The sequence below is a fragment of the Primulina huaijiensis genome, unplaced genomic scaffold (assembly GCF_012295235.1).
Source record: "Primulina huaijiensis isolate GDHJ02 unplaced genomic scaffold, ASM1229523v2 scaffold25443, whole genome shotgun sequence".
Taxonomy (NCBI): domain Eukaryota; kingdom Viridiplantae; phylum Streptophyta; class Magnoliopsida; order Lamiales; family Gesneriaceae; genus Primulina; species Primulina huaijiensis.
The window spans coordinates 774823-1021789 of NW_027356198.1; the positions used below are offsets into that span (position 1 = coordinate 774823).

General features: G+C 34.2%; 29 protein-coding genes, 2 long non-coding RNA genes and 3 pseudogenes across 103 annotated transcripts in view; 13 read left to right on the forward strand and 21 right to left on the reverse strand.

Annotated features, from left to right (window-relative positions):
• Nucleotides 1–1226, reverse strand: part of LOC140967626 (tryptophan aminotransferase-related protein 2) — a 4381-nt gene extending 3155 nt beyond the window's left edge. The window contains exons 1-2 of one of the 3 annotated variants that reach the window (XM_073428245.1): nucleotides 813–1226; nucleotides 228–514 (exon numbers count right to left, since the gene is read on the reverse strand). In XM_073428245.1, the coding sequence (XP_073284346.1) occupies nucleotides 228–475 (248 nt within the window). In that variant the 5' untranslated portion in view covers nucleotides 476–514; nucleotides 813–1226. Of the gene's footprint in view, nucleotides 1–227 lie in introns of all 3 variants that reach the window. The other 2 variants (XM_073428246.1, XM_073428244.1) reach the window with 2 other exon arrangements.
• A 6666-nt stretch (nucleotides 1227–7892) lies between these two features.
• On the reverse strand, nucleotides 7893–13329 carry LOC140967625 (cell division cycle protein 48 homolog). Its single transcript, XM_073428243.1, has 9 exons — nucleotides 13139–13329; nucleotides 11680–11845; nucleotides 11372–11600; nucleotides 9912–10678; nucleotides 9540–9761; nucleotides 9340–9411; nucleotides 8915–9196; nucleotides 8474–8833; nucleotides 7893–8309 (listed from the first exon to the last, which is right to left on the reverse strand). The coding sequence occupies exons 1-9, from the start codon at nucleotides 13174–13176 to the stop codon at nucleotides 8007–8009; spliced, it is 2439 nt and encodes an 812-aa protein (XP_073284344.1). The 5' UTR covers nucleotides 13177–13329; the 3' UTR covers nucleotides 7893–8006.
• A 755-nt stretch (nucleotides 13330–14084) lies between these two features.
• Nucleotides 14085–27836, reverse strand: LOC140967493 (protein MICRORCHIDIA 6-like). Of its 6 annotated transcripts, XM_073428035.1 has the most exons (20): nucleotides 27630–27831; nucleotides 22586–22888; nucleotides 22308–22382; nucleotides 22166–22200; nucleotides 21528–21606; nucleotides 21305–21394; nucleotides 21164–21236; nucleotides 20339–20417; nucleotides 19159–19287; nucleotides 18956–19054; nucleotides 18725–18826; nucleotides 18441–18578; nucleotides 18146–18238; nucleotides 17577–17628; nucleotides 17376–17487; nucleotides 16854–17062; nucleotides 16605–16717; nucleotides 14988–15031; nucleotides 14781–14823; nucleotides 14085–14346 (listed from the first exon to the last, which is right to left on the reverse strand). In XM_073428035.1, the coding sequence occupies exons 2-20, from the start codon at nucleotides 22878–22880 to the stop codon at nucleotides 14239–14241; spliced, it is 1968 nt and encodes a 655-aa protein (XP_073284136.1). In that variant the 5' UTR covers nucleotides 22881–22888; nucleotides 27630–27831; the 3' UTR covers nucleotides 14085–14238. The 6 variants fall into 6 exon arrangements, 3 of the variants coding, with proteins under 3 accessions (XP_073284136.1, XP_073284138.1, XP_073284137.1); XM_073428037.1 differs by lacking the exon at nucleotides 18441–18578 and having other exon boundaries at nucleotides 27630–27832; XM_073428036.1 differs by lacking the exon at nucleotides 27630–27831 and having other exon boundaries at nucleotides 22586–23263.
• On the forward strand, nucleotides 24596–31080 carry LOC140967596 (DNA (cytosine-5)-methyltransferase 1A-like; annotated as a pseudogene).
• A 6381-nt stretch (nucleotides 31081–37461) lies between these two features.
• On the reverse strand, nucleotides 37462–42469 carry LOC140967470 (pre-rRNA-processing protein esf1-like). 4 transcript variants are annotated; one of them, XM_073428003.1, is made up of 8 exons: nucleotides 42352–42469; nucleotides 41615–42190; nucleotides 41418–41492; nucleotides 40703–40920; nucleotides 40099–40261; nucleotides 39339–39467; nucleotides 38223–38932; nucleotides 37462–38052 (listed from the first exon to the last, which is right to left on the reverse strand). In XM_073428003.1, the coding sequence occupies exons 2-8, from the start codon at nucleotides 42137–42139 to the stop codon at nucleotides 37761–37763; spliced, it is 2112 nt and encodes a 703-aa protein (XP_073284104.1). In that variant the 5' UTR covers nucleotides 42140–42190; nucleotides 42352–42469; the 3' UTR covers nucleotides 37462–37760. The 4 variants fall into 4 exon arrangements, with proteins under 4 accessions (XP_073284104.1, XP_073284106.1, XP_073284107.1 ...); XM_073428005.1 differs by having other exon boundaries at nucleotides 42337–42355; XM_073428006.1 differs by lacking the exon at nucleotides 41418–41492.
• Nucleotides 42470–46679: 4210 nt separating this feature from the next.
• On the forward strand, nucleotides 46680–97143 carry LOC140967632 (serine/threonine-protein kinase ATM). Of its 50 annotated transcripts, XM_073428268.1 has the most exons (82): nucleotides 46882–46900; nucleotides 47050–47126; nucleotides 47723–47831; nucleotides 47916–48082; nucleotides 49725–49886; nucleotides 49971–50166; nucleotides 50275–50431; nucleotides 50513–50649; nucleotides 50788–50860; nucleotides 51722–51825; nucleotides 52108–52206; nucleotides 52689–52790; nucleotides 53211–53295; nucleotides 53726–53770; nucleotides 53873–53947; nucleotides 54409–54450; nucleotides 54569–54639; nucleotides 56897–56973; nucleotides 57230–57315; nucleotides 57799–57870; nucleotides 58204–58350; nucleotides 58432–58509; nucleotides 58592–58779; nucleotides 59271–59874; nucleotides 59975–60046; nucleotides 60150–60314; nucleotides 60744–60869; nucleotides 60996–61123; nucleotides 61518–61674; nucleotides 61876–61922; nucleotides 62006–62069; nucleotides 62153–62227; nucleotides 62304–62423; nucleotides 62766–62951; nucleotides 65241–65362; nucleotides 65452–65521; nucleotides 65646–65773; nucleotides 66231–66372; nucleotides 66469–66609; nucleotides 66757–66855; nucleotides 66969–67015; nucleotides 67356–67539; nucleotides 67640–67852; nucleotides 73193–73264; nucleotides 74282–74351; nucleotides 74972–75089; nucleotides 75200–75323; nucleotides 76347–76487; nucleotides 77886–77996; nucleotides 78753–78800; nucleotides 78903–79007; nucleotides 79153–79239; nucleotides 80302–80616; nucleotides 80712–80824; nucleotides 81908–81974; nucleotides 82050–82124; nucleotides 82290–82409; nucleotides 82683–82847; nucleotides 82920–83018; nucleotides 83743–83894; nucleotides 84821–85022; nucleotides 85161–85205; nucleotides 85313–85396; nucleotides 85720–85803; nucleotides 86989–87069; nucleotides 87189–87278; nucleotides 87376–87438; nucleotides 87650–87790; nucleotides 87876–87932; nucleotides 88082–88141; nucleotides 88292–88386; nucleotides 88691–88799; nucleotides 89466–89555; nucleotides 92297–92376; nucleotides 92463–92541; nucleotides 94125–94171; nucleotides 94244–94343; nucleotides 94523–94654; nucleotides 94734–94868; nucleotides 94953–95018; nucleotides 95761–95907; nucleotides 96741–97143. In XM_073428268.1, the coding sequence occupies exons 4-82, from the start codon at nucleotides 47971–47973 to the stop codon at nucleotides 96816–96818; spliced, it is 9045 nt and encodes a 3014-aa protein (XP_073284369.1). In that variant the 5' UTR covers nucleotides 46882–46900; nucleotides 47050–47126; nucleotides 47723–47831; nucleotides 47916–47970; the 3' UTR covers nucleotides 96819–97143. The 50 variants fall into 50 exon arrangements, with proteins under 50 accessions (XP_073284366.1, XP_073284354.1, XP_073284359.1 ...); XM_073428265.1 differs by lacking the exon at nucleotides 47050–47126 and having other exon boundaries at nucleotides 46680–46900; nucleotides 48003–48082; nucleotides 49725–49812; XM_073428253.1 differs by lacking the exon at nucleotides 56897–56973 and having other exon boundaries at nucleotides 46681–46914; nucleotides 47090–47126; nucleotides 47939–48082; nucleotides 54537–54639.
• Nucleotides 97144–98035: 892 nt separating this feature from the next.
• On the forward strand, nucleotides 98036–99206 carry LOC140967583 (uncharacterized). Its single transcript, XM_073428193.1, has one exon. The coding sequence runs from the start codon at nucleotides 98205–98207 to the stop codon at nucleotides 99072–99074; it is 870 nt and encodes a 289-aa protein (XP_073284294.1). The 5' UTR covers nucleotides 98036–98204; the 3' UTR covers nucleotides 99075–99206.
• A 5237-nt stretch (nucleotides 99207–104443) lies between these two features.
• Nucleotides 104444–108227, reverse strand: LOC140967549 (serine/threonine/tyrosine-protein kinase HT1-like). Its single transcript, XM_073428144.1, has 3 exons — nucleotides 107343–108227; nucleotides 105403–105858; nucleotides 104444–104832 (listed from the first exon to the last, which is right to left on the reverse strand). Exons 1-3 carry the CDS (start codon nucleotides 107703–107705, stop codon nucleotides 104602–104604), a joined length of 1050 nt encoding a protein of 349 aa, XP_073284245.1. The 5' UTR covers nucleotides 107706–108227; the 3' UTR covers nucleotides 104444–104601.
• Nucleotides 108228–112077: 3850 nt separating this feature from the next.
• On the reverse strand, nucleotides 112078–114470 carry LOC140967584 (uncharacterized). 2 transcript variants are annotated; one of them, XM_073428196.1, is made up of 3 exons: nucleotides 113485–114470; nucleotides 112532–112667; nucleotides 112078–112389 (listed from the first exon to the last, which is right to left on the reverse strand). In XM_073428196.1, exons 1-3 carry the CDS (start codon nucleotides 114252–114254, stop codon nucleotides 112357–112359), a joined length of 939 nt encoding a protein of 312 aa, XP_073284297.1. In that variant the 5' UTR covers nucleotides 114255–114470; the 3' UTR covers nucleotides 112078–112356. The 2 variants fall into 2 exon arrangements, with proteins under 2 accessions (XP_073284297.1, XP_073284296.1); XM_073428195.1 differs by having other exon boundaries at nucleotides 112078–112436.
• Nucleotides 114471–116034: 1564 nt separating this feature from the next.
• Nucleotides 116035–129143, reverse strand: LOC140967570 (E3 ubiquitin-protein ligase SIS3-like; annotated as a pseudogene).
• LOC140967641 (uncharacterized) lies at nucleotides 123808–125455 on the forward strand. The gene is made up of 3 exons (XR_012173611.1): nucleotides 123808–124180; nucleotides 124338–125228; nucleotides 125315–125455. It is a non-coding gene; the product is annotated as an uncharacterized lncRNA (long non-coding RNA).
• Nucleotides 129144–135421: 6278 nt separating the features above from the next.
• LOC140967534 (serine/threonine-protein kinase 52) lies at nucleotides 135422–139653 on the forward strand. Its single transcript, XM_073428116.1, has 6 exons — nucleotides 135422–135939; nucleotides 137873–137994; nucleotides 138138–138334; nucleotides 138463–138637; nucleotides 139036–139170; nucleotides 139267–139653. The coding sequence occupies exons 1-6, from the start codon at nucleotides 135639–135641 to the stop codon at nucleotides 139471–139473; spliced, it is 1137 nt and encodes a 378-aa protein (XP_073284217.1). The 5' UTR covers nucleotides 135422–135638; the 3' UTR covers nucleotides 139474–139653.
• A 1559-nt stretch (nucleotides 139654–141212) lies between these two features.
• On the reverse strand, nucleotides 141213–142821 carry LOC140967621 (bidirectional sugar transporter SWEET5-like). Its single transcript, XM_073428238.1, has 6 exons — nucleotides 142631–142821; nucleotides 142270–142306; nucleotides 141961–142177; nucleotides 141700–141861; nucleotides 141488–141607; nucleotides 141213–141402 (listed from the first exon to the last, which is right to left on the reverse strand). The coding sequence occupies exons 1-6, from the start codon at nucleotides 142671–142673 to the stop codon at nucleotides 141250–141252; spliced, it is 732 nt and encodes a 243-aa protein (XP_073284339.1). The 5' UTR covers nucleotides 142674–142821; the 3' UTR covers nucleotides 141213–141249.
• Nucleotides 142822–148877: 6056 nt separating this feature from the next.
• On the reverse strand, nucleotides 148878–150408 carry LOC140967575 (protein DELETION OF SUV3 SUPPRESSOR 1(I)-like). 2 transcript variants are annotated; one of them, XM_073428181.1, is made up of 3 exons: nucleotides 150255–150408; nucleotides 150005–150100; nucleotides 148878–149246 (listed from the first exon to the last, which is right to left on the reverse strand). In XM_073428181.1, the coding sequence occupies exons 2-3, from the start codon at nucleotides 150096–150098 to the stop codon at nucleotides 149101–149103; spliced, it is 240 nt and encodes a 79-aa protein (XP_073284282.1). In that variant the 5' UTR covers nucleotides 150099–150100; nucleotides 150255–150408; the 3' UTR covers nucleotides 148878–149100. The 2 variants fall into 2 exon arrangements, with proteins under 2 accessions (XP_073284282.1, XP_073284281.1); XM_073428180.1 differs by lacking the exon at nucleotides 150255–150408 and adding an exon at nucleotides 150191–150230.
• A 757-nt stretch (nucleotides 150409–151165) lies between these two features.
• Nucleotides 151166–153957, reverse strand: LOC140967488 (pyruvate decarboxylase 1-like). The gene is made up of 6 exons (XM_073428027.1): nucleotides 153393–153957; nucleotides 153028–153191; nucleotides 152291–152941; nucleotides 152088–152205; nucleotides 151700–151888; nucleotides 151166–151533 (listed from the first exon to the last, which is right to left on the reverse strand). The coding sequence occupies exons 1-6, from the start codon at nucleotides 153915–153917 to the stop codon at nucleotides 151363–151365; spliced, it is 1818 nt and encodes a 605-aa protein (XP_073284128.1). The 5' UTR covers nucleotides 153918–153957; the 3' UTR covers nucleotides 151166–151362.
• Nucleotides 153958–155518: 1561 nt separating this feature from the next.
• On the forward strand, nucleotides 155519–155995 carry LOC140967597 (uncharacterized). The gene has a single exon (XM_073428208.1). It carries the CDS (start codon nucleotides 155519–155521, stop codon nucleotides 155993–155995), a length of 477 nt encoding a protein of 158 aa, XP_073284309.1.
• A 1088-nt stretch (nucleotides 155996–157083) lies between these two features.
• Nucleotides 157084–158676, reverse strand: LOC140967598 (probable inactive receptor kinase At2g26730; annotated as a pseudogene).
• Nucleotides 158677–162817: 4141 nt separating this feature from the next.
• LOC140967526 (nucleobase-ascorbate transporter 6-like) lies at nucleotides 162818–171828 on the forward strand. Of its 5 annotated transcripts, none has more exons than XM_073428096.1 (15): nucleotides 162818–163281; nucleotides 163600–163840; nucleotides 164703–164800; nucleotides 164887–165060; nucleotides 165276–165376; nucleotides 166509–166584; nucleotides 166698–166757; nucleotides 166955–167139; nucleotides 167836–167932; nucleotides 169592–169678; nucleotides 169966–170024; nucleotides 170120–170211; nucleotides 170303–170380; nucleotides 170473–170633; nucleotides 171383–171828. In XM_073428096.1, exons 2-15 carry the CDS (start codon nucleotides 163738–163740, stop codon nucleotides 171599–171601), a joined length of 1590 nt encoding a protein of 529 aa, XP_073284197.1. In that variant the 5' UTR covers nucleotides 162818–163281; nucleotides 163600–163737; the 3' UTR covers nucleotides 171602–171828. The 5 variants fall into 5 exon arrangements, with proteins under 5 accessions (XP_073284197.1, XP_073284198.1, XP_073284201.1 ...); XM_073428097.1 differs by having other exon boundaries at nucleotides 162818–163191; XM_073428100.1 differs by having other exon boundaries at nucleotides 162818–163191; nucleotides 163646–163840.
• Nucleotides 171829–175247: 3419 nt separating this feature from the next.
• LOC140967463 (uncharacterized) lies at nucleotides 175248–176002 on the forward strand. Its single transcript, XR_012173583.1, has 2 exons — nucleotides 175248–175344; nucleotides 175854–176002. It is a non-coding gene; the product is annotated as an uncharacterized lncRNA (long non-coding RNA).
• Nucleotides 176003–179726: 3724 nt separating this feature from the next.
• On the reverse strand, nucleotides 179727–182093 carry LOC140967564 (pentatricopeptide repeat-containing protein At3g62890-like). The gene has a single exon (XM_073428169.1). It carries the CDS (start codon nucleotides 182035–182037, stop codon nucleotides 180187–180189), a length of 1851 nt encoding a protein of 616 aa, XP_073284270.1. The 5' UTR covers nucleotides 182038–182093; the 3' UTR covers nucleotides 179727–180186.
• A 771-nt stretch (nucleotides 182094–182864) lies between these two features.
• On the reverse strand, nucleotides 182865–185206 carry LOC140967566 (succinate dehydrogenase subunit 7B, mitochondrial-like). Its single transcript, XM_073428172.1, has 3 exons — nucleotides 185011–185206; nucleotides 183615–183717; nucleotides 182865–183118 (listed from the first exon to the last, which is right to left on the reverse strand). Exons 1-3 carry the CDS (start codon nucleotides 185137–185139, stop codon nucleotides 183045–183047), a joined length of 306 nt encoding a protein of 101 aa, XP_073284273.1. The 5' UTR covers nucleotides 185140–185206; the 3' UTR covers nucleotides 182865–183044.
• A 3234-nt stretch (nucleotides 185207–188440) lies between these two features.
• On the reverse strand, nucleotides 188441–192407 carry LOC140967565 (calmodulin-binding protein 60 A-like). Of its 2 annotated transcripts, none has more exons than XM_073428171.1 (7): nucleotides 191756–192407; nucleotides 190708–190786; nucleotides 190530–190582; nucleotides 189949–190433; nucleotides 189627–189787; nucleotides 189296–189502; nucleotides 188441–189178 (listed from the first exon to the last, which is right to left on the reverse strand). In XM_073428171.1, exons 1-7 carry the CDS (start codon nucleotides 191833–191835, stop codon nucleotides 188558–188560), a joined length of 1686 nt encoding a protein of 561 aa, XP_073284272.1. In that variant the 5' UTR covers nucleotides 191836–192407; the 3' UTR covers nucleotides 188441–188557. The 2 variants fall into 2 exon arrangements, with proteins under 2 accessions (XP_073284272.1, XP_073284271.1); XM_073428170.1 differs by having other exon boundaries at nucleotides 188917–189178; nucleotides 189251–189502; nucleotides 191756–192406.
• A 3880-nt stretch (nucleotides 192408–196287) lies between these two features.
• LOC140967599 (metalloendoproteinase 3-MMP-like) lies at nucleotides 196288–196704 on the reverse strand. The gene has a single exon (XM_073428209.1). It carries the CDS (start codon nucleotides 196702–196704, stop codon nucleotides 196288–196290), a length of 417 nt encoding a protein of 138 aa, XP_073284310.1.
• Nucleotides 196705–197261: 557 nt separating this feature from the next.
• LOC140967616 (uncharacterized) lies at nucleotides 197262–201653 on the forward strand. 3 transcript variants are annotated; one of them, XM_073428233.1, is made up of 15 exons: nucleotides 197262–197677; nucleotides 198076–198173; nucleotides 198331–198431; nucleotides 198563–198641; nucleotides 198772–198835; nucleotides 198935–198981; nucleotides 199096–199188; nucleotides 199274–199364; nucleotides 199547–199595; nucleotides 199947–200063; nucleotides 200149–200296; nucleotides 200434–200526; nucleotides 200617–200685; nucleotides 201176–201237; nucleotides 201315–201473. In XM_073428233.1, the coding sequence occupies exons 1-14, from the start codon at nucleotides 197620–197622 to the stop codon at nucleotides 201203–201205; spliced, it is 1137 nt and encodes a 378-aa protein (XP_073284334.1). In that variant the 5' UTR covers nucleotides 197262–197619; the 3' UTR covers nucleotides 201206–201237; nucleotides 201315–201473. The 3 variants fall into 3 exon arrangements, with proteins under 3 accessions (XP_073284334.1, XP_073284332.1, XP_073284333.1); XM_073428231.1 differs by having other exon boundaries at nucleotides 197264–197677; nucleotides 201195–201237; nucleotides 201315–201653; XM_073428232.1 differs by having other exon boundaries at nucleotides 197265–197677; nucleotides 198775–198835; nucleotides 201195–201237; nucleotides 201315–201653.
• A 794-nt stretch (nucleotides 201654–202447) lies between these two features.
• LOC140967642 (uncharacterized) lies at nucleotides 202448–204333 on the reverse strand. The gene is made up of 3 exons (XM_073428330.1): nucleotides 204104–204333; nucleotides 203749–203815; nucleotides 202448–203509 (listed from the first exon to the last, which is right to left on the reverse strand). Exons 1-3 carry the CDS (start codon nucleotides 204179–204181, stop codon nucleotides 202659–202661), a joined length of 996 nt encoding a protein of 331 aa, XP_073284431.1. The 5' UTR covers nucleotides 204182–204333; the 3' UTR covers nucleotides 202448–202658.
• Nucleotides 204334–205120: 787 nt separating this feature from the next.
• LOC140967612 (ornithine transcarbamylase, chloroplastic) lies at nucleotides 205121–207962 on the reverse strand. The gene is made up of 5 exons (XM_073428226.1): nucleotides 207697–207962; nucleotides 206781–207115; nucleotides 206361–206492; nucleotides 205978–206253; nucleotides 205121–205506 (listed from the first exon to the last, which is right to left on the reverse strand). Exons 1-5 carry the CDS (start codon nucleotides 207893–207895, stop codon nucleotides 205324–205326), a joined length of 1125 nt encoding a protein of 374 aa, XP_073284327.1. The 5' UTR covers nucleotides 207896–207962; the 3' UTR covers nucleotides 205121–205323.
• Nucleotides 207963–210363: 2401 nt separating this feature from the next.
• LOC140967605 (5-formyltetrahydrofolate cyclo-ligase, mitochondrial-like) lies at nucleotides 210364–213376 on the forward strand. The gene is made up of 7 exons (XM_073428216.1): nucleotides 210364–210703; nucleotides 210769–210909; nucleotides 211834–211998; nucleotides 212317–212358; nucleotides 212451–212496; nucleotides 212617–212687; nucleotides 212800–213376. Exons 1-7 carry the CDS (start codon nucleotides 210430–210432, stop codon nucleotides 212934–212936), a joined length of 876 nt encoding a protein of 291 aa, XP_073284317.1. The 5' UTR covers nucleotides 210364–210429; the 3' UTR covers nucleotides 212937–213376.
• Nucleotides 213177–215149, reverse strand: LOC140967604 (uncharacterized). 2 transcript variants are annotated; one of them, XM_073428215.1, is made up of 3 exons: nucleotides 214316–215149; nucleotides 214014–214179; nucleotides 213177–213319 (listed from the first exon to the last, which is right to left on the reverse strand). In XM_073428215.1, the coding sequence occupies exons 1-2, from the start codon at nucleotides 215114–215116 to the stop codon at nucleotides 214015–214017; spliced, it is 966 nt and encodes a 321-aa protein (XP_073284316.1). In that variant the 5' UTR covers nucleotides 215117–215149; the 3' UTR covers nucleotides 213177–213319; nucleotide 214014. The 2 variants fall into 2 exon arrangements, with proteins under 2 accessions (XP_073284316.1, XP_073284315.1); XM_073428214.1 differs by lacking the exon at nucleotides 213177–213319 and having other exon boundaries at nucleotides 213395–214179.
• Nucleotides 215150–216895: 1746 nt separating this feature from the next.
• LOC140967603 (hydroxyproline O-galactosyltransferase GALT6-like) lies at nucleotides 216896–221032 on the forward strand. Its single transcript, XM_073428212.1, has 7 exons — nucleotides 216896–218052; nucleotides 218951–219183; nucleotides 219297–219587; nucleotides 219686–219814; nucleotides 219890–220063; nucleotides 220282–220389; nucleotides 220496–221032. Exons 1-7 carry the CDS (start codon nucleotides 217200–217202, stop codon nucleotides 220703–220705), a joined length of 1998 nt encoding a protein of 665 aa, XP_073284313.1. The 5' UTR covers nucleotides 216896–217199; the 3' UTR covers nucleotides 220706–221032.
• Nucleotides 221033–226134: 5102 nt separating this feature from the next.
• Nucleotides 226135–227848, forward strand: LOC140967478 (AAA-ATPase At3g28580-like). The gene has a single exon (XM_073428019.1). It carries the CDS (start codon nucleotides 226223–226225, stop codon nucleotides 227702–227704), a length of 1482 nt encoding a protein of 493 aa, XP_073284120.1. The 5' UTR covers nucleotides 226135–226222; the 3' UTR covers nucleotides 227705–227848.
• Nucleotides 227849–228225: 377 nt separating this feature from the next.
• On the reverse strand, nucleotides 228226–231524 carry LOC140967624 (HIPL1 protein-like). Its single transcript, XM_073428242.1, has 7 exons — nucleotides 231160–231524; nucleotides 230909–231066; nucleotides 229947–230744; nucleotides 229647–229863; nucleotides 229249–229427; nucleotides 228900–229141; nucleotides 228226–228742 (listed from the first exon to the last, which is right to left on the reverse strand). The coding sequence occupies exons 1-7, from the start codon at nucleotides 231251–231253 to the stop codon at nucleotides 228349–228351; spliced, it is 2082 nt and encodes a 693-aa protein (XP_073284343.1). The 5' UTR covers nucleotides 231254–231524; the 3' UTR covers nucleotides 228226–228348.
• Nucleotides 231525–233817: 2293 nt separating this feature from the next.
• Nucleotides 233818–237026, forward strand: LOC140967571 (protein NUCLEAR FUSION DEFECTIVE 4-like). Of its 2 annotated transcripts, none has more exons than XM_073428175.1 (2): nucleotides 233818–234370; nucleotides 235846–237026. In XM_073428175.1, the coding sequence occupies exons 1-2, from the start codon at nucleotides 233912–233914 to the stop codon at nucleotides 237007–237009; spliced, it is 1623 nt and encodes a 540-aa protein (XP_073284276.1). In that variant the 5' UTR covers nucleotides 233818–233911; the 3' UTR covers nucleotides 237010–237026. The 2 variants fall into 2 exon arrangements, with proteins under 2 accessions (XP_073284276.1, XP_073284277.1); XM_073428176.1 differs by lacking the exon at nucleotides 233818–234370 and adding an exon at nucleotides 234427–235330.
• A 1796-nt stretch (nucleotides 237027–238822) lies between these two features.
• LOC140967557 (DNA-directed RNA polymerases II, IV and V subunit 11-like) lies at nucleotides 238823–241943 on the reverse strand. 3 transcript variants are annotated; one of them, XM_073428159.1, is made up of 6 exons: nucleotides 241693–241943; nucleotides 241058–241172; nucleotides 240850–240939; nucleotides 240671–240749; nucleotides 239623–239718; nucleotides 238823–239039 (listed from the first exon to the last, which is right to left on the reverse strand). In XM_073428159.1, the coding sequence occupies exons 2-6, from the start codon at nucleotides 241108–241110 to the stop codon at nucleotides 238995–238997; spliced, it is 363 nt and encodes a 120-aa protein (XP_073284260.1). In that variant the 5' UTR covers nucleotides 241111–241172; nucleotides 241693–241943; the 3' UTR covers nucleotides 238823–238994. The 3 variants fall into 3 exon arrangements, with proteins under 3 accessions (XP_073284260.1, XP_073284259.1, XP_073284258.1); XM_073428158.1 differs by having other exon boundaries at nucleotides 241058–241195; XM_073428157.1 differs by lacking the exon at nucleotides 241693–241943 and having other exon boundaries at nucleotides 241058–241666.
• A 667-nt stretch (nucleotides 241944–242610) lies between these two features.
• On the reverse strand, nucleotides 242611–243571 carry LOC140967558 (uncharacterized). Its single transcript, XM_073428160.1, has 2 exons — nucleotides 243402–243571; nucleotides 242611–243200 (listed from the first exon to the last, which is right to left on the reverse strand). The coding sequence occupies exons 1-2, from the start codon at nucleotides 243522–243524 to the stop codon at nucleotides 242757–242759; spliced, it is 567 nt and encodes a 188-aa protein (XP_073284261.1). The 5' UTR covers nucleotides 243525–243571; the 3' UTR covers nucleotides 242611–242756.
• Between the last annotated feature and the right edge of the window lie 3396 nt (nucleotides 243572–246967).

Sequence of the window (246967 nt, forward strand, 5' to 3'; positions counted from 1 at the left end):
GACAACAGAAGGCCCTGTTTCTCCCACTCATGTCTATACACCAGCATGGGGGGATTCCCTCGAATTTTATGTATGTTTTCTCAAAACAATAGAAATACCATAGTTCAAATATTTTGAGTCGTCTCGTACAAACATGAACTGTTCCTAACGTACTCAGTTTCACCAAGCATAACAAAATAAAACTGTCATTGCAAGAATAAAGAGGAGGGTATTTGTAGATCACTTACTGGTCAAGATCAATGGTTTCATCAACAGCTTTTGAAGAAGATGTCTCCTTAGTTTCAGGAACAGTACTTTCAACAACATAATTAGCATCTGGATTTGTGACCAGAGATGCATTATTGAACTTATTTTCAGAGCTGAAAAACTCTTGAGACTTTTTTTTCCCATTGCAATAGTCTCTGTACAGCAAACCCACATTCAAGGCTAAAGAAATCATCAAGAAATGCCCCAAAATCATTATTTTAAACTCCATACTTGAATTTCAATATCCCTTCTATAAGTGTGCAAAATCCTGATGAAAATAAAAGGGATCTTACGGAACATAAACATAAAGCAAATAAAGTTCAGAACAAGTGAAAAGGAGCCAACGCTGCATGCTCTCCCTGGAGATTGATGCCTATATTTATACAAAGACATGATTTTCTTTCACCATTAAAGTGATATTGCATATATTTTCAAAAGGAAATCTTTACAGCTTAAATAGCAGTACAAAACAACATGAAATGTTAATCTTATGGTAGAAAACAAATTAGACGCCAATATTTAAATATTCATACATCACTCATTTATTTATTCACTTAAACAATTACCTGAAGAATCTGAAAAGAATTCCCACTTCCCAATGTTCTTAAAAAAAGGAATGCTAGAATCTAAATTTTTTTTCCCACATTGCCAAATATTGGGCAAGCTTTTAGAGAGAGCTGGTGGGATACTCAAGTGGGAAAAGATTATACACGCATTTATATTGGTAAGAATCAAACTTTACGCTGAAATCTTATTGATGTTTTTATGAAGATGTTTCGGGTAAAATTAGCATAAATTGCAATGGATTATTTTTAGAAAGCACTGCAGCTTCCCGTAACCAAGAGACACTTGGAGGGTTATGGAAATAGATGGAGAAATCCCATTATTTTCTCTGAGAACTTTTCACGTGCTACTGCGATGTGTTTGTGAGTGTGCTTTCCAGGTTATGGGTCGGAAGGCAAAGTTAAAAAGAAAAGCATCGTTGTTCTCTGACTGATTCGCTACTATATATATATATCTCTCTCATAATTTGTGAAAATTAATCTCAATGTTATAATCTTTTTCTTGTCTTTATTATTTAAACATAAACACTCACATGAGACTGTCTCTGTTGATAGAAAAATGATTGGTGGTAGACAAAGAATTAAGTGGTAGGCATGCTTTGTTGAAAATTGCAGATTGAAGGAAACTGTCGATACACGGTTTCACACGGACGAGGAGTTATATTCTCTTCTTTCAGAAATCATCCATTCATCAAGTTATTTATCTTATCTTATAATATTTGAGTGTTCAGTTCTATAATATTTGTGATGTGTTTGTTCTTCTGTATTCAGAGAATGTGTGTTCTCTTTGGAAACACAGTGAACGGTTGTACACCATAAAATATTATAGTAGAATTCTTTTCAATCTTGCCCGTGATTTTTATCTTAATAATTTTTAGGAGTTTTTCACGCAAATCTCGATGTCCAATTTATTCTTTATTTTCTTATTTATTATTTCAAAATTGTCACACGTGATACCAACAGTCTCATATATCAACTTTGTGAGACACATTTACGACTTGAACTATCCGACTCATGCAAGTATCATTTTCGTGTCCAAAGTGTTATTTTTAACTGCAAAAATCTCATTTTTGTTAGTTATATATTAAAGAAAAAATATTCAATATATGTAGTGAATTTTTTTTATTTTTTCTATTAAAAAAATTAATTTTAACTGAAAACATGAATGGAATCCATTGTTATAAATTATAATGAATCTTTGCACCTAATCTTATTTCAAACACAATAAACGGTGTAAAGGGTCTACAAAATCAGGCATCCACTGACAACATTGTAATATTAGGCACATTATATTTATGGGACCCCGTTGAAGTTAATGGGCTGGATCTTGAGTACATCTAACAATTAATATTAGTCGCCATCTGTGGGCAGGCCCAAAATGAGAAGTGGTCCATTCTTTGATGAAATGAGCCACAACCCATCAATTTTTGGACCTTAGCCCACTTGCAGCTTTTTCTTCACATTCAAGTCGGCTAGTGTCCAGTCGCTATGTTTACAAGGTCCCCTACTAGGACTAACATAGTCATATGAATTAATATCATAGAGAACCAGCAGTACGTGGAATTATATTAAATAATAAATGGATAATTAATTTTATTTGGTTTTTAAAATTATTTTTAAAATTCTTAAATTTTTATATTGTTTATTTTCATAAAATTCCTAAATTGGAAAATATATAAAGAAAAATTATATCTCTAACCGCGAAATTCTGGATTCGTCTCTGGTTAAGCTAATGTACGTGAGATAGAAAGTAAAACGTACTAATGCATTTTACATGTTAATCTTTTGAAATGAAAATGAAATTCGATGTTGAACTGAATTAGACGATTCAAATAAATTTAAATACGTTGGGTAGAGGGTGGGGAGTTATTTCATGGAATATATAAGCCATAAATGATGAAGTCCACGAGACTTTTTTTTTTCCTTCTTATTTATTATTATAAATAACACACACACGTTGTACGTCTATAATTTTTATATTTTTTCAATTTATTTTTTTTATTATAAGATAGATTGATATAAATGAATGATATGATATGGGAGATTAAATTTGTATGAGTTGAGTGGATTATATTGAAAGTAAAAGATAATGTTAGTATCAACCGTTTATTATTAGATCAAAAACTAAAGTTGTTAGTCATGACGTAATTTTATTTCTTTATACTTGTGGCAGCGCGTGGTGCATGCACCTATTTAGATGCTATTAGGGGTTTGTTAGGCTCGTGAGTTTGAGGGATGTGTGTGTCTATATGCTGGTACTATCTCATATCCCTAGAAATTAGTCTTATCATTTTCTTATTATTGGTTCTATCCACAATAAGACACTAGTATCTGTTAAAATCTTACATCACTTTTTAACAACCACTTAGTCAACCAGATCAAGTGGCACAACGTCAGCATTTTGAAACACGAGAACTTCTCCAAAAGTCATCCATATCGGTATTACCATAACTCTTGCACGCTTAACACAACATATAATTATATAATTCAGGAATATATTATGTGATTTCTTATGTACAAATTAACAAATGATTTACTTTTTTGATTTTTGCCATAATTTTTTCATTAAGGGAGTGACGTGTACTTATCTACGTACTTAAAAAAAACCAGGCTCTATTGGTTTACTAAAATAAATTTTCATGATAATTTTATGAAATTAAAAGATTAATTTTATCCATTTACTTCTGGAAATCAAAACCATTAATTCTCATATTAATGCTTATTAATTAATATAATAATATAGATTCATGTATAATGTAAGGACAACTATAAACAAATAATTAAGTTCGTGAAACGAAATATAATCATTTTTTGAATTGTATAGTAATACTGGGTCCTATAATATTGTACCTAAATTTTTTTTTTTTTTTTATCATTATAATCGAATAATATGCCTAAGTAATTGGAATATGATTCTCCATATAGATTTTTTTTTTACTTTTCCGATTTGCAAAGAGTTTTCCATGGGTGAAATAACTCATTCAGATTAATTTTTAAAATTGTTGTTTATAGTAATCATAAAGAAAATTATTCTAATTATATGATGGAATGAAACGAGGAATATATCCCACCCCAAACGATTTTTTTAATGGGAAATAATACATATATAATTTAGTCGAACATATAAGACTGATCGCTTTCCGTTTCACAAAATAGTATAATGTATGATAATGATACAACTCTAATATTTTAAATGATACAACAATCTAAACGTCACGGTTCAATCAATTTCTTAGCTAATATGAACAATTATTGCACAAAATAGAACATATATAACAAATTATCTATTTAGGTATATTTAGTCGTTTCTTTATACTTTCATTGTTGAGATAAGCAAGTCACACGAGCTCAAGTCTCATCAATACTAGTGCGAACAGTTACATTATATGTTTATAGTCTAAAATAATATCACAATTGTACTTTAAAAAAACAGTACTTAGTCCCACCATGAATAAATAGATGCAACTTCCACCACACAATGTTGTCATGCACCCACACCAATTAAAGATAACACCTTAGCTTTTTCCATCTTTAAATTAAATGAGATAATGATTTAGCCACTTTATAATATGCTGACATGTAATTTCAATTCTGACGTGGATCTCGAAAGAAATCATCATTCGAGATAATTTAATATATATATTTTGGGTTAAAAAAATAGAATTAATACTTTGCAAAACAAAAAAAAATCACTTGTGCATGACTGCATGCAAATTTAATATATATATATATATATATAGTTTTGATATGCTGCACACCTATCGTACACACTTATGTGAGCACCGATGAGGTGTCACTCATCTATTGGATGTGATGAAATATAGAAAAATTGCGCATCCAATAGGTGAGTGACACCTCATCGGTGCTCACATAAGTGTGCACGATAGGTGTGCAGCATATCAAAACTATATATATATATATATATTACAATTGATGAAATTACCACTTGGAAGCATCTTTTGATCGGTTTCGAGTCTTGCACAATCTCGTTGTACAAAGGCCACACTCTTTCACGCGAAAACAACATGGAATCCATATATATCTCCTTTATTGTAGCTTATATAACTAGTCCCTCCATGCCTACATTTCCCATTCAAATCGCCACATTAAGTCAGATTCTTGCAGACAAATTAACCTTTATTTACATTTTCAACTCCAAATCTCGACAATGTCTCACGTCCACAAGACCATTTGGTGCTCATGGCACATGGACCTCCTCGTCGACGACTATTCACCGACTGTCTCTGTGGAAGGCGACGGGGACGATGATGATGGAGATTATGATTACGCTCCTGCTGCGTGATTATTCGGGGAGACTACGTACAAGAAATATTACTGATCATTAGTACATTATGGTGCAATCTAGCTAGTATGTTAATTTGTACGATGGAATTTAGCTACGCTTGGTTGAGTTGTATGTGTTAAGTGTTGTACTTTCCTGGAAATAATCACTATATATTTTTCAGTTCCTAAATATTTCGGACTAAATTTTTTCTGATACAAAGGTGGTGGGGGATTCGCGCACAGATGATGTTATATATTGAGCAAAAAAATTCTTGTGAGACTGTCTTACATACGTGTCAATTTTATCGTGCATTAATGCAATATTTTATTTTTATGATGGACATACGCAAAATCGCAAATTATTGCAATTTGTACAAGATCTCTCTATCTGGCTACAAACATTAGTGGATGTGAGAATTATTTACATAACTTATTGAATCGTTGCGATTACCGGTTGCATGTCTAAACGTTCGGGGTAATAATATATAGTATTTTGTACCTCATGTACTAGTGGCTCGTAACGAGGAAGATGATTGAAACGTGCTAGCGAAAAATTCTACTGAGACAAATTAAATGAAATATTGGTTAGATCTAGTATGGATCATACATCGATCGATAATAGTTGGTGGACTGATCTTAATTATATATATTGTATTATTTTTTGAAACTTTGTCACGTGCATGCATCATGTAAAGGATTATATATCATTTATATGCATGAGATATATACGTACGTACGTCTTTCATTATATTATACAATGCAATTAACTATAAACAAAAGTCAAATTTAAACTGATGACAAAAGACCATCCTTTATTTTATTATTATTATTATTATTATTATTATTATTATTATTATTATTATTATTATTATTATTATCCAGACATAGATGTTACGTACGTACTCGCTTTAACAATTAACATGCATGCATGGGTTTCCTCCCATATTACGTTTGAATGATGAATCCGATCACTATATCCTTAGTTGTTATTCGAGTTTTAATTGATTTATTATGTGAAATTTTCTATATATATTCAAAAAAATTTGATAAAACAACAATATAACTTATTTAGAGAAAGAAAAATTAAGTTGATTTTTAAATATAATTTGGATTAATCAGTATAAATTGATTACCAATATATTCTTTATGACAGCAGGAATCTCAAGTCCCAAAGTGTAGCACTTTCGAAGTATGCTCCACTAAATTGAACCAATATATTGTAATGGTAAATGTAGATTGCACTTGAATTTTAATGTTTAAAATCTCATTTATCACGGTTTCATTCTTTATTTTATAATTACATTTTGATTCATGAGTACTCTGCAAGTAAAGATTGATTCGCAATCGAAGATTGATTCACAATATCTACATCCAAAGATTTATATTCTCCACATCCTTAGCTCATAAATACGCGCGCGCATACACACACATCGTGTTTGGTTGGATGAATTGGTCTCGTGGAGTTCCAAATCAGGAGAATTGAGGGGCATAATTAATCGGCTATTCCACGTTCTTTACACACTCACCACGTGCAAACCCTCGGCCAAGTCATGGTGTCTTCCACCACCTCCCTCATAAATAAATGCTCTATTCGGATCTACTTTATATATGTAAAGAAACAGATGATNCATTATTATTTTTTATTTTAATTTAATGCCTTAATTTGAGTTAGAAACGAGAAATTTGAAATAATTAATGCTAATTAATGAACACAACACCGTTATTTGGAAATAGATTCAGGAGACAAGGTGACGATTGAAATTACTAATAATCTAATAAATGATAAAAATTATGAATTTTTGAAAACTATTTATTTATTTTTTAAAATTTTGATAAACAAAATAAAATATGATTTTTTTTAGTAGTAAGTCTTTTGTAAGACGATCTCACGAATTTTTATTTGTGAGATGGGTCAACCCTACTGATATTCACAATAAAAAAATACTCTTAGCATAAAAAGTAATATTTTTTCATGGATGACCCAAATAAGATATTCGACCCACGAAATTGATCCGTGAGACTGTCTCACAAGAGTTTTTGTGATTTTTTAGATATCTTTTTTTATTTTTTTAGCAATTGTTTCATTCAGCTAAGATAAAGAAGTTAATTTAACAGTAGAAGAATGTTATCCTCATTTAAGTGTTATTTCAAATGATATAAACGATTTTGATATAATAAATTTTTATAATAATAATCATTCGTGCAAATGAGATTTGGCGTAAAGTATAACACAATTTGGAGTACAGAGTAGAGCAGAGGATTATATACGTTACAAATATCTCACATCGAATATTAAAACTATATAGAACAATTTATAAACCCATGAATGTTATATCACTAACCACCATATAAGCAAGCCTTTAGGGAAGACACACATCTTAGGTTTAATTATAACCTGACATATCTCTAAAAAAGTATGATATTATAATGTCTGCTTTGATTGATAATATATGTATAAATTGTTCAACCAATAATGACTCATATATCAAGCACCAAATAATAAGTAATTACACTATAAAAAGTTCTTATATGTATCTATAGATTTTATCATTCATATCACACATCCATGTACTTTTATCTGTCACATTCCACGAGTCAAGCGGTGCATTAAGAGAAAAATTCAAATTTAGATTTGCAAATAAGCCAAACGATTCCCATTTATTATATAAAAAAACAAGATTCTTCGTAACAATTTTTTTAATTTTTACCAAAATCCGAATGAATTTCGCAATTCTATATGTATTTATTACTATGTCTTAGAATCGATTTGTCCGGCTGAAAACTGGGAAAAAGAGCAAATAAGGAGAACATCAACACAAAATCACTTCAAAATGTACAAAAATTCCAGGAATATAGTACAAGTTGCAAGCTTTGTCAGCAGGAAAAAAAAACCATACTCGAACATCACCAAGCTCAGCTGTACAAATCCTCGTCATTCCCTACGGTTGTCGTGGCTGCCGAGAAAGGGTCCGAACCCCTGGCACCACCAGCAGTCTCAGAACGGTCTGCGAACCGAAACTCAGACCCTAACCCACGTGACTGCTGCAATGTCTGAGCGAAGAGCTGATACTTTCTGATGTCTGCATCACTCACGCTCCTGCGTGCGTACTTCATTGACTCTTCAAAGTGTGCCGCTCTTATCTCAGAAACATCATCTGCGTCATCTTCTTCCATTGCTTCAGGGTTTTCGTGCTTCTTCCTTTCTCTCTCTATATCCTGGATTGGCAAATGCATGCGATGTATGAGCAACAAAAAATATAATAATACGAACAAAGAGTACACGTATTTCATCAAATATATATATCAATATTGGTGCAAGTATTTGAAGATAGCTCTAACAGTTGGCAGGCAATGAGATGCCAAGAAATAATATAGTTTACCTTTTCAATATTTTCTCGAATAGCATACTTGCAAGCACGTTGACATATTTCCGTAATATCTGCACCACTGAACCCGTGCGTGTGTCTCGCAAGAGCTGATAAATCAATGTCCCTGGACACTGGGGACTTCCGCAAGCATGCCTTGAAAATTTGAAGGCGAGAATTTTCATCGGGAAGGGGGATATAGATCAACTGGTCCAGACGTCCGGGCCTGAGCAATGCCGGGTCAATGATATCCGGCCTATTAGTCGCCCCTATGATAAAAACCGTCTTTTTTGCTGTCATTCCATCCATTTCCGTCAGCAGCTGGTTAAGAACTCTATCAGCTGCACCACCAGCATCTCCAACCGAATTTCCGCGCTGAAGTTTAAGGAGCAGCATGTTAGTTATTAATAAGTTCTATAATCCGATGCATGTAAAGAAAAACAGATCAAGTGGTACCTGCGTAGCAATTGAGTCAAGTTCGTCGAAGAAAAGCACACATGGCGCAGATTGTCTAGACTTGTCAAATATCTCTCGAACATTTGCCTCACTTTCTCCGAACCACATAGTCAGCAACTCGGGTCCTTTTACGCTTATAAAATTGGCCTGGCATTCGTTAGCAATGGCTTTTGCTAGCAGAGTTTTTCCACATCCGGGAGGTCCGTAGAAGAGAACCCCTTTAGAGGGTGACATGCCAAATTTCTCAAATTTTTCGGGATGTTCCACAGGATACTGGACAGTCTGTTCAAACGTAGAGATGATGATTTTTGGGAGCCCAAAATCCACTAACAGATGATGATGGTAGGCAGGAAAGGATGAATCTTGAAGCATACGGCTAGAAACCAACATATTTGGCAATAAAAGCTTAAAGATTGACATGATACCTCTTGGAGCTCTCGTTTGACGTTATCCAACCCACCGATATCTTCCCACGATACATTAGGAACCTCAACAACCTGCCAACCAAGAACATTATATCGACTCTCTCAATTTTTAAGTAAAGTACAACGATAGCATTCAGAGAAGCATCCGATGATGATAAACTTGCAGATTGGATAGCTAATATTTTAAGGAATTTGCGTACTGTTTCACGCAAAGCTGATGGATTCGAGGCACCCAATGCTGTTATAAAGTGTTCATTGCTCACAGCCATTGAATTCAAAACTTCAGCATCAACTGACTCATCCTCCAAATCAATTATGTCCATTTTCTCTCGGATACACTGAAGAGCAGCTTCGGTGCAAAGGGCAGCAAGATCAGCACCAACATAACCGTGGCTATCTTTCGCCACTCTTTCAAGATCGACCTGTATATTTCAACCAGGTGGACATCATATCTATATGTATGCTCTTTTATTTTAGTTGCAGGAGGGGTTTGTTACAGTTAAATTATTGATGGCACATCTCAAAATGAGTATAAAAGGAATAAAAATAAGTTAATAAGTAAATTAACTCACATCATCAGCAAGCTTCATATTTTTTGTATGAATTCGGAGGACTTCTAACCTCCCAACTTCATCTGGCACACCGATGTCGATTTCCCGATCGAATCTCCCAAATCTCCTTAGAGCAGGATCAATACTATTTTGTCTATTTGTAGCTCCCATGACAATGACATGAGACCGAGTCTTGAGGCCATCCATCAATGTAAGAAGCTGGGATACGATACGCCTTTCTACTTCACCATGTGTTTTTTCTCTCTTTGGAGCAATAGAATCTAGCTCGTCGATAAAGATGATGGAAGGTGCATTCTTCTCTGCTTCCTCAAATGCTTTCCTCAAGTTACTTTCACTTTCTCCGGCCAATTTCGACATTATTTCTGGCCCATTAATTAAGAAGAAAAATGCACCCGTCTCATTCGCTACTGCTCTTGCAATTAAAGTTTTTCCTGATCCAGGAGGTCCATAGAGTAAAATACCTTTAGGTGGCTTCACACCAATCGCCTTGAAGAGCTGTGGATGTCTCAAAGGAAGCTCGACTAGCTCACGTATTTGAGCCATTTGCTTTCTCACACCACCAACATCATCATAACCAACTTCATTCAATCTCTCCTCGTCTTCTCGCTTGATCGGTTCACCCTCGCAGAAGATTGCAGTATCAGGCGCAACAACACAGTACTCACCAGGATCTACCTCAACCACCTTGAATTCAACACTTCGCATGCCGCCTCTGACCTGAAAGAGGTCACCTTTCCTCACGGGACGATATGCATCCATGAAGTAGGCTGACCATTTGGGAAGATAAATGTTCAGTCATATAGCTCAGATTGTTTGGCATACTCAATTAAAAAAATTCTTAATATTTACTTCAAAAACTCTAATAGAACAATCAGCTCACAGTTCAAATTAAGATATAATTATCACGTAATTTAACATTTTCCTCGACACTTATTTAACAATGTATCACTGTATTACTTCTCACATACCTCAAAATATATACCCAAACAAACGTTTCAAAAACACTACTAACCTTTTTCCCCTTTTGAATTTGTTGGTTTTCGGGGTAGGTTGCGATAGTAAATACGGCTAGATTCAATATGCGTATATTTTCAACAATGAAGATTTTATATTGATTTTTCAAGATGACTGCATTGATAGAAATGAAGGCTCCATGTAGCCATTAAGCAGCCAAATAGTTGACAATTAACAACACTAATTCAAACTCTAATTCTACTAATGCAAGTCTGCTATTCATTTAGCAAAATTTGATCACTATTCACTTGTCATCTATTCAACAAATTCAAAACATATTTAGCACCATTTTGCAACAGATTTTAATTACTTCCACACTATTTATATCAACACTATCATTGACATATTACAAAATTGAGTTAAGTTTGAGTTAAATTCAAGCCCACCCAAATACGACCATAACATCCACACTTCAAGAAGGGATGAGAAGAAGATGATATCCTTACGTTTTAAGTACACATCAAACAAGTTTCCTGCGAGACCCTCAACTGAGTCATCCATGGGAAGGATATGAACACGGGTTCCATACTTGACATCTGCACATTGGTGTACGGATACCATATCAGTAAGGCGTACCCTCAAGTTTGCTCGGACGACTTTGTTCATTTGTATTTTTGTCTCATCACATAGCTCGTCCGCAAGAACAACGCAAATGGTGTCCTTTCGTTTCTTCCCCTGTACAACACATACATAATAAAGAAACTCCAGGTAGAAGGAAGGCTTAGCATAAAATGCAAAAAGAAACTACGTTCACCCTTATTAATATAGTGTCTCCTCGAAAGAGTTGAAGCATTTCCATTCTACCCGGATGCATTGAGACCACAGAGTTGTCATCGTTAATGGACTCCTCTACAAGAAGGCGATTAGGAGACTTTTTCCGTTCCAATATTGCAGTAGAATAGTCTTTTTTGTTACTTTTCCTGGATTTTTCAATTCAAAGGTAGCTTTCCATTTTAAAGAAAAAACTATACACAAAAAAAACTTTCAGAAGATTGACTGAAAACTTGCACAAGAAACTTATGAAGGAAAGCAAATTTATCTAATCAACAAGTAACCAAATAAATGCCACGAAACTCAACTGAAACAAGACAAATAACGTACTACTGTCATTAAATGGAAAAGTGCTCAACTATTCTGCAAATGTGGCCCGGAAAATCAGACCTTTTCTTAGAGTTAGTGGAAACCCGACATTTTAGATGAGGGGTTGGTTGATGTATGCTAGAGGCCACCAAAATTATTTTCAAAAACTTATGAATAAAATCTAAAAAAATTTCGCTAGGTTTGGGATGACTCTCTCCTCTTTCTCATATGATGTACCACATTCCTCAAACTCCTCAGCCGTATCTCTGATTGCAACTATTTCGCCCCCATTTAAATAAAATAAAAATTATCTAAGATTGCATTTGGAGGGAATGACTTGATTTGGAAGAACAGATTTGAGTTGGAAAAAGGCTCGGAAAATGGATCTGAAAGAAGCATCAAGATACAACTAAATCAACAAAGGATGACTGTCCATGCAAATCCATCAAACAATCAAATGTATTTGGTATCATGAAACCTCACTTGAAATGCACTCTCACAAATTTTGGAAAGCGGACTCTTTATTAAATATGTAGATATTCCCAAAACACATCGATTTAATCCAAAAAGTATGCCGAACTATAATATGCTTTTATTCATGTTATCCACAATGGTAGTGTCATTTTCGACTAAAAACATGACACGTGCATGATCACTCATTCAACCATAATATATGAACGAGTGATCATGATTTATCTGACATGAGTGACCATATGGTATCATCAACCAAGCCCTCTAATATCTCACGAGATATATTATTCATTCATCCAAAAACAACAGTATTTCTTTCCAGTAAAAGCAAAAAGTTAATTTAAATAATAATATTAGAGCCCCTCTTGCTGCTTCCCGAAGAAAAAAAAAATTGCAAATTCCCGAAGAATATGTGCCGTGGCGAAAAAGTCAAGTTCCATAATTCAACCGTGACATCCTCAAACAGCGACATAAAAGGCAGTGGGGAACAAGTAATCCAATATCACCACATCAAACCAACAGGAAAAAAGAAGGAAAAGACAACCTTTGAACATCAAAATTAACCAACAGAACCTCAACAAAAGGAAATATGAGCGAGCAACTAACAAAACATCAACATGGGCTTTTGCAAAATGAGGTTAAAATGAAAAAGAAAAACTCACGTGTCGGAGGTTTGAGCAGAAGAACTATGATCAGCCATGTTGCTGGAGACCCAAATATGCTGTACGAGGTTTCGATATTCATACAAGAGAACTATAATAAGACTGCGCTACTAATCTCATGTAGCGGTGGAAGGCAATCAGACAAGCAGAGGCGGGGTCGTGAATACGTGGCGAACGAGAGAGAGTCGGGAGAGAGACTAAAAAAGGTCAATTTTGACTATCTTAAGTTTTCAAGAGATATATATAAGTGACAATTGGCTTAGGCATGTATAATTCTATCTTTGTTCAACTTTTCTGACACTAACAATTTTTTGGATATATATTTTAAATTTTATTATTTTACTAATTTAGCACATGATGACAATTAAGTTTTGTGCAATTTATAATTACACTTGTTCGACTTTTTAAAATATTCTTCATTTAACCTTTTCTCTTAAAAGTGATGATCCACATAATTTTAATTTAAGTATACAAGTTTGTACTTGTATAAATTGACAACAAATATTTGAATTTTTGCAATAGCTAAATTCAATTTTTTTAAGTAAACATTGGAATTAATTATTATATTTAATTTTAAAAACTCAAAAAGTGGAGTTAATTGGCCGGATTTGTAACCCCAAAGAGAGAAAAAGAATAACACTGAAATAAATTAAAAGATCAAGAATGAATTTGACGCTAGTTTCAAATCTCGAGGATGAAAGTGATATTTACCCAATTTTTCCATTTCTTTTCAGGGCAACCACCAAATTTTCATAAAAACAGCCTGCACGCATACTTCATTTGACCTACCAAGGTGTTAAAGAGGACACTTGAGTTTTTAATGATGACTTACAGGCTTCCTTATGAACCAAGAATTTAGGTTTGCATATGCACGTAGTTTGGGATCGTGATATTTCTTCGCAAAACCAGAAGGGAAGTTTTTTTTGATGAAATAATCAGACAAGTGTGACGGGAAAACTTATTTATTTTTATGCTTATTTTGAAAATTGCAGCAGTAGATGACCAAGAAATAATGTAAACAAAATTTACAAAGGTAACACGGAGAGATTGAAAAAAAATAGGAAAGAAAAAATTTCTAATAAAAAAGAGGTTGATCTATGTTACTCGCGACTATTTCCCCTTTTAACCCTGTCCAAAAACTTTGATTCAAGCAGCAACCGTGCATACTCCCTTTTTGCTTCTTGTATCTCTTCCCTAAGACGTGTTATCTGCATTCGTATCGCGCACTCAAAAGATTTTAGTTTTCACCAGTAATGAAATAAACACAATATGATATAATTAAGAAAAAGAAAAATATGGACCAACACATTTTACAAGTTAAGAGCAAAGCAAACGACCTAACATTTGCTCAATCATTCGATAGTCATTAGGAGCAGTCATTTTGAATGTTGGAGTCTACGCTACAGATTGGTTTCGCTTTTGCATACACGGCACATTTCGTGTAAATTATGTCATTTGGGACTTCATGCCCCATATCACTACGTTACTTAAACTTCAATATAGGGGGCTCAAGAGCAATTGAAACCCATTGATTGAAAAATCCTACTGAATATTCTGCTAGATGTGTGCCAATCCCCACAAACAAGAGAGAAAAAAGCGGCAATGTAGGTTAAACCAAAGAACGCACAGTGGTTCGGCTTACCGTGAAATTGAGTTCTTCCTCAGTCTTCTTATATTCTTCACATCTGTTATTTTAAAGAAAAGATACAAGAATAAGGACTAAGAGTGTAAATCATAGATCCACGGTCCCAGTAGATTGTGGTTGATTCACTTTGCCTCTTGGTGTTAAGCTTAGTGAGGTCATTCCTAAGTATTTCATTAAAGCAATGAAAACAACGTTTATACTTACTGAGCATGGCGCTTTTGATTTTCTTGAATTATGCTTACGGCTTCCTGGGGTTCCAAAATGTTTGCAGGAGCAACAGAATGATACAAAAAAGAAGGTCAAAGTCGGCCACAGATTTCCACATGGAAAAATATGAAAAGTAACAGATGAATTATGTAAAAGAGGCTGAATAATTCAAGCTGTCATTAATCCAAGTATCCAACACACCAGGGCATATCTCATTAAGCTAATATTTTTGTTCAAGGAAAAAAGTTAAGAGAGATCAATTTGATGGCACAATGAAAAGACAGATACATAACAACAGAGAAGGTTCAAAGTTGAATAAAAAAAAAGGGGGACTTGGCTTGTATAAGCGGAATTTCATTTAAAAAAAAGGGGGTAGAGCACAGTTTCAAAGGGTTGTGATTTTCATTGACTGGATCCAACCCGAAATGGTCTCTGGCATAGGTCTCTAAATATACAACCAGATTAGACATGATATTAAAGTCTCAATTAAGTAAATAAAGTGACGGCCATAGGTTACAACTGATATATTTTCACATAAAATTTGAAAATTGTTTTCCACCACAATCAGCCTTTCTCCCAAATAACCATCAACTATGAGCCAAGCACGATAGTATACTACAGTTGTAATACCGTGTCCCACGTCGATAAAAATGAAAGTTTAAAATATTTTATAAGGGATTAAGGGCTTACAATAGACTCATATGCCAACTTGGATTAGTCATTTTCGTAAAACGATGACGGATAGGAATTAGTTTCTATTGAGACCTATTGTGCAGTCGCACCCCGAGACGTAACATAATGGTATCTGAAACGGTCACTAGAAGGAACAACGAGAAATAAGATGGGTAAAGTGTTACGCGGGTGGGGCCATCTGTTGAACCTACAGGGCAAAGTGCTGGAGGCCTCTCTTGAACTTGTAGAATCCACCTCTAGATTCCCGTCACTTGTGGATCGAGAGACAGGCCGCAACGAGGATATTGTGATATCCCTTGTCTCACAATGGTAGAAAATGAAAGTTTAAAATGCTTTATAAGGGTTTACAATACACTCATATAGCAACTTGAGTTGACCATCTTCGTAAAGCGAGGATGGATACCAAGTAGTTTCTATGGGGCCGACTGCTGCCCCAGGGCGTGACAACAATTATGTTTTCTACGGGTTTCAAATTATGTTAAATAAACATAGACTAAGAGAGCCATCAAACCTCATGCAAAGAATTGTGCGATAAACCATACCAAGTTTAATATGTGATTGAAGAGAATGTTGAGTCAAAATCTATAACCAAAAATTCTAGGCACATTTGTCATAAAATCTCAATGCAGATACAAGAGTGTGGATCAAATTCATCTTCACAGTATTAACCAAGAGAATTATGATAAGAAGACTTTCCACATAGTCAACATAAGGTATGCATTTTCATTGCATATTGGTTATGATTTTCAGAGCATGTGTGTAGGAACACTAGTCATGGATGGTGTATGTAGAACCATATTTCAGAATTCTTCTGAAAGGAGTATTTTATTGAATTTCTGAAATTATTAGGAACGCACAATAACATCCAGGTTTTTCTATAATGCCCATAAATTACTAAAATCATTCAACGCACGCGCATACCCGTACACCTTGACCATGCACAACAGAAGCTGTTCGGGGCCCTTTCACAGCCATCTTTTTTTCCCTTGCAGATTCAACCACGTGATCATTGTCTTTCCTTTTTAGAGCTACTCCTGTCGATCAAAATGTAAAACATCATCAAGTTAGGTACAAGAATAAAGATCTGCAGAGTATTTCTGCCTCTCCCCTCAAGATCGAGCATCAGCATTTATTGAGTTCTAAACTTTTTTGAGTTTTGATTAAAGATACCACGATTTGGTGCCATTCGATTCAAAGAGGCATTTACTTCATGTCCAGCAGCTACAGAAAATTTTGCACCAGCAGCCACCACGGAATCTTTACCCAACAAAATAGGTTGATATGTGCCACGATCTTGTGTCGAATCAGAAGAAAACTGTGCAATCGCTGGACGGGGTTGTTTCTTAGGTTGGTAACCGACAAGTCCACAATGATAATCCCTGTCAAACTTCAAGAATGTTCATAAGCCCAAATGAATCTCATCTTTCTCCTGTAAGCAACATTAACGACCAAATCTTGAATTCTTCAAGATGCAGATACAACCACTGTAAATCACAAGAAGTATGGATAACAGAGACAAACAGGAGAACATGTTTCTTTTCTTGAAGAATCACGTTATTTGTGAAAAAGTAGCAGATGTTCATATACTTCTCAACTAGTTTTGTTCTCAAGTGATGAAGATAATTTGAAAGCCAATAATACTATCTAATAAAACAATTCCTCCTCCAAGTTTTTCTCAAGCAAATCATTTACCAATATTCCTGAGTCATATCTTTCAAGCGAGATTCGAGCTTTTGGAAAACTGGAGTTCGCTCAAATTCTTGTTTATTGTGAGTTGGCTCGATAAAATTCGCTTCCAAAACACCTGCCATACCCTATAGCAAGTCAGGTTACAAGACACCATGCCCAATAAGGTCTAATATGGCAAGAAGTAACAGGATACAAAACACTTACCCACAACACCTCTGCCTCTGCTACAAGCATAGCTTACAACATGCCAAAATGGCTGCAAAAGCAAACAATATGCCATGCATAAGAAAGATGCGTGCAAAAGTAAACAACTAAAACAATACCATTATATCTTCATTGTTTTGCACGTGTCTGGTTGATTTTTCTAGCTACATAAATTTTTTCATTTTTTGAACATGTTCAAAAAATACGAACAAAAGCATCAGCACACACACACACACACACACACACACAAAATTGTCAAGTATGTTAGCTAACATGCGTTCATTTCATCAGAAAGAATCATATCTGGAATTTGATATTGCTCTGCGTTCACTATAGCCAACTTACTGGATCTTAGTCTGTTATGACGACTAGCTTTCAGAATTATAACACAAAATTAATGAGCAACATAAAAGTGTCATGTGACAAAATATTACCAATCAAGCATTCAAAAGTAAAAAAACACAGTTCATTCTCCAAAAAGGTTCTTTTCACAAGGCAGACCAGGAGTCCTCTACACTGTATTATATAACTGGCAAATAACAAAATGTAATTAATGGAAATATATTTACCAGTATCAATCTATTCTTGTGGTACACATTGAAGCCATGGATATTCACATTCGGAGCTTCCTTTAGAAACCCAACTGTCGTAACAACCTGACCCTGCAGTCATAAAACGAAGAATTGTTGTCTCATCAAGTTTAATGACATCAAAGTCCAACAGCAACCAGAAAGGTTGTGGGCAGTTGTTTCAATGAACTGCACTAACGCATATGGGTATTAACGTAGACATGATAATTTTCAGTCCGCAATATGCTGGTAACATGTCATGCAAATTCATGAGTACAATGAAAGTTTTCCCAACCTCCACATTCTGTGGCTTATACAATATGAACTCAGGAAATTTGAGATCATTAGCAATGCTGTGATAAATAACAACCCGTCGACGCAATAATATGAAGAAGTTCTGTGGAATTCTCAAGTATAAGATTGATAAATATGCCTGTAGGGGTGAGAAAACAAAGAATTAATTAGGTCATGCCATGCTATCGACACATTACAAAGATCAAAATAACAAAGCATTAATAGGTTATGCCATGTTATCAACATGTTACAAAGAGTAAAATATTTCACAATGCCCAAACATACCCGGAGTGAACAGCGAAGACGATTAGCAAGATGCTGTTCACTTAATGCCATCCGAGAATTCACTCTTGCGGTATCGGTTTCCTTCACAGATACGCAAATGTCCTGATAGCATCGAATACGGTAAAGATCAACATTAAACTCACAAAATATGACCACCCATAAAGAGGGGAAAAAACCCCAATTGGTTGAAGCACAACATATGATTGTCATTATTTCAGAGTAAACATAAACCTCCGGATCAGACTCAAAATTGAGCTCCATTTTTCCTTGATTGTCACGCCATAGATTGTAGATTATTATCCTGGTGCCATGAGGACCAACATCATCACACTGTTCAACAGAGAAAAAATGAAAGATTCCAAATCATGGTTATGAGAGGATAATATAACTTGAGAGTGACAAAAGGAGACTAGCCCCGTGAAAGCTACGCGTACTTGCTTCAGAAGTTCAGCTTCTGTGGAAAATGGAGACCACTGCAACAAAATGGAAAGATTATTCTCATGACGTTGTTCATTGTGTAATGAATTCCACGTGTCATTTTGGGTGTCAAATTGATAATCAACCTGCACAAATGTAAATGGATGCTGAGACCTTTTAGGCATATCCAGCATGTATTACTATAAGAAAAAAATTAAAAAAAACTTTCCTCGATGGGAATAATAATGTTAATTTTGATTACTCAGAAACAAGAAGAATAAAACCACAAGATTAGGCAATAATTCATGAACTTAATATCAAGGATACACCTACTATGACTTCACAGCAAAAAATTGACTTTAGCATCTGAAGAAATTTTAAAAAATAAGCATGAAGCTGAGCTGGCTACTCCGTGTCATAAAGGTACATCACAGTAAAATGTATGTTAAAGAGTTTTAACAGAAGTGTCTCTCAGCAGAACCAAGTGAGAAGGAATCGCTAACTTAGAGGATATAAATCCATTTATGATTCACAATATAGAAGTTCACCCATCCCTGTTCTACGAACTTTTGGAATACCAAAGACTCTATTTGGTTATGATCTTGTAACAATTTTTATTTCAGTAGTTATTGTGAAAATCTGTCAGCCTAAACATTTTCTCAAAAACTTTTTCCTCGATTTTCCAGATCACCGTATAACTGCACAGGTCAAAACAATAAATAAACAAATTTCTCATCAATTTTTTGTGTCCATTTTTCCAACAACTACAGGACAACACATTGCACATCATAATCATTACCGGTCATGTAACTTCCAAAGGCTACTACTATCCAAGCACCACGCCAAAGATATGGGAAATAAAACCTCTGCCAAATTTCTCAAGAATGCTAAAATGAAAAAAGAGTAAACGAGGTAAAGGCCTGGACTTTCTTTTTTTCATTATTTCAGATTAAAGGACTTGTCCCCTGTCAAACATTCCAACCAACAAACAGGTGGTCATGCACGTGAAATGATTTCACCAAAACGCAGGTGAAAATTTGCTCATAAAGAAAAATTCTAAAAATTAAAAACAGATATATAGAGAAAAATATATTCAATTTTCTATTCACCAGTTCAACTGCCGGTTGGGATTAAAAAGAACCGAAACTGTGAACTAATACAATTTGCCTACAAAATTAGACCAGGACAAAACCTCACCATGGGAACCACTATTCTGTCATGCCGTGTTTGCATTAAAAATGTATATGATAGAAGACCAACACTTTGTGTCGAATTCCTGGTCACAGATAAGGAAGGTTATACATATAAATAAGGTCAAATTAGGATTGAGAAAAGAAATATAAATTTAATAAGAAAATCGACCCACCTAATTGTTAAAAGTTAACGAATCAAGATCGCAATTCAAAATTTGGAAAACTTGCTAGATCATTTGCATATTGGAATTGGAAAAAAAGGGGAGTTGACGAGTTGTCCTCAGTATGTCTAGACACAAATGCCGATCTTTCTCATGTCTTGAGCCTAGAAGCACACCTTGTGCCTAATAACTACGATCAACCCCTGATTTATTTCTATTTTCAAAAACAGCCCCAATACATCACAGTAAATAACATTTGTCTAACTCCATTCCAATAACCTCCTCACAAAGATCCCCACAGTTGATGCCTCCAAAAAGGCAGTTTCATATTTCTGTGGCTCGTTCACCCGCACAAGCACAATTCATCAGTTTTTCAAAGAATTCATACCCTAAATCTATAGGTACTTAATCCATTATTTTAACATATAAGAGAGTAGAGACAATCAGAAGCATTTCAAGCAAATACAAATACCTGAAGTGCGTCTCAATAGAACATCACACAGAATGCAAACTAATTGAGAACTCACAAATAAATAGATATGTATCATAATATCATATATGAATACCTCAAGTACGTCACAGTAGATTATGACACAGAATGCAAACTAATGAGAGCTCACAAATAAATAGATATGTATTATAACCAAAAAACCAGAAAAAGAACGAACCTGTCCTTGTGGCGACTGAAGACAACAACATCAGCGCCAAGTCTCATTGAACTGGTCTTAAATCCATTTCCATCTGAAAGGCTAGAAGTCAACTTCTTTTCAGGAGCCAAATAGATAATAAACGATATTTTTCATGCTTACACTGTCCAATAGTGGTTTTTGACTTCTTATCTGAAAAACCGAAACTCATGCAACGGCGTATTGCTTCTGGGCCCATTCCACCACCATCATCTAAAAGAAAAATCATCACGGTTTACAATTATGTGACTTTAATTTATTTTATCAATCACGGATTGTTAATTAGAAGCATAACCAATGGACAAAGATTTATATCATATTATTTGATGAAAGGAAAAATAAGTACCTTGAATGAGCAATGCTGGTGTCCCATCCCTTGGGTTTGAAGTTTTATCTATGACGATAAAGGTGGCCCCATTGCGTGTCTACCAGTTGATGAGACAAAACATGAATACCAAACCAGCTTTAGCATAATCACTCATACAAACAAGAAGTAAAATTTGCCATAAACTTGCAACCTGCATCCCTCAAAGATATCCTAATTTATCCGGAAATCAAACTCATCCCCGATCCCCGTCAATGCGAAGTACATTTGATTTTTATCACTAAGAGACTAAATACTTTGATTTTTATCACTAAGAGACTAAATACAAGAACAGCAAATGTAATCATTGTCACCTTCAGATACTTGTCATCCTCACTTCGCTAAATAAAGGAGATTGCACACCAAGGCAATTTTTTATTCAAATAAAATCCATACGTCTCCATGGCAGGGAAGGAACAATATAACCTCGTCATAACTTAGACAGATTATTGAGATTAAACCATAGATTCAAACGTCAAAACCTTGAAGCTCATAAGAGTGCAATGAGACACACATTGACAACATAGCTTCAAGGTTTATCTTCACATCACCCCGAGCTACAAGGCAAACACGTAAAAAGAAGAATGAAGACAACTGATAAAAGTTTAATGAAATATCACCTCATCAACAGCATTATCGACCAATTCTGCTATAGCTGTAAAAATTGAAGAAGTAAAAATGGCATAAGAAAATATATACTTGAAGCCATATCCAATATGATATCTTCAAGTCAAACTGGGAAACAGCACAAGTAGCGCATACCACCAAACACCCATTTATGCGAAGTGGCATTTGAGTGAAGAAACTTGGGGTGAATACGAAGATAAGCTGTTCCAGCTAATAACCAAAGAGCACAATTTAAGATTACCAAGAGTTGAAAAACAATTAATGTTGGCAAGAATAAGAAAATTGATTGAACCACGTACAAAATTTAAAAGCTGATACAGCAAAGGTAATGTTTTGTGTCTAAATCAAAATTAGAATGTCAAAGATCATTTATCACAAAAAGGGGAAACATCAGTTTTGTGAGAGCACAACACCTCCACAGGTGGGCTTGGAATTATGTGTCTCGTCATAGTATCCAGCATTCCAAAACTGCCTACTGATGGGTGCTGGAGTTATTGATGATTTGGAGCAAAGCGTCGAATCATCAATTGAAGACAGCCCTTTATCCCAGATATGTGAGGCATCATGTTCAGTATTTAAAGCACCCAACCTACTATCCTCTTGTGAGTGCAAATATATTTTAACCAAATTTTGCTCCAACTTCACAGCTTTCTCATCTACCTCTCCAAGACCGTGGATGCTACTTAAATTGACACCGGTAGAGGTCATTTCAGAGACTGGAAAGGAAATGAAACATATGTGAGTTAGTTATCAAACCAAGAAAGGATTACAAGTTTACTTTAAAAATATAAAAATTGTGAGGGGTCAAACAGTTTTTCCAGTAAGAATAAAAAAAGGCGACATAATAAACTTTGAAAGACTATTGTACGATAAACTTTGGATAAACTTTTCCAGCGCTAAGAATGCACCATCAACTTTCCTGTCATCCAATTGCTCGGAGCGGACCGGTTGCAGCACGATTTATTCATCAACTTACCTCGTGTAATTTAAAAAAGTCAGAGGAGAGCATAGAAATTTAAACTTATATCAGAGAATTCGAACTTCAGAAGAAGAACATACTCTTTAATGGAAGCAAAATAGAAAAGTGGTTGGACCGCTCCTACTCATTCTTAATTTGGTCAACAGTCCGGTCAAATCCGATGCAACCCTTTAATTTTTTACTCAGTTTTGGATTGGATTAAATACCCAATTCGGTAAATACGGAACCAGTTTAATTATGTATGTTATCGAATTGGTTTGGTTCCATTACTTAATAATCCGGAACAACTTAAATCCAGTCCGGTAACATGCGGACGACGACCCACTTCATGAGATAAAGGCTTCTTCTTGTTGTTTTGTAGGCAAAATGTATGGAATGATTCATTCCTTCAGCAAATTAACCAACCAACTTCAATACTCCAACTAGCATGCCCAACTCACCGATTAGAACTGTTCAAACAAGATTCTAACACTGTTTTTTAATACAATCCACTACGTAACCCCAATAAAATATGAATATTTATACCCATTACCATTTACCACGGGTGCTTAAAAGAACAAAATTGAATTTAATAAGGTCACTCCACTGAGCAGACCATGCGAACTCCCTAGACCCTTAGCCTCCTTCCTCTGTCTCAGACCACCGCTGACCCTCGCCGGTCGTCGTTGGCAGTTGCCGCCGCCTTTGTTTCCCTTAGTCGTCTAGAAACCCTAGAGAGTGTTTTTTTATAATGCATCTCCCTCCTGTTCGGACTAAAGCCGCCTAGTCTTCAACTTTCTAAGCCTTCATCCTCTGTCTCTGACCCTCGCCGGTCGTCGTCGACAGTCACCGCCGCCTTCTTTTCCCTCAGTCGTCTTCTGGTTGCTGATGTTTAGTTAAAGGGTGATCGTTTTCTGTTTCTGCTTAGTTTCTTTTCCCTTCACGTGGTCCGTCGGTCCTCGCTGGCTGCCGGCAAGTGTCTGATCCCTAGTCGTTTCTGGTTTTTAACTTATCCAAGCCTTATTGTTTCTCGTTGTTTCAATCGTTTATCTTCCAATTTCTGCCCGTATTCTTTTTTTCGTCATTCGTCTTTTCTTTGTTTGTTGGCGTATCTTCATCTTGTCTTGGTTATCTTCCCTTTTTTTCCTCTCTACTCTTTTGCTTACTCGGGTTCACTTGGCCTAGACTCGGCCCAACCGAAATTGTTTCTAATCAGGCTGGGTAGTGGGGGGGACTTCAATTTGTCTTAGATAAAGAACTAGGAATGCAAGTTATTTGTTGGAAGCATCGGTAGTATCCGATGGTTGTGTTCGATGCTTCGGGATTACATCAATAATACTAAATCATTTCCGGTTTTTAACTGATTCAGGGGCATCAACGCAGTAACCGAGGTAGCTTTTTGGAAGTGACTAAATACATTCAGAAAGGTAAAAGGTAGGGTACCATACTGCCGAGAGGTATTGCTATGTGGGAGTGGAAGTGTTTGGCTAATCATTTGTCCAAAGCCCTGTATGGGAAGAAAGAGGTGTTGGTAAATACGCAAATACGTCGAGAGCGAGTTTCTCAGCCATACGATAAAGTTGATCGTGCACAGAGTGAGTAAGCAAGCATCTACCTTTCTTGAAGATAAGGTCAAATTTTTAAATGGTAAGGATAAGGACTGGAGTGAAGCACTTACAATCACTATGTAGGATGTCGATATCTCTTGGGAATTGATTCGGGTTGTTCTTGGTGAGGCAGTCAAAAGGTGCATTGAAATTTTTCCATTTCAAGCCAATAATGCAGTGTGGTGGCTGAACAATGAGGACTCCGCGTTTTATATGAGGTTGAGGAGATGTTTCTTTGAAAAGAGAATTACTTTGTCCTTAGAAAGATGGAGTCAGAAGATAAATAGAAGGTAGTGTATGACTGTTGTGATAGTTGGGTAAGGATTTTCGGAATTCCATGGAACCTGTGATCGATAGATTTGTTTAAGATTATCGAAGATTGTTGTGATAGTTGGCTAAGGATTTTCAGAACTCCATTGGCCGGAAACCCGATGAAAATGTCATTCTGGGAACCTGTTTTATCAAAGATGTCTAAGAAGCTAGCAAATTGGATGAAAGAGTTTTTGTCTAGGAGGAAGATTAACTTTGATTTTTGCAGTGTTCAATGCGATGTCATTGTACTTCATGTCTCTTTTTAGGGTCCCAAGGGGTATAGCAAAGAATATGGAGAGGACTGTGAGGGATTTTCTATGGGAAGGTTGATGGAGATTCACACTGTCATATGGTTGTGTCGGAACAAGTCTGTAAACCGAAAGAAAGAAAAGGTTTGGATATTGGTAACATTTGTCTGCGGAATAGGGCCTTCTAAGGGAAATGGTTGTGGAGGTGTAATATTGAGGAGGAACAGTTATGGAAGGTCATTGTGAGTAAATACGGGTTACATGATAATGGTTGAGAGATGATTTAGTAAACAATGGTACTATTAGAGTCCTTGGAAGTTTATTTCGAGAAATTATCTGGATTGTCACCATTTAATGAGGGCAGTGGCGAGATAGGGCAATAAAATCAAGCTTTGGGAAGATAGGTGATGGGGGATACTTCTTTTGAGGACTTCTATCCATAGTTGTCAATAACCCCCGTAGCCTTCACTATAGTGAATAGCGTGGCGAAGCGACACCACGTCGCTACGGACCGCTACGCGCCATGGACTTTGCAATAGCGATCGCTATCCTCGCTATTGGCACTATAGCGACAATCGCGATAGCTGAAACAGCGGTGCTATTGCAAAGCAAAGCTGCATGCTTATTTTATGTCCTTTTTTTTTCTAATTTTGGTTTTTTTGGCATGTACTTAGTTAGGTTTTTGCTGGAAATTATATTTTTCTGCATTTCTTGCTTTATTTTTGTGTCTTCTATGATATTTAAATGAAAAAACTTAAAATAATTTCAGTTTTTAGTCTTTTAAAATTAAATTTGAAGGAATATTATGCTGGAAATTAAGGTTTTGAATTGATGTTACTATATGCTATATATTATATTTATATACTTGTGGCGCTTTACTTTCAAATAACCCTCGCTACGCTATTCACTATGCATAGCAACCTTTGCGCTACGGGGCGCTATGCACGATTGACAACTATGCCTCTATCCCATTTTATTTCAGCTATCATCGGTTCATAGTAAGTTCATTTCTCATTTTATACTCTTAGTCTCCATTATCCTGGGTTTTGCATTTTCGGAAGGATAGGATGAGGAAGTGCTTGAGCTCAGTTCGTTGTTAGGATCCTTAGAAAAGGTCAGATTGGTTGAGGAGCTGATGATGGTCTGGGGCGGGGATCCTTCATGCTTATTTTCAGTCAAATCTCTATACGAGTCTTTCTTTCTGGTCATTGATGTGTCTTGGGTTCAGAGCTTTGGAGGATATGGGTTTGGACGTTTGGTTTTGGTAGTTCCAAGATCTGCAGACAAACTATTTGTTGTAGATCTTAGACGTGACCTTGTCAGAAGGGGTATAATTTTTTGGACAGTGATAGTTCATTGCATTTGTTGGACAGCGTGGGTGGAGCGGAATAAACGGATTTTTGATAATTTAGAAGAGTCGATTGAAGAGTGGTGGGTCAAGATTAAGATTCAAACATCTAATTGGATTGGGAAGCACCCTTTTAATCACCAAAATTAAATGGGTTTGTATCGGTTCTGATTCTGAATTGGTTAACTTACTAATTACAAATTAGTTCTGCACCAATGGTGGTGGGTTCGAATGGAGTCCAGTCAGGACATAAAGGGAACCTTGTGGTTTGGTTCCAATTCGATGGATCTCGTTAGACATTCGATGTAAAGAACACCAAATATAATATCATTTCTTTTAAACCTAACAACATCTTCAAACAAATTCTAATAAAAATTTAACAGTGATTTAAATTCAAAATGTCAAAGAGGTGTGAAAAGAAAGACAGTTATACCTAAGCATTAAGCTTCAAATGCAAACAGGTGAAAGTATTTGCCAATTAGAAATTAAATTGATGTTTTTTCATATAGAATTGATAAACAAATGACTCAAGGAAACAAGAACTATATATAAGCTTAGAAAACTAATTTTACAAGGAAACAAATCAAATATAGGGAATAAAATCAATTGAAATTATTATGAAAATCTCAACAAAATCTTACCGAATATATAATATACTTACCAAGAACAATGGTGGAAGTTTTTCAATAAAATAATTGAGAGTCTATCTACATATGGTGGTATTTAAAAGTTTGAAATGATGGTGAATCGTGGTGGTTAGAGTCCTATAGGTATAAGATTCCTATCGAGTCATGATATAAATCAAAAACAGACAGATATCTCCAGAACAATAAAATATTAATTATCAGCAAACCAACTCAATATTCGAAAAAATGGGTCACATTTTACGGTTTTCTTCGTATCGAAAAAGAGAGAGAGAGAGAGAGATTGGACACTGCACTCCGTACTCGGTACACAAACTTTAGGGCTCAAAAGTAAAAATACCTCGCCGGAAGTAAATGCCCCGCTGAATAGGATTACTCGCGACAATGACTCCGATTTCGAATCATTTAGCAGTTAAACCCTCGACAATCTCGCGCGCGTATATCCGATCAGTAACGGTTGGCGGAGGGACGGAAACCCTTGGCAGTAAATAGAAAGAAGGGAAATAAATAAATTTACAGATGAAGCAAATAAAGAGGGAAATCCCATTATATAGAGTCGCTTCCCTTTTTTGTAACCATTTTATTTATTAGTTATCTAAATTTAAACATTTGAGAGCATTAAAATTCAATTTTTTTTTATTGAATTAAGTTTTATTTTATATTTTCTAAATAAAACTTAAAGTTTTAATAAACTTTCTGACAATTCAATTATTTCCCAAAAAAATCTGAAATATTTAATTCCATTTGGTTGAATTGGTTTTTTGCAGGCTTTGTTTTTTTTATTAAAAAAAGGCAAAAACTTGTGTGAGACGGTCTCACATGAGACCCACTCTAAAAAAAATCACATGAATTGATCAATTTTATCAAAAACCAATCCAAACAAACAGAATAAAAATTTCAGTTAGTATCTAAATTGTCATTAAAAAAATTCTAAAAACTAGAAATTTTATTTAGAAAATCTGAAATTGAATACATGGGCAATTGAGCATGATGAAGCTAATGTAGATGCATCTAAACTCAATCGTCCTTAGGCTTTCATTAATAATTGCATAGCTTACAAACTCTCATAGTTTGTTTGATAAAAAAAATTACGAACAACTTATAAGTTGTTAAAATAAGTTGTTTGACAGCTTATAAGTTGTTTTTAAAAAATCGAGATATCCCACATTTATTCAAAAAGATCTTATTTTTATATTTCACTTCTCCGAAATATCCTTACATATCTTCTCAAATCTTCATTTTATTTTATTTTTTTTAATCAAATTTAAAATATGGTTTTATTCTATCTTTTTATTATTATATAAAAACAAAAGTATAAATATTTTATTAAATAAATTATCAACTACAATTTTTTAATCAATATTTTATTTACACACATTAAAACATTAAATATTCTTTCTCCAAAGAACATACATTTTTCTAAATATAAATATAAAATAAATATATTTTTTAAATATTAAAATTATAAAAGTATTTTCATGTATATATAACTACTTACATTAACTCACATTATTATATTATTTTTGGTAGTTTTAACAATAAAAAATCTTATAATACAAAACACATTAAAATTTTAAGTTGTTTAAAATAAGTTCATTCAAACATTTTAACAATTTATTTATAAAACAACATATCACAACTTATAAGCTCTTAAAACAACACGTAGAACTTATAAGTTGTTTTCAATAAGTTACACACATACACACATATGACAGATGTGTTGCACATTGCTATCTCGGACATGCCATTAACATAAAAGAATATTTATTGAAACCATTTATATGCGGGCTGTGATGCAGAAATGTGGTGATGCATATGACTGCATTTTGACCTCTGAGAACACTAAATTTGTTGCATCATTGAACCGAGAGGATGTTGATAATCTCCCACTGCCAGGGCAAGTTGATTTTATAAATGGAAGATGTCCTTGCTAGGTTGGTTAAAACTTAAACAATCTACTCTTATCATTGTTGTTTAAACAATCCGCTTTCAGATTTTCCAAACTAAATGAATTAACCACATTGCTAAAAGTGGACACAGTTGCTCCTGTAGAGTTTTTCTTGAATGAATAGATTCAATCGTAGTACTTGGAGTAAAGTTCAATGTGAAATGATTTTAATATTTTTATTTTTCGTTGGCTACTATCTACCAAAGTTTTTCGTTCGGGAGAATGTGCGGAATTTTGTGACTTCCAACCAAAGGCAGACATTCCGCTTAACTTTACTTTCCCTTCCTGAGATGAGATATCAGGTACATGATGTTGGATTTTTTTGGGAGAATAAGGTTTTTTATTTATTATATCTGCTGGAGTATTTATGTGTATTTGTTGCTTATGGATAGGCAAGATTCGGTATCCTTGAAGCTGGTGCATTCGGAGTACCTCAGACGAGGAAGAGATCCTTCACATGGACCGCCTTTCCTGAAGCGATGCTTCCTGAGTGGCCAGAACCAATACATGTCTTTGTGCCGTCAGAATTGAAAATCTCACTGTCTGTATTACTCTGTTGTTAAGAGTACTGCAACATTAGTTTCGCTGCGTTTTCTTACTGTCAGAGATACAATTGAAGATCACCCGCTGGTGGGCAATGGAGCATCTAATGCAAGCATAGAGGTACTAATGATGGGAAAAAGTTGTATGATGTAATAATATTGGTCAGGACGTCAGATATTCCATAGTTCACATATTATTAATTTTCTCACTGTTAGTTGTCAAACATTGATCAGATAAAATCGATTGGAGTTATATATAGATTTGGACAATTCTCCCTTTTGGACTAGTTTTTTGGGTTGATTTAGGTTCAATTATCAATTTTAACATAGCATCAGAACTCAAACTCACCGTTATGTGTTGGACTGCCTATAGTTGGGTCACTCGTTAATGTCTTCACGCTTCACTTGTTGATTTTTGGGCGTGATATAGTGTGTTAAGATGTCTCACGTTGGTTGGATAGAGTTTCTCGAAGTTCCATATATGGAGTTGGACAATCTTCCCCTTTTGAGCTAGCTTTTAGGGTTGAATTATATTCAAGTCTCAATCGTAACATGGTATTAGAGCTAAAGTTTCATCGTTGTGTGTTGGACTACCCATAGTTCTGTCATTTGTAAATTTCACGTTCCAAATATTCATTCATAGGCGTGAGAGGTGTGTTAGTTGTCCCATATCGATTGGATAAAATACCCGAGACTTGCATATATGGACTTGGATAATCTTTCCCCTTGAGCAAACTTTTGGGATTTAGTTATATCAAAGTTTCAATCTTAACATGGTATCAGAACTCATGTTCCACAATTTTGTGTTGGACTCTGTCTATAGTTAGGCCGCCCGTTCTGCCAATAGTTGGGTCACTTGTAAACTTCACGATCTAAATGTTCGTTCCTAGATGTGAGGAGGTGTGTTAGTTGTTCTACATCGGTTAGATAAAATCTCTAGGAGTTGCATCTATGGAATTAGACAATACTACCTTCTTGAGCTAGTTTTTGGGGGTGAGTTATGTATAAGTCATAATCTTAACATTTATACATTGAAATGCATGTTCAAAGTGGACCTATATAATGATTCAGAAGAAAATTCGTGGAAACATAGAGGTATTAAAAAATCTCATTTCAAAAGAGATGAATGAGATTAACCTAATTAGGTGTGAGGATTCTCAGGCGACCTAGTGCAGATTTGCATGATCTTCCATATGAAAAGGTATCAATATAACCAACTGGGGGTGGATTGGGATCTTCAATCTCCAACTGTCTGTTTAAATATTCCACTTTATTTGATGTAGACTCAATCGCATTTGTAAACCAATAAACTATATTTAATAATGAAAAGACCATCCATATCAGATAGATCAGTATTTATTTGATATTATATTATGGCTAATCCGTTGTTTGTATTATTTATACCTGTAGAGACCTAAGACTTAAGGGCTTACTGGCAAATGGATCAAATTGTATCATACATATTTTCATTTGCTAATTACTGTCATGCTCCTTTAAAAGTCAAACACTTCCTGGTAGTACATATGAGATTTTGCTTTCTATGGACATTGTTTCGTAAAATCAGACTGAACATGTTTGTGCATGGTTTTCTGGACAAGTTTAAATTTTTTGCCACTAGTCTTCTCAAGCACTGGCATATTGGAAATGTTGTCCCACCGTTTTTAGATAGTGATGAATATGCATTGGGAAGACGACTGAAGGTAGCAAGACATATCTGATGTTAATGAGACCGTTTTTCCTGACTGTCAAAGAATCAAAGAAAGTTCTACTGCTTTTTCGCCAAATAATTATTTGTTGACATGTAGCTTTGTCGGTCATACCTGTCGGCAGAAGCATTCAATATGGTAGTTGGGCTGTCTTTGTTGAACAAAATGAAAGGTCGAGGAAATGTTCAAAAAGGAAATAACGCGTTTTTAACGCGTATTCACACTGACAGAGGCTCTATAAATAGAGCCTCTCCTTTCATTATGAAATTATCCCTTCTTCGAGTTTTCTCTCATCTTATAAGCATTTAAGTGCTTAGTTCTATAATATTTGTGAGGTGTTTGTTCTCCTGTATTAAGAGAGTATGTGTTCTCTTTGTAAACACAGTGAGTAAGTTGTACACCACAAAATATTATAGTGGAAATTCTTTTCATCTTACCCGTGGTTTTTACCCTAATAATTTTTAGGGGTTTTCCACGTAAATCTTGATGTTCAGTTTATTCTTTATTTTCGGGTTTTATTATCTCAAATTACCGCAAGTGGGACCAACAAGTGGTATCAGAGCCTTGGTTTAAAATTTTTTAAAAATTCTGAGTATGCTCTGTGGTTGCAGCCTAGACCGATCTACCACATCAGAAAAGATTTTTTGAGATTTTTTATTTAAGGCGGGATTATTTTGTCCTGTCTACTAAAATTGTTGTAGACATAATGGCGGGAAGGTACGAGATAGCAAAGTTCAACGGAAGCAATTCTATGCTGTGGAAAATAAAGATACAAGCAGTTTTAAGAAAGGAGAATTGCTTGGCGGCTATTGGAGATAGACCGGTGAAAATTACGGATGATGGAAAGTGGAATGAGATGAATGACAACGCTGTTGCCAATTTACACTTGGCTATAGCAGACGAAGTTTTGTCAAGTATCTCTGAGATAAAAACAGCCAAAGTTATCTGGGATACTCTGACAAAGATGTACGAGGTCAAGTCGCTAGACAACATGACTTTCTTAAAGAGAAGGCTTTATACTCTTCGGATGACAGAATCCTCATCGATGACCGATCATATCAACATACTAAATACTCTATTTGCCAACTCACTTCTATGGGGCATAAAATAAGGGAAAATGAACATGCAGAGCTTCTATTTCAAAGTCTACCAGATTCATATGATCAACTTATCATCAACATAACCAACATTATTCTTATGGGCTTTCTAAGATTCGACGATGTCTTAACTGCGGTTCTCGGTAAAGAAAGTCGGCGCAAGAATAAGGAAGATAGGTTGGTAACATCGAAGTAGGCAGAGACTTTACTGATGATAAGAGGAAGATTTATGGACCGTGACTCCAGTGGGAGCCAAAGACGAGGTAGATCAAAGTCGAGAAGTAAGAAGAAAAATATTTACTGCTTTAAATGTGACGGTAAAGAGCACTTCAAGAAAGAGTGTACAAGTATCGAGAAGAGTTCTCAAGGAAATGTAGCCAGTACTTCAGGCAGTGGTGAAATATTATTCAGCGAAGCAGCAACAGTTGCAGAAAGCAGACACAAATTTTGTGACCCATGGATTATGGATTAAGGAGCGACGTGGCACATGACGTCTCGGAGAGAATGGTTTGATCACTATGAACCAGTCTCAGGAGGATCGGTATTCATGTGAAATGATCATGCCTTGGAAATCGCTGGGGTCGGTACTATCAAAATTAAAATATTTGATGGCACTATTCACACCATACAGGAGGTACGACATGTGAAAGGACTGACGAAAAATCTTTTGTCCTTGGGGCAATTGGATGAAATCGGGTGCAAAACTCGGATCGAGAACGGGATCATGAAAATTGTGAAGGGTGCGCTTGTGATTATGAAGACGGAAAAGATTGCTACAAATCTGTATGTACTTTTGGGAGAAACACACAAGGAGGCAGAACTAGATGTTGCATCAACTGGTTCAGTAGAAGAATTAACAGTGTTATGGCATAGAAAGCTCGGGCATATGTCAGAACGGGGGTTGAAAATTCTCTCAGAACGGAAGCTGCTGCCGGGACTTACAAAAGTGTCACTACCTTTTTGTGAGCACTGTGTTATCAGTAAACAACACAGATTAAAGTTTGGCACTTCTACTGCCAGGAGCAAAAGCATATTGGAGCTGATTCATTCGAATGTTTGGCAAGCACCGGTTGTATCCCTAGGAGGAGAGAGGTACTTTGTCTCGTTTATTGATGATTTTTCTAGGAGATGTTGGGTGTATCCAATTAAGAAGAAATCGGATGTTTTTCAGATCTTCAAAGATTTCAAGCGCGGGTTGAACTTGATTCTGAGAAGAAAATCAAGTGTCTGAGGACTGACAATGGAGGAGAATATACCAGTGACGGATTTGATGCATATTGTCAACATGAGGGCATCAAAAGACAGTTTATGACGGCTTACACACCTCAACAGAATGGAGTGGCAGAGCTGATGAACAGAACCTTGTTGGACAGAACAAGAGCTATGTTGCGGACTGCGGGTCTAGACAAGTCATTTTGGGCGGAAGCAGTGAAAATCGCTTGTTATATTATCAATCGTTCTCCTTCAGTGGCGATTGATCTGAAGACTCTGATGGAGATGTGGACCGGGAAGCCGACGGATTATTCTCATTTGCATACATTTGGAAGTCCGGTGTACGTTTTGTACAATGAACAAGAAAGATCGAAGTTGGATTCAAAATCTAGAAAATGTATCTTCTTGGGTTATTCTGATGGAGTAAAGGGGCTTGTTTGTGGGATACTACTGTCCACAAACTTGTCATCAGCAGGGATATTATCTTCGAGTAAGATAAAGTAAAGGGAGACAAAGGCACACTGAATTCAGAAACTATTATATTTCAGGTGGAAAATATGACAGACGAAGGTCAAGTTTCTTGTGAAGTAGTACCAGAGCACGAAGAACAAGAGCATGTTGAGTCTAAGGTTTCCAATGTGAGGCAGTCAACTCGAGACAGAAGACCACCAAGTTGGCTTTTAGATTATGTCACTGAAATCAATATTGCATGTTATCTATTATCAGAGGATGGTGAACCATCGAGTTTCCACGAGGCTACTCAAAGCGCGGATGTATCTTTGTGGATGATAGAAATGCAAGAAGAGTTGGAGGCAGTAGACAAGAATAAAACTTGGGATCTTGTTACACTACCACGAGGGAGGAAAGCCATTAGAAACAGATGGGTCTATAAGATCAAGCGTGATGGCAATAGCCAAGTGGAGCGGTATCGTGCTAGATTGGTGGTAAAATGGTATGCTCGGAAAGAAGGCATTGACTTCAATGAGATATTTTCTCCTGTGGTTCTGCTTACAACAGTCAGAGTGGTGCTGACATTGTGTGCGGTGTTTGACCTACATCTAGAACAGCTAGATGTGAAAATGACGTTTCTTCATAGAGATCTTGAAGAAGAAATTTATATGCTCCAGCCAGAAGGTTTTGCGGAAAAAGGCAAAGAGAACTTGGTTTGCAGGTTGAACAAATCTCTGTACGGTCTAAAACTAGCGCTGAGGTGTTGGTACAAGAGATTTGATTCCTATATCATGTGCCTTGGATACAACAGACTGAGTGCAGACCCTTGTACGTATTTCAAGAGGTCTGGTGATGATTATATTATTTTGCTGTTGTATGTGGACGACATGTTGGTAGCAGGCCCCAACAAAGATCATGTCCAAGGATTGAAGGCACAGTTGGCTAGGGAATTTGATATGAAGGACTTGAGACCAGCAAACAAGATTATAGGGATGCAAGTTCACCGAGATAAAAGTAACAGAAAGATTTGGCTTTCCCAGAAAAATTATTTGAAGAAAATCTTGCAACGCTTCAACATGCAAGATAGTAAGCCAATTTCGAACCCTCTTCCTGTTAACTTCAAGTTATCCTCCGAGATGTGTCCTAGCAGTGAAGCAGAGATGATGGAGATGTCTCGAGTACCATATGCATCAGCAGTGGGAAGTTTGATGTTCGCTATGATCTGTACAAGACCAGACATTGCTCAAGCAGTGGGAGCAGTTAGTCGGTATTTGGCGAATCCTGGACGAGAGCATTGGAGCAATGTCAAGAGGATCCTTAGATACATTAAGGGTACATCGAATGCTGCATTATGTTATGCAGGATCGGATGTTACACTCAGGGGCTATGTCGATTCAGATTATGCAGGTGATCCTGATAAGATGAAATCTACTACTTGTTATGTGTTTATACTTGCAGGAGGAGCAGTAAGCTGGGTTTCAAAACTGCAGACAGTTGTGGCGTTATCTACAACAGAGGCAGAATACATGGCAGCTACTCAAGGTTGTAAGGAGGCAATATGGATTAAAAGGTTATTGGAAGAGATCGGGCACAAACAAGAGAATATTCCTTTGTTTTGTGATAGTCAGAGTACCTTGCACATCGCAAGGAATCAGCCTTTCATTCCATGACGAAACACATTGGAGTACAATTTCACTTTGTGCGGGACGTAGTAGAAGAAGGAAGCGTGGATATGCAGAAAATCCATACAAAGGATAACATAGCTAATTTTCTGACCAAGCCAGTGAACACTGATAAGTTTGAGTGGTGCAGATCCTTAAGTGGCCTAGTAGAAACGTAAGAAGCAGGGAATGTCAAGATTGAAAGGATGTGTAGAGATGTGTTTGATTCTCAATCAAATCTCCAAGTGGGAGAAATGTCGGCAGGAGCATTCAATATGATAGTTGGGCTGTCTTTGTTGAACAAAACGAAAGGTCGAGGAAATGTTCAAAAAAGAAATAACGCGTTTTTAACGCGTATTCACATTGACAGAGGCTCTATAAATAGAGTTCCTCCCTTCATTCTGAAATTATCTCTTCTTCGAGTTTTCTCCGATCTTATAAGCATTTGAGTGCTTAGTTCTATAATATTTGTGAGGTATTTGTTCTCCTGTATTAAGAGAGTGTGTGTTCTCTTTGGAAACACAGTGAGTGAGTTGTACACCACAAAATATTATAGTGAAAATTTTTTTCATCTTGCCCGTGGTTTTTACCCTAATAATTTTTAGGGGTTTTCCACGTAAATCTCGTGTTCAGTTTATTCTTTATTTTCGGATTTTATTATCTCAAATTATCGCAAGTGGGACCAACAATACCCTGTTCGACTTTCATCAATTATGTATTCATATTGATGGTTAACGAATCATCAAGACTGGAGAAATTGCGTTGGTCAACTAAAAACTTGTATGAGTTTGACAACTATTTTGGGATTAGTCTCCTCCATTGACATTTACTTGAGACGATTGGTAACGGTCAAAGTTTTTAAAGATGTATTGCAAGTCCATTCATGGAAATTGAACTTTTAGATTCTAGTTGAGAATGAATTGGATGCAAGTGAACCGTGAGCAACTCAATCAAATTCAGTTCAAATTTTATCTTTATTGAGGTCAAGTATTAAATTGAATTGAATTTCATTATTTATTTACTTTTAACATTTTATATTACGTATGAAATACCACACAACTTCTCGTATATGAATAACATAATTTGATTTATTTTCCAATCTATATTTAGAGTATATCATAGTAAGTTTGGTTAGTTGATTTACATATTTTTTAAAGAAACTATTTTCTCAATTTTTCGACAATATATTATTATTTAATCCCTAAATATTTAATTTCCTACAACTCCATATGTTTTTGCATTTAATTTGAATATTAGCATCTTCAAAAATTACCTAGTCATACCTCTAAAATTAGAGAAATAACAAGCATTTTAGAATAATAATCCTAGCATAACCACTTCAAAATAACAATTATCACATTTATTTTTAATAAATTTAAATATTTATTTGATAACTTATCCAAAATAAAACCTGTCATAAAAATTGAAAATAAATTTTTTTATTTTAAATAATTATTTTGAATAACTTGAAAAAAAAAATTAGAAAAACCTAGTCTCGTAAAACAAGGAACAAGAAAAAAGATTATTTTCAAACATAAAAAAATTATATAAACAGTACCATGCGCACATTATCGTTACTAATAATAATAATGCAGTATAGGGTGCTCTTTTTACAACTTTAACTACCTGATGATGTAATTTTTTAATATAAATAAAGTAAATTATCATCTTCATTTCTAATACAGTTTCAAAAAACTCGATTTCTTGAAACTTATCTCTCAGATGGGGTATTACGGTACCCGACTTTTCTGTAGGAAATGCTCTTACAAACTAGCCATTGTTGAAAACTGACTTCAACATTCCAGGTTTCCAACAGTAGAAAAAATTGCAGCATAAGTTGCGCTTGTCAATTTTCTTATTTCTCTTTGTTTGCCTTGTGTCCCGGGGATTTGTGTTTCCCTGAAGGACCTTTACCTTGAGACAACAAAGGCAGTTGCAGTTGTTTCGACTTCAGTTTGAGCGAATTAACCAATGAAGATAACTCGTGCTCCCCTTTTCCTCGAGGCAATCCATCAGTTTTTTCATGTGCATGTTCTTGTTCGGGCACTTCTGACACTTGACCAAGAACTCCTGAGTGAACCATTGGGCCATGTTCTTGATTGCTAATCTCCCGTTTTTGGGCAATCTGCCTAGAATAAGTCGCACTCCTGTAGCGCCAAAACCATAATTCATTTGCACGTAGTAGACATTGAATGTCTTGAAATTTGATATAAAAAAAAAAGCGGAATCTCTTTTGACAGATCGAATAAAAAATATTATCAGTATCATAACGTAGGCTGTACTGTGGTAATGCATTATACGACAACAGGATATATACCTTTTGAACTGAGGATCTGTTGGATCCAAAGCAAAGTGCGGTGAGGTGAATAAAGACGAAAATCGTAGATCATCAACGTCCGCCGTTGGAATTTTTCCCTCGTCTAGAATTTCCGTTCCTTTTTTCCCCTTCTTTTTCTTAGGTTTCAAATTGTAGCCCTTTATATTTGTGGCTCCTCCATTGTCATCAGCAAGTAACAATTCAAGCTCTGCTATGCTTGCTTCAGCTTCTTGGACAGTTTCTTGAATGTAATTTCCCGTCTTAGTGCTTCGGACTTGATTCCTTTTACTGTCTGCGGCTGAAGGCTCATCAATGAAAAAGTCATCCTGATGTTCTGCAGGTTCTGAAATCTTATGATCAGTATAACCGCCTTCGTCATCTGATGAATAATTGGACCTGTTTTTATTTGCCTTCTTTTTCTCTCTCCTCTTTCTGAGAATCTCATCCCAAACAGTTTCTGATCTCTTGTCTTTCTTTTCTAGTATGCGTTTGCTAATATCTTCTAAGCTGTACTTAAAAGTGATCTCCATGTCCTGATCATCTTCCTCTTCATCATTATCATCTGAACCATCCCCAGACAGGATCAACTCCCGGTACATATCTTGTTTTTTGCGTTTTTTCATCAATCTGTCTTCTGTGTCATCAGCACTATCATCATCAGTTCCGCTCTCATCAGATGCCAAAAACTCTTTCAACTCCAGCTCCACAAGCTGAAAACAAAATAAAACTCGTAGCAACAAAGTAATTTTGTTTTTGGGGAATACATGTCGGGCAAGAGACCAAAATCCCAATTTCACCTCCTTAATAAAAAAGACTTTGCAAACCCAAATACTGAGCCAACCGATACCCGGCAATTACCTCATAAATCAATTCAACCATCTTCGAAGGGCATGGAAATTAATATCAAGCAAAAGATTAAAAAAGACCAATTGTTTAGTCCGAGCTATTTCTTATGATTCACTTGGTTTGATCTCTACATGCTAGCAATTTTTGTTAAATAACAATAATAATATGGCAGAATATATTCATGCTCTTACAAACTTCCACAAATAAAGCATGAATAAGCATGATAGTGTGTAAGCAAAAGGCAACCCACAAACATGAATTAATATGAACCTGATCAGTATTTAGTTTTCTTTTCAAGGTCTTCACGCGCTGTGGTTCATCTTCGTCCCATGTAAGATGAACATTGCTCTGTTGCAATGCTCTAGTTTGAAAATCAAGACCTTCGTAGTCAGCTGGTGCCTAACAGAGGACAGAATCAGAATTCAGAACAGTTGATCAAGATTAAATTAGCAACAGAACTCAGATATTTGCAAGTTTTCCTTCACAACCACAAGTTAAAATAGGTGTCGCCTGGAACTAACCTAAAATAAGAATCTGAAAAAAGAAACTCTACCAGTATCAAATGCTCGCAAAAGAATATAATTGGAGAGAGATATCAAGTTATTCTCTTTTTACAAAATGAGCTTGATTAGCTTTTTAAGATTATTATTTAAACTTTGGAACCCTGCAAACACCATGATCTCTTAGAACATTGGAAAAAAAGAAGAAAGCATATTAACCAGTGGCAATTAGGTTAAGTGATTCGTATACGAATGGAAACAAGTGGCACATGAGAGTGGCTATAAGGTTAAGCGATTGATATTACTAACGGGAATAAAAGTGACATTAAAAAAAGGACTATCATGAATGGGCCATTTCCTTGACATAGCTGTTTAGTAACATAGTTCAACATGATGCTAGAAAACTACAACTGTTCCTTTGATGACCAATAAGCTTATAAGCACATGCACTATTAAGGAAAAAAGTTACAAAGCAGATAGATTATACAGAGAAAATTTGTTAGTGCACTGATCGAGAGTCGAGATTTTACCTCCGTCGCAACATCACGTGGCTGTTGTTCAAAATTCATAGAGTCCGGAATAAATCTTAAATCCAGTTTATTTCCAGATCTTTCAAACTCTACCCCATCACAGGCTTTGTAAAGGTAATCTGCTGTAGCACTTGAATCAAATTTCACAACCGCAAAATAGTACCTAATGCAAGAAGGTAATTATCTCATACTTTAGAACTGGAAAATCATTGCTAACAAGTGGGTAAACATTTGTGTCACTTCGAGCAAGTTAAACAGTGGATCTGATTTCACCATATTTTCATTTATGTGAGACCAATCTTCAATTGATTTGCAATCAATACAATTTAGCATAAAGATGATAAAAAAAGAGGAAGGCCAAACAATTCAGACCAAAACCCAAAAGATGTATAGCTATTATTTTACATTCATAGAAAAGAGTAGAACCTACATATTCTCAAAGATCAAACATCACCAGTTTTTTACTCCACCGCAGCCAACTGAACAACAATTAAACAAAACTTATTGTCTAAACCCGAGCATTGGGTATACATCGGATAAACAAGCAATCAACAAAAAGTAAAACAAGTATATTAAAACACTCAAATTCAGCAATAGATGTCACCTTAGCCTACTTAATTCATAAGCCCGTAGCTTCTTTTTATCAATGCCAGCATCCTCATTATCATGTTCATCGTCATCATCATCAAACAATCCAACAGGACCACGTGTACCTTCCTCTTCCATGCGTTTGAGTCCAAACTCAGATGGATAAACAGTTACAGAAAAAATCTGACCCCCTTTAGGAAGAAATGATGTGAGCAAGATATACAAGTCAACTGCCTACATTATTGGAGATTAACTTAGTGAGAAACTAAAAGCACTGACATGATACCATGAATATTGAGAGATGTATAAGTCAACTGCCAGCTAAATAATTCAACAACACTTAGTAAATAGTGGATATTCTATGATAACAGTAAATAAGTTTCCACATCCAGGCAACATTTAAATTTAATTAATGGAAAACATGGCAGCATGTTTAGAACAGCACTTCAGATGGAGTTAGTATGACCCAAAGATTGCAACAACTGCATAAAATTTTGAACAAGACCATGCAAAAGTGGGAAAAACACAATTTTCATCACCTTACAGACTCGTCATTTTGGAAATACAAATGCATCTTGTAAGCCCAAGAACAAGGTAACTCATAAAAATTGGACTGAAGGTTCAAATATGGAGAGCACATGTTAGAAAGTAAAGTTCATAATACGGGGCAGTCAACAGCATGTAGAAAAATCAAGGACAGAATCTGAAAACACAGATTTGTTAAAACGTACCCTCACTTGACTCCAGTCGAGATTAACAACGGCTAGCCTGTGTGTTTCTTTTTCGATTTCTGGCACAGTTTCTTCCTGTTGCACCACAAAGATGAAAAAATAATTTAGAGAGTTGGCAAAGAATTACAGATTCGACCAAAGTCCATCTCCGCGGAATAAATCAATTCAAACAAAATATAAATCAAAATGGTTCTAACCTGTCCCAAAAAAGTATCCTCCTCTTCGTCATCCATGGAGTCATCATCTGAATATGTTGAACTAGTGGATGATGACTCATCAAAACTCATCTCCTCGTTGTTGTCATCAAATTTTTCACTATCACTTTCACTCTCAGAATGACTAACAATGCTGCCATTATCAATGCCGTCACCTTCATCTTCTCCTCCTCCTCGAATTGCAGACTTCTCATCCTCCTCTTCTTCTTGAAGAAGACGGTAGTAGTGTTTTAGAGAGGATGAGTTTTTATTTTTGCTAGGTTTACCCCGCTTATCAACGGGGGCGCTGGAGGAGGTAAAGCTTCTATCAGTGAAGACACGTTGGAAACGAGAGTCGATAGCCACTTTCGCCCTCCTCCTTGGAGCCTCCATAAAGCGAGGGTCTGTCTGTGCTGATACGAATCGATCATCCATTATAACATTAGCTTCTCCATCGTCCTTTCCCTTCCCAGAACTCTTCTTGTTGCTGCTTTTCTTCTTCTGCTTCTTTTTATCCTCGGAGCCCATGGATCAAGCCGATTTTCTTGAGAAAAGAAAAGGCTTTCTTTTTGAATTAGCCTGAGAATGACGCAATGTGAGACAAACGTGACAAAACACCCATAATTTGCTAAATTCAAATTATAAAAAGCAATAAAGACAGTGAAATCCAAATCATGTTCTAAGATAATTCAAATAACCCGAATGCCAAAGCTCTAATTTGTTACATGGTAAAACTTAACAGTCAATTTGGCGTCGGAGCTCCGGTAGCGCCGAGGACCCAGTTATGTTCAAAAATATGACAAACGCCGTCGTATGAGCGGAGGAGAGCAAGAATGAGTGTGGAAGGAGGACGTCGGTCCCTATGGGGAAATTTACACAAATAACCCTGAACAACATCATACACTCACTTTTTAAATGTCTATTCTACCCTTATTTTTAATATTATCAAATTCTTTTTTTTCTTTTAACACTAAGCTAATGTTTTCTTTTTTTTTATATGATCTCCCGATTTACCATCAACTTTCCTCTCTTCGATTCTCCCGGCTCCGTGTTGGATTTGCTAATTGTATGTATCCATACCTCGGCGACGCGTTGATCATTCATCCAAATTGTCCGATCATCGATTGACGAAAGTTTTGTGTTTCCGAATGTTTCTTTTTTACTAAAAGCTGAATTTACCATGCTATTATATCACCGGTGTTTTCTTCTTTTTTCCGGTAAAAAGTTTATATGTTTTTATATGTAACAGTTGCTTAATTATTGGTCCTGATTTATGAGGGGAAAAAAATCCGATTAACTAGTTTTTTTTCACTTTGTAATTTTTTGATCATTGATGCTTTTTAGTGCGATCGTAGTGTACAAAGTCATTTGCTTTTATTGTGAATACGTGAAGCTTTGTTTTTCAGAGTTTTGTTGTATTCTGTTTAATTGTTGGTTCCTGTTTTTTCACATGAGGGCGACCGAATGACGACTGAGTTATATGATAAAAAATAGTGAGCAAGTTCATGTTTTATATAATACTTAATATATTAAGATATATTTTTATGGATAAGATATTATAAAATGAAAAATAGTGTGAAATAAGCTAAAAAGCGATTGAGGACGACCGTATGACGATTGAGTGATATGGTAAAAACAAAGTGAGCAAATTCGTGTTTTATATCATATTTACTATATTATGGTACGTTATCATAGATAAGAAATTACGAAAGTAAACATAGTGTGAAATAAGGCAAAAAAGACTGAGGGCAACCGAATGACGACTGAGTTATGTAGTAAAAAAATAGTGAGCAAGTTCATGTTTTACATGCTACTTAATATATTATGATGTATTTTTATGGATAAGATATTAAAAAATAAAAAAATAGTGTGAAATAAGCTAAAAACAATATTTTCTAGTACATCAAGTGGTTCTATTAGATCACTCATATATAACTTAGTCGGTCTCAGTCGCTCTTTGTATTATGACATTATTTTTATATTTTACACTATCACTCCATTATACTATACTAAAATCGAGTAAATAGACCCCAAACTTGAAGTTGCTCGTATTTTCTATTATAAGAATCATATATCACTCAGTCGCTCTCAGTCGCTCTTTGAATAAACAATCGCCACTTTTATGTTTTACACTCACACGATTATAATATACTATAATATAGTAAATAGTTTACAAAACATTAATTTGATCACCTTTTATACATTGAATAGTACAAAATATATTCGATTCATTCATACTAAATCATTAATGTTCAATTTCATTTTTTTAAAATAAAAAAAAACATCCAACCTTCCACTTCCAAAAAACAATATTTTTTAATACATCAAGTGGTTCTATTAGATCACTCATATATCACTCAGTCGCTCTTTGTATTATGACATTATTTTTATATTTTACACTATCACTCTATTATACTATACTAAAATGGAGTAAATAGACCCAAACGTGAAGTTGCTCATATTTTCTATTATAAAAATTATATATCACTCAGTCGCTTTCAGTCGCTTTTTGAATTATTTTACGCCACTTTTATATTTTATATTCACACGATTATAATATACTATAATATAGTAAATAGTCCACAAAACATTAATTTGATCACCTTTTATAAATTGAATATTACAAAATATTTTCGATTCATTTATACAAAATCATTAATGTTCAATTATATTCTATGGTCAAATTACTACCATCAATGGAAATACGTGTCCATTCTTTAGATTCGGATAAACATGTATAAGTTCCTTGTTCATCACTCTTCCACTATCCATTAGAATTAATCAGAATCTAGATGATCGTCATTCCTATACAAAATAAGCAATAAAGATGTCATAAAAATTAAAAGATTTAACATATAATCGGATGATATAACATATCAAAGTGGGCGACTGAAAACAGAATCGAGCGACTGAAAACAGAATTAGGCGACTGAACCCATAATGTTTGGGCGACCGAACAATTAAGAATGAAATATATGAAAAATTATATTTACAATATATACATTGTAATAAAAACCATTAAATCGATAAAAAAAATTGAGATGACATTAGAACTTACACCTGGTTTAAAATCTCTGACAATGTTGAGAAAAATTGAAACTTTTTTAGGAAACAAATGACTACAATAATCTCTTGTTTAATGTAGAAGGAAAAAAATCGAAGAGAAGACCAATGAGTGGAGGATGAAGAAAAAAAGAATCGTTGTGAGAATGATGAGAAGAATGGAGGGAACAAGAATCCATTTCCTTTCTCCCCTTTTTGTTTCTACTTTTTTTTTGTTTTTTAATTAATTAATTATTTTTTTAAGTGGATGTTATTTATCAAATTTTGAATTCTAAAAAACTAATATTTAAAATTAAAATTTACTTAGGGTTAGATTTTAAATTGCCCCAAGCTATAGCCTATATGTTAGGGTTTAAACCAAAACGATCCGGTTAAGATTCATTGTTGAGAAGTTAGAAGTCACTTTGAGCCAATTGTATTGGGCCTACAAATTTGAATTTTCGAACAATTCAAACCCAATTAAAAATGTAACAGATTTCATTCCTCGTCCACATAAATGACAAACCATGATTGGGCCAATTTGATTTGGCCTACAAATTAGATTCTTCTAGCCGATTTAAACCCAATAAAAAATGTAACAGATTTCGTTCCTCGTAATAAAAATACTTAATATACATAAAATAATAACAATGGTAATGCCTGTTAGCTTTCATACCAAAAAATAATAATTGTATAATATAATGAAATAAATTTTACAATTTTGTTTAAATAATCACTTAAATATTACATGTAGGACCGTTTTGGCCGATATTGATAAAATTTTCATACTTTACATGTTCAAATATTTTTTGTCAATCGATAACATATCAAATCTGTTTAATCTTTCGTGTGACATAGTTGATTGGATACAATTTTGTATTATCGTCAATTTGAACAAACCTTTTTCTTTAGATAGAATTATAACGGGTATTCTAAATAAAATTCCACGAGTAACATATATAACATAATGTACATCAATTTATTTTAGATAATTAAGCACTTATTTGGATGACAACCATCAATTTTCTACGATTTTTTTAAAACCCCAAAAACCCTTACTTTGACTTCCCCATTCTCAAGCCAATTAAACAACGAGCTAAGCTATCCTCCATGCACGTGATTTACGAGTTAAGGAGAAAAATTAACAGTATCTATAATACGAAATTATATTACATATATTTTCTCGTGAGACGTATCAACCTGATTTATATTTAAAGTAGAATGTAATACTTATATTATAATAATTATAATATTTTAATGAAACGGATCGAAGTTGTAGATCAAGTTCATAAAATTGTCTTATGAGTTCTTCTTACGTAAATTTTTGTGAATTAATATATATTGACAAAATAAATAACAAAAAAGTATTTTAAAGGGAAAAAATAAAAAGCACATGAATATCCATCCTCATACCCTACAAAACTCAAATCAATCGACTGTCAGAACTGCAAGAATATATTATTAAAAAAATGCAAGAAAGAAGATCGAGTTTTTTAAATAAAATAAAATAGTAATAAAAACTTTAAAACCAGGAGGCAAGCCTACTCAAATTAAATGAGACATGTGTTTTCTTCTTGTTTCGTTAATTTAATAAATTTAAATAATTGTCACTTTTGAAAATATGTAAAATTTTAAAATAAAAATTTGCATTTTGAGATATTAAATTGTATGTGTTTATATAATTAATAAATTTATCAAGTCAAGTTATTTCAAATATAAAACATTATACAAAATTAATTTAGTAAAATAAATTAATAACGGCTAAATGTTGTTTACAGGCTAACGGAAAGTCACTTAAAATTCATAAGACCGATTTTTTTAAATTTATCCCGAGAGGAGCGTCTGAATGTTGTTTACAGGCTAACGTAAAGTTACCAAATGTGAGATTGGCATGCTAACGGCTGAAAAATATTTCATTTTTTAATATGGTTTTGGTAAGACTAAAAACGCGTTTTGTCGGTTTCCATATCTGAATTGGCTCCGCTCCGCTCCGCTCCACTCTACTCTACTCTCTCTCTCTCTCTCTCCCATCGTTGATTTATTAAATACCCCGTAATAGGGTTCTTACTTCTTCCTCACCGATCCATCTCCTGATTCTCCCGCCTTTTCTCTCTAAAGAAAAGAAACCCTAGCCTCTATGCCGAAGGAGTGATATCCGATACGCTGAAAATGGCCTTGAGAGTCACTTCCAGAGACATTCAAGAGATCGTCGCCAAGCTATCATCCGACAAGGCCAAAGCTCGAGAAGTAATCAAGAAGATATATACTTGGTTTTTAACATGTTTCGGCTTATCCGGGAAAGATGTTCAAGTTTATATATTGATTATTTTGCACCTCTGTTTCGCTTTTGTGTTCCGAGCAATCACCATAAACTCGTAGGAATGTGTTCTGAACAGAATATATGGTTCATGTTATGCTTCGGATATTTTCGAGATAAGACTTTTACTGGCGTGTCTGTTTAGTTTCTTGGAGGGTAACGAGTTTGAGTTTCTTGTATATGTGATCATCTTTACATAATTTTCAATGATTTTGTTTAATAGGATTGAGCAATAAGTAGAATTCATATTTGTATAGTTTCACACAGTTCGTTTGTTTTGCTGAAACATTTCCGATTCATATTTCTTATCTTAGGATGGCATTGGGTCCTATTGTTTAATAGGCATCGAACAATATGTAGAGCTCATTGCCATTCCTTTTGTATCTATTATTTTGTAAAGTTTAACGGTACATGATGATAGTTTTTGATGTTTGTCATTACCTTGTTTTATTAATTTATTTTCCCCCTGAAATGGGCCAGTCGATAAACATAAAGATAATTTACTTTCTTTTATTTGATTTTAAATTATTCAAGCAGGGAGTCTCATTTGCTAGATGTGTTATGAACTTCGAATCTTTGCGAGAATTATTGGAAATACTTATAATTTGCTTTTTCCGTAATTAAGTTTAGGGAATTTCATATCCGCCTCTTCAATTCTACAAGTGATTAATATTATGAGATAATTTTTGCGTGGATAATATTTTCCTCATGTAGTGTATTAATGTTTTTTATCTTTTGGTTTATGAATACAGGAAGGGGTTAAGTTGTTGAATACATGGTTAGAAACCGATAGATCCATTGGATTCTGTAGATATTTGTCTGATAAAACTTCAGTGCTTAAGCCTAACGAAGTTCCACATTGTAAGCATATATAACCATCTATGTTTAACCACCTGAAAGATTTCGTTTTATTTTTATTGTTTTGGATGAATTGATGGTGTGCAGTTGCTTACTACTTTTTTGTGCAGCTGAGACTTGGCCTTTTCTTGTCAAAATTTTAATGCAATGTGCATCTTCCGAGATCTCATCCAGCAAGAAGAGATTACCGAAGTCAATTTTTGCAAAGACTCTTCGGATTATTGTGCAACGAGCCCAGGATGATGGGTGTTCAGGTTAGTGTTTGAAGTTTTTGTTTCGTATGGAACATGAAAGCAATCTGATAATGTTGTGTTTGTTCGCAGAATTTCATGTGGTGAATAGCTTAGATACCTTTTTAATTTGAATGAATTTTGATGCATGCAACTATCTGCAACTTTATCTTAGAAAAGTCATCCAAGAGTGATAGTTGCTTGTCGGCCGGCTTTAACTTGTTGTAAAGGTCTGTTCTCATTTCATTGTGTCAATCATGTGTAAAAACATTATCCTCCTCACTTCGAAAGGTCTTGTGTTGAATTACCACCAACATTTTCATCACTTAAGTTTAGTGAAAAAGAAGACAATCTAGATGATGCTGAAGTGAAGGAGTCCTTTGCTTGTGTATCTAGTTATTAGTATCTTTTTGAAATGTTGCACTAAAGGGGTTGACGCAGCCTTCAAATTTCTCCTTATCTTTCAGAAGAGGCCGCACATGGTTAAACTTAATTAATTTCTTATGAGTATTATATTGTGTTAATAATTTTTTTGCTTGAATTTAATGTATAACTGACATGAAATATTTTTAATTTTTGATTAACAAATACTCAACATATCTTGTTCCAATGCTCCACCTTATCAAGGTTTTTAATTTGTCAGATGCATCTTCTGAATTTACCAATTACATGGAATATAATCTGTCCAAAATTGATATTGGGATTGGTTTATACCTGTAGATTGTAGTATGATTTTTAGAGATTTTGAGATAGAAATGATGCAGGTCTTTGTCTTCTTTGTAAATCATAAAATGTATTTTGTGAATTCAAAGCTATTGATTTATTTTCCAAATAATGAATGAAAACACTGAAATGCTCGGAATGTCTCTCGTGAACAAAACTGCCTGGAGGGGAGTATGTTATTTTATTTATTTATATATAAATAATTATATTAAAATAGGAAATCAGAGAACAGGGAGGCGGATAAGATATCCGCAAAAGCACAATACCGGAAGTAACAGGGAGGGGAGTATGTTATAAATTTGCTTCATAGTTGAGTTGTTTTTTTTTTTAAATGATCTGAAATGCTGTTTATAGATTGAATGTTGATAACAAGATAAGAAGATACACAAAACGATAAAACAATATACAGAAATGCTGTTGGGCTATATCATATAATGAAATAAAAAATATATAAATGCTCTAGAGAGGATTATATTGTAATTTGTCTCATGTGTGAGTGTTATCGTGAAATGACAAGATATGATATTATAGATTGAATATAGATAACAAAATAAAAATCTAATGCTTGAGATGGAATGAAAATCATCCAACGACCCGAAGATAAATCAGATTTCTTATGGATGACAACATAAGAATCTGATGGCTGAGATTGAATGAAATTCATTAATTGGCCTGTAGACCATATCAGGTTTTTTATGAATAACAAGAAAAGCATCTGTTAGGTGAGATTGAATAAATTCATCCGATGGTCAACATCGATCCGAAAATTTAAGGATAAAAAATGGTTATCCAGATTCTTGTTAAGAGAGAATTATTAAGACCTGCAGATTGGCGAGGGGATCCACATGTTTCTGTATCAAAGAAATGTAGTCGTAGGTCATCAATGTAAGATTTATCATTGATGTAGTTTTTTCTGTTTCATTTGATTTCTTCTGTTTTTCAGGCAAAAAAAATCTTCTTCTACATGTGGCTAAATCACTTTTCAATCATGTGTGGGATGTCCTCAAAGATGTTCCAAGTTTCCAATCTGAGTATGGTGTAATCCTTCGCTATCTTTTGGAAGTTACATATTATCGGTTTCACATGCGGAAACGAGTTTACTCCAGTGAGTGTACCTCCAGTAACTTGGCTAATACACTATCTATATGACTGTGAATTTCATCTGCATATCGGTTTTCAATATGGACAGATCTTGTACTTCTGTACATGGAAAAGGTGGAAACAAGCCTGAGCACAGAAAATTTTGGTCAAATAAACCCCAAAGAAGAGGTTTTCCGCTTCACCTTGACACTTCATTCACTTATTGAGAACCCTCCTGGAGATATTCCTGATGATCTTCGAGATAACATTATTTCGGGTTTTGTTGGAATTTTTTCTCATGTAAGGTAACACATCGATATTTTTGTATTCCGGTTCCATCTTACACAGATTTCTTATAGTTATTCTATTGCAATAATCGTCAACTTTATAATTTTGTTCTTTTTGCATGTTAGGGATGAGGGAAAAATTTCTCGCAAGCTTGTGGAGTGTATCAATACATATTTGTTAAAGGATGGACCAAATTTAGGTGGCAAATCCCTGGAAATTCATCAAGCAGTAAATCATTTCGTGTTTCGGTACTGGTTTGCTACTCATGATCGAAGTCTAAAGGTGTCTTGAGCAGTACTAAATTGATGGTTTTGATTTAAAGTTATATGTCTGTAGTACTTCTAATTTGTCCTTCATTAGTAGGATTCTCTTATTTGCTATGCAAAATTGCAAGTAAGTTTAACTAGAGGTGTGGATGACGGTTCTATTTTACTAGAACTTGTGGATGTGATGAGCAAGGAGCTTGATCAAATGATTACTTCCAGCACCAATTCACCCTGGTTAGAATTATAACGCGCTTAATTTTTTGGTGGGTTTATGAAATGCTACTTCTCTGTTCTTGTTTGTGTTTTATTTATTTATTTATTTATTATTATTATTATTATTATTATTATTATTATTTTGAGTGACTCAATTAGGGGTGAAAAATGTGGGATTATGACAAGCTCACAGTTCAAGGTGGCGGAGCTTGCTGCCCTTGTGTTTTGCCGGGTACTTATTGCAGCAACTTAATTGTTCTGCCTTTTAAAGTTGATACTCCATTACATATTTGTGGTTGTGTGCTTACCAGACACGATATGGCTCTTTTGTATTTCATTGGGTTATGGGCTCGGTTTTATCTTTTGGTTGTTCTTTTCAACCTTATTTTATGTTCCAGTGTTGCTAAAATTGTAGCAGATTACTCTGTTAAATTTTGAATAATAGGAAGATGGGAAAAACAACAGAAAAAAAGTGAAAAAGTCTGGTCATAAGTGTTGTCGCCATAAACGACGTGCCACAACTTAATTTTTTTCTTCTTGATTTTATATAATTGTCACCACTTCATGCTCGTAAGAGGATATATTGGGATATTAATGGTGGAGTAATTCACTTCAATCAAATTACAAATTGATTTCAATATTGACGGTACCATGTGAGATTCTATCAAATGAAAAATTCAGTTCTGACCCCTTTTTGATTCAACAATTAACATGAATTTAAGCTTTTAATATGAACTAAAAGGGCTTAAATAGAATTTTGGACATCAATACGTAGAATTCCACTTATATCATATTGAGCAGAAATAAATATGGTATAAAACTGTTGAAGGCTTTTCGGCTGTGATATCATGCAAAAATTTTAAAACATAATGAGAGGGAAGGACAACTGAGAGAACATCAGTGAATATTAAATGTGATTTTAATGAATCAAAATTTAATTTCTAACTCTTTTACTTTTTGAAATGGTTTGAGATCTTTTTAGTTGCTTCCATGTATTTGGTATGACTTGAAGTATTCCACTTTATTTCAATCTTGAGAAAAACAGTTTTCCATTTTTTTGGTCAAAGGTTACAAGGCAATGTTCACTTTCCAGGTGTGCGCTAATACATATAAAAGCCCAGTTACTGAAAAACGAGCCCGGAGGGAGCATGTGGTTGTCCTGATAAAAGAGAGAGTCATGGAGGGCAAATGGCCATGGTAGGTTTCAACAGAACTTGTTCTTTTGCGTAGATAAAAAAATATAAACATTAAATATCTCAATACTTAACAGTATCCTTGGGGCTGGTGGATGGTGTGATATCATGTTTTTTTCTTGTTCATGGATCACACATTCAATGGCAAATCCGACACAATATTTTTCAATAATTTCCAAATTTGTTTTTATGGTCAAAAGAATGAGAATCTATTGTTCACATTTGCATTCATGTTGCTACTTATTATCCACCATCTTGAGTTAAAACGAGCTAATATTCGTGGCAGGCATGCTGCACTTGTTTGTCTCATCCGCAATTATTCTACTCGCATCCGTAAAGATCACTTATTGTTTTGGTTTGACAGCATATCTGCAAACTTTGAAAGGTAAAATTCATTGATTTTATTGTGAAATCTTGACTGTTACCTGTAGCTTTATTGACTGGTTTATATTTCATCCTCCGGTGACAAAAAACTTGTGCTCCTGTAGTCTATTTGTCTCCTTCCTGTGTGCTGGAGATGCATTCACATTTTCTTGATATTTTAATTTGTTTAATATCTATACCTCTTCGTCGAGGGAGCGGAGAGCTTCTGTTGTCTGTTTTGCTTTTTGCCTTCATTTCAAACTTATTCTTTTGGTACCAGTAGGGAACTATTTTTTTTCTTGTTAGGGTCTTGCAGGGGCACAATTATCTTATCTTTGTTGGTTTGGTCATGTGCTTTGTAGGTTCTCTTTTTCCTTTTGCTTTTCAGTACAAATGTTAATTCATCAGTTTGCTTGCTCAAGGGATACCACCATTCAGACTTGTTTCTTATGTTTTTATTTTTTATACTTCTGATATCACATTTGCCCTTTCTGGAGTCCGCAGTCAAATTTTGATTTCCGGAATTCGCTTGTTCTCGATTGCAGAATTATTAACGCTGCAACTTTGGAGCATTCTTATGATGACCTGTTCTGGATGTTGCAGTAAGTTGTTCCTTTACATGCAAAAACTTCATTTCACTCTGTATAATTGAGCCTAAGAAATCAGTGTGATATGGTTTGCAACTGTAATAATTTGATGCTTAGACAAATACTATGATATCTTACTTTTTATGTGATATAACTTATTTCTTATGTGCAGAAATGCTTTATAGTTTCTTTTTTTCTGATAAGAAACAATATTATTATTATTATTTTTTTTTTGGATAAGAAACAATATTATTTTAATAAAAGAGTTTAATTACAAAAAGGAGACCAGGCATAACAAAGTAAGAACTGGAATCATATTAACAAGTTTAATCTTGTCTCAGCACTCTTTATTATTCATTTTAACTTCTGACCACTTTTGTATTTCATTTGAATGAGTCTGCTTAAGATTGTTCTTACCAGTTTTTTATTTTATTTGAAGGAGTCTGCTTAGACTTTCTTTATTGATGCTTTTTACTGCTCCAAATGAGAAATCATCGCAGAAGCTAGCTTTTCCCTTGAATGAGGTATATCACATTATATGTATGGAGGAAAAGATATAGTTTTATTCAGTGTGTCCTCCTGGTTTCTTGAAATAATTTTGTTCCTTGGACCATCATTTCCTAAGTACTTGTCATTTATAGTCATATGCTAATTAAGAAGGATAGTTTTTAATGCAAGCTTTGGTTGTATCATATGTGGGGAAGGATGCAGTCTAGGTTTCTTTGTTCTTTTTTCTTTATCATGGCCAATAGCAATCATATATTGTGGATGGACTGGATTGTTGCTCATCAATTATTGCGAACATCTTACCTTAGCTACTTCTCTCCGTTTCCTTTCCCTATCTCTTACTCTTATTAATAATTTTTTTCTGGCTCTTTCTATCAATGTCCTTTTTGAAGAAAAATGGCTCTGATTAAATTGTTTGTGTTTGGTTGGCGTCTGGGGCTTACTAAGGATAATGAAAATAAACTCCATGAACTTTCTGGACCATTATATGAGGTATCGTGTTTGTAGGATGTCTAATGCAGGGACCTGCTTGATATTCTTTTTTCTTTTAATCCTTGTGCATATTTTGGTTTTATTTTTGTAAAAATTCTGCAGGTTGGCAAAGGTTGGCATGTGATATGGAACTGCCTTATGCGGAGTTTACCAACATTTTGCAATCTCACCTCAATTGTAAGCATCCATTTGTGTAAAATTCCCATCAAGGCATCGTGTAGATAGATCTTTGAAATGCTTCCTTTCCTCTTATGGTGAATTGTTAAGTACAATTCATCTACTTTGCATTTCATATTGTAGGAAAAAGTAGGTACAGTTAGATTCCCTCTCACAAAATCTCAATCTCATTTTGATAAATGCATGTTTAAAATGAATGTATTTTTAATATGGCATTGATTATGCACTTAAGTTAGGAGAGGAAAAAAGCTACCCCTCTTTTGTTGTGGGTGACTCCTAAATTGAAGGTTAAGGATAGCTTAACGCTGTCTTAACACCAGTTTCTTCCTGTTTCCATTATTCTATAATGTTCTTCTATTTGTAATTATGATGGGATATTCAAGTATCTATACAATTCTGAAAGCAACTTTTCAAGCTCTAAATTCAATATTACAGGGTTAGTTGTGCTCTCGTCTTTGCAGGTGGATGCTGCTTTTATGCTGCTTTGTAGCATAATGTTGAGTGTAAGATTATAGATAACTGTTTTCTTCGCTTACTTTGATTTGATTGTTTCTTTGCTAGTAAAATTCTTGCTTCTCCATGATTTCAGTATAATAACTTCTTTGCTTGGCATTTACCCAGGATACAAAAGATTCATATCTTGTTCCTCTCGAGATATGGGATCTTCGGCTATTTAAACGCACACTTCCAACGTGAGTGATTCGCCTTTGCAAACTTTTTGTCGTTCATGTTGCTTTAGAGTATAAATCTTTCGTTGTATGACATTGTCGATCTCATCTTTACCCTAAAATCCACTGAATAGTTGTCTGATATTCTTTCTTTGTTCCGGAGATATACATGTTATATATATTTTTGTTCTTTTACTCTCTTGAATATGACCGTGGTACTGTGGGAATGTGGGATGGTTCGTTCAGCTTTTTTGGAAACCTCTATCTACTTGTAATTTCTAGTTCAATTAATTTCTCTTGAGATGGTAAAGTGTTCGCTATTTGGGTCCAACGAAGAATATATGACCTAGGTTGCCACTAAAATATGTCATGCAAAAAGATGCTTTAGGGTCACCAGCCATGTTTCGGCGAAAATCCTCCGATGCTCAAGAGAAAATATGAAACAGGAGAATATTTGAATGCACTTGGTGTAAAATTGGCATACATTAGCATACCTTTTAAAGTTTGTGTACACTACCCACTATTTGTAACACTACCCACTATTTGTAGCTATAGAGGTATAATTGGTTGAGAAATAATAATTCACAAGGATTTGAAGTCATCTCTATCCGGAAATATCGGAACAATCATTCGACGTGAAAAAGAGAACATGTTCAATCTAGAATTCTGATGTCAATATTTCTCGCCATTGGGATGAAACTACAAATTAAAAGGATGTAGGGGTGGAGTCCAATGGAGAAACAATCCTAAAGGTCTGTTTATTATATGCGTCAGCCTCTCCAGTTTATAAAAAATGAATTATTCTAACATTGCATATATCATGTCAAGCCAAACGCGTATTTCATAATTCTGGACATCATTTAAATCACTTTAATATATATCTTAAATGTGAACATTGGTTGTATTATATCAGCACTAAACAAATATTAATCATATGCTGTCTCTTAAGCGGAGTAAGAGAGGACAACTTGGCAGACTAGTGTATTAAGTGCATACACCTTTCAAAATAAATTGCAACTCCTAATATCTTGTGTGACATAGAATAATAGAAGCCTTACTATCGACCTTCCTATATGCTACTTTTTTAAATTTTCATTTTATTTTGCTTTTAATATTGCCAGGTAAATATTTTACGGAATAATCACCTTATATATCCATTTGATCTCCTCGTGATGGTCTAATAATTCTGAACACCTTAAATAGTTATTTGATTTCCATGATATCTTCGATGGAATTTGTATGATCATATTTTCTCATATTTTTTACTATTGCCTTTTTTATTTTTTTCTTCATTAATATCTTGGGTAGAATTAGTTGGTGACAATTGTTGCTTACCTTAATCTAATCGAATTATTAGAGTTGTTGGTTCTTAGCAGACGACAGTTGTTCTCAGTGGTGCTGTTTCAAAGAGTAGAGTCTTTAATGTTTAAAACATCAATTCTTTTTTTTTTTTTTTTATGTATCATCAAGCACTTAAATTCTATAATTAGTGAAGTGCAGTTTAGAGTAAACATTAGGACGGAATTGTTGGTCTTATATGGATGTTGCTTTTTTTTTTCTCTGGCAGCAATGTAGTATTTCTTTGTTGACATTTAAGTTACTATACATTCATAAGGTTTTAATTATGCAGTTACCATCAACTGCATCCTTATGTACAATAGCAATTTTTATTTTATAATTACGAAACTTGTAAGGTTTAGATTCCATTATCGCCGTTAGAATACCATGGTATGTGGAGTTACTTTATAGTATGTTTGAGTGATAAACTAATAACGATTTGGTTTTCGCTTATGTTTCAGAGGAAGTGTTTCTCACTGACTTTTTTAAAATAAGAATGCAAACTGTGGGGTTGTAAAGAAGTAGATTTTTCTAGTCTTATCATGAGATAGCTGATGCATGAATGCAATTTAGTTGAATACTTCCTTTCTTCCGGGGCAAGTTTTAGAATGCTTTTATGTGATCAGATATTCTTGTTATCATGCAAACTTTTGTTTTAAGGGGAAAATTCTAGTTAAGTGCAGTTTTGGTGAAAATAAAACCCTTGCACAACCAGTATTCAATTGACTGGCTTGAAATTGTTGTGTATGGATCCCCTACAGAAGATTTGTGCTTGAGATTAGTTTTCCACCATATTTTATTGGTGTGCCGTGTGTAATTATGTCAAAGTAACTTGCTGTATGTTCTCTCAGAATATGAACATTAATCTTTGATTCAGAGTTCAGAATGCAAGAGTATAATTTTCCTTTAGCTGTGATAATTCTTTTCCGATGATTCTATCCAGTGTCCTGATGTTGGGAAATATACTTCAGGTCTGCTTTGTGCTTCATCTCATGCTACTTCTCCAGGAGAACCTCGCTGGTAAGAACCCCATTATACTTCTCATTTTTGTATTCCTATAATAACTGCAAGAGTTCTTTTCAAACGTGCTTTTTTGATATTTCTCTCTTAGTTTCTTCTCTTATATCCAACCTGAAACATAACAACTCTGTTGTGTAGAAACATATATGAGTCTTGTCTTATCAACAACTCAAAACAGAATGACTCAACTGTGTGGAAACATGGCTAATAAAGTTCACGTTGTATTTTTCTTTTGATTTCTTTTGTTATTTCAAAGCTGTTATGGTGGTTGGAAAATATCTAAATGGTGCTCACTCTACTGTTGATATAGTCAAGAGTATGATGACCATGAGAAACATACAGGTAGGCATCTTGTTGTGGTTCCAAATTTGTAGTTTTGGAAGTTGAAATTTCTTACTCTAATATTTATGGTCATGTTTATGGACATGGTAATAATTGATTGGTGCTTTAATAATTTCACAAAGTAAGTGTAAAGGAAAGGTTGTCATCCATTATCATAAACTGCGAATAAAATGGTGTATTTGATTTTTGCGTCATTCCCTGACATGCAAAGCTTGTTATTTTGTGCTTGTTTTCCGTTGCTATATATCATACTGGATGACCGTGTTAGTTATTTTCCTCATGTATCTAAGCCTGCAAATTTGTGAGTTGGAATGAAATTCTTGGGATCCAAAAAAGATTTTCCTTCATCTTAACATCTTTTCTTTATTTTAGCTTTTGAATTCAATTTGAATGGATTACATTTTAAAAGGGTGTTTTCACGTGTTTTCAATTTATTGGGAGGATTCAGATTGTATCTTAAAAGTATTCGTTTTCTTGCTGCAGGGTGATCTGCAAGATTTTTTGTATCTTAGGCAGAATGTTTTACCAGCTGTTTTAGCTATACTTAACTTGAAGGTACATTCCAAACTAGGTACAGCGGCTTTTATATTTTGAAGTGATTTGATGAGATTGATCATAACTTTTAATAACCAAGGAATTTTTTTACAATCTTCAAATGATTCTCTGTGAAAATTCAAGTCTATCTGCATCAGAAATGAATCCCATCAACGTACAGATTTTGAGACAATATATGATGAACATATTCAATTCTGTCCATCAATTTTCTAATCCCTAGTATTACATCCTTTTTTGTATCTCTTTACTTCTTTGCTTTTCTTTTATACATGTATAGGTGGTGCAGGATGTTGACACTATTTAAAATATTTGATTGACCTCCTAATTACATAGGAATTCACAACACTGAATGAGCAGTTCGTTGTGCTGCTGCCGGCAGCTGCATATGCCCTTTCTACTGGTTCTACCCCTCTTCTATATGAGGCTTCAGGACTTTTGCCATTGCTCTATGCTACTGAGCCTGTGGAGGAATTGGCCAAGGTATTATTCTTGCAAATCCATCCTTAAAACCTTTTGATCTCACGTATAATGGCTTATCTTAAAAAGTTGTATCCGATGTAGATAGAGGAAAGTCCAAGTGATTTTTTGGAATGCTCAGTTGAAGTTCTTGCGAAGATTGATATTGATTCTGGTCCAAAGGTGTCACATAATTCTATTTTTTGCTACTTTTGAAATTTTAATAACTTATGGATTTTCACTGTCAGTTGTGATCAATTTGTAGGTCAATTTGTCCAATTACTGCCAAAATGTACGATTGCCACTGAATCTAAGAGATCAGCTGCTTCATGAAATGGAAAATCACGTTCTTGAATGCATAAAGGAAGTAGAAATTGACAAAATGCTGCTCTCAGAAGTTATCTACACATGCGCTCTCTTAGCTAATTTCATGTTCTGCTCGTATTCAACAAGGTCAATCTTCACTTTCATTGATCCTTCCCATTCTCCGTTGCGGCAGTAGTCCTTTTATATGTCCCATGACTTCACTTGAAAGCTTTTGAATTGTGTCGTATGCTCCTCTGTAAACTTTTAATAAGCTTCAAGTAATTGTGGCTTGAGACAAACCTGCACATGATTGTGCGACATTGTTCATTGCCTGCATGGTTACCCATCACACTCTTGTTCTGGTTTGATTAGAAGGTCCATATTTTCTCAATCACTGATTGGGGATGCCAATTTTATTCATTCCATTATTCTTTTTGCTTTCGCTAACAATTTATAGTAATTTGTTTCGTCAAATATAATGTTTTTGTGATAAATTTACTTGACATGTTTTTCTTTAGCACTGGTTTGCATATTTTATTATTTCCTTCATTTTTCTCAAACTATAAATTTTTATGGATATGGTTTTCAATATTCTGTTGTATTCTCACAGTGTTTCACATTTTTTCTTTCACTCTCAGGATCAGAGAAATTCCCTATTTCTTTTCTAAACTGGGTGAATCGTTGTTAGGATTTCTAAATCATGCCATTTCAATTGTGGAGAAATATTACAATGATGGTTTGTCTGGATGTTTGGAGTGGAACTCCATAATTAATAACATTGACTCGACTGTGACTTCTTTTAAAAGTTTCACTAGCTCGCCTTTTCTCAGCAATTGCCAAGAGAAAAATATTGCAAGTTCTGGATTTTATTTTGGAATTGTTCAATCTTCTGAGAGGCTTCTGAAAGCCCTTGCAAAACTGTATGAAGGATGTTCAGAGTGCAGAAGGAATTCTCAAGCAAAGCCAGACTTCCCCGACTTATCAGACGCCCACTCCGTTCATGATCCTTTGCCGTTAAATAGCAGAAAAAAATTGATTTTGGATATGGAGTTGGATATGAACAGTGGGTCTATTGATGTAGATAGGTTAGGTATTGACGGTAGTCAGACAACTGGGTCTTCCATTTCTTTAGTGAATCAGAAATTGAATTTCCTGTCAATCATTTCAAGTTTTTTCCCAATTTTATCATTGTCGACGTGGGAAATCATGTTCAATCTTAGGGAAAAAGAGAACGACCCACAGGTATCTTAGTCTCATACCTTAACGTTCCATGTTTTTCTTCGCATTTGCTTTATAGCTATCATGCACACAAGTAATTTATTTCTGTTTCGCATTTGAGTAGGTTTTAGAAAACTTTCTATGCATTCTCAGCCGGCATCCTCACTGGTCTTCCTGCAGACATATATTGGATTTGGTATTGTGCTCTTTTTGTCGTCTGTCATTTCAATGCAAGCAATTTGTGACACCATTTGATTATTCTAAAACTACACGGTCTCTATTTGATTTCCCCTATGCAGGTTACGTCTATGACTGATGTAGTAAATTCATATGAAAATCTTAAATTCCCGTGTTCCTTTATACTGGATGGCATCTGTGGTTTGGTGGCAAGCCTGTTGCAGTCAAATGGAGTTGGAACTCAGAATACTGTTGCATCTTCCTTTACGAAAAGAGAGTCCGAAGAGGTGTGATAGTTGTGATATGTCTCTAAGCATGCTTGGATTGTTTTAGTGGTAAATCATTGACGGCAAGTGGGATGTGAGTTTGAGTTGTTAGTGTCAATATTTTTGTTTCTTACTTGATTTGGCTGACTTTATACATGTCATTTTTAGCTTTTGTCATAACAATCTTGAGGAATGCAATTATAAGTTATGTTTAATTTGTACAAATTATCCAGTGTTAAAATGTAAGTTGAAGTAAAAAAGATACAATTGAAGCATAGTTAACTAGAAGTTAGGTCGTGAGAAATTAGGTTTCAGATCAACGAGGACAAACCATTTGAAGAAATTTAGTGTGCGGAATTACTTGAGAAATAGTCATATTTAAAGCTTTCTCATCGTAATACTTGTCAGAAAAATTGTTTTCTTTTTCTAAATTAGCCTATTGACTTTCAGTGCTTGACTTCTCTCGGAGATTTGGTGACTAAAGTCTTTGATAATAGTCTCTTCGATTGGTATGATCGTGCGAAGCTTGTTAACTGCATATGCAATTTTGTATTACTCAGACCACAACTTGCTCAGGTGATTAATCTTTATCCCCATCATGATTTTTAGTTGAGAAAATGTGAAGCTGGTTTATTTATCTTCTCAGCAATTAATCTTTAGTCCCTCACTTAGGTTGTCACTCTTTTATTCATTCTTATACAGTTAGTGATCGACAAGCTATTTATGCTGCTCCGAGATCCTGATTATCGAGTTAGGCTTTGCCTAGCTCGTCGGATTGGCGTCCTTTTCCAGACATGGGATGGTCACTCTGAACTCTTCCAAGATGTTTGGTAATTGGCTTGAGATAGACATGTTTCCAGTAGCTATGATAATTTATCAAATTTATTGCAGCTTAAGTGATATTCTAAATGGCCATTGACATGGGTTAGGTCCGTTTATAATCTTGTTTGTCTGAGTATGTCTAACCACACTTTCTAATACTTGCTCTACTGATAAGTTTCTTGATGCCGTTGCACATTTTAAGATTAGACATCCCATACTATATTTTATCCGTGGGCTAATGTTTTAGGCTTTTCTCCATTTTGTACAAGTCTAAAGTAGCCTTGTGTGGTTTAATTAGTGTATCAATTCATTTAGGATTTGCTCATATTCATTGTGGTTTCTGATATGATTACACTTCTTTTTGCTTCTAAAATAACATCGTTCTGAAAAATGTCACTGCAGTTCAAATTTTGGAAGGAAATTGGTTAGTTCCTCTGGGGAGAAAATAGTTCGAGCACATGAAGTTTTGTCTGCTGGTCCTCAACCTCGGCCGATTATGGAAACAATTGTCATAACTCTTATGCATCTTGTACTGCACAGTGAAAAAATAGAGTTTGAGGTACCAAAATTATTTAGTTCTCGCGAACACTATTCCCACGAATTGTCATAACTCTTATGCATCTTGTCTTGCCAACTTAAAATTTTCAAACTATTCCCACGAACTAGCTTAAAATGACGCTGCTTCAAAATTTTCCAAATTTATTCAATGAATTGTCGATAAATTACTTTTAGCCTTTTGATTTCTGAATTTTACATACAGGCAGTTTTTATGATATCTGTTGTTGCTGCTATTGATCCCTCCCAAAGGTAAGAGTGGAAAAGTAAAGTAGCCACATCTTTATGTTGCATTTGACCTCGGCTTAATTTTCCAAATATCCATCTTTATTCAGAGAACTAGTCAGTGCTGTGCTTGACAGTTTATCTGAGGAAGCATGCTATACAAACAGGACAAAGGTGATAAATATATTTCTGGTTGATTAAGTTAATTACATGATACCAACTTTACAAATTATTTTGTGCTTTCAACATTTTTGAAGTTCTTGGAGGAGCTTATGGGGCCAATTCTTTTTAATTGGGTTGCTTGTGGTGTAAGCTTAGTTGCACTTGTTGAGGTAATGTCATATTTTGCATTCGAGGTGTTTAGCATGTAAATAGAAAACTAGACGCTTAATCTGATTGGATTTGCAGGCAAGAGACATTTTTACGTCGAATTTGGAACCTATGAACTTCATAAAATATTGTTGTCCGTGGCTGCTTCCGGCTTTGATCTTGCAGGAAGATGCTAACGGCTTAAAATGGGTTGCTAAGGTAGCTAGCCTTGCATTCATTTCCTCTAAGAATGTTGTAGCTTCATTTAACTTTTTGAACATTAATATTATTTTTAGATTTGTATTAAATCTTTGTCCAAGTTATTTTGGTTTAGATGTCTTCTATGTTTTCTTAATGCGGTGTGTTTTATCTAATTAATGTTAAATATGATAGTACCTTGAGTCAACGATTTTAGCATAGGGTAGTTGTAAGTCGTGTTGACTTGATGTGGATTGATCTTTGCGAATTGATAATACCCATGTCAGGATCATGAGATGACATTTTTGCTATTGAATATCTTGAACTATGTATGCTGGTTTTTATTATTGTTCTTTTTCCCAGGTTGCTTGCCAGCCTTGTGCAGCTTTAGTTAAGAGTCACTTTGTGCATATCTTTTCTGTCTGTATGGCAATGCATTGCAGTAAGAAAGCTGGGTGGGAGAGGGGATCAAGAGTGCTGGAAACTTCTATTTTACTTATCGTTAATATCTCTGAACATGAAAGGGATGAACTCATTAAGAAGCAAATGGTACGTTCACTTACTGCCTACAACTTTAGTTTTAACTTTTAACATCTCATGTTGAAAATCAGCTGCGTTCTATTTGATACTTTTTGCATGAAGTTAATGTTGTAATTGTGTTTCTTTGAAATATTTTTCTTTTATGCTAAATTGTGATAAAAATGAACTAATCTGAATATAACCTTTGTCCGTTACACGTATGTATCAAGTTTCGGTCTCAAAAAGCAATTTTAATTCTAATTTATGAAAGCGTTTTGTAAATCAATGGTATAATTTACATTCAATTAAAAAGTTCATTTTTTATGCTTGACCCGCCAAAAATTGGAGTTTTTTTTTGAAACCTAGTTGAACTGTATGCGATGTTTCTCAGCATAAGTGGATAATTCACACCTTGAACTAGAAAATAACAAGATGATTTTTGAAGATTTAGAATTCTTTGGAAGAATGTTGGGACAAGATTAAGTTTAGGGTTTCAAGTTGGATCTCTAAGAATGTCGAGGTTAAATCGTTATCGGTCTTAGACTTGTATAAGAATTGAAGTCTGGTATTACGTTGACTCGTAGTACGAGTCTTACCTTACCATGCGTGGACCTTTGGTGTGCTTTTTGTATTAATATTTTTTGATATTATTATATCGTTTCTTAAAAAAAAAAACTGGTGCGAATAGAAAGAAATGTCTTCTTTGTTACTTGGAAAACATGATCAAATTCAGATTGTAACTTTCTCAGCCCATCCAAGTAATAGGTGCATTTTCTCTCCTTGTTAGTATGAATCTCAATCTTTGTAGGATTGTCTTCAAGCAGAGTGGAAATGCCTCTGAACATTTAAGGTGTTTAGCAATCTCTCTAATAAGACTACTAGAAAAACAAGGTGCAAGCAAGATGGATAAAATGGATGGTCTAAGGGTAAATATGATGTTCCACCTCTTGAGATGGACATAGGAGCCGAGCCCTGTGAACAGTTGGTGACAATAGAGTGTTAAGTATGGTGGGTTTGCTAGCTATAAGATTAGTCTCCCTGAATAAATAACCGGGAGACCGAAATTACCTTCTTGAGGAGATAACAAGAAACCTGAGACGTAAATCATTAAGAGAAATATGAGTTTATTTCTTGTTTCCTTTTCAGCTCGTTTCGGTTTGTATTGATATGGATAGCCATCTTTCTCCCAGAAAATATCAATTGAGTATTTAGGGCTATTGCAGTTGGTGCAATGACAAGTGTTGGCCCTGTATTATTTTTATGGATAGCCATTGCAGAGGCTTTAGAATGATCATTTAATCTAATATTAACACCTTTGTGCTTCTCGATTGGGCTGCGATTAAGATTCCTCTATATTTGGCAAGGAGAGGAAGCCAAAACCCACCCTGGTCACTAACTTGATGTAGATTGTGATTAAGACCAAAAAAGATATATAGATCCGATACTTAGCGGTACATTTCCTTAGTTTCTCAATATCCTATGGACATTTCATATCATTTAGCCTACAGTATTCAAGTTGCAATAATTTTGAGTCCAACTCACTACATTACTCCACAAGAGGGCGATCTCTTTGGTGTGGCTTTTAGACTTGAGAAGAATTTGACACATCCAGATAGTTCTTGATTCTATTCCAAACTTCTTTAGCCGCGACACTACATAAATAGGCCATCAGCCTTCTATCATGGAATTGATGAGCAAAGACTTGACCTTAGCATCTTTAGCCTCCCATTCCTCATAGCTTGGGCCGTTCTATGCGATGCAACCTTCGTCATTGTGATGCATCCCAATTTTTCCTGCCTGCAATATGCATCTCTATAAATTGAGACCAAATACGATAATTAGCATTATCCAACTTGATCAAATTTGTTGGAAACAAAATTTCATGAACAGTTGCTATGAATTGCTTTTTGCCATCAAGAGTGTTCACATTTGCTTTTCCAGACATGATGTAAGAACTAGATGAAAGATTAGAGCCGAAAAGAAGGAACAATTGCGGTTTCTACTCTCTATACCAATACAAATTGATAAATGGTTGAATGATCTTCATATATACTAGGGAAACCTATACACAATATACATAACCTATTCTATAATAGTAAACTATACAATCAATAGGAATCACTCATGCAATTAATATTTTGATTGTCAGACATCAAAGCCTATCTAAAAAGAAAATTAATCGATACAAAATATCGGACGGCTAATTTTCTGATTCTAATACATCAAATTCTATTTAAAATGAAAATATGATAATGCAAAACATTGTGCGAGCTATATACGCTTACTGATGATTTGTTGTGTTCTTCACTTTGTATGCAGGTTTCTATTGTGAACCATACATTATCTCTAGCTTCCAGCTCCTCTGACTGTCCACTTCCGTTCTTTTCTAAAGATACAATTGCATGTACAATTCAAACTATTGTGGATGGCTTCTTGGATAGGTTCAATACCTTCTGTTAGTTGCCTATATTTTTTTCCATGTTCTTCTAAAAGTTTGAGTGTTCTATTATTGATTGCTTTATTCTTGTAGTGAGGAGCACTCTAAAAGTTTCGAACTTGTTGACAAGATTAACATCTTCAGACCGGACAGAGTATTTATGGTGATTCTTCAAAACTTACATTTCAAGCTGCTTTTTCGTTATCATATTATCCTTTCCAGTAATTTTGTTTGTGTATTTATTGTTGAATGCATATTTTTAAAATAAATGACACCTTATTTTGTAGTTTATAGTTGATCTACATTACAAGATCGCTGCTGCGGCTCATCATTGGCATAAATGCAACCATTTGGCCGGCATTGAGGTGCTCGTCAATTTGCTTGGGCATAGAGCTGTAATTCCTAGTACTTTTAGGTGAGTATTGCTCACACATCTTACACCCATGACTTGGTGATATAAATATTAGGAATTACTCTACTCCATTATTTTGCTGTTTGGGAGGCATATAAATATGTTACATTTTTATCGAAATTTTTTGTTTGTGTTAAGTCGTATTATACCATGATATGTTTGTCGATACAAAGAACATTTTATCATCTTTTTCTAAATACAATTTTAAGATTAATGAAGTCTTAATGGTCGTTTATAACTTAGCTCTGTTGATTGCTCTTTTCGGTGTGTTATGTGGTCTTAAGTATGATATTCTTCGCTTGTAAAAGAGTTGTTTTATATACTTGGAGGAGTTTCTTTAGAATAGAGTCAGAGGGTACAATTGACTTTAATTTGGATACTAGTTGAACTCTCAAGGGGCTTCTTATATCATGTGATCTTGCTATGGTTGGTGTTAATTTTCTGTTACTTTTCTGAACAGTTACCTTCTCAATTTGATCGGTCAATTCATTGGTTGCGACTGTTTACTTGATCAATGTTGTTGTATAATTTCTACGCTGCTCAATATATCAAGAGATTACCCATCAGGGGAGACTATCAGAGTGCTTGGTGAACAACTTCAGGCAACAGCATATTTTAATCTTTTGTTCATTTAATGTTTTATATTTATGCTGATAATGTTTTATCATATATGCTGACTTAGTTGTTTCACTTGATAGTTTTTAGTGTCAGAGTTGGTCGCATGTTGCATCCCTTGTGGATCTAATAAGAAGCTATCCTTAACTACATCATCCCGAGCTGTATTACTTCTCCAACAACTTACCATTGGTGCTGATTCATCTATGGTTGAATACATGAAAGTATGATCTATGTATCCTTGATTGAAATGATAGATTTCAGAATATACACGTAAAATTTTAATGCTGTAAACTATTTCTTTTACCACAATCACTTTCACAGCTTTTAATTGTAATTGCTCATTATTGTTGGTCAATATCTTCAATCAGGAACTAGTGGCATTCCCTGAATTCGATATATTTAATGAAATACGAGACTTCCACCAGAAAATTCGTCAAACCTACTCACCGAGGGTTCACTTACTGAATGTAAGCAAGTGCTACCTGCCTCATGTTTATTGCCACTGGATCATAATGTTCAAGCCGTTTGTGTTCTTCATTCATATCTTACTTTGTTATAAGAGTGTTTTTAATCTTTACAGTTTGTAAAGAGACCTCACTATGTCCCTCCAAGATTACTTCTTTGCAGGCATGTTCTTTACTCTCCCAGTTCACATTTTTTTGTTTCATAATATTCTACTGCTGAAACAATTTGGTGAAATATGGTATAAACACATCATCTTATTTCTCTTTTTATTTTGTTCTGTAAATGCAATATTTCTTTGGCTTAAACAATTTAGTGAAGAGTATAATTGACACAACTTCTTAGTCACAGTGAGTGCGGTTGGTTTTTTTTCCTTAATTACATGTTTAAGATTTTCTAAAGTGGTAGCATCGTTCTTTTGCTTCATTAGAGGATTTTAGGAGAGAAATTAACTACTTCTATCTAGAGATAGTTACAAAATTTTGTTTATCAATTATTCTTGCAGTCTGAAAGCATTGCATAAAAATATTGGGTCAAGTGGGATATTTCTTGGAGATCAAAATGATTTCAAAGATGCATATTGGCATTCGGAAAATGAAATTTTTCATGCTGCTTGGAAGCTTGTTCCATTGTGCAGCTTAGATAACACAAATGATCTTAGTGCAATGGTTTCTGATATCATATCCAAGGTAACCGTAGCTTTGCATTTTGATCTTCTTAGGAAACATTTCTCAAATTCATGAAATAGGATTTCGAGTACCTTTTATTATGCTTCAGTTATGATTACAGATTGGAATTGGTGATCCTCATCGTGTTGTATTCCATCTTCCTGGTGATTATTCAGTACCTGTGTTTGGAATAGCTATTGGCATGGCGGAGACTAACATCCATGCAGATACGGGCATATCAGAAGAAGCTCTTCTGGTCCTTATGAGGCTTCTAAAAAAGTATCTGATGGATGATTCTGTTGAGATAATTGACATGGCATCCCAAGCATTAAGAGTGAGTCTATATGACTGCTGTTAGATTTTGACTGTGCTGTAATCATGCATTGTGCTTATCTTCATTCTTTGTTTTGAAGTTTGATGTATATGATGTCATTTTTCTTGTGATTTAAGTTTCATTATAGAAAAGATATCTGTTGAAGTTTCTAGGACGAGAGATGAACAAATATGTACAAAGAAAACAGTAACTAAAATAGGTTACAAATAATCATGCATATCTTAATTTATTCTACTCGCTCAGATTCTGGACTTCTGCTAATTTTTTTTATATAAAATTGTGATAATACCCCTCAAATTGGTGCATAGACATTGATCATGCACAAATGTTTATAGGTAGGCTTTGTAAGTTCTTTGGCCGAAACACCTGTTCTTTGTTGAGTTGTTGGCATGAATGACAAGCATATAGTTCCAACTTCATTTTTCTCCTTTATAAAGTGACGATCTTTGTGCTTTGTCTTATCATGTTGAATTTTTTTTTGATCGGAAACTAAAATTTTATTATAATAATATTTTTGATTACAAAGCTAGTGGATGAGCGATCCACAAGACACCAGATCAATCAGTAAACTACAATCTCTTTAGTAACAAATAAAGCTCCTATCCCTAACTAGGTCCGATATGAGCAGATGCTGAAACTGTGGTATGTTAATCGTCTAACTGACTACTCTGAATTTGATCTTCTCCCATAATTCCTCCACGAGTCCTCTTTGTCAGCGAAAATTCTCTTGTTGCGCTCCATCCATGTTGACCAAAAAATACAATGAACAACGATGTACCAATTCCTAAGGCCCTTCCCCTTGAGAAATCCCGGCTCCATGAGAAACATGTCTTTCGATCTGCATGGAAAAGTCTACTCGAAACCCAATTGTTGCATAACTTTGATCCAAATACAAATCGTAAAAGAGCAATGTGACAAAGATGATCTTGATTTTCCTCATTTTCCTTGCATAAGCTACACCATGAGGACTTAATACATGGCCCAGCCTTCGTTTCTACAGATCATCACTAGTCTGCAATTTCCCCAAAGCCACGATCCAAGAAAAAACATGAACCTTGTGTGGGATTGGTACTTGCCAAATGTTAGAGAAGTAGGGGAAAAAAGGAAAAGTATTAATCGGAAAGAAGGAAGAATAAAGAGAAGTAACAGAAAAAACACCAGAGGGCTCCCCTAACCAAACCCGAACGTCCACAGTACCCACACACAACCTAACTGTGTCTAAGACCCCTAAAAGAGTGCTGAACTCTCCCAACTCTATGTTGTTTAACCCTCTTCTGAACCGCACATCCCACTGAATGGTTGAATTAACCTTGAATATCAATGACAAAATAAAAATGGTTAATCGGTTTATCGATAGACGATGAGAGAAGAAAAAATGAGGAAAACACTCTTGGAAAGACAACCCTTCCACCCACCTATCCTCCCAAAATCGAATGAGATTCCCTCTCTTGAGCACCGTACTAATCAAGTGCTGACAAGTCGTGTGAGAATGAGAAATAAACTTCCAAGAACTTCTAAAGGTCGAGTTCCTTGCCAACCTTACATCCCACCCATTTTCTTGAGTTCCATAAATGCTTGACACAACTTTTTTTCCACAGAGAATCTCTCCACCACCATTTCCCTAACAGAGCCATATTCCTCAGACGTATACTACCCAATCCTAGACCTTTCCTATCTTTCGGTTTGCAAACTTGTTCCCGATTAACAACATGGCAATGCGACTCCCCATCAGCTCCGTCCCACAGAAAGTCTCTCATCAATTTTTCCATTTGCTTCGCCACTCGATTCAATACCTTAAAAAGAGATATAAAGTAAGTTGGCATCGCGCTTAACACCGATTTTATCATGCTAACGGACCGCCTCTTGATAGAAATGCCTTCTTCCAACTTGTCAATTTTTGTGACATTTTTGAAACCACGGGTTTCCAAAATTCCATTTTCCTTGGATTCCCTCCTAGCGGTGCCCCGAGTTATTTAACCGACCACTGCTCTTTCTTACACCCAATTGCTAACGCCAACCCGTCAACCTCCTCGTCCGAATAATTCAGTCCCAACGCAACGCTTTTTTCAAAGTTAATTTTCAGTCCCGATTTATACAGAACAATTTAATTAGTTCCATCACAGCCATTATATGTGTCTCAGATTGGACGAGGAACAGGGTATCATCCGCAAATTGAATGTGTGAAATTTCTATTTTATTTATCCCGACCACAAGTCCTCTCACAACATTTACCGTCTTAGCCTTATCTACCAACCACCCCAAGCCATCAATCACTAGATTAAACAGGAAAGGGGATAAGGGGTCTCCTTATCTGAGGTCTCTTTCCCCTTCAAACTTCGCCCTTGGTCTTCCATTGACAAAGGTGTTATATCTCGAGGTAGATCTTCTGTTAGTGATAGATCTAGTCCAATTTGCTAGCAAAACTGGGGAAGGACACTCGCCAATGTCCTCAAAAGCTTCGCTCCGTGACAACCATCCAGAACTCTTCAATAGATCTAATATGTATTCACACTGAGAAACAACAATTTCTTGTTTTGCAATTTCCATTCCCAGAAAGTATCTCAATGCCCCCAATTCCTTAATTTTAAATACATTTGCGAAGTTCTTTTTAGTTTTACATCTACATCTCATGTAAAAATAATGTCGACTTATATAATTAACACTGGAATTTTGCCATTATGTACAATAAGTCCGTCCTTGCTGATATCCGTGCTACTCTACAGACCTAGTGAATTTTTCAGACGAAGCTCTCGGATACTATATAAGCCTATATAGAGATTTTTCTAGTTTGATTGCTTTAGTTTACTTTTTCTTTTTGATCACCATTAAGAGATACATTCTTTACATGAAGTTGTTGAAGAGGCCAATCCAAGTTAGCTGCCACTAGCAAAAGGACCAACACCGTGGTAAGTTTTACAATTGGTGCAAAGGTCTCAAAGTGATCTACCTCATGAGTTTGTGTGAAACCTTTGACTTCAAGTCACTCCTCATATATCTCCAATGAACGGCCATAGTCGTGTTTTATCGTGAAAATCCATTTACAATTAAAGGTTGTTTTTTTTTTATAGGAAACATTAATTTATATAATATGTAAATCTTGTTACAAAGGAAGCGGATGAGTAGGGATGTAAACGAACCAAACCGTTTGTGAGCTATTCGAAGCTCGATTCGATAAAAGCTAGTTTGAGCTCGTTTAATGAGGCTCGTTAAGATAAACAAACCAAACTCAAGCTTTACAGTACTCGGCTCGTTAGCTCGTGAACATGTTCGTTGGTAAGTTCATGAGTAATCTTTTAGATGAAAAAATAATAGTTTTGATATTTGATTTATTGATTTTGAATATTATTTATGAAATATATAGAAAAACCTATTAAATTTATTTATTATAATAAATTTACAAATTTTAATAAGAATAATATATTTTTCTTTAAATATATAATTTACTTTTTAATTAATTTAATGAAAATTTAAATGTATAATTCATATTTATTAAGCTTGTTTAGGCTCGATAAAGGCTTGAATAAGCTCGTGAACCATGCATATATTCGTTAAATAAAGCTCGAGCTCGGCTCGATTATAAACGAACCAAGCTCAAACATTCAAGAGTTCGGCTCGACTCGACTCGACTCGATTACGTAGACCCTACGGATGAGTAGTCCGCAATTTTAAAATAAGCCACTACACTGTCGTGAAGACATTAAAAACTTCAAATCCCTAACAACGTCTGATATCGAGAGATGGTTGAAATGTTTGATCTTTGTTGTCGATGCTGCAACTCTGAATTTGATAATCTCCCAAACTTCATTGACAGTGGCGGAAGAGTCGTGGAAAATTCTGTTATTTCTCTCTGACCAGATTGTCCAAAAAGTGAAATGAACTATCACATACCAGAAACTCTTAACTTTTATCCCCGATGAGATACCAGGCTCAATAACGAACATATCCCGTGCCCTGTGCGGAAATACCCAATAACATCTTAGTTCTTGCATCACCATAGACCATAATCCTCGGGAGAAAGAGCAATGTAGTAGCAAATGATCATGTGTCTCTGCGTGGTCCTGACACAACGTACACCATTGCGGACTTGAAGCACAAGTTGGCCATATTCTTTGCAGCGAGTCAGATGTTGGTAGTTTTTCCAAAGCCACAATCCACGAGAAAATCTGAATCTTTTGTGGGATTGGTACTTTTCAGATATGATCATGACACGAGAAGAAAGGTTGTTTTCACTTGGTTGTGTCACTGCACTGCAATGCATCTTTCAACTTTGGAATTTTAAGAGCTTCACATACGTTTTTTAGATTTTCTGCATTGGACACTTTTGAAGTGAAAACAATAAAAAAAGAAATCTTTTCATAAGAAACAAATTTCAAAAAAGGATGTTTTGTACATGACTTAGTAGCTTGTCAATGAATCATTAGGCTCAGTCTGAATAATTGAAGGAGATGAGGGATTACTTGACAGGTTCTAACAGTTGATTTGATGGGTTCAGAGTAATGGCTGTGTGACAGAGGAGAGTCCTTGGGTTATTTGAAGATGATAAGTCGTACTTTTGGAGAAAGAAGAAGAAGCCTTGGGGGCACATAGCAGTGCATAAGCATTTTTTACAGCATTTACACAAGGAATCTGTAAATTAATTTGGCTGGAGATATTAATGAATAGTCTACAGATTCTCTCCTGAGAATTGATCGAGGTCATAATGTGTTTTTTAATAATGTTTTATCGAAACCGATCAAGGTCCTAACATGATCGAAGCATATGAGAATTGATCGATCCCACAATCAGATGAATACAATTAAACAAGAGTTGTTCTCCAGAATGTATCAAGAGTTTACACTCCAGAACTTATCTTTTTTCATAAACTCCTCGTCAAGTGGTTTGTGGGCTAGAGCTTTGGAAGAATTGAGATTGGTTTGGGTGGTGCCGAGATCAACACAAGATTTATTTGCTATGGATCTTGGACATCTTCTTGGCAAGAGGACAAAATTATTTGGAGAGTGGTGTGGTACATGAGATATGTTGGTCTGTGTGTTTTGAGAGGAATATAAGACTTTTTGACAACATTGAAGAGACCAGTGAAGAGATTTATTGAGAGATTGGATTTTTGTGTATTGTTGAGATGATCAGAGTCTTGTTTAGTTTTTTGTTGTGAGTAGATCACTAGTCCGCTTATGTTAATTAAAAGCCTTTAAGTATTTAATAAAATATCATGTCTTATTAAAAAAATAAATCTTTTTTCATAAACTCAATATGATTGTGTTCATTGAGGCTTTGTGTTTGTTTGATTTCTAGTTGTTAAGGGACTTGTCCAGAACTTGAATTTTAGTGTTATTTGCTCAGGGTATTCTTTCAACTGAAAATGGTCAACGGGCTTTGATGCAACTGGATTCCTATGAGAGGTCTCTTATTCAGGTTAGAATGCATTTCAGATTTTCCATTATATTTTATGCTTTATATTTATGATTTATGTGCCCTTTTTCCTATGACTTTGTCTTTTGCTGATCGATTAGGAATAATGTCTCATTGTCTTGGAAAGGTCGATTTATTTGAACTAAAAAAAAAGTTTGGCATCTTTCTGGTGGTCACGACTGAATGATTGTTTTTATTAATTATATCAATCGCAAACTTATGAAGTGCAAAAGCAATTGTCATTGGGTTTGGCTTTGAGATATTTCAACTTGTTGCTTTAAATATGTACCATTGTGTCATGCTAAATATTTTGTAGCCGCTAAAGTGGGCTTGACTTTTGATTTAATATAAAGAATACTTCATATGTTTTTGAGATGGTCATCGACAAATGTTCAAGCGGCCTAATATACTTGAGTGACTGAAATTGTGGTGATATCTGATTTTTAATAAATATTTTATCCAATAGTGTGTTTTTTAATGCTTCAAGTTTCTCTTTTTTTTTTTTAAAGAATAACATCCACTAAAATAAGTTAAAAAAATTGTTTTGTACATATACTATGCGCATCTCGAGGAGATAGCAAATATTGAACCAATAGAACCAAAGATACCATCACCAACTACACGGGGCATACTTTTTTTTTTTTGATGAGAAACATAATAATATTAATAATAAGTGATTGTTTCCATTACATGAAGTGGACTAGTGGTCCAACTACACGGGGCATACCGACAAGCAAAGATGATCATATTCACGCACATCATAGAAAAAAATAATTAATATAATCAAGAGCCTATATCCATATGAATTGCTGAACATCAAAGGGTAAGGATCTTGATTTTCCTAATGATATCCTTGGGACACGGCATTTCTTCTTAAAAAATAACTCGATTGCGTGCATTCCAAATGTTGTAGACACGTGCTGCCACCACAATACGTCTAAACTTAACAATTTCGCTGTTTGTGCATTTTTTGTGATAAATAGATTTAATTATGTTTTCCAATTTATATAATCATTCTAGGTCCACTCAAAAGGTGTTAATTTGGAGCTTGTGCAGAGACTTATTTTTAATCTACAAAGAAAGTTGACAGGTAATTTGTTACCGAGAAAGATCATTAGCTCATATTTTCGTCCGTGAGATTTCTCCTTCAAAAATATCACTAGTGGCAATGTGGCATGTGTTTTTCCTTCATCTATATGCTAGCACATTAAGCAAATCTTGCTGCTGAGTGATACTTTTAACCAGCTGTACTCGTGTTTTTTTTAAAAATAAATTCATTACAGAAACTTTGTAATAAACTTCTGGTTGAAATTTAGGAGTTTCCTGGGTCCATATAAATTTCATAGAACATAAACTGATAAAGAGAGGAAACCTTAGCGATAGCAATGAATATGGAAGTGACATGGATCCCCGATTGTCTAGGTCTGTATTTATGCCTGCTGGGAAGGCAATGCCTTTTCTGTGTACGGCTCATGATGACACTGGTGAGTAGTAACAACTAGCAATAGAGTAGATGTGACCACCAATTTAACTAATAAAAAGTAGTCTTAACAATTTTTTCTAGATGAAGCATGGGTTGAACCTTTTCATGTATGAACTGAAATTCGAATGACCTCGAAGAAATTTAGTGAAGGCATGCATACACTTAGACAGACAACACAGATATTCTCTTAGTTACTTACATCCTGACTTTATTTCCTAATTTTTCAGCTGAATCAATTTCTATCGAGGATTCAAATGTGTGGACAACTTTGGATAAAACATTTGAAGCATGGATCTGTCCACTTGTATATGCAGTGATAGGTTATTGCAACGATCTCATTCTAAGGTTTTCTACTAGTATTTGAGATAGTTGCTCAATTCCTGTATTACTATTTTTTCCATTGGAATTTTTCGTAAATCAATCACGCTGCTGATCTATATTACTGGTTGCTTCAGATTATGTCAAGACATTGTGCTGGTTAAATCAGAAGTAGCAGAATTTCTTTTCCCATATGTCATTGTCAATGTTGCTGGGAGAATGGATTTAGATGTGGATCTTTGCAAACTAATCTCTTTGAAGGTTACTTACTCTGTTTTATGCACACCGGTCTTTACATCATGGTATCATTTGTTCTCAACAACTTAATACAGACAGTGTTTGAGAAAAATACATTCACTAGATTTCTTTCCTGCTTGGTTTATTGTGGGAAGGTGTCCACAAAAGGCATGATTGTTCCTTGTAGCATAAAGGTTTCTTAAACGCCTCATTTTCCCACTTATGTTTTTTATTTTAGTTGCCATGTGTACCTTTCTTTCCCAAGTTCTCTAGTATTTTTTATGCTGTCTTTTTTACTTGTCATTTCAACTAAAATAATTGAAGTTGAAAGAGCGGATCACGTGAGAGGCTAATAAGTATCAAACCCCATAGAGGTAAGTTTGAGTCTCTAGGAGCTTGATACTGAATGTAAAAAATGATTAGCCTTGGCATTGCAAACATAAATGGGGAACATATTTTGTGTAATTTGATTTCCAGAAGAGTTGTCTTAATTTCCTTTATACTTTCAAGAACGTCTTGGTATGTTAAAACGAAGTTCAGAATTGTTGGTGCTTTTGGAATGGAAATGGATGTATTTGAAATCAACCCCTCCAGTGTGAAGTATCTTGGGTTGCGTTTTTTGGTTTCCAGATTTAGAGTAGTAGCAATTGCATGAGCATTTTAAATATATGACCTGTGTATCAAAGAATTGACTGATCGATCGTCTTATTATTTCATCATCTCTGGTTGGTGGATCAATATGACCTCTGAGGGTAAGACACTTCCTGCATTACTGACTGATATGCATTGACCTAGTTGCTTGCTTTGCTAGTTGTGCATTGTTGTTTGTTTTGAAATTTGAATTGAGATTGCTTGCTTATTCTTGTAATTGGAAATTATATCGGCATATCATGATAAATTTGTTCAGTAATTTGCATACGAAGATAAAATTTGTTCAGTTTAAAGGTTATTCATAGTTTTATTAAGATCTATGAGAGGAATAATTGCATCCAACCAAAAAACAAATCTTGATCTTTGTTGATTTGTATGTTCTCTCATTGTATACAGGTGCAGGAAAATATATTTATCGAGTCCAATGCCTCGATCAAATCAATTCAGATATTCTTGCATGCTCTAAATGAGCTTCGACTGTGTCATGTAACAGAAAGAAAGTCTTCTGTTGTTCCTCAAAAGCAGGAAAGCTCGAAGGTAGAGGTGCTAGACAACCTGCAATTTGTGCTTTGCATATTGATTTATGATTGGATTAATGTGATAAAAATAGAAGCATTACATTCTAAAGATATTGTGTTTCAGCTGACTGAAACATCAAGGAAAATAAAGATTTGCCTGCTTGCTAAATGGGGGCATTTGGGTTCATGACCCTTGTCAAATTTGAATTTAAAAATAAATTGCCACCTTCTGATCAAATACTCGTGACCCCACATTTGGGACAACGTCCTTGATGAAAAGATCATTTTTTAAAATCTTATTTGACCATGGTCATTGGCCCAATTCCCCTTTAATGTGATGGAAATGTAGCGGGGGGTAGGATAGGCATTCATAACAAGTACGGAACAACGTTATTTGTTAAAAGAACATGGTAGGGAAAATGTTACAATAAAACTATATTTGTTAAAAGAACGTGGTAGGAAAAATTTAGTTTGTGTTTAGACTTACAAATACGCCATTGACCTCCATTTAAACTCACCATTTTGGTCCTAGTTGTAGTATTCATTTCCTAAATATGGTTGACATAATTTCGGAGTCCATTTTGCAAATGTAATTAAATTGAGCTCGTCGGATGCCCCTCTTCATGTGTCATGCTGATGGTTTCAAAAGCTTTAAAATTATCACACGAGTGTTGAGATTTTCTCTGTCACACATATCTGACATAGAATTTTATAGGCTTGTGTCATTTGTCTTTGGGGAATGGTTAGTATCTCTCATTCTGTTTTGAATTGATGAAACATTTCTTGTTCTCTCATTCAAACTGCTTTTACTGTGTTCCATTTTAGCTATGTTGCATGGATACGGGTACGAGTATCGTATCGAATATGCAAAATTTTACTCTAATTTCTTCTACACTCGTGACTCTCTATGGTTTTGGAGGAAGAAGATGATGATGAATTTGAGATGATTAAAGTTTTTTCTGGTTATGATTTATGCTACATTATCTATTAATGAATTTTGTTTTATAATGTTTGCTATCTTTGTGAAAAATATTTAATTTATGTAATATTATAGATTTATGTTATAAATCCCTTTTTATTTATTGAATTTAAAAATATATGCCAAATACGCTTTACCGAAGTAAAGCGTGTGCTTCGCCTTGCGTTTCAGGCTCCAGGGTATCCTATCGCTTTAGTGCACCCTAAATAACTATGATTCTATCTAATTACATCAACCTACCTTTGGTTATTTTTCTAATTTCTTTTTCTCGAATTTAGGCAACCACTTCCAGAGTTTTTTACTGCTGTTAAAATAAAGCTGAATTTGATCTGTAAAAAGACCATTCAACCTTCAATCATCCAACATGTTCTTTGCGGCATGATTTGTGTGACATTAACTTTCTCAAAACTTATTTCACTTGATTTGTGATTTCAACAGCAAACTAAGAGCCCTAGTTATGGGTCAAAGTTACGTGTTGCATCAGCAAAGATGAAGGATCAGCAGACAACATCCTGTAGACTATCAGTATCAACATTATGTTGGGAAAAGGTTAACATTTCTAATTACAGTTTAAATTTGTTGAATGTATATGGCATTTCCTTCAAGTAAATTTGTTACGATCAGATAATGTTAATCTGCCAATGAACCACAATTTATGTCACTGCAAAATCTGTTTCAAAAAAATCTGTTCAATTTCCATGTCATTTCTTCTGCTAAATATTTTTTGTTATTATCATTCATTATCCACATGCATATGTGGGTGACATTGAAGTTAACAAATCCGTGATTGACTTCTTGCATTATTTGCGTAAAAATATTATTTTGAACTCTAGTGATCCCTAAAGATGCAGAAGCTTGATTTAGGAGCCTATAAACTGTAACTTCTTATTTAAACAAATTATTTTGATGTTTGTATAAAATAAGATAAAGGAGCGTAAATAATCAGTAGGAGATTGGTTCACCATTAAATATTTTCTTTGGTGCTGGATTTTACTATCAAATATTTCTTAATTCACCTTCATTGCCGAGAAAGATTGACACATAAACTCATCCTGGATTTTTTCCTAACTGTAGATCAAACGTTTCTCCCACTTCTCTAGGAAAGATTGCCACTGCCGGAGTTTTTTTGCTTAATTTGTTTAGTCCTGTCTAAATTTTTTTCTAAGATTCATGTTTAGTGACGTGTACTTAACTACTAAACAAGAATTTTTTACTCCATTTATTTCCACCTAATTCGCATGAGTCCCTCCCTCCAGCTAAAACTGGCCTCTAAGTTCGTTTTCTTACAATTTTATCTATGTCCAGGTCTATTGGCTTTCTGTCGATTATCTTATGGCAGCAAAATCAGCTATCGTGAGTACAATTCCAATTTCTTCTCTCGAGCCTATCTTTGTTTTTGAGTACCATTCCTGATAATCTCCGTATTCTCTTTTGTTTGACTGATTATGCTTGTAGAAATGTGGCTCTTACTTTAGTGCTGTTCTTTATGTTGAGTACTGGTGTGAGGAACACTTCAACAGCCTCACATTGGGCAGCCCTGATTTTTCTCCTCGTGAAATGGTTTGTTCACTTTTACCTCACAAAATTTATTGCTGAGTCCAAAATAGTTCCTCTCGACCTTGATACCATTAGTTATTTTGTTGTTTCACTCTGCATAATGTGTATACTTCACAGGAAAAAACTTACTCTTTTGTTTGACTGTCAGCTGCAATCCCACATTGAAATACTAGCATCTGCGGTAACTCAAATCAATGAGCCTGACAGCCTCTATGGGATTATTCAATCTCACAAGGTTTGTTGAAAATATATAAATGTTATTGCTCTGTGAATTAATGTCTGGCTGTCTTGGTTTACCAGAATGAAAATGTTACATAGACAAGATAAACTTTTCAAAAGGTTTGATAATTGAAATTGGATGCAAAGGAATGGTAAAATGATTAAGAATTGTTTGAACACGGAAAAACTTTTGCCTATATAAACTTATCATTCACCAATAGGTTTCAATATCCCCTTAAAGATTTATAATTAGAATCCCAAGTTATTGAGGTTTTTTGGGAATCAAGACTTCATCATACGTATCGGGGATCTCATTTTTGTTGTGATGGAAGGAACATTCACGGGAATGGTTTCATATATGATTTTCGGATTCTTGATGTAGAATTTAGCCTAGAATATTAGGTCTTTGAATAAGCGATATAAAATTTGGATGAGAAGGCTCATGAAGAGGACATTAGAACTATTTCTTCTGATAGTAGCCTCCTCATGAAGTTCCCTGGAGAATCTTTCCTTAGTACCTCATTATTGGTCTGGTTAAAATAATAGCTGCCACCTCAATATGATATTTTTGAGGAAATCTATTCACTGCACTTCCATTTTTAGTCTATAGTATCATAACCCTGTATATCTTCTCAGAATATGCCTTTGTAATGAGACAATACCTTGATGTTTTAGCGAATTTATCTTAGTGTCATGGAACTACTCTGCAACTTTTCTAGGATGTGATTGCAATGAGATAGACATGCAAATCAATCTTGAGAGGGAGAATAAATATCAACATGAGTGCCTCAGAAGCCTCTCTCTTGTGCATGCACCAAGAGAATTTACGGAAATAACCTCCCTTAAAAGTAACCCTTCAATTTGGAGTCATACTTGTATGATTAAATGATTAAAATCAACGAATTGTTTGAAGTTAATTTATTGTCGATTTATTTTCTTAAACAACTGCTGAACCCATGTCTCTAGAAATAAGAAATCTCCTCGCCCTCTTATCTGGCAGAAGAGAACTTTGATAGCTTCCATATTCCCTAGCTTGCTGTTCGGCCGTGTCAGTATTCTTCATCTTTTGTTTTTGCAGCTCAGCTCTCAGATAACAACTTTTCAACATGAGGGAAATTGGAGTAAGGCGCTTGAATACTTGGATTTGCAAGCACGCTTTGAGCTAATGCCACAAATGAATGGCTCCACGTACCTTTCTTCTGGGAATTCTCAGCAGCCAGCTCATGCATTTTTCTCTCAAACTGAACATGACACGACACACAAGAAACCTTATAAAGGTTTAGTTAGGTCTTTACAGCAAATTGGCTGTACTCATGTGTTGGATGTATATTGTCAAGGGCTGACTACTCAGAGGGGTCGGTTACAACACGATCTAGAATTTGCTGAGCTTCAGGTTTAAATAAATGAAAAGTGATAATCTACCCATCTTTTATTCTACATCCTGAGTGGTAGTTTGTTCAATGGCTTTGCTTTTTTCTTGTTATGCAGTATGAAGCTGCTTGGCGTGCAGGAAATTGGGATTTTTGTTCATTGTATTCTTGTGGTGCTGCACCTGTTTCTCATCAACCTGGTGGACACCATTTCAATGAAAATTTGCATGGGTACTTCCTTGGATTTGAAATTTAGTGAGAATTTAGGTGATTCAATTTTAATTTTAACATTTGAAAATATCTGAAACTTCAATTTACTCTTTATTATAAATCTGAAGCTTCAGTATACTTGATGTGATGCTAGTGAGGCCACAAACAAGGATACCAAGCAATATTGTGCTATTATTCACAAGAATCACAAACTACAAGTTTCGTACCTCCATAAAATATGGAGAGAGAACACTTAGTTTTGTGTGTGTGTGNTATAAATAGGCCTCTAAGCATTTATGCGAGTGTTAACAAAACAATATAAGTATAAGCCCACAAGGATGTAATTATAATATTACAATTGACCCAAAAAAATAAATAAAAATATACAGTAAAAATACAATTAAATTAAATTACTTAAAATGACTCAATAACTTGTTCTTGGTCTTGATATCGGCTTACTTACGCAGCCCAAAAAATTGCTTCTAATGCACAAGTTTGATTCTTCTAGGTTGCTTGAAAGCTAGGATCATGCTCACGTTAATACTGGACATTAATCCCTGGAAAATTTGCACGCAAAATGCTTTCGTGTAATCTTATGAGTCAAGAAATGGTCTAGATTACTAGTAGCTTGCTAGAAAGTGGTTACTGGATCTAAATGTCATTCATTATATACTATCCATTGGAGTACAATGCTTGTCAACCAACTGAGTATGATGCTCTATATTCCAACTAAGTATAATGCTTATGCACCACATACTATCAAGGTTTGATGCTGAATGGATGCAAGTTCCAAAGTTGGGTTTTAATGCGTACATTATGTACTTTCTTTCCATTTGCCATTATTCTATTGCTCTGTTGTGTCTAAGAAATTCCTCTAGTCAATTCCTTTAATTTGCAACTTATGCATAATTTGTTGTGTGCTCTAAAACTCCGATAGAACTTATCTTTTGATGATCTTGTTCTTATATTTGTTGGAATTGTTATATTCAATTTCATTATTACGTACATAAAACCTATCTTAGGCTATCAATACGATGAACATTTTGCTTGAATTTGGAATCATGTCGAGAATTAAATGATGCGGTTCTTTTTGCTCCAACGCAGTTGTTTGAGAGCACTACAAGAAGGAGAATATGATGAATTCTATACAACGTTAAGGAACACGAAGCAGGTTGGTTTGCTTGCAGTACTCCCTGATAATTTTTGGGGTGCTAAAACCTGTTAGAATAACTAAGAACTTTATCAGGATCTTCTGATGTCCATTTTCCATGCAAGCAAGGAGAGTACCGAATATATCTACTCGACGTTAGTGAAACTTCAGGTATGTAAAGTTCCAAGCAGCCATTTTTTTACTGGATGTGTTTACGAGTGTAGGTTATCTCATGGATGTCCTTTTTGGGAAATAGAGGTCTTTCTTAAGATGATAAAACAAGTATTTCTATGATCTATTAATTGCTTGATGATTTCTACACGAAATGCCTCCCAGATTTTTTATCATCTTGGAATGGCTTGGGATTTGCGTTGGAATTCATCCTGTGAAAAATTTGATTCATCTTCTGAGAGACAGAAACTGTTATCTGAACCTGTTGTCCCCTCCATGGATCAGGTATCTTGTTGAATTCTCGTCCTCAGTAAATGCATTGCTTGCATTACCATCATATATCAAGTATTTGTCACATTTTGTATCCAAAATAAGGAAATGTCTATTTGATTGATAACATCTTGGATTAAAACTTAGCATCTATANCCCTGAACCAATCCTAGTTATGTTCGTTTGGTCATGAGTCAGATTCAATGTCTAATAGCATTGTACACTCTTATATTTGATTATCAAGTATATTCATTCACTCACCCTTGGGTTTAAATCCGAAAATTGTAGTTGCAGACGCTGCATAAGATATGGATCCGTATTTTCAAGCAAGCGGAGTTGCACATGAATATGTTGGAACCTTTCATAGCATTCAGAAGAGTCTTGCTTCAGGTTTTAAATTCCAGTGACAGTACTGCACATCATCTCTTGGAATCGGCTTCAATTCTTCGAAAGGTATTCTTTTAAAAGTTTGTAATATGCCAGAGCTGACCTTGCTAAGATGATTTTTTGGTTGCTCATCTGTAGGGCTGTAGGACTTCTCAGGCTGCGGCAGCCTTGCATGAATTTAAGTATCTTTGCTCAGGTTTGGGAGAAGAGTATTCTAACTTGTACTGGCTTGGAAGGGTACGTGTTAAAATCCGTCTTTTGTGCTCCACTTGTGTAAAATTTTCCTGGCTCTCAGCCTTTTTTGGCCCTTGTATCACCAATTACGCATTTGTACAATCAATATTCATTTGGTCCAAACACCTCTTGTCCCAAAATACTTTGTTCCCTGTATTTAGATTCTCGTTTTTTCTATTTCGTCTATAGGGCTCGGAATACTTTTATTAATTTAAGTTTATTTTCTCTGAATTGGACAAGAGTACTCAATGTGTGCTGGCTTGGAAGGGTATGTGTTTCTCTTTGATAGTCCATATCTCATGGAATGTGAAATCCATCTGCCGATTGTGTTCACTCCACTCTTGTAAATGCACCTTCGTATTCCTTTGTTGGGCCTTGGTAGGCTAGGATGAGAAAATAAATTCATTATATTTTCTGAATTTCATCATTCACTGTTGCAAGATTCTGTTCTCACCCTTATTTTGTCTGAATATCTCTGAAATGTTTCTTTCTCCATATATGCATGATCTTGCATGTGGTCTGGAGTGTGGACATGCTTTCCCATTGAGTTATCACAGATCATAGATCCGTTGAATATAACTCTTTGGTACTTCTTGTTTTAGTCATCATTGGTTGTGGTATGTGAATTTGCAGTGAAGGGGTTTAGCTGCACCCTGCAACTCTCTCTCTCTCTCTCTCTCTCTCTCTCTCTCTCTCTCTCTCACATTCATGAACTTCTGATGAAAAGCTTGAAGAAGCTAAGCTCCTTCGTGCCCAAGGTCAGCACGAAATGGCAATCAATCTTGCTGATCATATTTCACAAAATCGTCAATTGAAGGAAGACGCAGCAGATGTCTTTCGCTTAGTTGGAAAGTGGCTGGCAGAAACTCGATCAAGCAAGTCAGTTATCCACCATTATATTCCTTACCCTACAGGTTCTTTAATTATTGTTCATATACACATTTTGTCCGTCTGAATATACTGTTATTTCTAACATTGATGCTATTTTCACTCTGGTTGATGCTATACGTATCCCACTTTATAAATGAAATCATTTTTATTTGTGTGCAAAATAGAGCAGGTGTAATACAAATTGGAGTGCAAGTCACACTAGCCTATTTTTATATATAATACTAGTTTCATAGATTTTTTTCTTAAAAATTTAGCAGCTGTAGAAATGAAAAAAAAATTATTTAATGAATCTCTTTTTAGCTGTTTTCATAGTAAGTTTGCTGTTTACATTTCCAAGTTTTTGTTATTCTGCCCATCGTTAGAGGATGATTAATTTACTTTGTATATTTCACGCTAGTGAATGTAATCATACTTGGTAATAATCTCTGTCTGATACAATTTGGATAAATTTCTTACTTGTGCTGTTTTCAATCATAAAAGTTGGTAATTTTCATATTTAATCAAAACTTCAACCAACCCAATTTTTTCAATTTGGTTAATTCTAAACTGATCTAAACCGTGACTAAAATCCAATCCAAACCATTAGTTTGATTTGGTTCGGATTGGTTCAAGTTCTACTTACCTCTAGTACTGACTGCTTTTATGTTATTGATTATTGAGTATTCTGGGTTAAAAAGTGTTGGATATCATCAAACTTTATCCTAAAACTGGCATGCGAGTTTGTGCGCGCCATAAGTTTACCAGAACTTTCAATTTGAGACATGGATTACTGAAATTCATGAACTAGCTAAAATTGATGTTTCAATTATTGGATACACAAGTTGATCTTCGGATATATTAACAGTTAGTATGCATCTAAATTTTTTTATTTTGTAAATTGATAACTTTCATCGTCGTCTGTGGTCATGCTGCAGCTCGAGGACTATATTGGAGAAGTACCTGAAACATGCTGTTGTTCTAGCTGGAAATAACATTACCACTGAAAAGTTGTCAGCAGAAAAAAGGAGCCAAATGCATTTTAATCTCGCACACTATGCAGATGCTCTTTTTCGTAGTCACGAAGAGAGACTTAACTCCAATGAATGGCACGTAGCAATCCGTTTACGGAAACACAAGGTATGCTCCATATATAACAAGATAGGCAAAGAAAATGCACAAAATTTTACTAGAGGGAGCTGAAGGTTGGAGGAAGGGGTTTATTTTGCTCATTGGTGATTTCAATTGTAAATGTGTTGTTGTCTTGTTGAGATGCAGACAAGAGAGCTAGAAGCACTTCTTAAGCGTTTGAAGACGTCAAAAGTGAGTCCCTATGCTTGTATTTTCCTAAGATAGGTCACTTGCAGCTGCCACTGTCAATTAATTGTGAGGGGTATTATTAATGAGATGTTTGACGATGTGGATTTTAGGGAGATAAGATTGATTACTCATTAAAAATACAAGAGCTACAAAAGCAACTTTCAATGGACAAAGGGGAGGCGGAGAAATTGCAGGTATGATCAAGGGTGGACAGTTTTGCTGGAATTGGCATTATTTGTATGAGTTGACCCATTTCACATTGTTATTATGCAATTGATGGCTGAAGATTCGGTAGCTTATCGAATACTTACTGTTCAACATCGATCTTTTCTTTTCATTATTTACGGTTATTTCTGCTTTGTCCCAGCATCATGTTTTGTTTTATTTGGTTGTCAAAAAAATGTATTTGGTTAACTGGCCTGAATCTCTTTTGTACTTTGGCTGCACCTTTCCTATAGCTGATTTTGTTTTGATGATACTACTGATCTTGTTTCTACATCTTACATTTGCTACCCAGGAAGATAGGGACAAATTTCTCTCAACAGCAGTAGAGGGATACAAGCAATGTTTGATCATTGGTGACAAATATGATGTCCAAGTGGTATGTATTTACAATTGTGTTCATTTCATTTCAATCAGAGTAGAATTACAGTACTTAGTACATGAATTTGAAAATTCTCACTCACCAAACATGCCATAGATCACTGCCCTGAAGTTAACTAGAATATAAGTGTTTGGGATCATTTTCCTGAGCCTTGGTACTGACTGATTCACAGGATTTCTCGAAACTTCATATGGTAACAAATTGAGTTTTTGCTTGTGTAGAAATACATATACTCGTGAAGCAGTCTATTTTTTTAATCACATTCCATTAGTTTTAAATAGTAGGATGATAAAGCTATTGGGAGAATCAACTACCTTCCAATAGATTGACAGTTCACCGATTTATGTGACCGTTCTGAGAAAATTAGGGGTCTGCATCATGTTGCAATGGGTATCTCTGTCGACATCCCTCATTTGAATTACGCATTGAATATTTATATCCATGCTTACCACAAACTAATTATTGACTACTGGTAACAAAAGTCACTAGTTTGAAAGAGGATAACACAAGGCCATTGCATTCTATACTCCTAGAAAAGATGCTGTGGGAAAATAAATATCCATTTTAAAGATGAAGACTTTATAAAGGAGTTAGAATAATTCAATTGCGAGCAACTGGAGTATAAAATCGGCGTGGATATGAGTTTTAAGGACTGCCAAGAATCAGTTTCAGTCACGCTTGTGTGCTTCCCACCAACATGGTTTAGGTTTAGACACAAAACATGGTTGGTTAAGTTTAGTTGCAAAACATGTTTGTTTTAAACAAAAGGAATTTGGTTTATTCTTATGGCCTAGGAACTGTGAATAGATTCCTACCTCTGACTTTGAAACCAAGATCTTAATACAAGCAATGGCAAATGCATCACATCTCAGAGTCAGCTGTTCGTAATTTGGACAACAATTAATTACGTGCAGTTAAAAATTAAAATGATGTTCATTAAAACACAGATCCTAGTTGCATGTTTGTTTTGCATGATATGAGTTCTTATTAGTACTTGAACTTGAACATATGGATGCGTTGTGGCTTCAAAGTTGTCCTCTGATCGATTAAACACATTTATTGATTTAATGCTTATTATGCAACTAGTTAATTTTCATCACTTTCTGTTCCTTATAGTTTTGTAATTCTAAATATATATTTTTTCTATTAGTTGACATGTGTTTTTATTTTTTGAACTTTTAGGTGTTTCGACTTGTTTCCATGTGGTTCAGTCTTACAAACAAAGAGATAGCAATAGATAGTATGCTCAGCACCATCAAGGAGGTATTATGTTGATATCATGCTTTGGTTAATTCGGGGCCATGGGAAATGATATGTTCCAGTAGCTCAGATCATCATCTTCTGGACAAAGTTATGCATTTGTTGTGTCCATATGCTTGCAGGTACAGTCTTACAAGTTTATACCATTGGTTTATCAAATTGCTTCACGGATGGGTGGCAACAAAGATTCTTTGGCACCTAAAAATTTTCAGGTTAATTTATGATGCTCACTTTGTTTTTTCCGATGTTTATCCTTACTATGTATATTTTGTCCTCTATTTATGTGTGATGACTCGTTGATGATTGCAGTTTGCGTTGGTTTCTCTCGTGAAGAAGATGGCACTTGACCATCCTTATCATACAATTTTTCAGGTATGAATTTTTTTGTTGCAGGAAGATATTATCTTTAGTTGCTAGAGATTGATGTTTGTTTTTCATTATAATCCTTTCTGTCACTTCAATAAACCCCTCCACTTCCACTGAGTAGTCATCGACTTTATATTACGTCCCTGTGGTTTAGATTTTTAATAAGAAAAATTATATACATGACCTTGGCATTTCTCTTCCTTCTGTTACTTATCAGCTGCTGGCTCTGGCAAATGGTGACCGGATCAAGGACAAACAGCGTAGTAGAAACTCATTTGTGGTGGATGTCGATAAAAAGGTTGCAGCAGAAGATCTCTTAAGGGAGCTATCTGCATACCATGGTGCTGTCATCAGCCAAGTAAACCCCTCATTTTTCTGATGTTTATCTACATGGTTTATATTGTTTCCTCTCACTTTCTGGTTTCGCATTTTGTGTGCCTTAGATGAAACAAATGGTGGAGATTTACATTAAACTTGCTGAGTTGGAAACAAAAAGTGAGGTAATTGACTGTCATTACTTTGCTCATTCTTATTTCTGGTAATTATTTCTGTGCATTACATCTTTGTTTTCTGGGTCTTTTTCTTCTTCCTGGGGTATCTTGAGTCGAATAATGGGTTTTTTTAGCTAATGGAAGGAATGTGTGAACAGGATACCAACAAAAAAGTTACTCTACCGAGAGAACTCCGTAGCATTAGAGAACTCGAGCTCGTAAGACTTATCTTTTGGTTTCTTTTGTAGGTCTTAGTATCTGTACTTGGCCAATTTTTTTGTTAAAGATACCTCTATACTACCTTAGCACTTACTTTATTTGTCATGGAGATGGTTAAGTGAGGCATCTGACTACATGTTTCATTTCAGGTTCCTGTGGTAACATCTAATTTCCCTGTTGACCAAACTTGTCAATATCCTAAAGGGTTTTTCCCCCACTTCAGAGGGCTGGCTGATTCTGTCACGTGAGTAATTATCCCTCTGTTTGGATCCTGAATTTGGATTAAGGAATATTATGGAATTTTTTTTTCTTTTGTGTGATTTCAAGGAAACTAGAAAAGGCTTTTAAGGTTATAATTAAGAGGATAATCTTTTCCTTTGAAATGAATTAATCTTTATTATATTTATAATAATTGATCATAGTGAAAAAGGTTATAATAATAATATAGAACCCAAGTATTGTGAGTAAATAAGTGCAGTCAGCATAAGGCTCTCATAAATACGCTCTACCTTTTTTTTGACTTTCCGTTTTTGCACTCAAATATGCAGCATAATGAATGGTATAAATGCTCCGAAAGTGGTTGAGTGCCTAGGTTCTGATGGGATGAGATACAGACAACTGGCAAAATCTGGAAATGATGATTTGAGACAAGATGCTGTAAGCGTTCAGTCCATTTGTTATTCTTGTGAATCATACGGTATCCTTGGTAAAAGATGAACTACAATAGTTGTGGTTGGACACACTTTATTTTGAGGAGTTACAGCCAGCGGTAAAATCTCAATTGAATTTAACATACTTCCCAGAGTTTCAAGATTATCACATTTTTAGAGCAAGCTGGTTTCATTTTAATGTCTTTCCTGTACAGTTATCCTTGTTCAAAATAGAGATTACACAAATTAAAAGAAATTAAACGCGAAAGGGGCTGTCAATTGGTGATTTAACAGCAGTGCTTTGTGGAAAGTATGTTTTTGAAATTAATTGAGCAGTAACAATCTAGTGCATTTGGTCCAAGAGTGGTGAATTTTCATTTTTTTGTTTAAAGTTATTGTGCCTGTAGCCTCACTTTGACTTCCACCAATAGTTTTGTTGAGTTGCTTTCGACTTCTAGATTTCTTACATTTCGTGAAAACCAGCTGTCTGTTGTACCAGCCCAGCTTGGTTTATCCCGTTTTCTCTGCACAATCATGCTTGAAATGAATCTCTGTTATTCCTTTTTTCGTTTCATCCATTTTCCTTTCTTTTTAGTGGTGATATATTCTATTTTTTTATATTTGCAAATACTCAATGGGTTTCATTATGTATTTTTTTAAAAATAATTCACAGGTGATGGAACAGTTTTTTGGTTTAGTCAACACTTTCTTGCAGAAAAATCGTGACACGTGGAAGAGGAGACTCAGAATACGCACATACAAGGTAGTGTGATCATAAAAGCAAATTAATCAATGCTGCTTTCTTGAACTTTCTTTTCTAGAGCAAATTGTATTGTGTTAAAATTTTCATTTTGGTAATAGTTTTTTACATAAAAGCAAATATGTTGTTTTATGTGACAAGGTGGTCCTTTGTCTCTTTTTTTGTTTAACTTGGTAGTAGATGTGTTTGGGGGGATTGATTGATAAAGTTGAGGACATGGATTTAATAAGAGGGATCGAGGTTGGTAGAAATAGGATAGAGATATCTTATATTCAGTTTGCGGATGATTCCCTTTTCTTTGTTGAGGAAGAGAATCATATAAGATTTTTGGTGGAAGTTGTGAGGTCATTTTGCAACATGTCTGAGTTAAAAATTAATTGGGAAAAGAGTGCTTTGTTGGGCATCCAATGTGAAGAAGAAGAAGTTGAACAATTAGCTTAGCAAGAAGTGTCACATTTAGATGCCCATGAAAGTTTATTTCTCGAATATACCCAACTTTTCTGCAACTAGTTTCGATTAAGGTTAGAGGAGGTAACAAGGCTAGATTTTGGGAAGATAGGTGGTGGGGGGATTACTCCTTCAAAGAACTTTTTCCGGCCTTATTTCAGCATTCAACGGTTCAAAACATGCCTATATCACACTTTGTTCATTTTGACAATTCGACATCTAATCAATCATGGGATTTGCATTTTAGAAGGGTCGTGAGAGATGAGGAACTGTTTCAGTTGTCTAAGTTATTAGGTTTCTTAGATAGGAGTATAGGACTAGGTTGGTTGAAGGGGTAGATGACTATCTAGTGTGGACTGGGGATCCGTCTGGTCTTTTCTCGGTAAAATCTTTCTTTGACTCGTTTTTTCCACATACTCTCTTCCCGCTTTTTATTTTTTTCAATGTTGTATGGAAGGTTCCAGTTCCAACAAAGATTCTGGTATTTTCGTGGACGGCAATTCTGGGTAACCTACCGACCTCGGAGATGATGCAAAAAAAGTGGCCCTCTATGGCTATGAGTCTCAATTGGTGTGTATTGTGTAGGAATGAAGTGGAAACGCAGGATCATATGCTAATTCATTGTGCATTCACGATCGGTTTGTGGACTAGAGCTTTGAAAGAACTGGAATTGCTTTGGGTGGTGCTTTGCTTGGATCTAGGACAACTAACAGGTACAAGGGGAAGAAATTTTTTGTGAGTGGTGGTGCAAGGAATATGCTGGACAGTATGGCTAAAAAGAAATTGAAGAATTTTTGAAGATAAGGAGGACAATAGAGAACAATGCTAGGATAAGATCAAGACAAAAGTTGCTTTGTGGATCAGCATTCATGATAAATTCAAGAACGTGACGATCTTAGATATTTTGAGAGATCGGGCTTATATGTATCATTGATACGGTTTTGATATTATGTAACTCATGTTGCTAGTGGACAACTAGTCCACTGTTGTAACTAACTCTTATCATATAATTAATAAAATATTGTTTCTTATAAAAAAAATCCCATCTTACCCGACTTTTCAACAATTAGTGAGAATAAAAGTTAGAGGAAGTACCAAAGCTAGGTTTTGGGAAGACAGATGGTGGAGGATTCTTCTTTTAGGGATCTTTACTTGACTTTATTTCAGCTTTCCGCAGTTTATAACATGCCTATATCTTTTTTTGCTCACTTTGACAATTCGTCGTCTTCCCATTCATGGAACTTGTATTTTCGAAGAGTTTTGAGGGATGATGAGTTATCAGAGTCGACTGAGTTAATTGGTGAGTTAGATAGGATAAGGTTGATTGAAGGGATAGATGATATCCGAGTGTGGAGTGGGGATCCTTTTGGTTTTTTCTCAGTTTAGTCCTTTGCGTCATTCTTTCCCGACGGTCGTTTTTCTGTATTTCTATGTTATTTGGAAGGTTCAGTTCCAACAAAGATCCAGATATTCTCGTATACAGTGATTTTGGGTAAGTTGCCAACCTTGAAGATGATGCAAAAGAAATGACCCTCATGTGCAATGTGCCCAAATTGGTTTGGTTTGTTCTATTGGAATGAAAGGGAAAGACCATATGTTCATTCATTGTGCATTCAGGAACGACTTGTGGGCTAGAGCTTTGAAAGAATTGGATTTGGTTTGGGTGGTGCCGAAGTCAACGAAGGATTTATTTACCATGGATCTTGGACGACTGCTTGGCAACAGGGGAAGAATTTTTTTGCAAGCGGTGGTTCACGACATATGTTGGTCGGTGTGGTTAGAGAGAAATCGAAGAATTTTTGATAATACGGAAGACAATAGTGTCGAGTGCGTTGATAAAATCAAGATTAAAATTGTTACGTGGATTGATATTCATGAAAAATTTCAGAATGTTTCAATCTAAGATTTATTTAGAGATTGGACTTTTGTGTATCATTTATAGGGTAACGATCTTATGTAGTTTTTGTTGACGTGGATCACTAGTCCACTTATTGTTATTAACATCTTTTAAGATTTTAATAAAATATTGTTTCTTATAAAAAAATTTTAAAATAAAGCAAAACACAATTTTCTATTAGTTGAATAACCATAGCTCTAGTTATGTCTATTTGTAAGATGCTCAAGTCCTAAAAGATTTCCTTTCCTTGGAATCCTTTGAAATAAGTTTGACGATGTTCCTTTATATTCTGTTCCTTTATATTTTCTAAATATTTAAATATCTACATTAATTTTCTATGTGGTCAGCTATTGAGCACATATGAACAGAAACTCTAAGTTCATTTGCTATGATGACACAGGTAGTTCCTTTTACACCCAGTGCTGGTGTTCTGGAATGGGTGAATGGAACTGTCCCACTGGGTGAATATCTTATAGGAAGGTTAATGAAACTATAATTGCCTTAAAACACAGTTTGATTTCTGCATGATTATCTGCATGATGAATACATTTATTTCTCCTATCCAGCTCCAGAAATGGTGGAGCCCATGGTCGCTATGGAGTAGGAGATTGGACATTTCTCAAATGCAGGCAGCATGTGACTGCAGTATGTGTCATGTTCTTTAAATTCTTGTTATTTTCCTTTTCCTATTGCATAATGGCATGCTTTTACCCTTATGTATCTTGTTTGTTTCTAAGTAAAGTCATGTCAGACGGGGATATGGTACACTTTAGCACTAAAGACTTGCTAAGTCAACTTGGGTACTCCCCTTCATCTTCATGCATAAGTCATAAGGTAAAATGCACGATGAACTGTTGCCACTTGGGGTGGTGGGTGGATAAAAAGTAGAACTGTGATAATCAGTCGAAACAGAGTAATTTGTCATCTCGCATTTTATGTTTTTGTCCATGATTCGACTAAGGGAAAGTACCTTCCTCTTTTCTATGTTGCATTGCAAACCATTAGTATTTTCAGATTCAAGAAGCAACCTGTTTTTTAAAAATTTGATGTAAATGGTTAACCTCTTTCCCATTGACGTATTACTGGGGTACACCAACTTCTACTTTCTTCTTTTAAAAATTAGTTAACCCTTTTGAATTCCTTAAAATTCAGAGCCTCTTCCTTAGGCCTAGTATCAGTTTTGTGGTTCTTTTTTTTAATGTGATTGCTTTGAGTTGGTGTTTCATGGCTTTGACTTCATATTAGCGTACATGCTTTCTTTTTATAAAAAAATTACTATTGGGGGAAGAGGGTGCTGCCAATGTGAAAAAAGGTTCAGTTATATTTGCATGACATATTACCCACATGAAACCCCCTTGGAGACCTTGCAAAAATATTGATGGGAATTTATAACTTGAAAATTCTAGAACTTTCATATCCGTGAAAGTTTCTCTGTATAACTTTTAAAACATATTAGAAATAAATTTACCTTAAAATCTTGAAATTGTTGATAAACGAAGACAAAATGATTCATTATTGTGTTTGTCAATGTACAAAAGCGGTGATTAAATGAGCTAGACTAGCATATCTAATCATGATCTAGTTCGATGTATCACGTAATTGTTTTTTCTCTTGCCTTAGATAACATGTCACGAGGAAACCATAAATTTCATTAAAGCATTGGTATGATGTTAGATAACCTTAACGTGGTTTCCACTCTTGAATCTGTTTTTGAATAATTGGAGGCTATTTTGGTTGTGCATTGAAGGAAAAGTTGGGGATCCATGCTTCTGATAAAAAAATAATTTTTGCTTATAATGAAATTCACTATCATTATGTGAATGTGATGTGGAAATCAATCCAAGCTTTATGTCGTAACCTAATAACGTAATGCATCACTTTCCCTCTTCAGCCTGTTCTATTTCAAGTGGCAAGTGTTTTGATTCTACTTAGAGAAAATAAAAAAGCTGATCCATATTTTTCATTAAGAAAAATTGCTTAAATAGGCTTTTGTGATGTTTTTTAATAAAGTTGATATTATTTTTTATTCCACAATTTTACTTCGGATTGCAAACTAAAGTTGTGGGAAATAAACTCTAGCTCATGTCATACTCTGATGATGCCATGCATTACCTTGATGGCTGTTATTTCAATTTTCTTCAAACATTAAAACTTGGTGTGCATTGAGGAATTGTTTGTTCATTGATAGAATATTTGGAACATATATGTTATGTATTCTTTATTTGCAGGAAAATAATAAGTCCAGGGCCTTCCTGGAAGTCTGCAAGAATTTTAGGTATGTGCTTTTTTGCCATGTCATCTTGTTATGAAACAGCTGAATTTTCCACAAATGATTTATCATCCGCAGGCCAGTCATGCATTACTTCTTCTTGGAGAGATTTAGGCATCCTGCTGATTGGTTTGATAAGAGACTTGCGTATACAAGAAGTGTCGCCGCTAGTTCAATGGTCTGTCTGTTCTTTTGACTTGGCCTGACATTTCAATTATCAACTCTGTACATGAAGTCACAACATGATTCTGTTTCGTCCCCCACTAAGAGAAAATACCGAACATAGTTTGTTTGGCCCTGAATTATTATGTTGTTATATTATTTTCAAATTGGCTATAATTACTCATTTTTATATAGGTGGGTTACATTGTTGGACTAGGGGATCGGCATTCCATGAATGTCCTAATCGATCAATCTAGTGCAGAAGTTGTTCATATAGATCTCGGTGTTGCATTTGAGCAAGGCCTGATGCTGAAAACACCTGAACGAGTTGGTTTTAATTTGAAAGTTTTAATTGTCACTTAGTTTTTTATTTTCCTTGACTACTGATGGCCTTAACTGTACCCAGGTACCATTTAGACTCACGAGGGATATCATTGATGGTATGGGTGTTACCGGGGTGGAAGGAGTTTTTAGAAGATGCTGTGAGGAAACTCTCTCTGTCATGCGAACAAACAAGGAAGCGTTGCTCACAATTATTGAGGTATAGTTAATCGATGGAAATCATCCTATGCTAAATGCAATGAGAAACCTAGCTATTATAGTGTAATAATGTGGTAATTTGCAGGTTTTCATCCACGATCCTTTATATAAATGGGCTTTATCGCCTCTAAAGGCTATGCAGCGCCAAAAGGTATACATTTTATTTTTCTTTGTGTCTGTACTTAAATTTGAACGTAATCTTTAGTACATTTCGAGCCTTTAGGTAGTAGAATCATTGTGATGGAATCTATCAAGATAGACTTAAAAATATATTTATTTAAGTCAAATCGAATGTCCTCACGGAGACATTTTTTTGTAGGACTTGTGATGTTCCTTGTACAATCAGATGAAATATCTTCCCTTTTGCTCTAAATACTTTTGTGTAGATAGGTGGTTTGTTGGACTAGAGGGGTCGTTTGCAAATTATATTTTTGGGTAAGTTCATTATAGTCTAGGTGATCATATTTTTTAGGTATGTGACCATGTGAGCTTATTTCTTGATTTCTAAATCAAGAATCGTTTGTCACTGGGTCGGTATGTATTCTCAACATATGGATGAGCTGTCGAAACAGTTTTTTGCACCATGTGAGCTGATTTATTGATTTCTAAATCCTGAATCGTTTGTCACTGGGTAGGTATGTATTCTCAACATATGGATGAGCTGTCTAAACAATTTTTTGCACCATGTGAGCTGATTTCTTGATTTCTAAATCCTGAATTGTTTGTCACTGGGTCGGTATGTATTCTCAACATATGGATGAGCTGTCTAAACAGTTTTTTGCACCATGTGAGCTGATTTCTTGATTTCTAAATCCTGAATCGTTTGTCACTGGGTCGGTATGTATTCTCAACATATGGATGAGCTGTCTAACAGTTTTTTGCACCCTTATTAGGATATCGACGATGATTTAGATGCCAACTTGGAGGATTCAGATGAAGATGAGTATGAAGGGAACAAAGATGCAGCTAGAGCCTTATTGCGTGTAAAACAGAAGCTAGATGGGTACGAGGATGGCGAAATGAGAAGTGTTCATGGGCAGGTAATATGTTCACAAAATGACACTCTTTATCATGTCTCTAAATCTTGAATTGAGCATGTTAGATAATGGCATTTTGAACCTTCCATCAACTTTTAAAGCAACGGTTGTGAGAACTATTGACAAATTGTGGTGATTTAAAAAAAAAAAATTAAGCAGACACTGTTGGTTTAGAATGGAGCTTGTCAGATAATTAAACTGAACGAACTCATGAAGCCATGTTTCTGGTGGGACCTGGTGGAGATCGGAGCTCCTGCTTCACCCTAGCCTCTTCCACTAGTTAAAAATGTTTTTCTTTGAGCTAAAAATAGGATTCTTCTGTGGAGGAACAGAAAAACGTTAGGATTACTTGACCACTTTGAATTTCTATGAAAAATCATTTCCTCTCCCCCCATCCCTCTCTTACAATTTCTCTATTTTAGGAAGGATGTTTTCGACATATTGTCTTTCTATCTTCTTCTAATCATTTCTGGAAATATACTCAGGAACTTGATTTCACCTTAACTCATGGTTTTTTCAGTCCTAAATCCACTTCGTTTTGTAAGCTTGAATTATCTTTTTCTTTGGATCATGTTGTCAAGAATTTTGTGAGTCGTCCTTTCATTCTACATATGTTTAAATTAACACACGTATGGAGTTTCGAAACATTGATCATGCAACTTTAATGTAATTACTGCGTGAATCAATGACTAATCCAAGCCTGTAAAGATTTAATCAAGGACTACAAGGGCATGAGTTTCAGAACTGAAAAGACATCAACTCACAGAAATCAAACAATATTCATGATCTAAAAATCCTGGACTCTGTTGAATGACATAATACTGTATGTTTTGTAGGTTCAACAACTTATACAAGATGCGATTGACCCTGATCGACTATGCCATATGTTCCCTGGCTGGGGAGCTTGGCTGTGACAAGTCAATAACTGTTGGAGGCAATCCAGCACCAGCACACAATTTTGTATGTAGCTCAGCTCCTCCGTCATTGTTTGGAGGTCGGAATGTTTATAAATACAGCGATGTACATGAGAGATGAACTTTACTTTCTTATTTTTCTGAGGTTTTAATGCATTTGAGCTGCAATAGCAATTTTGATCAAATATTCCTTGGGATTCCATGTAAAGATGTGAAGTGGGTTAGTTTGTGTGGAAAATAGATTCATGGCCAGCTTAAGCTTACTGTAATCATAACGTGATATCAAAATGGATGCTTCAAATAATATATAATAATATAATTCCTCAATTCAAATGTGTCTGCATGTAATTGGAAAATTGTAATTGTAGAATCGTAAGCTGTGCGGAATTTTTTGCACTATGTATCAGGGTTGCAATTTTCATCCCTAGAAAAATATTTTGGATTTCTTTGCTTCATTGCAGAAGATTCAAAGATCGAGTGATTTTTTTATTGGAAAAAAAAATGTCCGTTTTGAATTTGAAAAATTTCGGATGTTTTGTTTTATGTAAAGAACTTTTACGCTATGATGTAACTATGTTCATGTTTCCACAAAATTCTGTTTAAGTCAAGAATTTATTTTGAAAATCTATAAAAAAAAAAAAAGAAAAATTATGATTGTATTATTAAAAAATCTGAAACAATTCATTGCTTTAAATTTGGGTTCTACAATTTTTCTCATTCAAAGACCTTATATATCAAATTATATTATAATTAATATATAAAAAGTGTTAGTTATACCGTGGAGAAAAAATTTATTTTCTTGCTTACATCTGATGTATAACAAAGCTCAAATTGATTGATATAATAATATTAGAAATATATTTTATACCTATATCGTAATTGTGTTTAATTTTTGTTCAAAATTTTGTAAAATCGTTTTAGGTTTTTAAACATAATGATTTTATTTTAATATGACTAAATAAAACCATCGAATGTTTATTGTGAAAATATTTATTTTTAAATAAATACATAAAATTAGCTCAACAAATAGTGAAACTTAATTTCAAAATAAAATTATAAATATTTAGTATAAAAATTTGTGGAGCAGATGTTTTAAATAAAATGAAAATTACTTGGGGTTTTTTACATGAATTTTCTTTAATCAGTACTTTCTTTTTAAAATTATTTAACCTTGCAAATTAAATACTTCAGGTCACCCGCTCCTCGTGGTCGCTATGCATTCTCTTTCATTTTCCACTCATTCTTTCAATCAACTCCACTCACTCAAGATTTTCCGCCGTTTTCAACCGTTAATTTTCTCCCTTCTTGGAAGTTGAGCAACTGAAAGCTTGAGATTTTCATATATGCCTAGATATTAATAATACAGGCGATCGAGTGCATGCAGTGATGTCTCCATCACCGAGCTTTAACAGCTTTTCCAATAGTAATTTAGCAGAAATCGCTGCTCGGGTCGTCGAAGAATTCAGGGTCGAAGATGGTGTGTTTGAAGGAGCCAAAGGAGCAGATATCTCAGAATATGCAAAGAAAGATGGTGTCGAAGAGGACGGAGAATTCGAGTTCGCGCCAGTGACGTGGGAGAATTCTGAAGCACATTCGACAGTTCCAGCCGATGAAATCTTCCACGATGGTAAGATCCTTCCCCTTTACTCGACTGTTAACAGCAACAGGGCCCCAATGAATTCGGGTTCTCAGAAGGGTGCGAATATCGGGCCTCCTATAAGGAAGCTATTTGCTGAAGAAAGGGAGACATTCACAGCCACGTCTTCTAGCTCGTCGTCGGATGTGGACGAGCTAGACGGTGTCCCGGCGGATACATACTGCGTGTGGCGGCCAAAGGCGGCGGAGGATGGGGGGTGGAAGAGGAGTAGCTTCCCCGGCTATCTCTCTAAGAAATGGAAGTTGAAGGATTTTCTGCAGAGGAGCTTCAGTGTTGGCAGCAGGGATGGTCTCGTCTTGTCATCTCCAAGCAACAGAGGAAGATCAAAGGGAGAAGAAGAGACCATCAAAGAATCCCTTTTTGGCCGAAAAAATAGCCGTAAGGAGGAGGGTCTCGTGTTGTTATCTCCCAGCAACAGCGGCAGAAAAAATGTGAGCAATAACGTTAAACGGCCGCCGGTAGCTGCTGGTAAACCCACACGGCCGCCGTACAACAGAGACAGCGGCGAGAAGCGGCGGTCGTACTTGTCTTACAGGCAGCATCAAGTGGGCTTCTTTGCTTACATGAATGGTTTGGGTAAGAATTTGCACCCTTTTTAAGATTATTATTCAATATTTCATCTTTATTGTTTCTTGGATAAACCTGTTTTTATCCTTTCATCTTAAAAGTATATTTCTATAAGATTGATCTCTAATCACCCGTTGATCATCGAGATTGAATATGTTAAAGTAACCAGGTTGATTTTAAATTAAATTATTTTATGCTAAGAGTATTATTTTTTATTGTGAATATCGATAGGTTGACTTATCTCACAGATAAATATTCGTGAGACTGAGAAACCTAATATAATTTTATAGCTATGTGTGGCCACACGATTCGTATTTGAATGTAAACCATCCATCGCGCCGAACTCAAATATAAATCGCTTATATCTTGAGTTTTGATCAAATTTTCTTCGGTCACTCTCAATGAATGATGTGAAATATAAGAAATTTTAAAAAAGGATTATTAGATTTTTCTTTGCAAATTTAACATAAGGATCATTTTGTTTTAGAGATTGCAAACACTTCTTAGTCTGTACTTACGACATAATCAAACGGATACACCATAATTTTAAATGTATTTCATTTTACAAAATGTTGGTCCATACTGTTATATATATTTTTAGTTTGGGAGATAGATTTGATACAAATAATTTTGAATCAAAATTTCGTTCTAAACTAATGATCTTCCTGATATATGAAATATAATCGGTCAATTTTTTTTAAGATTAATCATTGTTGTACATCTAAACAATTAATCAGGGTTTTTTTTTTTTTTTTTTTTTTTTTTTTTTTTTTTTNGAAAATATGCATTTCTCACCTGTTAAAATTAAACAGGTATTATACATCTTAACATTTTTATAAAAATTACACGAACACACACCACTTGGAATATGACGAGTTGAAATATTTTGATAATATTTCATAGAACAATGATCAAAATGACTAGCAGAGAAAACCGTTAAAAAGAAAAATTAATTTTCTACAAGTCATATTTCAGTCTTGCAAGACTGATTCGGACGTTATCTATAATAACCGGACGCTGCAAGATCGAGCTGGATGACACAGATACAACAATCGGTAGCGTCCAATTAGCATAGATAATGTCCGAACTAGTCTAGAAGACCTGAAATATGAATTGAGGAAAATTGAGTTTTCTTTCAAACTGTTTTGTCCGTAAGTCCGTTGGTTATTTTGATCAATAATCTATAAGATATTAACAGAATACTACAGCTTGCCAAATTTCAAGTTGCTGTAGTGGCCAGAAGATGTTCGTGCAACTTTTATAAAATATTACAGTTTAGAATGTTTATTTAATTTTCTTAAAAGAAAAGTGTGTATTTTCTATATTGGAGGATGGTTCGGTGAAAATAGCTTCAAATTAATCAATGCTTTGTAATTTTAAGTTAGACTTGCAATTTATGTAGCCACACAATTCCATAAAACCATAATGCATACATCCAGGCATTTTACGTCTCTTCGCAAATTCCATAGAATCTCGTAATTTACATTTTCAAGTCGTACTAAACATATAGCTATATTATCTCTAGAGTATTTAAATCACAACATTTCCTCAAAATTTCCATAATAATTACCTTCATGATCTTGCCCAAAAATAAATTTGTTTTTTATTTTAGAAATTATTTTTAATCCAAAATAATATGGATGTAATTATTCGTGTCAATAAAAAAAAATTGCACAATATTTCAAAATCATGAATTTAAATTGAGATGGAAAGAAAAAGTTATATCTTAAATTCTTACTTTGTGTCCAATGAGCTCTACAAATAATACACGCTTGATAAAAACTTGTCTCCCCTAATTATTCCCTAGCCTTAAGGATACAAAATAAATAAATAAATAAATAAATATTTTAGACCTTTTTAAAATTAAATCTCTATATTATAAATAAAACGTACATGTTGCCTAAAGAAACATCGAAACTTGTGGTGGATAAATCAAATATTTAATTTGTTTGTTTTTATTTTGTTTTAAGGCTATTCAAGAATTTAACTCTACCTCTTCTGTTTAAATCTTATTGGGAAAATTCATCCCAAATTCTTTTCCCAAACTATAAATTATACAATTTCTCAGTTTCAATTTTTCCTCAATGTTTTTCAAACAAATGATGATTGGGTTGGTAAATGGAATCACTTCACTCTAGTAATATACATTTCAATATTGTGTAAGTTTACTCTGACCTCAAATGTTCATACCAACCTTTTTAACACTAAGAAAAAAAATTGTAATTATTTGCAAAACTAAATGATACACACACACACATATATATACAATGTTGTGATATTGACCACTTTGAACTTAAGTTCTCATGGATTTACTTTTGAACTTTACCCAAAAGACCTCATACAAATGGAAATATCATTTCATCTTATTAACTCGTGATCTTCTCTTTATATTTCTAATGTGAGATTTTATTTGCATGCACAACAATATATATAGTTTTGATATGTTGTCCACCAGTTATGCCTACTTTTGTGTCCACCACTAAATTGAAACTCACATATCATATATACAGTTTTGATATATTTCATCACATCCAATTTACGAATATCACATCAATAATGAGCATATACATATAATCATAATTACATGCGACCCCTCTCGTGAGACTTGTATAGTTGTATCAGAATGATAAGACTAAAGCTTATAAAATAGAGGACTGGGATTGAAACAATTATAAAATACGGATAGAATAATTTTCAAATAGAAAATTGGAACCAAATAAGTTTAAAATCATCATTGCATTGCATTTTTTTTTCTTTTTGAATGAAATAATTGCATTGTATTTAAATTAAATGAACGTATATATAATATATTGACTTTTCAAAATTTGACATTTGGCTCAAATAAAATTAAATGGTTATTAATTATGCTATCTACTTACGTTGATCTTTTTGTTTTGTTCACTAGCACATAAAACAAGAGTTTGTGTGTTAATTATTAATTTAATAAAATTAAAAGGAACAGAGATTCTGTATTATTATAAATAAAAAGCATCAATATTTTAAAATTTTATTTTACTAAAAAATTTATCAAATAAACTAATAAAAAGAACAACAAAGGGTCACCTAAAAGTTTTTCAAAAGGGTGCAAGAACATAGCAGCACCAAGGAAAATTGCAGTTTATGAAATTAATTTGTGATTAGGAAGCCAACCTTTATTAATTAGTGTTGAAAATCACACCCTTTTTTCGAAAAGAGAGTTATGTGGAAGACCTACCATGAATTCAAAAAATATTTACTCAAAATTAATATATATAATATAAATGTGTAAGTCGATCTGTTTAACTAACAATAATACTACCTGAACTCGAATATCATGTTAAAATACAATCAATCCCATCTCGAAATTGCATGTTCTGAAAATTTAAGTCTTGAAAATTGATTTGTTTAAGTTGTGCTTAAAAATGAAACCCTTATCATATTTTTCCAGAGTAGGTCTCTTGTGAGACGGTGTCACGAATCTTTATCTGTAAGATGGGTCAACCCTACCGATATTCACAATAAAAAGTAATACTCTTAGCATAAAAAGTAATATTTTTTCATGGATGACCTAAATAAGATATCTGTCTCACAATATACGACCTATGAGACCGTCTCACACAAGCTTTTATCGTTTTTTTCAAGTCAATTGAGTTTATGGAAAGACTATTGCAAATTTTGAACTGCTACCATACGTTTATCATATTCAAAATCAGAACATTGACTTTTGTTTAAAGTTTAGTTGTCTTTTCAGTGATACAATTACACTAAGTGATTTTTTTAATTGTAATCTTTAGACAAATGACATGCCACGAACCTAATAAATAATATCATAGAAAACTGGATCTGTGATTATATACTAATTTTTATGGGTCTTGATTACATTTTTAATTTAATTTAAGCACATAAAATTTGGCTGAAAACACAAGAACAGCTACTGTGTAACTAACCCCAACTAATATATGATTATTTCATGTATGTGATGGGAGAAACTAATTCGGTCCAACAAAATTTTTTAATATAAAGTTATATTTGATTTTTTTTTCCTTTTTAACAAAATCATATTAAATCTTTGAGAAATCACTTGTGAGACAGGTAAACTCTATCGATATTCAGAATAGAAATTAATAATCTTAACATAAAAAGTAATAATTTTTCATGGATGATCCAATTAAGAGATTTGACCCACGAAATTGATCCGTAAGATCGTATCAAAAGAGTTTTTGTGTAATTCTTTTATGGGATGCTTACAAACGTGAGAGATGGTACATCATTCTCTTTGGTAAATAATTTTTTCGGGTAAATTTCATATATTTTTTTAATGAGAAAGAAATAAGTAGAAAAGTTGAAAATTAAGTTCAACCCACATGGCCATTTTGGAAAATGGAAAAAATGAAAATAACCAAGATTTGCTATTTTTATATAACAATTATTAGTGCTGATTAAGTATCTTGAAGATAATTACAATTTTTATGTAAATGGAATCAAGTGATTTGGATCCATTGGACTCTCGTTTTACAATCATGGCCCGTTATTGGGATTGGATAAGGGCCCAATATCATAGTGGTCTGAGCTGGTCGTAGGCCATCACCATTCGTCCGCCAATCTCAGCCCACTTGAAACCCATCTAAGGCCCACCTTCTGCAACATAAACCACCAACTAAAACTCACGATTGCCAAGTATCCCTTGGTTTAGGGGACGTGGGTAGTTTAGTCAGATTAGATCATCAAATAGAAAAAGTCACAATTTCGGAATAATAACTTCTTAGTTATTTAATTATAATAGATTAAATAGGAAATTCTCCATCTCACTATTTTTTTAAAAAAAAATGGCAATTTATAAAGAACATTTTTCTTCAACTCTTATCCCATTTCACAAGAATCTATAATATATTCTATTTTATTAAAATTGATGACATGATAATAACCACCTAGAAAAAACACCAACTTTTTCTTTCAATTTTACCTTTATATAATACTAATATTTCACTTTTTTTTTGTTTTTTTAATTTCAACACACGCTTTTATTTTTAATTTTTTTATTTCAACAATTCAAATATCAATTTAGTCTCCCCATAATTTGTCAAATTTCATTTTAGTCCATTGATAATAATAATAAAAAACTATACACACACCCATCGCATGTGCAGAGTAACTAGTATTATATTAAAAATATGGTCATCATATTAACTACTTTAAAAGACACTAAAATAATTAATTCCATAATTACCTTTCTTGTCCACTAAAAACCTTTTCAAATAACTCCATATTTTACATAGAAAAAAAATCTGAACAAAACTTTCTTTTTAAATCGAACAACTTTTCTAAATTGAAAATAATTTCGTATTAATTTTTTAGTATTATTTGATCAAATCAAAAATAATAAATAACACATGTTATTCGTATGCATTTTTTTACCAATACAAAGAAACACACCACACACACATCTATTTCATAGAGAGATGAAACAATGCATACCAGTTGTACGTAGCTCAAAGATACAATTATATCAACACACTACACATGCCTCTCCATGCAAGAAAGAAAAATATGGCCCGATCAACATTTAAATCGTACCCATTCTTACGCCCTCAAAGCCATGCACTTTGGAATGCATCGCGAAAGGGTATGATCCTCAGGGGGCTCATAAGATGAAAAGAATTTGGGGTCTTGCTCGAGTGACTCCGAATAGCTTTCAAGAATGCTCACAATTTCATGGAAATGTGGTCGCTTGTTAGGATTACCCGACCAGCAACGATGAATGAGGTGACGAAATGCTGATGGACATGAAGAAGGCAATGGCGGCCTAGCATTCTGTACCGGAAAAAAAACATTAAATAAATGCTACTCACAAAAAGGAAGTGTACATTAATTGGTAAGTTATACAAGATTGGTTCATACTATTGTTTTGAACCAAGTAAATACCATTTACACACAATAAACTTGTATTTTAGTGAACTTAATATAATTATATATCTTGTTTAAAATGAACTAAAATATGATTTTTTTTAATGATGAAATAGCGATTAACAGAGATATCAAAGAGGAAATGGTTATGTATTATGTAAAATAAGTGTCTTCAATTTGGTTCTTCCTCTCTAAATGGGTGATATATTAGAGGAAAGTACTCAAGTAGTGTACTAACTTGGGAAATTTTGCAGTTTTAAGTAAAAGAAGTATGCAATGATGTGTTCAAAAACAAACATAGTCATGAAGTAACATGACAATGTTCAACAAAGGTTTATATCGTATCAGGGTTGGTATGCATATTCGTTCAAGTTACAGCATTTTCTTTCAGAAATCAATAGTCAATATCATGTGGCTAAGAAATGGAGTTAAATATGTTAAATAAGTAAGAGATACTTTGAATGCTAGATAAATTACCTTTTGGCAAACTGCAAATGCTGCTTGCTCCGGAGTCATGTCATCAAATGGTGTCAATGCAGTTAAAAGTTCCCACAAAACAATGCCGAAACTGTAAACATCGACTTTCCTTGTATGGTGCTTTTCTTTGATCATCTCTGGTGCCATCCAACGATAAGTACCTGTAAATCCTTTTGCACTTCCACACTGAGATTCCAAGCACGATATTCCAAAGTCGGCTACTTTGACACACATATCTTCATCGAGAAGCATATTTTCGGATTTAAGATCACGGTGAAGAATCCCTTGAGCATGAAGATATTGCATACCACGAGCAATGTCGAGGGCCAACTTTAGTACGAGATTGAGGGGAAGCGAATACGGTTCTTGCTGATGGAGGAATTTTCTTAGAGAACCGCCAGGATAGTACTCAGTGATGATACAAAACACTGGTGGTTTCTTGCATGCTGCTATGAACTGGTATAAAAGGCAAAGCAACATGGTGTCAAAAACTGAGATTCCACTGTCATTCAACAAACAGTCGACAAGCTTGAATAATAAATTTAATAAAATGACAACTGTTACGAAAGTATTCAGACATTCAAGTGCTCGGTTCTATGTTACCACTCTCACGCTTCAGGCCTCTGGAATTGCACAAGCAAAAGTGTGCATGAAATAGTTCCATTAGCAGCTAATACACTTCAATCCCAATTTTACAAAGATGATTGCTCAAATCTTATACACAGCCTTATAAAGCCATTCACATCTCTCCCAAAACCCGATGTATAACAAGATATTATAGTCACACTTGTACATATTGTAATCACAAGTCACAGAGGAAAGGTACCAACATGTACAATTTACTTAGCATGCAGTGAAAAGGTTTGCGTAATTTCCTTTAAAAGAAAAGAAAAGAAAAGAAAAGGCTTGCATAATTTGAACCGCTGTTTTAGTTTCCAAATCGTAGTTTGATTGTTTATAAATATCAATAGAAGTACGATGATTCAAATACAACTGACATGACAAAAGTTCACAGGTACACAACATACAAAATCACTGACATCTAAAGTTATAAAATGACATATGTCAAAGATCATCGGTCTTGAAAAAGCTTACCACATCCCTTTTGTGCAAGGGTGAAGGTCAATAATTCGATCCCTTTCCATCCAGAATTCATTTTATGATTTTACGTCTAGGCTACAATTTTCTCAGATAAGGGAAGGCACCAAAAGTTCTTGTATAGAGCACCAACATTTTGAGTTCACTTGCCATTTGCTAATAACTGACCAGTACTTTTCGACGATATTTTCAGTTATCATAATGTAGTACGAAAGAAACCTCCTTACTTTGCCCAACCATCTGACATAAAACTATGTTGGGGCAATCCAGCATCACTTTTCCTATGTATAATGTATGTATCACTCAAAAACATATTAGACCAAACATGCGGCATGAAATCTTCAAATTCACATGTGATGTTTATAAAAGTTGAGAACTGCAAACCCTCAATATTCCTTAGCTGGGAGGGAGGAAGAGGAGTCAGAAAGGGTAATTGCACCCCTTTCTCTTTAATGGTGACGCAAGAAGAGGTGTAAGAAGGGGCAGTCGCCCCCTTCTCTTTAATATATTCCTTTAACATTAGTATCATCTTTATATACAAATGTGTGGGTGACAGTGTATTTTCACTCTCCCCTGCACAACAAAATAATCCAGCGATCAAGCCCAACAATGGCGGAGGGAGCTGGGCTGGTGGGACGATTCCCTAAATTTTACCATGTGTTTGGATGATTATTATGCGTAAAAGTTTTGGGGTTTTGGTTCACTGTTTCATAGCTTCACCACTGCATCCAAATACTCAGAAGATTAACAAGTAAGGGACAACATTTCCAACGCAATTTACACACAACAAAGCACTCAAGATTAAACCACCCAAAACAAAGAACAAATTAGATCCCACTTACAGTGATGATATTAGGATGCTTCAACCTGAACAAAAGAGCAACTTCTGATGTAAACTGTTTCTCCAAGAATGAAGCCAGCTCCCCATCCTCTTCAGGCTGGCTAAAAAGCTTAATAGCCACATCTCTCTGTTGATAAACCCCTCTGTAGATTCTACTATGTCTCCCAGAAGCAAACTTGTTCCCTATATAAAGTTGGGATAGATCAGCATTCCATTCTTCTTCTCTTCTACCTTTAATTTCTGCGCCCGAAGAAACCAAGTATTTTGACCATGAAACTGCTCTATTGTACTCTCCCAAAGAGAGTCTCCTCTCCAGCTTGCTGTGGGTGCTTGCTATTTGTTTCAGCCACTGAAAAATCTTCATAGGTTTCGCCGGATAACATCAAATTTTCCAGCTCTCCTCGACTTTTACAAGATAATAAACTAAGAACCAATGCGTTCAAAAACAAAATAATCGGATGCTAAAAAGAAAACCCACAACTCATTACTCCATGAATAGATCACCCGAATGTGCATGCAAAAAATGAGATAGAAAAGGTGAACAAATATCAAGCATCAATCTTGACACCGTAAACAAAAGAAAAAACACGCCTTGAAGAAGCACACGGGTTCGCAGGAACAAAACCTCCAAAGCCAGCCAGAAAGTTTGGTAGGAAAGTATATCATCAATTAACAAAAGCCAAAAACACGAGAAACTGTATAACAATTAGATTAGAAGCTATTAATGAAGAAACAGTCTTTTACATTATCTTTGATTTTGTTGGAAGAGAGAAAAAGGGAGGTAGTCTGTATTCTGCTATTGTGCAACACCGACTAACGCAGCGCAGATACAGATACAGAGACAGTGAAGGAGCAAATACAGAACATATATATATATATATTTCATCGTCATATATAAAAGTTGGAAACATTGATAACGTGGGGAGATCTACTTGTGAGGAGAGGGGGGTGGGTTCTCACTGTTCTATTTTCTTTCGCCGTTTTGCCCTTCTATTCATTTCTAATACCCACAATACAATTTTCCCGTACCGTCTTATCCCATTAATATTTTTAAAATAGAGATTAAGATATGCATGAAGATTTGATCTCCACGCTTTTGAGTTCAAGTACTCTCCGAAATCGGAAAAACAGAAATTAGATTAGTACAAAAGTAAAGATGGAATTAGGAGACGAGGATGGAGATGGCATACCCATCCATCTTCGTCTCATTGTCATCTCTACACATTACCACCGGTCTTTCACAATGAACACATTTATTTTTTAAAAAAAATACTAAGAAATAAGGGTTCGATAAATTATAATATTGAGTTTCGAATTTGATAAACTTGTTTTAAATTTGGGATTTAGATGTTATTTGATAATTTTAATGTGATACTGATTTTTAAATTTTCAATACATTTGCAGAATAAATCAACTGAAATTGTTCATTATTTAAATTCAAAAAAATATTTAGATCTTGGCAATGAAAACGAGAGATTGTTCAAACCATCCGAAGAGGGTATTATTGACATTTCACAGCACGTGGACACGAATAATAAAGATAGGTTAGGAATGTGGAAATCGAGAGAGTTGGGGCCCACCTTCCGGCCATGTGTTGTACTGTGCCGTATGCACCATTCGTATACGGTCACTCTCCTCTTTTATATTTATAAATATATATATATATATATAATTTAATTGTTTATGCTTTTCTTTTTGAGTTTAATATTTTAAATGTATATATATAATTTAATTGTTTAGGATTTTCTTTTTGAGTTTAATATTTTTAATGTGTATATATATATAATTATATCATATCGTAAGCCGATCGAGTCAAAATTCATAAGTCCTCCATTTACATATATATAAAAAATATTACAACAATTCAATAGAATTTGTTGCATCATTTTATCCCTTAGTTTTCTTTCTTTCTGTTTTTTTCCCTCAAATATGATCAATATTATTAAATAATATTCAAAATTTACTCTAACATCCATTTGATCGTTCTTTTTGATAATTATTATTAAATAATACTTAATTTATAATTTATGAATGCTTTAATTAATGGATAAGGACACTTGACCTTCCATTAAAAAGAAACAATAGTATAAATATATCTAATCAAAGTCACTATCTAGCCTATGTGTTTGGAGTATGTTTCTTGTCAGACGGTCTCACGAATCTTTATGTGTGAGACGGTTAAACCCTACTGATATTCACAATAAAAAGTAAATATTCTTAACATAAAAAATAATACATTTTCATGGATGACCAAAATAAGAGATCCGTCTCACAAATACGACCCGTGAGATCATCTCACACAAGTTTTTGTCATGTCTCTGACACTAACTTCTCTATCATGAGTTTATCTCTTGTAAGACGATTTTACATATATTTATTCGTAAAACGGATCAATCATATTTATATTTATAATAAAAATAATATTTTTCATGAGTGAAACAAATAGAATATATGTTTCATAAAATTGACATAAGTTTTTATTATCTATTAAAACAAAAGCAATTGATCACCTTAAATGTATTAATTTTTTTGAACTAAAGAATTTTATATTATTAAAAAATAATCTAAAATTAATTATTATTTTTCGAGTTAAGTTAATTATTCATTGGTAAAATCAAAATCTTTTCACTTGAGGTGATTTGAATGATTCATCACATTTTAAAAAGGAAATAAAGTAAAGCATTAAAAATAATATATTATTAGTATAATATAACTCTTTGCGAATCTGCTGCTGACTCATGTCTTCAACTGTCTGCCGATTACATGTGACAATTAATTCGGTCCCACATTAATATTATTTATTATTTTATTTGTTTATGGATACAAAGCATGAAACCGGATTGGGCCCGACCCATGTGCCCACTGCCTCTATACGGGTAAGTACGGTCCATTTTGTTGTCGAGTTGTAAGTACCATTGGTTGAAGCTTAAACCAATTATTATATCAAACGCAATTAATTAAGCTTAAATGTTCGTGTTTGGATCCAAATGCAAACGGGGCTGCCCAACCCGCTCCGTCTGATTCGTATCTCTACAAAAAAAAAAAAAAATTTCATAAATATATTAAGTGTATTTAATCATTGCAAAAATTGCGAAATATAATTTTTTTTAAAAAAAATAATTTTGAATTTTTTTTAATGTAAAAGAGACAAATCTCAGTGTTTTGAGTAGGTCTCTTATGAGATGGTCTCACGAATCTTTATCTGTGAGACGGGTCAATCCTATCGATATTCATAATAAAAAATAATACTTTTTTTATGGATGACCCAAATAAGAGACCCGTCTCACAAAATAGAACTCATGAGATCGTCTCACACAAATTTTTGCCCAGTGTTTTTGGCTCATGCAGTTAGTTATATTGATTCATATGTTTCCCTAAAAAATTAGGTGGACTAATGAGGCGTGTAAATCCTAAACATGTGATATAACGCCAACAGAATTAACTAAGATATCAAATTTATTTTTTATTTTTTATTTTGTAAAAAAATAAATTAAGTGGTGGTTGGATCTATAAATATGGGATAGGAGTTTTGTCACATACTTGATATTTGAAGAGTGCATCACAGAACATGGCTGGATGATGCACAATCACATGTATTGTTTTAATACAAGAAAGATATTATCTTTGTCGCCATATCTATTGAGTTTTACACCAAATTTGATGGCACACCATAATATTTTTCATTTTGTTTTGGGAAGAAAAATGGGATCGAGAAAGTCGTAATATTATAACACGTCACGTTAAAGGTTAAGTTTCAATCATCGATTTTTGTGATGGATAACTCACTGCAAAGTTTAATTATACAAATATCAAAGATTTTTTTTTTTTTTATGATTGAGTCCTCAAGTTTTATTACCCAAAAAAAAAAAGTGTTAGATGGTAACATCTTGAAAAATTAGGGAAACTACAATTTCTAAAGTTGTGATTAAATTAAAAATATTTATGGGCAACAAAATTGTGAATGATATTTTTTGTAACACATTTTTTTTATGATAAAAAAACTCTCAACTGTTATGTTTCGATGTGTATCGAATAAATTCTCAAAATAATACAGTAACTTACAAACCATGACTATGGTGAGCTAATTATGTTAGATGAAATCATCACCCTAGACATCAATTAGTGTATTTGAAATTTTATTAGTATTTTCACACTTTTGAATATAGTAATTCATATGCATCGTTATCCAACTTTATGAGATGTGCCTGTAATATGATTATGATTACACTTTTTTTTTAACAATACTTCAATAAATTTAATAAATTTTATTCTATTATAAATATGATCACTGAATGCGATCACTAAATGCTAACTAGGGGTGCAAGCCGCAACAGACTCAAACTATTTGTGATTAGTTTTCGGGTCGATAAGGATTCGAGTTCTAGTAGCTCGACTGTTCATATGAGTCGAGTTCGAATTTTACTACATGTATTTTTGTCTAGAAATGCAAAATTTAACTTCTAAAAGCTACAAACATTTTCGATCTTTTTGAGTACGAGCTCGAGTAAATTGATATTTTGACAAGTCGAGCTCGAGCTTGAAATTGATTACAGTATGAGCCGAGCCTACAAATTTTAAATCAAGTTGAGCACAAATATTGTGATACTCAAGCTCGACTGGACTCATGTGCACCTCTAATCCAAAATAATTATTTTAGATCCATGCACTTATTGTGTACGTCCAACAATTAACAAAAATCATATGCAGTTATTAAAATATCATCAGTTTCTACCTCCTGGGAAAATGGACATGATTTATTCACCAAACGATGAAAATGTTTCGAAACTTTCACCAATCTTACACTATGTACAATTTTAACATTCGTTTGTGATTAAATATATGTGTTGTAGTTCTCAAAATTATTCGAAAAAATATCAGAAATATAAGTGTTTGCGGTTGTTTAAGTTGAATCCCGGTTGCAGAGGTTGTAACCCGACACAAGAGAGCTCACTGAGAAAGCTAGAAAAGCCAAGAACGACATCCCTATTGATGCACTGGCCATCGTCGTGAACTTATCACTGCCCCAGTTTGTAATCCAGTCGTCCACCCTGGTAGCAGCGGATGAGGATGCTGACATTAAAAGATAAGCCAAAATCTGCTAGACAAGTGGGAAAAAAATTCTTAAATTTTTCGGCAGTACCAAGAAAACATATAATTTATCTAAAATTTCCGAACGAGATTGGAACTTGCCTGATCCATTGAGAAATCGAAATGGTAACGTAAATGGTGGGAGATTAAATCTTTTCCTGTGCCCAAATGGTGTGCCAGATTGTAGGCTTGAAAACCGGAATACACAAACCCAACGACATTAACAGCAAGACAGTACCTGTACAAGCAATTTCAAGGGATTATCAATAGCAATCTATAACATGATAACATATTTGCACATCTGACACCTCAGAGACACCAAGTTCAAACCTTGAAAATCTATCCTTCTCCGCAAGTGAATGGTTTTGGTAACGATGGTAAAGATGAGATAAGCATTGGATCCTTAATGGTGAAAAGCATGAGACTTGCTTGCCCGAGTATGTGAGGAAGACAAATTTACACTAAGTTGCGTGTCGAAGATCAAATTTTAGTGACAGATACACCTAGATGAGTTTTCAAGAGACAGATAGTTTGGATATACTTAATTCAACCTGATCACTGCAAACTATGAGATTGAAAACCATATATATCAGATAGAATTAACGATCTTACATCTCTTATTCAAGACAAAAGCACGGTAACCAAGCAAGATTTAGAGATTTAACTACTAGACTACATACAGAGTGGCAAGATTGATGCTAAAGATAATAGAATGCAAGACAAATATACAATGAACATGACAAGCCATTATCTTCTATTATATCGACTCCCTCAAATCATTTATCTAGTAGAAATCTCATGCCAAATACAAGTCACTAGTCATTAACTTCTCAATATTACGGCACTGTAGTATAAGATAGCAATTCAATCATGTGATTAGGCTTCATAAATTCAACTGAGCCACATCTGAAAAAGTGGAAACAAATGGTTCCTCGGATAATCCCCTCCCTCTGATATAAAAACCATGTAATGATATACAAACAAGTGAAGATACGGAATTTTGGGCATAATATGTAGACATATAATATTCAGAACAGAGGAACTAAGATTTATACCGATACTCTTTGTAGCGATCAAATGAATCACCACTCCATCCTTGAGTCCTATCAGAAGCCATAACCGAAAACGAAATCACACAAGCCACCACCTCGAATATTCTAATCACCAATGCTGCCTTCCTCACCGCCCCATTCCTTTCGGTCCTCCGCAAAATTGACTCCACTGCCGCTCTTGACCTCATCTCTCCCCCAACCCCATCCTCCCCACCAACGACCTTCCCCTCCTCCAACCCACCTCCTCCAACAGGCTCTACTTTCTTCACTTCGGGCGGCGGCTCCTCCCTCGCTAGCTTATTGAGCCCAATAACAACAGGTGATGCACCTTTCACATAAAACCCAAGATTCTCCGACTTGGGTTTATCAGAAGAAATGTGTTGGCCTCGGTGATTTCCTCCGGAGGTCGGGAAAACTGGGGGAGGATCACAATTCTCCGATGTGGGTTTTTCAGACTGGGGCCAAGGACGCCACTCTTTACCTCCGGCGGCGGCAGAACTCGCCTGATTGTTCGATTTTCTCGGGGAGGGAACTGGAGAATGGTACATATCAACCGGAACCAGGGCTTTACAATTATTCTCGACAGTAAAATCATCGTCTTCAGTCTGAAAACGAGGATCATCGGGACGAAGAGGCGATTCGGATCGAAGTGGAGAGTGGAAAGAATCTCCTCGGCTCGTAGTTGACTCAGTATCGGACATGGATATGTGACCGTTGCTGCTTCTTCGCGGCGTTTTCTTGCCATGATTACTGCCCGTGTCTTCGTTTTCCATTAAAATCAACAAAATTTCTGATCCAGTAACGAGATTAAAATTCAAAAAACACAAAGAGAAAGATGCAAGCAAGAACAGAGAAGGGGAGTAGAGAAACCGAAGAAACTTTTGAATTTGTAATGCATGGAGAGAAGATGGAAGCAAAGCTGTGAGGCAGAGGGAATTGATTCTGCGTGAGAAATGGATGCCAATCCACCGTCAACGACGTCGTTACAGTGCATGAATATTCTTTAATACATAAATTCTATTTGAATTCATTAATAATTAAAAGAAACACAATTAAAATAATAATTAAAGATGGAGAGAACAAATATATTATTTTATTTTTTGATCTATCATTAAATATTTGAAATAAATTTAATCAAAAACTGTCTTAATGTAAAAAAATAATAATAGCACATAGGACAAGTTGATATTCTTTATATTATAGTCTTCGTTTTAAGTCACACTCAAAGTATATTAGAACAACTTGATGTTCTTCATATTTAGCTTTCATCTGATTGCTTCTTTTTATTGATTAGATTTCTTATGAGACGGTTTTACGAATCTTTATCTCTGAAATAGATCAACCTTATCAATATTCACAATAAAAAGTAATACTCTTACCATAAAAAAATATTACTTTTTCATGGATGACCCAAATAAGAAATCGGTCTCACGGGACACGGGTCAACCCTACCGATATTCACAATAAAAAGTAATATTCTTAGCATAAAAAATAATACTTTTTCATGGATGACCCAAATAAGATATCCGTCTCACAAAAACGACACGTGAAACTGTTTCACACAAGCTTTTGTTTTTTTTATTAGCTATCAGAAAATAAATATTGAATTCTAAATTTAAAGGAAATTTTTATGTGGTTTGTCATGTTGCGTTACTAACATAATTTTTTTAGTTGAGTGCTGTATCACTTTATCCAGGTGACAATCTTGTGAAATACAAGTGGGAAAGATTCAAGTGCCGTTATTTTTTTTAAAACAAAAAACATTTCTAATGTTTAGATTAAATATTTCACTATAATTTATTCTATTTTAAGTTTATTTGAAATCGACCATGATTATTATTAAAATTGTATAATTTGATATGGAGTGAATTCAACAAACAAACAAATGGAAGAATTAAAAATTAATAGATTTGATATTCATCGTCTCAAATACATCGATTCAAATACAACATCAATTTCTCAATGAAGAACCGATATCGAGTAATTTGTATTTTGTAGCTTCGGAAAAAACGTTTTCTTAAACAGTAAATACAAAAATCTTACCCATCCAGAGTCCAAATACCAAATTTCTTGTGAAAAAAAATGGCTATCCTAAAAGTGAGTGGAATCCCAACTTTTTATATTCTCGCTTTGGGAGTCCAGCAAATTCCTTGGTCTTTTCTCTTTATTCATCGTCGTGGATTCTCCATCGTCAAATTTCATACAAGCCAGGCTCGAACGTAGTGCGTGAGACAGAGACATATATAATATGTTTTAGAAAAAATTAACCGAAATGGAGAGAACCTAAGATGGCTGTCCTACCACTTTATGTGCACGTGAGAAGTCGCCAAGAAAAATGCGTGGCATTCCACTTTCTAACAAGTATGGTATAGTGTCCATGAATTTGAGACATAGCAAGAAATGAAAATTTATCATAATTTGAGAAAACAAAACTCATATTTCTTAAAATACGTAATATACAAATTTTATTTTTTAAAAGCCATGCCTACCTTTTGCATGGATTGTCGGCTTTTCTTTGTGCCCCTACACCTTAAAAATGTTCAATGGATCTCGTGAACACGAAGCACAGATGAGAGCTACTGATATATGGTCGAGCACATCATTACACGAGAGAACACAAATTCTGCATACACTACAATAGTTCTGCCACTGAACAAAATACATCGCTGTGGTTTCCCCAGGAGTATCAACATCAGTATTTTTTTCTTAATCACAACTGGTGTAATCCCACGTGGTTAAACCATACTCAAAGCAGTCTGAGACCACAAAAAATAGATCAAGATTGGTGCAGGGACAACTCTTCAACCACCACTTGCACTCGTTCCCCTATTTCCACATTGTGAGTGAACGCTTGGATCCCTCTGCTTGATGGTGCTGAGGCACCATCTGCATCGCTGCCGGATGAAGAATTCTCAGCGCTGACAGGGCGGAGCAAACCCTGTAACCTTAGAAGATATCTCTGACTAGGAGTTTGGTTTCTTGCATATCGAGTAGTTGTAATAACATTGGAAGACGACCTCTCTGGATCAGTGTGAATGCTAGATATTGCACTTAGATCGAGCGAGATTAGGAAATACAGAGCAACGGCATCTAGGGCATTTTACGTTTAGCCGAAGCCACTCATCTATACATTCCGCGTGAAAGTTGTGAGCACAAGGAAGTCCGCGAACCTGTGCGGTTTCTAGTGAGAAGGAGTAGCAGAACCAGGATTCTCCTTTACGGGGAGGGAACACACAAGATTAACATTAATTGTACACAAAAATAAAATCAGTTTTAAGAAAAAAATGACCAGAGGGGGTTGGCAACACCACCCCTTCCCCCGCGCTCCACCTCTTTTACTTGTGAAATTATTGAATAACGATGACATTTTTCAAATGAAAAATTCAACTTTTTGTAACTAAAATTATTATTACATTCGGATCATAAACATAATTACCTCATTTCCCACATGAAATTCTTCCAAACATATAGGACACTCACTGCAATCGGTAGGCACAGCTTTCATTCTGAACTTTGGAAGTTCTTGAATGAGCGCTTCCACTACTTCTCTCTGCATATCACAATAAAAATTTCAAAAGTTTTGGAGAAAGCTTGTTAAAGTGAGTGCATATAAGAAAAACCAAATCGGAACTAAAACAAAATGAAGCAGCAGATATTTATTTGATCAGGTGATTTAGTAACAATAATTGCACATGTTTAACTTAAATCTCAATCCAGAGCCAACCATAAATTACTGAAATTTGATATAAGAACTACACCAGTTAATTTAGTCGACCTATACTGCGAAATTTTTGAAGCAAGTCGCTTGTTACCTGAGCAGTGGTCAAATACAGTCCAGGTTGATAAGGAGTGGAATCTTGACCCATCCCTCTCATTTCTTGGCCAGCAGCTTCGAGAGCCCAATCTGGCACTCTAACCAAGTCTACCAAAACATGAAGTCAGATTCAACATTCAAGCAGGTCAATTAAAAAATAAAATATTGTGCATTGAGAAATGATTTTAATGACAAGACATTGCCATAACATCTCACAAACATTAGATTAAAATCAAGATCAAAATTTAATAAAATAACACCAAGATGAATAAAAAGCACCGTCTTTGTGAATCCATAGCCTGGACCCCAGGACTGACTTTCGAGTATTCCACCAATGTATATATTTTCTTAAAACAGAACATATATTCTTAATCGTAACCATGTGTTAATATGCTTACTATCATTGATGCAAAAGAAATTGTATCATTGATGCAAAAGAAATTGTAAGAGCTTACTCCATATTCTGAAACAGGAATCCCCTGTTGTGCACGCACATGATGTGCCTGTCTTCTAGTTAACCACTGAAATAAAAGAGGAACGAAGCATAAGATCCGGATGCCCATTGTTATTACAACATCTTTATAGTACGCTCAAGCATATAGCATTTGAGGTCCTGAGAGAAATTTCTCCACAAGTAAAAGAACACAAAGGAAAACAAAAGGCCACTAGCAAAAGCTGTGGGAGGGGCAATTATTCCACTATTCGCCTTTCTAATCCTTAATGTATTAATTATCTTTTATATGAAACAAAATTATATTAAAATAGGAAAACAGATTACAGGGAAGAGGATAAGAGATCCGCGAAAGCACAATACAAGAAAGACTACATTGTCATCAACAACATAAAATTTTCAATCTCTAACTAGATATGAGATAGAAAAATGATTAAACTCTGCAAACTTTCCATTCCAACTAGCAACCCTAAATATTAGCTTTTTCCCAAACCTTGTCTATACACTCTGCTATATAGTTGAATATTATTATGTTCCGCCACAAACAGATTGACCAAAAAAGGCAATGAACTAACACATTCCAAAAAGTCCGACATTTCCATCCGTTAGGTAATCCCGAGTCCAAAAGAAACATATAACGCGCCGTTCTTGGAAATATCCACTCCATACTCAATTCTTGCAATTGCTCTGTTCCAATTTCCACTTGTGAAGAAACAATACAAAAGTAAGTAATCTTGATTCTCCCCTTTGTTCCGGAAAAGTGTACACCAGTTCGGACATAATTCACAGTTAGGTCATCTTCTTTGCAAAGAATCGCAAGTCTGCAATTTTCCCAAAACCATAGTCCACGATAAAACTTGAACCTTATGTGACAAACAAACCCTAAAATCCACCCTACCCAATTCCAAATGAACAGTATCGAAAATCCCTCACAAAGTACTCAACTCATCAATTTTAACCTCATTCAAAGACCTTCTGAAGCGCAGATCCCAAGCATAGGTGGAATTAACCAGAAAGTCCACCTCACATATAAAATTGTTAATAGGTTTGTTATGACTTAGATCTGGAAAAGAGATGGAAAAAGATCTTTGAACGATGAAACCCCCCACCAAGGGTCTTCCCAAAAACGAACGATATTCCCCTCTTTGAACACCACCCATAAATATTTTATTTTACTCTAAATATGAATTGGATTGACATGTCTCATAAATATAAATCTGTAAGACCGTCTTACAAGAGACTTACTCAAAATTTATATGGGAAACCAAATGATCTCTTTTCCGTTGAAAGGTGAATATTAAAACAAAAGTGGAATTATTCATGATTTGAAGCTTTTAGAAATAATACTCACAACAAGAGACTCTTTTGATGTTATCTCTTTGAACACCTAGCAAGAAAAAGATACAAACATATAAACACATAATATAAATAAAAATATCAACCATAGATGTGGAAAAGAAACAAAACCTAAAATAACACAAATTGAAAATTATTATATATGACAAAATATGAAAAATAAAACTAACATTGATGTTTCACTGCCAGTACATTATCCACTGAGGATAAATTTGTCGGAACCAAGACATCAACGTTTGACTGTCCAGCATCTTCTCCATTCTTGAACTTGGCCATTCATTTTGATCATTTGGAAAAAAAATAAAAAAAGATATTGTAATGGATTATAAAAGCTGGAGTAATGCTTTATTTGGTGACTAGGAACATCGCAACCATGTATTATAATATATTTGTCATGAGGTATTTTAGGATTATTTCCTTCAACTCGAGTAGCGGTAACTTGATCAACCGATGTAGTGTTATAACAGCGTTGATCCAAAACAACATTCTTGCAAATATGTAACATGATGTCCTCAACAGAAGAATATTGTTTAATCCAACATAATAACTTTGCATATGGAATGTTTAATGCTGCCACAATTAACTCGTCAACATTAGTATTAGTTATAACATCATCCTATTGAGCAATCTATTGTTATTATCTCAAAAATACAGTTGAAAATGAGTTGGACATTGATCCTTAGGTACCATATATAGGCGGCTAACTCGAAAGGTATATATCCTACAAATTGTGGATGCAAGTTCTCTATTAAATCTAACATCGAAAGATGTAAAAGAAAAAAAATATTATTATATAATTGAATCTTTCCATGAAACTCAATATCGCCATTGGAGAAATGCAATCTGTGAACGGAGCTATCAAACTTGACTGCATGTATAACTGAATCAATCAATCTAATTTTACCAGAATCACAACAAAATGAAGGAGGTTCAAATTCGAACTCTTCACACTACGAAAAGTAAAATAAAACCACAAATCAGGTACTACAAAACTACATTTCCTTAAATGAATAGAACGACACTAAAAAACTAACAAGAAGGAACGATAAAAAAAAAATTATGCTAATAATATCTCACAATAGGGCATGCAAGCTACATGAAACGCTCTAGACCTTTGACCTGCGAAAATCGCAGAAATACTCGGTTCAATTCCCAATGTTTACCTTTTTCGATTTGGTTCTAAATGTTTTGACTTTCCAGGTTTAGTCCTAAACATTTTCACATTTTGACCGAGTTGGTCCTTTTATCAATTTAAAGATTAAAAATGACAATAAACATGACATGTGACAGTCACATCTCTAAAATTTCCGAAACCCAAATCAGATGCACTAATTTTCAGTTCATTTCTTGCAGGGACGAATTTTTTCTTTCTTGCTATCATCACACTCGAAATTTGGCTCAACCTTGATAATGAAATCAAGTATGCCGCACACAACTAATATCTAGCAAGTAACTCCGGCTTCCTCACTCGCACGATAACCACATTTTCTTCTTCTTGGATTCCAACATTTCTGTAGAACTTTAGGTTTAGGGTTTTGTTTTTAAAAAAATCGATTTTCTATATATGTATTATTATTTGTTTGAATTTTGCATTCTTGTTCATTGATTATGTTTGTAATTTTTTTTACCTTACCATTGAGATTTTCTTAGAATTAGGGTTTCGATTATGTCAATCTAAGAATTTTTTAAAATTTCTATTTTTATGAAAAGAATTGAGTAGTAAATGAAATAAAGGCAAGCTGATATTGATTAAAGTTTTTTTTAGAGGTGTCCGGATTGAGAATTGTTCGTAATTTACAACAATGCCTAAATTGACCTCGAAATATGAAGATCGAGTACTTTGGGTCTATTGCAACATAGTCACTGTATCCGAATATGGACTAATGAATTATGTTAGCCAGTTTATTTGTTTTGTTTTATAAGTTTAGTTATTATACACGCACTAGTATTTTTCGCATATGTTGTAATTCTTAATTTTTTTTAAACATTCGAAACAAAAATTTAAAAGATTATTAGTAAAAAAATCATGTATATTAGTAAGATATAAAATAAAATTATAATTAATTGTGTTTTTTAGCTATATTTTTTTGAAATATAATTACATGCATTGACATCATATATAAGTAAAACGATATTTTTTTAGCATACTGATAAAATATTACATTATAGTTGATATTACATGTTCGATTTACATTGCTTAACCACAATTAGAAATATAAATGATAACTGATTATGGATTTTTAAGAATATCTATAACAGTAACTTTGATCATAATATGATATTTTACTATCTAAAAAACAAGTTATTATAGCACGAATAGTAACTTTGATGCAATAGCAAACACTTGGTCATATCCCAAAACTTTGGAAAACTTGATGTGTTTTAAAACATATATACATATAATAACTGCAAAACAACTAATTTATAAATAATAGAAAATAAATCGAGACCAAACCCCCAAAATTCGAGTTAATAGTAATATTTGACTCTACAAATACACTTAGGAATGTAAAAAATGAACTCGAACCGAGTTGATAAAAAAATATCGGGTTAAAACTAGAAGCTTTCTGATTCTGGTCAGATCGGGTTGGACCCGAAACCTGAAACGGAAAAAAGCTCTTGGGTTGAGCTGGGTTCGGGTCAGCATGAGTTGAGGGAAAACTTTACATTCAGTCTTTATCAGGAAAAAATATATTTATACACTTTCTCATCTACAAAAAAAAATGTTTCTACACTCTCTAGACCCACATGTTTTTTATCAGATGAAATTCGGTAAAAACATTTAAATAAAATATTAATATATAATATTTGAGCACCAATTGTTTCAAATTCTGATACTAATATACGATTTTTGAGTATTCAAATATGCATGTAAGTATTGATATTAATGACATATTTGCTTCGGAAGAAAATCGATACAAATTTCTAAAAATATTATACTAATATATTATATTTAAGGTACGAATATATGATTATTGACTACCCAAACATGTGTTATAAGTGTTAATATTAATAAAATTGTTCAAAATTTATAATCAAAATCTCATCATTTTTACTGGACCTAAACTAGTTAGTACTCGAATATCATCATATATTAACACCATATTCTAAAATTTTTCCACCGATTTTTACCCATGAAAGACATGTAAGCCTGATGAGATGCATAAATATTTTTTTGTGGATCAGAAATTACAAACACATATTTTTATTATATGAACTAAATGCAAAATTTAGTTTGAGTTTGAGAATTTAAAACAATTTTGCCCGAAGATTGACTGTATTTTTATATAAAGTTCGTTTGAATTTATTTATCGTGTATTGATATCATAAATTTTTATGATGTAATATTTATTTTGTAAAATTTTGAATTTTTTTTAAAAATTGTTTATTTGGTGTAGTAAATATATTTTAAATTTTCTACACATAGACTTTAAAGTATAAATCATATATAAGTTGAGATTTTGTTATTACATGTTTAAATTAAATATTATTATTTTTTAAAAAATACAAAATTAAATCAGGATGGTTTGTGTTGATCAGGTTAGTCGGGTTCGGGTTGATCATTTCAGGTTGATTCAGGTTTGTGTTGAGAAATTTTTTAATTATATCTTACGTCAACTCGACCCACCCTAATTGATACTCTTAAATTCACTAACTCCCAAAAATGAATATTCCTACTGGAGTTTCATAAAAATTAATTTATATATTGATTTTTATTAAACCGTGAGATTATTCAATACTAAGATTTAGGTGTTATATCTATTCAAGATAAACAGAGAAAAAAATGTAAAACGCGAAAGTACCAACTAAATCTCGAGACTTTATAAATGGTTAGATTTGTAGATATTTATGATTGATGGTATTTATGTATCCTATAAATAGGGACCTTTGTTTGAGAAATAATACAATGGATGCTTGAGTCATTGTCTGATTTTTCTCTAATAAATTATAGTAAATTTATAACAAGTCGTTTTTTGAACATATCTATTAATAGTAGTTATCTTGTGAGACGGGTCAACCGTGCCTATATTTACAATAAAAAATTATATTTTGGCATAAAAATAATATGTTTCATGGGTGATCCAAATAGAATATTTGCATCACAAAATTGACATGTGATAGAATCTCACATGAGTTTTGGTAATCTATTAATTAATATATATCTACACTATTCTACATTATTATTATATTATTATATATTATTAAGTTTGAAATACTTAGAGTAACTAATTTGGTGTCATGTTGATTTTTTTAAATACCAACAATACCCCTCTAAAATTATAAATATACTATATTTTCATTTAACAAAATATATTATAAAAATCTATTTAACTAAATTTGTGTATCATCTTATCACTAGCATATCCATTTTCCAAAATTTTTAAAACTAATAAAATATTTTTGTAATCTTTATCCAAATTTTAGAATTTTTAAATGATAATTTCCTTATATAAAAAATCATTATAAGGAAGCATTAAATTTAAAATAAAAAATTCACCACAAAAACTAACATATACGAAAAGTTATTAGTATAATTAATAATATATAAGCAACTTATAATTTTGAGTTTTTCGAAAATATTCTATCTTCTATTATTTTTGAATTGAATCAGTTTCGTGTAGAAAACAAATTATTAAGAAAAATAGATTTTAAATTTTTTTTTAATCGAATTTATATATAGAGTATTGGTCCCCCTTCACGGCAACCACCCCTACACTTTCTTCGACTCCTCCTTGCTTCTCAATTCTCCCCCTTCACTGCCATAACTCTTAACTTTTGAATCTGCATGCAGACGACGAAAAACCGATACTTTTCAGAGGTGTTTTTGTTTCTTTAAGTTTTATTTTTAGGTGGATTTAAACTTCTGAGCTTAGTCTAAGTTTACAGATTCTCTAAAAACTTCGGTTTTGTTTCGTTAATTTTGTTTCGGTCGGTTGATTGATCTTTAGGTTAGGCGCACCGTATTTATCTTATCTTGATATAACAAAGAATTCTCCTTAATCATTAGTAATAATGAAAAGAGTAAACCCGTCGGAGTTCTTCCATTCAACATCTTTGCTGTACAGACAGGAATCGAGGTTTGTTTTATCTCCCAAAACTCGTTTGGTGATATTTCTTTTCTTTTTATAATTGTTTAGTTTACTACATATTTCTAGAGTCCAAATCTATTCTATTTGTAAAAGGGTTTTTGACTTGGATATTTACAGTTCCTTTTCTTTTCTTTGGGTTGTTTAGAATGAGTGAGAACGGGGAGGTGGACAAGATCAGGCAGTTACCGGACGATGTTCTTGTGGCCATAATCTCTCGATTGACATGGCGAGAAACTATCGCCACTAGCATCTTATCTACTCATTGGCGCCACCTCTATACTTACATCACTCGGCTCTCCTACAGCATTCGCATCCCTCCGAAGAATCAAAAGACAAATATTTTCAACAATTACAGGAAAAGGAATTCCCGAACCACTTGAAAGAGGCTTATGATTTCTTGTCTTCAAACAAAGACTGTCGGTTTTTGAAAGAATTCAAATTTCATACACCCTATCTGAAGGGAGGCAATATTAAGACGTGGCTGCCATTGTTGCTGGAAAAGGAAGTAGAAAGCATCGACATACTCATAATTTATCAAAACAAAGCTATGCCTGGCTATTACACTTTTCCCCGTAGGACTTTGATTAAGAGAAAAGGTGGCGACTTAGGGTTGTTTCCGGGCCTCAAGTCACTCAGAAAATTGTCTCTATGCTCTCTTCATGTAGATGATCGAGATGTTGAGTTTTTCATTTCGAATTGTACAGTTCTCGAACACTTGTCCATCGTGGGTTCTCACAGGTTGAAAAAAGTGTCGTTGGTCGGACATTCGAAGTTGAAGAGCTTGGAAGTTTCTTCCTCTAGGAATGTCATATCGATTGAGGTTCGTGACATGATCAACCTTGTTTCTTTGACGTGTTATAAATTGCATCATATGTATTCACAGCCGAAGTATTCAATTCTCCTTCAAAATGTCCCAAAGCTTGTTGAGTTCAACTCGTCCGACCAACTTCACTTACTTGGCCTCATCTTCCCGAGAATTTCGTCTCCCATTCTTGATCAACTACTGCACCTTAATGTCGTCTCGGTGGAACGCTCTGTACGTGGTGTTATAATCAATTAGTATCAGTGTTACTTTTAACTTTTTATTTGTATTGATGATATGATTATTTCTAACATTGGCAGCGTCACGTAATACATCCACCCATTCCCTTATTAAAGAATCTAAAGCATCTCAAGCTTCAAGTTAATTGTTTGAATGGTAGCAAGAGTATTCTTCATGATTTTCCTGCGTATTGGGAATGTCCTAGCTTGGAGAAAATTGAGATAAAGGTAAGTTTGGTTTCACCTTTGACATACACACACACACACACACACACACATATNCTTCTGTGGAGGAGTTGTGAAGTTTTTGATGATGGGTATCATAATTCTGTAATGGAGGAACTTAAAAGAGGATATTGGATAGTTGAACCACATATCCATCTCAAAGTGGTGAGACTCTCAGGATGTATAGGGTCTCCAGTTGAATTAAGCTTATTATTTCTTCTCGTCAAGCAAGCCGTGGCACTAGAACAACTCATTGTCGAACCTTGTCAAGAAACTCTGGAAATCCGACAGAGGGTCGCGGCTCTTGTATGAGCATCTCCGGCGATTTACGCCGGTCCCGATTAATCTAATCATTATCTAGATGATTATTTGTTTATATAAAATGCTGAATATTTGTAATTTTGTTTATGGATTTTTAAAGGGCAAACAAAGGTATGTATGTAGCTTGAGATAATAAGTTGGTGAGGCTGATCACACCGTGTTGAAGTTTTCATGATTTTGGTTCCTAACATTGAGAAATGTCTATGGCTAGACAAATTATCATTGGTTTATTTTATATTAATAATAAACATCAAGTTTTTGAAAGTTTTATCATTAATGGGCCTAAAATTAGTTGTGATTGGCTATGATATTATGACCAAGTAAGTGTTTGCTATTTACTGTATTATGGAAAATTTATTTGTGTGCAAAAGATTATTGTTAGCTATAGAGATATATGTTCAGTGTCGATATTAATGTTTTAAATCATACCAATGGCATAAATGAATTTTATACATATTACTTGAATATTCTTCGTTTGGCTTTTCTTTTTTCCATTCATCACTTTCTCAGAAAATTTATTTTTATTCATTTATGTATCATTCCATTGAATCAGCATGCATAGCATAATAAAATTTTAAAAAATCTATTTTATTTGATTTCAAATTAATTTTGTAAATCAAATAATTGTACACTTGATGACTTAAAAATCATATTTTTAACAAATTATAATAAGTTGGGCAAGATAAAACTGGGCATGTCTCTTAAAAGAAAATTTGGAGTCGCTAGTCAAGCGGACCAGATGGAACTTTAATTCAAAAGGGCATGGCCCATTTAAATATTGGGCCGATGTTTTTTTAAAAAGATTATGTCGGGTTAAGGCCGAAACCGTAGTGTGTGGCCCAATTTCGGAGAGACCTGCACAGCACAAGCGGCTTTCTTCTTCAAGCAGACTGCTGCCATGGAAATCTGCAACAGCTCGCGACGGCCACCATTTTCCCCAAGTCGCCGGAGTGTAGCTCGTCCGGCGAGCCAGTCTGCTCGCGCAAACATAACATGCAAATAACATCCAGTACTCAAACTAAACTATAATACCAACTCTTTTTTTTACTAACGATGATTAGCAAACATCTCATTACAGTAGATCGATACTCATGGACAAAAAAAAATTTACAAGCTAATTATTGACAGAATTTATTCGATTGATTTCTACAAGTATATATAGCAGATTTAAAACCTCCGAATCGCAAGGAATTTTGCGCCGTGATCCTGAATGAATTGATTGTAAGAAGCATCTGATACTGTCGTGGAGACACGCAGAGTTCCTCGGAATCCAAGTGCAGGCAACCTTGCCGCAAACTCCATCTGCCTGTGTGTGTTTACAAACACAGAAGTAGTATCTAACAGTAGCTGTTGGTATCCATGGATCTCAGCAGCATTTTTCTGCATCGTTTCTATGGCATCAGAGATCTCAGCTTGGAGGGTGAAGATGCGTTTAACTGGGATCATGGTTTGGAAAACAGTGAAGAAAATTTGTTGGGTGACGGCTCCACTAGCATTTCCCTAAAAGTGCCTTGTTCCTCAAGCAAATATTCCCCAATCCCAACCCCCCATCTTTTGGATTGCAAACCCAAGCATGACTTGAGAATCGGAAAGCTTTCGTGGGGCAATCCATGCGCATAACCTGTTTTCAATAAAATATTTTACACAGAAAATTCCAGATAACATCTCAAAGCAGGAATATAAAACTTGTTGGAGAGTAAAATATTGTCAAAACTGAAACCAACCATTCCCAAAGAGATGCCAGCAATGCACACAAGTCCACAATAGCTGAAAAGCAACCAAATAAGGAAGCCCCACTTCTGACCTTCTTCAGGCAACTGTGAATGTTTCCACATTTTTATATTTTTTCAAGATTGGGTATATAATGCACGATCTCCTACTTGGAACAGAAATAGAAATATACTAACACAGTCTCTAGCACTAGAGAACCATAGGGTACCAATAACAGTCCAAGTCCAAAGGAAGGGGTATAAGAGGAGCAAGAATGGAAAGCACAACAATCCTTCCACAAAATCGTGTGTATCTCTGCTGCCAACCAAGATCCCTGTTGCCATTTCGAATACAGAACAAATTATAAAGCTTCTAACAATGGGAAATAAACCCAAACTTACGAGAGGGTAAAGAGGAGATAATTGTACAACTCCAAGTTGCAAGTCATTGTTACTTCTTGACAAATAAGCAGAACTCTAATATCTGTATAGCTTAACAACTGTCATTTTTGTCGTATTATAACTTACTAAATAAAGCTTAATATTAACCATGACAGTTTTCAGGTCGGTAAAATACCGAGAGGATTACTAATCAAAGGCTTCCCATCCTTCAATAGATATTTCTATTACCTATATACAATTCCATGACTACTTATAAAATAAACCTCAAAAGGAAACAAGGTCTTACAGCCCCATTCCAGCAGCCAGTCCATTATCCACAAACATCAAGAGCCGGAAAACAAACACTGCGGTGTAGTCTACCTAATAAAGGGAAGAGAAATAATGCAAAACATTTAGTTATAACCTCAAGTCTCATCCAACATAGATGGCATATCCTTAACTCGTTTCAAAAGCTTGAAGATCACTCACTACAATCCATATATGCAATGGATATATACATAAATGGTACCGCTTCCAATTGATTGCCACAATAATTCTGATACAAATCATACAATAGTTAAGGAATAATCCAAGACGTCGTATAGTAAAAAAATATCAAACTTGCATTGATCAAATTAACATATACGAGAAATTCAAAATAAGAATATAAAAGATCGACCAAATTAGCATCCAAAAAAGCCATCCCATTTAATATGAAACAGAATCTTGAACATCCATAAAAAGGATACATACTTGTAGCGATCATAGACAAGAAGAACCCATCATACCTGCAAGAAACCGACCCAAAATTATCCCTTTAAGCCAAAAATAAAAATCCTAAATGTATAAGTCCCCAGATGAATAAAATACACAAGAAGGTATTCCCCATTTTAGAAGAACGGATTTCTTTACCACCATATTCCAAAAAAACAAAATCTTTACCACCCCATTTCTCATGATGAACCTTGAAACGTTCTTGAAAATACTCACCACTTGAAATCAACACCTCTAATCGCCATCAAATGCCTTAGTTCTCGATCCAAGAATTGATTGTCATTAAACTAATCTGAGCATCGATGCACAGAGTCCACTCGTCAAATTTCAAGCATTAAAAAGACCCATTTTTTCACAGGAAAGGGGAACACTGAATTCTGTATATAGTCTGTGAGAAGAAAAGAGAAGAAGAAAGTGAATTTCGAGGGGAGAGGAGTAAAAGCTTAGAAGGAATTCTCTGGATTCGCAGAGTGAGGCAAATTGAAAGACGATACATTTCCGCATTTGATTCGTTTTTTGTCAGTTAGCGTGTGAAATGCACGGGATTAATTAAAAAAGACACAAGTAAATCTCTCAGATTCATATTTTTTTATTCAAAAAAACATATGTATTTGAGAAAATCTTTATTGAATTTTGTAAACATTTTCAAATTTTCTCTTGTATTATCATTATTTACAGCAAGTATTTTGTGTATAGCAAAAACTTGTGTGATAAGGTCTCACGGATCGTATTTTGTGAGACGGATATCTTATTTGGGTCATCCATGAAAAAGTATTATTTTTATGCTAAGAGTATTATTTTTTATTGTGAATATCGATAGGGTTGACCCGTCTCACAGATAAAGATTTGTAAGACCGTCTCACAAGAGACATATTCTTTGTGCATATATTAACATTTTTTTGTTTTTATTATTATTATTTTGTGATTTCTAGATTAAGATAAAAGAAATATTTAACTAATTTTAATTTTTTAAGAAAATAGATATTATAGTTATAAAGGAATGTATAAATTTAATTAAATATAATTTATATTAATTTTTATTATATAAAAGTAAAATATTTTTGAAATTCTAGTGGGGTATTTTTGGTATTTTAAAATAATATTAAAATTAATTATTATGAGTTTCTCAACCTTAATAATTGAGTGGGTCTCATGTGAGACCGTCTCACGGATCTTAATCTGTGAGACCGTCTCACGGATCTTAATCTGTGAGACGGGTCAACCCGACCCATATTCACAACAAAAAGTAATACTTTTAGCATAAAAAGTAATACTTTTTCATGGATGACCCAAATAAGAGATCCGTCTCACAAATACGACCCGTGAGACCGTCTCACACAAGTTTTTGCCTTAATAATATAACTAGTGTGCCGACTTAATATTTTTTATAATTCTTTTGATTTATATTTAAATTATGATCAAAATATAATTATAAGAAATAGAGAGAGACTACACTGTAATTTTGATATATAAATTAAAAAATAAATTGAAAAATAAAATATTAAAAAAATGATCTTAGTAAAAAGTTGAACATATAATAACCTAAACCCAAAAAAACAATGACCATATCCGCTGAGCTACATATAACTTGTATTAAAATTTTAACATTTTATTAATATATACAATTATTAAAACAGACCATGACACCAAAGTTAATTACTATAAATGTCTCAACTTTAATAGAATAGTATGAATATAATATAAATAATATAGATAATAACGATAAGAAAAAAATGTGGAATCGTTTTGACATGAATTTTATCCTATAAATTGATGTGTCTTTTCAATCTTTTTCAAATAATCCAAAACTCACTTATTAGATATAAGTAAGTGTCACTTTATTGTTGAGCACAGTGGTAGCAATAAACGAATCGAACCGAAATATTCAGTCATAACCGAACTGACCGAATTAATTTTCATAATCGATGAAAATCGAACTGAATTAAAATCGGTTTATTCGGTCGGTGACCGAATTAACCGATTAGTTTTTTTTTTAAAAAAAATTATGATTTAACTTTAATTATATATGGATTAAAACATAAAAATTAAAAAATATATATATAAAAATTGATATGGTTGATTTTAAAATTAATGGTTAATTAAAATTAGAATTAGGGTTGATTTAAAATTAAAAAATATATATAAATTGATTAAAAAATAAAAATTTATTAAATAATAGTATTTACTATATCGATTAATTCGATTAACCGATTTCAAAATTTTGAATACCGTAGTCGAACCGAATTAACCGATATAACCGAATTTTTTTAATTGAAATACCGAATTTCTGAATTGGCTCGGTTCGGCCAGTTAATTCGGTTTAACCAAAATCTTGATCACCCCTATTTGTGAGCACCGATAATATGACACTCACTTATTGGATATAATGAAATATATCAAAATTGTACGTCCAATAGGTGAGTGATACAACTTCAGTGCTCACATAAATGTGCACAATAGGTATGTATTATATCAAAATCCTACGTGTGTGTACATATCCAATATGTGAATGTGACATCATCGATGTTCACATAAGTATGCACAATAAATATGCATCATATCAAATATATATATATATATATACATTTTTTATATAACGAGTACTCGCCATGAACACTTATCTGAATACCGGCTGATATGACATTTTCTACTTCCAATAAAAAGTTACTTGAAAATTTAAACTCAGTAAGTACTAAAATTTAAAACATTGATTGTTTGGTAACATTATTCTTTTCTTCATATATTCTCCCAACAACTTACGAGTTAATACAGATATTTGTTTACATTTGAGAGTAATTCAACATTTTTATCTTCTAATGCGAGGGATTGCATATGAAATATAAAGAAATTGTCAAGATTAATGTGACTACAACATCTTGTTGGGGATTTCCTTCCTCATATAAAATTGGTGTCCCTCATTCATTTTCTTTATGAAATTTAAAATATCTTCTTATTGTTGACTTGTGACATAGTAATCTCATCGTCCCTTAGTTTTCCCAAAAGTTCAGCTGTAGTTATGTCTTGTAATAGTGTGATTTTTATAGACATTTGCGATTATAGTCGTTTTTTGTAATAAACTAAGGACATTATATTCGGTCATTCCATCTATCGACTTAGATATTATTAAACTATTTTGTTTTGTAATGTAAAAAAATGTTTTAGGTGTTTAAAATGCTCATCTATTTTGTTCGAGAAGATTAAAACACCATCCGTATATATTATGAAGGATTTAATTTGAGTAAGCATTGAAATTTCGTTCGTAATTCTTTGAAATTCTAAATGGGCATTTTTTAATTAAAAGACAGATTTTGATATTAATCATCTGTCCTCTAAATCTTATTTATTTTATACAATATTATTCAATTCAGTATTCATTTATATTGCCTTAACCTTGACTGAGTCATTAAACTTATAAGTCAGTTCTTGTGTTTTTAATTGTGTTTCAGGAACTATCTTTTATGGTTTTCTTGGTGAAAACATTTCCTTTGAATTAATACATTAATGTTATTTTCATATATTGAGCATATTTTTATTAAATTGAAATTTATTGTCAGAGGTTTTTCTAAAAATTCGAACTCTTAATTTTTGTGAATAAATTTAAAAGAAATAGAATCATTATTTACTTTATATAGAGTTATTAAACTTATAAAAGATATACATAGGATTACACTATGATGAATGTCATTTACTAAGATGAATGATGTTTTTATAGAAACCTCATTGTTTAATGTTGAAGCTTATATTTTGGAATTAATATTTAATTTATAATTATTAGCAGTCGATGGTTTTTTATTGGTTTTTTCTTGAAATTTCGTAGGTACACTTCTTGATCTAATGCAATTTAATGCACTGTTATTTAAAAAAAAAAAAGTGATTTTATTACTTTTAAAATTTTCTGAAATATGATGGTTATTTTTAAAATATATTTTCTAGAAGTTATTTCTTTTAATAAAAAAAAAAATTTCTGGAATTTTTTCAAGGTTTTGTATGTTGTGTATCTCATTTTCTTCGGATTATACGGAATTCTCAATTCTTTAAAGAATGCAATTAAACAGTTTTATGCCGTGTCGAATCTACTTTACTGATTTTGTTGTGCTGAATTTGAGTTTCAACTTCTCAAAACTTCCAGTTTTTTATTACTAATTACACACTTGATTAAATATGTTAGAAATACAATAACAAGTTTTGTTATCATCAAATTCAAGATTGTTAGTATTTATGTAACCCCGTAATATCACTTTTTATGATCACAAAAATTGGATAAAAATATGAACATTGAAACTCAAGTAATGCGTGACATTAAAATCATATTTTTATCAACATATTTCTCTCTTTTTTTTTGAGAAACAATGAAATAATTAATAATTTTTTTTATCTCCCCCCGTATTTTAAATTTCCTTAAAATTTAAATAAAATCTTCCCCTATATTTTTTAATGTTTGAAACTAAAAAAATGGAGAGAAAACCAAAATAATGGTCAATAATGACACAAAATTAAAATTTTAAACTCAATCTAAATATATGACATTTATGAAACATAGTCAACATATAGATGCAAAAATTGAGTAATTAAGTTCAACAAGAATAGACAAACTAAACCCAAAATTTTAAGCAACGTAAAATCAAGATATATATGTTAACCCGATATTCATTAAACATTTAAGATATTATCTTATTAGTCACTAAGCACAATCACAATCGTAAAACAATTGTAGAATATCATATTGACATCAAACTCAAGTATTTTTTATAAATGAATATAAAATTTATAGAACAAGTATACCGAGTTTTCTTGATGATTTGTAAATCAAATTTGAATATAATTGTATTTTCCTTTATGATTGCATCATCAAGTTTCTTGACAAAAAAATCAAGTTTGTCTGTAACATACATTCATGCGGCAACACACATGGTCAATTTTTATTGAATAAATTACTTTTCCTCGTGTGTGACCATACTGTAAATTTTATACTGTTGTGATTCTATATGAGTCTATTTTGAATGCAAAAAATGTTCATCATTTGGACAATCGAGAAAGAAATTATGTCATTTTTTTCTTCTAAAATTGCTATAAGTTGCCAAAAAATTTCAACTATGCATAAAATCTTAGAATATATCTCAAAATGAAATTCTTAAAAGAATGCAATGAAATAGTATTTTAGTCATGAATTTAAAACATTGAATAAAAAAAAATCAGTTTAAGAGTTCTTGCAAGAACAATCTACTCTAATACAACTTGCTAGGATCAGTAGGGGACAAGCATCGAGCTAAAATAGCTTCGGTTCTTAAAATATTGAACACTGAAAAATAAAATCAAATTTTGTTTTCAAACAAAGTGGAAGACACTTAAAATAATCATTCTAAACCAATTAGACAATTTTTAAAATATTTAAAAGCTATACTAGTTGAATGTATAAAAACATTAGTCATTTTAAAAAATACTTTGTATACGACATTTTGGTATTTGAAATATCATATAAAATGTTTCAGTAATGCATATCAAAACATAAACAATAAGTGAATGTAATAAAGTAAAGACACCATGACTTGTTTATAGATGTTCAGATATTAACAACTCTTACGTCATCCTTTCTTCCGTTGTCGAACGGATCCATTAAAAGACTTTGACTTGAAACGAATACAATATAAAAATATAACGGTCTCAGTATAAAACCGATAAAAATACTTGAGTTTGCTAAAACAAAATTTAATTTTGTAAAAATACAGATTTAAATTAATTTTATGCAAATAACCAAAAGGCATTTAAGTAAAACAACTCAAAAAGACAATTACTTGCCAAAAAAAAAAATTTATGAGAAATGTCATTGAAGTAATTTGAAATGTCAGAGATGAATTTGACATTGCTTTCAATCGAGTGAAGGATGAATATGAATTTAATCGAATAACAATTATATGAGGATATTTTTAAATATATGTTTTTCGAAAGCTGATTTGTCAAAATATTTACTATGTGATTTAAAAAGTTAAATTTGAATTGATATTTGTGTAAATAATTATTATAAAAGATGTTTCAAATTTTTAATAATTTTACATATAATGGTTTGATATTAAAAATAATATATTTAAAAAGAGATGGAAATAAAATCAAAAAGGACTTTTATATTTAAATGCTTTAATTAATTTAATATATATTTTAAAAATATATAACAATAACAAGGTATCATTGTATCATATGCCGCTTTCATCCCTAATTGAATGTCACATTTGTAACGATCAAATCAATTGATTTTTACAATATATTTTCGAACAATCGAGTTATATAATAATTTTTAATAAAATTAAATTATGTATCATACGATATGATTATAAAAGTTTAGTTTTATAAACATTTTGAAATGATAAATTTATTGAAATTTTTTTTATATATCAAGATTATACCAACTTATTTTTCAAACCATATAATCCTATAGAAAAATAACTTCAAAACTTACCATTATTTCCTATTTTATTGGCATTCTCAATTTTATGTCGATATTTTATTTTTATATTCACACATTTTAAAATTCGATTATATAAAAATTACGATATAAATAAAATAATTATTATAACTGTGTCACGAACTCGAAGACGAGAGTCACAAATCGAATAGCGTGGTACATATGGGGTTGGTCCCAAAGGCAAGGACGTTGTGTGGGTCAGACGGACACGACGTCGTCAGGCAATTAGGACGTTGTGTGGGTCAGACGGACACGACGTCGTCAGGCAATTCCATGTGGGCACATGGCGCTGCTCACTCATGCTTACACTACATTATTATTATTTTCATCGTTACATACATACAGTCTCCCCATCTTCTCACCTCCCTCTTATTAATCGCAGCTTCCCCACTCTTCCCCATCTTTACTTCGATTCCTGGTGATATCATACATAAAAATATCAAGAAAGTATGTGATGTAGATCTTGGCTGTGTTAGTGATTCTGGGATACCATACATCCAAGAAGCATTGATAGAAAAACACGCACAGGGATCAAGAAATGGAGAAAGGAAGCGACGGGTTTGTGAGAGCAGATCAGATAGATTTGAAGAGTCTAGATGAGCAGTTGGAGAGGCATCTCAACAGGGCTTTGACTATGGAGAAAAACAACAAGGATAATCAAGAGGAGTATTCCGGCTACGCAGCAGCAGCCGCCGCGCCCACCGCCGCGATTCCTGTGCCTAGGAGGCAGAGGCGTGAGTGGGAGATTGATCCCTCTAAGCTTGTTATTAAAGGGGTGATTGCACGTGGCACCTTCGGGACTGTTCATCGTGGCATTTACGACGGCCAAGATGTTGCCGGTTAGTCTCCTCTCTGTCACGCTATAACTCTCATCCTTTTTTTTTTTCTCGGTGTTTCCTTTTATTGGTCTTTAACTTATCGTTTCGTAAAAGTTTAGGGATTTTTTCAATGATAATTATGATCACTGTCCACCCTTTTTTGTCATTTTCTGGATTTTTTTTCTTTTCTCATCCCCAAATTCTTTATTTTTCTTGGTCTATATTTAGCTTAAGAAATGATGTTGCTTTTCATAGAGAGGTCTGTTTAGATTACGCAAAGATTCTTCTACTCTCGCTGAAGAAAATTTGACAGATTAATTTCTTGCTCATCGTAGAAAACAAGAACTTGAAACATATAACAGTGAAGTGTAATTCATATTTAATGTGTTTAGGTGATTTTAATTGAGTTGGCCCCGACTGGACTCTCCTTAAAGATCAAGTTTTTAGGGCCACAATAAGTTTGGTCGGTCTTATATTGATCGTGGTGTGGTCCATACCCAGAGCTCTAAATTCATGTTCCATACCTCTTTGTGGGGTAGTGGTAAATCGTAAAATATATTCCTTTTCATTTTTTATTTGCTTTTTTTGGTCTCGTCCATTATCCCCTTAATTAATTTTCCTTTCTAGTTTATTGGTGGTTGTGGTGTATGACCATGTGCACAGGGACATCTTATCTGTGAAATTTTATCAGCTTAACCGCTTACGGAGTTAGCTTAACCGCTTACGACTCCTTAAGTAATAGTTGATATTCTAAAGATGATAAAGATCTTGTAATGGAGAAAGTTTTGGGATAGTTTAAGATGTAAAGTAGATGAAGTTATTCATCTACAATCATCTGATGCTGATAAGAAAAAAAATTCCAGGCTTCAAATGGAAGATGGGGATGAGGGTGGGTGATTGGTGTAATGAATGCATTCTTATGGAATCCGTGACTAATGGCACGGGGGTGGACTGAATTTAAAGGTGACTGCAATGCAATAACTGGGGTTGGTACATAATGAACTTTCATGTGATTCAACAAGTTTTCAAGGTTTGACTTGTATACTCAACAAGGATAACTGAGAAACGTTGTTTAGCTATCACAAAATAGAGTGACATTATAATATTATCTAGATAAGGATAAAAGAAACTTTAGTTAAACTCAGCTCTACCTGTTTAAGGATAGTGTCTTTTTGTCTGAATATTATTGGATCTATTGACGTTCAGTAAGAACGGTTACTGTGAATCGTGCTTCAAAATTTGGAATTGATCTAATATCAACTATCAAGTATAGATTGCATAGTATTTTATTTGAGGTGACTTATTTACTTTTGGGGCCAGGTCGAGATTCCTTTAAGTACATATAAATATGAGTTCCCTGCTCGATCTCCTCTAGGTCTGCCCCACTTTTTCTAGCGGTATTGATTGTGTTAATTAGATTATGAGATTCCAAGTTTCAATGTCAAAGTATTTATGGAATTTATTATTATTTTATTTGGGTTAATTCATTGTTGTTATCATCGCACTGTGAACTTGCGTGATGGTTCTGTAATTTTAGAAACTAAATTAAGAATAATCGCTTTGCCTGCCTTCAGACTACAGTATTTATCCAATATTCAAGATTTTGGAGCCTCTACCATTGCCACCTGTACTAATTTTCAAATACCTGTGATGCTACATTTTTTTGCACTTATTCTAGTCTCCTTTATCAGGGCAAGATAAACAGGGATGAATTGTTCACTTTGGAGCGCATCGCCGCTTTTCTTGTCATCAACTTGAACATGTTCACTTGACTCACGTTAGACGTCTGTTTTTTCCCATCCGTTTTACTAACTTTGTGCTGAAATGTAATATACACAGTATTTACAGTTTTTTCACTGTCAAGATTTGTTTTTGAACTGATAGCTCCACCCATTTTTATCGTTGCGGTAGATAATTAAAGTTTGACATTTTGGTGGCTTTCTATGATCCTCAGTTAAAATGCTTGACTGGGGGGAAGAGGGCCACAGGACCGAAGCCGAAATAGCATCACTAAGGGCAGCTTTTACTCAAGAAGTTGCAGTATGGCATAAACTTGATCATCCGAATGTGACAAAGGTTGTATCTATTTCTATCATCTTGAGCTTAATGACATTTGGTTAGAGATGATTGGTTGGTTTTAATTGGTCTTCTTTGCCAAGTTTGTAATCCTTTTCATGTCCGACTGATGTTGATGTTATGTTTGCTTAATTCATGTGCAGTTTATAGGTGCAACAATGGGATCTTCAGACCTTAACATTCAAACAGAAAATGGCCACATTGGCATGCCTTGTAATATATGTTGTGTTATTGTCGAATATCTTCCAGGAGGTGCCTTGAAATCATACCTCATAAAAAACCGGAGAAAAAAGCTAGCATTTAAAGTGGTCGTACAGATGGCACTCGATCTTGCTCGGGGGTACCTTGAATTCGAATTGTCCATTTTCACAATTATCAGTCTTCGACTCTCTCTACTGGTTGTTTTTGAAGCAATTTTATCAAGTTGACTTTATACAATTATGGCTGATTTTGCTTGTCATTGTGTAGGTTAAGTTACCTTCACTCACAGAAGATTGTTCACAGAGATGTCAAGACAGAAAACATGCTGCTGGACAAGACACGCACGATAAAAATAGCTGATTTTGGGGTTGCTCGTGTTGAAGCTTCAAATCCAAATGACATGACTGGGGAGACTGGGACCCTCGGCTACATGGCTCCTGAGGTGTGTTGTTTGCCTTTATAAGCGGCAATTCATTTTTTAACCAACTTATAGCATAATTTACCAGTGGTGGTGGAGAGTGGGACCAGCAGGAACCATTTCCATTCCCTCTTACTATTTGAAGGAATGTATGTGTATGTTATTTATTAAAAAGGCAAAAAATTACTTGTTCTGCTTCTGTTTTCATCAATCCTCAAAATTGGAAACATCTCTTACCCTGAATTTTATTATTCACGCACTTGGCGGTGTTCACAAACGACAGTTTAATTACGTTAATGCAGTGGCAAACAATGGCATTGGTCTAAATCACCGATGTCAGCATAAAAATGAACCCTCCATCCTTTGAGAAAAATGTTGCCACATTACTAACTTGAGCCTCGTGTCTACAAAACAAACTGCAGGTTCTGAATGGCAGCCCGTATAATAGAAAATGCGACGTCTATAGTTTTGGCATCTGCTTATGGGAGATATATTGCTGTGACATGCCATACCCTGATCTTAGTTTCTCTGAGGTGACTTCAGCAGTAGTTCGCCAGGTACTGTCTTCAGTTAGTTATCATGTTTTCTAAAAGCTCCATCTAATATAATGTGTTCACAACATGCATTCTTTTGCCCTGACATTTTATCCTCAGAATTTGCGGCCAGAGATACCGAGATGTTGCCCAAGCTCCCTTGCTAATGTGATGAGACGGTGCTGGGATGCAAGCCCAGATAAGCGTCCTGAAATGGATGAAGTTGTTGCGATGATAGAGGCGATAGACACATCGCGAGGCGGAGGAATGATCCCCATCGATCAGCAACAAAGTTGTCTGTGTTTTAGGAAAACTCGTGGCCCTTGAAAAATTTACCCTTTGGGAGTATTGTAAAATTATCATATTTCTTGTATAACATAAAACTAAATTGGAGTGTTCATAATGTAGGCTGACAAGATTTGCTAGATATTTCTTGCATTCTAGAAAATTTGGGGAAGCTGATATTTTTTAATCACAACTGGCATGCGCAATGTGTTGCCTCATTTATCTGCTGCCTCTTTCGTTGATACCACTCGTTATAACCATGTAATAAAAGCCTAACTTCCTAAAACCAACGGTGGACGTAGATAACGAATTAACAGAGGGACAGGATTTCTCTTGTATGCCAATGGATGAATTTGAATATCGAATGATTGGTTCTTTTTATATATATAAAAAATAAATTAAAGATTTTCTATCCCAAAAATTATATCAATTCATAATTTATCTTAAAATGCATTCTAATAATTTTAATATGTACGTCTTATATTCCAAAAAATGCTCATGCACGAGCCATTCCTGATAAGGATCATTCAAAACAACATCAATTTTTCCGATAAGCATAATATTTGCGACATTGTTTAGAATATCTATATATTCGCCACATATTTAAATTACAGGATAACATTATAGTTGTACCACTTAGTTAATTCTCAAAATAAGAAATTTGTACATAAATCATGAATTGAAAGAATTAGCACGAAACCTAGAAAAACTGCTGAAACTAAATATCTGTTTTCCAAAGGGAAAAATGCATAAAAAAGTTGCAACAAAGACGAAAAAACTTGAGGACTTGATCATTTTTTTTCCAGGATGCCATTGTTGTCCTCTGATTTTGATCAACCCCGACGGAATATTTAGAACTTCGTCTCTTTTTACGTTTCAAAAGAGGAACAGACAGGCGGCTCCGCCCCTTGTGGTGGTGAAGGAAGCCATGCACATTTTTAAAAAAATGTTCTATGATATTTTTAGTAAAATGGAATTTTTTGTAATCTGAGAAGAATGGAATTTTCGAGTATATAACACTAAATTTAGTTGCTCTAGTATTTCAACTATTATAATATGGATAAATAAAAAATTACCCCGACCAGATGGACCCAAATGGAAGTCAGCGCTTGTATTAATGTCGGAAAAGGCATGTTTGGTGTTGGAGGAGTCTTGAGAGATGGTGAAGGGCGAATCCTCCTGGATTTTGGACAGCGAAATGAGCGAATTCAGCAGCCTCTGTCTGTGGTTGAAGGTGAACTCTTAGCTATGGCCGAGGGTTTGCTCGGTCTAGCGGAGCAAGGAAAGACTAATTCTCGTGTTGTTTTGGATTCTGTGTTAGCTGGTGCAAGAGCTGAAGAGAGCCGTAGATTTACGTATATATGTTTTACAAGTTACTGAGATTTCACGTGTTAGTTGGGTTCGTAATGTTGTTGCCTCTGTTGCTTCTCTTCTTCCCTCACACCTTTTGTTTGGGGAGCTTTCCATTTTGGTTGGAAACACTTGAAATCCCTTAATTCTTTTTATCTAATACAATTACAAGGTTTTTGTCCAAAAATTACCAATGAATATTAATTGATGTTATGGCGATATATTATGAATTATGATCAATCTATCACAAAGTATATTAGAATTGTGGCCATTTAAAAATTGAAAATTGAATCCGTACGTAAATACATCATATAATTGAATATTTTTACAGATAATGCATACATGGAGTATCTAAATATTTTTGAAAAATCATTTACTTTGTATCATAGCCAACTGATCTTTTTACACTGGTACTAGATGTTGATCCAAGCATATNCATAGCATAAATGCATGTATAGATGTAGTGTATCAGACAGGGGCTGCTGAGTTAGTCCTCTGAAGTTGAATCTCCGGCTGGTTGGTGCTGCCTGTGCCATCATCGTCCCAGTCGGTGGTTCGATAGTAGGTTGCATAGAGTATCAGTTGAACGAGCCCCGACAAACTTCCCAGACCATTCGGAATCTGCATGACAATTTAAATGGTAAGAGCCAAATATTGCTATAGATGAAATATTAGAGAATGTATCAAGACAGACAGAAGTGATTACCATGACATAGGGATCAAACTTGATGAGAGCATATGAAAACCAAATCATGCCATTCAAAAAATTGGCAAGCGACAGATAAAATGGCATGAATTTCACGCTCTTGGTTTTAATTACCCGTTTCTGCAAAAATTCAAAAAAATCATTAAAACTAATCAAACCATATCTCTGACTCAAATCTTTTTAAACCGTACGGCAGCTCAAACATCACGTACCATGACGGTCAAGGGAGATGTGTACATTATGATATTGAAAACTATACACAATATTCCGATTAGCATTGATCTTTGCTTGGTACCATGCAGAAACACCAACGTTATAAACACCACAACCACCATGAACACCAGTTCGATCAACAGAGCCAGAAGGATTTTTTTCTGAATTATAAATAAGAAGCAAACTAAATAAATAAATTTAGGTATCCAACGAGATATAAAACGAGCTAGATGGATAAATTAAAAGGTGAACATATATACTCGTTTGGGCCAATCAGAGTAAATGAAGAAGATGGTGACGTAGAAGATCTCTATGAAGAACCCGATGCCGTTGATGGTGACGACCAAAAGGCTGTCTGGGTGAACGAAGGGCATCCCGTAGAAGACCCACATTGCGCAGTTCAGCACCGTCGCGATGTACGGGTCGGGTTTGAATGCTTGCACCGATTTCGCTTTCCATATCTTGAAAAATGTTGGACTGAAGAAATTATGGTACTAAACGTTATTTTACTTCAATTCATAGAAATTAATAATGCTATACATAACATTACATATACTTTGTTCACTTACAGAGGGGATAGAAAGAGACCAAATGAGATCACATTTCCTGCAAATTCAACAAAAGAAATCATAAGATTTCATAGGCAATAAATAGAGTAAAAGATATATAGTAGCACACGCTGCGATTTACGTTTAACAAGCTGAACACATTCATCTTATTTATTTTTTCATTTGAACGACGATCAAGTTATCAATTTGATCCAATACTGGCTGCATTGCTCGTAAAATGAGATGACAAAGGATGAATCCTTCACACCAAAGAGTGATTAATTCTTGTATGATCCTTTTACGAAATAAATTAATGATTTGAAAACTTTATAGATAATGGTCATTACAGCACTTGAAAAATTTGATTGAAATTAATACGAACCGATAACCCCGACTATGGTCCTAGCTGTTTCTGCGTCCACCATCTTTGTGTCTCAAATTGCACGACCACGAAAGAGAATGCTGGATCGGAAGGGAAGACGAAATATACATATAATAAGAATGTTGGAACGATCTGCAGTGACAAATAATTCCAACAGCTATTATTATATTAGCCAAAAATTGTTTTGTTATGGGTTGACCTGGGCAAAAGGATCTATATATAGAGTTTCAAATGGATATTTGATGGTTATGAGTTCATCTGTTTTCCTATAATTTTGGAGTTGATTTGACTGCAATAATACGATGAGGATTAATCATCTTTTATTCATAGACGTACATACGTGAATGCATGCATGCAATCCGATCTATCATTAATTCGAAATTCATCGGCATTTTATTTATTTTTATTTATGTGTTATTACATCGTATGTTTTTTTTAATACGAAAACAGCATTACTCAATCTTGTTTAATCCGAAACGTACGTCCACTGTTGTTATTGTTTTTTTTTTTTTTTAAATAATAATTTTGAATCAGAGGCATATTAATACGAAAAAGTTAAATTCTGATCTCTTTTATATTACAATTAATTTAAATAAACGATAGCAACGAATTAAACTCTTCGGGCTTACGTGTTTATGAGGGAACAATGCTCCATTCTGTCAATTACTTCATGAACAACTAGTAAAATGTAAATGAATAATTTTACATAATATAAATAAACGATTTGTTAAGTTAAACGTACATAAGTGAGAGTAGTAGTGAAATATGTGACCTCATGGGAAGTTCTTGTGTGTTAAGCTGCTGACGTTGTGCTTCTTGATCTGGTTAGCTAGACGGACCGTAAAAGAGTGACGTCGTATTTTAACGGGTATTACGCAAGGGATAGAGCCGATAGTAATGGTAAGACTGGTATGTAAGGAATATGAGACAACATCATGAGTAGATAGACATGCACCTCTCCGGACTCATTAACTTAACAGTTCGACTCATTAGCACACAAGTAGGTGCACTTTGTGCTTCCATAAATATAAGAAAATAAAACTGTGTCTTGTCTAACAGCTGTAGCTTTTAACCCAGTAATAAACATTTGATCCGACAGTGTTTATAAGTACTCGATAATTAGTTAGATAAGATTTCATTGAGCTATGTCTAAATGCAATAATTTTGTAATTATGTATATATAACTCATGCCACAAATTAAATAATTAATTATACGTGTAATAGTAATTAATTAATGTGACGCGCATTTATTATCAAATCACCAACTCTTTTTAAAGATTGTCGAGTTATGATTAATCCATTGGAAATAGTTAGTGAGAAGGAATTGAATTTGAAATGAATATAATAATTATAATAATAAATTGTATATTAAATTATATAGTTTTATCTTTTTAAATTATTTAAATTTTTGATAAATTCTAGATGTAATAGATTTATTTGAAAGAGTTTATTTCTTACTGAAACTATTGTTTCTATATTATATAGAATTCCATTCAAGGAATAAATTTTAAGGCAAAAGAAACTTATAAATAATCAAAGATAGATGCTGAGATCCTTAGATGAAACATATATTTTAAAATGCCGCAAGAGATCAAACACGTACATCGGTAATTTAAAAAAAAAAAAAACTCATAGTCAAAGTGTATTGAAGTGTTTCCGTGGAGTGTTGAAGACATTCATATACAACATCTAATCATTGTATTGATTGGAGTGTTGTTCATCAAAGAGAATTTTTGCTTTACTGAAGTTGTATATTTGATAACTGTTTTGAATACACTTTGCTTCCTCATTTTGTTAAGAGAGTAAACTTTTCTTTATCCACTAATATTGAAGTTGAGTATATATATTATATGTACCTATCTTCTATTCTATTAAAGTTCAGTATCATTTACTAACTAATTTGCAATCAATTTGGTGAAGTCTCATTTAATTTTACAGAAATACTCTTAAATCCTCATTTTATTTTAAATTTCTGTCAAACTTATCTCCAATGACATCTCATAACTTATTCATGATAGTTCACCATATCTCAAATCAATATAATACGATTTTTGGCCCTTGATGGCAAAAATGGCCTATTGGTAACGTTCAATTTTCTACCAACATTTTCTTGGGCGATCGAACTTGTCACACAAAACTTGTCTAATGTGGTTTGTAAGTTAGTGCATTCAGCCTTTAGGTTAATCCATTGCACGCATACGGGTAGCGACCGCATATTCTTCCGTTACAAAAAAAATAAAAAATCATATGATTTCTTGAATTTTCAAATTTGTTTATCTAAATTTTTGTAATTATTAATATTTTAAGTAAAACAAGATTTTATACGCTAGTAATTATATTTTTTGAGTGGAAAAGGAAAATAAATTAAAAATTTTGTGATATTTTCCAAGTATATACTAAAAATACGCTCATTGCTCGTTGGAAGAGGAAAACAAATGAAATCTTGTGTTTAAATAATATAGTGGGGGCCGTTTTCTTGTTTCATATGCATGAAGAAGTGTTCTTAAACGTTTAGCCGAATTATTTTATTTCACTTCATGAATAATTGTTTGAATTTGCAAATATTCATTTTTAAAGTGGTTGCAATCGTGTTAATTCTATCGGGAAATTGGGGATCAGTCCCCAGCCGTCTTTTTTTTTAGTGTTCAGTCCCTAGGTACATTTTTAGTACCACATTTCCACATGAAGTGTATCACATTTCCACATGAAGTGTACCACAATTTGTATGACATAGTACCACAATTTTGTGGGTAGGGAGTAAACCCAAAGAAATATTTTGATCGGGGATTTTTCACCAACTTCCCCTAATTCTATCATATATAACTCCGAAAAATAATTGTTTGAATTTGCAAATATTCATTTTTAAAGTGGTTGCAATCGTGTTAATTCTATCATATATAACTCCGAAATTTTCCCAAAAAGGGTACTAAATATGATGCAACCAAAATAATATGACGTACGTATGCATTATCATTATTAATTAATATTTTATGTTGTTGTTTTTATTAAATATTAATATTTTATGATGTTTTTATTAATATTATTGGTATACTTTGGTATTTACAATATGCTACGCTGGGTTTTTTTAACCTCGATCAACTCATTTTTTAATAGAATGACTTTCTCAAATTTATATGAAGATATCATTTTCTTAAAAAAAAGAGTTGATCGAATTTATTTAACCAATTTTTCAGTGTCAATACCATTGAACGCTAGCTACACTGCAGCTCCATAACTAATTTAATTTATATATTATCTGTATTTGATGGAATGTGGCTCTCCTCTTATCTTGTCACGTCGTCAATTTATTAAGAAAGCAACTTAATCAAAAAAATTCACTCTATTATTATTTCAATGGTCAATTACTCACTCAAAGTTGAGGTTAGCTTTTTCTTTGGTCAAATCATTCGCCTTCAATAATGAAATACATTTCACAATTATTTTTAGAAAAATGCAATTTTTGTTATATATTTATTTCTTTACAATTACAATTTTGATAAGTTATATTGTAAAATTTTAATTTTAGTTTATTATCTTTTATTTTTTTTAATATTTTTCGACGTAGAAAATTGCTAGTAATTGTAAAGAAATAACACGATTGCAACTGTGACTTATTCAAACTCGAGTAGAATCGGATTCATGGATGCACCTATTAATTACAAATCAATAATAAATAGAGGAACACACTATTTTTAATGACGCTTTCAATGCTGTTGAATAGGATGCTTAGAAATTATTTGGATATATACAATTGAAGAAAACGAATTTGAATGTCATTGTCACTTCCTATAGACCAAGCAAAGCTCCTTAGACTTCACATTACACCTATTGTTACGTTTTTCTCCTTCAAGAAATTGTTTCCACTCTACGCCATCAACCAAAAAAGCAAAAAATAATAGTAAAAGAAAAACTTATCTATTTGTGAATGATAAATTAAGTGAATGAACCAACACCAAAGGTCTTAACATAGATACATGATATTTATTCCTTTCTTAGCTTCTACATATTGGAATTCACTTCTCTGTTATTTTTGTCTTTCCTTTGTCAGTTTTTTTGCATATAAAAGTAGTGTTTCTTGTCAAGAAATCTAAATCCTGAAAAGGGTTTTTTTTTCTTGAAAAAAACTAAGCTATTAGATTGATCAAAATGCTATTTTTTATTATAATAAAGCCATGATCATGGAAATTGTATTATCCGTGACACTTTTATTCGTCGGGATAGCAGCTTTGGTCATCATTCATATTTGTGTGGTGGGGAGAGCTTTCAGAGGCGATTCCATCCCAGGAAGGACATCGATTTCAGGCCCTAGTCGAGCGGTTCGGATTCCGAGCATGAGACAAGAGGATATAAAGGAGTTGCCATGTTTTGATTACAAGGTTGAACAGAATGGGAATAGAGAATGTTCTGTATGTTTGGAAAATTTCAAGAACGGGGAAACCTGCAAGTTGCTGCCCAAGTGTAATCACAGCTTCCATTCTGAGTGTATTGATTCTTGGCTTTTGAAGACCGCAGCCTGCCCAATCTGTAGAGCATCCGTTGGATCATTACATTTTGAACAAATTCACAATAGGAGCCATTCAGATGAAGTTGGAGTAGAGTTAGTCTAGCGTTGCCTCACTGCATAGTTTTCGTATTTGGCGGCACATCCCCCTGTTATAGTGATTGACTATTTGCTGCATACGTTGTAAGCATTTTGTCAGTGCTCAAGAAATTATTTGAATGTCCCTAATGTAGCAGATAACTCAGACTACGTCTAGGTTGCACTTGACACGATGAATTTGATTCGGAAAGAGAGATTTGATGAATTGAATAGAAGATTGAAATTTGAGGACCATTGTTTTGAGGAAGAAACCTTGGAATTCTGATAATTCAGGGGCAAATTGTGATGAAAGGTGACATGCCAACCGATGGTGGGAGAGAAGAAAGAGCTGGATGTTGAGTTCATGTCCTATTTGTTCTTGCCAATCTTTAGTATTCATGGTTTCTTGGTCAAATTACACCGACCCCTAAATACAATAATATATTCATAGACAAGTGTAAATATGTCAAATATTACGTCTCTCGTTTGTTGACAATATTCTTTCATTTGGTTCAAAGAACAAATAAAATATATGACTTTAGATTATGACAAGTTTATTTTTATGGAAACAGACCAGTGACCCAAAAATAGTAGATTAGTACTGACGGGAAACATACAAGTTTAAAATCGTGGGAATCCATCTAAAGCATAAAAATGATAAGAATAGGAATGTCTCATTCACGACGTATTTTATAAAAAACAATTTTTGAAATTTAGTGTAACATTGATGGACCAAATCGATTACTATACATGACTCAAGTTTAATTAATTAATAATATAGACAGATAGATGAAGTTGTATTTAGACTAAAATGTTGGGGAGAAGATGATGAAAGTGGGATTGATTAAGAAGATAAGCATGATAAAATACTTTATTAAACGACAATGATAGATTCAATCATGGAGGTTGACTCTTTTTTCCAAATTATGGTGGCGCTTGGTAGGCGGACTCTTATTTTCTTGATAATACTTTCTCCCCAAAAAATAAATTTAATATTATTATTATCTTATTTTGCATTTACCACATCACATTTTAATTTCAATTTCAATCACTCCAAAAATACTATATTTTTATATTTAATATAAAATTCATCTGTGAGTGTACATTTGCTAGCTCAAGTCTTGAGTTCGAATTCATCCTGCTCAACATGCAGTAGTAAAAATTTTGAAATTATTACACATTATTAAAACATGATAAAATATTTAAAATAAATTCCGCTCGCAAGTTCATGTTCAGCTCGACTAATCTTCCATCCCACACCAAGATAAACGACATATGCAGGGTAATTGCCACGACACTTACCTCAGGGCACTACTTGACTATCCAATATCCCCTTTCTCATTATTCTGAATACAGCACTCTGAGTGTATGCCTCCTCAAATGTACTTTGAACATCATCATTTTAGATGGAATAACTATGAGTCATACTGATACATACGACACCCTCCGGTTTTATTTTATTTTTCTAAACCAGCGATGCCGATGCAAGAACAGCATCCGCTGAAAATTAATATCTGATAAGGTGTTATAGGACTCCAATTACGAGTACAATCCAGTCTCCAAACCAAGCACAATAATCAATTAACCTAAAACATACACGAACACGACACAAGCCATCCACATAATATCTAATTTGCTAACAGAAAGGCTATAAGAAGATGCTTGGAATTTCAGAAATCATTAACAGTAAATGCTTCATTATAAATGTTCAGTAATCAGAATTACAGGCAAAAAGACGTCAAGGAATAAAGACAGTCTATGCAGATGGAATCGCTTTTACCGGTTAGAGTTCGAAATCAAAACATTGTCAGTAGCAAAAAGGCCATGAAGATGGTATCCAACACATTCAATATAAAAGTTGTTAGGGCAAAGCATGACCAACATCAACAAATCAAGTAGACTTGGCCTCATTCTTCTCAGCGATGCTTTCCAATTCCCTGCGAAGCTGCAATGAGAAATCATCACTGACATCATCATCATCCCAGTCATCTTCCCATTGCTGAGCCACTTCTTTGCCTTCCTCTTTCTCCTCCCACTCTACAAACACAATAAACATGATGGGGCAAAAAATCCACAAAACTTGGCGCTACTAAAGATTCTGACTACTCATAAATCATAATCAAGTTTCACATTAATGACCTGCAAACAAATGAAAAACTCACAAGAAAAAAAGAGAAAATTTTGCATTGCGTGTCCATCGTTTGAGGAAGGGCGATAAACAAAATTGACCAAGTCGAGGAACCGATACAAACTAGGTTCTTCAGAATTCAATTTTCAGTCTTACACATCCTGAAGAAAGACATGCAACAAGAAGATCAAAACGAGAAAACACATGCTAGTGATCATCAACTTGTGAAAGGCCCATATGGACGACCAACTAGGGTGGAGTTTTACTCATTTAGAAGTCTAATGAGCACGGAGACCCACTCACCCAACCAACATGTTAAAATGACTACCGTATTATAAAACAGGGCAACCGTTTATTTCAAAGTTGGAATAACTTTTAAAGACAGATGCACCAAGCAAATTGGAGATTGAGCGCTTGTAAGCGATCACAAAGATTCAGACAATAATCTTCCAGAGATCAATTTCAAAACCTTGGTTCATACTCCATAACACAAAATAAAGGATATTGCATCAACATTGCCAGTGTTTTCAATCAAGCAGAGTAGCATAATTCTCAGTTTCAAACATTTTACTAAAAACACTGACCTAAAAATCCACTACATATTTGAATTGATAAACATAATGCCTAATTCACAATCACAAAACATGCTAAAACTTAGAAAGCTTACCACGATCAATATCAAAATCCTCAAACTCGTCATCGTCTTCAAATAGATCCATCTTCACTTCTTCAGTTCCAGGATTTGGTGGTTCAGTCGCCATTCCTATATCATGAAACAAAAAATTCACCGCATTTAATTAGTTTCATGCCACAACATAATACACAGAAAAATAAAAATTCTCCGGTGCAAAACCTCCTAAAAAGTATAGCTTGAACATATAAATAAGTGCGAATACTCAATCAGAGATTCATATTACCAGTTACGGTGATTGAGAAGTACGTTAAGAATTATCAATTGATCTTTCCCAAAGTTTGAAAAGACCGTAAATTTACAAGGAACGGGTGAAGTTTTCATCTCGACGACGTCGTATGGAATGCACCTGGTAAATCAAATTAGCAATTGCGCCCTAGGAATAAATAAATTGCAGTTTTAGCCTACTATTAAAAAAATATCAAATTGTGATTATTCTAGAGATAATGGCTTTGATGAGACTATGATTAAACTTTGCAAGTTGGTCGTAGCTTAAAATTTACATAATACAGTATTTTATATCATAATGTGGTACTAAAAAATACTCAGGGACTGAACACAAAAAAATTGACGGCTAGGGACTGAAGGTCAATTTCTCGTTATTTTTTAAATTCAAATTTAATATTAGGGTAATTTAGTTAGATTGATGATATTTGATAAATCAATTATATAGGTAACTAATATCGTGATTATTAAAATATTTGAGTATGATATAAAATAGTATTGAATTAATATTAACGTATTTGGTTTAGTCGATTAAATTTGAAATAAAATGATAAAATTACATTTTTACAATTCTAATCTAAATAATTAATAAGAATAAATAAATATGTGAATGATAATATTATAATTTTTTTATTCAATTATTTGATTAATGTGTAATAAATAATTAATGATATGTTTTATGTGGGATAAATAATCAATACATAAATCTACAATCTCATTCAAGCAATCAAACATAAGCTAATAATAATAATAATATAATAAATAAATGAGCCAGCTCTAGCTAAAAAACTTGGGCCAAATTATCTTTTTCACTTCATCCGATCACAATGTCATATGATTCCCTACATTAATGAAGATAAATGAAAACAAATTCACCAACATAAAAATTATATATATAAAGGACTTAATAATTTCAAATGAAAAATCCCATTAAATTTTAGTTTTCCACGACCAAAAAAACGGCAACATGTAAATATGATCCAACGTGAATATTATTCAAAATCATCGAAATAGGATGAAAAAAGGTTGTTCCCAAAATCACTTACTACTCAAAATCCCATAAAAATACTCAACCCCAAAAGATGTAATTTTTGGTAGAGTAAAATTAATCATTGGGAATTAGGAGGACGGCTATTAGCCGATGAAACCCTCGATCCCCACTCGAGAAGCTCTTTGCTAGTATCATCTTTGTGAACAATCACTTCTATAAAGCACAAACAATCTTTCTTCTCCAAAGTTGCGGTTTCAATTGCTTCAGTAAGCTCTTCCTCACAATACACCTATATACAACACAAATATTCCTTTTTTTAGTTCACCAAGTTATTTTTTCTAACAACAAAAATATGTTAAAAAAAAAAATCAGAATATGATATGATCAAAGACTCTGGAAACTATATCTCGTCATTCAAAGATATGAAAATTGGATGGACGGATAAGTTTGCATACCTTGGTAGTCCAGCATTGGCCATCGCCGTTGCAAATGGCGTCGACGAGTCCTGTGTAGTTCCAATTCTTGATCACATTGTAAGGGCCATCATGGATTTCAACTTCTATGGTGTACCCACCGTTGTTAATCAAGAAAATAATGGTTTTTTGCCCACATCGGATCATTGTTGAAACATCTTGTGCAGTCACCTGCCGAGAAATTAACATCATTTTATGTCACTAGTTAATGGCTTGCGTATCATGGTTATTGGAGAGGAAAGGCTTTTAACGTGCAGGGTTCCCTAAAATTAAAATCAAGGCTACCTAGTCGACTGATGTTGTGTAGTCGAGATCGCAACTACTTGTAGTTCCACTATGCATGTATAAACTTTGAAGGGCTTTTAGTTACCTGAAAACTTCCATCGCCAATGCAAGCAATCACCCTTTTCTTGGGAACAGATTGTGCATAACCTAATGTAGCGCCAACTGACCATCCAATCGATCCATACTGCATTTGGAACTCATACCTGCAACACCACCTTTTTTTGCCTCAAATTTGATATGACAAAAATGGCACAAAATGATCATCAAAGCACACAAATCTCCTCTTACCCACATCCATCGGGCAACTTCAGCTTCTGGCAATTAAACCAAGAATCCCCTGTTTCAGCAATCACCGCGGTTTCCCCAGACAACATCTTTTGGATATGTTGGAAAAGCACATTAACTCTCAGTGGCCCGTTAGGCTCATTCTTGATAGGCAACCCATCAGGCACATAAATCCGCTTGTAATTCTCAAACGCAGTAGTGTTTTTCTTGATTTTGTTGGCAAGTTCACGTAGGAAATCTTTCATCAAGACACAGCCAAATGAAGGACCGTGAGCAACGATGACACGATCAGGTTGCACGATAATTGCCTTTTCCCTTTTCAGCAAGAGGGAGTATCCCACCGAACTATAGTCGTTAAAGATCGGGCCCACGAATATATAAGCATCAGCAGATTCCACAATCTCACCACAGAATGCCGTCCCTACTGCACCCCAGTATGTGCCGATGAAGTGAGGATGCTGCTCAGGGACAAGTCCTTTTGCTGACGGCATTACTGCCATTGCATAACCACAGGCATTTACAAGCTCCACAAATTCAGAGCAAGCCTTAGCAACTCGTAATTTTGGCCCGCCAATTATCACCGGCTTCACTGCCTTGTTTAGAAAGGCCGCTGCTGCATCTACTGCCGCCTCGAGTCCCCTTTTATTGCTCAATCTGTTTCACCATCGAGGAATTTCATCAAACAATTGCGCCGAGAAGGCATCAGGATAGGGAAAAAAAAGTGTGTCAAATGCATATACCTAGGAGAGAGTGAAAACGGGATTGGATCTCTGGCAAAGGTTGGGTGAGAAATGCCAGGCAAATTGCAACTGATGCTTATATAGACAGGCTTGCTCTCTTTCAAAGCAGTGGAAATGGCTGTATCAATTTGCTCATGAGCATCGTCCAAGTTGTTCACAACAGCCTGTAAGTTTAAATATGTACATTGATCAAATTTGAATGGTTAAGCAAAAGTAGATCAAATATCGAATTAAAATCAAACATTATTCCGGCAAAGTGATGACATATAAAAATTATAAATTAAATTTGAGAATTCTTAAGGTTGTATGAAGACTCCGAAACAAAATCTTAATCCAGGATTTTACATGTTCGGTCCCGTATTTACCTGGTAACACGTGACGGTCTGGAAACATCTCAGTTCCTGGCTGAAATCCGGCAACCCAATCGTATGGTGCAGAATCCTGTTCGTCCCGTAATCATTCGTGTTCGGTCCTCCCACAATACATATAACCGGAAGATTCTCACTGTACGCGCCGGCGATCGCGTTTATCACACTCAGCCCACCTACAGTGAACGTCACCACGCAGGCCCCGACGCCCCGTTCCCTGGCGTAGCCATCCGCCGCGTAACCAGCGTTGAGCTCGTTGCAGCAGCCGACGTTAGTAAGCCCCGGCTCGGCTATCAGGTGATCGAGGAGAGTAAGGTTGAAATCCCCAGGGACAGAAAAGACGTCCTCCACCCCGATCTCCACCAGACGCCGCGCCAAGTGGCTTCCAAGGGTAACGTCCGGGATAGCGGAATGATGTCTATGAGTGTTGTGGACGGTCGAGACTGCGCCATTACCGGCGGGACATCCAATGTTGGTGTTATTGGGCTTGCATGCGTCGAGCGAGCCTAGAATAGTATCCATGAATCGCAAACAATATGACAGTAAAAAACCCAAAGGCAGTAAAAAAATTGGCAGCGAAAAGTGAGTAGAAGAATGGGTAAAAGGGGTGATGTTTATATATACCCTGCATGATTAGCACGTGGTTTTTGCTTAGTTAATTTCGGAAATACGAGGTTTTTTTTCTTGGGGAAGAGGTTTTCCCATTTTTAGTCTTCCAAAAAGTTTTGGTAGACTCGATTAATAGTACTTCATTGATCCATGTGTTACATTTTCATTTTCAGTAAATTATATTTTTATTATCAACAGGATTTTTAAAATAATATAACATATAAAATTTTATATTATTTTCGGTTCAGTTTAGATTGATTGAACTCAAATCTATGGATTTCATATTTACTCAAAAGCAAGACATGTAAAATTCAAATTCATTACCTTATTACTTCATTAGTAAAAAAACTATAATCGAAATATATTTATTTCAAATACATCCAAATAAATACAATCATAAAAGAAATGACTCCTTCTCTCGTAGTGGTGAAAATTTTATAAGAATCGGACGGTGAAACCGATAACCGACTCGAATGAAAGAAGGTGTTAATGAGATTTTTCATCCGATTAAATAAATAGATAATTGAGTATGAGGATTTTCGGATATGCAGATGGAGGCGAGTCATAAATTTTTTTTACTCATATCTGACCCGATATGTCTGTGTGTGTGATTGATATGATGTTGATTATAATATGTATTTGTTGAATGATATTAGTTGGATGAAATGAAGAAAATTATCAGTCCAAAGTTGATTTTATTTTTATATGTAAATGATTTTAGATAAATTGTTTCAAATATTTTGTTATTTATTCTATAAAATTTAATTTGATAATTTTAATATTTAATTTTTTTATTATTCTCAATAATTTTGTAAATATCCATAATTTACTCAAAATAATTCAAATGTGAGAAATTATAATTATATGTGATAATATGATAATTAAGTCGTATATAGATATTGAATCCTCGGACGAATACGAGGGTAGAGATTAATATAATAAATGAGAATTTAGACGGAGTAAAATCCCTGTTTTCTGGTCTAGATTCTGCTAAAACAAATTCATTACTCCTAACTATTGATTTCTAGCTGTAGTCGGGGTTGGAGGGACCGAGGCTTCAAAAAGTGGCCCCACTTATCTTTTTTTTTTGCGGCCAGGGTTAGGAACCCTATCTCTTGAGAGCTTGTCTTGGGAACCCTATTTTATTATTATATTTTGATAAATATAATAATTTTTTATATTATCTAAATAAATAAACCTAAAGTTTTGTGTATATCTTTTCATTTGTTTTTTTTTTTTGGGGTTTTGAATAGTGAGATGCTAGAGCGAAGACAAAACTCCATATTGTATCCAAGTGTAGATATTTATTAATATAAATGAAATTTATTGATTTTTCAGTCCACGTACGGTGCAGGATGGTGGGAAGGAGAAAATTGTAGACTCAACCTATCTCATACTGCCACGTATACACAGCCGTTGCTTTCTTCCAGCCCAACTTTCCAATCCATACGCAATAATTACCCAAATCCAGAAAATACGCAAATAGATTGATACAGAAAGTACAGCANCGAGCAATGGAGGTTGGTGGGTTTTCGCGCCAAGGCGTGGAGCCAATCGAAGAAGCATCGGATGCTCTGTTCCAGAAGCGTCGCTGCTGTTTTTTCTTCGAAATGAACTCCTCCCCATCCCCCGCCGTCGGCCTGGCGTGGTGGCAGAAGATACGGGTATCCCAGATCCCGGCAGGAGGTTCGCTTTGGTCCCGTGGAGTGAGCTTGCTGATGAAGATCCGAGAGTTGTCGGAGATCGTAGCCGGTCCGAGGTGGAAGACTTTCATACGCCGGTTCAACCGGGATAGAAATAGAAGCGGGAGCGGGAAGCACTTGAACGTACAGTACGACGCTTTGAGTTACTCCATGAATTTCGACGAGGGACCGGGGCAGAACGGTCGTTTCGATGACGAAGGAGAGGATGGGTACTTCTCGCGGAACTTCTCTTCTAGGTATGCCAAGGGTTCCATGCAGTTCGGCAAGGAAGGGGTCACCTTCGTTTAAGTTACGCAGGAAATGCTATCTTGAACCATTCCGATCACAGCTCAGCAGATGTAGCAAGTCTATCTCTTTTTATTTCTCAAACTTTGATTTTTATTTTGTATATATAATATAATATAATATATACTATTTATAGTGAAATATTTTTCCTTCGTTATCGATTATTTTAAATCATCATTAAGACAAGTGCTATATTCTTGGACCTACTATTTTTCTTAGAAGATATAAATTTTTAAATGGGTTTTTTAAATATAATATATTGTTTTATACAGAAAAGTATATATATTTTCTTTTTAATAATCATTTGAATATAATCACTAATGAATTTCGTTATCGTAATTTAGAGAGGTAAAAATTTGTATGAGACGGTCTCACGGATCGTATTTTGTGAGACATATATCTTATTTGGGTCATCTATGAAAAAATATTATTTTTTATGTGAAAAATATTGTTTTTTTATTGTAAATATCAGTAAGATTGACTCATATCACATATAAAGGTTCGTAAGATTCGTAGACCGTACCTATTCATTTAGTGATTCGGTATATTCTATAATTATCATGCGGCATATTCTGTCGTATTAATTCATGCAGCATTTGAAATAATAGTTCTCCGAGTGCCTATTTTGAAAGTCAGATATAGTTGAGGGGTATATTTGGTATTGTAATCGAGACTGAATGTAATATGTATTTTGTCTGTTTTGACTATTGTCCATGTCAAGTGACGTCACAATGTTTTACTTAGTTATATCTATTTTAATCTATTTTAATCAAATAATAATAATATAAAATACATACTTAGAACATGATTTAAATGGTGAAGACAAAATGTTAAAACGAACAAACTTTTAATTTAAGGTTGTAATTGATATATATAGGACAAGGGAAGGAGTGTTATTTACTTGAACAGTAAACACCCTCAAAATATAAGAAATAATTAAAAATTGAATGTGAAAATAGAATTCCAACAAAAAAAGAAATTAACACTCACAGTAGAAAAAAAATGAATTATTTTTTAAATAGTATCCATACAAAATGCAATTTCAATAAATTATGGCCAAACTCCTTTAGAGAGTTTACCAAATCAGCAACTTACCTCATACTTGGCCTCATTTTTGGCCTCATTTCTGCCGAAGAACTGATGCATTCCAAAGCCAGCTGCAGCAAACTCACCATCCTCTCCGCATTTGAACCTTCCGAAACCAACGAAGAACCTCGACTATCCATTCTTCTTGAATAGCAGAATCAACCCATGCAGCTAGATCATACCCGTTGTCTGGAACAACTTCCCCTGTAAATAACTCGAGGAGGATAACTCCAAAGCCGTACATATTGGCCTTAAAGACGTTGTTTCTTTCATCTGCGATGGGGGAATCCTTGTCTTGAGATCTCTCTATTAGGGCTAGGTGAAAATCATCTTGATTGTTGATCGCTGCCTAGCCGTACTCGCTTATTAGTGGTTCCTTTCTTTGTTGAGTAGGATGTTGGAGGATTTTAGATTTCCATGAGGGATTCCAAGTTTCCAACCGTTTGTAGTTTTTCATGCATGGAAGTTAAAGCATCCGCAATTTTGGCTGCAATGTGCAGTCTGCTTTCCCATTTGAACGGTTGCACCTTCTCGGGTCCTGCAACTTGTGACCCTAACATTTTTAAGATACAAGAAGAAATGTCATGGAAGATTCGAAATGCGCATTTTGTAGGATGGTTTTTCAGCATAGGTTTCACTAGCAATTATATAACTATAGTGATGCGAATAGGAAGTAAAAAACTACCATGAAGAGGTTTCAACAAGCTGCCTATCTCTTGGAACTCATAAACCACGAGTGTTTCTTGTCTTGAGCAGTAAAACGCAATGACAGGCAATAAATTTGGATGCTTCACTTGATCTATTGCCTCTATTCTCTTCGTGAACTCATCCTTTGAAACATCCCAGCCCTTGATACTTTTCGCTGCAAGAATCACTCCTTCACTTATTTTAACTTTATACAGACTTAATTCCATTTTTGCCTCTTCCAATCAATTCGGCCTGAGAACGTAACAAATCCTCGAATTTCAGCCCTTCAGAAATCGGACTGCATAGTACGGTTAGGGAAGGATTTCCTTCCCGGCCTTTCAACAGATGTTATAGAAAACTCGGACCGATTTCCACCACCGATGCTTTTATAGACTCACTCGACGTACGGGCTGCTGACCATGCCTGTCTGGGAATCCTTTGTGGAGACATCATTTTTCGGTTTACTATTACATTTCATGATCAATTTGAAACCAATTGGGAAAACAATGAGCAATCCAATTACAGCATATCCTGAGTACATCAGATAATCTTGCAAGTTTCTCCCTTTATTCTTTTTATAGGCGCAAGTATTAGACTTAGGCTTTCCACATAATATTCCTGGATTCCCTAAAAGCTTGTCTCATTGAAACGTCCCTGGACATCAGGAATCTCGCACGCTGAGATTATTGTAAGAGACATTGAAATCTCGAATCTTGGAGAAATCAAACCGAGGTCCCTTAACAAGTTACTCCTTTCCATTTATTTGCACAAGGGTCCGAGCTCAAATTTCAACCAAAGTTACGCTCTCTATGAATGTTTGGGGAGAGAGTTTTTGCATCAATTGCACCATTGCTTCCCTTACTTCTGTTGTTTCCGCAGAAGCCATTGACAAGAGAAGAAGGAACTGACATACCCGAGGTCGATCCATAATCTTCTTCTTAAAATAGCAAGATTTTCTTATTTTTGCGAAGGGGAAACAATGAAGCTAGAGCGTTATGTTAAAAGTGACAAATGAAAGTTATAACATAGCTAAAAGTATTATGGACTTTCCAAATGGTTTGATTTTTGGAAGATCATTCGAGGGAATGAGCAGTGGGAAAATGTCAAATTTATTTATTTATTGTTTTGTTTTGTTTACAACCTGAGTTGCCTGCTGCTCAACTTTTTTCTTGAGTTCTTATATGATTAAATTTTATTTATTCTAAAAAATAATGTCATTTAATCAAGAAAATTTGATGATAGAACCCAAGTGTAGGCAAATGGAAACACTCCTCATCCAACAAAAAAAGAAATAGAATTTTAATATAATATTCTTAGAAATATAAGTTTCTTCACCTTTTACAACATATCTCAGTGAAATATTTCAGACTATTTCTCAACAGTGAACACGTGAAAAGCAATACAACATAACACCGCAAATTATAGCGACGGAAATTTCCATCGCTAGCAATGTGTTGTATATATCAGCGACGAACTGTAATTTTCGTCATGACTCACATTAACCACATAGTAGTTTGTTTCCATTGTTGTTTTAAGCATGCACAACATCTCCTTCTTCGTGTATATTTCAAAGCAATTGAAATGATAATCAACTATATACTATTTCTAATAAATCTTCAGATATATAGTTTCATTTAAATTCCTTTAATTCTAAAATCCAAATTTACTATCAAAGCCTATTTTAAAATATTTTGGACCAAATTTGTGAAGTTTTTGAAGCATGTGCTGAATATCGAAATAGATATCTTGTCCCCAAGTTAGAAATTTCATCCCATATAAACTACAAGTCATTGGCAAATTTAAACTAAAATTTAAATATACGTGCAACATCAAAATCATCAATAGAACATGTATATGAATGCTCAAAATTGCAAGTTTGACATTGTTTCTACAACAACCTAATGTTTTAAAAAGAAAGAGGTGCTTAAAAAAGATTGGTTTTGTGAGACAAACGCGGAAGAGAAATTACATTTTTAGTTATGTAATTTGCACTTTTTTCAATTTTGATCCTATTAATAATGAATTTTAATTTTTAGTCATTTAAATTGTATTTTTCATTATTGGTCATGTTAACGGTGAATTTGCATTTTTAGTCTTATAAATAGCATGTTCTTTTTTTAGGTTGTCTTTTTTTTTTTTTTACTAGAGCTCATCACACACATGCAAATTTCTTTCCAAAAATCCATGTTAACATCCACATCTACCACATAAGCAATTTTTGACAAACACGACGGACTACAGTCAAAAAAGGACAAAAGAACATGCAATTTAGACAAAAATTTGGAAAAAAACATGAAAGTTGAATGAATGAAAATTAAAATTTATCGTTAATGAGACCAAAAATGAAAGAAAAAAACATGTAAGTTACATGAATAAAAGTGTAAATTCACCATTAACATGATCAATAATAGAAAAAGTGCAAATCACATGCATGACCAAAATGTAATTATTGTGTTTTGTTGTGAAAATTATTTTTAAAAAAAACAAGACTCTAAGTTCTTGAATTAATTATATTTCCCTGTTTTTTATGTCAAACAATGGGTACAATTTTATTGTATTTAATTAATTACCAGTTCTAACCCAAATCAACGACACCGAGAACACAGGCCTATATTTTTTCCGAGCCCAAAAGCTATGTCGCCAAAATTAGTCTAAAAGATCAAAAAACATGCCCAATAATTTTGGCAAACCTAAACCAAATATATGTAATGCAAAGCAAAGCAAGGATGATTCTGTTTTTCGGATGCAGGATATGGATATAAGTCGTGTATAATAATCAATAAATAAATTCTTAAAAGTTCAATTTTAAAAGGAAATATTGGTTATTAATTCGATATGATCTATATTTCAAAAAAAAAAAACTAAAATAATTTATAGTACGTATTCCCACTTTTTTGTTTTGAAAAAAAATAATAACCTATTGATCCATATTATGCATGAACACAATACCTTATAAAAAGTCTACAGGACATAGGCGAGTTGGTAAGATCTGAGGCGACATGGAGAGATATATCACGATAATGCATGATCGATTATCGTGTGGAGGATATATATTATTGAAATATTGTGGGGTATGTTCTGGGTCGGTGTTTGTAGTCATCTTCCTTGAATCCCTGCCTACTCATGTACATCCATTGACCCGACTTGGTCAAGATCGCCTCTAACGAGTATACCATATACCATCATTGGTACACTTTTTTTTTTTTTTTTAAAAAAAAAAATACCATATAAATAGAAAATAGTAAAATGTGTCTATTTTTTGACGTAGGACAATGGTTCTAGATGTTATTTGTTCACATCGTTTGGATAAAATTTTTGAGAGTTACATATATGAACTTGAACAATCATCACCTTTTAGCTAGCTTTTGAAGTTAAGTTATGTGCAAGTCTCAATCTTAATATAGTATCAGAGCCAACGTTATGTGTTGGAATACCCATAGTTAGGTCACTCGTTCTGCCCAAAGTCGGACCTCTTCCGAGAGTTACATATGCGGACTTGGACAATCTTTTACCCTTGAGCTAATTTTTGAAGTTGAGTTATATGCAAATCTCAACCTTTTAATACTAGAAAACAACAAAAATAAAGCGATAAGGAATAAACAAAAACAAAAAAAGGAAAAAACTAAATTGTTGAAAGGGATACACATGAAAAGTTAATCTCACCAACCAAATTTAAAAGATATAATTGCCTAATTAAAAGAGAGCGAAATAAAAAACTTGGAAATCAATAGCCAACAAAATTCAATGCACATGGATCGGTGGGAGGCTCACCCCAAAAAATTATCAAATAATTTTTGGATTTAATTCAAGCATCTTTAAAGGATCTTGAGTAGAATGTAAATATATAAGCATATCCGAATTATTAAAAAAAAAACTCGATTAATGAGTTTTTATATTTAAAATCCAAAACCAAACTCATTTACACTTGTCGGGTGGAACCTAACATCACTAGAATCTTAAATGGAATGGAGTCTGGATTTTAAGGCCGACCCCTACCTTAAAGCTAGTGATGAGACCTCTAACGAGGTAATAATTAAGGTAACCAAGGCGACGAAAATAATGTAATGTCAATGTTTCTGGTTTGGAATTGCTTATTCTCCGGTGACGTTATATATATATATTATATATATATACACACACACACACACACAAATATATTGAAGTTAGGGGGATTTGGTTGTTCCCTACAAGCCCCTCTGACATTTTAAAAGGTCAATTGAGTGAGAGAACCAAACACTCGGATTCAAATATATTAGAATAAATGTTTACTAATTTTTTTTAAGATCCTATGATCAACCAATCTTGTATAGTGATGACAAATATAAAATAGTTGTTATAGAAATTTAATGTCATTTGTATTCTCATTGCTACATAGACAAATTGCACACTTTTATTAGTGTACTTGAGCCCAATAATAGATTATTTAAGTCAATTAATCAGAAAGTATTAGAATTGTTACCGTCTTACATAGGATGACAAAACGTGCGAGTTCGAGACGAGTTTGACCAAATTCGAGAGCTATCATCGTCAAAGAAATTTAGGATCCAAACCTGTCTCAACACTTTTTTAGACCTGTCCTACCCTCACTTTAAAACCCGACGAGTTCAACTCGAGTTACAGTCGCAGACCCCAATATACATTTAATTAAAAATAACTTGAATAAATTATTAATAATTAATAATATATATTTTAATATAATATATCATATATGTATACGAGATGGATCTATCCAAACTTGAGACTTGTCTAAGACCTGTCATTAGATTCGTTGATTCGAACCCATCCCGCTTCGCCGGCAACGGATTTGATCGGGTTCGAGTCTGGTTTAACACCATTGTCATCCTTAATCTTACATAGAAATCGGTTTATTATTATTATTTATTTTTTTTAAAAAAGAGGTTGCAAATGGAATTAAAAATAATAATGAGGGGACGAGTCAGCCTTTCGCCATGTAAGAGTATATGAAATTTGTCGGCAACCCCAGCTGCCAAATTACAACGGAGGACCTGATTTTGCTATAGCAAACATGTGCTCATATTTTCATGGGGAATCGTAAAGAATCATTAGTGTTGCCAGCTTTTAAACGCACACTTTACTGAGGAATGAATCATCGCTGTTGTTTAATAAAATTTCAGTGGATTTTATCAAGAAACCCAACAACCATGTCAAGAACATACTGAAAAAATATTAAACTAGTGTTTTTTACTTTTCTTTTTGCTTAAGATTCTATCAAGTATTTGCTAATCCTTCGTTTACAAATCTGGAGCACGATCATCGTCACACTTTTCGCTCTGACTTGTTTTTTCTCGAACTATTTCCTTGCCTTTTTTTGCAAAATATTAGCCAACCATTCTGTAAAGTTCTCTCCTTTTTTCATTTGTCATATCCTTGGAGGGAGGGGGAGACTTGCTGAAACCTTTTTGGAGGTGGGGTCTTTGATTCGTTGACTTTGCTTGTTTTGCATCCTCCTTGATTTGATTCTTGAGTCTTGACAAGCTCCTCCGTGTCACGAGCAGGTCACTTAGTTTTTTTTTAATGATAATTATTTTCCATTTTCTTGCAATTATTACACTTAATTAATCCATAAACCTCTTCTGTTACATTTTTTTTCCCTGTATTTATTATTATTATTTCCACCATTTTATGTTGTTTTACATTCAATGTTACCAAAAGGCGGTGGACCGTGTAGCGTAGTGTGGGGGAAGTTACATGTGGGTTGTTGCGGTGTTATTACTTGGAGCTTCATTTGTTCCCGAGTTTTGAGTTTCTTTCTTGCATCTTTTCTCCCCGTAATTTTCATATCGTCTGCATTTTTCTCCCCTTTATGGATGCAGTCTTTTCAGCATTTCCTTGAAGATTTCTGATCTGGGGTGTTTGCAGATTGTGGGATTTTTCGCATTTTGTAGCTCGAGTCCCACTGAAAGGTCTTCAGAACTGTTTTTCTACACAATTTCTTCAGAGAGAGGAAAAAAATGGCAGGGGGAGCAGTACCGAAGGCAGATGAGCCAGCGCCACACCCACCAAAGGATCAGCTTCCAAATGTTTCTTATTGCATTACCAGCCCGCCTCCTTGGCGTTAGTCTCTGTTCTATATCACTTTTATCTTCACTTTATTTAGTATATTCTTTTATTATTCTTGTGAAATTTAGCATATAGTGGTTCTGAATTCTGTGAGCTACTGGCTTTCCTTTTCTGTTCTTTTTTATTTTTGGAGAGGTAATTTACTTTTTTTCCCCTTTGTCCTCTTTTTGAGTGATATATTCTTGAGGCAAATTCTTCTCAAGGTTTTTGGAAAATGTTGCAGAGTATCTGCGTGGAGCCAAATTTTAGCATTCTGTTATTCTATACGGACTTTATGCGTTTTCCCTCGCCTGGCCTACTAGTATATAATATTTTCTGGTTCTTGTGAAATCTATCTACCCTTTCCTGCCTTTTTTCCTAGATCTTCTGAGATCTTTTTATGTCCACTTTTCACTGATCAAAAGATTGTTACATCTACTTTAGCCTTTAAATTTGTTGAACCTGAGTCTACCTTTCTGGAGCTGATGCTTTCACTCTCTATGTTCTTTTTGTTTTTTAAATAGCATGTTTTGTAATGGTTTTGTGTGCTTTTCTGGCTATTTTATTACAGTTCGGTGTTGATACGTGTTCACTTGTTTAATTTTGGGGATCCTGGTTCAACAACCTTTCGGTATATTCGTTGTTCAAGATAACCATTGAATGTTTGTCTTGTTTTTCACAGTAATTTTAAGTAATTATCCTCATTTGAGGCATTGTAGAATAATCGAGCAGCAATGTATTTCCAGTGATTGTCGAGTTTATCTTGTCCCCTTTTTTGGTCTAGTAGCTTTGAAATATTTAGTCACTTAATCAACACTGTCTATCTCGAATACATGGGTTCTAATTGAATTATTTAACTCTGATTTTTGTTTTGCAGCTGAGGCTATCCTTCTTGGATTTCAACATTATCTTGTGATGCTTGGTACAACCGTCATCATACCGACTGCCCTGGTTCCTCAAATGGGAGGAGGAAATGTGAGCATTCAAGTGCTTATATTATCTTGAAGTTTGTTTTCTACTTGATTTTTTATCCCTTATGTACCCTTGTAATGTGCCTTTAGGCTGAGAAAGCACAAGTTATCCAGACCCTGCTCTTCGTTGCCGGGTTGAATACTCTGTTACAGACATGGTTTGGAACCAGACTACCTGTTGTAATTGGAGGATCATACACCTTTGTCTCACCCACAATTTCCATAATCCTGTCTGGAAGATGGAATGATCAAGATCCTATTTCGGTTCGTGATCTGCATACTATTTCTGTTGTACTTTATGTTCTTTTCTGAGAACATTCTTGCTTGTGTCATGGTGCTTGTTTCGGCTAATATTATAAGCTTTCCCCAATTTTAAGCTAATATAGCTGCAAAAGAATTGGAAATAAAAAAAATGCTAGAAGGTTTTAATACTTCTATTTATTTTTTGCTAATTATGTTAAATGTAAATGATGGTGCAGAAGTTCAAGAAGATAATGCGTGCCACCCAGGGTGCATTTATTGTTGCCTCCACCATTCAGATAGTCCTTGGTTTTAGTGGTCTTTGGCGAAATGTTACAAGGTTTGATATGAATTACGTTCTTGCTGTGCCTATAACCAGTTTCTCCAAGCTTGGAGAATTCACATTGTTGTTTTATCTTTTATATAAATTTGCTGGTTTTGCCTACACAGCTCCGTACACGTGCTATTTTGAAGAACATTAAGAAATTTTGTAGTGGAAATAAAAAAGAAAAACTAGTGACGACCCTTCATACAGTGTTTATATAAAAATTATTAATGACAGAAATAACATAGAAATGGGAGATTATACTTCCCCCCATACAGTGTTTGATTCTCTTCTTTAAAAGTTTTGCATGATGCATCAGCATGTTTATTTATGTGATTTAATGATTCCTAGCTAGATTGCAAAAGCAAAGAATCCAAACTAAAATTTTAATGGAGATTTATACCTGAATCCATGTGGACTATGTATCGAAATATAGATAAAGAATGATTGCAATTCAAGGTATGTACTTTATCTTACCAAGGAAGTGGATAAAAAGTGTAGGTAGATGCAGATCCACGTGTTGTCTAGGTTAGCTTCACGGTTACCGAGGTTATAATAACCACTAAAAAGCTAGTGTTAGCTTAAGATTGGAATTTCTTTTCTTTTGTAGAAGACTGATTAGAAGGTGAGTAAATAAAACACGAAAGGTCTGGAGTGGACACTATCCTTCAATATCTTAGCCCTCCTAAGTAGAAACTATTTTTTGAGGAGAAATATCACCTATTGTTGGCCAGATGCTTTTGTTCAGATAATACATTATGATTTGGATGCTTTTTGGAAGGGTCAATGCCTAGGTCCATAAGACATGTCGTTTTGTGCTCTAGCATCTATCTTGAATTAATGTGTGTATGATTAATTAAATTTTGTGTTTTTTAATCTAATTAGTTCATCAGTGCAACTTATTTGAGCTTAACAAATTCTTCAATTAAATAATCTTATCCAGCTAAACAAGGTATACTATTTGTGATTGATGAGGGGGCTATAAAAAACTTGGTCCATGTTCTTTGATATATTTTATTATATTTTTCCAGCGAATGCAACAGTTGACAAATCTATCATCAAGAGACACATATCCACAAGATTTTCGTGTGAACAAATTGGCTTCTTATAGTTTTTCTGTTATTACTTATCCCATGTGTAACTACAGGTTTCTGAGTCCACTATCTGCTGTTCCTTTGGTGGCTCTTGCCGGTTTTGGGCTCTATGAGCTTGGATTCCCTGGGGTACGTACAAGGGCCAATTAATTTCACTCTTTGTATTTTCCTGGATATATTCATCACAATTTCCTCTTATAAAAAGAAACAACTGGATTTAATGTACTCTATTCAATCTTCAGGTTGCCAACTGTGTTGAGATTGGGTTACCACAACTCATCATTTTGGTTATCTTTTCTCAGGTGACATCTCAAATTGCAAGTCAACTTCGTATTACAATCTTGTTTTGATAGTACTAATCGGAGATTGCTTTCTCTAAATATTTCAATTTTTGTGCCCAAGAAATGTCGCTGCCATAAATGTTAGACTTATTTTACTTTTGTTGTAGCATTTGTCTAATGTACTGTGCTCGAATAAAATTTAATTTTTCTTGTTGCAGTACTTGTCCCATTTCATACGTCCAGGAAAGAATATCTTTGACCGCTTTGCAGTGATATTCTCTGTCACAATTGTGTGGATATATGCACACCTACTTACTGTGGGTGGGGCATATAACGGAAAGCCTCCAAAGACCCAAACAAGCTGCAGAACTGATCGTGCTGGACTTATTGGTTCTGCTCCATGGTATGCTGAAGGTTTTGCTTAATCATCAGTTGTGTTTAGTAATCTTATGATTGTGAGCTATTTGCATACTGTTGTGAGTTGTCATTAAGTGCTGTTTGGCACTATATATTGTGTGTGTAGTTTTTTACTTTTTTCACACACATTACCTAGTATTGTTTGAACCCGATACTAACTCTTCGGAAATAACTGATCCACAATGGTAAGCTGGTTGGCCACATATGGATCTGAGTTGATTTTGGGTTTAAATAAAATATATAGTAGCATCAGAGGTCAAATTTTATTTGGATGTGAATAAGATAACATATATCTGTTCCATGTTTCAAGAAAATTTGATTCTCTTTGGTCGATCATATGTGTTTTTGAGCTTGAAATATATGGCAACTGTTTCAGTGCAAGGGCCAATTGTCTAAGAGCCCTCTTTGTGCGGTGTCGGATTCAGTTAGTTGTTAATTGTGAACATTCTGACTTGTTGATTAGCATATGAATCAAGGGTGGAGTTAAGGAGCAGCCCTTCATCTCTCTTCATAAACCTTTACCATCTGAATAAAATCTAGTAGAATTTTAATTTAGAAGACAATGCCCTGTCCCGCAAAATAATAGTTGTAAAAATTTTAATATCTGCCTTCCCTAATAATTTGTTCCTGCTCTGTATTGGCAACGACTTGTCTAATTACCATGTTGAGCTTGCACATACAGGATAAGAGTTCCATATCCCTTTCAGTGGGGAGCACCTTCATTTGATGCTGGTGAAGTATTTGCAATGATGATGGCTGCATTTGTTGCCCTCGTAGAGGTTTGTTTTTTTACCTCAGTTTCTCAGTTATTAATAATTTTTTTAATCAAATTTGATATACCATTTATTGGTGTTCTTTTTGAGATGGCGTGAAGCTCTTGATAGTAAAAATTTTAGAATTAATCGCTCAAAAACAGAATACTTAGCTTGTAACTTTGTTCTTGACTCCTGAATCTAGACGAATTGATAGTCCAATTGAGATTGAAGGTCGAGAAATCGAGAGTGTGAAAATTTTCGCTATTTAGGATCTATCATCCAAAAAACTTGGGATATTAGAGAGGATATCAACTATAGGATTAAAGCAGGATGGATGAAATGGATGGTGACATTAGGAGTCTTATGCGATAGAAAATTTTTGCGAGATTGTAAGGAAAATGCTATAAGACTATTAGGGAGAGACGTCTAACATGGTTTAGTCATGTGAAGAAGAGACCAAACACGATCCCAATCCGACATATTTTAAATTGACAGGTTAATGAAAGGAATAGAAAGAGGGGTAGACCATTGAAAACTTGGATAAAGGTGGTTAATAAGGATATCTTAGATCTTGGTTTAAGAGATGACATGTGAAAAAATCGCTAGTTTGGAGAACTAATATCCAAGTAGCCGACCTCGCATCTAGCGGGAATGTGCTATGACGATGAATTGATGATATATTAGTGTTCTTTTTGAACTCAAGCAGAACAAAACTTCAATAATTGATTTTATTTTGGTGTTCAAACTCTTCTTTTGGTGAGGTGGTTCTCTGTCTAATGTTGGAAATAAAAGAAAATACTCTAGAAATGGATATTATCAAGATTGGTATATATATTCTGATATGATTTTATTGTACTTAGAATACTGATATTTATCCTCAACTTGCTTTTCTTTTTCTTTTATATAAACATTGATTATTATAATAAAATTAGGGGAGAATAATATGAATTTCAGAAATTTCGTATATGTCTAATGAATATAGGTCCATGCCTGACTCAAATTACGTAGTTATGTGCGTTTTTCTTTTCTATATGAAGTTTTGTTTTTCATGTCATCAGTTTAGTCTGCCATCTGTATTATATCCATGGTCTGTGTAACATTTACCATTACCACAAAAACTATTTTCATTTTTTGTTAACATGATTAGTTTTCTTGTGATGAACATTTTTTGTGTACGATTGCTATCCATTTATGGCTATCTCATTGTCACATAAAGGATATCGAACTGTGCATATCGATTATGTTATTCATCCTTTTTTGAGCAAGGTAGATATGATCTCTGCCTATCCGCTCTTTGATCCTCTGACTCTGTATACAACATAAAGCAAGATATACTTCTAGATTTTTTCTATGTTCTAGCTGAATAATGCAATAAGTATAGCCGCTCTTGACATTAGGGGAGTGTCGGACATCAAATAATTTATTGTTTAATCAGAACTGATATTTTCAAGATCATTTCAGGAATTGTTTTCTATCATGTTTATCCCCAACATGTTTCGCCTATGTCAGGTCTTCAAATTTTAATTGAGTTTAATAAGAATGTCAGTCATGTGGACATCTCTCTGGTTGACACAGTTCTTTCATGGTCGAACCATGTAAATCTTGTGATCTCTCACTAAATTTCATATTTTAACAGATGTAACTCGTAGTTTTTCTCGACATGTTTTGAAATGTCTAATGCAGTCCACTGGTGGATTCATTGCTGTGTCCAGATATGCAAGTGCAACCCCTTTGCCACCATCAATTCTTAGCCGTGGTGTAGGCTGGCAGGTAATTAGGCTCAGCATGTTGAATAATTCAAGTTTAGATTTTGCAGCTTCTTATACTCATCAAAGAAAGTAGGAAAAGATGAAATTACATTCTTGACAACAATCAAAAAGAATTTCACTGGGATATTCTTATATAAGTTTCATGTGTTCCATCGAGGTCTATATCGAGTAGTTACTTATATAACATTTCTCCTTGATTATTTTCATAGTGTGTCTTGTCCATATTGAATAACCACAAAGAGTATTATAGGAACATGATTGCTTATTTTGCCTATCTCTGAATGACAGGGTGTTGCAATCTTGTTGTCCGGTTTGTTTGGAACTGCCAATGGATCTTCTGTATCCATGTAAGATGCAATCACTTATTCACTTTCTCTAGTCCGGCTGTTTTCATTAATTAAGACCTAAACTTAAGATTTTCCTTTCTTGATTTGGTATCTAGTGAGAATGCTGGTCTATTAGCATTGACACGTGTTGGAAGCCGAAGAGTAGTGCAAATATCTGCTGGATTCATGCTTTTCTTTTCCGTACTCGGTAAACTTTTCAGCACTTTTCGGCACTTTGCTTGTTAATCACTTGTTTTACAAACAAATGTCTCTTTAACAAGCAACACTTACACTTACAGGGAAATTTGGAGCTGTCTTTGCTTCAATACCGGCACCTATTGTGGCTGCCTTGTACTGTCTCTTCTTTGCATATGTTGGTATGGAAATGAAGCCTGACAAAATCTTCTGAGCTTCTATCTTTTACATATGATTTTTATGAGAAATTTGAGTGCTAATCTTGAAAATTCAGGTTCGGCTGGTTTAAGCTTTCTTCAGTTCTGCAACCTCAACAGTTTCCGGACAAAATTCATCTTAGGCTTTTCTATTTTTCTGGGTTTGTCTGTCCCCCAGTATTTCAATGAGCACACTGCTATCGAAGGATTTGGACCTGTCAACACGACAGCCAGATGGGTATGCACTACTATGAATTTCCTGTAAACTTCTTGGCTGAGAAAAATTATAGCTTTCTTTGTTCTTTGTTTCTTTCCTCGACAACTTTAATTGATACCTGGTTTTGTTTTGGGACATTCTTGGAAAATAATGTAAAAAATGTGTTCTTGAACAAAGTTTTCTGAAAATGTCGAAATCATGGAATGTGAAAACCTTTTCCAGGGCAGTTGTCAAATGGCATATTCATGAACACTATCTTTTTGAACTTCTTAGATTAATGATTATCTTTCCACGAATTTCTTGAAAACTTAGAAAAATATCTTTCTGTCTTTTGTTTCTTTTCTTGACAATTTTAGTTGATGTCTGGTTTTGTTTTATGGAAAAAAAATGTTTTTCCATGCTGGTAGATGTCAAACGGTTATTCTCAAACCCGAATTTCTTGAGAACTTCTTGAATTAGAAAAATGATATCTTTGTTCTTTTTTCTTTTCTCGACAACTTTGTCTTGGGGTTTAGAAATAAATGTTCAAGAATGTCAGAAAATGAAGGATTCTTCAAAAAAAGAAAAAAGAAAATGAAGCAAGCAATGTGATTTACGTTTGGTTTTGTTGTCTGAAAAATCAATTTGCCACGGCAGATGTCATTTCATATGAGAATATATTGGGGGGCATTTAATATTTCTTTTTGTAAATTATTTCAAAATTTAAATTTGAGCTTTTTCTTAATGCTATGTTTCTCTTTGTCGTAATCTCCTTCCCTTTATCTCCACAGTTCAACGATATGGTAAATGTCCCCTTCTCATCAAAAGCTTTCGTAGCTGGCATAGTTGCATATTTCTTGGACAAGACGATGCACAAAAAGGATGCACAGATAAGGAAAGACCGAGGCAAACATTGGTGGGACAAGTTCCGGTCCTTTAAGACCGATACTAGAAGCGAGGAATTCTATTCACTACCTTTCAATCTCAACAAATACTTCCCTTCTGTGTAATTCCGATGCCGGAAAAGTGAAATGAATGGTTAGTCTCAGCTCAAAATTTTCCTCTTCTAAGTAATACTGAAAAACCAAGTGGGCCAATAGAGTACACCTTCGTTCTACGAACACGTATAGCCTTTGTCCATTTGCAAGATGACCGACTCATCTTGTGTTTGGGATACTTTCGGTTCCTTTACATGAAACACTATGTTTATGGTATTTTAAGTGCCGTCTTACTTTTCTTTTCCGGCGTAGATTCAGTCGTACCGCAACGCGTTTGAAGTAGCAATGAAAACAGTTTGTTGATTTGGTGGGATTCTTAACTTGCATTAAGCATTGTTGGTGACACAAAATCTTCATATTCAAGTAGTGGGAGGGGGATAACTATTACAATTTTCATCAACTTTAATGTCTTCTCTCTGTCCCTGTCTAATTTATATACGTATCATTCAAAAAGAAAAAAACTATAATTGGCTAAATAATTTATTTAGCATAAAATGGTTGACAAAATGTTGTGACATCTTAAATAATTGCAGCGATATATACTGTTAATGTGTTGCATGTATTTTATTAAAAGAAACGAACAAACAGATCAAAGCCAAAGAAAATAGATTTAATTTAGAATTTGCATTATTTATCAAGACAAAATTGGTATTTAAGCGAAAGAGGTGTACATAAACAAATAAATTATATTATTGTATAGTTTGGTACACTGGATAAGAGAGGAGTTGATAAATAATTTTCATTATCCCACGTTTGGTATCTTTTTAGAAAATCCATGATAATATCATGGGTTCGTGATAAATAATTTTATATAAGGATAAAAAATATCCTTTTTATGAGATGTGATAATTTTAATTTAATGATAAAAAACACCACAAATGACTTAATTGCCCTCAATATATAAAAATCCTAAACACTATCGTTTAGGAATCGCAACTTTCTTCACGGGTTTGGGGCTCCACTGGGAAAACCCGAAACGGGGATGGGGTCCCCAATTTTTTCGGGGTTTGGGTTCGGGTTCGGGGATTTTTTTAAATCCCTGATTGAGTTCAGGACGTGTATGGGATTACTATCCTTATCTCCGAAATCTCCGAACCCGCCCTGAAATTAATATCAATAATAAAATAATAGTATTATTAGTATTAATAATAATATTATTTTTTAAATATTAATAATAATATTATTATTAATATTGATATTAATATTAATATTATCTGTAATAATAATAAATAATAATAAGTTTTGGTTTGAGAAAATATCCGAATCCGTCATCGTCTTGCCATATTAATATTTTTGAAACGAGAATGGGGTGTGGATGGGAAGTTGATTTCCGAAGTTTCGAGTTTGGGGATTTTCCGAACCCGAAAAAGCAGGGATTGGGGTGGGGATGAAATTCAGGGATGGGGATGGGGATGGGGATGGCAAACCCGCCCCAGCCCCGGCCTATTGCCATCCCTACTATCGTTTGATATGGAAACCCGGTTTGGAACACGTTGGATTTTTAATTTGTTAATTGTAGTAATTTTGGTTTTTTAGAAAATAATCAATATTAGTTTATTGTGTTTCAACTTTTTTGAGTACTTCGTTTGTTTTATAAGTGTCACATTTAGTTCTAAATTTAATAAATTCAATAATTATATTTTTTGATTTTTCTTTCTTTTTTGCCATAAATTTATAAAAATAAAATGATATTTAAATTGTCAAATAAATTTTTTAAAAGTATATTTAAATTGTAACGAGATTTTGAAATTATAAAATTTATTATGAACAGATAATTATTAACTCAAGCAACGACTTTGAAATTATAAAATTTATTATGATAAGGTTAATTTTATCATTACAATCTAATATATAAATTTAATAACTCTTATTAAAATCATACCAAACTTTTAATACAATATCCTACTCTTATTTATCTTTAACTTATCTTTATATTATATATCACATGTGTTATCTTATCATGTGTATCAAACTATATTTTATAGTATAAAAACTATCAACAAAGATTATTGTCGAGGATAGTTTAATAATAAATAGTATAGATGTAATAATTATTATTTATTTTGACAGTGAATACCAACCAAGATCTAATATAAATTTGGACCAGAAAGTGTCGAATCAAAGATATTTTTAATTAGCTGTGGCATATGAATAGAAATACAGCAAATTAAAAATTTTAGATTTTCTGAAGGGTTAAAATAAAATATATGATTTGTATTTTAGCTTTCTCTCTCGAATTCTTCAACGAAACGAGTACGACATCCATTTTCAAAAAATAAAATGTATGATTTTTTTTAAGAAATAAAATTATTTCTATAGGTGTCAAATCATACAATTTTTTTTTAAAAAAAAATCGTTGAATAAAATTATTTTATAGTTAATAAATGATGGATTTTTTCAAATTTAAACATAATTAAGTTTCCATTTAACGGAAATTTCAACCAGGCTTCGCTGTTCACTGTGCCATTTGAAATCGTCTACTAGAAAATTTTGACTGAATATCGATATCTATGGCATTCATTAAATACACACATTTTTCACCATCGGTCGGCAAATTAAATTTATATATATAACTCTTTAATTAATTAATAAGTGGCTGGGCCACTAACTAAAATCCCGCTTTGCGGTAATTATTCCAAGCCTATTTTAATTGGAAAATTTAGTTAAATAATAAACTCGAGTCATTTTCTTAAAAAAAAAAAAAGTTGAACCAAGTTTAAAAAAACATCCCATTTTAATTAATAATATGCCATTTGCTAATAAAGACACTTAGATTCCAAAAAATAACAATTATCTATCTTATTTTAAGTTATGTTTGGAGAGATGAAAATTAATATTTCGATTATAGTTTATAATGCAATAATAAATCAAATCTTAAATTCACGTATTACTTGTTTACACGTTAATAAGACAAAGTAGAATGAATTTCAAATAATACTATTATTATTATGTGAACTTGAAATCCATAATATATTAAGATGAAATATCATATAAACATGTGATAACGATTTGAATATTATGATTTTACTTTATCTAAACAAAATAAAATATATATTATAAATTTATAGAATTGAAATCTATAAACCCAAACATAACCTTAATATACTTATTACAACCTCGTAAGACGGCTTGATAAGCAACATAACATTTCTTTAAAGTATCTTTATATATATATAAGCACACCTTAACAGCTCTTCTTTCGCCCAGCTTCATTCGCTAATATAGACAGAGAATTAAAAAAACAATTTCAAAATCTAAAAATTTCAGAAAGATGGGGAATTGCCAAGCAATTGACAACGCAAGTTTAGTGATCCAACACCCAGATGGCAAAGTGGATAATCTATATTTTCCTGTTTCTGCTCAACAAATCATGAAGATGAATCCTGGCCATTATGTTGCAGTTCTTCTCACCACCATCTCCTACTCCTCCACCACCGCCGCCGCAGCCGGTTCAGCCGCCACGAAGAGTACGGACAACATCCCACTTCGGGTGACGCGTATCAAGCTTCTTAGGCCAACTGATACTCTTGTTCTCGGCCATGTTTACAGACTGGTCACCGCCCAAGGTTGATTCATTTCTTCATATTTTATTCAGTTCTTATATATTTGTTGAGGTTTTTTTTTTTTTTTTTTTTTTTTTTTTTTTTTTTTTTTTTTNGTCGAAGAAACAAGGACATGGGGAGATGGTGTCGGAGAAATCATGTTCAGATTTTGAACAAGTGATCAAAAGAACTGAATTGGAGAAGGCCATACAGGTAAAAATAAATACTTTTTTGCTCATATGTCTTTTTTGAATTTTCAATTTTATTTTTTTCACGTAAGATTCTGAAATTTTTATGTGCAGCTTTTAAAAAATACCCTGCATTCGAATCTAAAAAATTATATGTACTGTTTCTTTCTTCTAGAGTAGAAGTTTTTTGAGCGTTTGGATCGCTGAATTTGATTATAGTTTTATTGATCACAATAAATTAGATCACATGATTTTAGTAAAGTAATATAAAGTATGATAAATTTCAAATGAACTCATATTTTAGTGAATCTGAAATCGATCTTAATTAACATAAAATAGTATATAAACATATAAATAATAGATTTAAAGTTTATCATTTTACTTCTCTACATAATAGTGAAATCGATTAGTCACCAAATTAAACAGCTCATGCTTTCATCAGCCGACAATTATAATGTTTTCGTTTATTTTATATATATGTGTGTGTGTGTGTGTGTAAGCAATAATTTTTGTTAATTATTATTATTATTTCAGGTGAAGCACAAAGGATCAAGAAATAATAACAACAGCAGAGTAAGGTGTGGTGTTTCTAAAAGCAGAGCTTGGCAACCATCATTAAAGAGCATCTCTGAAGCTCCAAATTGAGTCTCTTTTTTTTTTTTTCTTTTGCAGCTAAATTATCTCTAATTATTAATTCGAACATGGGTCAACCGATTTCCTAACGTCTGTAAGAAAAATCAGACGTAGTTTGCTAAAAATAATGTTTTTCATCATGTGGTGGTGGTCTATTTTCTGTGTAGTATCCACGCATGTATGCCTTTGTTTCATTCGGTCTAACTAATGAAATGCTCAATATTTATATATAAATCAAATGAAGAGATCTTGTGTATTGGTAATCGGTTGGATGAGATTTTTTCCCAGACAATTTCTTGATCCTCCCAAATAACAGACGAGGTGGGTTGTGACAGGTCGGACCATCCTATTTCGACCCTTTTAGTATAACTAAAAACTAGTTAGGTTCGTCGTGTTGACTCGTCCAATCAAATAGACAGGATGAGTTCGCACTTTTCTAACTCATCTCAACCCGCTAGCTAACTCGTTTTGACAGCTCATGCTATCTCCATGATCTTAAAGTTGGATATTTTGTGGGAAAGTATTATGTATGTAAATATGAAATACGAAAAGCAATAAATTTCATAATCTGAAATTGACTATAAATATTTGTTGACCAATTGCCTTCTGCAACCTCGTATCCTACGGCCTCTCTAGTCAATAGATGCATGTACGCTATTGAATTTATTGAATGAATAGTGATCTCAGAAAATAAACAAAAAAAATATCAGAGAGCCAATTAATTCCATTTAATCAGTGTGTGAACAATTTTTTCACATCCCATCAAAAATTTCTCAAATAATTTTACAAAAATATTTAAAATTTGAATAATAATATAAACTTTTTTGGGTTAAAAAATATATGTTAATTTGTATATATTATAAACCACAAACTTTGGAATAATGATGGGATATTAAAAAACGACGGTGGAGTTTCAATTAGGGAAATTTTCCGCAATGAATATGGTATTTGAGTGGACACGCAATGGGTTCAATCGACATTATGAGGTAACAACCAACCAATTAAATTCTAATTCTAACTCCTTTAATTGCACCCTTTACGTACCCTGCCTACCTAGCTTCGATCTTCTTAAAATAAAAATTAATGCTACAATTTGAAAATTCATTAGGTTTCTTTTTCATTAAAGAAAGCAATAGACGAGGCTTTGGACTTAGATTTATAAGGATCCAACATTTTAATGAAAATAAACAATTCATCATGTATTTATATAGTGCCTTGTGTTTGGTCATCCAACTTCTGTTAAGTTTGAAAGTATTGTAATCAACTTTGAATTTTTCGTTATGATTCAATTGTAGATGTAACATCAAACAAGTCAGTAATTTTCAATTTTTTAATATTTTTTCGATGTCATGTTTGTATTTTTTTTGATGTCACAACGAATAAGACCGAAAACAAAACAAAAAATTCAAAGTAAAAAAATAAAAAAAAATTATTTTCCTTGTAATTATTCAAAAGCATATTTTCATTGTTCCCTAATAAAATACAAAACCACATGATTTACAACAATAAAATGCTTTGTTAATTATAAACTTGCTTTTGGAAAAGCTACTTATATATATATATATATATATCTATATATTGTTCCACAAGACCATGAAGACTGCATCATTGTACCGTCACTTGCGAGTCTGGCGGATTCAATGAGTGATAAAGACACCAAAGAAATTGGTTTTTTTATTATTTTATTTTTGCTGTTTTTATATTCTTATATTATATATAAATTAACTAAATGTTTGTAATTGATTTCATCATTAAATATATAAGAAATACTCAAATAATACATATGTTATCAACGTACAATTATTTAAAAAAATAAAATCTGAGAAATTCACGATATAGCAAAAAAAATCTTGAAATAATATTACACTCTTATTACTAAGAAAAAGGAACTAATTAATTTTCCCTTCTGTTCCACTTGCAATTGAAGCGATTAATTATTATTGCAGTTGGAGGAGTCTTGGGACCATGGAATCTATGGTGGCAATTGAGATGATAATTTTGAAATTTGGAATGCAATTTTAAATTCTTGCACGACAACGTTAAAGCCAATTTTATTGGATTTCTTTGTTTGTGAGTTTTATTTTATTTTATTTTTTTATATAATGGAAACAATCAATAATAATAACCAAAAGTCAATGTTTTTTTTATTGTTGCTAAGCAATTGGAGCTTACTTTTCGTTACAAGATTATGATTTCTTTGTAGATTGGAAAAAGCATTGAAATACTATGCTATATAAGGTAACCATGGCTTTTAATGGAAAAAAAAAATGAACCAAATTTATGAGGCTAAGTAGACTTTAAGTAATAAAATGGAAAATAGATAAATAAGAAAAACCCATAAAGATGGGAAAAAAGAAGAATAAATTAGGACAGGAACAGAAAATTTGGTTAAAAATTACATCATCAAAATATTATATAGAAAAAGAATTATTTTGGAAAAATAAAGAGCTCTAAATTGTTTGTTTGTTTGAAGATTTCTGTCTATGGTAATAAAATTGACAAAGGAAATTTATTGCAGCGAGTAAAATGTAGCAGTGGAACTTAATTTTCTGGTACCATTAATTGGACATTTCTCCACTTTGATACGTGATAGAAAAGAACTCCTAACCGAACACAATAACTACAAACAAATTATTTCCTTTTTGAAGACACTGTTAAAAATCGATTTGTCCAAATAGGACTACAAAGACATGTTGCCAAGTCAAATAAATAAGATTTTGATTTTATTTCTACTGAATTTGGCAAGAAATTAGGAAATCCAAAATACATTAATTGTATATAATTACTTGGACAACATTCTTGAATTCATGATAGAAATAATAGGTAGTGATGAAATAATTTTAAGTGGATTTGAATATTTTAAGTGGATTTCAAGTGGCTTTTAACATAATGTTAAACATCACGTTTTTCATTTTATTTAGCATAAAAGTAATTATAAAAAGACAACTGGTTCATCTGTCCAGCATGATGAATTTCGTGTCCCTAAGTAAGAACTAATCAAGAAAACTAAAATCAGTCCACTTTATGGCTATATATGGACTACTCCACACGCTAATAAGCTCTAGGACCACTCAAGTGGATGGCATGATTTGAAGATGAGTTTTTGTTGTGTTTGGGGATAAGAATTTGAAATTTATGGATTTCGATTATAATTTTATTATTTACAATAAAACAATAAAATAAATCTTAGATACATATATTATTTATTTACACATTAGTAAGACAAAATAGATTGAATTTCAAATGACACTATTATTGGCTGACAAAATAGAATGAATTTCAAACGACACTATTATTGGCTGAACTTGAAATTCATCATGATACCCTTGAAATACTATAATAACACGTGATGAGTAGATTTGAAATTTATAGTATTACTTATCTAAAGAACAAAAATATATTTGAAATTCATCAATCCAAACACAATTTGATATTATTCGTTGATTTGGTTCGAGTTTGGTAGTGGTGTACAAAACTTGGATTAGCCAACCAATTGTAGTTTAAAAAGGACAAATAAAACATGTAACAGTTTCTTCTTACAGCCGACTTGGAATGTATCCTAAAAATGTAAAAGAAAATAGTGAACTTTCTAATTGAATTTTCAAGAAAGCAGTAGCATGATAGTCGCAAGCTTTTCGATAATCTGATAGTTGTGAGAAACATGAAACAGAGGAGTTTACTTCACTGGGCAATATTAAATTTACTGAGCTTCAAGCTAGCTAATTGAAATATATTGTTTAGGTGCCATGGTTGTTGAAGCCAAGTCATTTAGGCACACACTTTATCTAGGATAAATTGTTTAGTGCTTCAGTGTTCAGAAAGCTTTTTTCAAGAATCACGAGCATTTCGCAAGTTTCCTCGCAGACTATTTGCAGCAGAATAAAGATCTTCACAGAAACAGTGCCTGCAAAGTAGCTCGAAGCTCTCCTTCCACTAACGGAACACTCAACGTGTTATCACAATACGAATGTAATTCCTCTACCCATGTGACCGAATAATAATACTTCACAGTTTGAAGGAGAGATTTAAAGCCTCTATGTATAATATTGACGTGATTATAGAGGATTTAAAACCATCAACGCTATGATAAAACATAGATAAAGCACAGCAACTCTTACGAGAGACCTAGACTGATTTGGCCAACAAAAGTCATAAGAACAAAAGCTTGGACAAATTTTGTCAAAACTTATAATTGGTGTTGCAATTGTTCTCATTTATGTTTGATGAGATAACACTACCAATATTCATTACAAGAACAATATCCTTCTCTAAAAGTGTGGAAGCGGCATCGATCTCTAACAATAATTTCTCTATCATAAACTTTGGAGATTGCCTTCAGAGCTAAATGACAATCATCACAAGTTCTCAAGTTTTTAACTATCCGTAGAGAAGTCCTAGGAAGAGTATTCATTAGTCCAAAAGCAACAGCTAGTTTCTCACTATGCCAAGCTACTGCGTGTTCTTTATCTTCCTCACTTATATCAAATGAAACATGAGAAGAATCAGCAGTATAACCGACTAGACCAATCCTTTGCATTATTTCAGTTAACTTGATCTGAATTTCTATTATTTGTGGATGGATCACATCTGCAACTCGAAACTCATGAGAAACGCCATTTAAATCTATCCAACTACATCCAATATCAGATTGGTTCTTTCGCAACCCCATTACGTTTCTTATTTTAGCAACTTTATCCCATTTTCCAAGAGAAGCGTACAAGTTTGAAAGCAGCACCTTCCCACCATCATAACAACTAGGATAAAGTTGTTCTAAGTGATTTATCACTCGCTCTCCAAAATCAGAATTACGGTGAATTCTGCAGGCGCTTAACAAAGCCCTCCACACAGCAACATCAGGATTAACTGTCATGCTCTTCGCTACGCCAAATGCCTTTGCCAAGTACCCAGCACGGCCAAGTAAATCAACATAGCAACCATAGTGCTCAATTTTAGGCGTGATTCCCCATAAATCCTCCATGTTATGGAAAATTGAGGAACCGTGATGGACCAATCCAGAATGGCTACAACCATTTAAAACCCCCAAAACAGTAACGCCATTTGGCTTTAAATTCTCAGTTAACATTCGATTAAACACACGTACAGCATCATAACCAAGCCCATGAATCGATAAACCTGAAATCAGACTTGTAAAATTATGAACATCTGGTCTTGGAATCTTATTAAAAACTATATAAGCACAATCTATTCTCCCACATTTAGCGTACATATCGATTAGCGCAGTCTTAATATTTGAAGTTTCTACTATTTCGTTCTTGTCTATATAGCCATGAATCCAGTCCCCTTCATACAATGAACCCAGATGAGCACAAGCAGAAAGTGAACAAACAAGAACAGCTTCATTCGGCCTCATTTGAGCAATCATCTCACGAAAAAAGCTAAGGGCATCAACATATTTGCCACAACCAACAAAACCGGAAATCATGACAGCCCAAGAAACCTCATTTTTTACTGGCATTTCCACAAAGATTTCATCTGCTCTACACATGTCCCCATTCTTAGCATACGCAGACACTAAGCTAGTCCACGAAAACACGTCTCTATCCGACATTTTTACAAACACAGCATATGCATCATCCACTTTCCGGAAAACACCATACATATTGATCAAAGAATTCGCCACGCATAAATTCGCGCACCACCCTTTTTTTACCACCATCCCGTGAACGATCTCCCCGTACACAATCGAGTTTTGGTGTGTACAGGAAGTAATGACAAAATTAAACGTATAATCATCAGGCACAACGCCAATTTGGTTTTCCAAATTAAGCATGCGGTGTAAAAGATAGATGGGTTCCAAAAAATCTTGGACTTTTGAATAGGCTCTGATCATGAGATTCCATAACAGAGTCGGAGGTGAAGGCAAAGGGTAGTCGTCGAACAAGGCTCTTGCAGTGTCGAGGTTTCTGGTGTGAAGGTAAGAATGGATAAGTGAATCAATCAAAAAAAGACGCGATGACGAGAGTGACTGAGTGATGATTTGGGCATGTATTTGCTTAATTTGAGAAGTAGGTGGACGTTTTTTGAGTAATTGAGAGAGGGATTTCTTGGAAATTTGTGAGAGCATGGAGTTGCATGGATTGGTTCATAAAATGGTGGCACCCACCCTGTGAGATATGTAAATTAAACGCTTAGCTTTAGGAATCAATGTTACTTGATACTTTCAGTTAATTTATATAATCTGGTTCATACTTACAATAATTATATCATTAAAATAAAAATTTTCAAAGATTATCCAAATAGAATATTGTCTCCAAAATTGACTCATGAAAACGCTCTTAATAATTTTTGTGTATATATAGCTTCTCTCCCTTACATAAGTGAGTTTTTTTGGCGCTGAGTGATTCAGTTTTTCAAAGGATCAATATGTAGTTGTAACTTGCAAGCTTATATACAAGACTTTAATAGACACTTCAACTTTGGATAAGTGATCAATCTTTTTATGTATAAAAAAATTTCATCCAATGACAAGCCAAATCCAAGGCAAGATTTGCCAACGTTGATCCTAAAATTTGGAAATTGTTGTATTTGGATAATATTGTTATCGTTTCCTATTACTCTTATAGCTATTAAATGTGGATGAAATTAAGCAATTTTTAACTATATTTTGATTACAGAAAGATACATTTAAAATATCATTATGTATTTTCTTTATTGTATATAATTTTTAGAAATGATGTCGCTTGAGATACTACATCCGATGAATTTCGGATCCCAATTCCGGCCCAAGACAGCGATTAAGGAAACATGAATAGTAGACCATTCGTCAGTTTAGTGTCAAGACCTGAAAATGAAGCAAAATGTGATCCAAAAAAAATACCCGAACTCAAATTGAAATACCTGATTAAAAAATAGGGGTAAGCTTGCAACTGAAATTTTATTAGCAAGGAAGCGAGATAAAAAAAATTAAAAAAAAAAAAAAAAAAATTTTACATGCCAAATTCCCCAGTCCCACACAATTGAGAAGTATACAGAGCCACTTCATTCTCCAACAAAATTATTTTTGAATTAAAGAACCAAAATGCTGCTTCCCTTATCCGTTTAACTACCTCACATCATGAATAGCTTCTGGTGTTACACACTATCTTCTGCTTGTTTACGGGTTTCCTCTCGCATGACTGCTCTAACATAGATCTCATAGCAGCATCCTGGCAACAAACACCATGTATGGCGTGGAGTACGTAAAAGTTTGAAATGGTAAGTAGCAAAAACTGGTAGCAGCAATTAAAATATTGATTTGTTCATATATCCAAATCATAAATCAAATAATGAGTTCGTTGTAGGAGGAGCGCAAAAACAAATTGAGCCAACTCTAAGAAAGTTTGATTCACATTCACAGTAAATGAACTTGAACAAAGCTTAAACATATTCAAGTTGAATTCAAACCCAAATATAATTATTTTTTCAAGCTGGCTATAAAAAGAGGATGACCTTCTGAGACTCTTACCCTCGCTTCCCCTCCCACATCATTGCATGATCAGTTACTTGAATCATGATAAAATGAGTAACAAAGATTTAAAGAGGATTGCATTATCTGCACCTTAAGGTTATCAGGTGAACCGAATAGTTTAGTGGGACAAACAGCTTTCACGCAAATCACAATAATACACCTCAGATCAAATTGTAGCGCAGAGAAAAGCATACCAGCTACAACGACGATAGTCAGAACATCTCCAAATACTTTGAGGCGCTTCACACTTTTCTTATACGACTTGAAGCGATTTAGAGCTGGGTCTTCTGCCAAAAGCTGAAAACCAAAAGAATCATTATCAAACGAAACCCGTGAAATAGAAATCAATTCTTGAATAAAGGAAAGAATATATCAGATGGGTGCCCACAGTGGACATGCGAGTTAGCTTTCAAGCTTCTGTCAAGAAATCCTTTGATTCATCAAACCATTACTTGGGAGCAACGTAATTACATAACTTAGCAAGTATAAAATACATTTCTCAACACAAAGCATGATAGGGGTTTTAAACACATGGACAAACTGTAATATTCATTAAAATACATTATACAACTTGGAAATATTTAGAATGAGATATGCCCAAGAATAAATATAAGATGATACTCTCAAGTCTTAATTCAACAAAAAAAATACAGAACTCCTTTAGTATGCAGCCTAATATCTGAAGAAAGGATCAGCTCGCCTGTCAATAAAGAAAATTCTCAAAGGCAATCTAATGAATTTTTTATGCAAGAAGACAAAAGTAAATCGTTAGATTACTTCTATCAATTGAGAGCTTAAGAATCATTACACATTTTAATATCATTAAGGCAGTGGTTAGCTCTATATATATGATCTGAAATGGATATGAATCCATACATTTCAAAAAATCCAAAAATAAGAGAACTTGGAATTATTTCTCAATACAAAACAGGTTAAAATGTCGGCTAAACTATTTGAGATTCAATAAAATTTATAATATCCAAACAAGTGGAGTCGATTTACATAAAAAATTGGATTCATTAATCTCATGTCCTTCAAAAGACAAAAAAAAAATCGCCTAATGCATCACTATCCATCAAGTGGAGTCCATTGTTACCCAAATTCTGACCAATGGAGCTACTAGGGGCAGATTCATAGAATAGGAGACGAGGCAAATTAATGGGTTTTAGGCTATAAAATATAATTTATTTTCTAAAAAAATCACATCTCAAACTCAACTCTTCCATTTCATTTGGGTGACGACTACAGATTGGCCTCAATAGGTTAGGTCAAAGAGCTACCATAAACAGAGCGAGAGCCCCTCTTCGTTTGTATAAAACTCTTTTATCCTCTCTCTCTCTCTCTCTCTCTCTCTCAAGACCGTGTTAGGGCTTCATTCTCGATCCAAATCTCATCCTCATCTGAGACAAAAAGTAAGACTCTTTTGCCCCATTCCCCCATACCAATCCGGGAACCTCAGATAAGTGTCATAAACACTTCATTCGATAACGATCACAAAAGCAAACGAAATCAAAAGTAACATTAACCCAAATGAGTCTAATTTCAGAATCATATACAAATTATAAAAACTCAGACAATTTAAGTACTCACAGCCTTCTCGCGAGCCCCAGGTTCAACATGAAAGCCACGCCTCGATAGAGTCAACGAATCGTCGGCCTTCTGCGCCCGAGAATTGAGCCGAAGCGCAGAAAAGGTAGTCTTGTTGAGTAAAAACGCCATTTTTTCCCCTATATCAGACCTCGAAGAATGCAGAGAGGAAAAAGGGAAAATATAAAAAAAAAAAAAAAAAAAAAAAAAAAAAAAAAANGTAGATTTCGTACTTCGATGCGTGTTTGTGTGAATATTTGCGAATTCTTCCATATCAAATCACAAATTATGTTTACCTCCCAAAACTAGTGGCATACCGACTAAAAATGTAAACTAATCTAACCGAATCAATATTTATAAAAATTTAAAGTTCGAATTAAATATATTTGAATTCAAGTTTAATTCAAACTTTGAAAAATTTAAATTTTTTTGCTCGAACAGCGGCTCGAAATGAAGTTCGAACCTATTTACGAGTTATTCGAACAATTGTTTGAACATTAAGGTCGAGAATGAAAGTATGAAAGCTAGAAATGTGTATATATTTAATATAATTTTATTATGTTAATAACATATTAAGGCTCGCAAACAATCAAACAAAATAATTTTTACTCAAACTTTTCTCGAAAAAAGTTCAAACATATTTGAATTCGGCTCATGTTCGATAACTTTAAATATAAATCAAATATTTATCGATCTAGATCAAAAAACTCACATACCGATTCGATTTATTTATAGTTATAGTAGTTGTGTCACGTCCCGAGACCGAGTTTAGTCGACACCGACGTTGTTTAGCAATCACACAATCGAAAACAACAAGTCTCGTAACACAGTATAAACCACAACCAATTTATATAATAATTTCCAATGAATAACATTGTCTTTACAACGAAATAAGTGAAAAACAACAGAATTAAAGCGGAAGCGTTACAACTTAAAGTAAATTTAAACTTAAATTCATAATCTCGAAACTTCACCATCCCAAAACCGGTCCAATTTTTCCTCTTCAAGCTGTTCCTCAGGCTTATCTAGGAAGATGATAGTAAGATGTTAGTGATTTGATCGTCACGCAGCAAGTAGGAGCAGTTTGAACACAACATGCATAAATTTCGAAGCACATACCATGTACAACATTACTCATATCACATGCATAACATTGACTAGGCACTGAGATTCCTCTATTTTCCATGGTTTATTGATATCAGTCCCTGATTTTTACTCCTCTAAGATGATGATGCCATATAACGGTTACAATTCCACCGTGTAAGGGCCATAAACATGTCATATTGGGATTCTCACCTATATCAAGTCGAATCATCACAGTGCTCACACACACATCATACGAAAATCATATCAAGAATGTAGTAGAAGAAGAATTTGCACTCGACCGAATTTTCCAAAGAAAAAAATGCATAACCGAAAATCAACTTTAAAACAAGCCAACTTACCTCAATTTTTGAATGCTAAAAACGTAAAGGGTTTCTGCGATGGGAGTTCGAAATTCCTCCGGATATGGACTACAGCAGAGCTTCGCTCCTCGACATAAAGTGAAGAGAGTTTCGAAAATTCTAGGGAGAAAATTTCGAAATTGATGTGTGAATTTTTCGAATGGAATGTGTTGGTATTTATAGGAGTGAGATGAAAATCTTACCATAATTCGGTTGATATTTCTTCCAAAATTGTGAGATATAATTATCGAGATATATATTTCATACTTAGAATCATGCCATAACAAATAAATTGTGTAATATACATTGCAAATTTCGAAATTTGGCTTCTGGAGTGGATGACTGAACACATACTGCTTTCTCGTGCATATTCATAATGTACCTGAACTGTATTGCAAATTTGTTAGCTTCCTTGTTGAGAAAGCTGCCTTAATTGTATGCAATAATTTTTTCTCATTATGATGATATCCATCCTAAATTCGAAATTAATGTGTATACCTTATACTGGATTTCGAATTTAAGGTATTTATCGGTTGAGAAAAATTTTGATTACCATGTATTATTTAGTATTTTCGAAATATCTATTATTCACATAATTCGAAAATAATATCATATACGTGTATGTAATAAATAAGAATTTTACAACTCCCAAAATATTTGGATATCACAAATGATTTTTCATTTTAGCATAATGATTGACTGAATCAAAATCATATATTTGGGGGGCGGTGAATGTAATGTTTGATAGTTGTTATCGTGCTATTTTTCCAAGAGATGGCTTTTATGCAATCGAATTTGGAATTTAAATTATTTAAGTTGTATTGCATATCCTTGTCTACGTAGACATGATTAGAGTTGGATTTGATTAATTATCAAATTCTATCAATTCTTTAATAGAAATGTTACCACTCACTAAATCTATGTAACCCGTTTTAATTATTGTCGATAAATGATTTTTTATCCTTTAATTGGTGTATTTTTAATCCCTCCATCTAATTTGACACAATCGATCAAAATGAATATAAATTATTGTTTGCACCGCAAATTATGATGCATGCAAAGCATGTGATCGTGCCAAATATGAAATGATCTGACTTGTATTATCAAACGTTATGTATCTTGATTTGACTGTTTGTTATAATTCATCCGGTATGACTTCAAAACTCATAATTTGGTTAAATAATATAGTAAAAATTGCAAAAAAATAATCCATAAACAACATCAAATTTAATTTTGTTGTTATGAACTTGAGCGAAATTTTTACAAAAATGATAAATGAATATGTCAAAAATTAAATAAACTAGACCACTGAAAATTGAAAATAAGCGAACAAATCATTGAGAGAATTTTCATAAATTTTTTTATGTTTGTTGATGACTTTTGCGAGAGATTTCTTCTGATTCTTGTTGCTGCTTTTTGTTCAACTCCTCGGAGTAGTTTCGGTCACGTTCCACGATCATCAACCATGCATGGGTCATGGACCAACTTCTCCAATCGTGCAGATCAATCGATTTCTTTATGTGTTGATAACTGGTCTTACACATTATATGGACCTCACCGTGAGCTTTGTAGAATTTGAGTTTTGGAAATTCGGGCTTAACAATTATTTACTAAATAACTTTTTTTTGAAGTGATTTATTAAATAATTATGAACACATATTTAGAACTCACTTGTATTTTTAGCCAAATGAATTAATTCTTGAAAGTGATAAAAGAGATATTTGGAGGATATTTGATTAATAAAATAGAAGAAATATAATTATAATAACAAAGTAAATTTAAAGTTTTAAAATAATTACCAACTAAATACGCGTGGCCATATGTTTGAGAAAATGCAATATTATTAAATATTAATACATGAATTTTACTCGTAAATGTGAAAATATAAAATTTTAAACATTATTTTATATTATTTGAAATTAGATTTTTATTTTAAAATTGATAAATTACATAAAACTCATACTTATAAAAATTATCGTAAAACTCAGAAAATCCTCTCAAGCCACCCATTAACACCCTTATTTACTTGTGTTAGACCACACATGAGATCTTTTCAAGGTCTGTGCACGCACACTCTTAGCCATCTAAGACCACTTAAGTGCAGTCTAGATAACAGTTGTGTGCACATCTAACATCGTCTCAGGTCTGTCGCGAACACGGTTTTTTCGGGCCACCATCCTCCTTATCGAGAACCTCCATCTCAATAAGCTCAACAAAATATTCCACCGGCTTTGAGTTTTATCGACAGGAACTGCCGAAGCAGGCAACAATGCATCCATGCAACTACGTAAATCAGATGATAGTTCAATGTCTGAACCCTGGAGCGAGAAATCTGTCCCACCGAACTGGGTATGCTCGTTTTCACGGAATGCTCCAGCCATGGAATCGGTGTTATAGATTAAGCTACCAGTTTCTTGATTCGGGAAACTCGAGTTTTGTCCAATCCCAATTTCCATGGGTTCAACACCACCTTGTGGATAGTGGATGTTATATACCGACTGCATAAAATCCGGGGATGACAGATTTTGTAGGGAGTAGCTGGATTCATCAATCCTTTGAGATATTAGTTCTCGAAGGTAACTATCCTCTAACGGCAAACTTTGAAATGATGCACCAGTAGATAAGCACGATGAAGAGGCGAGCGTATTTAGAGACGATTCATCATAAAACACGACGATATTCTCCTTATCTTTAAATGCAGAGATCACCAGCTCGCGGGCATCAGCCTGAAACAGAAACTGTTAGAATATATCGAGGCATCTTTGAGCCTACACAAATGATGACTCAAGAAACTTAACCTATGCAACATTAACCAACAAGGTTAAAAGGTACGGGGATCCTGCCTTTTGTGGTTCAGACAGGTTATCAGCAGATATGTACTGCCCGTTCGAAAATGTCCCCATCACTTGCCCAACTAGATTAAAAACAACCCCATTTTGTTGTTGAGATTGAGAGGCATCGTACAAGTATAATTTCTTATCAAGAACACACGTTCGAGCATGCTCAACCATAACGTCCCACATCTTAGGCGGCATACCAGACCCAAGGATCTGCAAGCATACAAACAAACAGTCACGAATATTGACAGTTGAGGAAAGTTTGTACTTTTTTTATACACGGACACTTAAGTAATGCAAGACGATAATCGACACATATGATGCATCGAAATCTTACACTTCGAAGCCTTGTGGGATCTAAGAAGAGTAAACACAGAAAGTCCTGCACAGTGTTTACTCTTTCCTTTCGTAACCGCTTGTGAAAAGCGCCGTCTTTGCCAATTTTTTCAAGACGCCATACTTCGTCAGAAAGAGATGGAGGGTGATGTTTCTTGTACACTGGAGGAAGTACAGAACTAAAAGTTAAATCATATGACTTAAAATTTTACTCGTCCCAATTTTCTAGCCTCTTCAATTCTTATTTTCCACTTGAAATAACAAGAAAGCACAAAAGAAATTAGAATAAAAGAAACTCGAACTGATATCAACGAAGGACTCACATTCTCCACGATGATCTCTTACAACAAAGGCTTCTGATTTTGCTTCCTTTACTCTTGCACCACCTGTATTTTCAATAAGTCTAGCTCCCAACCTGAATTTACGACTTCTTGTCCAGCTCGAATTATCTGTAAGCGAGATATCTTCAATTGGAGCAATACCATCTTTAAGAATCACAAAAGTGTCCCCCGTCAGAAGGGATTTTTTGCCTTCTCTTTCTCTCACTATATTATTCTTGAAATCTTCAGAAGTCCAATTGTCACCTTCATCGCCATCAAAATCTCCCTCAAGAACCACAATTTCAACTTTTCCAGATGATTCAGGGCCACAAGAAACAACTTTCCTTGTATGAGCATCAAATAAAGCTACAGCCAGATTGTTGCACCCTTCTCCTTCGATTCGAGTCCCGGTAAACACAGGAATGGATATAGCGTTTAAAAACTGCAAAGTTCTTGATTCAGAACAGTGTGTGTTTGTCACACAATTCCTAGATTAAAAAAAATCATGTTAATCTCCAGACATTTAAGAAAATTACCATAAATATGATCATTAATTCTTTCCAGTAAAAGATCTGATCCCATACCGTTTCATATTGGTTGAGTATTTTCTTAAAGCTAAATCCACTTCCTCTTTCACCTGAGATCCAACATTGGAATGGACCAGAGTTACTCTTATTTGTACAGTGTAATGACTGAAGTAAGAATCAAAGAGATACCGAGTAGAAATTTCTCAAAGCATGTATTTCAAGGCCGTGAACTTACAACTCGACGAATCAAAGGCTCCAGAACCGGCCCGGTTAGCTGTTGGAATCTGTGCAGATTCAATGCATCTAGCACCACTCTACAAAAATTGAATGAATACGATATTCAAGAAAACTTTAAGGAGAAACACCGTGAAAACTCCTGTGAGCTGATAAATTGCAAATCAAGGTCAGTAAAAATTTCAAATTTGATGAGCATTTGTTTTTCAGGAAATATAAAGTGCACCGCCAGAATGAAACTAACTCAACCAACGTCTCATTCCGGCAGTCGACTAAATTAAATTATTGGTTCACCTTTCACGAATTAACTTACTCCAAAGGAAATCCAATTATTCAGCTCATTTTTTCCGTGTAATGTGTCAAGTACTAGACACAAAAAACAATATTTTTTGTGGTACAAGCATATACAAATGGCTACTAAATTTATTTAAAATACAAAACAGGCCATGCTTAAAATCTGGCTTGGATCTTTAAAGCATTCTAAGATGCGTGCTACACGCTCAAGAAGTGCACCTCATTAAAGAATGTCTCCAAGCGCAAAAGCACTTCAGAATGCCCTTTCGAGCAAACAAAAGCAAACCAAAATTTTCCTACCACATAACATGTTCTTGTTCTTTTGCCTTAGCATAAATTAATGGCCAACCAGAAGAGAAAAACAGAATCTCAGAAATTCCACCTCAAACCTACAAATTCCAAGGCCCGATGCATGAAACTCTAAAACCAAATTGAAATTTCAGTAGTGCAGAATTTCAAAAGCACGTTCATTCAGCGCACAGAATTACGATAATATTTTTAAAACTAAAAAAATAAAAAGATATTTAATAGATGTACTTTCAACTCTCGTGAATCAAGATGTATCATCACTGTAACATAGCAGTAATGGTGCAATATACAGTCACATCAAGAATCATGAAAAACGGAAAAACAACAAACAAGTCAAGAAAGGAGCAAAATCCCGCATCCCAAAACGCTGAAACGTCCAGCTAATGGCAAAAATAATTCAATAAAATGAGCCCATAATTTTGTTGCTGCGATTTCGAAAACTCAACCTTTTGAAAGAAGGTAATTTCCTGGGACGCAAGTCATCGGAGGAGCAACCTTCCCCTCGTTGCGGCCGCTTCTCAGACATTTCCAGAACTGCACCAAAGAAAATGAAGACAGCAAGTGCCTACTCTTCTGCCCTACGACTTGATCGTGGCAACTCTCAAACATGTAATAACTGCAAACAATATAGATAAAGCAACCGCAGCGAGACGGATAAGAGAAGCAAAAGAAAACATATTTCTTCCGGGTAAAAAAGCCCAACACGCAGTGCTACGTTAAAAAAAAAAAACCAACGTACAAACGGATGAAAAAGAACAACAGAGCAAACAATAAACAGATAAACAATGGGTGCGTTCTTGTTTGTGTCTAGTGGTTTGAGAGGATGAAAAAATAAACGACTTGTGATGGGAATAAAAGTAAAAAACTAAACGATAAAAATTTCTTGAAATCAGAAATATAGAAGTCACGAATCTGTACGGGCTTCAGATTCTGAACGATTCACGGCTTTCTAGATTTCCAAAAGGCAGATTATTACAGGGTTATTAGGGTTTTCTTTGCTACTTTCTGTGGGATTTGAGTTCAAATTTCTGGAAGCTAAGCCGTAAACGATGAAGTTGAAGTTGGCAAAATGTAGACTTGGAGGGGCTGATGTGTTGCTCCGGTGTAGGGACACCCATTTAGGAATTGAATTTATGAGTAATTATCGAAATATTATTCTATTCCCTCTTAAAAAAAAAATCATATTTTTTTTTTAAAAAAAATCAATTTTGTAACTTCTGATTTAAATTTAAAGAAATTGCTAATCCTTAAATATGGATCAGTGCCGATTTACTTTTGCCATTTGAAACAAATCGAACTATTCAAAGAAAATAGACAAAAATTTCAACAAAAGACCTCAAAATATTTTACCATAAATATTGTAATATTTAATATTGGCCGGGTTGGTAATTTACAGACAATCCACTTTAAAGTGATATTTTTTTATAAATATTTAAAATTACTTCATCCTCATTTAATTAAAAGATATTTATTTTAGTAAATTTGTATATTATTTATAAGTGACATATCTCAATAAAAAATATTCATTTATTTTATCTATAGTTTAAACATAAAAAACTATGATAAAAAAATATTTTTTTACTTTTATATTTTAATATTAATATAATATCTAAACGTGTTATACAAATAAGATAGTGCCACTGGAAGCAAGTGTGTATCATATTCACAAGTATCATTTAATTTAATTTTACTTATTCAAAATACATTGAATAAGATATAACATTAATATCCTTTCAAAACACTCGATCTTTTGTTAATATGTTGAGTTGTGAAAATTGTATTAATCTTGTATAATTGCAAGACGTAAAGTTGAGATATTTGACCAACTGGAAATTAAATGAAGTCGATCTGAAAATCTGGTGAGGTCAAATATTTAAATAATATATCATAAACCAGGAATACAAACAACTAGCGGCCAAAACAGCTAGAAAGACAAGTCAATTATCTAGAAATCATATCTCATGTCGGTCGAGTGAATTCGGATGTTATCGAGGTGAAATGGTGGTCTCAACTCTCAAGATCTAACCGGCCAAACATCATCGAAAAAGACGGCTAGCTCGATAGACCAGCTCTAGTATTTTGGTAATATCTCTCAGCTCAATTATCGTAATAGAACGATTCAGCATGCATTGAAAAATTAAGACAATGATCTACAAATCACCTCAAATGTTGAAGTCTGAATCAAAGTTTGAGAGACAGATAATTCGCAAATGTTATAGTCCGAATCAAGTTATTGTAGCTCAAGTTTTTAAAGAAATTTTTTGAAAGAATTTATTCACCACCTCTAAACTCTAACTCAATCATAACATAATCTAACAGTATATACAAATTAGAAAGGTTTCGTAAAATTCTGGTTTCTCAAATATAATAAAACTTTTGCTGACATTTAGAAATACTTGAACGAATTTCGTCCAGAAAATTAAATATATTGCCAATGTTATGGGTGAAGTTTTATGGATTTTAAGTTTTACTTCTAATATACGATCTCCATATATAAATTAAAACAAAATATCAAGTTTAGTCATTTATGTACATAAGTTCGACATTTTTGGCCTCGTAAATTTTGTTAAATCAATTAATAATCATGTAACTACGTTTCGATTATAAATCTAAATCATTCATTGTTAAATTTTTTTAATTATGTGGTTAATAAATTTTTCGTGTCATGCACGTATATTTAACAATGTAATTATGAAGATTAACAAAGATATTGATAATTTAGTTATATCATTTTAACGAAAAAGATTGAAATTGATCATCGAAACTTAGTTACATAACTATAATCGATTAAAAAAATGATACAATACTAAAATGTCACACCTCAATATATACATAATTAAAATTAACATTTTGCCTAAATTATACGTAGGATATCAAACGTATACTAATTTATGATGTTAATTGAATAACTCTACAAATATATTTTCCTACAGTTGATGAAATCTTGATAATTTACGTGCTAACATTTGAAATTAAAGGACAAAAAATAAATAGGAAAAAAATCCACAAAAGCCATGGCGACACCACATATCAATTGTTGTGCGGCCAAACCTAAATAATACAGATTGCAACTCGACAAGCTCAGCCTAGTTCTACGAAGCTTCCTTAGGACAATGACATATGCTTGAAATTGGAATCTATTTTTTTTCCCCCTTCAATAATTTATTACAATCTGGATTTTTGGGATGCAAATAGTTATAATTTGTGTTATCTAGCGGATTCCTTATCCAATAGATTGTAATAGATTTCCACCTATCATGTTTTGAAATAATTTACATATCATCCGGTACACACAAGGTTGATATGACGGTATAAGAGATAGTATAAGATGTCAGTAGTAGCAGTGTCAGAGGAAAGGACATGAGAAACCATCACGCCCTCAAGAGAGGTCGGACACTGAAAACAAAGTTATCATTACTTGTGCATCTATAAATATCCACGTTTTTATTAATTTGGAAGTATTCAGTCCACTTGTTATTTCAATAAATACTCTATATACATTCTCTATATTGCAGCTCTTCCCTTTGCAGAAAATATTTAACCGATTTGAATGTCGGAGTGGCTACGTCGAAAAACCTTCCGGCGTCCCCACTAAAGTTCATCTACTCTCTGAATGTGCATATTCTTTCACCTGGGTACCCTCCGTCCGACCTCGAGCGTGCCCGAGAAGAATTCACTCGACTGTATAAAATCGCCCATTAAACTCACCTGATTTGCGGATCAACATCATAACATACGAAAAATATGTATTTAAATTGAATGTCTATATTTATTCAATATTATTAAGTTTGAGACACTTAGAGAAACTAACTTTTGGTGTCATAATCTGTTTTAATAATTATATACATTAATAAAATTTTAAAACTTTAATGCAAGTTACATGTAGCTTAGTGGATAGATTATTTGTTTTTTAAACATCAAGTTATAGGTTCAATTTCTATTTTGATTTTTTTTCTTTTTTTTTTTTCTATTTACTTTTTTAATTCATATATCAAAATTATAGTGTAATTATTTACTATTTTCAATAATTATATTTTGATTCTCATTTAAATATAAAACAAAATAAATTATAAAAAATATTATATATACGTAATACGTGTGTCGGTGAATTAATATCTAGAATTGGTGACCTGCTGGGACTGGTAACAATATTGGGCATAGAAAAATTTATGTACTACTACGAATCACGTGCATGCATGAATGTAGTTCTATTTCATCAGACTTTTTTCTATAAACAATTCAAATGTTTTACGTGGATGGTAATGCATCCCGGCCCTCAGTCACATGACAAGATACAGTTTTTGAGATCCATATTATATATATAATAATATTTTTTCACAAAAGTTGAGTCAATTTTGTGAGACAGATCTCTTATTTGGGTCATTCATGAAAAAAATATTACTTTTTATATTAAAAATATTATCTTATTATTGTAAATATAGATATGGTTGACTCATTCTAAAGATAAAGATCCGTGAGATAACGAGACCTACTAGTTTTTTTTTTTGAAAAAGTAAATCGATTAATATGTTTTATCACAATATTTTATGTGTCTGTGGCTCTTTTTTTTAATTATTGTAGATAATTAAAACATAGAAATCTGTTGTCATTGAGCTTTCTACCATCATTGCATATAATGATAATTATATTCAAATGATTGGTCAAGTTACATTAAATATGAAAGATTATTCGTATCTAATCAATTGCTTTGCTCCTTAATTATCATTTAAACCACTTTTACTATTTTTGGAATTTACATATAATGAATATTATCAAGGCTGATTTCATGCATAATTGACTTATTTTCCGATCAATTATTATACCAACTTAAATGTAATTATTTATTATATTCACGTTATTATTGAAATTCTTATTTCCATCTCTATGTAAATGAAATTAAGACAAGTTGTCTGTTGTTTTTAGAAATTGTACAAAGCCTTAATCCCTTTAATATCATCCTCATGCAAACCTTTTTTTCTTACCCCCTTTTGGACTTCAATGTGCTCGAGCCCAATGGTATGCCCAAACTCATGAAGCCCAACGTTTCCATGTCCAACCCATCGTTGTCCCTCTTGCTAATGGACCAATTTTGGGCCGAATCAAAATGGACCCTCCCATCTGGCGTCCCGAATGCATGAGCCACGTGACCATTGGCACCATCGAAGGGAAATTCATCGCCATGATACCCACGCAAGAAGCTAATCCAAATATCAGCTTGCGCAAATTTCTTGACTCGGTAGAATTTGCTAGGCGAAACCGATGCCCATCGTTGCAGCGCATGCTCTAACGGTTGTTTTACGTGTTCTTCCACATTCCGGCTAAAAGCATATCTGATTCTCCTTCCAGGCCATCTTGGACTTCCTGGATAGAATGTATAACATGAACTCTCATACATCCAGTCTTTTCCATGATCCTGCTCGTGTTTTTCCTCTATGCTATCCGGATTTCGAACTCGTGTGACGCTAAAATGATAGAATCTCTTCGGAGGGTGTTTGATAAAATTGATGTTTTTATTGGTTTGGCTGTTGAAATTAAGATTGCATTTTAGGTAATCAATATGTAAGATACATTTGTGCATATCAACCTTTTCAAGTTGTTATGTGTTGATAACAAATGAACATCTATATATACTCATAAACTCGAATTCTTCGGTGATCTATTTTTGACTTTTTTTCTATAAATATAAGTTTTACGACTTAAAAAAAAATCATCTTAACTTCTGACTCAAGTTTGCGAATATTGATTTATGATATATATTATATATGTTTCGTAAATACATTTGTAAATGATGTCCACGTATTTCAGATTTACATGTCATTCGAACTCACTGGTCTGCATTCTTGAATTTCCTCAACATGACAGGTATTCCTTGTCCTGTAAAAATTGACAACCAAGGATAAGTTAGTCTATATATGACGTTAGATTTCGCCCACCTGGATTAAGTGGCCATGCCGTACATTATGGGTTGGCATTAAGTATATTACACCATCCGTTTCCAGAATTTGACACTCCCTTCTTCATTTATGTCGCTAACCGATCACACCTAATGGACTTGGATCCATTCTAAATCAAAATCCCATTTATTACCCGAATCTAAATCCTTATACTTCCTAATTTTGTTAATCTTTTTAATTTACGATCATTCTGCGTGGCCACATAATTTAATTAAAGATTTGTCTTTTTGAATAATGGAGGAGTACCTAACGAGAATTTGTTAAAAGTTTATTACTTGAGCCGTTTGCTACACAGTTGGAAAGGCTGAATGATGAGTGCTTGAGGATTGGGGTTGTGGATTTCTCGTTGGTTATCAATGGGCAGTTCAGAAGAGAGAGTTGTAGCAGTGATCATGGTGGGTGGACCCACTAAAGGTGTGATTTCTTAGCTTTATCATTTGAGCTTAAAGTTGTAATTCACTTGTAATAAAGGGAATATGTTACTCAATAGTCTTGATTTGGTTGCTTGGAAGGTGTAATTGGTCCTCTTTATGCAGTTTCATTGAGATTCTTGAAATTAGGGAGTTCCTTTTGAATGTTTGGACTTTAAGATTGGACAAGACAACTTTTTTCTTGATTTCACAATTTTTTTGCTGTGATTCTTGAATTTAGGGAGTTCTTGTTGAAATTATGAATGTTAAGATTGGATAGGCCAACCCTTTTCTTGATTTTACGGTTTCATTGTGATTCTTGATACGAGGGAGTTCTTTGTTAAAAGTTTGCGTCTATAAGACTGGACATTACTATGGTATTGATGTGTTTCGAGAATGCAGGTACCAGATTCAGACCATTATCGTTGAACATTCCGAAGCCCCTCTTTCCATTGGCAGGGCAACCGATGGTTAATCATCCGATATCGGCATGTAAACAGGTATGCATGCCCATTGAATGCTTGCATAATTACCCTGTTACTTTAGATTTGATGGTGTGAGAAGTGAGTGCATTAGCAAAATATCAACGTTCGTTAACTAGTTTGGGGCCTGCTAAGCTGTATTGATTGTAACTTGTGTGTGTGATGTATCTTTTAGATCCAAAATCTGGCACAGATCTACCTTATTGGTTTCTACGAGGAGCGTGAATTCACACTGTTGGTCTCTTCAATTTCTAACGAGTTTAGAGTTCCTGTTCGGTAATTTTGATGCTGCACTAGAACCTTTTTCGCAATATCAACAAAAAAATTCGGCGTTTTTTATGGTTTCAATAAAATCATCACAACCCTTTCTTATTGTTAGTCTTGATTCCATTTTATCTGTCTGTCAGATACTTGAGAGAGGACAAACCACACGGTTCAGCTGGTGGGCTTTATAAATTCAGGGATCTTATAATGGAAGAAAATCCGGTTGATACTCCACAGTAGTCTGATATTTTTTCATACTGATATGGAGTAACCTCGAGTAGAACGCAAAATTCATTTCTAATGAAGTATTATTAATTTACAATACTTTAACACCATCTTGCATTTTACCTAGCAGTCGCACATAATTTTGCTGAACTGTGATGTTTGTTGCAGCTTCCCACTGCCTGAGATGCTAGGTATTTTCGTGCCCGAGATTAAACTTATCTATTTCTATAATGAATTTAACCATGTTTAAGGAATATTGAACTTCGAGTTCAATGGTATATCTCTGGCAGATGCCCACAAAAGATATGGTGGGGTTGGAACGATTTTGGTGATCAAGGTCATTAGCTTTATTTTCCATCTGCTTGGCCGCTCGATGATTCTATATATTCATTCTTTGTTATAATGCCATTTCCTGCACTTTTTACTTCATATTCATATATATCTGTTTTAGGTCTCTCCTGAGTCGGCAAACCAGTTTGGTGAACTTGTGGCTGATCCTGATACCAATGAACTGTTGCACTACGCAGAGAAACCTGAAACTTTTGTATGTACACAAATCCGAAGTCCAATTAATTGTTTCACGGCTTTTTTGAGATATATAATAAAATCTGCACCATGTGGTAAAACAGGTGAGTGACCGTGTGAATTGTGGTGTATATATATTCACTCCGGACATCTTTATAGCTATTCAAGGTGTATCTGCACAACAAAAAAGTAGAGGTTAGTCTAATATTTGAAGCTTTTGGTTGAATACCAGAAATAATAAGTTTACAATGTCCTTAGTCTAATAAATTTTTTATTCCATTCACTCCAGTCTTTGTGATTTCCCTATTTATGAGTACTCATCATGTATTATTTTGATTTAAAATGCGCGACGATATACTCTTTTTTGTTATTCACAGCTACTCTAAGACGTTTATCCAGCTTTGAAGCACTTCAACCTGCAAACAGGTAGAACCTGCATCATACAGTTGATAACTTTTTTCTTTGGGGAAATTTCAATTAATAGAACATAGTTATTATCAACGTCATAGTCACTTTGAGTCCCGGGAAGCATCTGCTTAGCTCACCTTTTCCTTTACCAAGAAGGGGGGAGTCTTATCAGTATTGTAAAACCTCAATGACCTGAAAAAACCCGAAACACGCTCACTCTTTTTGAAAATTTGAATTTGGTTGTAGATGTAATACAATTAAATGAAAATTGGAATGCAAATATTTATTCTCAAAATCAACTGTCATTTATTCGATTTGAAATCATCAAATATTATTTCTCTTTTATTCATAATATAAGTTCGTCGACAGGAGTCTGCCTGCCGGCTTTGTAAGATTGGATCAAGATATTCTATCACCCCTTGCTGGTAAAAAGAAATTTTTCGTGTACGAAACAATGGACTTCTGGGAACAGATCAAAACTCCAGGGTGAGGAATGATATTCGATACTCAATTCTTTTATGGGAAAAATGAATATTTCTAATGATTCTTGCTTAAAAAAAATTTTGTGCAGAATGTCTTTAAAATGTTCTGGCTTGTACTTAGCTCAATTTAGGCATACCTCGCCTCATCTTTTGGCGAGTGGAGATGGCCTAAAGAAAGCTTCCATTTCTGGGGACGTATTTATTCATCCATCTGCAAAAATTCATCCAACTGCGAAAGTATGCTGACATGTTAATCTATGAAAACCAGAGTTTCTTCTCTTTTCGTTTCTTTGTGCTCTATAGCATACTGGTTTTTATTTTTTTAGAGTACGTTCCGATTTGATTTTTTGTTCTTTTTTGCCAATGACGAGTAGATTGGCCCGAATGTTTCAATCTCAGCCAATGCTCGAATCGGAGCTGGCGTGAGGCTTGTCAGCTGCATTATTCTTGATGATGTTGAGATCAAGGTACCATTCTCCCAAGACATAAAACACAATTTTGGTGAATGCTGGCCGAATGCTTTGATGAAAAGAATTTTTTGTGTTAATGTGTATCAGGAAAATGCTGTGTTGATTCATGCCATCGTCGGATGGAAGTCGTCTATTGGAAGATGGTCCAGAGTTCAGGTACAGCACGAAATTTGGTCAAAATTCATGAACTTTTATTCTAAATCGTGGATACACGAAAAATCAGATTTCTTGGCAATTGGCGTGTAACCTGAGATGCTGAAACTCTTGATTTTTTTTCTCGATCGTCCCAAAGTTTAGATTCTCGGATCAATGAACCCAAATGAAGGTCTTCAAAATCAGAACAAATTCATTCAAATTCCGCCACAAACAACCTAGTGGCCATGAAAAAGAGTGGTCTTCGCTTTTACAGTGCTGTCTAGTGAACTAGTTTTAGAGTTGGTTCATCTTTTTGTGTGCTTTTGCTCATTTTTCTTTTCCCCATATAACGCAACTCGTGTGACTTGAACCTAGTCTCGCGAAATCAGTTCTTCTACACTCCACACTTGCACAAATACCCAATTGTCTACACCGATAACATGAATTTCATCAGTGAAAAAATTGCCAAACTCACCGTCTTTTCATGTTCTTGATGCAACAATTTCATAAGCTTAATGATCGTATATCAGGCCTCAGGTGATCACAATGCAAAGCTTGGAGTTACGATTCTTGGTAAGTTTGCAATGTATGTTCTGTATCGGATATATATATATAATTAACAACGTCATGTTCTTTTGTTTTGCAATAAGGCGAATGCGTGGCGGTGGAGGATGAAGTGGTGGTGGTGAACTGCATCGTTCTCCCGAACAAGACTCTTAATGTGAGTGTTCAAGGGGAAATCATATTGTAATATGTGCCATGCCCCATTGCCAAGGATTTCAATCACTTTTACTGCATTCATTTCACGTGTAATTATCCTTCTTCTTTTCCATTTTTTTTTATGTTCTTTATTTCTTGTAGATTCGCAAATGAACTATTATTATCATTGATTGTTTCTAGTAATTTGATGCGACTCTTAGCTTTTTCTTTGGTTGTTTTCCCGATGAAAAATGAAATAAGGTGAACCGGAAGCCGAGTCATACAGATAATACACTAGCTTCTTGTTACGCTTTTTTATATTTTATTCAAGCATTTGAATAAAATAATTTCATACAGAGTTACTACTCTGTTTTTTCAAAAGAAAATCAAATATGTTTTATATACCCAAAATAAGTCTTCCCCAAAATGAAACTATTCAAGCACACAATTTTTTCTTTAAAAAAACTTTGGTAATATTTGATATGCTTCCAAAGCATTTTTTGGAAAATATTATGAGAAAATATGTTCGTATTGATTTTATTATTTATGGTAGATATTGCGTTATATAAAAATATATTTGGTTCGGATATCACATTAACTAATTTGTTTATTGAATAATCGAGTACTTATTGTGAATTTCGAGCTAAAATTAAACGATACAAAGCTTCTACAGCTGTACTTACGACCTTTATGATTATTTTGCATGGTTGTCATTCTGTAGTTCTAACATAGACATGGCTGTCTTCCTACATCATCTCGCGACTCGCACCATGCAGAAGTCCATATAATAGATACTCCTCAAATTTCCAAATGCCGACAAAAAGAATCGTATTGCTTGATCGGTCCAAGACAAATACCATGAAGGTTCGCAAGAAGTAAGCGAATCAGTCAAAGGGATTATCGAAAATTGTCCACTTAATTTTATCATCAAGAAGAGCATCAGCTATGTATCACTTCCGAGCAAAATCTCATATTAATAAAGTTCTAAATGTTCCATTTCTGTAGCACTTTATCTATTCACAGGATAACAGGTTTTCTAAAACAGCATAAACACTGTACAGAGCGTATCAGCAAATACCAAAGAGGAATGGAATAAATTGCCCAGTAATTAAAAATATCTTTCATATATACCAAAACCCAAAGGCTATGAAGATGAGTCTAGTAGTAAACACACATGCAAGTCATGCTTCGGAGAAACAAGCTCAAGGATTAAACTCTTCCTAAGACCTTGTTATCATGCTACGAGAACGAGCCAATTGACAAGTCAAACCGCCTCCGTCCAGTATAGCCTCTCCCTAAACTTGGTCATGGGAATACTGCTTCCTGCAGCCTGGACATCGTCCATCTTCCTCCAGAATCCTCTTGTGACAAAAGAGGCAGAGCCTGAATCCGCACAAACAAGGGAGAAAACTCGAGTCTGTGCAGTCTAACTCTTCAAAGCAGATTGGGCATGACGCGGGGACTGGCCCAACATTCTTACATCCCCAAACAGATGCTCCAAGGGTAATGCGCCGCTCAGAATTCAAGGGGAAACTATACTGCTTTGATAAAGTGGGTAGGCATTGAGGCCGAAGAGCATCATCCACCCTCCAAGCCCGGAAATTCACTGAAGGCCTCTGCCCACGCATTCTTCCACTCTCTGGATTTGCATTTGAAATCTCAATCACTTGGTTTGTTATTTCCAAATGAAAAGTGGAATTTCCATGGTTATCAAATGGTAATGAATCCAACTCTGAGTAAGGGGTATGCTCAGGTTTTTTATCAATTTCAGCCAATGCATCAGCTACAGCCTCCCAATCATCCAAGCACCCATCATCACTCATGATTTCTGGATCGCATCCATTGCTGCTACTGCTGTGACTGCTTCTGCTGCTGCAGCTTCTGCTACTTCCAGTAAAGTTGGTCCCAGAATGATTTCTTCCAAATAAACTACTGGCATGACTGGTAGGACTGTCTGAAAGGGAGGATCCAGAGTCGATGTAATGCTGCATCAATGATCCATCCCCGTAACTCTCAACACCACCTCTTGGAATTATCTCCATTTTCTCCATCATCAGGTCCCTCTCTTTCTCGGTATCCACAGATGGCCCCCCATGTTTCCCTGCTCCACTATCCAGTTCCTCCTTGCACCTCCCCTTATTTTTTACTGAGATATAGAAAATCGCAATCACGACATGTTAACGCATAATAAAGCAACTCTTTTTTAAAATAGGTGCACACGAACGCACAGAAGAAAAATAATAATTATAAGAAATCAAATATAAACAAAACAAAGAACACACGCACTGATATTAATTAAACACAAATGCAGATAGACGTTATGCCATGCGTGTGGGGGTACAGGGAACTGAATGCATGTGAAAATTGGAACAATGTCTTGCAAACCTTGAGAAAGCCACTGCTCACGACGAGTATCAAGCTTGCACTGCTTCAGTTTCGCCGAACGATTGACCTAAATTTCAGAAGACAAAATTCGGTAAAGACAAAACTCCCAACGTCAAATATGGGCACCAAAACGCAAATTGTACCAAGAAAATTATATCTTTGAAGACTCCCAATCACAAACAACATTGAAATCCATAAATATATGAAATTTTACAGTCACATCCACCCCTGCCCTCTAAAAATAATCCAACAGCCTCACAGAACAAGAATTTAAATAAAACCACACGGAAATGCAAGCAATACAATGCAAGCTCGAATTTTGTTATATATTACAAAAAATGAAAAGACAACATACCCTTTTTTTCTTGGCAAAATTTTTGGGGTTTGAGGAGACCATAGGGATAGAGGCGGTGGGGATGGAATCAGAAACCATTGCTGAGTCGAGTGGTTGGTGAATCGGAGAAACCCTAAAGTGATCAGATGAAGCGGTTGATTTAGAGGGAGAATGTGGATAACGGCTTCCTTTGCAACGCTCAACCCTTTTCGCAGATCTTTTTACGCCTTCACAACAGGGGATATATATTCAAATCATTTGTCAGTTTTGCCCTTAGATATTGTTAGGTTTTTGTGTTGCCTCCCCTGATAACGTCGGGGTATTATAGTCACATTATCAAAAATATCTTCACTCGGAACCTTAAGCGACGTCGTCGGGTTAAAACGTGCAGAATGCCAAAAGGCGGTGGTTTTTCACTAGAAACCGAATACGGACAAACAAAATATTTGTATCTAAAATTATCGAATTTAAATTGAACTCATCTACGTTTGAATTATAATTTCTTGTTAATATATAATATAAGTGTGTACTAAATAAATATATTCCAAACATTTGGGTATTTATATGTTATTATTATCAACTGTTTGAATATTATAACATGTTCGAATTTTTTAAGTCAAACTCGAGCTCAAATTTTAAATAGTAGGTCTTTTGTCTCACACATCTTTATTCACAGGACGAGTAAATCATGTTAAAATTTATTTTTAAAGAAGACTATTCTACTATTTTTCGTCCCAAAAACCACAAAACATCAAAATCTAAGATTTATGGCCCCAAATCACTATTTTATCAATTTGATCTAAAATAAATCTGTACAGAATAAAATAATAAGTTTTAAAACGAAATGACAATGTTATAAATTTATGAAGCAGCTTAATTTCTTGGTTTAATTTATTTTTACTGATACCAATTTATAAGCATTTAGTTTGAGTATAATGGGACACCCCAAGAATTTGTGTGTTCATTGTCTCAATTGAACATATATTTTCTAGCATTGCATATCGATCCCATGGCATTTTAATGATTACGATGATCTCGTTGATGACTAAGACCGACTCAAATCGAACCAGAGAACGTTGATTATTTTATTTCCAACAATTTGTTAAACCATTTGTTAATAATCCATCACACGAGAGAGAGCGGGGTGGGTACTAGAGACCCGCAGCTAAGTTATAGGATGGAGGCGCCAGGATAGAAAGAAGAGGAAGTTTAAAACATGCCTTCTGCTGATTGCCACCGCTTCACAACCCAAGAGCATGAAGCATGATTGCGTTTTGCGCATGCATCCGGTTCTCTGCTTGGGGAAAAACGATGGAGTTTGCAGCTTCGACAACGCCATCAGTGACCTCCACCCCTCTTTCTGCTGGTAGACAATGCATAAAATAGGCTTTTGGACCTGCCAATTCCATCAGGGCTTCATCCACCTACAAAAGTTTTCGAAGTTCACGGCAGCATGGAGGAAACAAAATCTATCAATTATGTTATCTAAAATTTGTCTAAGAGAATGTGTTGTTAGATGAGTAAAATAAGTTCAAGGTGCCACCTTTATTGCTCAACACAACTATGTTCAAGGTGCCACTTTTTCTGAGCAACCCGATATTATAACCGATGGATAGTGAGATACAGATCCGACATTCAAACTCCATACTATATACTGATCTTGCAATGATCATTGACCTAGATGGCAACAAGAATTCCACACAATAGCAACATGACTAAAGACAAAGATATTGTAATATCCTTGCTGTCGTGGAGATATGTCCACTTTTTACACTCGTGAAGTGAATTTCAGATAACCAATAACTTAGCGCCTATGATATATCAATGAGAGTAATTTTACGGGTGCGGAGGTGCATGACCTAGTGGCCATATATATTTTCTTGAAAGTTGCATACCTGGAATCCTTGGAAAACTTTACGGCGGTATTCAGCTTCTTCCTTTTGTCCCATGCTAGCCCAAACATCTGTATAGACAACATCAGCTCCCTTTACAGCCTCTTTCGGGTCACAAGTTATTTCGATTTTGCTGACTCCAGCTTTTATTGCAGTTTTTGTCGTCCTGGCGTCAGGTTCAAAACCTCTAGGGCAGGCGCAAACAAAGTGGAAAGGGATCACTGATGCCAGCAATAACCAAGAATGCACAATATTGTTTCCATCGCCGACATAAACAACCTGAATAATGGAAAATATCAAAAAATTAATGTCGATAACTTCAAAATTCAGAATTAATGGACAGAGGCTATCATCATAAATGGCCATACACAGCCTATAAGGCCAACCTTAGTTCCCTCCAGATGACCAACATGTTCTATGATTGTGAGTGCATCAGCCATTATTTGACAAGGATGGTTGTAGTCAGTCAGCCCATTGATCACGGGCACAGAAGAATATTTAGCAAGATCTATAATGTCCTGCAGAAAGAATGAGTGTCAGTATCATTTCACAAGACCTAGATCAAAGACACAATCAATAATTGAAAATGCCACCTAACAAAAATGTATGTTGTCATGTTAGTAGCCACGAAACTTGGATCGGATTAGCATGTCAGAAGAGTAACACAAAGCCAGTTAACCAGACCAGGTGCTGGTCGGGTTCGAAACAACATCTGAATTGTGAAAATCGATGGATGCAAATGAAGAGTACATTTGAGCTCTTGAAAAAACTAGATGCACTTAATCAAGGAAACAACACTAGCATACCTGATGCGCAAAAACTCGAGCCATAATGATATCATTATAGCGAGAAAGAACGCGGGCAACATCACGAGTTTCTTCCCGTTTACCCATCTGGATATCATCAGGTCCCAGGTACAGAGCATGCCCGCCAAGCAAATAAAATCCTGTCTCGAATGAAACTCTCGTCCTCATGGATGGCTTAGCAAATATCATTGCCATTGTCTTCCCTTTAAATGGAAGATATGTCCTGTCTCCGGATTTTATCATCGACTTGACCTCCCTGGCTCGATCTAAGATCTTTAAAATGGTGTCTTTGTCAAAGTCTCTGATGTGAAGGAAATCCTTCAGACTTTCTTTAGCTGAAATATCAAACAAAATGCATATATTAGAAGCCTTAAGCAACAAACACTAGAATAATTGGTAGTAAAACATGGATAAAATGTGCTTCCGTTGAGGATGCTTACATCCCACAGTATGGCAAATGTAATATAATATTTTGGAAGTAAAAAATCAGGGTCATCAATCATGATAAGTGGAACCAGTGCCTGGTGGCAAAGTAGTAAGACGGGTTTTCCCGCTGCATTACCACCAAAATATTTACAGAGCTATAATCATCCTACATATCAACAAAAGGAATGCATTAAATTCAATACACATCGTTAGACTAAAAAGTTACGGTGGCAAAAATAAGCCACTAAACACTTTTTTCCGACCAAAATCTTGCCTTTCAATTCCACAGACCTATAAAGTTCACACAAACAAAATAACAGAAAACAGAAGGAATGCAACGCTACCATCATCACGAAAGTAATTAGCTTACATGGCTAACGCGAAATCAAAATGGCTCCCATTCAGACGCATTTCAAGCAAACACAAGATTTAAGAACATAATACATACCAGAAAATTACAACAAAAGGTGAGTAAAATAAAACTTCGAACCTTTTCCATAGACGGAGGAAGGAGCAGAAAACAGTGTCTGGCACGAGATTCCTCGGGATATCGCCGGTGAGGGAACGAAGACACCGGATGGTGGGTAAAGAGATCGGGCAGTGAACGAGAGCGAAGACGCTGAAGAAACTGAAACTGCCTCCGGCGACGTAACGGAGGAGAGGTGGCAAGAAATGGCCGCCGCCGCCATCTGAATGAAGGAGTTGCCACTGAAGGAGTGGGTTAGGTTAGCGTGTCGTGACGGTGGGAAAATGCAAATAAACCGGTTTTTTTTAATTAAATATAAAGGGTAAATTCTCCTTTAGTCCAAATCTCAAGTGTTTTTCTCGTTTTAGTCTCAAATCAATTTTTCAACCCAATTTAATCCCAAATCTTCACATTAATTTACCGCATCGGTCTTTCTATCAATTTGGAGTTGAAAGTAACGGAAAGAAGATACGCTCCTACCTTGAAGAAAGCCCAAATCAATTCACTAGCCCTAATCGATCTTTTCTCTTCCAAGCAAGTCGGTCGCTGCCTGCTTCAACTATCATCCTCCACGCACCGACACATGCTCGATGTAAAATATTAGTCATGTAAAGATTTCGGCTATTTAGGAGCAGGAAAAGGAGTTCTCAGATGTCGGTAAATGTACCTATCAAATGACAATCATCATTCATATTTTATAAAAAACCATATACACAATATAATGAAGGGTAGGAAGTAACAGAAATCGTCAATGTACTTGTCTTTACCCAATTTTGCACAATGTTGTAATTCACTTACAGGAAGAAACTAGTTCTTGTTTTTTGCATGAATAGGCATTCAAAAGATCGACTTGCTTGGAAGAGAAAAGATCGATTATGGCTAGTGAATTGATTTGGGCTTTCTTCAAGGTAGAAGCGTACCTTCTTTCCGTTACTTTCAACTCCAAATTGACGGAAAGACCAACGAGGTAAATTAATGTGAAATTTTGGGACTAAATTGGGTCGAAAAATTGATTTGGGACTAAACCGAGAAACACACTTAAGATTTGAGACTAAACCGATAATTTATCCTAAATATAACCTCACGGATTCGTGCAATTTTTTTATAAATATTTTTTTTCAATTTGTTTATAATCCATTTATATATTAAATTTATGTGAAAATAAATTACATCATTTTTCTATTCTAGTTACTAATGCTTTAATTTATTTAAGTAAATAATTAAATTTACTTAAATAATTTATTTAATTACTTAATATTACATATATCTTATAGTGAATTAAATTCAACACTAAGTATAATATAAATTCGATAAATGTATATTTCAATTTTAATCTTTTGTTTTTTGTTGGGAAAAAGATAATTCTAAAGTTTTTCTCGGCTAAATGATTTTGTAGCATGTTGATCTTATTAACGCCTAAGATTAGATTAGTTCATTAAATTTGCGAGACACTAAATGATTTTCTTTAGTCAATATAATAAAAAAAATATTATTTTATTTTTTTGATTTATTTCCACCTCAACACTTATCTCAATTGAATTTTTTAACTAAACGTTTTGATTATTATACTTTTAAAGAAAACCAAAAAATAAATTAAAGTTAATTTTAAACATCAAATTAATAAAGACGACTAATTTTAATTAATTTTAAAGATAACTGTTATTTTTTTACGATACAATATAATATTAAGCTACTAGAATTAATCACAATTTATGATTATGAAATCATTAACAAAACTGAATGATAATGTAAGATTAATTTTTTAGTTCAAACATTTCTTGATCTTCATGTCAAAAATTGTATATGCTACCTAAGACACGATTTTTATTTCTTATAATTGTGATCAACCATGCAAAACCTTGTACTAAGCGACTGATAGACATAATAAAGATTGTACTGACATGAATGCCAATAAGCCAAACTATAAAACCTTAAGCATAACAAACACAAATAGTTGTTGTATGTCATAAGATAACACTTCAAAAAAAATTTTAAATTGATTTTGGGTGAAACAGTAACTTTTATATACATGAAAAGTGACTGAAGATGAGGATTCTAAATGAATTCAAATTATATTTGTGTGAAACAAATTATTCTTACATATAAGTTATTTAAAATTATTTATAAATTTGTAAAATTTTCTTTAATATTTTTTTAAAATTTTTTTGCTAGAAAAATAATAAAAATATTATAGTAGCCTTCATGTTTTATGCGCCGTAAAATTTATATCGATGAATACTTATATAACTTTTAGCTAGTTTTTAAAGGACGTGATTAATGTATAAAACTTTATAATTTCAAAAGACATCATGAAAAAGTTAGCAATTATGATTGTTGTAAAAAAAATTTAAAATTGATATATATATATGTATATCATTTTGTTTTGTTACTTTGAATAATCATAGTATAACCATATTATTTTTATAATTCTAAGGTTCGTAATATTGAAATAGATGTCCCAATAATAATAAGAATATGATTGATTAGAGATCGCGTTAATAAATATTTTTATATTTAGAAAGAATATTGCAACACTAAATATTTATATGTTTATCAAAACTAAAACAACTCAATTATATTAATATCCAAGAACTAAAAATAAAAATATGAACTTTATTGAAATAATACTTACCTATTTAATATACAAATTTGATATATTTTCGTGTGTCTACTACGTAACAAAACTATATAGTAAACATTTGAAACTGCAAGATTATTGAATATATTTGGTTATTCAGGTGATGGTTCTATTCCGAAATGACCATAGTGGGCCTCTTTTTCCATAGATTGGCAAGACGGATGACCCACCCGTGCACATTAGCGGCTGCCCCATCTCCACCATTGCCCACCAAGACCCCTGCAATTTCCGTCCCTCTTCTTCACCTTAACCTTCGCTCCTCCTCCACCTCATCCTTCTCCAACATGAGCGCCACCATTGATTTGGATACCATTTTCAAGCTGAAGAAGTCCCTTCGTTTCAAAATTAAAAAGGAACTCAAGTCAATGGATCCCATCCTCAGATCTCGAGAAGGTATAAANTGTTTGATCTCTTAATGACATAGGTTCGTGTTTATATTGGTTTGTTTGTTTCTTCAGATGATGCAATACAGAGAATTGTATTGGAATCTCCATGGTTTAAGACATGTAAAAGACTATGTGCTTATCTAACTTGTGCTGCTTTAAGAGAAGTGGATACTTCTAAACTCCTGTTAGAAATCCTAAAAGGCACGGATAAAGGTATTTGCTTTGATGAATTACTCTTTGCTGCTTCGAAAAGTTCGTTTTAATGATATATTGTAGAAAAATATTATAACTTGATTTAGATCTTCCTTATATTTGGGATGATATATTGCATATTTCTTTTAATCATCAAATTTGGGTTAATTTCGTTTTGATCCCTCAGGCTATATCTTAACCCACACGAACTAGCAACATACATGGTTTAATATGAGTTAGCAGGTGTCTGACTGTCCCTGCAAGCATATGTGAATAACCTTTAAGGGTCTAGTTTATAACATAGTTATTAAAAGTATACACGGCATACCTTCCAGCACCAAGACATAAGCCAAGGTGCAGTCTTTTAGAAAAGCGCATACCTTGGCTGTAAGTGTACCTTAATTACAGCCATCCTTGGTTGCAGTCGTGAAATACATTGTGCTTTATACACTGACCCATATATGTCTTATTGAGGTTCGGTTGTTCATTTTGGATGTCATGTAACTTAATTTTCTGAAGCATCTCAATTCTACAATGCTATGTCTTAGTGTACATCGTTTAGACAAGCTGTGCTCCTTGTCTGGAGCTTCTCTGTGGTGCCTGTGCTCCTCAATGTTCTTTAGGCCTCTAGCAAATATGGTTAATCTACATGGATACGATATCAGATTTATGAGCAACATGTGCAGTCTGTAACACCTTTTTAAGCATAAAATGTTTGATGATGTCCTTTTGGTGAAACATATAGGATCCTCACGAACACTCTATGGTCCAAGCTTCCTTGATTATATATCTTAGTGAAGAATAGTCAGATCTAGAAAAAATGGCAATGTGTTGCATAGGGCCATCAAATTATGGTATCTGAACATTATTGCAGTTATTTAATTTAAAGGAGCTATACCCGTCGTTCCTGCTCAAGAGTTTTATTAATGTTTTTTCAATTTTAAGACGGTCAGTACCGGGTGAGAAAGACACTATATGTTCCGAGGATAGAAGACAAGAACGGTCATATGAGGATGCTGAACATCTCTACTATGGACGATCTAATTGCAAATTCAATGAACATATTGGAACCAGCTCCCCTTGATGCTCAGGGAAACAAGCTCGAAGATGGTAATTCTTGCATGTTTTCTGAACAAGGTTTCTTTGAAACTTTATGAATTCGTCTCTGAATTTTGTAGTTCACCATTCGTTATCCATTTTGAACGTCAGTTTATTTGTAAATAACTAGGACCTTGAAAGTGCGCATAGTCAGATAACTAAAAATATGAGAGTGCTGAATAATCTGATCTAATTCTATAAGTCCTTGTCAGAGAGTTTTCTTTGTCAAACTTTAAATATTGCGCTTGATTGATTTATTTTGGCTGCTAAAATTTCAGGGAATTAAAGTCTAATTACATATAAATTTCTGTTTCTTTTATTCTTTTGCAGTCATGTTAGCTAATGAACCTGTAGACTTGTTCCTTTTACCTGGTAAGCACTTTCTTCCAGCCCAAATTCTTCTAGTCCAGAAATTTTTAACTCTGTTGAATTTGATCTCATTCGGGCATCCTTTTCCACTACAGGACTTGCTTTTGATAAATCTGGCCGACGATTGGGCCGTGGTGGAGGGTATTGCTCCTTTGTGACAGGGGTTTTGTTTTAGTTCTTGGTTCTTGTATTTCATTCCTTTTTCTTAAATTCTGACGGTTTTAATGTTCTGTGCCAATTTCATGTTCCTATAAAATAAAGTTATTACGACACATTCCTCACGAAATATCAAGAACTCGCCGAGGAACGCAAGTGGCAGAAACCATTGTTGGGTATGTTTCATTACACATTATGCACGGAAATACATTGTCAACTTGAGCTACAAGGCGGTCATAGCGTAAAATATTGTTGACTCAGTGGGACATATTTTTATTTCATGTATAGTTGCTCTTTCTTATTCACCACAAATAATGGAAGAAGGCGTTATACCTATCACTCCAAATGATGTTTTTGTGGATGCGCTTGTGTCCTCCTCTGGTGTAATCCCCATCACTCCAGCTGCCAGTGCGCTCTGTTCCTGACAAAGATGCAACTCTTTTCGCATCGGCCACAAAATATGTTTTTGGTTCGCGAGTGGGAGATTATTGAATGCTCCTTGATTTGGTGTTCTACTCAGAATTTTCATCAATAATTTCAAATAACTTAGTAAAATTTTCCTGATTTAGGAGATATGACAGCACAACACTGGATTCAGAACAGAACAGAACAGACGTTTCTTATGTATATCTAATTTTTGGCTGAAGATTAGAGTCTGTTAGATGTAGTTATGATGTACGCAGAATTTCATTCAGCATGAATGTATCCCATGCTTTGCATGATTTATCCAGAGAAAAAATGTGATGCCTTTTGCGTAGTAATTCAGATTTTGCATTTAAGTTTTCAGGTCCGATTCCAAAGTAGCTGGCTGCAAGTAAAGCGAGTATCTTAAATAAGAATTAGCTTTTCTATACTCCCAACACAAGATTTAAAAAAAATGAGGTTCATCGATAAACATGTGTGCTAATATGCAATTCGAAAATTAAATGAACTTTTTTTGTTTACTTGATCGTACCAAGTAAATGGCCAAAGATATTACTTCACAGGAACTCGCAAGGCCAATTCTAACATTTTCAGAATCTACGGATCAAACAATAAAAAGCTTTAAACATACATGTTGATATTCATCTAGTATCTACATATTGGTTTGTCTCTCTAATCAAGCACCAAATGAAAAATGCTCTTAGCTTCAGAGGGAAGCATATGGCTTCTATGATGCCAAAGATGACAAATCATCAATTCTTGAAATCCAAAATACGGATCGAAATTGATGCTCATAACAATAATACATCATATGATCCCAAAAACACATGTACCCATGGGCCATGCCAATATCCAGTTCATGTCATCTATCCAGAACGTTTCTTTCATTGGTGTTCCAAAATGATTTCTCATACCATATTTTATAAATATTGGTTGTTTCCGTTGCGGTAAACGACATCAAACAATGAAATGTTCCAATACTTTCCCAAGTAAAACTACCATGTGTAATCCAATAACGAGGAGGCGACAATATCATTCCAAAGTTCTGTCTACGCTAAAAGGAAAATATTAGATATCACCTCATTCAATTTGAATCTGCTTTTGGACAGTAGTCTTGAATAAGAGGATATATATCTTGTGATCCATAGAAAAATACATGAATCCCCCAACTGAATGGGTCACGAATGACCCAAAACTTGTCCCCACTATACAATGCCAAGCAGGTCCATAGGCCTCATCAAATTCCTGCAGAAACAAGAAAATAAAAACAAAGACTATCCGATCAATATGTATTTAAGGAAATAAACCAATAAAAATTGAAAGAAGAAAACATTAATGATCAAAGTCCAACATCTTAAAGATTGAACTTATGACTAAATACCTTTTTAAGTGTAAAAGCAAGAGACTTGGAGGTGAACTTCTCCAAGCTATCATGAGTCTTTCTTGCACAATTAACAGCATGTATTTGCACAGACGGAGACATATCAACAGCAACAACTCTCACACCAGCACAAGAGAAGAAACCAGACAGGTCAATTTGTGAGCCGATAACTGACTTGCTTCTTCTTCCATTATCAAGCGGGAGAGATGACACAGATAACCTTCTCCCATCGAACCCTTTTTGAAATCCCTTAACTTGGTCTCTTTCTAGACTCCTAGTCATAAACTGGGACGCTTTTTTCACGTCATACTCTACCAAAAATGGTTTCTTTTGTTCTTTATTTGATGGGTTCTTGATTTTATCCTTTTCTTTCACCTTGGCCCTTGAGCTGAAGTGATTCCCCCCCTCAATTTTTGAAACTGGGAAATCGTTTCTTTCATGGTGGCTCTTTGACTTGGTCAAAGTCGTGCAAGATGTGTCCAGAACCGGGGATACGGTGAAGGTTTTTTGTCGGAAATGGTTCTCCGGTCGAGGATGAGGATGCGGGTTAGAGTGGCCTAAGGATTTGGAGCCAAGTTTCTTGTGATTTGCATATAGCTTGGAGAAGCGATACGATATGTTCTCGACAGTGGAAGCAGGGATAGTGATGGGATCTGGGATTGGGTGGTGGTGGACTTCGGGGACGGAAGTGATGACGGAGGCGGCGAAGGGGGTGGGTTTGGGGTGCTTCTTGAGTGAGGGATTCATGGATGTTTTGGGGTCGGTTTGTGCTGCGATGCGCCTCTGGCTGTTGTGTGCCATTTCTACAGACAATAATGAAACTAGAGTGGGGTTGTGGAATAAAATGCTCCTCATTTAATACATCAACTTTTTTGTTCTATAACTATATTAATATTTAAGTATTTCAATTATTAATTATGTTCTATAATAAATTCTTAGCTTTTATAATATTTAAGTATTTCAATTATTAATTATGTTCTATAATAAATTCTTAGCTTTTAATTAGTACATTTACATTTGACTATGTCATATGTTATTGAATAATTTAAGCTAATTTATAAGGTTTAGGTAAAATTTTGTGGGACTTGTGGAATTGTGCCCAAAAAGGGAACGAAAACACCGACATTATGTGGAACACAAATGAATAATGTGTTACAATTTACAATTATGGTGGGCTCTTTCTCATCTTTAGTAGTGCTTTGTGGTCCAAACTGATAAGTGTAATAATAACAATAGTACTTAAAAGATACAAGCCAAAACTCATACATGTATATTTTCAATCAAAAATCCACTTCTTCAAATTCAAACACTCGTTTGTCCTTGAGCAACCATTTTCAAACTGTTGTCTTTAAGTGTATAACTAATTATTCATATTTATTATCATATGTCGGACAACGATTTTTATGTAGACCTCACGTGTCAAAATGAAGGTAAATCATTAAACACAACCTTAAAAGTAATGCATAAAGATATCATTTTATTAACCGGTTTGGTCATGCCAAATTCTACTAATTATGCTTAATTTATTAGCATTTTTATGATATAAAATAAAATGGAAATCATAAATCGAATTGGTTGCATTACTATTTACATCTTTTATGATTTTAATATAGCTCAAGGAGATGTCCGATTCAGTAGACTAAGTAATCACTTTATCAATGATCAAAAGTTCGATTCTTTCAACCAATATCTTCTCGAACGATCTTGTGACACATAATAGTTTGTAGGCAATTGCATATTTGCGATACTCCGAAGGTTTACCCAATATATATCGAATAGAAGCGATTATTAGTTCTCGCGTCATGTGTGTGCACATAAAATCTTAATTTATAGACAAGTGTTGCCCATGAGGAGTTCTTAAGGTCCCAAATATATATGTTTGAATATTACCTGATTTATATAATTTAAGTTGAAAAGAAAAAAAAAAAGAAAAGATTTTTGATATTGTTTTATATAATAATTGAAAAATAAATGTATTGTTGCTCATTTCTGCTCCATCAACTTCAGCTCTGGGATGTCATAATTTAGGAGTTAGCAATTAACTTTTGATCAAAGTTACAACAATCAGAACCCCAAGGACAGTCTTTAGGAATCGGAATAAAACTGATTTCAAACATCATTTCCACATTTTGTTGAAACCGAAACCATCGATTATCTGAGACCTGGAATTCGAGTGGGGATGCACTTTGTGAAAAGATGATGCTGGAATTTGAGCCCACTTGCAAAAGTGACGAGCTTATCTAGCAAGTTTGAAATTATTCTTGATTTTTTTAAGCAAAAATTTGTGTGAGACGATCTCATAGATCGTATTTTGTGAGACAGATCTCTTATTTGGGTCATCCATGAAAAATTATTATTTTTTATACTAAGAGTTATTTTTTATTGTGAATATCGGTAGTGTTGACCCGTCTCACAGATAAAGATTCGTGAGATCGTCTCACAAAAGACCTATTATAATAATAATAATAATAATAATAATAATAATAATAACCGAATTCTGCTAATTCCTCGGAAGTATCTAAATATTTTAATATATCTATATCATTTTATTATTTCAATTTGAATTGCTAGGAGAACCCAGAATTTCACCTTCATCACCGTCTCCCCTCTATATCTCTCTACGTATGCATACAGGACTCTTGTATCTCTATCGGTCGAGACGTGGATGAAGCTTTGTGTTGCTGACCTAACGTCTCTATTTACTTCCGCTGGAATTATTTGGCACTTCTACAGATCATACAAACGACACCCTTTTTTTTTTCTCTAAAAAAAGATTCCAGTTTTTACTTGGGTTTTCGTTATTATCAATACCAGCTATTACTAAGCCCGAGCTGCCGCCATATTCTCAGTTTCTTTTTTTTTTTTGTGAACTGTTGTTAGAAGGATGAAGAGAGCGACTTCAGAAGCGTTCTTTTCGCTGAGCAGGGGAAGATCAATTCTGATGTTGGTTGTGTTTGGGATATTGTATATACTTCTGGTGAGTTTTGAAGCGCCTTTTTTGTTCAACAATGGGTTTTCTTCGGTTTCGTTCGAAGGTTTCTCTAATAATGGTTATGGATTATTGAATCCCAAAGCTTTTGTGCTTGAAAGCGCGGAAAATTTGGAGGAAAAAGTGGCTCCCGTTCGCCCCCTTGATAATGTGCCTCAATTAGATAGACCCGAGAGAATAATTACCGACTTTACTCAGACTTTCGTTTCTGACTTGAATTTTAGCGCTGCCAGGATTTCGGAGTCTGCAAGCGAAGCGTTTGAACTTGGCAGAAGGCTCTGGCAAGAGCTCGAATTAATGGAAAAGAATAGTAGTTATGAAGGTTTTAGTTCTAATAACACTCCTACCAATAGTAGTGGCCTTAAGGGTGAGGATTGCCCTCTTTCAGTGACAATATCTGGCAAAGAATTTTCGAAAAATGGGAGAATGGCGGTGTTGCCGTGTGGGCTTACGTTGGGATCACATATAACAGTGGTGGGGAAACCAAAAGTAGCCCACGAGGAGGCCAATACAAAGATTTCGGTGTTGAGGAAAGGACATGATGTGATGGTTTCGCAGTTTGTGATGGAGTTGCTAGGCCTTAAGACTGTGGAAGGGGAAGACCCCCCTAGGATCCTGCATTTCAATCCACGGTTGAAGGGGGATTGGAGTGGGAAGCCTGTCATTGAACAAAATACTCGTTATAGAATGCAGTGGGGTACATCACATAGGTGTGAAGGTTGGCAATCACGGGCTGATGAGGAGACAGGTGAGTAGAGGTTGTTTCTTCGTGATCGATGTTCTTTGCTTGCGAATGATAACTTTACATGGTTTTGGATTCAAATAGTAAATTTCATTCTTCTTTTTGACGAAATTTATAATTATCAGAAGTTTATTTTGATTAAAATAGCTTGAACGAAATAGATGAGTTTGGAAAGAAATCATAGTTACCAGCTGTTAGGTGGAGCAACGACAGTATGAATCCATTTCATTCAAGGTATTTGTGTGCAGATGTGCCGAAGGTAAGGTGTCACATTCTCGTGTCCGAGGGATATTTTCTTCCGGTCACAAGGTGTTGATCGTGAGTTCATAACAGAGGAATTGTTGCTTTTTAACAGTTTTATATCCAAATGTTTTAGCATAATAGAATTTGGGACATTTTACATGTAACTTGAGCAATTTATTCCTAAAGACCAATTTTTTTATCTCCTAATTATGAACTATCAAAGGATGCAGGAGACTCGTTTTGCTATATTTGGAGGTTTGCATCATAATTTTGTTGCTTTCTTGTGCCACATAAGTTTGTTATGTAGTTGTTCTGCGTTGTGTTTTCTTGATGCTGTATATTCAGTACTTCCGTTGTGGGAATTGTTGCTTTTTAACAGTTTTATATCCAAATGTTTTTGCGTAATAGAATTAGGGACATTTTACATGTAACTTGAGCAATTTATTCCTAAAGACCAATTTTTTTATCTCCTAATTATGAACTATCAAAGGATGCAGGAGACTCGTCTTGCTAGATTTGGAGGTTTGCATCATAATTTTGTTGCTTTCTTGTGCCACATAAATTTGTTATATAGTTCTGCGTTGTGTTTTCTTGATGCTGTATATTCAGTACTTCCGTTGTGGTGCTGTGATTCCTGGTTAATTCTGTTGGCTTTCTGCAGTTGATGGGCTGGTGAAATGTGACAAATGGATTCGTGATAATGAGAATGGGGCAGAGAAATCAAAGGCAGCTTGGTGGTTAAATCGGTTAATGGGACGAACTAAAGAGGTCGATATTGATTGGCCGTTTCCTTTTGCTGAAAACAAACTCTTTGTTCTAACTCTTAGTATCGGCTTTGAGGGTTACCATGTCAACGTTGATGGGAGGCATATCACTTCATTCCCGTATCACACAGTGAGTATCTTATCACTGAACTTTAGTGTTGATATTCAAATGACCATGTTATCACTGAACTTTAGTGTTGATATTCATGTGACCATGTCTAAGAGTTTACTTAATGTTTATAGGGATTTGCCATCGAGGATGCCACTGGATTGACTTTGAATGGAGATATTGACGTTCATTCGGTTTTTGCTGCTTCCTTGCCCACCTCACACCCGAGTTTTGCTCCTCATAAACATCTTGATTTCTCTGGCAGATGGAAGGCCCCTCCTATTCCAGATAAGCCAGCAGAACTTTTCATCGGTATTCTTTCAGCAGGCAACCACTTTCCTGAACGTATGACGATGAGAAAGTCTTGGATGCAGCATGAGTTGATCAAATCTTCAAAAGTTGTCTCTCGGTTCTTTGTTGCCCTGGTAGCAAAAATGATAGGTTTCTTATAAAATAACTTTTTCCTTTTTGATTTCTTAAGTCTAATGTTGCTGATGCTATTCTTGAAACTAATCTTTAACAGCATGCAAGAAAGGATCTTAATGCTGAAATAAAGAAAGAAGCCGAGTATTTTGGAGACATTGTAATAGTACCATACATGGACAACTATGATCTCGTGGTTATGAAAACTGTTGCTATTTGTGCGTATGGAGTGAGTAATGCGTTCCCTGATAAGTTGAGAATTGAGAATCTTCTTTCCATTTCAATTCAATTCATGCACTTGCAGGCTCGGACTTTATCTGCTAATTATATCATGAAAGGCGATGATGATACATTTGTGAGAGTAGACACAATATTTATGGAAGCAAAAAAGGTGCCTGCAAACACTAGCTTGTATATGGGAAACATAAATTACTATCACAAGCCCCTTCGTAGTGGTAAATGGGCAGTTACATACGAGGTACCATTTAAACCTTTTCCTTTTTTTGGCTTTTTCGGTTGATACTGGTGTAACACGAGCTTTGTCTTTAATATGCACATGTATTTCCATGAATCATCCTCAATTATTTGAGCTTTGTCAGTAATATGCCGACGGTTTTTTGAAATTTGACATGCTTTAATAAAAGCATTTATGGCAATAAGGCTGATATTATTATCACTTCTTTTGTTGCGATACAGGAATGGCCAGAGGAGGAATATCCACCTTATGCCAACGGTCCAGGCTATATAATCTCATCAGATATCGCAAACTTCATTCTTTCGGAATTTGAAAAACATAAATTGAGGGTAAATACCATTGGCCCATCTTTTTCAAGATTTCACACTTGCCCATGTCGGCTCTAATAGAATATCACATCCGAAAGCAACCATCAACAGTTTATTGAATGTGCAGTTGTTTAAAATGGAAGATGTTAGCATGGGAATGTGGGTCGAGAAATTCAATAGCTCAAGACCTGTGGAATACGTACATAGCTTAAAGTTTTGTCAATTTGGATGCATAGAAGAGTATTATACGGCTCATTACCAGTCTCCAAGGCAGATGACTTGTCTTTGGAACAAACTAAGACATCAAGAAAAGCCTATGTGTTGCAACATGAGATGACACTTGAAATCGCTGCAAAATTTTGCTGTGGAGATAACACATTTGTAAATCAGGTAGACTGAATAGATTGGAGCTGTTCAAAGGCTGAAATAAGTTAACTAATCTTTCCTGCTTTCTTTTTTTCCCGTGTCATTCTTTTCTTTCGTTCGAGGATGAAAAATAATGTGAAGTATAGCATGAAATATGTGCAGTTGATATCTCGTCGCCTCTTTCTTTACTTACAGTGTAAAAATTCTTCCACGAAAAGGGAAGAGACTGGGGATTTATAGAGTTTTTTTTTTATTTTTATCTTCATTATATAATGATGTTACAGTGAATCCTTCATACTGTCCGATATACTTACACCGACATAGTTTTACGCACGGTTTTCTTGAGTCGTGGATCCGTCCCTTATCAGTATCTCGGATTACACGGCCCCGTAAAAATATTTAGATCTCCCTGGTGTTGGAACTATTTGTAGTATTTTTCCAAGTTGTAGAACATATGATTGAATTGATGCGTGAGCCAACAATTGGTAAGTGGTTGAATAAATGTGGGAATGGTGGCATGATGATATATGAGTACAAAATGACATTTTAGGCAATGAAAACTACTGTGGGGCCTTTTCGTTATTGTCGTCGTGTGAAATAGTCAAAATGTTAGTTTTAGTCCTGCACATATTGGGTTAAGAAATTTTAGTATTTTATTTTTTAAATTAATTATAATCTTGTAACTATGTCAGACCTTCCTTATTGCATTTGATATATAGTGTGATAAATTAGATGTATCCATACATCTCATCACTTATTAGCTTTTCTCGCATCATCCAAACAACTTGATCGTTCCAAGTTATTACCAAGGTAGGACAGGACAAGTAACCTTTCACTTGTTTTAAAGGATCACAATTGGTCAACTTTTCTTTCATCCAATATACTATTGTGACACGGACATCTATTTGATGGATCCATTTTCATTTTTTATTATTCCGAATTCATTGAAATAATTGATTGAAATTTAATCAACCCCAAACCAGTTCCTTAGACAAACTTTGAGGACAGAATATTATTCATTATTTGTAACGATCATGGGTAGTAGATGGTAGGTTGACACAACATGAACTTCAACTCATATCAATACATCATTGCTGATTATAGGCCGTAGATTAGTTCAACGTGAGCCGTAATACATCGTCATTCATAAAATATTTCATAAACTACTGTTCATGCTAGACCAATCTACCACCTTTACCAATAAACACATGGATATATGTTGAGATTCATGTTGATCAACTTACGGTAATGCTCGTCACATTATTCTTCACGAAAAGTTGTCTGATTTCGTCCCGAGGCATCATTACTGATGGCCTCCACATCAATTAATGTCGCGTTTTAATGATGTGATGTTGTCACAAGCATATATTAGTTTTAACGAGAAATTGGTCTTCAGTCTCCAGCTGTCGTTTTTTTTTTGTGTTCAGTCTCTGGATACTTTTTTAGTACCACATTTTCAAATGAAGTGTACCACAATTTGTATAACATAACACCACAATTTTGTGGATAGAGAGTGAACCCAAAAAAATATTTTGATTGATGATTTTTCATCACTTTCCTCTAGTTTTAATTAAGTATAAGCACATTATTAGAAGCGGACAGGAACTAGTAGTCAGTAGAACCGGCCAATCTTGGAATTTTCTTTATTACTTTTAGATTAACGCACCGCCATTTAATTTCATATATATATATATATATAAATAAAAATTGGCAAGAACAGGCCCCACAAGCCGTACAAATAAGACCAAATTCGCATTTTATAGTTTTTTTTAGAAGAACAAACAAAATGTAAAGCTATCACTGCTTCAAATTAATTCCATTTTATGCAAACAAGATATTAAATTACTAACTTTATAAAAAAAATTATAAACAACATTTCATGTTAGTCTAATCAGGAAGGTGCCACATATATCAAATTATAGCTGTTTTTTTGATTCAATATATATCATAAAATATTTATTTTTTCTCATAAAAGTATGTAAATTGTGCTTAAAAGAGTCTCTCGCACTCTCGATAGGTTCGTATCATGCGTCCGTTCATATGAAATTGATTGAAAATCAATATTTTATTATTTATGAATTGAAAGTATGTTAGTTGTCACACATCGATTGGATAAAATCTATGAGAGTTGACTATATGGACTTGGACAATCCCTCTCACATTGAGCAAGTTTTTGGGGTTGAGTTAAGTCTAACTCTCAATCTTGACATGATATCAGATGATTTTTTTTTCCACAATTAGATGAGTATACATATCGGTGGATCTGTTCTTGAGTGATTTCGAGTGATTTTGCATGTATATTGCATCTGTTTTTTTATTTTTTTTTGGTGTGATCACGACGAATCCGACTTCAACCTTCGGCTTCAATGATCAATTGTATTTGCGTCCCTCTGATGCTCCAGGTACGTCTCTGGTTGTCGATCCGTTTATTGGATCTGAGAATTATAGAATTTTGAGCAGAGCTATGGAAATCGCGCTTCAAGCTAAGAATAAACTTGGATTCATCAATGACACTTGTAGAAAACCAGCTGCAAATTCTCCAACATTGTGTCAATGGGAGAGATGTAATGCGGTTGTATTGTCTTAGATTTTTTCTTCGGTTTCTAAAGAGATCTTCTGTAGACTTGTCTACGCGGATGATGCATCAAGTGTTTGGGAAGATCTCAAGGAACGGTTTGACAAAATTTGTGGTTCTCGAAATTATGCACTTGATCGTGACATTGTTCGATTATCACAAGGATCAGTCACTATTTCTCGAAGCTCAAGCAATTATGAGATGAGCTAGCTTCGTTGGTGACTTCTCCGTCTTGTGATTGTCCCAATTCCAGAGTATATGTTGAACACAAGCAACAACAACAATTGATTCGGTTTCTCATGGATCTTAATGACAGTCATAGCTCAATTCGAAGTCAGATCCTCTTTATGAATCCATTCCTTTCTGTGAGTCAAGCCTACTCACTTGTATGTCAAGAAGGAGCACATCGAAATGTGCTAGTCTTCCAACCCATCACAGATGCTCCCACAACGACATTTTATTCTTCATCCTCCAACCATTTAGATCCAGTCAAGTGTGATCATTGCTTTGTACCAGGACATACAGAGGAAAATTGTTTTCGTTTAATTGGTTACCCTAAAGGGCACAAGCTGCACAGAAAATTCCCTCAAAACAAAAATTTTAAGCCCAATTCAAGGAATATGAGAGCCTTTGCCCACAACTCGGTCAGTGATACATCTGCAACTACTACTAAATAACAGTCTATTCCATCATCTGGAGCACACTTTACCCACATCCAATATGCAAAAATTCTGAGACTCATTGAGAATTCAAATATAAATTCTCCACCATTGGCAAACTTAGCAAGTATGATCACTAGTTTGATGTCCATTTCGGCTGCTAATGAACATATATTGGATAGTAGTGCGAATACTCATATTTCAGGTACATCTACTTGACTTCAGAACCTTCAACCATGTCTCTCTTTCACTGGATCAGTTAACCAACCAAATGGTAATTCTACCCCATCATTTATAATGGCTCTATTTAGCTGTCATCATTTTGTGCATTAACCAAAGTGCTCCATGTCTTTGATTTCAACTTTAATCTTCTGTCCATTTCCTAATTCACCAAAGACAACCAATTTTGTGTTGTGTTCTATCCATCCTTTTGTTTATTTCAGGAAGTCTTGACTGCGAGGATAATGAGGATTTATAGACTTAAAGATGACTTGTATTACCTTGCAAGTTCATTATCTCTCGCAGCTCCCAAGCATTCAATAAATAATTCATCATGTACTTTACTTACTCCTGAGTCAAAACGTTTAATTACTCGTAATGTTTCTTCTCAATTGAATAGTAACATTGATCTTTGGCACAAAAGATTTTGTCATACATCGGTTGATCGTTTACAGTTTTTTCCCTTTATTTCACAAAGCAAATTCACACAACACTGTCATACATGTCACATTGCCAAGAAAACTCAAGATGCCTTTCCTTCTGTTAAGAGACATACGTCCCCTCATGTTTTCATCTTGTCCACATGGACATGTGTGGTTCATATCTTACAACCACTCATGAAAGTGTTAAGTATTTTTTTGACCATTGTTAGATGATTTTTCGAGGTGTACGTAGGTGTTTTTGATGCAATTTAAATCTTATACTCTTCGAATCTAAAAAACTTTCTTTGGTTTTGTTTCAACTCATTTTCAAACACAAATCCAGACCATTAGGTCAGACGATGGCTCTGAATTTTTTAACACCGAGTATAATGCCTTTTTCATATAAATTTTAAATTAACATAACATGATCTGTATACATATTAACATGGTATCAGAGCTCAAGTTCTACCATTATGTATTAAATTGTTCATAGTTAGGTCACTCATTATTCCCATAGTTGGATCATTTGTAAATTTTACGCTCCAAATGTTCATTCATGTGTACAAGAGAGGTGTGTTCGTTGTACCATATCGATTGGATAAAATTCATGTGAATTATATATATAGATTTAGATAATCCATGTTTTTTAAACTAAGAGTCGAATTATTTCTAAGTTTCAATCTCATCAAAGTACAAAATACTGAAAGAAGGAAACGATCAATTATTTATTTTATTTATTGCAGCAGTAGTTGGAACCGAGGGTATTTCTGTAAAAAGGGACTTGGTCGTGCTTACGTTGCGAAAATAGGGGTCTGGCTTATGTAAGCAAACATGTACGTGGGACATAGAAGAAAAAGTTCAATCCACCTACCACCACATCGTCCTAAATTTTAAATTTTGGATCGAAATCTCAACCGAAATTAAACAACACTCTTTAGACAAAAATGTGTGTGAGACGGTATCACGGATCGTATTTGTGAGACGGATCTTTTATTTGAGTCATCCATGAAAAAATATTATTTTTTATGCTAAGAATATTACTTTTTATTGTGAATATGGATAGGGTTGACCCGTCTCAGCAATTAAGATCCGTGAGACGGTCTCACATGAGACTCACTCAACAATTTATTTTATTTTGTGGTTAAATTTTCACCAAAATTTCCAGCAGCATATCCAAAATTTCTTTATAAAGATTTCTGTAAATTTAATTAAAATTTTAAAATACATGGACACGTACATTTTTACTATATCGCCCTTTATGCTATGCTAGATTACAATTAAATTTGCTTGGCTTGAAAAGTTGCATAAATTGAAATTTTTTTTAATACACAATTTCCAATATAGATTTTTAAGTAAAATTCAACCCAAAAATAATTTAATTAATTATTTTTTTATTTTGAAACTTTCAATCGCTACTTTTAATATTTTATTATAAGTATTATGAGCTTATCATACTTTATGATTTAAGCTTATAGTTTGGAACAAATAATAAATAATTTAATCATTGAATTAACTTAGAGTGGACTTGATTGGAGACCTGTGACGACTTACGTGCCTTTTTAAGCGAGGGAATCAGAGCAACAACAAACGAAGAGAAATCAATCACGGTGATCATGAATCCGACCAAAATAACGCCGGAGACGTGGAGAACCTTTGGATCGGCGGTCCTAACGTTTGTCTTTTTCTGGGACCTGATCCGAAGGTACTGTCCCCCGGAGCTCCGGCTGTACTTCGAGAGAAGTGGCCGCAGAATCTCTGGATTCTTTAATCCTACCATTCAAATTTCCATCCACGAATACATAGGCAGCCATATGAAATCTCACGAAGCCTATGGCATGGTTGAGGCCTATCTTAGTATCAGTTCATCCAAAGATGCTAAAAAACTCAAAGCAGAGATGGCTAAAGAGAATGAAGCTGAGCTAGTTTTAAGCATGGATGAAAATGAGAAAACTACCGATGAGTTTAATGGAGCTCAAGTGGTGTGGATTTCGGGTAAAGTTCCGAGTCCTCCACAGACAACCTCTTTTCCTTACTACCGGGAGCCGGAGAAGAGATATTACAAGCTTAAATTCCACAGACGATACAAGAAATTGATAACCGAGTCGTATTTGGAGCATGTCATGAAGACAGGAAAGGATCGTATCCAAGCAAGAAGCAGGCAGAGGAGGCTGTACACAAATGGCCATAGTAAGTCGTATTGGAGTCATATTGCGTTCGAGCATCCGGCTACGTTTGAAACTCTTGCGATGGAGCAGGAGAAAAAGGAGGAGATCATCGAGGATCTTTTGAGTTTTACCAAGAGTAGAGATTTCTATAAAAGGATCGGGAAGGCCTGGAAAAGGGGTTATTTACTGTATGGCCCGCCTGGAACTGGGAAATCAACGATGATTGCTGCGATGGCGAATTTCCTGGATTACGACGTTTACGATTTTGAGCTTACATCAGTGAAAAATAACACTGAGCTGAGAAAGCTTCTGGCGGAGACGACGAGTAGGTCTATCATAGTGATCGAAGATATAGACTGCTCGCTGGATTTAACAGGCGAAAGGAAGAAGAAAATGGAGAAATCTGGTGAAACAGATACCGAAATAACCAAGAAACCGAGTTCTCGTAGAGACAGAGAAGCTGAGAGTGGCAGCCAAGTCACCCTATCCGGGCTGCTGAACTTTATAGATGGACTGTGGTCATCCTGTGCAAGGGAGAGACTAATCGTGTTCACAACCAACCATGTAGAGAAGCTTGATCCGGCTCTCACAAGACGGGGTCGAATGGACAAGCATATCGAGTTTTCCTACTGTAAATTCGAGGGATTCAAGGTTCTTGCAAAGAATTACCTGAATCTCGAAGAGCATCCAGTGTTCGGATCCATTCAGGAGTTGATGGAGAAGGTTAAGATCACGCCGGCGGATGTCGCCGAGATTCTAATGCCAAAGTCCGCAAAGGAAGGCCCGGAGGAGTGCCTTCAAAGTCTGATTCACGCTCTCGAAGTACAGGCAAAAGAGACCAACAATGTAGCTGCCGCAGCTGCTCGAGAGAATCATGAAGAACTTGTAATAGAGTTGAATAGAATGGATTCCCAAGGATCAAGAAACTAGAAATAAGTCTGAAAATCCATCATGTTTTAATCCAATGTCCAACTATTAAGAAATTATTGAGTTATTGGCAAGTTTGGAATATCTTTTTTTGATAAATCCATATCCATTTCCTGATACAGTGTGGAAAATAAATGATATATTCTTTTTCACAGAAGGCATATGACCGATATCATATAAAAAAATTATCAAAATTTTTATTATTGTATCTGTAATAATGCGCATTACCTGTAAAGAACATGTTTGTTGTTATATATATAACTCGCATCACGTAGGAAAATTTATGTATGTATGCATGTATATAAAAAAATACACTCAAATCCCCGGCCAATTACTTCGGATACACTTGTATAAAATCTTCAATATTAATAATTTATATAATTTAATTTAATTTAATTTTATTGTTTCAGAACTATAGAAGGTATTTTCCAACAACATAGTCTCTATATATAACATAAAATCCTCATTTTACACTGTATATACAAATATATTTGGTAGCAAGTAACTAATGCGCACGTGACAACTGCAAATAAATCTAACTTCAAACATGTAAGATTATCATACTCAAAAGCTCCAATGTTACACTTTCATGCATGCTTACAAGACTTACTCATTCGCTCCAGTGGGTCACATTGTTCCTTATTCTGCTAGCCAAAATTTACAACAAGCAAACATAAAAATGAGATAAAAGCCATTAATACCATATATCGACCTTGAAGCACATCTCCTTTCGAACGAGGGGGAGAAGTGGAACCTGGAGACTCCACGATTTCCTTGGCACAAGTGTATTCGCAACGACTTGGGCGAACAATCCTGTAAACCCCGCTATTAGTCAGGAGATAGACGTCCTTATTATTATCTTCCCCGAACGAAAAGATGTAACTCAGAGCAAGAATTGGACTGTTTGGAGCAAAACTGCAGCTCATAGGAGAGTCATTGGCACAAGTGAAAGAGATCTTGCTGCTGCTGAAGTTTCCACTGTTTATCGGATTTTCAAATCCTGTCCATATAGAACTTGCATACAGATCTGCATATAAATACCTGCAAAGAAAACATAGTGAAAAGGATGTGCCTCGCATAGTATACATGACTTTGTGACATTTGCTGTAATACTACTACATGTGGAGTGATTCATCGGGACTTAATTGTATATAGCAGAGTATGTAACAGAGGATCTTGTGGGCGGTTGCAATCGAACCTTCCGTTGATACATGGATCAGTCATGGACCGATAAAAATAGCCCCCTGTTATTGATGCTGAGCCTTGGTTTGAGTTGACTTCAGAGTGATTATATCCCATAACAGGAAATATTGGTGTTATTGCATCGGCTGAAGTATTCCCAACCGGCGACTGGGGGGCTACACCGGTGAAAGGGCCTTCATAGTTGCGCCACCCATAGTTTCCATCCTTGGTGATCAAATCAACCTCTTCATATAGATCCTATTGCATGATTAATAACATTTAAACCCCTATGCCATTCCCAAAAGATAAATAGTAAATGAGCTACCATGAAATTTAAAATTTTCGAAGGAAACCATGCAATATACCTGCCCTACATCTGCACATACAAAATAAGAAGGCCTTGAGGAATCAAAACTGCAGCGCCAAGGATTTCGAAGTCCTAAAGCCCATATTTCTTTTTCGAGTTCTTTATCTTCGACAAACGGGTTGTCATTTGGGATTGCATAGTTTCCCCACAAACCAAGCTGATTAACAACATCTGCACCTGAAAATCAGAGGATGAGATAAAATAATTTGATGATAAATATTATATTCAAATTTCTACTAGAACAACTTCTGATTAAGTATCGCCAAATGATAAAAGCTTCCATCATGCTATAGATTGAGATTCTAAATCCACTTTGAACTAAAAAGATATAGCATATGAGCAGTCACAAAAATGAAAAAATTATAATATCGCATGGCGTATGAAATAGTAACTCACTTGGTATGTTATCAACATCGAACCTCAATATCTTTCCAAGCAAAGATTTCTTGTTTTGTGCAAAATTAAGTGGATCTCCAATACCCCCTCCATCTCCCATCATGAAGTACAAATATCCATCTTTAGGTCCAAAAAGAATTTGTCCCCCATGGTGTGAAGTAAAAGGAAGTCCCATAGTGAAAATCCTTCTGATTTCCAAAGGGCTGGCACTTTTTGCCTGATAAAAAAAAACAAAATTTCTTAATAAAAATTCAAAATAAAAATGTGTACATGTAAAGAATCTCGAGTTAAGATTCGTACCGAGGATGGCTGAGATGCGGTACCGTTAACGGAATACTCAGCAATAACACTCTGATACTGGCAAGGCTGCGCTCCACTGTCGCCCACTAGTTTTGAAGGATCACAATTCACATCCGAGTTACATGCACATCTTCCTGCACATTTCGTATTCGTTGACTTATCACAGTTAAACGAGGCAAAGAGACGCCCGTTTTCTACAAACTTTGGATGAAATGCTAGACCAAGCATTCCTAACTGTGTATCAAAATGAACTTCATCAGTCAAGTCGAGAAACGGAGATTCTTGATTGATTTGTATCGTTTCACCCGAGCCCTGTTGAGGTATTGTCGCTAACCAGATCTTGCCTTGCTGGTTCGAGAAAAAGGCACGATTTGAGCCATCAGGATGAGCAACCATGTTTAGGTAAGATTCATTTGCAATTTTTTCTAGGCACATACCATTGGGAGGCGTGGGAGTTTCTACACTGGTCAAATTGACTGGTTTGCCATCAAAACATACCGAATTATCATCAGATGATCCACCAAATGCATCACAAAAATCAGTTTGCGATTGCCAGTTATCAGTCAGCTTTGTAATGTTTGAGCTGGTCGGTGCTCCAACTCGACCTTGTAGTCCAGTTGCGAAGGGTGAATCAAACATGGATATGTTTTGACAAGTATTCCATACTTGTGAACAAAAGTTGATAATTTCTTGCTTAGATTGTGGTGAATTGGGTGAGATAGTGGAGTTGCACAAAACCGGAACTTGTCTAGGGATGTCGTCGATTCTAAAGAGTTGGGCTGAAAATGGATCACACCTCTGTAAATGACAGATAGCGAACATTCAACTTACGATTCTATCATCTTCAGACTATAGCAGAAAGTATAAAACTCAATACAAATGGGTATTTTGTTAAGATATAGAATGAATAAAATTTCAGAATCTACAATTTGGTACGAAATAAAAACTCGATGAGTTCTCACCGCACAAAGGATAGATTTGAGAAGGGGAGCACATGAAGAATCTGAAATGTTCATAGATTCAAATTGCTGCTTCAACAGCAAATCTTGAGCCGAGTTGCAGCATGTGGATCCATTGTAAGGACAAAAATCCAGACTTGAGTTTGAAGTAAAGGGTGCTCCTGCAATACCATAACCATTAAGATGTAAACTTCAACACTATATCGTTCAAGATTTAATGAAACAGTTGAAACTCGGAACTAATTAAGACCTACTTGAATCAGTACATAAAGGGAGAGCAAAACAAAGATCAAGAAACTGCAGCAGCATCAAGAAGCAAATTAAAGTCAAGAAATGAATGCTTCCCATGATGCCAAACACGATTAGAATGACAACAAGAAGACCTTGTTTTAAATGGGAAAATCGATTACAGAAGATAGACAAATTCCCATTTTTTGACGGTAGAAAATGATGACTGGGCCGACCAAATCAAGATTTGTTGTCAACCCAAAAAGGATTTCTTAGTTTCAGACATATTGAAACTCAAATGCATCCAAACTGTTCAAAGTTTTTATAGTTGAAATCTATTCAAAGTAGAACAGAAGCTTAAATACATAGATTAGTCTGCTTTTCGAGAGGCAAATAGCATTCAATATACACCAAATTTCATTTATAATAAGAACACAATAAGAAAATAAATAAATAAAGTCTTTTTTAAATAAGAAAATAATTGGCCGTTTACCAACTTTTAGAGATACGATGCATCAATATATTTCTTTCTTTTTTTTGGGTCATTTTCTACGCTTACTCGGGGAATTTGACGTTCCCGATGAACACCTACACGAAAGTCAAAAGAGTTGACTTCTGACATACAATTTTACAGAAATGATTAATTAACATACGATATATATTGGTGTGGTCGAGGGAAATTACACTTGTCTGCTTACACATTAAATAAGCAATTAAAGCTTCGATAATATCATTTTATTGCTAATTATAACTTGGTTAAGAACATGTATTATCTCACTCGATCGACGATTTACAGTTGCATTACTTTGTCACACTTGCATACATATAGTTTTTATATTTTTGAAAATATATTGTTTTTACCTACAAATAAAAATACAACAACAATATAAATAACTTAAAATATATGTATGAAATAAGATATGAGAAATTTTAGATAAAAAAAATGTTAGAATCAAATTCTAATATTTTTTAATTGTGGGTTGGCCCATGCGTCATGCATGATGCCATCTAAATCAATAATACAATTGCGTTTATNCTAGTCAAAATCAATAATTAAAAGGAATGATCAAATATGAGTCGCTAATCTATATTCATAAGATAGTAAATTCGATTCATGCCTACCATGAGAATTAATATGTTTCATTAGTTGAGTCAGGTCGAAAACTCGCCTCACCCAATTGCCATGTGAGACGGTCAAAATAACGAATAATCTAGTGTAGACCTCACCTTACTCTCTGTATACTAGTGGGTTCTTGCCAAAATGTTGTCTGGACCAACTACTTTCTTAACAAAACAAGTTGAAAATCTATATTTTAATTTTCTTTGTATAATTTGTTTGGTCTGAATAAAAGGATAAATGTTTTTCATTGTGAATGGACAAATTTGCACACAAGTTGTTTATAGACGAGAACGTGTATGGGTGGTCCTGGAAAAACAGCGGGGTGCAATTCGTTAGACTGGGCCAATCAGATGGGCCTGTAAGAAAGTTGATGAAAAATTGCATGGATTTGAACCCACCAATCGTAGTGAGATAAAAGCCCAAAATACCCATAATTTTATTTTTATTTTATTTTTTAAAAAAGGAAAGAATTGGCATTATACTATCATTGATTCACATCAATTCGAACTATACATATTAATTTGTAAAGAAAACAACATAAATATTTATTTTTGAACTCACTCAGAATTAAAATCAAATTCAAAATTATCCTTGATATCTTTTATTAGCTCATAAAACGAAACGAATGGTTTTAGTGGAAACCGATGATAAATTGGAAAGAGAGAACAAATTTTTTTGGTTATCTCAAGAATAAAAATTGAATCTTTTTAGAAATATGATATAAATTTTTAGAAGTAAAATATATATGAATTTCAATCATACAAAGATGGAGAGCAGAACAAAAGATACGATGAATTTGGTTGTTTTGTTTTTGTTTTTGTTTTTATTTTTGTTTTTATTTTTATTTATTTTTATTTTTTGAACGGATGAAATTGGTTGCTTAATAATTGCATTTCCCGACTCTTGGCCCACAATTAATAAATCAGGGCCGGACGAGCAAGGTGGCACCTCGCAATCATAGTGATTCAAACGACCAAAATAACCCCTCTTTTTTTTTTTTTAAAAAAAATAATAATAATAAGATTAAGTTTTTTGTGAGACGATTTCACGAATCTTTATCTATAAAACGAATCAATTCTATCGATATTCACAATAAAAAGTAATACTTTTAGCATAAAAAATAACACTTTTTCATGGATGACCCAAATAAGATATTCGTCTCACAAAATACGATCTGTGAGACTGTCTCGCACATGTTTTTGACAAAACATAAATCCCTTGTACAATAGAAAGCACATATGATATAGGCAGCCTTCTCACCTAATACCCGTTATTAATTATTTCAAGTAGCACAGCTTAGGATGAGCCAACCTAGTGGATTTAACTCATTCAGATGATCAAAACGAATTAGTATTACGGTCAATCTACGACCCGTCACAATCCATCATTAAATAATGACAGACAGACATATGAGTCAAACATAACCAATTTAGACTGATCTATAACATCAATAAATTTCACTTATTTTCTTTGAGTTGTTTTAACTAAAATTAAAATCAGGTTAAAAAAACAATCTGGTAATTTCATTTTAAAGTTGGTGGGTGGAAAGATTTTGGTGGAAAACGATAGGAAGAGTAGTGCCACTTGGCGATCCCTTCTCCACGCAAGAACGAACGTGATTAATATAATTTCATTTTCATATCTGGGAAGCTAAGCTAATGGACGCCGTCAGCAGCAAATGGGCAGCGGTGGTGGCCAGCATTTGGATTCAGTGCAGCTGCGGTGCATCCTATGCTTTCGGAATCTACTCTCCTCTCCTCAAATCGAGTCAAGGCTACGATCAATCAACGCTCGACACCATCTCCGTCTTTAAGGACATCGGTGCCAACGTCGGAGTCCTCTCCGGGATTCTGTACTCCGCCGTCAACCGTCCTGGGCAACGGTCTCACTTCCGCGGGCCATGGATGGTCCACGCTGCCGGTGCGATACAGTGCTTCGCGGGGTACTTCTTCATATGGCTCGCCGTCACCGGAGCTATTCCCCGGCCGCAGGTTCCCTTCATGTGCCTGTTCATGTTCCTCGCCGCACATGCTCAGACGTTCTTCAACACTGCGAACGTTGTGACTGCTGTACAGAATTTTCCCAATTACAGCGGGACGATTGTCGGTATTATGAAGGTTAATTTTCTATTTTGTTTAAATTTAGCAATCTTCTGAAGTTATGATTAGCTTGGAAAGCAGATTGAAAAGAAAAAAAACCAAACTTGCACCGAAATGCTATTTACCGATATAAGCAGGAGATAACCTGAATCAAGGATCGAATAAAATGCATAAACAAACCTAAATGATGTTTTTATTTTTCATTAATTTTTGGCTTTTGAAGTCCAACCAGATAGGGAAAAAACGGGGGAAGAATAATTGAAAGATGAAAGGAATCAGATAATGATGGGTACACAATATTTTTTATTTGATGATCATCATATGTTCCAGTTGGATTAAAATGTATCAAATTTGGCTACTGTGCATGGTCAACCTGGATAATTTAATTGGGTTTGAACTCTGCATGGTGCTTAGCTTATCCATACCACGATGCCCGTTCAGATTACTTACTAACTCTATTCTATTTTACATTTCAATTGTAGATGAATGACTAAGGTGTATGGAATATTTCTGAATTTATATTAATCACTCGTGTTATTTATGCATATAATAAACATACAACGAATCACCAGTTGGATTAAAGATATGGACTGAAACGCCCACTATATTTTTAATGAGTTTTGTCCTTTGATTTTCTGAAAATCTTTTGTTCATACAATTTTGAAGCTTTCTCCGTTAAAACCTTTTAAAATTACTCGTTGGCATAAATCTTGAATTAAAAATTTCTTCTGAAAATATAAAGAACAGTAGCACTCTTTTGGGTATTTGTCATTTTCATTGGTCCAGGGGCATATGTTTTTAACTATCAAATTTGCGGCCAAGTTTTTTAAATGAACATCACTACTTAGCCACAAAACTTTTACTCCACTTGCAGATTAACATGCTAAAGAAAACGTGATGCATTTGCAATTAGTACTGCTTTTGAAGTGGTATCAACTGCAGCAAAGAGTATGCTTTTTTAACTGTGTAATCTGCCAGGTGAGTTTGTGAGTATGATTTGCTATGAAAATTCTTGTGTGTCAAAAAAATAAAGGTTGATTTGGACAATGATGAAAAGTGGGTGTCTTTTAATTAATGCATTTTTTTGTATTTGTGTTGCTCCTTTTCCCCTTCATCCTGTGTTTGAAACGGTTGCTGTAGGTTGTTGAGTATCATTGTACATGATGTTTATGTTTTTCCATGATGCATCACAGAATAATGATAAATTTTCTTGTCAGATTGAGCGTGTGATTTGATGCCGATGATACAATGGACAAAATGTTTTATTTCTGAACGTATTTCTTTCCTCACCAATAAATTGTAAATATGCTTGAGACTAGGATTGAATAACCACAAGGTGATCTATAATTCATCTTGGGTGCATTGTTTACTATTTGTACTGATGTAGAAACTTGGAATGCCTCAAAATGACCTCCTTGAACATGAAACATTTGTTAATTTTATTATCCCTATTGAATTTGATTGTTTCTCAAGCGAACCATTTTGCTTGGCAGGGTTTTCTTGGTATAAGTGGAGCGGTGCTCATACAATTCTATCAGACTTTATTTAAAGGGGAACCGAGCACTTTCTTGTTGATGCTTGCACTGTTACCAACTCTTCTTTCCCTTGTGCTTATGTGCTTTGTCAGAGTCCATCACGCACAATCTAAGGATGAGAAGGGATACTTGAATGGTTTCTCGTTGATTTCTCTGATTGTTGCAGCATATATTATGTTCTTGATTATTGTGGACATCATGTTAACTCTGTCTCAATGGATGCGCTCTTTGACCTTAGCTGTTCTCTTCATCATACTCTCCTCACCTCTTTATTTTTTGTTTAAAGCACATAAAGATGCTTCAGTACCAACTCTTTCTTCATCAACAACCCCGTTACTGAATGACCCTGAGTCTATAGAACCAGCAGAAAAACCCGCAGAAATTCAAAACACCAGAGTCCAACTTACGGTTACAACCTCTAAGGATAGTTTGAATTTTGGTGAAGAACTAAATCCAATACAAGCGATGCGAACTCTGAACTTTTGGTTATTGTTCATCGCAATGATGTGTGGGATGGGTTCGGGATTAGCAACAATAAACAATATGAGCCAAATCGGAGAGTCCCTTGGCTACACGGAAGGAGAGAGGAGTGCATTGGTTTCTTTGTGGAGCATATGGAATTTTCTGGGCCGTTTTGGTGCTGGATATGTGTCCGATATTTTCGTGCATGGAAAAGGTTGGGCAAGACCGTTGTTCATGACTCTTACTCTAGCCACCATGACTGCAGGCCACTTAATTATCGGGTCCGGTTTTCCGGGAAATTTATACATCGGTTCTGTATTAGTTGGCATTTGTTACGGTTCACAGTGGTCCCTGATGCCCACCATAACTTTTGAGATATTTGGCATTCAGCATATGGGGACTATATTCAACACCATTGCTATCGCTAGTCCTCTTGGATCATATGTACTTTCCGTGAGAATTATTGGGTACATCTACGACAGAGAAGGCTCAAGAACAGGGCAGCATATGTGCAGTGGTACTCATTGTATCATGCTTTCATTTTTCATATTGGCGTGTGTTAGTTTTTTTGGGTTTTTAGTGGCATCGTGTCTGCTTATAAAAACAAGGGGAATCTATGCTCGGATTGCACATGGGCGACGTGTAGTATGCGAGAACTAAGCTCGACGTGTTTTGTGGGAGCATGAAGGCTAGTTCTTGTTTCCATACTTTGTGATTCAAAGCCATGGCCTCTTGAACAAATTTATGATGAGTGCATAAATTTAAAAGCTGGTTCATAGCTCATTATGGTTGTTACGACCACAGGTGAGAGGATGCTTTACGATGTGGCCTAATTCAAGATGCAGATATGTTGTTCTAGTCACCATCCTAGGATTTAGAGCGTGTTTTTATCAGATTGGAGTGATAGATATCGATATTTTCTGATTTTAAATTATTATCGAAATTCGAATCCTATTCAAACCTACAACAAATGCATCCTTCCACTAACCCAATCAATGTTACTTAATTATCTCTCGATGAAGATATCCTTTTATCCGAGAGCTGAAAGCATAGAACTGCGTTTTTTAAAGATTTGAGTGATTATAATTGACTGAAATTAAACAAAGACACCTACATACATAAATGAAAGAAATTAAGAACTGAATGAGAAAGTTCAGTAGGGGGAAGGGGTAGTGTTGCAAACGACGCAAGCAAGTAGAAGTATAGCAGAAGAAGCACCATCTTCTTCAGCATTGAAACAGCTTCTCTTGAACTTGGTGCTCTTTCCTTTATTGCAATGAACATTAAATATATGTTTTGAGCGCCTATCGTCTCTTTCTTTCATCATTTCTTGCTTCCTCTCTTTCATGTCTAGGCTCTAGCTCCTCCTCTTACGATAAATTGTATGTGATAAAATCAAGAAACTATGCATGTGTGTCTGAGTGCATGCATGTCTTCTATATATACAGCCTTGTAAGCAATGAATACTGAATATCCAGTCACTTTGAGGACCATACAATGCACTTTTGTTTTTTTGTTGTTAAATTTGAAGTAGAGCAGTAAAACACGGCTTAGGTCTGTTTAGCCGGTCTGTCTCGTCATATAAAATAGAGGGATTGAGTTGACAATAGTCAGTCCGTATTCTCTCGAGATTTTTATTAATAGTGTCCTGAAAGCGTAGGCATGTGCAAAGCCATGTGAGCATGTTACACCCATAATGCGTGTTGTGTACCTTCCATCTTCATTTTTCTTCTTATGCATAATCATGTTCTTATCTCAATATTGTATTCAATTATAAAATTTTTGAAATTAATTTTAATTTGGTACAAAATGATTTGTGATATGTCTTAGATATTAATTAATTTCGAACATTCATTCTCTATTTTTGACTTCAGTAATTAAAAAAGTCACAACATATTGATATAACAAAAGAATATTTTGGTTGTAACATCGAATTTAAGTAAAAAATTACACGCACCAATTATTATGTAAGGTCGTCAATTATCTTTACAATATTAAATATAAGAAATTGTTATAATTAGTATTTGTAGGAATTGAAAGAGACGAGGGGATGGGAGATGCATGAACCCATAATTCTGGGCATGAAGGGGTCATGTCTTCACAAAATGGGGTGTTTGCGATTCTAACAACATGACATGCGCCGATGCATTAATACGACAACAAAACACAACCTAGGATCCTTTTGGGTGTGCCCTAAATTTGCTTGCTAGCTGGCTCCATCATTGGTCTTGCGTTTTTATAGCCAAAACATTGTTATCCACCAAACACGAGGTACCATTATCACATCTTAATCTCCTTAACTTATTAGCGTTGAATAAAAAATGGAGGAATTTGGTTGGCTGATGACCATTTCTTCTTGCTTCCTTATTAAATAACCTTTATTTTCTTTTTAAGTTAACCATTTTCTATATATGTAGCCAACCAAGTATACATAAGTATTTTATACGTATTGTACTAATTATGCACAACAAACTAAAGTTCATTCTATATTTTGTGCCCGAACGAACAAAAGTAACAAGGACAAATGGACGATTGCTTGCAAACTCCTGTTAAAACAGTTTTGGGTTACGAGTTTAAAATCACACTAGTCTAAATTTCCAACTACAGCAGGCAACAAGGTCATTCACTGGCAATTGCCATGCAGCTTAATACTCCCTTGGCTGCTTCCCAGTGTGCCTCGCCAACTCCATCTACAAAAAAGTGAATGACAGAACACACTTGTGGGAGAACTATGTAAACAAGAGTAGATTGCACAAATTAGATTGGGGGATTTTGATTCCATTTGAAGGAAGGATTTGAAATGATTATATATTAAGATGAAGTTGAAATACACCACAAGGATCTAAAAATAACTAATCGGGATTTAAAATCTATTGTTAAGTGGATTTACTCAAACAAAATGACGACTATTTTTTTTATGGATTTGGAATCCTTTATCTTCAAATTCATCGATCCAAATGCAGCTTAATGTGCTTAAGACTTTGAAACAAGTTGAGCAAAACTCAAATTGCTCTTTTATGCTGCTAGAGTCTAGACAATTATACACCAATAATTCCAAATATTCAAGAAATTTGACAATAGATATCCAGGGTCATTTTAATTCACATCAAATTTAGGATTATAAAATGCAATTAATATTTCATTCCTTCAAAGTATTACCAGCATAGCTTCTAGAGTTAACGCAGATAGTAACAGACAGTAGACTTCAGACATGTTGCATTCAGGCTCTGCTACCCAAATATATATTGCAGACATCATGTAATCTAACAATACCTCAAATTCATTCTTAAGATGATCAAGCTCCTTATCCAGATCATTGATAGCCTGATTATATGCTTGCATGGGGGAAGATTGGCTCGTTGTGTGGATCTACAGATATTAGCATGGCAAGCAGTCAGAGACTTTCAGTAACCTTGAAACCCAGAGAACAAGTTGCAAGATGAAAAATCTGGAAGTTGGGGATATACATAATGCATAGATAAGAATATATTTTTGTTCTTCCAATAGTTTGACATTAGTATTCAAAAGCTGGACAGCATTCCCTTCACCGAAACAATGATGACAAGCATATAAACAAATTAGATGATAAGAAACAAAAATCAAGCAAAGGTTGAAACATTAACCTCAATAACAATTATGAAAGTTGCAAAACACAATATAATAATTAATTCATCAATTAAAGAAATTCTTAGTTAAGTTGCATGTAAATATCTGAGCTTGTTAAAAATGGTCCTGCCTTAACAACAAATGCCAAGGTTTGTCAACTGGAGAGGGAGTCGCGGATATTTTATTAAAACAATACGCATATGTACAAGAACCAACACGATGACGATACTTTTCCTCAAGGGTGACCAAGTAGAATCAACTTTACGAAGACGATAACTGTGTTTATTGTTTACAAGATGTTTGCAAGAAGAAGACTACTTAGAGCTTGAATCAAGATTGAGGCACAAACCAACTTGATCCATGATGTGAAAATGACTGCTAGAACTCGTTCCTTGTAAACACAGATATCTCAAGTAAAACTATGGGGGATTGGTCGAATTGAAATTTAAAACACTGCATCCAACAGGACTGATCTACAAGTAACCATTAAATTGTAATCTAAAATCAATTCACATTAATTGGAGTAGGAAATCTGCGAATATACACCTCCCTAATGTCCTATTTACAGGGCCAGGGCAAGACTAAATAACATGATATACCGTTATTGCCTCATAATTGGGTCCAATACCAGATACCACTCATAAATCACTTCCTTCTACAATGATCACAAGAACAACGAATAGAAAACTAAACCCAAAACAATATAAGCACATACCCTGACAATGATTTTGTACTGGAGGGGATGAGGCAACTTGTAGCCAGCAAAGAGCACATTTTCATCCCTGTGCAGCTGCCTAAGTTGTATCTCGCATGAAAAACCAGGGCCTTCAAACTAGGGTTTTGAGTAAAGTTGAACAAATATTCAATTACAGAAAAGGGGCCAAATTCCATTACATGCGGAGGATGTTTCCAATGGTGTGGTCCTCTCGCTCGATGGTAAATGATGCTGCATTGATGATTTTGGTGTCCCTTTCGTACGAAACCCTTTTTAAAATTTGGAGAAAAAAAAGTCATAAAATTCAGCAAGGCAACACATAAATCAGTGTGACTATCAAGAGAAAAATGAAAGTTGTGATTCAATCAGAGGTAGACATTAGATTACTTGGAAACGCCTTCAGGAACGACAAAGCGCTCGTAACGATCAGGAGCATTCATGGTTTATTTCCCTTAGCTGCAAAAACTTCCAATGGAGCTTCACTTTTATATGATTGCTTCCACTGTTAAGGATAATTTCCAGAGCCTGGATTACCTCACGTGAATCACATGAGGAAACTATGAATTTATATAGATGTTTTAAAAAATACATGTCTCTCTAAATAATCTCATCAGATAATTTTTGTTTCAAAAGACGTCCAATTTCCCACAATCTCATAATCTAAATAAGAATAGTGTGACAAGAGTTTGACTTAAGGAAATACTTTTCCCAATTAGCACACTATTAAATAACATGAAATCACGGAATGCACCAACCCCGTGATTTAAAAATCACAAGGAACAAAAAAATCGGTTTAATAAAAACAAAACCGTAATCTCTAATAACCAGTATGTAAGCCTTAACTTTAAAGCTTATTTCATTTTTTCAGGACTTGTAATTAACTAAAATCCAAATTTACCAAACCCATTTCTCGACATCCTAATGTTTGATTTCCATATTACCACCACATCCTACATCCCAAAACAAAGGTATAAATTAGGTTGTTTAACTATAACTCAAGGTTCAGAAAGTGAATTGCTTACTTCAATTCCTCGATTCCCCTATGTTATTCTGCTCCACAATCACAAAACATGTTATTTGAACCCAACAACAATAAACTAAAATTTGGAACTTTGGGGGGGTTCCGGTAAGGGCGAACGAATTTGAGAAGAGGGATTTAATGGTTTAATCAATGTAAAAGAGTTTTTGGCAAATGGGATCTGGTTGGTTTAATGCAAGCTCAAGTTTTATACTTACACTAAAGATTTTCAGAATGAAGAAAAATGAAACAGATTCGAACATACCTTAATTTTTTGTCGAAGGTGTTGATGGTAAAGAAACTAGTACTACTATGCGTGAGAGGCTCGAGAGAGGATAGAGGACGGAGAAGAAGATTGGGCCTAATTTAGGCCAATTGGGCCAAAAAAATTATAATGGGCCTTCTGAGCTAGCTAGTCAATCACAATAAGCAAGAACCCAAATAAATTTATTAGTAAGGTAAGGCATCAAACCCAAAGAGCAGACATTAGCAGATTATCTTTGCTTCCTTCAATATTTAGCTTAAATTATGCACAAATTAAAATTATAAATCATTATATTATTATTCATACATATGCATCATCTATAATCTATCATCTCATCTAACGAACCGAACGATATCTGACTATATAATCAAATCTTAAAAAACGATCAGATGTGAAATCAATATTATATGTTGATCAATATCGACAAAGAAACATGTTTTCTGGTGGTTGAATAAAGTGTCCATATTCTCAAATGTAAACAAAAATTACAAATGAAGTAATAATAAGAGGATTTAAACATTAGAGGTACTTTCCAAAATAAAATTTGATTAAAAAAAAAATCAAACTATTATTTTAAAATTCAGAAATTAATTCACAAAAAATAAATTGATGTAGTATATTACGTAGATAAGTTTGATTATAATATACATAAATGCAAAAAAAACATTGGTCTTAAATTGAAGATATCAGAAACAAATTGGAAAAATTAAAGAAATATACATTCTCGCTAGCCTTTGATTGAATTTTACTAATATATAAAAATTATATTTCCTTTGGTAGGAAATGTTAATAATGTCCTTCATTCAATCCGCCTCTTGCAATCCCCCTACAAGAATTGACCCCACGAACAATCCTACACCCCCAACCGCGAGCGCCCCAGCGATCACCACTTGCGTCGCCACGAGAGCCACCGAGTCGTCCGGTATGACGACGACCGCCGCGACGGCCGCCACCAGCAAGGGCAGAGCCGCGGAGGCGAGGATAGAAGGAGAGGTGTCCGCCGCCTTTTCCAGTAGGCTGAGCAGTCCCAGGTCCTCCGCCTTGGACAGAAGCCCGAGCTTCTCTATGGAGGAGAGAGTGACTCCAAATTCCTCCGCTTTGGAAAGCAGGCCCGCTTTCTCTACATTGCTCAGCACCTTTCTTTTCTCGATCTTCTTGAAAACGTCTACTTCCAGTTCCTCGCTGCCCTCGTAGAATAACCCGGGCCCGTACCAATCCTTTTTCCACCCGGAATCATACTTGTTCACCTGATATCATTAAATTCGTTTATGATATATTTGTGTCGAAAAAGAAATTTGAGTTTATGAATGTGTTGAAAACTCGAAATTTGCTTTTTTCGAATCCATTTTAGAATACAAAGTCCAACCACTCGAGAAAGAGTCATCAACAAGTTAAGAGATCAAGAAGTTCTTAGAGGATAAAAAGTCAGCAGAGATTAGAATAAATACCTTTTGTTTGGAAGACATAACTAAAAATCTTGGGGCGGAATGAGGGGAGGACAAGCGTCGATTGGGCGACAATGAATTATCCAGGTAATTGGTAGTGGCATTGGCCGCCGCCGCCATCGCCATTGATCAGTACTTCTCAGAAATAAAAAAATTCAATCATTTGTGAGGACACTAAATCGTATAGCTTTGGCAAGGGAAATCTTCCAGCTAGACGAATCCCACCAATCACATTGCTGCATGCTTATCCTATCTAGCTGCTGAATATTGTGCGAAATTCCAAATTTGTCATCCGTTTTCATTTCGCATTTTAGAGCTAACTTAACTTGGATATATTACGTTATATTAAAATATAGTACCTAAAAATGTTTTCTCCCTTCAAAAAATAAGATTCAAGCATAACTAACCAGTCTTTTTACGAGCAAGTATTGTGTGTACGTATTTGCAATATTCTATTTAACAAATTCGTCCGAAAAAATATTGTCTTAATCATTAGTCAATAATTCGCTAATTCCACCATCTCGTACACCTATTGAAATATATAATTCATTCTTTTTTTTAAGTTTTGCATGCTGTTGTTCTGAACATTAATTAGCTCTTACATACATGCTAGTTTGACAATCTCATCTTGTAAATTAATGTTCTTGGAGAGACGAAAAATATATAAAACATATAAAAAAAAAAGTTTTTTTGGTTTCTAGCATAGTGCCAATATGTAGCGTTGACATGTGCAGCTTCATATTAATACTGACACGAAAAAAAGACTAAAATTATCAACAATTGAAAGGTACATAATTCAAACAGAAAGAAAATGATAGAAGCATTTCAAACAGAAGAGGCAAAATGTACCCTTTTTTTTTCACATGCAATCTTACCTCATGCATTTTTACAAAAGATTTACAGTGGGAAATCAACATGAAACTTCCCTTGGTTGCTAATTTAATTAGAAGAGTAGGTCAACAATTCATGTATTGTTAGTTTAATTTCACGCCATAACTGACTTCCAAGTAAAATAATCTTTTAGCCTCGACGAATGGATTCTGCCGCATTTATAATTTTCATGCACCGAACTAATTTATACAAAAAAAAATGAATATTCTATTTTACCAAAAGTGATCATACCCTTTATAAGTCAATATGTGTAGGAGATATGGAACCCAAAAGGCATACGTGCACATTATCAATACCACCCAACCATATTTTCGTGTTGCGTGTGTAAAATAATATTGATTATATATAAAATCATGAATTATTAATAAATTGTGTTGATTCATACAATTTTATTATAATTTTTATTTAGCATTTGGATAACAATACTACAATTATACTAAATATATAATTTGCAGAAATAATATGTGAATTTTTAAAGTGAATTAGATATAGTAGTTATGAGAAAAATAAATGGACGGATATGCTATTTTAGAAAAAATTAAGTGTGTCACAGAATCGGATCACTAAAGACCTCAAATTTTATGTATAATATAGATATTAAATAAAATTTGATGCGATCAAATAATTCGCATCTATTAAAATACCTTGAACCGATTATTACGAACTAAATTCTTCAATGAAAGAGAACCGAACCATCAAAAAATATAACTGTGTATCAAAGAAAAAAAGTGGGATAATTCCGTCCGGAGTCGAAGCCACTCCGACGCTTAAGTCAGTATTTGATATATAAAATACAAGACTTATAATGTAAATAATTGTACATGAAAACATACCTTGATTAAGGTTAGTGACCCTTTATTTATAGTCAACACAATTTATTAATAATTTTACACAGTCAATGTATTATTGGATATTTACATACGTTTGCTTAAATCTACTTCACGATCAACAAGCCCTTTAATATATAATATTGGAATCGAAATTTTCTTATTGTAACATGTAACTATATACTACAGTTACTCGTACTATTCGCACACACATTAATTATGTTCAAAAAAACAGAAAATAATAAATACGAAACAATTAGAACAAGAATTGGTAATTTTGCGTTTATAATATTTGAAATAGATTGTTTACATGATATTCCATATTGATGCACTAAGAATTGGTAATTTTGCGTTTATAATCATGCACATTGAAAACATTTTTTTTTATTATATTTTTTGATTGATTGGCACTCTGCTCTTGAAATAATAAATTCACAGGTGAAATAGTCAGTTTCAGTGGGCAATTATTCATTCGGTGACCCAATTCTTTTCTTATATATTCTATATTGGGAAAACAAAATCTAACATGCAATCTATTACTGTAATATAATATATATGTGTGTACTTGTGGAACGAGGTTTCCATTTTTTTATGAAATTTAATTATTCATAATCTATGTACAATAAATTTTTTTTTTTTTGCAAATTTTACACTATTAAAACATATCATATAACACTGGGTAGCTAGAATGATAATAAATTTAGATATTCCGATCGACTTTATCTTCAAATAATAAAAATATAATCAAAATTGAACAGCAAAATTTCGTGTCAACACAATGATAATGTGTCTTACACTGTAAGAAAAAAAAATGGTCAGTTGTATCCAATAAATTAAACAATATTACATTCCTTTCAAAAAATAAATAAATTAATAGTACTAATATACAAGTAGTTACGTATCAAAACTTTAAGAAAAAACAAGAAGAGATGACGAGAAATCTATTGATACCAAGATTAATTAGTATATCTGCTAACGTAACTTTTTCACATAAAATATGAAATATATATTTAATAATTCGATGCCCAAGAAGATCAGCATATATATATATATAGAAGATCAGATATATATATATATATATATATATACACTCGATAATTTCAAGTCAAATAGTTTAAATTTTATTTTCTCTTTTTTTCAATTTGATTGGTTCAATCTTTTTTAGATTTGAACTAGTAAAACTTCGGAAAAGTTAATTTGGTTTCGATGAGAAATTCGATCTATTCAATTCAATCTAGGGTTGTATTTTGGATTGATAGATTTGAAGCTGTTTTAAACAAATCCACTTATTTGTTTCGGCAAATCTTTTTGACAATGAATTTCGAAACCTAAATATTTATTTTTTGAATTATTGTAGTGGTTTTCGAATTCATCCCGACGTATACTTCCTCAAATCCAAATCTTTTAATCCAAATGCAACCTAAAATTCGATTTTTAAGTTCTTAAACATTATATTTGGTTCGACTGATCAGTGATTACCTTGAAAATCCAAGCACATACGTACCCTAACAAATTATAATTTGAACATAGATAATCTACCAAAACAAGAAATAACGTGGAAGAGACTTCACAAATAATTTATATTATATGTCGATCAATAATTATGATAAAATATAAAGATTTCGGTCAAGGAAAAAATGAAAAAGGGGGGGGGGGGGGGGTGGTATCCGCAGTCAAATTAAGATGACTTAAAAAATTATCCAAATTACTCTTAGTCAGTTATGGCGTGATATTGGAATTCAAACTTAAATACCAATCACTTGTATTTAAAGACCAAGGGAAGTTCCATGTTATTGTATAACTCATAGGTTTTTTCGAGAAAGAAATCCTATATTCAGACATACGTACTCA

Coding starts and splice junctions, on each gene's coding strand:
- LOC140967534 (XM_073428116.1), top strand. CDS start 135,639: ATGGAGAAAGGAAGCGACGGGTTTGTGAGAGCAGATCAGATAGATTTG. Junction 135,940..137,872: donor CGACGGCCAAGATGTTGCCG/GTTAGTCTCCTC, acceptor TATGATCCTCAG/TTAAAATGCTTGACTGGGGG. Junction 138,335..138,462: donor GCACTCGATCTTGCTCGGGG/GTACCTTGAATT, acceptor GTCATTGTGTAG/GTTAAGTTACCTTCACTCAC.
- LOC140967616 (XM_073428231.1), top strand. CDS start 197,620: ATGGGCAGTTCAGAAGAGAGAGTTGTAGCAGTGATCATGGTGGGTGGA. Junction 200,527..200,616: donor TTGATGATGTTGAGATCAAG/GTACCATTCTCC, acceptor AATGTGTATCAG/GAAAATGCTGTGTTGATTCA. Junction 200,686..201,194: donor GAAGATGGTCCAGAGTTCAG/GTACAGCACGAA, acceptor ATCGTATATCAG/GCCTCAGGTGATCACAATGC.
- LOC140967642 (XM_073428330.1), bottom strand. CDS start 204,181: ATGGTTTCTGATTCCATCCCCACCGCCTCTATCCCTATGGTCTCCTCA. Junction 203,816..204,103: donor ATTTTGCCAAGAAAAAAAGG/GTATGTTGTCTT, acceptor TCTGAAATTTAG/GTCAATCGTTCGGCGAAACT. Junction 203,510..203,748: donor TGAGCAGTGGCTTTCTCAAG/GTTTGCAAGACA, acceptor TCTATATCTCAG/TAAAAAATAAGGGGAGGTGC.
- LOC140967621 (XM_073428238.1), bottom strand. CDS start 142,673: ATGGTGGACGCAGAAACAGCTAGGACCATAGTCGGGGTTATCG. Junction 142,178..142,269: donor GGTCTCTTTCTATCCCCTCT/GTAAGTGAACAA, acceptor TAATTTCTTCAG/TCCAACATTTTTCAAGATAT. Junction 141,862..141,960: donor ACTCTGATTGGCCCAAACGA/GTATATATGTTC, acceptor TTTATAATTCAG/AAAAAAATCCTTCTGGCTCT.
- LOC140967604 (XM_073428215.1), bottom strand. CDS start 215,116: ATGGCACACAACAGCCAGAGGCGCATCGCAGCACAAACCGACCCCAAA. Junction 214,180..214,315: donor TTGCTTTTACACTTAAAAAG/GTATTTAGTCAT, acceptor TTGTTTCTGCAG/GAATTTGATGAGGCCTATGG.
- LOC140967526 (XM_073428096.1), top strand. CDS start 163,738: ATGGCAGGGGGAGCAGTACCGAAGGCAGATGAGCCAGCGCCACACCCA. Junction 165,377..166,508: donor CTTTGGCGAAATGTTACAAG/GTTTGATATGAA, acceptor GTGTAACTACAG/GTTTCTGAGTCCACTATCTG. Junction 170,381..170,472: donor TCTCTTCTTTGCATATGTTG/GTATGGAAATGA, acceptor TTGAAAATTCAG/GTTCGGCTGGTTTAAGCTTT.
- LOC140967612 (XM_073428226.1), bottom strand. CDS start 207,895: ATGGCGGCGGCGGCCATTTCTTGCCACCTCTCCTCCGTTACGTCGCCG. Junction 206,254..206,360: donor GTCATCTGGAGGGAACTAAG/GTTGGCCTTATA, acceptor TCCATTATTCAG/GTTGTTTATGTCGGCGATGG. Junction 205,507..205,977: donor AAGTTTTCCAAGGATTCCAG/GTATGCAACTTT, acceptor AAACTTTTGTAG/GTGGATGAAGCCCTGATGGA.
- LOC140967488 (XM_073428027.1), bottom strand. CDS start 153,917: ATGGATACTATTCTAGGCTCGCTCGACGCATGCAAGCCCAATAACACC. Junction 151,889..152,087: donor TTGGCGATGGAAGTTTTCAG/GTAACTAAAAGC, acceptor ATTTCTCGGCAG/GTGACTGCACAAGATGTTTC. Junction 151,534..151,699: donor GCCAATGCTGGACTACCAAG/GTATGCAAACTT, acceptor TGTTGTATATAG/GTGTATTGTGAGGAAGAGCT.
- LOC140967558 (XM_073428160.1), bottom strand. CDS start 243,524: ATGGCGATGGCGGCGGCGGCCAATGCCACTACCAATTACCTGGATAAT. Junction 243,201..243,401: donor TTATGTCTTCCAAACAAAAG/GTATTTATTCTA, acceptor TAATGATATCAG/GTGAACAAGTATGATTCCGG.
- LOC140967557 (XM_073428159.1), bottom strand. CDS start 241,110: ATGAATGCTCCTGATCGTTACGAGCGCTTTGTCGTTCCTGAAGGCGTT. Junction 240,940..241,057: donor GTTCCTGAAGGCGTTTCCAA/GTAATCTAATGT, acceptor AATTTTAAAAAG/GGTTTCGTACGAAAGGGACA. Junction 239,040..239,622: donor ATCTTAAGAATGAATTTGAG/GTATTGTTAGAT, acceptor ACTTTTTTGTAG/ATGGAGTTGGCGAGGCACAC.
- LOC140967571 (XM_073428175.1), top strand. CDS start 233,912: ATGGACGCCGTCAGCAGCAAATGGGCAGCGGTGGTGGCCAGCATTTGG. Junction 234,371..235,845: donor CGATTGTCGGTATTATGAAG/GTTAATTTTCTA, acceptor TTTGCTTGGCAG/GGTTTTCTTGGTATAAGTGG.
- LOC140967599 (XM_073428209.1), bottom strand. CDS start 196,704: ATGTATGAGAGTTCATGTTATACATTCTATCCAGGAAGTCCAAGATGG.
- LOC140967575 (XM_073428180.1), bottom strand. CDS start 150,215: ATGTTCAAGCTATACTTTTTAGGAG. Junction 150,101..150,190: donor CAAGCTATACTTTTTAGGAG/GTTTTGCACCGG, acceptor TTCATGATATAG/GAATGGCGACTGAACCACCA. Junction 149,247..150,004: donor GGATTTTGATATTGATCGTG/GTAAGCTTTCTA, acceptor TTGTGTTTGTAG/AGTGGGAGGAGAAAGAGGAA.
- LOC140967565 (XM_073428171.1), bottom strand. CDS start 191,835: ATGTCTGAGAAGCGGCCGCAACGAGGGGAAGGTTGCTCCTCCGATGAC. Junction 190,583..190,707: donor AGCCTTTGATTCGTCGAGTT/GTAAGTTCACGG, acceptor GTTGGATCTCAG/GTGAAAGAGGAAGTGGATTT. Junction 190,434..190,529: donor TACTCAACCAATATGAAACG/GTATGGGATCAG, acceptor TTTTTAATCTAG/GAATTGTGTGACAAACACAC.
- LOC140967625 (XM_073428243.1), bottom strand. CDS start 13,176: ATGGCTGATCATAGTTCTTCTGCTCAAACCTCCGACAC. Junction 11,601..11,679: donor GAGACACTATATTAATAAGG/GTGAACGTAGTT, acceptor TGTGTTGTACAG/GGGAAGAAACGAAAGGACAC. Junction 10,679..11,371: donor GTTTGATGTGTACTTAAAAC/GTAAGGATATCA, acceptor CCAAATGGTCAG/CCTACTTCATGGATGCATAT.
- LOC140967478 (XM_073428019.1), top strand. CDS start 226,223: ATGAATCCGACCAAAATAACGCCGGAGACGTGGAGAACCTTTGGATCG.
- LOC140967605 (XM_073428216.1), top strand. CDS start 210,430: ATGACCATAGTGGGCCTCTTTTTCCATAGATTGGCAAGACGGATGACC. Junction 211,999..212,316: donor GGGAAACAAGCTCGAAGATG/GTAATTCTTGCA, acceptor ATTCTTTTGCAG/TCATGTTAGCTAATGAACCT. Junction 212,359..212,450: donor AGACTTGTTCCTTTTACCTG/GTAAGCACTTTC, acceptor TTTCCACTACAG/GACTTGCTTTTGATAAATCT.
- LOC140967603 (XM_073428212.1), top strand. CDS start 217,200: ATGAAGAGAGCGACTTCAGAAGCGTTCTTTTCGCTGAGCAGGGGAAGA. Junction 218,053..218,950: donor ACGGGCTGATGAGGAGACAG/GTGAGTAGAGGT, acceptor GGCTTTCTGCAG/TTGATGGGCTGGTGAAATGT. Junction 219,815..219,889: donor TTGCTATTTGTGCGTATGGA/GTGAGTAATGCG, acceptor ATGCACTTGCAG/GCTCGGACTTTATCTGCTAA.
- LOC140967493 (XM_073428035.1), bottom strand. CDS start 22,880: ATGACCTCTACCGGTGTCAATTTAAGTAGCATCCACGGTCTTGGAGAG. Junction 22,201..22,307: donor GCATAAATGGGTGTTTGGTG/GTATGCGCTACT, acceptor CAATTTTTACAG/CTATAGCAGAATTGGTCGAT. Junction 16,718..16,853: donor TCGAATGGCACCAAATCGTG/GTATCTTTAATC, acceptor TTTGATCGACAG/GAGTAGCTCTAAAAAGGAAA.
- LOC140967584 (XM_073428195.1), bottom strand. CDS start 114,254: ATGGAAAACGAAGACACGGGCAGTAATCATGGCAAGAAAACGCCGCGA. Junction 112,668..113,484: donor GATCGCTACAAAGAGTATCG/GTATAAATCTTA, acceptor TTGCTTGTACAG/GTACTGTCTTGCTGTTAATG. Junction 112,437..112,531: donor TCGATTTCTCAATGGATCAG/GCAAGTTCCAAT, acceptor CTTGTCTAGCAG/ATTTTGGCTTATCTTTTAAT.
- LOC140967632 (XM_073428253.1), top strand. CDS start 46,823: ATGGCCTTGAGAGTCACTTCCAGAGACATTCAAGAGATCGTCGCCAAG. Junction 62,070..62,152: donor GCTATACAAACAGGACAAAG/GTGATAAATATA, acceptor ACATTTTTGAAG/TTCTTGGAGGAGCTTATGGG. Junction 81,975..82,049: donor CGTTAAGGAACACGAAGCAG/GTTGGTTTGCTT, acceptor GAACTTTATCAG/GATCTTCTGATGTCCATTTT.
- LOC140967566 (XM_073428172.1), bottom strand. CDS start 185,139: ATGGCGTTTTTACTCAACAAGACTACCTTTTCTGCGCTTCGGCTCAAT. Junction 183,718..185,010: donor CTGGGGCTCGCGAGAAGGCT/GTGAGTACTTAA, acceptor TTTGGTTTTCAG/CTTTTGGCAGAAGACCCAGC. Junction 183,119..183,614: donor GACTATCGTCGTTGTAGCTG/GTATGCTTTTCT, acceptor GTTTGTTGCCAG/GATGCTGCTATGAGATCTAT.
- LOC140967470 (XM_073428003.1), bottom strand. CDS start 42,139: ATGGGCTCCGAGGATAAAAAGAAGCAGAAGAAGAAAAGCAGCAACAAG. Junction 40,921..41,417: donor TCGACTGGAGTCAAGTGAGG/GTACGTTTTAAC, acceptor CCAATAATGTAG/GCAGTTGACTTGTATATCTT. Junction 40,262..40,702: donor TATGAATTAAGTAGGCTAAG/GTGACATCTATT, acceptor TTCTTGCATTAG/GTACTATTTTGCGGTTGTGA.
- LOC140967624 (XM_073428242.1), bottom strand. CDS start 231,253: ATGGGAAGCATTCATTTCTTGACTTTAATTTGCTTCTTGATGCTGCTG. Junction 229,864..229,946: donor CCGCATCTCAGCCATCCTCG/GTACGAATCTTA, acceptor TTTTTTTATCAG/GCAAAAAGTGCCAGCCCTTT. Junction 229,428..229,646: donor CGATGTTGATAACATACCAA/GTGAGTTACTAT, acceptor TCTGATTTTCAG/GTGCAGATGTTGTTAATCAG.
- LOC140967549 (XM_073428144.1), bottom strand. CDS start 107,705: ATGAAGATTTTTCAGTGGCTGAAACAAATAGCAAGCACCCACAGCAAG. Junction 105,859..107,342: donor AGCATCCTAATATCATCACT/GTAAGTGGGATC, acceptor CTTTTATACCAG/TTCATAGCAGCATGCAAGAA. Junction 104,833..105,402: donor CATTTGCAGTTTGCCAAAAG/GTAATTTATCTA, acceptor TTTCCGGTACAG/AATGCTAGGCCGCCATTGCC.
- LOC140967583 (XM_073428193.1), top strand. CDS start 98,205: ATGTCTCCATCACCGAGCTTTAACAGCTTTTCCAATAGTAATTTAGCA.
- LOC140967597 (XM_073428208.1), top strand. CDS start 155,519: ATGGAGGTTGGTGGGTTTTCGCGCCAAGGCGTGGAGCCAATCGAAGAA.
- LOC140967564 (XM_073428169.1), bottom strand. CDS start 182,037: ATGCTCTCACAAATTTCCAAGAAATCCCTCTCTCAATTACTCAAAAAA.